At 56.0% G+C, this 235,508-nt stretch overlaps 6 protein-coding genes across 9 annotated transcripts; 1 reads left to right on the plus strand and 5 right to left on the minus strand.

Moving 5' to 3' along the window:
- Positions 1-1,480: 1,480 nt before the first annotated feature.
- ASB8 (ankyrin repeat and SOCS box containing 8) lies at positions 1,481-11,411 on the minus strand. The gene is made up of 4 exons (XM_078849720.1): positions 11,298-11,411; positions 9,486-9,647; positions 4,937-5,041; positions 1,481-4,188 (listed from the first exon to the last, which is right to left on the minus strand). The coding sequence occupies exons 2-4, from the start codon at positions 9,600-9,602 to the stop codon at positions 3,556-3,558; spliced, it is 855 nt and encodes a 284-aa protein (XP_078705846.1). The 5' UTR covers positions 9,603-9,647; positions 11,298-11,411; the 3' UTR covers positions 1,481-3,555.
- Positions 11,412-18,159: 6,748 nt separating this feature from the next.
- Positions 18,160-63,058, plus strand: LOC144929611 (uncharacterized). Its single transcript, XM_078849695.1, has 8 exons — positions 18,160-18,181; positions 18,511-19,628; positions 27,339-27,767; positions 29,840-29,894; positions 38,782-39,019; positions 39,319-39,565; positions 56,260-56,350; positions 57,648-63,058. The coding sequence occupies exons 1-8, from the start codon at positions 18,160-18,162 to the stop codon at positions 58,505-58,507; spliced, it is 3,060 nt and encodes a 1,019-aa protein (XP_078705821.1). The 3' UTR covers positions 58,508-63,058.
- LOC144929602 (uncharacterized) lies at positions 34,739-44,103 on the minus strand. The gene is made up of 4 exons (XM_078849645.1): positions 43,828-44,103; positions 42,081-42,184; positions 38,789-39,945; positions 34,739-35,956 (listed from the first exon to the last, which is right to left on the minus strand). Exons 2-4 carry the CDS (start codon positions 42,148-42,150, stop codon positions 35,939-35,941), a joined length of 1,245 nt encoding a protein of 414 aa, XP_078705771.1. The 5' UTR covers positions 42,151-42,184; positions 43,828-44,103; the 3' UTR covers positions 34,739-35,938.
- On the minus strand, positions 61,318-66,955 carry PFDN5 (prefoldin subunit 5). Its single transcript, XM_078849646.1, has 6 exons — positions 66,807-66,955; positions 64,680-64,782; positions 64,049-64,080; positions 62,779-62,853; positions 61,779-61,884; positions 61,318-61,645 (listed from the first exon to the last, which is right to left on the minus strand). The coding sequence occupies exons 1-6, from the start codon at positions 66,876-66,878 to the stop codon at positions 61,566-61,568; spliced, it is 468 nt and encodes a 155-aa protein (XP_078705772.1). The 5' UTR covers positions 66,879-66,955; the 3' UTR covers positions 61,318-61,565.
- A 5,225-nt stretch (positions 66,956-72,180) lies between these two features.
- Positions 72,181-115,019, minus strand: LOC144929619 (molybdate-anion transporter-like). 4 transcript variants are annotated; one of them, XM_078849723.1, is made up of 31 exons: positions 114,892-115,019; positions 98,318-98,410; positions 96,761-97,876; positions 95,772-95,876; positions 94,567-94,687; positions 92,744-92,880; positions 92,203-92,396; positions 90,872-91,114; positions 89,968-90,112; positions 89,187-89,331; positions 88,565-88,704; positions 87,105-87,239; positions 86,347-86,466; positions 85,046-85,217; positions 84,109-84,237; positions 83,287-83,443; positions 82,709-82,818; positions 80,892-82,042; positions 79,373-79,805; positions 78,494-78,664; positions 77,747-77,960; positions 76,843-77,030; positions 76,216-76,343; positions 76,011-76,133; positions 75,656-75,811; positions 75,173-75,343; positions 74,988-75,092; positions 74,375-74,490; positions 74,074-74,157; positions 73,349-73,513; positions 72,181-72,833 (listed from the first exon to the last, which is right to left on the minus strand). In XM_078849723.1, exons 1-31 carry the CDS (start codon positions 114,949-114,951, stop codon positions 72,632-72,634), a joined length of 6,729 nt encoding a protein of 2,242 aa, XP_078705849.1. In that variant the 5' UTR covers positions 114,952-115,019; the 3' UTR covers positions 72,181-72,631. The 4 variants fall into 4 exon arrangements, with proteins under 4 accessions (XP_078705849.1, XP_078705852.1, XP_078705850.1 ...); XM_078849726.1 differs by lacking the exons at positions 72,181-72,833; positions 73,349-73,513; positions 74,074-74,157; ... (25 more) ...; positions 96,761-97,876; positions 98,318-98,410 and adding exons at positions 109,370-111,347; positions 112,382-112,511 and having other exon boundaries at positions 114,892-114,915; XM_078849724.1 differs by lacking the exons at positions 72,181-72,833; positions 73,349-73,513; positions 74,074-74,157; ... (25 more) ...; positions 96,761-97,876; positions 98,318-98,410 and adding an exon at positions 109,370-111,347 and having other exon boundaries at positions 114,892-115,001.
- A 4,364-nt stretch (positions 115,020-119,383) lies between these two features.
- LOC144929620 (nuclear receptor subfamily 1 group D member 2-like) lies at positions 119,384-148,704 on the minus strand. Its single transcript, XM_078849727.1, has 8 exons — positions 148,239-148,704; positions 130,456-130,746; positions 129,800-129,888; positions 129,370-129,514; positions 125,185-125,681; positions 123,957-124,142; positions 122,026-122,236; positions 119,384-121,377 (listed from the first exon to the last, which is right to left on the minus strand). The coding sequence occupies exons 1-8, from the start codon at positions 148,252-148,254 to the stop codon at positions 121,181-121,183; spliced, it is 1,632 nt and encodes a 543-aa protein (XP_078705853.1). The 5' UTR covers positions 148,255-148,704; the 3' UTR covers positions 119,384-121,180.
- Positions 148,705-235,508: the final 86,804 nt, after the last annotated feature.

Below are 235,508 nucleotides of genomic sequence, written 5' to 3' on the forward strand. Positions count from 1 at the left end.
AACTGGGGTTCCTCTCCCCAAAAAAGATTTTCCCAAAACACACTTACCTTTTTTTGAACCAGCTCTGAGCAGGTTGGCTTCTCCTGGCACCAGCTAAGCTGATGGCCCTCATGGCTCTTCTGACCAAGAGCTAAATACCCTCTGATGTACTGAGACCCATCAGGTCCCATCGTCCAAAGGGCAAAGGCTAGCTTCCCCTACATTTTGAGCTGCTTCCCAAATAGGGAAAAACTCTGGGAGGTTCTTCTCAGAAGAACATTGCTGGCCTACTGTCCCGCTTCATATTGGCAAGGAGACCAGCATAACAAGACAGGTCTTGTAGCACATCTCAAGCTTTAGTACTGAACTAATTCAACATGCGAGGACTCTCCATTGAGAACAACACCGCCCAGGAGTCTGATCCTGGGTGCATCAGCAGCAGCCACACTGCTGAACGCATCTGGTTAAGGAATGGAGTAGAGAGGCCAGAAGAGAGCAGTTTCCTGAGATGGGGAGGAATCCTGGAGCAAGTGGTTTAAGGATGGTAGATACAAGAGCTTGCTTGTTTGAAGAGAACGGCTGGAGGAGGTATAATGTAGAACTGGAGACCTCAGATATCAATGAGACCTAGTGAACGTCACTGGAACAGGCTGATGGAAAGCAGCAAGGAGAAACTGAGTTATTCCTTAAAGGACTGGCTGGGATCTGGACAGTCACTCATTCTCTTAAGCATCCCCATGTTGCCGAGCCACCTTTCTGCAGCTCACTAACAGTAAGGCTCAGAAAGCTTTCACGGGCAGCCTGCTCTTCGCTGTGTTTCTCCATGAGAACTCCTTGGAGAGCAGTCATTTAAGAGCTGAATTCGGTCTCCTAGAAATGCTGTGATCATTGCCAGAACAGCAAAAGGATTTGTGAAGAGTCTCGGGGCACGTCTACACTACAAAATGAAGTCGATATACAGCTACCGCAGTAGTTAATTCAATTTTTAAGGTCCACACTAGCTCCTTCGGTCAGCGGTGTGCATCCTCAGCGGGAGCGTACACACGGATGACCCTCCTCTCCCAGCCCAATCCCTCACCAGGAGGTAGCCGAGGCACGGACTCCCCTCTCCTCCCCCACCATCCCTCATCGGGCGGCAGGCCAGGCTCAGAATCTCCTTTCTGCCCCCCAATCCCTCAATGGGTGGCAGGGCTCCAGCGGTCAGCCCCATGGGGCAACAGGCAATGTAAGCAATGCAGTGCCTACACTTTCACTGCGTCAACCTAACTACATCGAGTTAAGCGCTACACTTCTCATCAAGGTACAATTATTAGGTTGCTGTAGTGGGCGAGTTACATTGGCGGGAGCAACATTTTAGCGTGGACACTTACAGTTCGGTCAATGTACGGCAGTACTCTGTAGTGTAGACCAGGCCTGAGCAATGAAGCCAAATTAATAAGGAGAGAATCCCAAAGCACCCAGACAGCATCAGTGAAAAGATAGCTAGCACAGAAGGAGCTGCTTAGAGCTGGTCGTGAGTGGTTTATTTTTGTAACTATAAAATACAGAGAGCAACAAGACAAATCACTACAGAAACCAGAAGTGGGGGGAGTGTTTCATGGTTCCCAGCAGAATTTTATATACAGAAGAGCTTTCCAACAGCTCCTTTTCCTATTTTGGAACGTTCTCCCTAGTTGGATGTTGTCACTCTGTGCTTCAAAGAACCCCACATTGAAAACAGAGTCTTGTTAAAAATGGGGAACTGCCTGAGGAATTGCTGACCAGTTCTCCCTCCTGGAAGTGCTGTGAGCCCTCATATACGCTGCCCTCAAGAAAATCAGTGAAATGGCAAGCGGGATAGTGTAAAACCAAGTGTCAGACTTTAACCAAAACACCTTCAAATGTGTGTGAGTGAATATGTCACAGAAACCAAGTGCCTAGGATTACAAGCTGTGAATCCCTCCCGTTGCTCCAGAGTACATTCACACCAGGCAGGACTGGAGATCAGTAGTGCAGGGTGCCCCAACACTGGAAGATGCGAAAAGCATGTTCTCAGCAGGGTGATCTCCTGAAGCAGAGAACAGCCCTCACAACGGAGTCTAGACTCCCGCTGCACTTTGGCACCTACTTCTTTCACCAGAGGACCCGAACCACCTGAAGTGCAGGATTTTGAGAGGGGCTGTTCATTAGGACAAAGTGTGGCGGTTGCTGATTGTGTTTTCGAGAGGGCGCACCCTTTATATTGTGAGAATCCCATAACGCTCCCCACTTAAACCCCCGCCCCCCCCATCACATCCACCCAGCTCTGCTTAATAGCCACTGTTACTGCAGTCGTGGGCAAGGACAGCTCCACTGGAGCCTTTCTGAAAGCAGCCAGAGACGATGCAGTTCAGTGGCTCTGGCAAGTGCTGCTGGATCCCGGCAGCAGTGTTGGGTGCTACTCTCCCCTTAATGATTCCACAGCAGTAGTGAGCCGGGAGACCTCTCTTACTGGTGCTACAGGAGGGCCAAAGATTCACACGCCCGCCCCACCCTGCTCTCGGGAAACGTCTGTGTTCACGCTATTTGCTTTGTTAGGAACACATTTAAAATATCTCCTTCCCCTGCAATGAAGAGTTGATGCATCTTAGAAATAATAAGGGAGGTGTACAGGGGGAATCTCCCAGTGCATGTTGTGAAGGAAAAACCGGTGTATCTCCAGACAGAGCTTACCTTCCCTACAGTTCTCCATCTCTGCTCATGACTCCATCCACCCGGAGAGCTGGCTGCGGTGCTCTACACTTTGAGAGGTGCAGTGCGGAAAGCCATGATTAGAGATACAAACACTCTGTAGGAAGGAGCTCTCCTTCCAAAGTCTATGAAAAAATACAAACTGAATACGTGTGCTTGGGGTGGGAGCTATCGCTAAAACTAACAAGTCTGCAAGCAGGAGTCCTGCTTACTGCCTGGTTGACTCAGTCAAGACAGCTCTGAAGCTGGCTGGCACCAGCTCACTTCCTCCAACAGGGAAGAGCAACCATGTGGGATTTTCCCATGCTCCAAGACTCCCTCCCGTACTTAATTCCTTCCAACAGGACTAGATCCCCTTTGCCTGCTCTCCACACCTAGTTGAGAGGGCCTCTCTCTCGCTAAAGCCCACCTAGTCTCCAGAAAGCAGGACAATAATTTGTCTTTCTGTGGCAGGGAAGGTGATGGATTCTATTCAACAATGTCTTGTGAGACAGCTGGTGGCTTGGTACTGAACTCGGAGAGAAATCCTGAGGCTGGAGATGGGGAACAGGCTCATGCAGGAAGAAATTGCCCAAGTATTTCACCCCCACACCTTTTGAGCCATCAATAGTGCCAGGTGCCACCATGGTGGAGGTCACCGTCCTGTATGGTGCTCTGGGTGAGACAGGAGAGGAAGCCCTAGAGCCTGGAGTAATCTTGGATGACGACTGGTCATCAGCTTGACCATCAGAGCGAGGAGGAGGAACCCAGTGTCTGTCATGTCAGAGATTGAGTCACAAATCTAGTAATGTTACTGGCATCCCCATAAAGCATAAGGAACGGGGGCAGTGAATCAAGCACAGAATCCCCTAGAATTTGACTGCTCGCTTATCTAAGGAGCAACAGATATTCTTTCAGGGACTCAGGCAAAGGAAGCTCCTTCACTGCATCCGGCAGGAACTGGACTCCCAGGCTATGCCGCAGGGCGTAGCGAGACAGTGTCTTTAAGGTACCTGGGGTGGAGCAGAGCAGGGTAAGTTTTTCACACAGCTGCTGATCTCTTGTTACCTCCCTGGGCATATTACCATTTTTTCTTAAATCAAAGTGACCAATAGCTCTATGAAGAAGATCAAAGCAAGAATCTTCTCGCTCAGTACCAAGTCCTCTGACCAACAACGCAACCAGCCTAGATATCGGTGTCTGGCCTTTCAAGTTAACCACTCTGACCTCCGCTCCAAAATCCAAGAGTATGCTCACACTCTCTAGGTTTCCTTTCATGGCAGCCCAGCTCAGGGGGGTGTCGTCATTATAATCCCGAGCATTAACCAAGGCGCCGTTCTCCAAAAGCGTTCGGACACACTCTGCATTGTTTTTAAAGGCAGCCCAATGGAGGGGCGTGTCCTTGTTCCCATCCAGTGCACTGGGGTTTGCACCATATTCTAAGAGGATCTCAACACAGGTCTCATCTTTTTCTGCTGCATAATGAAGGGCTGTTCGGTTGTACCCGTCAAGGGCGTTGACCTGCAGAGAGAGAGAGAGAGGAATGGATTCTTGGGAGATGGGTATTACGCATTAACAGATCTTTGAGTGGGATTTGCAGAACAGTCGGGCACTAATCTAACTCTGCTCTCACTGAAGTTGATGGAAGTTTTACCAGTGTTCGCGGCATTAGCTCTGCATTGCAACACTCTGACAACGATGGGAATTTTCACCTCTGTTTTACAAAAGAGGAAACTCAGGCACAGAGGGTCAATGATTTGCCCAAGATTACACAGGAAGCTTGTACTAAAGTCAATAATGTAACCTAGATCTTCAAACACCCAATCCTGGGCATTAGCCACAAAACCTCCTTCCTCCCCAACTGATGCGTATGAGAGAGTCAAACTGCAGACACACACTCCCATAAAAGGTAAGAAAAGACTTCCCGAATTGTGTAACATCAGCTGTGCAGCTCGGTAAGCGCACATTTGCCAGACTAGGGCATAAGGCAGATGCCGTGAATGCAAGTTACTGAACTATAGACACGTGCTGTACATATACACAACTTTAAGCCTCCGTAGTTAAAATACATCTGTTCAAGATCATGGTACGGTAACTACAGTTCATTGAGATCTAGACGCATGCCAAGACTGACGGGTTTTTTTAATAGGTTGGCTGCAAACTGATTTTCTTTCAAACTACAGAGCGTCTTTACTGTGGCTGCATCAGCTCCCAACTGAATGGCTCTCCTATATCCAGTTTAAAGGAATGTTTTTTTAAATGCTTTTACCTCCGCTCCTTTTTGCAGCAGTAATTCAACACAGTCCACATCGGCAACCATACAAGCGCAGTGTAGCGGCTTCAGAATGCCGTGCATACAGTTAACATCGGCTCCCTAAGGAAAAACAGGGAATTGCGAATGGCATTAGTAAATGCATCTATTCCGGCCCAGTTTACATCATGGTCTCTGTCACATTCACATACCAGTTAAGTGTAAGATATTCCCACACTAGATGCTACATACTGAGATGGTTACAGTATCAATGGAACCTTATTATAAAGTGTTTCTAAACAGATGTTCCAAGCATATTACACTCATGAGTAATATCAGGTCATTTTTTGTATTAGAACCTGCAAATTCAGACCACTGTCTAGATCCTCTCATCTTGCAGCTTCCATCGGTGTCTTTGTAATTCACTCCCCTTTGTTGCTACTATGGCTCTGGAGAGGCGTTCTCTCCCCCATCCTAAGAGCTGCCCTTATCTCAAGCAGAGGACAAAGTTCAGATCAACACACTAGCAACCCATGGCCCTAATAAACCTTGATCACTTGCCACTGGTGTCAGAGTTACCAGGAGCACTGCACCTCTGACGCCATCCGATCCTGGTGAATGCACCCCCCACCCTCAGGCCAGTAGCCTCTAGCAGTCACCTGGCTGGGGATGGAATCACACGATTCTCCCACTCTCAGAGCAGGCCCTGGGTCGCAGTCTCCTGGTACTAACCATGGTTGCTTCAGCAAGTCTGACTTGGGTTCAGACGCTGCAGTTCTGTTCCCTTCAGGGCACCAAGAGTGGTAACCAGTGACCAAACAGCCTCCTTAAAGCGAAGTATCATTTACTTAAAACAAGAGCGTTCTACAGAAAACATCTTTAAAACAATAAAACAGACTATACATAGGTCTAGCTTAATTTAACCCTTTGTAATGGGCAACTTTCAGTTCCGGCAAAACAAAGTTTGCCGCTTGTTGGAGACAGGATCCTTGAAGCTAGCGGCTTGACCCATTGTCTTTAGAGTGTGCGCTTGGAAGTTCTTAACTGGGAAGCCACCGGTGTTGCGCTCATGCACAAAAGCCATTGAATTTGAGCATTACAGGCATATAACAAACAAACATCGTATATTGGGGTTAGCACAATCACCCAGGAAATTCTAATAATGCGCTATACAATAACTTCCCCTCTGACCGGTCACGTACAGTGTTCGTAACATTATTACATATCACAGTCACAACTGGTATATGAGCCATCTTCCAAACAAACTCGGGCAGGCAACTTGTTTCAGCTGACATTTCCTTCGGACTCAAGAATCATTGGTGGCAATTTTATTGGACACTGAGAAAGCTGGCAGCAAGTTAGGTAACCCTTGACAAGTTCAGTTGCAGCCCCAAATTCTATTCCTAGACTGCCCTGTTTTATAGGGAGGAGCCTCTGGTTCCATATACTGAGTCTGGACTTCTGTTCATTTAAAAGGGGCTCTGGCAAAAGGCAGGGGTGGGCCCTGTTCCTACTTTTCAATACTGCACCCGAATCACTGGCATCCAAGCATCTGACACATTAGGACTGGCAAACAAACTTACAGAACGCAGATGCCTCCCAGCTAATCTCAGGTTAAGGCACGTCCTGCACCTATACGGTTTTGAAGTATTGTTCAGCTATAGAATACACTGCATGAAGCCAGGGAGTCTGCCCACTTCAAAGGGCTTCCTTAATCACCAAGCTGATTTATGGCACTTTTTCTGGACTTCCTTAACCTCGAAATACCTGGGGGATTAAAATAGCACAGCAGCTGCTTGAATCAGTCCAGGCTAATCTGGACCCTCTGCCATTTACAACGGGGTGAGGAATCTGAAACGATGACAAGTGCGTAGCCTTTTCCTTTGCAGTAGGCTGAGCATATTTTACAGTTTAATTTTAAGAAGCGGAGTTTGGAAGAGTTTGACATTTAAGGGTTTGAACAGTATGCAGAATCTCAGTTCTAGATGCCTTGCTCTGGATCACTTATAACAGACTAAACACCCCACCCCAATTTTCTCCCCTTCTCCCTTGCAGCCAGAAGTTGCATGACATTCCCAAAAAGACAACAAGGAGTCCGGTAGCACCTTGAAGACTAACAGATTTATTTGGGCCTAAGCTTTCATGGGTAAAAAACAGGGAACAGTGAATGGCGTTAGTAAATGCATCTATTCCGGCCCATTTTACGTCATGGCCTCTGTCAAATGGCATTAGATGCATCTGAAGAAGTGGGGGGTTTTTACTCTCGAAAGCTTATGCCCAAATAAATCGGTTAGTCTTTAAGGTGCCACAGAACTCCTCGTTGCTTTTGTGGATACTGACTAACACAGCTATCCCTCTGATACCTGACGTTCCCATTGATCAATACTGGACAAAAGTAATTGCTCGTGGTGTGTATGAGTCTGCCTGGCAGAAAGATTCTTCTCCATCTCATTAATTATATGGTTGACTCATATTCCTTCCACATCCCTCCATTTCCTGATACATTTCTAAGTGCCCTTCATATTCTCTTTAAGCCTCCCCCAACACACACATACCCCCCTCCGAACTTCTGCAGCAGCCCAAAATGAGAGGGGAAAAGCCGCAGATTTTTATTGCATTAGATAGAATGAATTACAATCCATACCATACTGCATTTGTTATTTGAATATTTTGATCAAACGCACTGGATATGGAATGCTTCCCCAGGTATCTTACACGGGGGCAGAAATTCTAGAATGATGATATTTAACACTGACAATAGCAGTGGGCAGAAGAAAAAGCTGAAGGCTCCGTTCATTGAATGTTGTGGGAAGAGCTAGGAATTTTACGGCAACTGGGATGAAAATGGCGGGGATTTTTGTAATGAGAAAGGCAGGTTTGTGCAACTCCCACACCAAATGTGAGCAGGAGGATATATGGAAAGCCTGATGCCCTGAATTTTCAAATATTCTATCACTATTAAAGGTTGAATTTAGTCTAAAGCTTTGAAGTTCTGCTGTTCTGAGAGGTTTTCCCCCCCATGAAAAATAGGCGCTCGGGATTATTTTTAGTTGACTTCCAGCAGCAGTTCTTTCTTTCTTCAGTCACCCGTAGGTAGAGACCAAGCGTGAAAACTTTCAGCCCTCAAGGTCAACGTTGGCATTGCCACTTCTCATTTTTAAATCGCAAGTTCTCACATTAGTTGGTGTTTTTCTTAAAGCTCCACCTCCCGGACACCTGTAATTATGTGAGACTCTCAGCTTTTCTTATAAAAAAAAAAAAAAAGTTTCTAGCCCTCACATTTATGGAGAAAAAGTTTGAAAAAACACACCCCTTCAGGCTGAAGAAATACAAGGCAAAAACACCAACAACCCCAATTTAAAAAAAATAAAATCTCAATTTTTGGAGGCCTGAATCATGACTTTTGAACACTTCAGATTGGGAATATGAGGGTGTGAAACCAGAGGCTAGAACACAAAGTGTTCAATAACTAACTGTAATGGCACAGTGATGCATGTAATAAAGAAACCAAATGCAGTAAGAGTATCATGTAGTTCAGAAGACAAAGCGTCTTCTGCCTCCTGCCAGACGCTCTCTCACAGGTTAAGGTAAACTCCAGTTACAAGCAGGCTTCTGATCCACATGGCAGGGCTGCAAATTGCCTGCTGCAATCCCTTGTTTTCGTATCTCCAGGTAGGACTTGGAAAGGGCTGTCTGAACCCTTTGTTTACAAGTTCTCCTTTATGTGGGTCTTTATATAGCATCCATCTCTATAGTACCTCTGCCCTTAGGGAAACAGTTTCACTCAGAGGTGAGATACAGATCAACAGAAGAGGATTTCTAGGGTGGAAGATCTTGATGAACTCTGCAACAGAATTATGGGGCGCTGGGTATTAGGCACAATGCAGCGGAGTTAAATTTGTTGTGTGAACCTTACCTCTAGAATTTCCCTGAATTGTGTGTTTAAGTTCTCAGCTTCAGCATTTCAACATGGCACTATGACTTGATATCCACCTAGCCACTCAGTCAAGCTATACATTACCTCTATTACCACGGTACCTGCAGGTCTCAAACAAAATCAGAGCTCTGTTGCTCTGGACACCGTAAAGACACAGTGGGACAATCTCTGCCCTGAATCTAGACAGATAAGACAAAGAGTGAGGGGCGAAAGAAGCACAGAGAGGGTAAGTGACTTGCCCCAGGTCACACAACAGTGGGAGAGCCAGAAACAAAAGCCAGGTTCATGCCCTTGCCATCGGTGCCTCTCATTCACAAATACAGGCGAGTTTCATCTTACGCTGGGGTTACGTTCCGCAGTCTGTGCGTAAAAAGAAAATCGCGAAAAGTCAAAATTACATTGAGTGTAATGGCAGGCGGAATCGCCCGCACTACAGGTACAGTATTTAAATTGTTATTTTTCTCTTTTTTTTGGTTTTGTTTCTGCCGACCGCGCAAAGCTGAATTCGCGCATGTTAAATGCGCGTAAGATGAGACTCGCCTATACATATATTAGATGAGATAGAGATATACAGATAGAGAAGCACAAGCTTTCAAAACACAACACTAAAGCAACATAGTGTTTACGTACCCTGCTGATAAGATCTTCAACATTATCATGTGGGAAAGATCGTATGGCTGTTATAGTCCGGATCAACCGCTCTGACAAGGAGTATTTACTCTGAATGCTCTGCATAATATACCACATACTGGAACTCAAGCTCCTTCAGTTAATCCACATGCTCTAAACTGCCTGGAAAGAAAAAAAAAAGTTTTAAACAAATTACTTCTCAACTCCCCTGCAAGCCACACACCAAGCATTATTCATCTCGGCACGAAGACTCAGTCTGCCCATAAGACTGGCCAGACACCACTCCGTTTCCTAGCAGCATTTATATCAACACTATTTGCTCTCTTTCTACAATTTTTTTTAAAAGCTTCAAAACTAACGGATGTTTCCCCTTCAGACAAAGATATTTTTAATCCCTGAATTTTAACAACTGCATGTCTGTGACCTTCCCATGTTCGCAGTTTTTTTAAAGCCAAAGACAATTACTATTCATTTGAATTACTGTAATGCCTAGGGGCACCAGCCATGGTCCAGGACCCCATTGTGCTAGACACGGGAAAATACAGAGCAAAATTACAGTCCCTGCCCTAAAAAACTTCCAATCCTACCATCTCCCCTGCCCCCCCACCCGCTCCACTTCCTTCCTCTGATGGCAGGTAGCTCTCTGAGGCAGGATCTATAACTTCACAGCAGCCCGCAGCACACCTGGCAACTAGGATGCCTGGCATCCTGCAGCAAGTGAAAGGACACCACAAGTGAGTGACACTTTCCAGCCTGAGCCCTTAATCTCTCTCTCTCTCTCACACACACACCTGCCTTCACCCAACACTAGTCGATGGGGGTCAGGCAATGGCCGAAAGGGCCAGCAGGGGGAAGGCAGAGAGCGAGTAGGGACTGGGGGGAGGGAAAGGGGGACAGCAGAGGAAGATAAAAAAGGGGTGATGGGAGGTAGGGGGAGGAGGAGACAGGCAGAGGTGGAGATGGTGGGGGATGACGGGTCAGTGGGGGGAGGGGTGACAGGGGGCAATGGGGGGGTGATGGGGCAGTGGGGGGGTGAAGGGGGGCAATGGAGGAGTGACGAGGGGCGATGGGGCAGTGGGGGGAGGGGATGACAGGGGGTGACAGGGCAGTGGGGGGAGGGGGGGCAATGGGGGTGTGACGGGGGAGCAATGGGGGGAGTGACGGGGGGCGATGGGGCAGTGGGGGGAGGAGTGACTGGGGGCGATGGGGGTGATGGGGCAGTGGGGGGAGGGGCTACGGGGGGCGATGGGGGGAGGGGTGACGGGGCAGTGGGGGGAGGGGTGACGGGGGGCGATGAGGGGCGATGGGGGAGGGGTGACGGGGCAGTGGGGGGAGGGGTGACGGGGGGCGATGAGGGGCGATGGGGGGAGGGGTGACGGGGCAGTGGGGGGAGGGGTGACGGGGGGCGATGGGGGCGATGGGGGGAGGGGTGACGGGGCAGTGGGGGGAGGGGTGACGGGGGGGTGACGGGGCAGTGGGGGGAGGAGTGACTGGGGGCGATGGGGGTGATGGGGCAGTGGGGGGAGGGGCTACGGGGGGCGATGAGGGGCGATGGGGGGAGGGGTGACGGGGGGCGATGGGGGGAGGGGTGACGGGGCAGTGGGGGGAGGGGTGACGGGGGGGTGACGGGGCAGTGGGGGGAGGGGCTACGGGGGGCGATGAGGGGCGATGGGGGGAGGGGTGACGGGGGGCGATGGGGGGAGGGGTGACGGGGGGGTGACGGGGCAGTGGGGGGGTGACGGGGGCGGGACGTTCAGGGCCGCTACACGGGTCTGGGCACCGGGAGGGGACGCGGGGCCCGGCCTCACTCACCAGCCCCGGCAGCGGCGCTGAGCCCCGGACATGGGGGAAACGGGGTCCCGCTGTCCGCAACCGGAGGCGGAAACTCACCGGCCGGAAGGCGAGACAACGTGATTGAAGCAATGACGAAACAGCGCGCGTGCGCATTGAAAGACTCCGACTGTTCTGTTCCAATCCCCTCCTCCCTCACCCTCCAGGCCCCGCCCCTCACCCTGCTCTTCTCCAATCCCCTCCTCCCTCACCCTCCAGGCCCCGCCCCTCACCCTGCTCTGCTCCAATCCCCTCCTCCCTCACCCTCCAGGCCCCGCCCCTCACCCTGCTCTGCTCCAATCCCCTCCTCCCTCACCCTCCAGGCCCCGCCCCTCACCCTGCTCTTCTCCAATCCCCTCCTCCCTCACCCTCCAGGCCCCGCCCCTCACCCCGCTCTGCTCCAATCCCCTCCTCCCTCACCCTCCAGACCCCGCCCCTCACCCTGCTCTGTTCCAATCCCCTCCTCCCTCACCCTCCAGGCCCCGCCCCTCACCCTGCTCTTCTCCAATCCCCTCCTCCCTCACCCTCCAGGCCCCGCCCCTCACCCTGCTCTGCTCCAATCCCCTCCTCCCTCACCCTCTAGGCCCCGCCCCTCACCCTGCTCTGCTCCAATCCCCTCCTCCCAGGCCCCGCCCCTCACCCTGCTCTGCTCCAATCCCCTCCTTGCTCATCCTGCCCGGCTCAATCCCCTTGCCCGGGCCCAGTGGGTCTGGGAGCCTAGGGGCCCCTTGTTCTGGTGACTGGTTTGGGGGGACCCCGCTCCCTGGCTCTGGCCGGGTGGGGTGTTGGGGTGGCTTGTGCTGGGCTGCATAAACCCTGGGCGCCAGGGAAGGGTGGGGACAGGACCCAAAAATCTGGGGCCGGGGGGTGTAGAAACGGTCCCGGGTCAAGGCCTGAGCCAGCCCCTGAGTGGGGGGAATGGATGGGAAGTGTCTGGAGGAGCCCCCTGTGGACAGATGGTTCCATAACCCCCTCGGCTCCTTTCCCCTGCCCCCTGCGCGCAGGAGTTCAGCTTTCTCGGGGCGGGGGAGGGCTTCTTGTGCCTCCCACCGAAGGAGCTGGTGCTAAGGCAGGTTTCAGAGTAGCAGCCGTGTTAGTCTGTATTCGCAAAAAGAAAAGGAGGACTTGTGGCACCTTAGAGACTAACCAATTTATTATCGGATGCATCCGATGAAGTGAGCTGTAGCTCACAAAAGCTCATGCTCAAATAAATTGGTTAGTCTCTAAGGTGCCACAAGTCCTCCTTTTCTTCTTGGTGCTAAGGCAGAGACTTGCCAAATACCACGTTGGTGACCACCAGCTAGAGGGAGCAACTAGGAGACACCACGCGTGGCCTGATCCCCGAGAGGAGCGACTCTGCGGCCAGCAAGACAGACCGAAGCACAAACACTTCCTACTCCAGTGTCCCAAATGTGAGGGGGCGAGACAGTGATTTGCTCAAGGTATATGGGATCTTAAAGACATCTGGTCAGAGGGCAAGGAGGAAAGATGGTGCCTGACCCTTGGAAAAAGAAGGAGGGAGTTGGTATCACACTACAAAGGAACCTGCCACCAGATCAGGAATGGACCATCATGGCAAATGGAAACAGGGGATTGAAGTGTAAGCACATGCTATTCTGAGTGGGTTAGGGTGACCAGATGTCCCACCCCCACCCCGACCCGACTTTTCAGACTTTTCAGACTTGCTGCCTGGGCACCCTAGAGTGGGTTTTACTTGCTCCTTATAGTCACACAAGAAGGTCTGTCTTCCTATGCTTCCGATGCATCCGATGAAGTGAGCTGTAGCTCACGAAACCTTATGCTCAAATAAATTGGTTAGTCTCTAAGGTGCCACAAGTCCTCCTTTTCTTTGTGTGGAGAAGCTGATCCTTTCTTCAAGGAACTCAGATAAAATGTAACAATACCCCCTATACTTGGGTCACCAGACGAGCTTGAATCCAGCACCTCCAGATATAAAAGCCTGAGCTTTTATCATCTGAGTTAAAGAACTAATTCCTTAGCTGAGGCCAATAGCAGATTTTCATCTTTTACAGAAGTGACAAAAACACATAGGTTAATAGTTTCTCAAGTTATTTTGGACCCCCAAAAGGGGCCTGATTTTCAGAGGGCAGGAACTCAGCACTTTCTAAAAATTAGCCCCTTTTAAGGTGTTTCAAGTTGGGCAACTGAGGAACCCCAAATCACTAGTTGCTTTTGAAAATCCTGACCATGCTACGCTCACGTGATACAACTGCAAATCCACTTATTGCCGATGCTAGCTGAAGTGCCTTAGCAGTGGCGTCTCCACAGCTGTTTCCATCGTGTTGTTTCATTCAGGGTCGACACTAATATTTAAACATTATTTCCGTACGAGGGGGCTCTCTGGTGGTGGCCTGGGGAGCTCAAGGACTTCCTCTGATATTGTGCCTAACTGAGGAGAGCAGGGAAACTGTAAGATGTTTGGTTCAGAGATCTTTTTATTCTGTGTTTGTACAGCGCCTAGCACAATGGCCTTTTGGTCTATGACTGGGGCTCCCAAGTGGTACCACAATACAACTAATTAATACTAAAACTGCCTGATGTGTTGTCACAGATCCACTGGCCCTGTGCTATTCTTAAAGTGTCCCATAGAGCAACCTGTTCAATATGCCAGATTCCCCAGGGGTCCCACTCTTCCTTAAGTGTCGGCCATGCCGCCCCAATGCTTCTGAGATGTGCCCCTGGGTTCCAGCACTCCTGTTTCATCCCAGGAGCTCTGGCCAGCGAGCCAGACTCCTGCTCAGAGACTTTTCCACTCTTCAGAGACCAAAGCACCTCAGCAAGTATTTACAGTGACACCAGGCAGCCTTTTCAAAACAGAGTAGGGTTTATTAGTCACCTGGAACCCAGCACCAGGAAGTCTTTAGGTTAGCACAGAGAAGCAAAGGTGAAGACATAGTCCGTGCTGGCCAAGCCAGGGCTTGCTTGACTCATGCTGCTGAAGAGAACATCCTAGTTTCCTCTTTCTATCTCTGTCCTTTGGTGTGTCAATCCCAGGTGAGCCCCGGTGTCTCTCCAGAGGCCAGCTTGTATCTAGGCTCCTGTCACCTCTCGGTCCATTCCTTCCTCCTGCAGACCCATGCAGCATTCGCATGTTCCATCTGCTGGAGTTTCCTTTTGTCAGGCATCAGTTGTTCAGTCCCTGGGGTTCCCGTTGTCTTTCTGAGATCCTTCATTAATATGGGTCAGATTTAGCCATTTCTGACCCATTCAAGTCAGTGACAGTGATGTGACGCAAACACCTCATGTCTCCTGTTCCGCCCCAAGAGCAGCTGCTTCGCTCTTTTGCACCCACTGGGTAGCAATCCATAGTGAAGTTACTGCCATCCATATCGTTCATGGAAATATTACAGAAAAATCCCATTTTGTCACATATGTCAGACTTGTTCGTCCTGCCATTGCTTATTACTATTAATTGTTTGTATTACAAGGGCTTAGAGGACCCAACCAACAGAATCGCCAACCTCAAGGATTCCGAAAATTATGAGTCAGGCCCCTATGAGATTTGCTTTAAAATAATGAAATTTTTAACAATAAATGGTGGGGTGGTGTTGTTGTTTTTTTGCTTCTTGTTTTTGCTTCTTTAGGTTTCACGTTTTCAAGCTTGTCTCAGCAAATATGTGGGCTAGAAACTTACCGAGCAGAAAGTCTCACATAATCTCATGACTGCAAGAGCTGGGGCTTTAAAAAAAATCACAACACCAAGACCATGGTCTCATTGTGCCAGGCACTATACAAACACATAGAAACAATCCTTGCTCTGCCAAGCATATAATCTAAATAGACAAGTCAGACAGGAAGTGAAGTGGTTTGTCCAAGGTCACACAGCAGATCAGTGGCAGAACCAGGATTAAATGATGGTCTCTTGACTGCAATACTACCCACTAGATCACACTGCCTCTTTCCTGTGTCCTCCCTGTCCCCTCTACACACCCAGTTTGTCTCTTTTAGTTACCTGTTGCATCTTGTCATCAATCTAGAGTCAGACCATGAGTAATCTGGGGCAGGGTCTTGTAATATACAATCTTGTATGTACAGCACCTAGCACAACGGTTCCCCAAATCCTAATTGGGACCCTAGGCGCTACCATAATATATAAAAGAAATAATAACTAGTGTGGGGCTGGAGTGGCTTCCCAGCAGCCCTGTTGGTAGCCGTATCTGTGACGGTGGCCATGGAGCTCCTGTGGGCAGCTGAAGTTAGTGGCTGGGCAACCAGCCTTGACTTAGCCACTGGCTCCTTGATCAGCCAGTGGTGCTGCCTGCATCCTCCGCAAACAGACTAGCAAGCACAGCAGCAGGACACGTGTCCCTGATATTGAAATTTGTATTCAATGGGCAGAAATCTGATCTTTTTTTCCAGGTTTAACCAGACAAATAAAGCCCCTGGCCTGCAGTGCTCCACCCTAATTGCTCTATTGTTCAGGATTTTTCCTTCCTAGCTAGGAAACGAAAGGGTTACAACCATAGAGCTCCCAAATCATCTGGCTCTTAGTGGAGATGAGGAAACACAGGGAGGGGGAGATTTAACAAAGACCTTCCTGGTCTCAGCCTCTCCCTGACTCCAAGTGGCTGAGCCTTGTTGCTGGGACAGCTCTCAGCTCTTTCTGCCTACAATGGCTGGATCCCCTTCTCCACTGATGACCCCAAAAGGGGAGTAACTTGTCCTCATCCCACAGCAGGAGCGGTGAGTTAGGAGGAGAGCACGGTCTAGGGAAGGGGACAGAAAGGCGGTCCTTCCCCTGGAAAAAGCAAACAAGGGAGGCAAAAAACTCATTGCCTGAGCTAAGTGGGGCGGAAAGGAGCATAGGAATCGAAATCTGAGCCAGGCACCTCTTACTGAGGCGAGCTAAGAGGCAAGGACCCAAGAGGCAAGGACCCGGAGGTGGCTGTCACTCTTTTCCGAGTCATGTCCCGTAGCGTGCTGTCTGTCTTTAAGAATAATCCCCGGCTCTCCTATTGCGCGTTCCATCAGTAGATCTCAAAGCATTTTACAGAGGAGATCAATACCCTGATTCCCATTTTACCCTTGGGGAAACGGAGGCACGGAGCAGCGAAGTGACTTGCCCCAGGTCTCCCAAGGCCTAGTCCAGTGTGGTGTCCGCTAGCCCACCCAGGTTCACATAACTGAACGTGGTCCACTCTCGAGAAAATCAAAAGCAGTTTGAAACCACAGCTGCCCTTGTGCTGCAGTGACCATGTACAACATTCCTCTGAGGAGGGGCAGAATCTAGTGAGAGGTTGGGCGGTCTAGTGGATAGCATCAGAAGGGTAGCCGTGTTGCTCTGGATCTGTAAAAACAGCAAAGAGTCCTGTGGCACCTTATAGACTAACAGATAGTGGATAGTGTAAGTTAGAGGGGCCTCAGGACTATTCTAACTTACTTCATGAACCGGGCTGGCTTCAGATCATAGCAGAGCTTAGGTGGAACTGAGAATTGGGCACTTCGGACTGGGATAAATAACTACACAAGGTGCCAGGCAAAGGAGGACTGCCCCATCTGTCCTGGCTTTCCATTTAAAAAGAGCAGGAAACATAGGGCCAGACCTCGTCGCTGGTGTAAATAAAGTACAGTACAGTAGTTCCGTTGACTTCAGGGCGAGAATTGTATTAATTTGCAAGCACCCTGGATTATTTTATTTCCTATTCCCACACCCCCTTACTTGGAAGCTCTGGGGTGAAAACTGGGCCCCATTTTAATCATTGGGCGGTGTGGGGGTTGCCATTGACCCTGGTCTTTCTGCCGATTTATACAGGGGCATGTTTTAATTTCCAAGAGACATCCCCAAATAGTTTCTCATCCATTCAAATTACATCCCTCCCAACTGGCCAAAAACTAGTGTGGTCTTAAAATAGTGGAACATTCTTTGTACCAGCTAGTAATGATTATTTATTTGTATTATCGTAGTGCCTAGGGACCCCGTCATGGACAAGAACCTCATGGTGCCAGGACCTGTACAAACACAGAAGAAGACAGTCCCTGCCCCAATAAAGTGTGATAGTCCCTGTTTTATTGCCTGGGATCAGGAGCATTTCTCACTTTTGAACCCAGATGTGAGGTGCTGGATGGCTGAGTCATAGAATATCAGGGTTGGAAGGGACCTCAGGAGGTCCTCTAGTCCAACCCCCTGCTCAAAGCAGGACCAATCCCCATTTTTTGGCCCAGATCCCTAAATGGCCCCCTCAAGGATTGAGCTCACAACCCTGCGTTTAGCAGGCCAATGCTCAAACCACTGAGCTATCGTGCTCCCCAGGTTTCGAGGAGCTCCCCAGAGACAACTGTGCAGGTAAGGAATAAGTGACCTCCTTATCAACGAGCAAAGCAAAAATGTAGAATTCCAACCAAGTGGTTGTGAGCCCTTGGATTCCTGTCTCATCGTGTCCAGTATTGTGTCCAGTATTGTGTCCAGTATTATCCAATCAGCAGTTGCCAGATCTTTAGAGGAAAGATCATGCCCAGTTTCCAACCAGGACTGACTTTTTGCAAGTGGGGGGACACCCATCCTCCACCCACCAGCAATCCTTCATCTGAGGTCCAAATGTACTGCTGTCCTGTACCCTGTGTCGTCATGTACACCAAAGCAAAGTGGGTATAAATTAGTACCAAATTGGAATGGTAGTGGTTTACACCCACGTCACACTCCCCCTACACTGGTGCAAATGATCACTCAAGGTGCAGGGCTGCAGAGACTAGGACCTCATTCCCATATACTGATGCCCTGAAGTGGGCATAAACAACTCCCTGAGAATACCCTCTGTGCAGGGGTCCTTGCTAGTGCATGCAGAGCTGGTGTAAGGGCTCTGCATCAGCCCTGATTGTAGGGAGTATGTCGGAGGTGTGGCCAGAATGTACTATGCTATGAGTAGCCTCGCTTCTCAAGGCCCACAAGGTGTAATGGGAAGCAGAGTGTAAATTAGAGCAGCCCCAAGGCTGCTCTAACTTACACCAGAGTGTGGCCAGGCCCTGAATACAGGATGTACAGAGGTGACTTTGTTACCTTTGCCCTGCCATAGCACAGGAATAGACTAACTGAGAACTGGGTGCCCAGTGTGTTTAGATGGGATGCAAATCAACGATTGCTCCACCTTGCTCTTCGGGGGGTGGGGGGGTTCGGCTCCAGAGCTGCAGTATCAAAGGGTTTGTTTCCCAGCTTAAAACGCCTGTCTCTCACGCACAGGGAGTGGCTCGTGCCTGGACGCTCTTTCTGTTCCAGCAGATGTTGAGGTTAGTAATGGCAACAAGGACGTAGATCATCATCCAGGAGGCCCTGAGGAGGCAGAACCGCTTAGTGTATTGGGCAGAAGGTCCAAAGAGTATGTTGCCCAGCATTCTTGCCAAGGGGAAGCCTGCGAGGACCAACACAGTTCGGAAAGGAATCAAACAAGCCGTCCAGAGAAGAGGCAAGGGAAATCTGATCTGTCTGAAAGGGAATATAAAGACCTCCTCGCCCACCCTCCTTGCCACAAAAAAGAGAAGGCCTACAAATGTCTGCAGTGTGGGAAAAGCTTCTACCAGAGCGCGGCCCTCATTCGACACCAGTTAATCCACTCAGAAGACCAACCCTACAAGTGTCCTGACTGCGGGAAGACCTTCACGCAGAGCTCACACCTGGTGTACCACAAGGGGACCCACACAGGAGAGCGACCCTACCGATGCGGAGAGAACTTCAACCAGAGCTCGCATTTGGGGTACCACCAGAAAACCCACGCCAGGGAGCAACCCTATGAATGTGAGGAGTGCGGGAAGGGCTTCTACCAGAGCTCGCACTTTGTTTACCACCAGCGCAGCCACTGGGGAGAGCGATCCTACTGGTGTTGGGATTGCGGTAAGAGCTTCTGCCTGAGCTCCAACCTTCTCACCCACCAGAGGATCCACACTGGAGAGCGATCCTATCAATGCCGGGAGTGTGGGAAGGGCTTCTACCAGAGCTCTCACTTCGTGTACCACCCGGGGACCCACACGGGCGAGTGGCCCTACAAATGCCCCGGGTGTGGGAGGAGCTTCAGCCTGAGCTCCAACCTTCTGAAGCATCAGAAGATCCATGTGGGAGACAGACCCTACAAATGCAGCCAGTGTGGGAAGAGCTTTGGTCTGAACTCGAACCTGATCAAGCATCAGAGGGTCCACACAGGAGAGAAACTTCATCTCTGCACCGACTGTGGGAGGAGCTTCTGGTGGTGCTCCGCGCTCATCCAGCACCAGAGGACCCACACGGGGGAGCGGCCCTACAAGTGCACCCAGTGTGGAAAGTGCTTTAGTCAGAGCTCCAACCTGATCCAGAATCGACGGATCCATGTGGATGAGGGACCCGATTCCCCTCCTTAATGTAGCATTCCCAGACTGGATCAGCCCCAGGGTCGATCTAGCCCAGTGCCCTGTCTCTGACAGTAGCCAGCACTGAGAGCCCCACAGCAGGCAGATGTGGGATAATCTGCCCTCCCATTAAGGGGATGTTGGCCGTAGAATTTGGACATCCAGTGGGAGGCTTTCAAAAGCATCTAAGAATCTGTGGAACTTGTGCTTCTAAATCTCTTAGGTGCTTCTGAAAATCTCCTCCTGACCATATATTTTAGAGACATTTTTGTCTTCTGCTTTCTTGTCTTCTGCTCCTATAGAGAAGCTAAACTGGGGCGGGGGGCGGGGGGCGGGGTTAGGATTGGGATCAGCCCATAAGGCAGCCCAAGAAACCAAGGGCAGTACAGGAGTGAATCCAGCTCCTTTCTCTCTGTTATGAGGTGAGTTACTGCAGCAGCAGCCAGATGGGTGGAGATCAGCAGTGATTTCTGGGACGACTAAACCTGAAAGCAGAACCACCAGGGTGGTAGGGTGGGCAGCCAGACTGGTATATCATTTAATAAAGAGGCAACAGCAGAAAGAGCTGAAACATGGCTGGGTCCAGGCTTCAGGAACAGCAGGCACTGGTCTCTTACAGACCTGGGCATATGGCCTGTAAGTGCCCGAAAGGACAAAAAAACAGAGCAATCTTGACATAAACTGGGCAGTCACATTTAAGATTGCCACCAGACTGTGGGTAAAGTTCTAGTGGACCAGGGAAAAGAGGAAAAAGCAATCCCCCTTGTTCTCAGCTGAATGGAGCACGGCGGACATGCAGAGCAGATGAAGCAAACAGGATGGTTTTGAGGTGGCACATGACAAGGATATTTGGGGCCAGATTTTCAGTGTGTTGGGTGCACGCTGGGTCTTTTACTCATTTTCAAATTTGGCCCATCGCGGTTTGAAAAACCTGGTCCTTAGTTGAGTGCTTCAATGGGTGCTGAGCTCTTTTGAAAATCTGACCCTGTGTTGATCAGCATTGGGGTGGGGTGGGGATGGGTGGTCTGAAGAGGTCTTGAAATGTTTCTGAATTGTTTTCTCCGGAGCTGAGTGCTTGAAGGAAAGGCAGGCCATAGGCTCCCTGATTTGGTGTAATGATGATGCCCAGGCATGGCACGAAGTGGGTATTCACCCACGAAAGCTTATGCTCCAATACGTCTGTTAGTCTATAAGGTGCCACTGGACTCTTTGCCGCTTTTACAGATCCAGACTAACACGGCTACCCCTCTGATACTTGAGAGTAAAGTGTGATCCGGGGCCCTAAGCATTGTGTTGTTTTGCCCTGCAGACACTTTCCAAGTGTATTGGGAGGGGAAAAGTAGAGGGTAGGAACACGGAAATGGCCAGACTAGCTCAGACCTGAGGTTCATCTGATCCAGTATCCCATCTCCACCAGTGGCCAGCAGCAGCTACTTCAGAGGAAGGTGTAAGAACCCCACAGTAGCAGATGTTGGATTATCTGGCCCCACATTAGGTCTCTAATAGAGAGCTGTTTAAGTCCTGAAGCATGAGATTTAATAGTTCTGCTCATGGCAGCAGTCACTGTTCTAACTCTGGATTTTTTCTGTTATCCTTGTAAACGTCCACACCCTTTTTGAAGGACTCATTGGAATTTTAGAGTGAATTCACCGCTTGTGCCCAATGTCATGTTACTTGGATCAATCACTAGGCACCCTCACATTATCCTCATCAGATCCAAAAGGGGGGAACAGCACTGAAACCAAAGAGGAGGATCTGCTATAGGCTCATAGCTTTGTGACGTTACAGAAAGACTTGGGTTTGGGGGTCTTGCCTTCTTGCTTATCGGATAAACAACCCTATCACTTTTTCAATGTTGCACTTGTCATCGTCTTTATTTCCTGGGTCTCGGGTGGTCCTGTTATAAAGGGCAAAGGCCGAGATTTTTCCAAGATGCCTAAGGAAGATCCCACTCACAGTCAATAGGACTTTCTTGGTTTAGGTCTTGTCTTTCAAAATTGTGGGAGCTGAGCTCTATGGTCTGTGATATACAGGAGGTCAGATTGATCATCACAATGGTCCCTTCTGGCCTCGGAATCTATGAAAATAATACTCTAGTCTCTAAAGTGCCACAGGACTCGTTGTTTTAGCTCTTACATAGTGCTTTTCAGCCATAGATCTCACAGCACTTTACAAAGGATGGCAGTATCATTATCCCCATTTTACAGATGGAGACACTGAGGCACAGAAAAGTGACCCAACTTGCCCTAGGCCACTGGTAGAGCTAGGATGAGAACTCATGTCTCCTAAGGCCTAGTCCAGGGCACTAGCCACTATTCCACACTGCCTCCCAAAGCTTATATGACTGTAGATAAAGTGGCAACCCCCCCACCCCAGTGCAGCTGCAGCTATACCTGTATATTTGTGCCATATAAAGTATAGCTTATTCCCCTCTGGACCAGCTCTTGAGGGACAACATGATCCTCCCAGTAGAGGACTGGACCCCAAATTTTCCTCTTACTTACACGAGTAGAAATCAGACTTTTCTGGTTTTCCAGTTTTCCCCCAAATCAATAGGATTCTGTGCCCTGATGCCTAGAACATTCCCTGAGATTCTGAACTAGATGGGATGTGGCATTCAAAAGTTCTCACATGACCAATGGAAAGACAAATAGGGAAATGCCACTGAGTTGTGTACAGAGCTTCCCTTTGTTTGACCAAAAAACCTGCAAATCCTTAAAATGCCCCTCTCCTGTGATGCCTGCAGAACACTAGACAAAGGCTAGACAGCTGGTGTGGGGACCACATTAAACCCAGTCTTGCGAACCCCAAATATGGGGGGCGGGGGGGAAACACTAATGAAACAGGCCTCCCAAACTCATGAGATTGGCTAAAAAATCCTGGGATTAAAAAAATTTGGGGTTATTTTAGAACTTTTAGGGGTCACGTTTTTCAGTTTTTCTCTACTACTGCGAAGACTAGAAACAAACTTAATTTTTTTTTAAATGCAAACTTAGATTCACACCGAACCCCATGACTCCAAGAGCTGGGGCTTTAAGAAATACCAACAGTCGGATGAGTCTCTGCACACTGCCCTGTTACCCTAATGGTCTTCTCCCCGCGCCAACGTTGGCCCCGGCTTTGCCCCCGCCTACTTGCTGGTGTAAGCTGCTGCATAAGGGTGCAGTAACCTACTCCTCTTCAGAGCATGGGAAAGCCGCTGCATAGAACCAGGGGAGCTGAGCACCTTGGAAACCTGGCTCTTATGTGTTGGGGTATGGAAGGGTTAAGGGTTAAGTAAAGACCTGGGTAAAGATCATGGTAACAGGGAGTGAGGCACAGGTCAGCACTATTTCTTGGCTTGATAAAGTTGCCTTCCTTTTCCCTTCCCTTCTGCGTGGTAAGGATAGATAAGAGTTGCAGCTGCATAAAGAATGCGGTTGTCTGAAGGATCCCCCTTGAGTAAAGAAGTGTTATCTCCCCCTTCCTTCCTTTCCCAGCTACAAAAACGAGCTTGGGGGTCATGGCCCCTTCCTCCTTCCCCTGTGAACTACTGATTAAGGGAACTTGTGGCTACAATTACTGCAAAGAAATGTACCTTAACGGTAAAAATGTCTGTACACTATGCTTAATACTGTAAGCAGTAAACAGGGGCGGGTATAATTCTATTCAGTATCTAGCTATTAATATTCATTAGATGGGCATTCATATTACTGAATAAGGGTTTTGGAAGGGTGTTGTAGTAAATGTGGGTATTTACATATTAACTTAGATGAAAGAGTGTGACATGACGAACTCGGGGCTTACTCGACGACTGGGTCGAGGGGAAGGAGTACCGTGAGAAAGAAGTCCCTTTACTCAATCCCCCCGGGGCCTCCTGCTCCTTCTTTCCATCTCTAACATGATGGTCTTCCAGGCATGGCGTAGCAGTAGAGAAACAAGACAGCCCAGACTTTCTGCCAGGATTCAGAAGAGAAGATGAATGAGAACCAGTCACAAGGTAGGGCAGGGGTGGCCAGCCTGGGGCTCCCGAGCCACATGCAGCTTTTCAGAGGTTAACATGCGGCTCCTTGTCTAGGCCCTGACTCCGGGGCTGGAGCTGCAGGCGCCAGTTCCAGGGTGCCAGGGGGTGCTCACTGCTCAACTCAGGCCTTGCCCCGACTCCACCCCTTCCTGCCCCTTCCCCTGAGCCTGCTCCTGCACCCCTGGAAACAGCAGATCGGGAGGTGCGGGGAGTCCGGGAGGGAAGGGGAGGCACTGATCAGCAGGGCTGGGAGGTGCTGGGAGTGGGGGGAACTGATGGGGGGCTGCTGACGTGTTTCTTTGGCAAGGTACACTGGTAAATTCTGGCTCCTTCTCAGGCTCAGGCGGGCCACCCCCGAGGTAGGGCATTAGAGTGGGCCAAATCATCTGTTGGTGTAAATCAGCTGCAGCTCCGCTGAAGTTAATGGAGCGATGGGTGATTTACACCCGCGGGGGGGGGGATCTGGCCCCACGGATTTCAGCGCCTCTGGCGGCTGATTTACAGCCGCTGAGGCTCTGGCCCCATCCATTTCAACGGCGCTATGGCAGATTTACACCCGTGGGGGATCTGGCCCCATGGAATTCAGCAGCGCTAGTGGCCGATTTACACCCGCCGGGGCTCTGGCCCCGCGGATTTCAGCAGCGCCCCTTGGTACAGCGCCGTGCGCCGGGGGCTGAAGCGCGCTGTTACCGCGGGCCACGCTCCCCCCGCCCCGGGCGCAGCCCCCTGAGCCTCGGCGGGTCCCCGGGCTGCGCGAAGGCTTCCGACCATAGAGCTGCCGCCTCCGCCCGTCGCTGGAGCTCACAGGCCGGGGGGAGCGAATAGAGCAGGGACCTTCCTGTTCCCAGCCTCCTCCGGCTCGCGGCAGCCCGCAGCCCCCGGGTAGCCTCCTCCCGCAGCCCCCGCGCGCCGGGAGAGCGCCCCGGAGCCGAGACCCAGGGCCCGTCCGCTGGGGTGAGCCGGGCTGCGGGGCCGGGGCCGGGGCGGCGCAGGGAGAGGCTGACCCGGGGGAAGGGGAAGCGCCAGCCGGGGAGGCGAGAAATTGCTGCCCCTGGGGAGCAGGCGGGGATCGGGAGCCTGGCGGGCGGGGAACAGGGCCCAGGTGGCTGCGGACCCCCCAGCCACTTGCAAGGGGGGGCAGGCGGCACGGCCTAAGGGGCCAGCAGGCTACCGAGGGGCTTGCGACGCGCCCCGTCCCTGGGACTCCAGTGCCCCGTGCCAGGGTGGGGGCACTCAGAGTGCGCCCTTTTTTGGTTAGTGGTTAGATGCCTTGTAGTGCAACCGTGGATTAACCGGGGTGCTGGGGAGCAGGGGCTGGGATCCTGGATCGGGGGGGTGATGCGGGGGAGCAGAGGGAGGGATCGGGGGGGGGTCCTAGGTGGGGTGGGTGATGCGGGGCAGCAGAGGGAGGGATCTGGGGTTGCGGCAGGGGAGCAGAGGGCGGGATCCAGGATCGCTGCAGGGGAGCAGGGGCTGGGATCCAGGATCTGGGGTTTGTTGCTTGTGAATCTTAATTTAGTTCTCTCCCATGGTATTATTCTGATTACTTTATATTACACTATCACCTTGGGGCTCCAGCCAAGATCAGGGCCCCATCATGCCAGGGGCAGCGCAGATGCAGAGCAAGAGAGAGCCCTTGCCCTGAAAAGCTCACGTGCTAAAGACAAAGTTGGGAGGGGAAACTGAGGTGCAGGGCAGTTACTTGCCCAAGTCACCCAGCAAGCTCATGGCAGGGCCAGGAATAGGTCGCCCCTGTCCCAGTGCAGTACCATAGCCCGAGACCACGATGAATGGACTGTGCTGGCTTTCTGCCCCAGAATAGATCTGATCTTTATGATTATTAGAAAGAGCAAGAGGCTTACTTCAGGGCTGGTTCTGAGCCAGCCAAGTCCCCTTGTGCGTGGAGGTCCTTCCCGTGAGCATGCCACCCTCTGTGCTTCAAATATCCTAGGATCTGAAGAATTTCCCTGCGCTGTATCCCATCTGCTGGGATTCCCCATCCTTAGAAGGGATGGGGAGGACACACATTGTAACAAAGCCTCAGTGACTAGTTATCGAACCCAGATGTCACCTGCCTGTTTGCCTTGTGTCTTTCCTTTGGGCTCAGGATTTCCCGGTTCCCGAGCCTCACGTGATATCCTGGATGGAACAAGAGGGAGAGCCACGTGTCCGGGATTCCCAGGACTTGGGGGAAGCGGAGCTCCTAGGAGGCACCTGTGCAGGTGAGGGAGATGTCGAAGCAGCCCCTGGACATCAGCCTGCAAGGGAAAGAGAGGAAATCCCAACACAGCTGTTGCAAGCGATAAGAGGGGGCTTTGTCTCCTCCTAGTGGCTGCAACATGTATTGCAGTATGCCTCTGAGCTAATGGGCCTGATTCTTTAAAGCAGGCTGTAGGGGCTTATGTTTTAAGATCCAGTGTGGCCTAGTGGATGGAGCAGTTGTCTGGACTTGAGAAGGCCTAGCTTCTATTCCTGGCTCTGCTACTGACGTGCTGGGTGACCCTGGGCAAGTCACTGTTCCTCAGTTTCTCCAGCTGTAAAAGGGATACCAATGCTGACCCACTTTGTAAAGCGCCTTGAGGGAACAAGTGCTATATACGAGTTAGGGATTCTCCGGCAGCTCCAGTTCAGTGTCTTCCAACAAGCTCCTTCTCGTCTAGTTCAATACTACGGGCAACACTTCTCTCCCCAGGGCAGGTGTCAATTCTAAGCTTTTCACCCATCCTCGTTGACTTCCAGTTCTATCCCCCCTCTGCACGCATCTGACCTGGAGGTGGTCCTAGCAACCAAGTCCAGGGGGAACTGGCTCCTGCTGGATATTTACGACAGTCGCTCTCCAGTTTATTGCTTGTATTGATTCCCCCAAGCAAGCTGAGGGCCCCCTGGTGATAGGTGGTGTAACAAATACATTTTAAGAGCGAGGCTGGCTGTGGTAGTGACATGCCATAACACAGCCTATCACCACAACACAGCCTGAAGCAGGCATCCTTCCAGGCAGAGCAGGGCTGTCCTCCCCAGCGTACATGTGGGAACAGAGAGCCCGAGGACTTGTCCATGGTCCTACGGGTAGCGGAGGAGGAAGTTGTACTGAGGTTTCTTGGGTGCTAGTCAAATGCGCTAACCACTGGGCCACCTCCCTTTTCCAGCACCCCCCTCCCTTGAAGAGTTTATAATGGCCCCTAGCCTCCTGGGCATTTAGGTGCCTAACTCTCACTGGCACCTAAATGGTATCCAGTGGGAGTTAGGCACCTAAATACGTGTTAGGATCTGGTCCTAATTAGACAAAAGGTGGGAGGAGAAACAGAAACACAGAGAGGGAAAGTGACCTGCCCAAGGCGGTGGCAGAGACACAAATAGAAGCCATGTCTCCAAGGGCCGGTCCAGCACTGCCCACTAGTCTGCACAGCCTTCTCTGCGTTTAGCTCGGGACTGGATTCTCTCTCTTCGTTCCAGCCGCCGGTGGAAGTGTGAGTGAGAACGAGGAAGAGACGCCCCAAGAGGGAGGCGCTGAGCCGCCGGGGCCCGTCTCTGAAAGCCTCAGGGAGGCTGTCTCGCAGAGCCCCGATCCAGAGAAGAGTCAGAGCCGGCCAGAAAGGCAGCGGAGAAAGACCCCGGGCAAGAGGCTGGTTAAATCCCCCACCCAGTGCGAGAAAGGCTTCCGGAAACTCAAGGACATCCTGGTGCTGCAGCGATCCCACTCCCGGCTGAGACCCACCATCTGCAGCGAGTGCGGCAAAGGCTTCAGCCGGAGCTCCGACCTCATCCGGCATCAGATCACCCACACTGGCGAAAAACCATACACCTGTGCCGACTGCGGCAAAGGCTTCAGCCAGAACTCCAACCTGGTGACCCACCAGCGCATCCACACCGGCGAGAAGCCCTACCAGTGCAGGGACTGCGAGAAACGCTTCAGCGAGAGCTCCGCCCTCATCCAGCACCAGCGCACCCACACCGGCGAGAAGCCCTACAAGTGTGGGGAGTGCGGGAAGCGCTTCAGCGTCAGCTCCAACCTCATCCGCCACCGCCGGACCCACACCGACGAGAAGCCCTACATATGCATCGAATGCGGCGAGAGCTTCCGCCACAAGTCGCAACTGAGACGGCACCAGAAGCTGCATGTGGCATAGAAGGCGGGGGGGGGGGGGGCGAGGGGGATAGATCAGATACAGAACAGGTGGTTGGGTGAGGTGCGGGGGGGTTTGTGAGATGGGGGGTTCCTTGCAGGGAGGGAGGGGTGGCATGGATGGCTTGCGGGAAGCTCTGTTGCTTAGGGACAGCTGGCGGTGGGATTAGATGGGAGACGGTTCCTATTTAGTTATGCTTTTTTTCTGGAGGCCTAGGGGAGTTGGGTGCATGACTCTCTCCCGTTATATTGTCAGAGAATTTTGAAAATGCCAAAGGGATTTAAGAGCTTACGTCTGATTGAACGACAGTGGGGCTTGTGGCTCTTTAAGCCCTATCAACTTTGCTCCTAAATCCCTCAGGTGACCTTGAAAATCGCACCTTGGAGGGGTGCTTAACTCCCTTTGGCGCCTTTGAAAAATCTAAGCCTCAGTTTCCCCGGAGAGACTCCCCACCCAGGGGCTGTCACTGCCTTATTGGTGAAACTGGGCAATGCCGAGCCGTCCCGAGAATGAGATCAACGAGGCGGCGCAGGCTGCACCAACAAAGCAGCAGTGAGAGGGCTTCGGGAGCCCACGGCAGTGGCGAACGGCAGACCCGAAGGAGGGGTGGGTACGCTGGCGTTGCAAAGAACCCCAGGATGCTGGGATCCATGATGGAGATTCCTAGCATCCGCCCAAAGGTGGGGATTCAATGTAAGACGAGAGAGTCAACCACCAGGCCAAAGTCAGAGCCATGGCTGGATCAGGAGCACATGGGTGTCTATGTAGCATATTGAGCAGCTGAGCATATTTAGATACTCTCTAGCATTAGCAATGCGTAGCACTGGGCCCTGGCACATGCTCAACTGTGTTTTAAGTCCCGCTGAAGTGAGAGAGAAGCCGGAGTCCCAGCCTCCTATCAATTTAGTTTAACAGCCCTGATTCAGGCACGCACGGACTATTGTCACATCTCCTCTCTCTCAAGGTGCATGTAACGGCTCCGTTCCCATGCCAGCCTGCTCAAATGGTCCATGCACTGTCCCAAAACTTCACTGAGCAGCGGGAGGCTGATGAGCATGGCTCTGAAGGAACAGCAGAGCATGGTTTGCAAGGGAAAAGAACGTATTTTGAGGGAGGCCTTTTAAACAAGATCTGAAATCCATGGAAGAAAGATGGTTTTTGGTTTTTTTTTTAGGAAAGACAAATCTTTGTGTAAGGCAAATGCTCTTGGAGTGGTATCCAAAGAAGTTCTCAAGACCCACCTAGTGAAGAGAAACCTTCAAAGGTTCTCTCCTCTCCTGGAGCCATTCCAAAGAATGGAAGGAGTAGCTGTGGCCTGAAAAGAGCTGGAGATTGAGGTTGTGAATATGGCTTGGAGAAGGGATAGAGATCTTTCTTGAGCAGAGCTGAAGGTCGAGGTGAACATAGAGAGGAAGCTGATGGAGAACGACGGGGACAGCATAAGCCAAGAGCAATCACCATTGTATAGTGCAGTGTTTCCAAAACATGTAAAAGCTGAGCCCCCACATTAGCCAAATGAAATCAGTTGTGCCCATCCCCCCCACTGTGTATTGTTAAAAGCTGTACCCAAGATGAGCGATGGATTGTTGATTTTCATCATCTGACCCAGCCTTGCCTCACATACTTCAGTGAGCATTGAAATAGCTCACAACACTGGCATTTAAAGCATTGTCATTGGCCTCTGAGCTAGTGCCCCATTGAAATGAACTGGGCGAGGAGCTTTTGTTTCAGGCTCTCTGCAAACTCAGGTACGTGTTGCTGTTGCATCAGCTTCCAAGGTTTTCTTCCCAACTATAACAGCTAAAGACCAGGTGAAAGCTGAGAATCTGGAGAAGAGTTACAAGGTCCGCCCCCCTTTCCTCAGGCTAATTCTTCACATGCTCCATTTGGGGGGGACACCTCACACATTGGGAAACACTGATAGGCTGGATTCTCTATAGAGGTAAAATCCAGGCTGAAAAGGAAGGTAGATGGACATGTGAATGAGGTGAAAATGCAGCTTACCCAAGATGGAAGAAGAAGCTCATAAACCTGCATATGGTTGTCTCTACCGCACCTCTGTTCAGGTGAATGGTGATGATCTTCAGCTCAGTAACGACCTGCCATCATTAGAGCAGAAAAGTAGGTCCACCTGCTGAGATGAGGCTGAAGGAGATGGAATGGAGGATTAGCCGATGGAGCAAGGTTGCAAGCAGAGAGAGCAGGAGCTGATGCCAGGGATGAAGGGTCCTTGAACGTCACTTCAATCCAGTGGACGAAAAGTGGCAGAATCAGATCCCCCAGCTGCAGACAGAGGGTAGGGAGAGCAGTCTTGGAAGGCTGAGAAGCAAAGAGGAGCAAAGACCAAAATGTTAGCAAGACTCACCACAAGGAGGTGTAAAGGGAGCCGTAAGGAATCCTAGAAGATTGGGAAGGGAAGAGTAGCAGCAAAGTCACCGATTTGATGATGGACTTTGCAGAGCAGAAGGCTGGGAATTCATAGATTCAGATTTTAAAGCCAGAAGGGACCACCCTGAACCGCCTGTCTGACCTTCTGCATGATACAGGCCAGAGAATTTCCAAACAAATGAGGATCTGGGTGCAGGAACATGTGATGGCCACAACGAAACCAAAGTGGTCCAAATTATGGGACAAGTCAAGGAAGATCGCTTGGAATGCCGAGAGACCTGCTGTAAATATTTAAGCAAGGACAACTCCTTTGAAAAAGGGCTGGAACTAAAGAAAAATAACAATTTTTTTCCCTTTTTTTTTTTTTTTTTAAATAAAAGGTAGAGTCTTTTCATGAGATGAATGTTCTTAAGATGGTGTCTGGGAAATCTGGAGACCATCACAGTGAGTGAAGAGGAACCTTCAAAGGTTCTGGGATCTCACTGAGCTACTCAGGATAGCTACTCAATCTGAACTGGCTTAGATCCAAACTCAATGGCACCTATCAAAGCAAGAAGACATCCACAGGATCCAAGCACAAAATGGCAAGCAAGTTGAGAAGATCCTGGGGGATAAAATTAAAGGAGTTTCTTGGAGATTTAGACGAAGACACAGGTGGGGAAAAACCCCAACTCTAGGAAACCTATGAAACAAGACCGCATAAGTAGAGAATGGTGTGGTCCGTAAACATCAGCCTTTGATGACTACTGTCATGGCCACATGCTCTGGAGAAAACTGGAATTTGATCATGAAAACAACCACCAGAATCCAAGATTTTAACTGTCCAAAAACCCAACAAAACATCAATTGCGTCGTGAACCAAAGTTCAGAAACCGAGAGACTAGCGGAAACTTTGGAGGATGGACAAAATCACTAGCAGAAGGGACTTGAGTTCCGATGGAAGGGGATACCGAGGCTGTATCGAGCTGGTACCTGTTTGGTGAAAGACCGAGATCTGGATCTTGAATGAGGGTATTCCCACATGCACATATGTATATCACTGTAATAGAGACAGGTTTCTTTTTAATGTCTGAGGCAAACTTAGCTTAGGTAACTATAAGATACGGTGTCAGTGTACATAGGATTTACTAGAGTAGCATGGTTAACGATATAGCTAGGGTAGAATAGGTTCCTAGGTAGATACAAAGTAACATGGGGATGAGAAGTTCTTCAGTGGAAACCCTGAACTCTGGAGGTTCAAATCCCGATCCAAACTATCCAAAGACTCATCTCCGGTTCAGAGTAGAGCCAGTTAGTTTAAGGCCGAGATGCTGAATGAGGTGCCCAATTCCTATTGATTCCAATGAGAATCAGGCACCTAACTCCCTTAAGCACCTACTGCCAATCCCAGCGTCTGATGAGGAGTGACTGCAGCAGAGGCCTGAACAGGTTTGGATTTGGTTTAAGCCAATTATGTACATGCCCTGCTTTGAGCTACATTACTCGCAAAACGTTGCATCCGGCCTATACTGATAGAAGTGTGTAACGGAGCATCCCAGGGTGCCAAGCTGCGGCTGCACATTCTGGGAATTTTTGCAATAGATTGTGGGATACCTGCTGAATCTCCTTCCTTAGAGGTTTTTAAGGTCAGGCTTGACAAAGCCCTGGCTGGGATGATTTAACTGGGAATTGGTCCTGCTTTGAGCAGGGGGTTGGACTAGATGACCTACTGGGGTCCCTTCCAACCCTGATATTCTATGATTCTATGATTCTATTCTATGCTGGTGGCTAATGCCATTGAGGGACATGGGGTCAAACTCCCATGATCCTTCCTTCCGTAACCCAGAATTAATCTGGTTCCCACTAACCATGCTCTGGGCAAAATTGAATTAAGAGTGTCCACGTGGGATTGCACCGCGTCAGTCACGTATAGGCAGCCAACCCCCACCCCCACTCCATATTCCTCTAATTTCAAGGGGATGTCTTGTGGAGGCCGGGTCTCCTTAGCAGGGGATGGAGCAGCAGAAGCCGGCCGGTTCGTTAATTAGAGGAAAACTAGGACAAGCGTAGTCGCATTTATATGCTAGTCACTTCTGCAGTGTCTCGGTGTCTCTTTTTCTTTTTAAATGAGCGGTAGGTTACTCGCATCAGTGGTCTTCGAGAGCAATCGGCCGGTCGCGGCTGGAGAAGGAGGCGCATTCCATTTCCATTACTCCCAGCCGGCAGCTGGGGTCAGTTTAAAACTCTCTTGTGGAGAGTTTGCTGCTGTTGCGAGCAGAGCAGTTGGCATGCCGGTCAGGAACATCCCTTGCACCATCCGGTGCCCGAGTCTTGCCCTAGAAGCCAGGATAAAAGTGCAGACAAACGGCTGCTTGTAGATGTTGAATAACTTGTAGGATTTCAGTTGAATAAACGAGAGGCGACAGTTTTTTTAATTAAAAACAAAACCAAACCTGTTCCATGGGATCTGGTTTCATTCTTGTCTTTGCCTTAAATTCGAGTATTGCCAACCGTGTGTGATCAAAAATATGAGCCCCCCCCACCACCAAAGCATCAGATTGGCCTAAAAATCTTGAGATGTAAAAATAAAAGCACACTTACAATTTATTATTTAATTTGCTGTCTGGGCGTATGGGGTCCTGCTTTCCAGCTTTTCTCCACAACCACGAGGGCTAGACACTGACTTTTGAAAGGGAGCCTGAGCGTCATGACTCCTGGAGGTGGGGCTTCAAGGAAAGTAACAACACTTGTGAGACTAGGCGCCACTGAGCTCTCTTGGGATGAGATTTTGCAACAAGGCTGTGAGGATTTGGGGCCAAGTTCCCCTTCATTCTTATAGGAGTGGGGTCCCCAAACCGGTTCATATGACTTTGAAATCTCAGGCCTGGTCTACACTAGACAAGTCGGCATAACTATGTTCCTCTGTGTAGACAGCGCTAGGTCAATGGAGAGAATTCTCAGGGAGATGGATTACGTACGCCAGCGGGAGAACCCCTCCCATCAGAGGAGGTAGTGTCTACACTAAACTGCTACTAAGTGTAGCTTTTGCATTTTAAGTGTAGACAGGCCTTCGCTCTGACTCTGTGGATGGAAGCCAGGGCTGCAGCAGCACCCGAACGCTCCCATCCACCAGATCATGAGAAGTTTGGGTTTTGCTTTCCCTGTTCCTCTGCGTTATAGCTTCTGTGAGAGCCGCCACGCAGGGGACTGAACCAGGGACGCCAGCGCTAAAAGCTTGAGCCGCTCCAGCGTGAGCTAAAGAGTTGTGACTCCCTGCCGAGCGCTGGGGAGCAGAGACTGGGTGTGACTTGCAACACACTTCAGGGGGTTACACCTCCGCAGTTATCTGCTGCCCTCATATATTACAAATTCAAGGACCTTCCTCCACTCTCCTGGGATTTGGAGTTCAGCCCCTTCCTTCCTGTCCCTGCCACTCAGGGCTCTTGCCAGAACCTGCCGCAGAGAGCAGGGGGCAGGACTGGACTTAGTTAATGGAAAACATGAGCAAAGGGAGGAAAAAAAACAGGAAAGAGGGAAAAAGAACCCCAATAATCGGCTCAATTCTCCATCACTGTGTGTCTCACCTCATGCCACGCAGGTGGGAAATGAGCAGCAAGGTACCAGCCTACTCACCTGCGCAGCGTTTGCACCCTGGTGTCAAGGGCAGGCCAGCCGCAGGCCAGCACAAATCTCAGCCCCCAGGCTTTATTTTTATTGGCCGAGCAATGGCCCTATTGATTTTGGTGGGAACTGCCACTCACATCAGGCCCACCGAGGGCCCATTTGGTGCTGGAGGCTGGGGAGGCTTTCCTCCTCCCCACCCCATCTCACTTTGCTCGAGGGTTATGCAGCCGGCAGCACCTTGTCAGCCTCGCCCTGCACGTGGGAGTAGCTCACAAGGCTGCATAGCGGTCCAGGCAGGGGTGGTTGCCTACTGCAGGGGTTTTCAACCGTTTTCTCTCCCCCCCCCCACCCCCATACGCTGTAAAAACTTCGCCACAATACCTGGTTTTCTGCATCTAAAAGCCAGGGCTGGCATTAGGGGGTAGCAAGCAGGGCAACTGCTTGGGCCCATGGTCCAACACTGGCCCTGCTTTGTGATCCCCCTGAAACCTACTCCTGGCCCCCCCAGGGAACCACTGGCCTACTGGGCACGCTTGAGGAAGCTTAGGAAGAGGCTGGGGCTCACAGGAACAGACATGCCGGAGTTGCTGTTTTCCTTCAGCTCCTGGAGTCACCTTATTCCAAGCTCCGCAGCCCAATTAAGCCTTTACAGGCTGCAGCTCTGGGTTGGCTGCATCCCGCCATGAGACAGCCTTAAAAGCGAGCGTTCCACTTAAAACCTACTGTCATCTGCTGGTGCGACGGGCCACAAAAGCCAGGCGTTCCGCGCCTCGCTCAGATCAGTGGGTTCAAAGAGTGGCTGTTGCCAGTGGCATCCGAGCAGTGGCGCTAGAAAATTTGTATTTGATTCGGAATTTCAAATGTTTGCCCCGATCCGGACCCTGGGATTTTTAAACAGGTGATTGACTCATGCCGGTGGAGGTGGAGTGAAGGGGCCTGCTACTTCACCTGCAGCAGCTCTGGATGCATAGCTGGGAGCAGCTGCTGCCCTGCTGACCATACCTGTACCATTAACAGAATTAATGCAATGCCATGGGCAAAGCTATGGGCCCAGGCAGGCCCCCACCGTTACTGCTCTGTCTGTGGGGCAGGGGGAGGAGCAACAGAAAAGCAGAGACCAGTCATTATCAATCAAATAAACAGGGTCTGGTTGGTGATAATTGGACGTGTTTTATTAGCTTAAAAGCTGGGTCAGCCGGTGGCTTTCCCAGGTCACAGCTGATCGGGAGGCCAAAACCCCAGCTCATTTGGTCAGTAAATGAAATGGCATCTGTGATCTCTGTCGCATCCCACCCTGGCAGACAGTGTGGCTGCGTCCCCGGCTAGCGGCAGGACCATATACACAACCCTGCTGGGCCAACTTCACTCGGGCAGTAGACGCTGACCCATTTAGCATGAGGACGCCGAGATCCCAGCCCCGCTGCCGACCCCACTAGGGGGTGTCGTGGTGCTGCCCCGTAACCCTCCTTTGTTCTGCTCATTTACTGCCACACCACAGACCCACGCATGCAAGAGGAAAGACGAACAACTGGGCAAATTTTGACACTGAGTCTGGTTCCTTTGCTTTTCACCCTTCTCCTCTGCCTCTCAGCCATCTCTCCAGGCGGCAGCAGCTCACAGAGGTGTTGGGCATACCAGCCAGTCCAGCCTTGCAGTTGATTTTTTTTTTTTTTAAGTGCCAGGAATATTCTCTCACGCAGTCTTTCTGTTTAAGTCCATGTGGCCTGCTGCTTTAAATCAACGCTTAGAAGAGAAGCTGATTTAACCCACACTCAGAGCTGTGTGCTGGTTCCTTCTCGAGGTAGCTGGGAGGTTATATCAGCACATAACAGCCTTGGCTGAGTGAAGATGCTCTTTTAGCTCAGACAGTGCAGGCCCACGCTTCAAGATACATAAGTCCCAGGTTCAATTCCCCCGCCATCCACTAGCACTAGGAAGTCTTTAGTTCTGCCATTCTCGCTTCTCTCCCAAAGAAGAAAACAATCCCTGAGGATAGGAAGTAAGTCAAGAAATAACACAAGAGAAGAGAAGGGGGAAAAAAAATCTGTACAACGCCCACCATGTTCTGGAGCCTACTTTGATGGAAATACCACCAGTTGGAGGTATGGTTACTTGAGCTTTGAGCTAGCGCCCGGTCTTTACATCTGTGACGCTGTTTCCGCAGTCCAAGTATGTCACAGGCCGGAGTAGCCCTGCGGAGATACAGACAATAGTAACAATTCTTTAGATGTTTAAAAATTCAGCCTGGCCGGTATCATTGGTAACCATCTGGAATACATCATTTTCCACAAGAGCCTCCTGTTTGCTTGGCAGGATTTGGACATGTATTCTTCAGCCACATCTTTATTATAAGTCAGTAGCAACACGTCTAGTTAAGGTTAATCATAGACTATCAGGGTTGGAAGGGACCTCAGGAGGTATCTAGTCGCACCCCCTGCTCAAAGCAGGACCAATCCCCAATGTTTGCCCCAGATCCCTAAATGGCCCCCTCAAGGATTGAGCTCACAACCCTATAAGAAGTGTTTTCAGTTGCTTATAACTTTGCCAGACTTAAACCTTGTGAGCTGAAATTTCCCATGCTGCTAAGATGAGCCAATGGTTACTTACCCTCACTGTTAAAAAAGTGCCTTATTTCTCGTCTGAATTTGTTTCACTTCAACTTCCAGCCACTGGCTCCTGTTATGTAGTTGTCTGCTAGATTGAATAGCCTGCTATGGTCAAATTTTGTTCCCCATGTAGAAACTTCCAGACTGTAATCAATCTCTTTGTTAAGCTAACTAGATTGAGCTCTTCACTATAAGGCATGTTTTCTAACCTTTAAGTATTCTCCTAGCTCATCTCTGAACCAGCTCCAATTTATCCACAGCCATCTTGAACTGTGGACAGCAGAACTGGACCCAGGATTCCAGGAGCACGCACCAGACTTTGTAATATTTAAAAACCGGACACTCCAGCTGAAGTGCTGGAACCTCCCCTGCCCCGCCTCTTCCCCCAAGACCCTGCCCCCATTTGCTCCTCTTCCCCCAGCCCCACCTCGCTTGCTGCTTTTCCCCTCTCCTCTCCTGGGTCAGGTGGGACTCGCCTGCAGAGCAGAGGCTGGGAGCTGTGGCAGGTAGGAGGTGGCCCCTGCTGAGTCGGGGCTGGCGCGGGTGATGACCTGGCGCCTCCCTGCCCGCAGTAACTGGACTTTGGGTGTCCGGTCAGTAGCTCTGACCGGACACTGTCAGGCTCCCTTTTTGACTGGACTTTCCAGTTGAAAACCAGACATCTAGCCACCCCCTCGCACCAGTGCCAAACATAAAGATAAAACACCACGACTGTTCCTACTCAAGATTCCCCTGTTTATGCATCCAAGGATTGTATTAGCCAATTGCATCGGGAGCTCATTATCTACCACAACCCCCAAAGCCTTTTCAGAATCACTGCTTCCTGGGAATGAGTCCCTCATCCTGCAACTATGGCCAACAGTCTTTGTTCCCAGAGGTATACATTTACATGTAGTCCTATTATAATGCACATTGTTTGCTTGCATTCAGCTTAGCAAGCGATCCAGCTCGCTCTGTATCAGTAACCTGTCCCCTTCACTGTTAACCACGCCCCCCAGTGTGTGTGTCATCTGCAAACATCATCAGTGATGCTTTTCTCTTTTCTGCCAAGACATTGTAAAAATGTGACACAGGTTAGGGCCAAGACTCGATCCCTGCGGGACGCCACTAGACATAGACCCAGTTGATGATGATGATTCCCTGTTTATAGCTACATTTGCAGACCGATCAATCACCCAGGGTTTAAACCATTTAATGTGGGCTGTGTTCATTTTATAGCATTCTAGTTTTCTTAATCAAAATGTCGTACAGTACCAACTCAGACACCTTCCAGGGGTCTCAGTCTGTTACGTCAACACAATTACCTTCATCAATCAAACTTGTACCCTCATCAAAAATATATAGCACATTAGTTTGACAGGATCTATTTTCCATAAACCCATGTTGATGGGCATTAATTATATTACCCTTCTTTAACTCTGTTAATCAAGTCCCATATCAGCCACTCCATTATCTCTATTTCAGGGACCCCCTGCAACACTCCCCTTCACGTCCTCCCACAAGGCCGGGGCTCTATGGGTCCCTCATGACACCGCCAAGCCAGGGGCTCTGTGTGCCCCTTATTCTCCTCTTGCCCCCATGCCAGGGGCTCTGGGTTAATGGGTGTCCCCAATTAACCCTCTATGCCAGGGTCTCTGTGTGCCCCCCATCTCTCCCTCCCCTCTGCCAGGGGCTCTGTGTGCCCCCCCATCTCTCCCTCCCCCCTGCCAGGAGCTCTGTGTGCCTCCTATCTCTCCCTCCTCCCTGCCAGGGGCTCTGTGTGCCCCCCCATCTCTCTCTCCCCCCTGCCAGGGGCTCTGTGTGCCTCCTATCTCTCCCTCCCCCCTGCCAGGGGCTCTGTGTGCCCCCCCATCTCTCCCTCCTCCCTGCCAGGGGCTCTGTGTGCCCCCCCATCTCTCCCTCCTCCCTGCCAGGGGCTCTGTGTGCCCCCCCATCTCTCCCTCCTCCCTGCCAGGGGCTCTGTGTGCCCCCCCATCTCTCCCTCCCCCCTGCCAGGGGCTCTGTGTGCCCCCCCATCTCTCCCTCCCCCCTGCCAGGGGCTCTGTGTGCCCCCCCATCTCTCCCTCCCCCCTGCCAGGGGCTCTGTGTGCCCCCCCATCTCTCCCTCCCCCCTGCCAGGGGCTCTGTGTGCCCCCCATCTCTCCCTCCCCCCTGCCAGGGGCTCTGTGTGCCCCCCATCTCTCCCTCCCCCCTGCCAGGGGCTCTGTGTGCCCCCCCATCTCTCCTACCCCATGCCAGGAACTCTGTGTGCCCCCCATTCCCCCTTTACTCTACACACCAGGCTCTCTGTGTGCCCCCGTTAGCACCGCCCCCCTGCCAGAGCTTCTCTGTCCCCCCCACCTCGGTGCTGTCCACGCGTTTTACCCTGGCTCAAGGCTCAACAACCGCTGCGGTTGTCGCCCCTCCCCCAGAGCTTACGTATCGGTGCTCCTCGGCCACGCGCTCCCCCCGCCGCGCACTGCTCTCGCACGGCGCCTCCTTCTCCGCCCCCCTGTCTCCTCCCGGCCGGGGCGCCTCCCCTGCCAGCTCCCCCTCCTGCCGGTGCGTGCGGCGGTGCCGGCTCAGGGTGGCGCTCTGGCTGAAGATGCGGCCGCACTGCGGGCAGGCGAAGGGCTTCTCGCCGGTGTGGACGCGGCAGTGGGCGGCCAGGTGGGGGCGCTGGCTGAAGCGCTTGCCGCACTGGGGGCAGGGGTAGGGCCGCTCGCCGGTGTGGGTGCGCTGGTGCAGGATGGCGGCGGAGCTCTTGCCGAAGGCCTTGCCGCACTGCTCGCAGCGGTAGGGCCGCTCGCCGGTGTGGGTGCGCTGGTGCTTGAGGAGGTTGGAGCTCTGGCTGAAGGCCTTGCCACAGGCCGGGCAGCGGTAGGGCCGCTCGCCGGTGTGGGTGCGCTGGTGGCGGATCAGGGTGGAGCTCTCCCCGAACCCTTTGCCGCACTGGGCGCACTGGAAAGGCTTGTGGCCCAGGTGGCCCCGGCGGTGTTTGAGGAGGTTGGAGGTCTGGCTGAAGCTCTGCCCGCACTCGGGGCACTGGTGGGGCCGCTGGCCCCCGTGGGTCTGCCGGTGGGTGCGCAGGTGCTGGCTCTGGGAGAAGCTCTTCCCGCACTGGGTGCAGAGGAAGGGACGCTCGCCCGTGTGGACCCGCTGGTGGGCCAGGAGGTGCTGGCTCTGGGCGAAGGCCTTGCCGCATTCAACGCACCGGTAGGGCTTCTGACCCAGGTGGGCACGACGGTGACGCAGCAAATTCGAGCTCAGGCTGAAGGTTTTCCCGCAGTCGGCACAGACGCTGGGATGCCGGGATGCCAGTGGGTCTAGGAGATCCCGCTCAGTGGGGTTTTCCCCAGCCCCACACAAGCTCTGCTGGGAGATGTCCCCTCCAGGTCTCCTGGTGGTGACATCTTGGAGATCCCGCTCTGTGGAGTTTTCCAGTGCGGTGGTGGAGGCATGGTGATCCTGCTCCACAGGGTTTCCCCCTGCCCCAGGCTGGATCTGCTGTGAGACGTCCCCTCCAGTTCTCTCTGCTTTCCCAGTGCCTTCCCGCTGCGGGGTCTCCTCCTCAGTTTGGCTCAGGATCTGGTGATCTGCTGGAATGAAAAGGAGAATTCAGACATGGCTACAGTGCTCTTTAAAGTACTGACATGGTCCCTGATACTACAATCCCTCTCCCCCACTCCTGATGACCCCAGGATAACTTCCTCACCCCACTCTACCTAAGGTGTTTACTATGGTCCCCATCACCTCTGTTTCTGAGCACCTCACACTCTTTAACGCATTTATCCTCACAACCCGCGGCGAGGCAGGGCAGTGCTATTACCTACATTGTACAGATGGGGAAACTGAGGCACAGAAACTAAGGGTATATCTACGTGGCAATAAAAGACCCACGGCACAGCTGTGGCTGGCAGGGTCAGCTGACTCAGGCTTGCGGGGCTGAGGCTATGGGGCTAAAAACTGCAGTGTAGATGGTCAGACTTGGGCTGGTTGAAGCCCGACTCTGAATCCCCACAAAGGGGTTGGATCTCGGCGCTCAGACTCCAGCCTGAGTCAAACATCTACACTACAATGTTTAGCCCTGCAGCCTGAGGCCAGTGAGCCTGAGTCAATTGACCCAGGCTCTGATACTTGGTGGCATGGATTGTTTATTGCCGTGTAGACCTTTCCCAAGGGTGCGTTTACACTGCAATGTAAACTTGGGCTCAGATTCAGGCTTGCGCCCAACCCCCACTTCCATCTACACACAACTCTGTCTGACTCAGGCCTGGACCCCAGGACCCCATTGGAGGACGGGTTTGAGCCTGTGGGTCCAGCTGGGACTCGGACCCAAACTCCATCGTTTTGCAGTGAGGACGCAGCTAGACTAGACTCAGACCCTGAGTCAGCCAATCCTATCCCACAGTCCCATGGGCTGGCGTTCTTTGACCTTGCTATCCCAAGAGTAGCCAATGGACTCCCAGGAAATGGAAGCAATCCCCCAGTTCAAACAGAGCAGCTCGGCGTTTAACCGTTCCATTTTATTCTGACCCGTGAGCTGCAAATGCCGTGAACCACCTCCTGCGTTTGCACTAGCCACCAAGCAGAAGAAAATCCTTTGCCAAGCCTGCAGCTCCCAGGAGCACAGCCAGATTTTGGAAAATCTCTGGTGCGAGGCGAGCAAACCATTCGGTTTTAGTATGAGCACCGGGAATGCCCAGGCCTACCAGGAAATAACGAAGAACGGAGTCACTGGACCAGAGACCGCTGCCTTTCTCCGCTAGATTAAAGAGACCTTCAGTATCCAGTATTTTCTCCCTGGGATGGTACTTTGTACACTGTAATCAAGTCACGTCTGGATGTTCTGTTTGTTAAGTTAAACAGACCTAGCTCTGTCAGTCTCTCACAGTAAGGCATTTTATCCAGCCCCCAAATCACTTTTGTGACTCTCCTCTGCACCCTCTCCAGTTGTTCAAAGTCTGTTTAAAATGTGGACACCAGCGCTGGATGCAGTCTTCCAGTACCAGTCTCAGCAATGCCATATACCCAGGTAAAATTACCTCCCTACCTTCTCCCTACTCTAATTTTTCCAGCCCTCAAATCACTGTTACTTGTGAACTTCATTCAAATACTCAGACAAGCATTCACCATTCACAGTGGGTGAAATTCACTGCAATGCAGAGGCTCACTCATGACCCATTGAACTACTAGGGCTGAAGGGGGAATTAAGTAGTCCATAGACCCAGTGCTGGCCCCCTGGCCTTGACCGCATTTTACCACTGTGCAACTGGTCACCAAAATCAAATGGTATCATTTCTGTTCTCTGACTGGATAACGTAGCCTTCATTATTGATGTCCACAAAGATTCATAGATTTCAAGGCCAGAAGGGCCCATTGTGATGATCTCTGACTCTGTATGACACATGAAACTAACTTTCTCGCGCCACAAAACTAATCTTAAAAAGAACAGGAGGACTTGTGGCACCTTAGAGACTAACAAATTTATTTGAGCATAAGCTTTCGTGAGCTACAGTCCTCCTTTTCTTTTTGCAGATACAGACTAACACGGCTGCTACTCTGAAAACTAATCTTGTTTCTTAGTTAAACCACACACACACACACACACACACACACTCACTCACTCACTCACTCACTCTCTGATTGTAGATCAAGCCTAATAGCCACTTGGGATCCTCCAGAAACAATCCAAACACTCTCCCTCATTCTAGTTCTGATTATTCATTACCTTTGCAGGCACCTCTTGGATTCAGCCATTTGCTGGGGTGCCGGAGAGTTGAGACACAGGGTTCTTCCATGCGAGAGAGGGTGTCAGGATTAGGAACACACCACCTGCAAAAGAAGGGTGGGAGGTAACAGGAGGTGCTGTGACTTGTTAAACATCCGCAGAGCAGTGGCTTATTTATCTATTGGAGGCAGAGCTGGCTGGCAAAATGGATTGTTTGGCTCTCTGGCAAATTCCAAAAAAATGAAAAAGAAAAGATGCTCAGTTTTGGTTGAACACTTTTTGCAAAATTTTTGACAAATTGAAAACACAATCACTGCAGGTTGAACAAAGCGGGTTTGTTTTTCTTTCAAACATTTTTTAATGGTTTTGTTGGTTTGAATAAAATTCAGGAAAATGTTGATAAATTGAAACCTTTTGTTTCGAAAATGTCAAAAGGTTTGATTTTTTTCTGAATTTTTTTAGAGGTTTTTTTTTTTTGACACAAACAATTTGGCAAAATCAAACACAAAACTGTGAAAAGTTTTGGTGTCGCCAATTCTGCATTTTTCACCAGAAATTGGCTGAAAAAATCACCCAAATCTACCAGAAGGCTCTAAGCACCCTAATATAATTAACTGTATAATAAAAACAGTTACATTAAAACCTCACCGGTGTTTAAATAATCAACTCTATAGAACCTGGGCCAGCCAGCCACCTTCCCCCTTTGTCATCCAGATCTATCCATTGGCTCTCAGCCTTTACTATACTGCAACCCCACCTTACCACCGCCACCATCTAGCCATAGAGGGTGGTCATGAGTCTCTATGTTCTGATTGCGTCCCTTCTGGGGTTGAGCACACCTGCTGCTCCATAAGGAGCAGTCAGTCCATGAGCAGTTGCATGTAGCCCTAATGACAGCGTATGACGTGTTTGGCTCTGTGAATGGTCCATAGAGGATAACTACCTGCTATTAATAACAAGTAGCAGAGTTAGGCCTTCAGCTTGGGTGACTGCAGTTCAGTCCTGTGATGCACAGGATCAGGTGTTCAAATCCTGCTAATAAGCAAGGAGAGGAGTTGCTATAACAACACATTTGCCATGGCTGCTTTTTGCATGTCTGGGAGGCTGCAGGTGGTCTAGTGGCTGGGTCCCAGGAGTCCGGAATTCCACTCCCAGACCTGCTACCAAACTGCTGTGCATGACCTTGGGCAAGTCACTTTCCCCACTCGTGCCTCAGTTTCCCTCCCACCCTTTGCCTGTCTTGTCTATTTAGGAGGTGCTCTCTTTGGGACGAGGAGCGTCTCCCGCTCTGGGTCTGGGCGGCACCCGGTACCACAGGTCCCTGAGCGCAGGGCGCTGTTGTAATACACAATCATTTCTGCTTACATTCTTTTTCACCAGTTTCTGCAGCACCTTCCACCGGAGCATCTCAAAGCGTTTACCAGCCCTGCCCCACTGATCCCACACCATCCTGCAGTGTGAGGGCGGCGTTACCATCCCTGCGTTGCTGACAGGGAAACCGAGGCACGGAAAGACTGGCTGGAGGGAACGACAGGGCTGAAGGCTGCATAGCCCCCTCACCGTGTTATCTCTGCTTCAGACAGCTGGACCTCCTCCTTCCTCCTTGCCCCAGCTGCCACCCAGGGCCTGATCCCGTTTCTCCTCTGGCTGCCTGCTCCAGGCAGCAGCCGTCCTCTCCTCTTCCTTTGCTTTTCCCCTCCCCTAGGGCGGCCTCCCCCCAGGATCGGATCCTCTCCGCCCCACTCACCGCTCCTGCTGGGGGGTTGCTTGAGTCTCTTGGGCTCTCGGGGCAGAGCGGCGTCCCCGCTGGAGCTGGGGGACCCAGGCAGCAGGGGCTGCCCGCAGCAGAGATCAGACACCGCCAGGATTCAGGCAACAGGAAGGTCCTTGCTGCATTAAATCCCCCCTCCCGCCCCGCACCGGGAGAGCTGGAGGATCTCTATGGGTTTAAGCCTTTCAAAGGGTGAAAACACTTCTAGGGCCAAACTGACCACCCCATGCAGTGGCCAGGGCGCCTGTCCCACCCTTCTGCACCTAACCCCTAGAGCAGGTTAGGGAACTGGGTGAAATACAGGGGCCAGACTGGATGATCTAATGGTCCCTGCTGGCTTCAAGCTATGAAATGGATCCGTGGGGGGAAGGAGGTCAGGGTCTGTGCCCCCCTCCCAACCCTGTTTCTCTTTGCCAGGCCGAAACTTTAAAAGCATGGGAACGGGAAGTTAAAGGGAAAGGACTTGAGTGCAGCAAAAGAGATTTAGGCTAAATATTAGGAAAAACTGTCTGAGGAGAAGCGGCGATTTTGGAACTCTTATTACTCTCCTTCCGGCAACATATTTTTTCAGGAAGCCCCACTGTGAAAAACCCAAATGGTGTTACATTTTTTGTACCCACCACCTTTCCTTTATTGGCATTTTGAGGGGATTTTTATGGCATTATCAGCTCCTGCAATTTTGTCCCAGGCATCATGATATTTGGTGGTTTTTTTAAAGCCCAAGCTTCTGGAGTCCTGTTATTATGGGAGACTCAGCTTTTTTTTTTTTTTTTTTTTTTTTTAAGGTACATTTCTAGTCCTGAGGATTGCAGAGAAGAGCTGGGAAACAGGATGCCAAAAGGAGGCAAATAAAAGAACCTCCAAATAATCATAGAATCATAGAATATCCAGGTTGGAAGGGACCTCAGGAGATCATCTAGTCCAACCCCCTGCTCAAAGCAGGACCAATTCCCAATTTTTGCCCCAGACTCCTAAATGGCCCCCTCAAGGATTGAACTCACAACCCTGGGTTTAGTAGGCCAATGCTCAAACCACTGAGCATAATGGTTTAAAGTCATGATTTTTCAGGCCTGAACCATGATTTTTGAACCCGGGGATTTGGCCAGTGCGGATTTCACAAAACAAAGGTTTATCCTGTGCTTAAAGTGACCGGAAAAAAGGGTGGGGAGGTCTAGCAGGACCAACGAGAATCTGACTGGTCAGACAGTGCTTAAAGCGTGCCCCTCAATTACCTGGTTTGGGGTCTGTGACCCCCTGGCAAACCCTCCCCTACCCGCACACATACCTTAACCACTGTGTTTAGCGCTCCTATGAAGCAGAACCCTCTACTTCAAGCTTGAAAGGAAGGATGGTGCAGTGGTTAGAGCAGTAGCTTAGGCCTGGGAAGACCTGCAATCAATTCTCCACTCTGCCATAGACTTCCTGTGTGGCCTTGAGCGAGTCCCTTAGCCTCTCCATGGCTCCATTTCCCCATCTGTAAAACAGCAACAATAGCCATGCATTCCAGAAGGGGTGGGAAGATCATTGCCGATTGTGCCCAGATACTACGCTGATGGGGGCTAGACCAGTACCTGAGTTAGCAACTGATCTCACAAGCCCTTACGCATGTGCTTAACTTTGTGAAAATGAGTCGGTCTATTAAACTTGACCACAGTTAGGCAGCTGGTTTGCTGAGCGGTGCTGTCTCCTTGCATTCCGTCATCTGGTGTCTCTCGTCTTATATGTAGATGGGCAGAGACCATCTTTTTGTTCTGTGTTTGTACAGCGCCTTGCACAGTGGCATCCCGGTCCACAACTGGGCCTTCTACGCACTACCATAATACACCTAATAAATAATGTACAGTGCCCAGCATAATGTGGCCCTGGTTCCTGACCAAGACTCCTAAGTGCTGCCATAATACACCTAATACAAGTGCAGTAGGGTCCTGGCCTGTGACTGGGGCTCCTCCACACTATGGTATTACAAATAATAAAAAAGAACAAATCAATAAAAACAAGTTCTTTGCAGGTCGAGGGCCTTACCTATCCTACTGCTACCTCCTGCCCCATAATATATTTCCAGGGTAAAGTGTTTAAAGCATTATTTTATTTGCACATGGAAGTTCTTCGGTCAGATTTAGAGCCACTGTTTAAAAAAGCCGCAGTGTTTTGGGTGGTGTCGGTTTTTTTCTGGTGGTTTTTCTCCACTCCTCCACCCCTGCCCCACCTTCGCTAAATCTTCCCCAAGACATTCACCCTTGGGCCAAGGCCTGCCCTGGCAAATGTCAGCCCAAGGTGTGTGCAAATTCTGAGCAACCACAATAGGGAGTTTCAGCGGCAACAGGCAGGAGTTTTAACGCTGGGGGTTGCTTCGTGATCCAGCCCCGATGCGAGCTGCCCTGGAGCCGCTGCCGCGCTGAGATTTCATGCGCCACCTTAGGGGAGCCCCATATCCGATTGATCCCACAGTAAATAGTTAATGCCCCCCCCCCCAGTGCCTTCAGGGCTCTAACCCTGGAGCGGGTAGGTCTGCCAGCTCCCAGCGATCACAGCCGGGGGGATGGGATAACGGAGGGACCTTCCTGTTCCCAGCCACTCATTTAATCCTGCTCTCGGAGCCTGGCAGCTGGGAGCTCCTGGATCCCCATCGGAGACACCCTGAATCAGTCGCTTTCCCCAGCTGGAGCGGCGAGTTGGGAAGGTGCAAGGAGCGGCAGCCCCCGGGGAGGGGCAGCAACCAACAACGGAGGTGAGGAAGGGCTGGGATTAGAGGGCCAGAGCCTGGCGCGTTGCTGGGGATGGAGAGAGGGGAAGCTCCGGTCAGCGGGGGCGGCTGGGGCGGCTGCGGCGGCTGGAGAGCTGCCCGCTGAGCGCGTGGGAATCCAGTCCCGCTGGGGTTGAGAGCAGTGGGTGGCTGGTGTCACCTGGGACCAGCCAGGCCCAGCCGCACCTTCCTGCGGATGATTCATCGCCGCGTTGTTCTCCGTGGTGCCTTCCAAACCGTGCAATCAGTTACTGCAGGCGGAAGAAATTATGTGGCCTTATAAAACTCGGAGTGATTATTAAAGGCGTTGCGGTAACGCCCAGCGGGCCCAACTGAGAGCAGGGCTGGGTGGGCGCTGCCTGGGCAGCCCCTGCCCCAAAGAGCCCCCCTCCTAAACAGACCAAGGGTGGAGGGGAAATCGAGGCACGGGAGGGGAGGGTAGCTTGCCCAAGGTCAAGCAGGAGGTCAGTGGCAGGGAGGGGAATAGAGCCTGTATCTCCAGTGCCTTGGATGCTGATTGCGTGTGGGTGCAAAACTCTGGCTGAGTGCTGCTTGAAAGGGACCTGTAAAGGGCTTAAATATATGGGCTTCTTTATTGGTAGCCTGAGGAACAGCAGGATTGCATTCTCAGCTCTGCCATTGGCCTGCTGCATGGCCTTGGGCAACTCACTTCATTGCTCTGTGCCTCAGTTTCCCCACCTGTCCATGGGGAATCTCTCTTTTGTAGAGTGCTTTGAAATTTGCTGATGTAATGTGCAAAGTATTCTTATGGTAAGGTATGGGGTAACCAGAGTGCTGTGTTCCTCTGAAAATCTGGCCCTTAGACTTGGTGCCGATCTATCTTGAAAATGAGTTTGACGTTCAGAAGGAACCATTCACAGGTGTGGCGTTGAGCTGGCTGAGTGTGTTTTGTTTTGTTTTTTCTCATCAAAACTTTTTTTTAAAAAACAAACTTTTTAGGACTGATGTGTAAATTTATACTGCCAAAGAGTGAATTTTGGTCAGACATTTCTGGTTCTTCATTGTGAAAGAGGAGAGAAAGGAAGGAAAACAAAAAACCAGGAATTGGCTATTTTTTGGTCAAAATATTTGGATTTTGAAAACTAAATTCCCTTTCCTACAACCAGATTCCCCCCGCCCCCCCCAAAAAAAGTATTCCTTTTTTTTTAACTAAAAAGATTGTTGGAAAGTTTGGAGAATAAAACCAGAAGTATTAGAAATTTCCTGCCAACCTTTTCCTACCTCATCTAGTTCTGAGTCTGCTTGAGCCTAATTTTAAAGCCTGACCTGAACCGAGAACGTTCGGTTATTTTTAGAACCGAACTGACCCAAACCCGATACTTCCCCCAAAACTTATGTCAGCACTGCTGCCGCCCCATCCCTGGGGCTAGGCCAGTGGGAGCGTCTCGTTCCTTGTGCCCGCCATCTGTCTGCAGCCAGCTCTGGGGGGTAGTCAGCATGCTCCCTCTGCAGTGCCCTCAGAGCTCAGGGAGGTGCTGTTGGCCATCAGGAGTAGGGTACGCTCCCACTGCCGTGTTAATCCCACCAGCAGAATGAGGTTGACCTGACCTGATCGGAGAAGAGATGACCTGACCCCAAGAGGGTAGGGGTTTTTTTAGAGACATCCTGAACCTGACACTGTCCCCATCGGGTTTGGGTCAGGCTGCAGTCAGGCTCTACGTTTGACTCCATCCTGAGACCGTGAGAGCTGCAGGTAACAGCATGGCATCACTGAACCCTTCCCCGTCATTTCTGTATCAAGCCCACAAATCCTGGATCTTCTCATGTTGTGTGCCTCAGAAAACCACTGCGGTTATGACCCAAGTGAAAATTTCTGCCCCAAAGTGCTAATGCTTCCAAAAATAAATAACTAAGGAGTACTTTCTTTTTTCCTAGTGAGAAAAGTACCTTATCGTCCCTTCTCATCCTCTTCACAAATGCCTGAACTGGCTTTGCTAAACTGTTCCTAAAAAAATTAATTGGACCTGGATGATTTCAGCTTAAAGGTCGGAGCAACTGGAAAATGGTGATTATCATGCAAACACACAAGCCTGGTCTACACAGGTTTTGTACCAATACAATTATGTCTGTCTATTTAAGGTACTTATCTGGTTCCCATTACTCTAGTGTCTGAGCAATATAATTATACCAATAGCATCCCAAGTGTGAATGCAGTTACAGGAGTATGGAATGGCTGACATATGAGAAGAGATTAATAAGACTTTGCACTCACATACAATCAAGATCCCAGGCAATGGAGATACAGCCTCTATTCCCCTCGCTGCCACTGACCGAGATTAATAAGACGGGGGCTTTTCAGCTGGGAAAAGAGATGACTAAGGGGGGATATGATAGAGGGCTATAAAATCATGATTGGTGTGGAGAAAGTAAATAAGGAAGTGTTATTTACTCATAACACGAGAACTAGGGATCACCAAATGAAATTAATAGGCAGCAGGCTTAAAACAAACAAAAGGAAGTGTTTTTTCACACAATGCACAGTCAACCTGTGGAACTCCCTGCCAGAGGATTTTGTGAAGGCCAAGACTATAACCAGGTTCAAAAAAGAACTAGATAAGTTCATGGAGGATAGGTCCATCAATGGCTATTAGCCAGGATGGGCAGGGATGGTGTCCCTAGCCTCTGTTTGCTAAAAGCTGGGAATGGGTGACAGGGGATGGATCACTTGATTACCTGTTTTGTTCATTCCCTCTGGGGCACCTGGCACTGGCCACTGTCAGAAGACAGAATACTGGGCTAGTGGGCCATTGGTCTGACCCAGTATGGCCGTTCTTATACAGGTATGACGTATTCCCCATCCCACTTGGGAATAGCTGTACTTGTATAACTGCATCCACCTTAGGTAGGCTGTACCTCTTTAATTATACCGGCATAAAGTGGTACATTTTGTGTGTGGACGAGTCAGATTTTCAGATGACCTCAGCACCAGAGTGAGGAGCCAGTTTTACAAAAGAGCTCAGTGCACACGGCGCTTAACTCTTCTGAAAATCTGATCCTTGTTTAGGAGCATAAAATGAATCTGACCATTTTGAAAATCTGGCCCTTGTAGCTAAAGTCTGGTCTACGCTTAAAAGTTATATTGGCAGAGCTGCGAAAGAACCACAGCCCTGACCCACAAAACCCCAAGCGTAGATGCAGCTCTGTCAGCAGAAGAGGACTTCTGTCAGCTACTGTCGTTCGGGGAGGTGGTGTTCCTACACCAGCAGAAAAACTCCTTCTGTCGGGCGCAGTCTGTACCTCCAAGTTAGGTCAACCTGGCTAAGTCTCTCAGGGATGTGAGAAAAATTCATGCCACTGAGAGATGTAGTTAAGCCGACCTAAGCCCTGGTGTAAATACTGCTAGGTGGATTGAAGAATTCTTCCCTAGACCTAGCTGCTGCCTGTCGAGGAGGTGGATTAACTACAATGATAGGCGAAACCTCTTCCATAGCCGCAGCAAGTGTCTACACTACAGCAGCACAGCTGCAGCCACGTCGGTGTAGTGCTGGTAGTGTAGACACAACCTCAAGTGTAGGCTCCATAGTGTAGCCAGAGCCTAACACCGCCTATATGCAACCGGATTTTACGGTGGGAGGGGGCTGAGAAGCACTCCCACCGAGAAAGTTTGCAACCCAACCCCCCAGTTGCTTTCCCTGTCCAAATTGTCTCCGTAGTGATTTAAGGTAAGAGTGTTGGACACCTGACCCCTGGGCCAGGCCAGGTTAGCCTGGTGTATTTATGCTCATGTGGGTGAGACATGTTCAGAATCTAAACTTTTGTGTTAACCACAAACCTTAAGTTTCTAGCTCTCATGAGTGTGAAGATAAATTTCTGATCTTGAACCACGTGTAACCCAATGTAGTGATGTCTGCAGACAACCTGAAACGTTGGCTCTGAAGAGTGTGAACCTCCCATCCTCCATTTGTAACATTTGGGTGTTAACACTGGTGCCTAATGATGACTCATTTAAAATGTCAATGTTAACCCTTCATTGTCGAGTATTAGCCCAGATGGGATGTGAAAGGGGGGTGGGGTTAAACCCAGTGGGAGGACTGAGATTTGCTGCACGGAAGAAAGGAGTGAGACAAGGAAAGGAGAGAGAGAAAAAGAGGAAGGACGATGGAGAAGGAAGAGAAGCAAAAGGTAGGAGTAGCAGCAGATTCCCCCACTGAGGAGTCCTGCATGTGTTAGTAAAACACTGAGCACTTTATAGTGACCGCTGAGTTGGGCCATATCACTGTCTTTGTGCAAACGTCCCATGGGTGTCACTTGGAGGTAGATGTGGAGCTTCTGTTCTCCCTGTCTCATGACACAAAAACAGGGGGACACTTAATAACACGAAAGATGGTTGAATTCAGAACTGAGCAGAAGAAATACTTTTCCTCACATGCCACGTCGTTAGCCTGCAGAACTCATTGCCACAAGAAATTAGCAAGATGCCAAAAGGACTGGAACATTTCTGTGACTAAGAAGAGTTGACAGTTGAAATTGTGGAAAGGATATTAAACCCAGAGCTTGATTAGAGGCCAGGAGGAGACCTAAAATTGAGGGGCAGATTATCCCACAAACACCTTCCTCTGGGGCATCTGGCACTGGCCAGTGTCTGAGATTAGGACAGTGGGCTAGAGGGTCTGATTCAGCCTGGCAATTCCTAGGTAGCTCTGCTGGGGTTGAGAGGTGTGTGTGTGTGTGGGGGGGTGACCAACTAGCAACGCGGCAGGGCAACTAGCAACAGTGAAAAAACAGGGCAGGGGGCAACAGGCGCCTATATAAGAAAATGTCCCAAAAAAGCAGGACTGTCCTTTTAAAATGAGACATCTGGTCACCCTATTGTGTGTGTGTCCGTCCATCCAGGCCCATAAATTAGGGATGAAGATTTGTTAAAGGTGTCGAGAGGACTTGGAGTGATGGGTGGGAGCTGGGGAACCTGGGAGTTGGGGGAGCGGGGGTGTTGTCGACAGGAGGTTGCTGGGAGTTGGGGGGCAGGAGAGGCGGTGGGTGGGAGTTGGGGGCCAGACGGGGAAGTTGGGGGAGTTTGGTGAGAGTTGGGTGTGTGGGGGGGTGAAGTCAGTGTGAGATGGGGGGGCGGGAAGCTGGGTCCTTAATGCCCTTTTGTGTCTTGAAAAAATCCCCTACTAAAATATGGCTTCAGCCTCCTGGACCCTCCCCCCCAGAGCCTGACCCCTTTCTTCCCCCCCGACCACAGAACGGAGCCTGATCCCCCCCCCCCCCGTCATAGAGCCTGACCTCCCCCCGCCCCATAGAGCCTGACCTCCCCCTGCCGCGGAGCGGAGCCTGACCCCCCCCCGTAGAGCCTGACCCCCCCCCGCCCCATAGAGCCTGACCTCCCCCGGCCGCGGAGCGGAGCCTGACCCCCCCCCCCCCCCCGCCCGATAGAGCCTGACCTCCCCCGGCCGCGGAGCGGAGCCTGACCCCCCCCCGCCCCATAGAGCCTGACCCCCCCGGCTGCGGAGCGGAGCCTGACCCCCCCCCCGCCCCATAGAGCCTGACCTCCCCCGGCCGCGGAGCGGAGCCTGACCCCCCCCCCCGCCCCATAGAGCCTGACCCCCCCGGCCGCGGAGCGGAGCCTGACCCCCCCGCCCCATAGAGCCTGACCCCCCCGGCTGCGGAGCGGAGCCTGAACCCCCCCCGCCCCATAGAGCCTGACCCCCCCGGCCGCGGAGCGGAGCCTGACCCCACCCCCGCCCCATAGAGCCTGACCCCCCCGGCCGCGGAGCGGAGCCTGACCCCACCCCCGCCCCATAGAGCCTGAGCCCCCCGGCCGCGGAGCGGAGCCTGACCCCCCCCCCCGTAGAGCCTGAGCCCCCCGGCCGCGGAGCGGAGCCTGACCCCCCCCCCCCGTAGAGCCTGACCCCTCCCCCCACCATAGAGCCGCGGCTCCGCCCGTTCCTAGAGCTCTCCAGGAAATGCGGGGGGCGGGGAGCGGGTGGCCGCGCAGGGACCTTCCTGTTCCCAGCAGCCCCCGCACCTGGCTGCGCCCGAGCCCGGGCCGAGCGGTGAGCGGCGGGGGGGGGCTGGGCCGGGAACGGGGGCACCAGCGCGGCGGGGGGGCCCCGATTCGGGCAGCCAGCGGGGAGCGATCCGAGCAGGGGGAGGGCAATGGGGGGGGGTCCTGATCCTGGCACCTCGGGGTGGGGGCGGGGGCGAGATCCGGGCAGCTGGGGGGTTATGGGGGGGGTCGGTCCTGATCCTGGCACCTGGGGTCGGGGCTCGATTTGCGGGCAGATGGGGGGGGTGATGGGGGGCGAGATCCGGGCAGCTGCGGGGGGGTCCTGATCCTGGGGGCGGGGCGCGATTTGCGGGCAGCTGGGGGGTGATTGGGGGGGTCCTGATCCTGGCAGCTCGGGTGGAGGGACGAGATCCAGGCAGCTGGGGGGCGATGGGGGGTGTGTGTCCTGATCTGGGCAGCTGGGTGCCGGGGGGGGCGGGGGGAGATCCATGGCTGCCTGGCCCCTGAGCCCAGATGGGACTCGGGGCCCCTGCCCCCTGAGTTTGAGAGCAGTGGGTGGCTAATGTCTGCTGGAACCTGCCAGCTCTCTCCCTCCCTGCCGGGGGATGATTCACCGCCACTTTGTTCTCCTTTACCAACTTTGCCATCAGTTACCGGAGGGGGAAGAAATTGTTCCGTTGGGTGCACACAACTGCAGGCCGTTGCGACACTCCGGGTGAGCCTTTGGGTTGACAGGCTTCAGAGGAGCAGCCGGGTCAGTCTGTATCCGCAACCAGAACAGGAGGACTTGTAGCACCTTAGAGACGAACACACTTATTAGAGCATAAGCTTTTGTGAGCTACAGCTCGCTTCATCGGATGCAGTCTCTAAAAACCAGGCTCCTTTCCTCCCTCAAACCCAGCTGATCTGTCCCAAGTGACATTGCTCTTTACCAGGATTGTCCCCTCCATCTCCCAGCTGGTAAAGCTGCCAGGAACAGGTATTTCAGCCTTAAAGCATCTCCTTACAATAGGAAGGAACAGGAGGGAGATGTGATCTCAGTTGGGGAGGGGGGTCTCTGGGCACTCCAGCAGTGCAAACCAGAACAACAGCAAACTAAGGAATTAGTTCTGTTTAAAACAAAAATGGTGACTTTGTAAGAATTTTTTTTTCACTTTTTTAATAATTTTTTTTTGAAAGCTCTGAAAACAGGCCCCATTTCCTGAAGGACTGATCCACCCCCACAAACCACTTCCCTTGTAAGAACTTAATATTGGTATCGCAGTAGAACCTCGGAGCTGTAGTCACAGATCAGGACCATGTTGCACTAGGTGCTGTACAAACAGGGATGGTCCCTGCCCTAGAGACTGTGTTTTGGATTATTTTGTCTCCCCTCCCTCTCCCCGGATTTTCTTTTTTTCAGGTTGAATCTTCAGTTTAAAAGAGAACTTGTGTTGGCACAAGAACAAGTGGGGAGAAACTGGCCAGAAATAATTTCTGGCTGGAGATCCGAAGGTTTCTAACCGTCAGAGGAGGGAGGTTCTGGAATTGCCCCTCCATGACTCCTAGCGGGAGGCTAACACCTTAACGAGCTTAAAGCTGGAGCTTGATACATTTATGAACAGGATTGTATGACTGGTCTGCCTGCGGTAACAAGGGACTGGCCTCTGTGACTCAGGAGGTCCCTTCCAGTCCTGTGTTCCAAAGAGAAGTGACTAGATCTTACCTTACTAAAAAAGCCTCATGTCATAATATTATCCTGCCCCCCTGGAACAGAGCCGCGGGGGCCTCAAGCTGGACTCCCAAAGACCGAGGCCCTCAAAATCAATAGCTGCTTTGTGGAAGATGTTGACTTCAGTTCTTAGGAGCAGGGAGTGAAAACTCTGGGCTGGATTCTCCCCCCTCCCCAGTTTTCTGCGGCTGTCTCTCTAGAGCAGGGGTCGGCAACCTTTCAGGAGCGGCAGGCCGAGTCTTCATTTATTCACTCTAATTTAAGGTGTCGCGTGCCAGTCATACACTTGAACATTTCTCAATGGTCTCTTTCTGTAAGTCTATAATATGTAACTAAACTATTGTTGTACGTAAAGTAAATGAGGTTTTTTAAGAAGCTTTATTTAAAGTTAAATTAAAATGCAGAGCCCCCCAGACTGGTGGCCAGGACCCGGGCAGTGAGTGCCGCTGAAAACCAGCTCACGTGCTATAGATTGCCTACCCCTGGTCTAGAGACTTCAGTGCAGTCCCTCCTGACTCACCCTCGTGTAGATGACTAGGAGAGGAAGGGGGACTAGCGCACTAGCCTGGATCTCCAGAGACCTGGGTTCAGTTCCTTGCTCTGCCACAGACTTCCTGCCTGACTCCTCGGACCAGTCACTTAGCTGCTCCATGCCTCAGTTTCCCCATCTGTAAAATGGGGCCAAGGACTGTGTGACCTCATTTGCCAAGCCCATTGAGCTATTTAAGAGCTAAGTATTCTATCTCCCTGTGCCCCAGTTGCAATGAGACTCATGCCCCCCACAACCCCAGAGCGGTGTGAGAAGGATATAAGCTGCTGTACTGCTGATGACCAGGTAATGATAAGGGTTCTTACTTGCTTTGCTTTCTCCATTAGGTCTTCAAGTGCATCCAGCCACAGCAACACAGTGCAGAGAGAGGGGGGCAAGGTGGGAAAATAGCCTTTGAATTGCCACGGCGCCGCCTGCATTGGAAACCCTGACCCACGCCTCTCGGAGTGCAGGTAACGGTGCAGAGATGTCCCACTGTCCCTTTACAGCACATGCCTGTTAGAGGAACCCTGGCATGGGAGTGTCAGGTTGGGCTAAAACCAACGGGAGTTGGGGTGACTGAATTCCCCAGGCAGCTCTGGGGAGCAATCGCAGCCTTGGCACCTAGATTACCTGGGCGGTGGCGCTCTATACCTGTGGCTGGCAATGCCTGTTGCTCAGAACAGGGATGGTGCAACACTGGGAACTAGACACATGGGGCTGGGTTTTCAGGGGCTCAACACCCGAAAGCGAGGTTGGGTTTTCCAAGAGTGTTCCTGAGCTCTGAAAATAATGGTGCCGAAACGGGAGCTGAGCTAGCCCACGGCGGGGTTAGCTAGTCTGTGTCTCACTAGCCCATGTAATACGCTTTGCCCGGGCTCCTTACCGACGGGTCAGATGTTTCCTCGCCTTCCCGCTGAAGCAGTTCTGTGAAGCGTTAACCTGAGATCTCAGGAGAAGCTCCTGGAAGAGCTAGATTTGCACTGGGATGCAATCAAAGCCCTTCAAAGGAAGGAGGGATGGCCTAGTGGTCAGGGCAGCAGCCTGGAGATCTGGGTTCAATTCCCTGCTCTGCCACTGACCTTGGGCAAAGTCACTTAGGGCCAGATTTTTCTAGGAAATTCAGGCACCTGACGGCTAAGAAGTGCTTCAGCTGGTCGGCACTCGCCTCATTCACAGCAATCTGATGCCTCTAACTCACCCGTTGGGCTCAGGGCAGGACTCGCTAGCTGAGTTTCTCTGGCCTGTGCTCTGCAGGAGATCAGGCTGTGAGATCACAGTGATCCCTCTTGGGCTTACTGCTGAGCTCCATCTCATGTCCGATTCAATGGCTGCACGCGTGGGGAACGGGCTCTGTAGGGTGTGAGCAGTGGTGACGCTGCTGTGGGGCAGAGAGTTAATGGCCTGTGTTCTGTTCTCTCTCCCGTTAGCAAGATTCCTGACTCCTCACGTCTCCTTTCCCACCCCCAATGGAGCAAGAAGAGCCGTGCGTGGTGGAGCTCCATGACTCTGACGACCCCGATATTGTTCGACGAGTCTACATAGGTGAGGATGGACGCGAAGCCAGTCCAGGAGCCACCGATTTGGTGAAGTGTGGGTGGAGGGAGCTGAGACCCAGGGGATGGAGGGGACTCTTTGTTCCATCTGTCCTAGCCTAGCGCTCCTTGCGCAGTGTATGATACCTGTCTGGCCCCATTCACATTGTATCTAAGCACCTCCCAGTTGTCAATGGAGTTATCCTCACGCATCTCTCTGAGGCAGGGCTGGGTGTCCTCATTATCCAGAGGGGGAACTGAGGCTAAGAGATTAGCTCAGGGTCACACAGGAAGTCTGTGGCAGAGCAAGGACTCGAACCCCCTGGGTCTGCCAAGTCCTAGGCTAGTGGCCTGACCACCGGGCCATCCTTCCCACATGGATGCAGGTGTCACTCATGGCTCCCTGCCAATTCCATGAGACTCCTGAGAGGCCCCCTCCCCTCGGCGCAACTTGCTGTTTCACTTGCCAAGTGGCTTTGATTTGAAGGGAAGAGGGTGCCTGGGGGTTACTGAGTGCAGGGTCCTCGGCAGGCTGGTGCCTTGAGGAGCCTTCAGGGTGAACTCCCTGTGCCCCTTGGGTGGCTTTAATTCCTCCATTAAATTGCTAGCATCAAAAGGGTGACCTAGTTCCATCCCTCCCCCACTGGTCCCTGGGATCTTTCCTCCGCCTGTCCTCCCTGCATGGGGCAAAGCTTGGTGTTGCTTTGTGGAGACCTCTCTCTCTGACGAGTGTCCCATCCCACCAGCTTTGAGTTGGGGGTTCTGCTAAGGAGGGGGTCCCTGTGTGCTCCAGTTTTGCAGGGTTTGCTAGGAAGGGGTTGTTTTCAGGGTGCAAGGCAGCTGGGCTTCTCTCCCCCCTCCCCACCCCATGCCCATTCTCTTCCATATGGTGTCCCGGGACAGGGTGGGTGGGGAAAAGGGGAGGTTCCCATGTCTTATGGGTCCTGGGCTGTAAATACACCGCCCCCCTCCCCCCCGCACTTCCAGCCAAAGGCTTCCCCATCCAGTTCTCATGGGTTCTGTGGGTCACTCTTGTCACCCCAGCCAAGCTGAGGGGAAGCTTGGGGCCTCTGCTGGGAGGGGTGGGGTTTGAAATGAGAACTGGCCTCTGCCGTCTCTCCCACCTTGAGGACTATGGGGGAGACTTTCGAAGCTGCCTGGAGAATCCAAATACCTGGTTGCTGTGAATTTTAATGGCAACAGGACCTCCGATCCCTTGGGCGGCCCTGCAGTGCTCAGCCCTGGCTTCCAGACAGAGCCCCAGGGCTGTGCGTTTGTGCCGACCCCGGCTCCCCTTTGCTTTCCAGCTGACGACGGCATCGTGAGCGAGAGCGAGGAGGAGCTTCAGCACGAGATCATCCAAACCGTCATCCCCCACAGCCCGCTGGCCAAGAAGCCCAAGAAGAAGGCTCCCCAGAGAGCTGACGGGGGCAGCGCCAAAGCCCGGGGGCCGGAGAGCCCGGCAGGGCCGCCCCCTGCCTATGGCGGCGAGTTGGTGGAGTTGGCTGGCGGGCAGGAGGAAGAGGGGGGGATGGTGGTGCGGCACCGTGGTGCCACCAGCCGGCAACGGCCCTTCATCTGTAACGAGTGCGGCAAGAGCTTCAGCCACTGGTCGAAGCTGCTGCGGCACCAGCGGACTCACACCGGCGAGCGGCCCAGCACCTGCAGCGAGTGCGGCAAAAGCTTCAGCCAGAACTCGCACCTGGTGCAGCACCGGCGTACCCACACCGGCGAGAAGCCCTACCGCTGCGGCGACTGCGGCAAGAGCTTCAGCTGGAGCTCCAACCTCATCCAGCACCAGCGCATCCACACCGGCGAGAAGCCCTACCAATGCGGGGAGTGCGGCAAGAGCTTCACCCAGAGCAAGAACCTCATCAAGCACCAGCGCACCCACTCGGGCGCCCGTCCCCACCGCTGCACCGAGTGTGGCCGCGGCTTCACCCAGAGCACCAATCTCCTCAAGCACCAGCGGCTCCACGCTGCCCGCCAGAGCCAGCCCTGCCCCGAGTGCGGCCAGGCCTTCCGCGAGAGCGCCGAGCTGGAGCGCCACCGGGCTGAAGCCCACGGGCACGAGCCCTTCATCTGCGTGGAGTGCGGGGAGAGTTTTGCCAAGAGCGCCACGCTCAACCGGCACAAGAGGGTCCACAAGCCCCTTTTCGTCCGCTGAACGACGGGCGTGGAGGGGGGCCGTGCCCGTCACGTGACCGTGTGCGGCATCAAGATGCGCTCAGTGTGGTTCGGCACGTGGCTGGCTACAGCGTTGATGCCTGTGAAGCATGGCCATGCCCGTCACGTGACCAGCCACAGCGTCGCCAAACGTGGGTGTCCACGGTATTGACGTGTGCTGAGCAGGGCCCTCTACCATATCAACACGTTGAGCATGCCTGTGCTATCCATGATGTTGCTGAGCATGCCTGTGGCCTGTCATTTGACCTTCCATGATCTCAGCGAGCACTTAGCGTTGGCGAGTCACATGGCTGTCTACGGCGTCACGTGGCCATCCACTAGATCGGGGCGGGTCGCGTGTGGCCGTCCATGGTATCAACATTGTGGTCAAAGCCTTGGAAAGCAGACCTCAAAAAACTCACAGGGGACAGAGCTTACAGATGTACATAAGGTGGGGGGCAGGGACCAGGGTTGGGGGGGGAGGGGATGTTTAAGGTAGAAGCCATAATACTCAAGGCAGCGCACATCCTAGGGAAGCCAGCGTCTTGGGACAGGGGAGGGCGTCCTCTCCTGGGGGGTGACATTAAAGGATGGATTGTGGAGGAGGAGGTGCAGTGTAGAATAAAATTCTGCTGTTTCGAGGGTGTAGATTCTGTATGGGTCAGGCTCGTTGGGAAGGAAATGGTACCTTGGTTCCGTATTTGGGGTCCTGCTCTGAGTGGGGGGCCCCAGGTATTGTGCTAATACTGATAATGGGGGTGGGGGAAATCGCTTGAATTAATTAAAGGTTCTTTATCCCTTCTAAGATCCTTAGCGTCTCTCATCCACCCTCCCTCCCAGCTGCCAGCTTTCTGCCTGGTGGACATGCCCCAGTGGGCTAGCAGGGGACAGGACTTGCCCTTCTGAGGGTGTGGTCCCGTTGGAGACTGAAAGAAGGAAGCGGCAATGGAAGTGAAAGAGCGAAGCAGAACAGAAGCTCAGAACCAAACCCCCAGTCTGTCTGTGTTCCCTCTGGCCTGGGAAAGCCTCCTCAGTGACCTAGTGCCAGGCGGGATCCCTCAGGGGACTCCCAGGGGCTGCTCCAGGGCACCATGCAGCAGTAAGGCCTGGCTCAGTGCAGTCAGTTGTATTGGCTGGTGTAAACAGGGGCTGCTCGCAGTGTGTATAGGTGATAGGAAAAGCTGTTTCCCTTTGGGGGTGGGGGCTTTGCCTTGCCCCCTGCAGTGCTGCAGGACCACCCTTTGCCTGAGGGTTTCACAAGTGATTAGTGTCCAACTTACGATCACCCCCCTCCTCAAAGCACCTGGTAAAACGCAGGCCCCAGGATCTTGATCCCAAACTGCAAGTCACTTCTCTCCAACTCCTAGACTTCTAGGGCATGATTGGCAGAGGAGGACAGGGCATTTTTTCCCTCTTGGTGACTTGGCATGAGCTGGATCTTGCTGTATGGGGTTAAGACCTCAGGGCCTGATTTTCAGGAGGCCAGTAGCCCCTAACTTCTGCAGGAGTTTCAGACAGGCTGCTTCCGCCAAAGGGAATAGAAACCCATGGCAGCTTCGTGAAAGTAAAATCTTCTGCAGCTCAGCTACAAGGGCTTGTTTATTTTGGGAACGAAACTCAGCAGGAACCATCAGTTGGTGTCTCTGTCCTGCTGTGTAGATGCTAAATAGAGGTGCTGGCTATACAATTGGCCCCTCTAGCTCTGTTCACTGCCTTTCTCCATTCCTTGCAGCAGGTGGCTTTGAGCTAGAGCGAGGTGCATTATTTTAAGTTGTGAAGGTGGTCCGTGTGAATTCCCTTGAACTGAGGGAGAGAGGAGCTGTGCACAAATGGAAGCTGAGAGTGTTAGTTACCTAAGGGATTTAGACACCCCATCAAGGGAATCCAGGTGCCTGAATCCTCTGGGGAGCTTTAAAAATCTTAACTCTAAGGCCTGCATCTAGGGGCAACAGAAGTGAACCAATCTCCCTTCCTGCCTCTCTCAGCAGCCAGGGACAAAGAGGGAGGGAACTCCCCCGCCTCTGAGCAGCTGTAGGGGAAGAGCCAGTGGCATAAGATGCTGACCAGATGCCTGCTTCCAGTTTAGGCTTAATCTCTATGGCAACCCTCTGCTCAAGATCTACATGCAGCTTGAAGCCTGGCCAGTATTACCCCTCCCCCAACCACATCACATGCAGCCCATCAAAAACCCATCACATCATGGCCTGGCCCCCGCTGCCTCTCAGAATGGTAAACAGGGACAGTGGGCAACGGCCGCTGCTCCTCAGAGCCCTTCTTCCTCATCCTAGCAGGAAACTGGGTTCCTGCTTGTAGCGCTGAGTGGTTGGAGAGGAGGCTGGGGAGTGGGAGCCCTGGGTGGGACCAGAAGGAACATGTATCTGACAAGAAACACACCCACAGCTTGAAATCCAGCCAGTGGGTAGGGGTGCTGGTATGTGCCAGTGACTTGCCTTGTGTCTGGGGTGCTCACCAGATGCCATAAGGGAATCTCCACACCAGCTGGCTGCTGTCCTATTGCATCTCATATGGGAACCACCTTGTTTCCCTGCAGTGCTCCAGCACAGGCCTGCCCATTAGAGACTTGTTCTCCCTGAAGAAGCAACACCCCGCTGCATCCCCTGCGCCTCCTCCCCTTCTGCGGCCAGAGCCCATAGGAGCTCAGATGCTAGGATGATGGACAGAAGCTTCAGAGAGACAGATCCACCTCACACATCAGCTGGCAATAACTTCCACTGGATTTAAAGGGGCCACACAGACAGCTGGAAGTCTTCATAGCCCCACCCCTCGTATCTCTCACCAGAGGCAGCCGAGTACTGTTCCGCAATGCTTTAATTTATCTCGCACATTGATATCACCTGCCACATACAAAAGGGGAAGAGCTTCCACCAGGTTTGCACTTAAGACACAGCCACCAGCACAAAGAGCAGATGCCTCCCGATGGCGCCATGATGATTTCGGCCCCAGCTGCTTCGTTGGTGGTTTTAAGACTCTGCTCGTAAGAGAACAAAATGCCACAGTCAAGGCGCAGCATGCGGGGCCCAAGGAACCGATGCCAAAGGCTATGCCTTGGTTGCTGCAGCCTGTGAAGCCCCCATGGCTGTTAGCTGCTGGATCTTCTGGCTCATCATTTCCATCACAGCTGCAAGGGAGAGAACACGCACACAGTGAAGGGAGTTGGCCAGGGGCCGTTCTAGCTGTTAAGAATAGGTGGGTGCCAGCAATGGGCAACGCCCCAGAGCCAGGCCTGCCTGAAAAAAACAACATGTCTATACCTTGTTTCATGGCATGTTTTTCCTGCAGTGCTGGCTGAATTTTCTCCATCTGTTTGGTCAGAAAGTCTATCTTCCTCTTGAAGAAATCTCGGGCATTGTCTGCTGTCTGCAAGAGGAAAGGTGGCCTGATATGTCCACCCCAAGGAGAGGTGGGCACCTGGGAAGGGGTTCACCCCCTGCCTGAAGTGCAGTGACAATGCACAGGACAGAGGGTAAACACTTGAATCACTCCAAGATTTGGCTGCTCAGGCAGTAACATGCTTAGCCTTTCTACAGCACCTTTCATCAGAGACCCTCAAAACACTACGTCATGAAGCCTCACAGCATGCCTTAGTTGTAGGTGTACCTATATATCACTTCATCTGCTACTGAAATGCAGCCACCTCGGGGGTGGAACATGACAGCTGTCCAATAGGGCATCACAACACCACAAAACAAGATAGAAATTGATGGCGTCGTCTCTGACTGAAGCAGCAAGAGGTGACAGCACGTAACCATGCATCTTTGGCCACGGATAAACCCCTGACACTTAGGGAAAGGGTTGCACGAGTGTTAATGGTCAGCAGGTTGATTTTACATCTGCCCTGACAGATGGCAGCACCCAGGGAAGAGTGCACCACCACTGCCTGCGGTACCTGCTTGGGTTTTGAAGGTTTCTCATTGAAGAACCCACCTCCTTAGCTTGCAAGACCCAACTGCAGCGTAGACAAGGAGGTCTGGCTAAGGGAATGCAACCTAATCCCCTAGCAGAGAATTCCAGTGCACTAACCTCACTGGCCATTTACCTAGCCTGCTGTCAGACACATCCCTCCAGTCCCAGGGCAGAGCTTGCAGGGTGTACAGCAAGAATTCTGTGCTCAAGGTGTGAGTGCATTTCATACAGAGAGACGGCTCTGAGTCTAACACTTTTATGTGCAGGTAAAGCACATCCTGCCACTCCCTGGAACACACCAAGTCTAATAACGCTGTCACGGTGGGTTGGCTTACGAGTGCCTCCTACCTTTTCTACGTAGTAGCCTGTCCCCACGTCTACCAGCACGTGGCCAACGTCGGAGAGCTTCCCGGGGACGTACATCTGCCAGGGAGGTCAAGGGAAAACAGAACCAGCAGGGAAACCATGAGAGCAACAAGGTTACGGTGACAGGTCCTGAGAAAAAGCATCTTAGCTCCACACCTGCTCCTGAGCTGGTATAAAGCAACAGAACTCCTTTGAGCACGGGCAGATGTGAATGCAATTTGCCCAGAGATTCAGTTTAATAAAACAGTGTTTTACTAGATTATATTGTGGTGGCAGGTTGAAGGCTTGACCAAACTCAGGGCCCCGCTGCACAAATAGAGAGAGAGAGTGTGTGTCTCTGTCCTGGAGAGCTCATAGTCCAAACAGACAAGACAGAGAAGGTGGGATGGGAAACAGGTGCAGAGAAAGGAAGTGACTCACCCACGGTCACACAGCAGGTCAGTGCTACAGCTGGGAATAGAACCCAGGTCGCAGGCCAGTGCCCTAACCACTGGACCATGTTGCTAGATATGAACGGTGCAGTCCCCATGGGAACGACTAGAACTGATTTCAACATTATCAAAAGATCAGCTCAGTCCCAAGGTCGCTTTGTGACGCTTGGGCAGAGGAGAAACCCAAGCTGGGATTAATGGGAGGAGGTTGCAGAGAGACACTGCAGTGTCCCAGTATCGCTGGAAAAATCAGCAGGCAGAGGAGGCAGCAGGAACTGAGCATGGAACTAGAAGCCCCTGTTCGTTCCCAGAGCAGGCACAAACCAAGCAGCTGCAGGGCAAGCGCCCCCAGTGCATCTTGGCCAACAAGCCTCAGCCCTGCCACAGAGTTAGAGGGGAGCTCATGCTCTACCAGCCTCCTTGGTTCTTGGCCCCTCTGGCAAGGAGGGGGCTAATGGGCCAGCTGGGGTGTGGGTTTGGGATGGGAATGGCAGGCCATATGGAACAGCACAGATCATTTCATAGAGGTCACTGGAACAGCTGTCCAGCGGGAGCAGCTTCGGTCGCTGTCAATCCAGGCAGGATTTAGACTAGTGTCGTAAAGGGAAAAGGGTCCCTGTGACTGTTCACAGCCTTCAGTCCCCTGCCTGGAAATGTTCAATGCTAGCCTGCTAGCTGCCAGCTGCATCAAAGCCAGAGCAGGCTGCATGTTGGGGCCCAAAGGGTTAAGTTCCCCGTTGGGATGAGAATCAAAACGCCAGGGTAGCAAGGAGCCAGAGCACAATGTCGGCAGCATCTTTGAGGTGGTGGGTAAAGGATACAGAGCTGGTTAGCGGGACTAGCAGCTCCTTCCCTGGAGACAGAAACAAATGCCTGTTATTACCCAGACACTACCCCCTACTGCACAGTACGGGGGGGGAAGGAGGGGGAGGGCCTTCAAAAAGCAGCGCGAGAGTGCGGGGACAGCCACGACTATGGGTGCTCATCAGTATTCAGAGGCTTTGCACTGTTTGGGGCAAGTTAATAGCAACGCCTGGCCCCTCCATAGCATCTTTCATCCAGATCTCACAGCTCTTTAATTAATTACACACATGCGCCCTGTAAGGCAACTGAGGCACCAACCAGGGCTGTGGCCTGCCCAAGGCCACGCAGCAAGTCAGTAGCACAGCCAGGATCAGGATCAAGGAGTCCTGGCTCCCAGGTGTTTGCTCTAACCACTAATGAAAACTCCCTCCCCTCAGGACCTGGTCCATGGGAAGAGGGAGGTCATTCCAGGGGGCCTAGAGCCAAGACACATGCACAAAGCTGGAGGACACGGGGCTCTACAGCAGCAGTGCGGGGAGCTTAACAATTGCGTGCAAACGCCAAGGGGTGCCCTCTGCGACTGCACCATCCCCAGATGGGCCTGGGGGAAACGGGGGTCCCAAGGGCGCAGGGCGGGTCTGCACTGACCTTCGTTGCTTTTGTTGAGCACATTCAGACAGTCCTTGGCTTCCACATACTTGGTCTGCACCACCTTGAGCTGGGCGATGGAGGAGGAGAGGAACTCCACTTCCTAGGGGGAAGAGCAAAGCCCAGCACCCGGGGGGGCAGAACCCAGCATCACTATCGGGGCAGGAGAACAGAGGGACGGGATGGGGCTCCCCAGGCTCGGGGTCTCGCTGGGGGGATGGGCCCCTCCAATGGGGCTGGAGGAGGGTTTAGGAGAGGGTTTTCTGGGGGGGGGTGTCCTTCAGACAGGGCTGCAGGGGGTCTCGCTGACGGAAGATAGCGGGGGGGTTCGTTGGGGGGCGGGGCCTCTCATATGGGGCTGGAGGAGGGTTTAGGAGGGGGCGGGACCCCTCAGATGGGGCTGGGAGGAGCGAGTTGCGGGGGGGATCTCTCTGGCGGGCGGAGCCCCCTCAGACGGGGCTGGGGGCGGGTTGCGGGGGGGTCTCTCTCTGGGGGGGTGGGGCCCCTCAGACAGGGTTGGCAGGGGTGAATTGCGGGGGGGGTCTCTCTCTGTTGGGGCGGGGCCCCTCAGGTGGGGCTGGGAGGGGCGGGGAGTCTCTCTCTGGGGGGGCGGGGTCCCTCAGACGGGGCTGGGAGGGGCAGGGAGCGGGGGGGTCTCGCTGGGGGCAGGGCCCCTCAGACGGGGCTAGGAGGGGTGGGGAACGGGGGGGGGTTTCAACCCCTCAGACGGGGCTGGGAGGGGCAGGGAGCGGGGGGGTGTCTCTCGCTGGGGGTGGGGCCTCTCAGACGGGGCTGGGAGGGGCAGGGAGGGGGGGGGTCTCTCGCGGGCGGGTTGCGGTGGGGGTCTCTCTCTGGGGGGGCAGGGCCACTCAGACGACGGTGGGAGGGGCGGGGAGCAGGGGGTCTCTCTCTGGGGGGGCGGGGCCACTCAGACAGGGCTGGGAGGGTCTCGCTGGGCGGGGCCCCTCAGATAGGGCTGCGGGAGGGTTGCGGTGGGGGTCTCTCTCTGAGGATGGGGCCCCTCAGACGGGGCTGGGAGGGGCGGGGAGCGGGGGGTCTCCCTGGGTGTGGGGCCCCTCAGACGGGGTGGGGAGCAGTGGGGGTCTCTCTCTGGGTGTGGGGCCCCTCAGACGGGGCTGGGAGGGGCGGGGAGCGGGGGGTCTCCCTGGGTGTGGGGCCCCTCAGACGGGGTGGGGAGCAGTGGGGGTCTCTCTCTGGGTGTGGGGCCCCTCAGACGGGGCTGGGAGGGGCGGGGAGCGGGGGGGTCTCTCTGGGTGTGGGGCCCCTCAGACGGGGCTGGGAGGGGCGGGGCCCCTCAGACGGGGCTGGGGGAGGGTTTAGAAGGGGGGGTCTCTCTGGGGGGTGGGGCCCCTCAGACGGGGCTGGGAGGGGCGGGGAACGGGGGGTCTCCCTGGGTGTGGGGCCCCTCAGACGGGGTGGGGAGCAGTGGGGGTCTCTCTCTGGGTGTGGGGCCCCTCAGACGGGGCTGGGAGGGGCGGGGAGCGGGGGGGTCTCTCTGGGGGGTGGGGCCCCTCAGACGGGGCTGGGAGGGGCGGGGCCCCTCAGACGGGGCTGGGGGAGGGTTTAGAAGGGGGGGTCTCTCTGGGGGGTGGGGCCCCTCAGACGGGGCTGGGAGGGGCGGGGAGTCTCTCTGGGAGGGGGCGGGGCCCCTCAGACGGGGCTGGGGGAGGGTTTAGAAGGGGGGGTCTCTCTGGGGGGTGGGGCCCCTCAGACGGGGCTGGGAGGGGCGGGGCCCCTCAGACGGGGCTGGGGGAGGGTTTAGAAGGGGGGGTCTCTCTGGGGGGTGGGGCCCCTCAGACGGGGCTGGGAGGGGCGGGGAGTCTCTCTGGGAGGGGGCGGGGCCCCTCAGACGGGGCTGGGAGGGGCGGGGAGTCTCTCTGGGAGGGGGCGGGGCCCCTCAGACGGGGCTGGGGGAGGGTTTAGAAGGGGGGGTCTCTCTGGGGGGTGGGGCCCCTCAGACGGGGCTGGGAGGGGCGGGGAGTCTCTCTGGGAGGGGGCGGGGCCCCTCAGACGGGGCTGGGGGAGGGTTTAGAAGGGGGGGTCTTTCGGGGGGGCGGGGCCCCTCAGACGGGGTGCGGGGGGTCCCTCCCGGGGCTGGGCCCTGACCTGGTCCAGCTGGTTCTTCAGCACCTCGAGCTGCGGCAGCGTCAGCTCCGTGATGTTCACCTGCTGCGCCATCTTGGGGGAGAGTCAATGAGCGAGGCGGGGAGGCGCTCTGGGCCGGACACAGCGCCACTCTATGGTGCGCGACGCCTCCGCTGGACCCCCGTCTCTATGATTTCCTAAGGGCAGCCATTGCTCTGCAGGGCTAAGCCTCTACCCTACTTCCGGTCGCCATTGCTCTGAGGGGGGCTACCTCTACTTCCGGTCGCCATTGCTCTGAGGGGATCAACCACAATTGGAGCCTGTGCCCTGGAGTTCAGAAGTGAGGCCTTGCTCAGTTTCAAGGTCTAGGTGGGCTACAAGGTTACAAAGAGCCAGCCCACCGCAGCAGAGATGTGTCTGTCTAGTTCTTATACCACAAACCTCCATATGGCATTCACGGGGAATGGTCCTAACAGCACTAAACTCCTAGACCAGACAAACTCAAACTGCAGGGGGTGGGGGATGCGGAGTGTTTTCGGGAGGCAGAGGGGATGGAGAAGTTTAAGGGGCAAAAAAACTTACTGCACACATTTCACCCACAGCCCTGAATAACTACCAAACCCGATTCCTCCAGAGATATCAGCTCCTCCGATGGCACTGGCCAGTTTGATGGAGTTCTGTTGAGCTTGCAGAGCATTATATAAAGTCGTTACCTTCTGTGCAATCATCCCTTTGCTACGACGCAGTGTGCACATTTAATTGTAAGCAACAACCACAATCAGTTTTGTGCTTTTGCTCTTATTACACTGGATCGTTGGCTCTGCTTGAATCAGTGCCTTACTATTTTTAATATCTAGTGAGAGTTGCATGTTGATATTTGTTAAATTGGTATACGTACTTGTGTGGTAAGAGGCGGGGGTGGGTGTGTAAAATTCTGTAGACACAAAAAAGGGGGCACAATCAAATAAGTTTGAGAACGACTATCCTAGACCGATGCTGGAATCCACACTGCTCCCCCTGCCTCCCCCCATACCCATCAACACACAGAAATACTTAATAAAGATTTAATAATGGGTTCATACGTCTACCAGAGAAAGGAAGAATATGATCCACTGGCTGGAAGCTGAAGCCAGACAAATTCAGATTGGAAATATGGTGTCAATTTTTAACAGAGTAAGTAACCATAGGAGCAACTTATCAAGAGTCGTGATGGATTCTCCCTCATGGGCAGGTTTCAGATCAAGACTGGATGCTTTTCTTCAAGATCTGCTCTAGGAATTATTGTGGGGAAGTTCCATGGCACAGCCGAGTCAGTCAGTCAGGGCTATTGGAATGCTCTAAGTTTACTCAGGGCATAGGAAGTCCAAGGAGACAGAAGGAAACTTGAGAACAACCTAGCACAGAGCACAGCATGTTCTCTGAGAGAGGACATCACCTTACCAGTGTAATAAACCCACAATAAAATAAATGGAGTACTTGTGGCACCTTAGAGATTAACAGATTTATTTGAGCATGCTCAAATAAGTATTAGTCTAAGGTGCCACAAGTACTCCTTTTCTTTTTGCGAATGCAGACTAACACGGCTGCTACTCTGAAATAAAATAAATGTGCATTGTAAGCTTTTTAGGACAGGGGTGGTCTTTTCATTGTTTGTACAGGCCCTAGCACAATGGGGGCCTGCTCCATGCCTGGACTCCTAGGCACTACAATACAAATGAAGAAGCCAGTCCCATAATTAATGATAGCAAGTTGGATGAACACCAGATGGAGGGGGCAGCCTCAGGTCTTGGGGTTTACACAGCTCCACTAGTGGTCATTTTACATCCAAGTTGCTCCATGGGATGCTTACAGGACCTCAGCGTGATGCTTTTCACAGAGGCAGCAACAGGGGCATTATGCTGGGGATCTCTAAGCACAGAGGCAGACTCGGATGCGATACCACTACCTACTAAAGCAATACACACACGGACGAGAAGGACAGCTGGTGTGAAAGGATGGTTGCTTAGGTGCAGGTTAAAAGAAAGAAGCACACCTACCCTGTAGAGACCATCCTATGTGCAGAGGAAGAGTGAGGGGGCTGGTGCCGAAGATCGTTATTAGGCAGCATTTGGCCACTAAAGTAACTGTCAGCTAGAGACATAACTACAGCCAAGCCCCGCTGTAGCGTGGCGGCTGTTCCCAAGTAAGGTAGAATGGTCTGTTGCGGTAGGGTACAGGACGCTGAGCTCAGAGATTTGGATTCTAGGCCCAACGTTTCCACTCAATCTGTGGAACCATCAACCAAGTCACTTCATCTGCCCTGACTCAGTTTCTCCTCTGAACAAAGTAAGGTTATGGCTTCCCTTTATGAAGCATTAGATGTCCCACAGCCCTACCAAGTTTTCTGAGGATGGGAGAGAATTCCCCCATCAACTCCCCAACACTTCGCTCCTGGAGGTGTCTACAGCTGCATCTAGGTCCACTTCCAGCTCTCCTGATGGCCATGCTTCATGCTACTCTCCCTCCTTGACTTTGTGTATTGACACAGTTCAAACTACCAAGCAAAGAGTGAAATCCGAGCCATTGTTAATAGCTCTGCAAGTTAGATCTCCTAAAAACCCTCCAGCCTGAAGCATGCAGATGGCATGGCACATATTCTTTGGGGAGGCTGACAAAGAACATAGACCATAAGAATGGCCAACTGGGTCAGACCAAAGGTCCATCTAGCCCCCTATCCTGTCTTCCAATAGTGGCCAATGCCAGGTGTCCTGGAGGGAATGAACAGAACAGATAATCATCAAGTGATGCAGTCCCAGCTTCTGGCAAACAGAGGCTAGGGACACCATCCCTGCCCATCCTGGCTAATAGCCATTGGTGGACCTATCCTCCATGAATTTGTCTAGTTCTTTTTTGAATCCTATTACTCAGCCTTCACAACATCCTCTGGCAGAGTTCCACAGCCTGACTGTGTTGGGTGAAGAAATACTTCCTTTTGTTTTTAATCTGCTGCCTATTAATTTCATTTGGTGACCCCCTAGTTCTTGTGTTCTGAGAAGGAGTAAATAACAACACTTAGTTACTTTCTCCACACCAGGCATGATTTTTATAGACCTCTATCAGATCCCCCCAAGTCATCTCTTTTCCAAACTGAAAAGCCCCCCTCCCATCTTAATCTCTCCTCATACAGAAGCCATTCCATACCCCTAATAATTTGTTGCCCTTTTCTGAACCTTTTCCAATCTATCTTTGAGATGGGGTGACCACATCTTCACACAGTATTCAAGATGTGAGCATATCATGGATTTATATAGAAGCAATGATATTTTGTGTCTTATCTATCCCTTTCTTAATGATTCCCAACACTCTATTAGCCTTTTTCACTGCCACAGCACACTCTGTGCAAGCTTGCAGAGAACTATCCACAATGACTCCAAGATCTCTTCCTTGAGTGGTAAAGCTAATTTAGACCCCATCATTTAATATGTATAGTTGGGATGATGTTTTCCAGGGTGCATTACTTTGCATTTATCAACACTGAATTTCGTCTGCCATATTGTTGCCTAGTCACCCAGTTCTGAGACATCCTTTTGTAGCTCTTCACAGCCTGCTTGAGAACTAACTATTTTGAGAAGTTTTGTATCATCTACAAATTTTGCCACCTCACTGTTTACCCCTTTTTCCAGATCATTTATGACAACATTGAACAGCACTGGCTCCAGATCAGACGCCTGGGGGACACCACTATTTACCTCTCTCCATTATGAAAATGGACTATTTATTCCTACGCTTTGTTTCCTGTCTTTTACCAGTTACCAACCCATGAGAGGACCTTCCCTCTTATCCCATGACAGCTTACTTTGCTTAAGAGCCTTTGGTGAAGGACCCTGTCAAAGGCTTTCTGAAAATCTAAGTACACTATATCCACTGGATCCCCCTTATCCACGTGCTTGTTGACCCCCTCAAAGAACTCTAGCAGATTGGGGAGGCATGATTTCCCTTTACAAAAACCCTATTGCCTCTTCCCCAACAAATTATGTTCATCTATCTGTCTGACAATTTTGTTCTTTACTATAGTTTCAACCAGTTTCCCCAGTACTGAAGTCAGGCTTACCCACCTGTGATTGCCAGAATCACCTCTGAAGCCCTTCTTAAAAATTGGCATCACATTAGCTATCCTCCAGTCATTTGGTACAGAAGCTGGATTTAAATGATAGGTTACAGACTACAGTTTGTAGTTCTGCAATTTCACATTTGAGTTCCTTCAGAACTCTTGGGTGAATACCAGCTGCTTCTGGTGACTTATTACTGTTCAGTTTATTTGTTCCAAAACCTCTAATGACACCTCAAGCTGGGACAGTTCCTCAGATTTGTCACCTAAAAAGACTGTCTCAGGTTGGGGAATCTCCCTCACATCCTTGGCTGTGAAGACCGATGCAAAGAATTCATTTAGTTTCTCCACAATGGCCTTGTCGTCCTTGAGTGCTCCTTTAGCACCTCGATCATCCAGTGGCCCCACTGGTCCAGCAAAGTAGCAGGGGCCTCTGCAAATCTAGGGCAACAAAGCTGCAGTTAAATGCCACAAAAGCCTCAAACTTGCTTTCTGGTTCAGCAGCCTCATCCAGCCACCTGAGACAGATAAGCAGCAACATGGAGGGGAATGTGTCCATCTAGGACCCCAACACACTTGAGGCCTTTGTGGGCTTGGCCCCCATGGCTTTGTCCTTGTTTACTCAGGAAATCCCCATCATTGTGTAGTCTAATCTTAAAACCCTCCAATTACCCATCAGATATGTCACCCTGCCTCAGCATGAGGGATGGGGAATGGGCTACATAACCTCTTGCAGCCCCTTCCAGCCCTATATATTTCTGTGGTTCTACACCAGGAGGGTTTTACAGCAGCATAGCTGTCTAAACAACCCCCGTCCCCAACCAGTTCTGCGGCCCAAGGTGGCTTTTTAATACCATAAAACAGCTCTCCCCACATTACCAGCAAAACTGCACCCAAGACTAAGAGATCCTCCCTCTCACATCCCATTCAGGATGACGGACACTGGCAAAAAGACACCCCCCCCCCCCCCGTGGGAGGATAGAACAGCAGCGACTGAAGGAACAAAAGCCAAGTGTTGTAAGGTGTTTTGTCCAATGCGGACCCCCTACCAGCATATGGGGCATAGGAAGATGGCCCTTTGATGGGGGGGCAACAGTGGCATCTAATCTTCCAAGTAATCACTGCCTCAATTTACCCAGAAGAATTGGTCTAGAGGGTGGTTCAAGTTACACACTCCAGCCGAGGCAGACAGTCAGAAGTCAGAGTGGCATTGTCCAAAAAGGCACCTAACAGAGAAGGTAACTGGGTTAGGCGTGGGGGAGTAGATTGTCCTCTCACCCCGAGGACCCAGGAAATCCACATGGTCCAAGTCCATGGCTCCACCAGATTTATTATAGCTGTACAAGCCTCAGATATTCAGCAACCATTTGCAATATAAAAACTCAGATTTATTTTAATTAAAATAAGTTATATTCATAGAGATTTGACAATTTACATGTATATGATTCTTCCCCCAGACCAGCCACTCTGCAAGTCACTGCAGCTGTTTAAACGTGCCACAACGAAGCTAAAAAATATCCATTCATGAGTCCTTATGAGAAGCCACCCAGGGGCCTTCTGCCGAGAGTCAGACAGAGAAGGCTGAAACCAGCGGCTGAGTGCAACGCATTTTCAGAGAAGCTGTGGTCCAGAGGAAAAAGTTTGGCTAGGAGGCAGTTTTCAGGTCAAGTGTTTCATACAAGAGCCTGGAGGGATGAAGTGCTGGATCCACTTCATGATCCAAGTCCCATGACCCCTGGGAGCCCAGTGGGCAGGGGCCTCACCGCAGAGACACAGGTAAGCCATAGGCTATGGGGGCTGCTCCGATGAGGTATTTGAGTTTGGGGGCCTGGCGGGACTGGGCAACGTACTGGAGGAGAGGTGCGCCTGACCCTGCCTTTAGCCAGCTCTGGAGGAGCGCCTCCATATAGCGGTCGATGTCTCGGTCAGTCACGTCCCAGAGGTTTCCCAACACCAAGGGGCTGCAAAGGGAACAGACAGACACTTGTCTCCCCTCCAGCAGACACAGGGCTATAGCCAGTACCTTAACCCAGCCCAGCCATGTCTGGATCAAGCCTCGCCTGGGTACAAGGAGGGCAGGTTCAATTCCCCCAACCCCCTCCCACTATTTAATTAGATCTGGATGAGGGAAAAAAAGTGTGTATATCTTGGACTGGAATCAGACAAGTACTAGAGCCATAGAGCTCCGCCTGTGTTGGCATCGGGCTTCCCTGCAGCAGAGTGTAGTGCTGTGGCTCGGACTTGAGGAGACATTGATTTATGGCCATTAGCATTTGAAGCTCTATGGGCTAAGCCAGGGGTGACCAGACCTCATGCTTCCAGGGCACAAACAGAGCTTCTAAAGGGATCAGGAAGGAAACCTACAACCCTGGCATATACCTGCCTCTAAAGCAGGATGGGGGGCACGGACCAATCAGTCAATAGTAGCCAGAGCACAGATTTCCCACACTCAAGATCTCATCCCCAGCAGACTCACCATCCTGCCATGATGTACTTGAGGATGATACCAGTTCCCTCCAAGTTGCCGCGCACAGCCAGGGCGGCACTGCTGCAGCCAAAGAGCAGGGCCACAGCACCGCAGTCCAGCTTTAGGATTGACGGTCCATCCAGGAAGCGGGCACCGGCTCCATGCCCGGCGTAGCTAAGGCAGAGTTTGTGGGTGAGCTCACAGCAGGGGACTTGGTGACTGCAGCTATCTTGGGGTCACTGCTCCCCCACTCAGCTCCTTGGCCTCCAATGAGACTGACTTACAGGGCAAGTGCTCTGCACCTCCATGAACTGATCTGATACCCTGCCATTGTTCCCCCCTCAGCTCCCCAGTGCTTGAATATAGTTACACCCCCATCCCTGAGCAGCAGAAACCTCTGTCTCTCCAGAATTGTTACGCTTGGGTCTTTATACACAGGGAAAAGCCACCTGCCATGAAGCTGATGGTTACTGAAACCTGCACGTATCAGCATCCTGTAGAGAGGGATCTCCTACCAAGGCAGGTATCCTCACTGTACAGGAACAAGCAGGGAGAAGGGGAGGTAGCTTGTCCAAGGTCACACCCCAAGCCAGGGAGAGAGCGGGGAATAGAACCCAGGAGTCTAAGGTGCCCATCTTCTATGGAGACCTGGTCAGTCCCGCTTGCTACCACCACCCACCCTCGGAGACACTAGTCTCGCTGGCTTGTAGCTGGCTCATGCCGGCACCACTTACATATAGAGATCACGCTGCGTGAGAGCCGACTGCATCTGCTCCTGGCTTGGGACTTCTCCTGTCACCCCCGTCCAGCCGGGTTCGCTGTAAGACGACACTGGATGAGAACGGAGTGTGGACACCTGCCACGCCCACAATGAAGGGCAAACCCCAACGGCATTGCTCAGCCACGCCCCCTATGGCTGCAGGCAGGAGGTCTCAATGGGACACATCTCCATCTCTGCCGAGGGAGGCAGATTACAGCCAAACCGTGCAGAATCCCTCCCCCAGTGGGCATGTGGGGGCAGGGAGATGCACCCACCTCTCAAACCAGGCTCGGAAGCGCTCCTCCGTCCCAGGCAGGTTGTCATGCGGGTTGAGGACGTAGAAGGCACTGCTGGGATTCACCCCGCAGGTGAGGAGGAACCCTGGCCGATACTGAAATGAGGACACAAGACGTGTTGCTCCCTCCCTTAGGTGCAGCATACTGCAGAGCCCAGGCTGAGATCTAGGCGGGCACCCATGTGGGCAGCCACAATCCCACTGGGAGCTATGGGTGCTGGGCACCACCCAGTCCAGCCATGTGAACCGAGTGTCCATGCTACAGCTAGGGAAGCACCTGGCTGGCCTGTGTGATCATTCCACCCAGCACTTGGAGCCTGCCCCATTGCACCCATTTGCCAGGCCAGGGGTGCTCAGAGCCCCTCCAGCTAGCAGGGAGTGGGGCCAGCACTTTTGTCTGACCCTTTCAAGACATGACCTGACGGGTCATGCAGGGGGAAGTGGGTCTCCCCCCGCCCACCTCAAAAGGGAGGGTCCAGCTGATCTGAGAGCATGGGAGCTACTTACTGGCCTAGCTTTCTCACACGGGCTGGGAATCCTTCCCCAAGGCCCAGCAGAGCCATCCCAGAACAGCCCCCCTCCCCTCCCCTTACCCTCTGAGTGAGGGAGTAGCTGAGCAGGAAGCGCAGGGAGGGTAACCGGGTCACTGGCAGGGTTCTCAGGCAGGGGATGTTCTCCCAGGGCAGCTTCTGCAGGTGCTAGAGAGGAAAGGAGGAGTTATCCGCTGAGCCAGAGGCAGAGGCTGGTAGGTGCATGCTTTGGGGAGAGGACCACTAACCTTGTCCAGCACAAGAACCAGGTGACTGCTCGTCTGCCCACTGCAGGATTTCCACTTGTCCACCGCCTCCTGCAGGAAGGCCTGGGCAGCATCTGGCTGCGCTGGGCACAGCCCGGATGCCAGGCACTGCACATCTTGAGGGGTGAGGAGGTGAGAGCTGTTCAACACGAGCTGAGGAAAGAGGAAGACGAGTGACTGAGCCAGTGTCCCCACGCAGGGGCCAGCAACGTGATGGGTACAGCAAATCCCCCTCCATGCCCCAGGGGAATGGCTTCAACTGAAAAGCCTCCCCTATGTGTATACAAGGGACTTCCTTACCCCATGAGAGCACACTAGGGACCTAGCTCCCTTCCTACCACACAGTCACAGCATTAGCTCATCAACTAAAGCTAGGCCAGCCATATCAATCCTGCCCAGGCTCAGCCAAAAGCCTGGTCATGCTAGGGGCTTCTCAGCTGGTTCTCCCAGGACCACCCCTCTCACCTTCAGCAGTGCCGGATCTGAATTTTGCCAGCCACACCCCCTGAGACGTTCCTGCAGGCTGGAGGCCTCCTTGGCCACACCAGAGTCCTGGCTGGCCGGCAGCAAGGCCCCCTTCCAGCAGCTCAGCACCTCCTTCTCCAGGGTCTCGGTCAGGACCTGCAGAAGAGAAGAGGGAGTCTAAAGCCCCTTGGCACTGGAGAACTAGCCCCTGCAGTGGGAAGGCCAAGGGCTGGCCCACGAGGAGGGAGCTCCCCCTCTTGTCCTTGTCGGCAGAGTGGGGTGAAGATATGGGAAGCCAGAAAGCCCAAGCCTCCAGCTTGGCTGAGCCAGCACATGTTCCCACGTCCCCACCTACCTTCATCCTCCTGTCCAGCTCTGTCCGGCCCAGCCACCAGTCCCTCTTGTCTGTGCAGCTGCTGAATTCCTTCTGCTCCTTCTGGATGGCATCAAACTCGCCAAGCACCGAGCTCAGGGGCGCCTGCAAGAGACAGCACCGTGAGCCCTGCCCCGAGCTCACAGAGTTGCCGCTGTCCAGGTGCCCCATTGACCCTGCCCCTCACCTTGCTCTGCACAGTTGGGATGTGAATGGTCACTGGGGTACTCTCCTTCTCCAGCCGTGTTAGCAGCAAGGTGTCCCCAAGGGTGCCAGGCTGAAGGCTCACCAGGGTCAGCACGCACACGGTTACACCTGGGATGAGCAGTTAGGGGAGTCAATCAACGAGCCAAACCCAGCTAAGAGTCCTCCTTTGGTGTCAGAGGATGCATTCCGAATCCCCCCCAGTGGAAGGGAGCAGGCAGCCTGCAGGAGAGCCCTGCCCTTCTGTGGCATGGACAAAGAACGGCGCAAGCCTCCCACACGCCAACAGCCCTGCCCCTCTAGGGGGAGGAGGAGATTTTTGGTTCCCCAAGCCCATTCAATCCTTGTTTGGGGCCTCAGGTTGCAAACAAGGTCCCCCAGCTGGGATGGCTGTTTGCCATAGGGACGCCTGCCCACTAGGAACTGGACCAAGGACAACTCATTTAGCAAAGGCGCTGCTCTATGGCCAGGTGGTGTAGCAACATTCAGCCACCACAAACCCAGCTGGGTCCAGATCAGGCATCCAGCTGCGAGATGCCCTTTCCCAGAGGCAAAGCCAAAAGCTGCCCGCTACTGCCAGCTGAAAGGGACCCTCCCTCGCAGCACATACCGCTGGGGATTTTTTGCAGCTGCTCCCTGAAGCTCTCTGTCTCCCACTGGCCCAGCCCTGCCGAGCTGAATGCAAATAAACGCTGAAGCTGCAAGAGGTGCTGGAGCTGCAAGTCGGCATCCCCTCCCTGAAGGGCGAGCTCCTGCAGCTGGTCAGCGACATCGGCCACTGACTTTTTCTTCATTTTGCTGGAGATGGAAGCAGCGTGCAGGGAGGATCAGTACAGCAGAGACCCCAGAACCCAGAAAGGAGGGGGGCAGATGGGTGGGGGCAGGTTCAGAAAGACTGTTCTGAACCGAGGGTTATGGAACAGGCAAGTCCCCATAGCAGCGTGATGCCAGGAGCAGCGAGCAGAACGCCGGGCTGTGGAATCCAGGAAGTGAAATCAACTGGTCTAGCTCCAGTGAGGCAGGAGGCTATGGGGCGTTTAAACTAGGACGAGTGTCCTGACAGTGCTTCTTCCAGTTTGATGTTGCCACCCTCACAGTAGCTTCCATCTCAGGAGCTCCTGAGGATTAAGCCACCCACACCCCTCCCCAAGCTAGGCATTATCTCCACGTTATAGATGGGATGAACAGCCTAAGGTCACACACTGGTCTGGCAGCACCAGGAGCTGTGGGGCAGAGCTGGCTCCCAGCTTGGTCAATCAGTCACCAACCCATCTTCCCTTCCTGCCTCCAGTTCAGTGTTAACCAAGTTATTTGCCTGTTCACTTTCGGAGGCATTGTCCTGCTCATGGACAGTTTTAATGCTCTCTCATCTTATGGCAGTGGGTTCCACAGGCTAGTTATGCCTCACATAAACAGAGGATATAAAGGCAGCCTTTGCAGGAAGAGAAGTAGTGGATCTAGAAGGGTTTCCCTTTACTGTATGAACCCGCCAGCCAAGGGCTGACAGCTCTTACTACAGTCTCCTGTGAACGTTGCTCATCAGCTGATGGCGGACAGTGATAGAGACGGACTCTGAAACCAGGTAGGCAGTAGTGAGGGGGTCCCGACTGCCAATGCACAGTGCCAACAGCCTGCAGAGCTGGCAGTAGAGGGTGCCTGGAGGGCAGTGGCTGATGGCCTGGAAGGCGGCTTTCAGGGAGTTGCAGACAGAGTCCAGAGAGGACAAACCTGGAACAGTCAGAGCAGATAACCCTGTTGTCAGATGGTGCGACAAGAGCTTTTTCATTCAGCCCTCCCTCCCGCCCAGCGTGAAGGTGGAGATCGGAGCAGAGGGGAGCAGGTGGGGTGTGAAGGCTTGAGTGGATTGGAAGGGGGTTGGAGTGGCAGCAAGCAGGTTTTCAAAGGAGTTGGCAGGTTGGGGAGCTGGCAGGCAGGGCAGAATGGACATGCCTCGGCTGTCCCAGGGAAGAGTGGAGGCAGCCTCCAACAGGATTAGTTGCTGCAGTGTTATAGCAGAGACAGGAGGTCTGCCAGTGCCTGATCCAAGCCCACCATGCTGCTATTGTGGCTTGTTAGAATGATGGGATTAAGGACAGACAAAGCACAGAGTGCAACTACACCTTGGTTATACAACGGTCCCTGGATTCCCACAAGAGCTCACCTCTCTGTCCCCTGCCACTGCCACAAGGCCCTGATGTTTCAGTGAGGAGGGGAAGCAACAAAGAAAGATCCAGGTTTTGTGGGGTTCCTAGGGCACTTACTGACAGCAGCGGCCAGGGAGGAGGAGAGCGGCTGCAGGTTGAAGGGGTCATGGCTTCCTTTCTTCTCTGCCACCAGGAAGTTCTCTTCCAGATCAGCACTGGCATCTCGCCGGAGAACCTCGTGCTCCCCTTCGACACCGTCCTGCCCGTAGGCAAAGAGCCTCTTCCTCCCTGCAGACAAGAGCAGACACTTCCCTCAGACCTTGCCAGGACATCAAGGCTCTGGCTTCCATTGGAGTCTGCTCAAGCCCAGGCTCTGCAGACAGGACTTGGAAAGATATACGCTTCCGTGGGAGAAGTTGGATCCAGAATGTGACAGGATTCAGCTCTCCCTTGTTCAGCGTTGGGACAAGAGCAGCATCTTCAGATCGACCCTGCCCACTTCCTCAGCTCAGGCCTCCAACTTGCCTCTGCTGTCTAACCCCCAGAGGCTTCCCTATCCATTTCAGGACCCAGCTGCACAGGCTGCCCCCTTATCTTCAAGGCCCTATATGGGCTCACACCTATATGCCCAAGGTGGCTAGAGAGCATCCCGAGTGCTTTCACTCCACCCCTGGGAGCAAGGCCAATCTTACAAACAGAGGGTACAACAGTGAAGGGACTTGCAGCTGCAAACCAAGGGCAAGTCAAGGTTAGACCTTGGGTGCCTCCCAAATCTGGGCTCAGACCAGATTTCTTTTAGCAAGTGCTTTCTCCTTTGCCTCTATTCTCAGCCTGAGACCTCCCCAGATTCTGTGCCCCTCCGCCACTCTTGATCTAACAAGATCCAGGATACAGCTTGCCCAAGACACATTACACAGGACAAAGCGGTCTAGTAGTCAAGTCCTCCCTGCTGATTCCCCCCACCTGTTTCTGGATAGGCCAGAAAGCCAGGCCTACCTGGGGCTGGCTCCTCCTCATCAGATCCTCGCAAGACCTCAAAGCTGATCTCAAATCCCTCTTCCATCACCTCCTGTTCCTTGATGGTTCTCAGGAGCTCCCCTTCCTCCTCCTGACCCTGTCCACGCCCACAGGGGCCTCTCTGGGCTGCTCCCTTCTTTTCTTCTTGCCCAGCAGCTTTCCTGTTGCCTGCTCGTGCTCTCCGGGGCTTGGCTTTGCTGCTCTGGGGGCAGTTATCCGAAGAGCGGGCTTGGGCCCCCTCTGCATCAGCAACCAAGGCCTTTGGCCGTGAAGCCTTCCTGCCATAGGCCGATGCCTGTGTTGTCTTGTGGCTGGCAGGCCCTGACTCTTTGCGAGCTGCCAACCCCTTGTTCTCTGGCCCCTGGGCTGCTGCAGTGGGATCCTCCACATCACTGTCATCGCTGAAGACCACCTGGGAACAGGGGGACACAATCAGTTTTCTCCAGTCTAGTCTAGTGACCCCCTCTGGGGCAGTGCTCAGAATGCATGTGGAGAGAGATTTATCAAGCCCTTCTTGGCACCAGGATGGGACTACAGGAAACAGCCATTTTTTAAATCATGGGATCAGTAGCCCTGGAATCTGAAGGCCTGAGTTTCTCTCCAACTCCAGCAGCACCAACTTCAACTTCTCCTCCACTCTAGCCCAAGCTCTTGGCCTTGGGCAAGGGGAGTAGGAGCGAGAGGACAATTCGTGTATGCAGTTCATGATATTCTTGGCTGAGAGGTCTAAGAGGACTGACATCCCCATTGGAACTGGCTTTTGTTGCCCAACTCTGCTCACAAGCCTGGCTCTTAGATGCTAGTGGTTTCCAGTCCTTATGGAATTGGGCCAGCTAACCTAAAAGTGAAAGGCTCTGTGCATCTTGTGAGCCAACAGGAGTTTCAGGGGCGTCTTACGCACCAGACGCAGCAGAGAACTAGCAATGGAAGGGTTAGCCTGCAAATCTAGATGAGTCTCCACCTGGCCTTGGGACAATTTCAGCTTTGGGGCACTATTAACCCTTTCAGTCCCTGCAAAGACGTGGTAAGACCAGAGTCCTCATGAAGGGATCAGGTTCCTAGAGCAGAGATGGCCAGCTGCTTGTATTTAACTCGTGTAGCTAGCAGCAGGGGGGTGTGATAGAGCAAAGGGAGACCTAAATTAGGTTGGATTACTGAAGAATTTTGCAACAGTAAGCTGTGTCAGGCCGCAGCCTGGTCTTCCCCAGGGAAGGAGAACAAGCCCCATCGCCAGGGACATGGCAGAACTAGCCAGGACAATGCCCTAGAGAGAGCAATCTGCGCTGATTAGAGGCGGGGAGACAGATGGAGTGGGCACCACCCAGTAGACCATCTCCTTATCCCAAATAAGCACAAGCTGTTCACGTCTGACCAACAGGCGGTGCTCTGGAAGTTGCCCAGGCACAGCGTCATTCCTGGACACATCCCCCACACCCCCAAATATACCTTCTGCCCCAAAGATACTGTCCATCAATGAGCTCTCCGCCCACCCACTTACCTTCAGGCGAGATCGGACTCTCTTGGAAGCTTTGGGAGCCTTCAGCAGCTGGGACTTTGCCCCTGGAGGGGAGGACTCGTTGAACACCATGAACGGAGCCTTGGGGCCAGGGGTTGGCTTAGTGTGCGAACGACCCTTGGTAGGAGGCAAGGATTTCTGCACTGGGGTGCAGGGATCCATCACAGGTCTAATAACAATTGGGGGCACCTCTCCGTCTGAGTCACCCAGGGCAAAGACATCACTGGAGTCTATCAAAGGCAAAGGTTTGATTCCCTGGCCTCTCTTGGCTTTGGGTTTTGGGCCAGATGCTGCCACTGGAATCTTCTTGCTTCTACTCTTCAGGGGCAGATTCTCCTCTCTCTTGATTGTCTTGGTCACTGCTGATCCTTTGGTCTCAGAGGAGGGAGTTAAGGGTTTCCAGGCCCAGGCGCTGGAGAAGATGTGGGCCATGCAGCCATTATGCTTGGAGGCCAGGCTGTAGATGGTAGCCACAGCTTTGGTGAGCAGCAGGCTGGCTTTGTGGTACTCCAGACCTGGCAGGCAGGGCACTCTGGAAGACAGGAATGTCAGGCCGGCCTCCAGGAGCTCCCATAATCTCTTCTCCAGCTGGTGGCCACCCAGGCTTTGAGCAGCCACAGTGGCATAGATGTTGGCGACCAGATTGTCCAGCAGCCCAAGCATGGATCGGTCCCAAATAGAAGCCTTCCCAGCACAAAGGCAAGATGCCTCCCGCACCATGGTGGAGAAGCGTGAGGTCATGACCATACAGCGCTCCAGACTAGCCTGAAGGAGACCTAACCCTTCTGCTCTGTTCCCTGATGCCAGCTCCCACTGGGCATAGGAGACCACCCAGTGGAGGCAGACGGCTGAGAGGGTCACATCAGAGCAGAGGGAGCAGGAGCACAGGGTGGAGTGGCTCAGGAAGTTCAAACACCTCTTTTTCTTGGGTTTCAGCACTGGGGAGGTGGTCAGGACACTCTCCTTCTCCTGCCTGCTCACTGTATCCACAAACTCTAGCGACGGGCCCTTCAGGAAGCCATCCTCTTCCCCGGCAGGCTCAGCACTGAGGCCTTGGCGCTTGCTGCCCTTGGACCTGCCCTTCTTGGGTTTGATCTTCACTTCGCTTTTCTGCTTCTCTTTCGTTTCAAAGTCTGGAGGTGGAGGAGAGGGAGTGGGGTTAGTTATTTGAGTGTTGCCACTTGCAGTCAACCTGTGCTGTGATATACTTAACACACAGTAGACTCAAGACAATCTATTACTGTCCTTTGTAGGAGGCCTTTTCCCCTCAACAGGACAGAATGCTTCCCACCACCACCACTCTGCTCTAGGCAGCCTCAAGACAACACCGATCTTGGGGTGTAGAGCCAGACTTGTAACCATGGGACCCCCCCAAAAATCTAGTTTTATTCCTATATTAACATTGCCTCTCTCTTTCCAGGAAGCAGCTACTAGACACTCCTTTATTGGCCAGTGGGAGTCGCTCTCAGCGAGCTGAACTTGATTTGGTTTGGAATTATGATTGCCAAGTCTCAAGACCTCCCCCACCTCCAACCACTCTGGTTCACGGATCTCGGTGTCCTCAGTTGTATCATTAAAACTATTGTAAGAGACACCCTGCAGAGCAGGAAAAGCACCACCTTGATGTCTATAGAGCCTTCTCTACCCCTCACCATCTGCCTCTGAAGCGTGAGCTGTACGGCCACTGCCACCAATGGACAATGCCACGGGACAAGCTGGTCACATTTCCCTTTGAGAGGGCATAAAGTCCTCTTCCCCATCCCGCTTCTCTCCTTTAAATCTGAAGTAAAAAAACTCACCAGTGCCAGATTCTAGCAGGAACAGGGCTTGTTGGAGGTCTGAGTGACACAGCTCCAGCTCACTTCGCTGCAGCTCCAGCTTGGCCTTCAAGACCAGAAACCCAGCACACCTAGGAAGAGAAACCTATCAACAACCTGGATCCAATGAGGTAAGATGGCAGCTTGATTAGCAGTCCATGAACACCAATTTTTTCTCTTCCACCTCAGAACCATTAATGAAGGCTAAAGACATCAAGCTACAGGAGAGTTTAGTTTGTGAAGATTAAAACTTGGGCAACATGCCCTAGAGAATTCCTGTGAGCAGCTGCTCGTTTGAGATGCACCAGGGAACGATCAGCAAGCCTCACCACTAAGGCTGCTTCCTGCACTGGCGGCAGCTTGGACAAGACCCAATATCTGGCCTCCCCATCTGTGATGAGGAAGTTGTCCCCTAGGGCTGGCCTGAAAGCAGAGCTGAACAGCTCCCAGAAACATGGAGTTCCTTCACAGGGATTGAGACACAACACTGACAGAGTTGCCTCACATTGAGATGGACGTGCTGTGCCTTGTGAAGGAATCTTTCCCAGTGAGTCCCTTACCACCGAATGGCCTGCAGCTTCATGGCAAGTTTGAGGGCTTCCAAGCAGAAGGCTTTGGCTTCACACACCATCTCCACTTGGCTGAAGAGGGCAATGAGCTTCTCAGAGCAGACCAGCATGTCAGCCAGCACCTGCCATTTCTGCAGGAGATTTTCCCCTGCATAAGAAGGGAACAGGTGAATAGGGATCCTCTTTTGCACTGTACCTACAGAGCGAAGGGGAAGCCACTTGGTAATTAAGGTCTACAAGACACTGCACTACTCCAGACCGTAAACATCATCCAGCTTTTTGCTGGAGAGGCTGGTCAGCGTAGGTCACACAAGAGCTTATGCTCCAATGTAAAGTCATCCTAGTTGATACTGAAGGGCCTGGATCAGCAGGCAGCCAGCCAGATATCATGATAGCAGGCTCTGCATCACTAGCAGAACAGCTAGAATTCCCTCAACTCAGCGTTCACTGGTATTTTGCCCCCTGCCCCTTTAGTTGGTCCCTTCAGTGCTCTCTGTGGGCACTTGATCATGGAAGCTAGACTGTGGTATATGGAAGCTTAAGACTCTCCTACTTCTAGAAGGAGAGAGTAGGCCTGCTGACATCAAGGATGAAGTTAGATTAAAATAAGATGCATTTCCATCCACGCAAAACCAGATCAACCTGAAGTTTTCCACACAGCAGCTAATCCCTGCACAGACTTTGAAGAGTACAACTTGAAAAGAGGCTTGTTCTCCATTTCCTTCTATGCACAGACGCAAGATCCAGTTAAGACAGCCAAGTCCTCTTAGTCAGGGCTGTTAGCGATACTGTCCATGCACATACACAGCTTACCATGATCCACAAACTGCGTTTCTGTCACAGTTTTAGGAGAGGACAGCAAGTCACCGCCCATCAGGAGAAGGAGGATGCTGCGGAAGAGTTTGTGAGCATCAGCAAGAGCAGTCTCAGGGGTCTTCCATCCTGTACAAGGGAGCGTATGAACATTAGTACCATCTGCCTACCCATGCAGGCAGTAGTTAATTCCCCCAGCGTCATTAATAGCAGCGTGCTTGGCATGACACCAGCTATCTGCAGAAACGCCAGCTGAACTTATAAAGCATGCAGATTCCAGCATTCACTCTCCGCCCATCTCAATTGGAAGGGCGGTGTCACAAGATGGGGAGATCAAAGCAGGCAACCCTCAGCCAAGTGAGGGCCATTTTTAGGAAGAGGAGCATCTGCAATGACACTTGGATAGAAGTTACTTGGACCAGTGCCCTCCTATTCCAGGACACGTGCTGATCCCCAGCCTGGGTCAGGAAACAATCCCTCTCCCCGTCTAGCCTTATACAATGAAGTATGCTATGGGAGTTCTATACCTCGAATAGATTTGGCATTGGTTGCCATTGCAGATGGACACAGGACTAGATCCACCACTGGTACGTTAGCGTCCATGCTCTCAAAGCTCTGGAGGACAGCCCCAGATCGGGAGGCTGCTTTGCTTCTGCCCACACAGAAGGGGTGGAGAAAAGCATTTGCCACATTTGTGGCAAGAAAGGTAGAAGGTACCCAAGTTTAGCATGTCACTAATGTTGTGGGCCAGGTGGTCATCACTGGCAGGCCAGGAGAAAGCCAAATCTAGGTATCTGTGAACTCAAGCCACCCCAGTCTGCCAAGGTAGCATATGCCACCCAGTATATGCCCACAAGCCCACTGCCATCAGAATATCTCCCATGCTGCTGAGACACTCTGGACTGCAGTCAGGGTTTTGCCATGTCCCCATGCTCACCTTGAGCCCAGAGCTTTTGCCTGAGCTCAGGCAAAAGGCTGGTTGAAGAAAGACTGAGATAAACTGCCATCAACTGGAGGACATGGGCTCGGAGCAGGTACCAAACCTTTGAGATCTTCTGCAGGGCTGGGTGTTGGAGGACCTCTAGCAACAGAGTGAGGCCTTCTTCAACCTGTATGTGATAGAGATTAGGACTGAGGGTACAGTGACCTGGAAAACAGGTCTTCATATGAACCAAGACCTATCAATTCAGCCTTACAGCTTGATTCTAGTAGCTGTAATCCATGGAACAGGCTGGAGTGGAGGACTAGAAATATAAAGGGAGAAGTTTCAAGAACAACAGTTTCGTTGAAACAGCCACTTCTTTCACCCCTTTTGAGGAGGGGATTTCCTCCATGCAAGATCTGTTGACTGAGACACAGCAGAATGGGTTTAAGATCCTGCTAGTCAGGAACACTGTGGAAAAACCTCAGACTGGCAGGGGGCAGTGTGCAAGGCATTTACACTGCCTCTGCTCACCCTTTTCTGGATTTGCCCTCTCCAGGCATCTCCACCTGGCACCTTCCCTCAGGAGCATGTAAGCGAACAGCCTGGCTTGCAGAGGACTCATTACTCTAAGTCCTCTCACAGCTGAACAGAAAGGTTTCCATTCTGGCATCAGATCTTCAAAGATTCCTTTCCAGTGGTGCCAGGGTGGGCTTTGATTCCTAAACAAGGTGGCTATTGGGCAAATCAAAAGTTTTCTATTAAACATGTAAGGGTTTCAACTAAATTGAGCTTTTCATAAAAAGAGTATCTGCATTCCACGGGGAGTTCTGTTTTTTTGTCAAAGAAATTTTCTGCCTGAAAACTGAAATATGTTAATTCTGAAATGTCACCGAGGCATCTCATGCTTCCACTTTCTTCTATTGACCAGACTCCATCTCCTATGATGCTCCAGGGCCACGTGACTACCATGCACAGGAGGAATGCAGGGGGTGGGGTGGGGAGGAGGATGCATCGTAATCGTACATCATGGGAGAGGAGTCCAGGCAGGGAGTCCAGTCTACAGGACAATGGGAGCTCAAGGTACCGAAACTACATGTCCCACGAGGCATAGCAGCTGTATTTCAGAATCAAACTGTTACAGCCAAAAAAAAAAAAAAAAGCTGAATTTTCTGTGGGCAGGGGAAAGCTCCATTTTCCAACTAGCTCTAGCAGATCCATATTTAAAGGTCACATTATCAAGCTTCAGCTCTGCAGAAATCATTAATCAAAGGGACTGGAAAGTAACAGGAGCCACATTTCAAAGGGTTGGTTACCTTATGGTTTGCACAGCACAGTTGGCTATGGAGTATAAGGCACGTTTGCTTCAGCACTAGATAGGAGTCACTGCTGCAGTCAGCCTTTTGCAAGCAGGACTCTGCTTCTTCCAGGAAGATCTGAAAGGAGATAAGCCAAATGAAGCATGCCCAGTCCAGGGATTGCCACAGAGCGATAGCTGAATTCAGCTCAACCATGGTCATGTTAAGAATCTTAAGAGGCACAAAGCACCACAAAAGCTGGAAGATTAGGATCACATTAGAAACCACTTCTTCCACTGAACTTCCACGTACTGGGCAGCTAGCTTTTCTTCAACTCCCCATCACAATCCTAAAAGGCAGCAACACTACACAGAAAAGCTGAAAGTCAGACCTATCAAGTGTACGACACTCCAGGCTTGACAGTTCAGAGCATGGAAGTTAGGCCAAGTGTCCCCACCCTAGCAGAGCATGGCACCATCGGCCTGTGGGTCAGTGGCTCCCAAGTTTCTTTCCACCAAGAACCTTTCTGGAGTCTGCCTAATTGTCCCAAACCCCCTTCATTTCCAATAGTCCTGGAACAAACCCCGCCAGCATGATCTCTCATGCGTGGTGTGAAGGAGGCCATTGAGAACAAAATGCCATCCTCCATGCAGCAAAAGTGCTAGAATGCTGCTCTGGCTCAAAGGACTGACCCCCACATAAGCCCAGACAGACCCCACCTTGGGAACCACTCCTATAAGTCACCTTTTTACCACCAACCTAACCCTGATACTTACCTTGGCTTCACTGGGGCTCTCCAGCAGGAACAGTAGTTTAGTCACTTGACACAAGGCGTTGGCTGTCCCAAGCCAGTCACCAAGGACACTGGAGAGGGTTCTGATCAGGAGATAGCTTTCCATGGATTGCAGCGGCTGTGGGACAAGGAAAACAAATACACCCCATCTCTTTGGAGGCTCATCCTAGACAAGCTGCACATACTTTAAAGCCATCACTTCATCCACTTCAGGATGAGGTATTGCAGCCATTTAAGAGTTACATGACCCTTCAGAGCAGCAAGCTGCAGGGAGAGAGGAGAGGAGACAAACACTCCTACAGCAATGAGGGCCGTGCGAGTACCCAAATAAAGAAGGGACCACAGGAAGCCACAGTGGAAGAGATTAGGATTGTTTAAAAAGGAGACACGGAGAGCAAGATACAAACAGGGATTGTTAGAGACGGTCACAACCAGAAGGCTCCTATTGACCCTCACAATGAGATTAGAAAAGGCAACACAGGAAACTGACATTGTATAATTAGCCTGCAAACTCCCTGCCGCAAGGTACCAAAGACAAGATTTTAATTGGCTTCAAGAGCTGAATGTTTATATGAACACCTCCCACCCCCATCCCTACGCCTCTGTTACAGTAGATAAAAGTGTAAGGATATAAATCCTCATGCTTCAGGGCATAAGCCAACCGCCAATGGCTAAAGGTCAGGAATGAAACCTCCATGGCCAAGTACTGAAGAGATTTCCATAATGGTGTGACACCTTCCTCAGAAACATGGAACAGGCTACTGTTGAGATAGGGATACCCAACTACATGGCCCAATAGGGAGCACTGCTGTAGGTCAGGCTATGGTCCTAATCTAGGGAGGAAGGAGGATCAACAGAAGCTGATCACAGATCATGTCAGGGAGCTCCAAGTGCTGGGGCTGCAGTGCCCACAAGGGCCTTGAGTCTGTGGCACTCTGGCTGGCCGCGCTGCATAGCAAGATCAGAGTAGATGGCAGAGCCAGTCTTGCTCTGGGTCAGAGTCAAAATGGACACAACAAAAAAAATGGAGATGAAGACTTGAGACTAAAGTACGGAGGGGGCTGAAATCAGGGGTGGGAGCATTTCTTTTGGCCTGTCATTTCATGGAGCATGGGATTAGGAGCCAGGATTCCTGGGGTCTGTCCTGGTTCAGCCACTCACCTTGTGGCCAGACTGTTCTCTGCCTCAGTTTCCCCTTGGCTAGAGCAGCACAGGCACTTGATTAAAACATGAAGGGTCACATAAGACAACACGCTGACTCACTTTTAGCCACTGGGTCAGACACAAATAACTTTATAGTGTGAGTAGCTATAGAGATGACCTAGGGTTAGTACTAGTCTGAAGCCCTCATGCACTTCAACGTTCATGTTGAATAGCCCTCAATGCCACAAGGCTATGATGAAGCCACCTCCCCAGCCCATCAGAGCCCAAGGCTCCAAATACCTTTGCCATCATTCTGTAGAGTGCTGCCAAGATGTGCAGGGAGACCACAGTCTGCTCAGCACTGCGCACTACCGGGACTCCCTTCTTGGCCAGGAGCTTCTTCCACAAGGCAAGGGCATCATCCAGGCACTTGGCCTGTGCTAAAAACCAAGGCATGTAGCTGTCACTCAGCCACCAGGAGTCTGATCCCTCTTCCTCCAGGGCCAGAGGATCAGACATGGATAAAACCCACCTCTATAGCAGCAGTGACTAAACAGTTCTTGAGAGAAGGCAGAGGGAATGATTCAACAACCCCCACCACACGCAAGCAGGGGTGTTGTAGGTTTGCAGGTGACAGTATCTAGACAGGCCCAATGTGCTCAAACTAAACAATGGAGAGACCACTAATTCCACACCCACTGCAGTGGCAGAATTGTGGGATACATTCCCTTTGCTCCCAATGGGAGCATCCCCCACCCCCTTGCACCCTGGAAGACTGAATGGGAGACTGTGTGCCTCACCCCCACCTCAGGGATTTTCTTTCCTGGGCCCAATGGATCGATTTAACCCAGACCGGAAGAGATAGGCATTGCTCCAAGATACTGTAGGCATTTAACTGTACCACCTCAGAGAGGATCCTCACCAGAATCTGCCACCAGGTTGAAGGAGATGCTGTTGTACAGGAACTTGTCATCTTGGAGCTTGTCTTCATAGTTGAGGTCATTGGGTTCAAAATCCTCCAGGTTCTTATGCCCCTGGTCTCCGGCTCTCTGGTCCCTCTCAATGCTCTGCAGCAGGTTGAGAGAAGCCAAGGCAGTTACAGCACATTGTTAATGGGACATCTGATGGGAGAAGAGCTAGATCTCCCATCAAGTATCAGGGGGTGAGAGTTTGTCTCAGCTCCATCACCACTGGCTTTTCACCCCTTGGGGGGAAGGCAGCCAGTCTGATGGGCCAGGCATGGGGAAGGCTCTCAAGGACAGCATCCCAGACAACTGCATGGGAGCAGCATGGGCACTTCCGTGTCCTTCCTGCTCAGCCATTTCACTGCTGCAGGTGCTGGTGCTTTGCAGCCAGTCTCTACAGGTGGACCATTGACGTTCTACTAGAAAGACACCTGGTATATCCAGTTTAAACCAGGCATAGCTGGCACACATGGCACCCACCACTTCTCATTGTGGCCATCAGGCAGTTAGAGAGCTTTTCATTGGCCCCATTGATACTGGGGCTGCCCCCAGGCACAACTCCCCAAAGACAGCACCATGTCTGTGGTGCCAAAGCCTCTCACCTACCCTTGACACCCAAAACACTGTCCTCACCCCAGTACAATGCCGAGGTGGCTCCGGAGCATAGACCTCCCACGTGGCAGTGAGGTTTGATCAGAATCACCAGCGCTGCATCACACCGCTGCTGCGGCTACCTACCTCCTGCATTTTGGATTCGAGGGTGCAGATGTAGAGCCAGAGCAAGGCCTGTGCTTTGTCATCCAGGAGCTGCTCCTGGTTCTCAGCACTAACAGGTACAGAGTCCAACAGTCGCAGGGCCTCCTGTACTGAGTCCAGGGAGGAGCTACAGGAGAGGAGACCGGTTATAAGACAGACTAACAGCATCTCACCCTCAAGGATCTCACAGAACTTCACAGAAGGTGGGAAAATATTATCCCCATTTTAGAGAAGAGAAATGGGCACAGGTCAGCAATTAAGTGACAGAGCTTGGTACAGAACCCAGGTCTCCCATATTCCAGTCCCTTGTCTCACCACTCATGTCTCCATAAGGCATGTACTGTACAGAGAGGCCTTTGGTCCCCAGGACTATTGTCCGGCACCATAAGATTCAAACCAGGGAAGAGGAGTCATGTGAGGTCAAACCCCATGATAGTTCACACCAGGGGCAACCCAACTGTCCTGGAGCCTTAGCTTTAGTCTTCTAGAGGAACTCCATGGAATGCTCCTATAGGGTAGGTGGAACATGAACCTCCCAGATGGTAGGCACAATAGAAAAGACATGGCCCTTTTTATTCAGTAGCTCTGCTATAGGGATCATTAGTGTAATGGAGACATCTCCTGCTCTGCACATGCCTGGAGCAATCTCCAGTGTTTACAGGGTGCCAGATTGCAAGGGGCTGCAGACCTGGAAACAACATTTGCAAGACAGAAGCTGGGTCACTAAGTGGCCCCATGTTTTCAGTACTGCTAGGGAACCCCCCACAACTGGCTGCTTTCCCCACGTGGCTGCCTCCTGTGGAAGGGTAGCCAATCAGAACTGCTGCAGGAAGCAGAGGGACAGGCAGATAAGAGGGTGATGAGGCCCGCCCCACCCTCCACTCACCAGGCGGTCTGCTCCGTGTAGTCATGATAACACAGCACCTGGGCCAGCTCCACCAGGTTCACCGCCCGCTCATGCTCTCGGCCGCTCTCCTCTGAGCAGATCTCCAGCAGGTCACAGATCACATTGAAGCGCTCCTGCCCCGTGTCGGCCCGTGTAGCCTTGTAGGCTTTCAGTTCTTCAGAGAGCACAGACACCAGGGTCCCTACATCCAGGCCATGCCCCTCCAAGCCATCCTTCAGAGTCCTGCAGCAAACATGCAGGTCAGACAGGAGCAGTGCTTGGAGGTGGGCCACTCAAGATGGCTGCTAGGGCTCCTGATAGCCCCACCCATAGCTGTGCACTACAGCACAGACCCAGCTTTCTAGCCAAGGTAGCATTTCTTCTGGCAAGTGTCAGATTAGTCTTTAGGTATGTCAATAGCTTTGATCATTATTAGGGCCTACCAAATTCACAGCCATGAAAAATGTGTCACAGACTGAAATCTGGTCTTTTGTGTGCTTTTACCCTACACTATACAGATTTCTTTGGAGAGACCAGTGTTTCTCATATGGGGGGGGCTGACCCAAATGAGAGTTGTGGGGGGGGAGAGGGGAGGTCACAAGTTTATTTTAGGGAGGGGGTCATGGTATTGCCACCCTTACTTCTGCGCTGCCTTCAGAGCTGGGCGGCCAGAGCGTGGCAGATGCTGGCCAGGCACCCAGCTCTGAAGGCAGCACCACCAACAGTGGTGCAGAAGTGAGGGTGGCAATCCTGTACCACGCCACCCTTCCTTCTGCGCTGCTGCTGGCGACAACTCTGCCGTCAGAGCTGGGCTCCCGGCCAGCAGCTGCCGCTCTCCAGCTGCCCAGCTCCGAAGGCAGAGCCGCCACCAGCAGCAGCGCAGAAGGCAGGGTAGCAGTATTGCAACCCCCCAATAACCTTGTGACCCCCCACAACTCATTTTTGGGGTCAGGACCCCTAGTATTACAACACCGTGAAATTTCAGATTTAAGTAGCTGAAATCATGAAATTTGCGATTTTTAAAATTCTATGACTGTGAAATTGACCAAAACGGACCATGAATTTGGTAGGGCCCTAATCATTGCTTACACAGCTGTGGCTCTGCTAGGATAGTGACTAGATTGTGTGTGTGACAACAGATCTGTCTTGGGCTACTGGAAGAAATATACTTCCATTTTACAGATGGGGAAACTGAGGCAGAGCGCAGTCTGGCCACAAGGTCACTGGCTGAACCAGGATAGACCCCAGGAATCCTGGCTCCCAGTCCCAGGATCCATGAAATGACAGGCCAAAAGAAATGCTCCCACCCCTGATTTCAGCCCCCTCCTTACTTTAGCCTCAAGTCTTCATCTCCATTTTTTGTTGCGTCCATTTTGACTCTGACCCAGAGCAAGACTGGCTCTGCCATCTGCTCCGTGATTTTGCTTTGCAGTGCCGCCAGCCAGAGTGCCACAGACTCAAGGCCCTTCTCAAACCAACACAGCTTCCTGTAGCTTTCCACCTGCAGCTTAAAGCATTTGTGCAACTGCAGAGAGACAGAGAGCATGACTTGAAGGAGCATTTTGGAATAGGATGGACAAGATTCACTTCCACCTAATCCCTGCAAGGAGGCACCATCGACAAAAGCTTCCCCGTTCCCTAGAGGCCCAAGCCCCACATTGCAGCCCCCATCCTGGTGGAGAGCCAGTCAGGACTCCACATCACGAGAGGACAGAAAGGAAGTGCCTTACATCTCCTGACACTCAGGGCCGCAGCATGCTGCCTTCATGGTAGTCTGGTTCCTATAACCCAGGTACTCAAGCTCATGGCTCCCCCTTACACCAGACCCCCAAGCCTGCAGTGAGCTACCTGGAATCTTAGACAGCTACTCACTCTTTCTGTGGACATCTCTGGATATTTACAGGATTCTGCCATCCCCAGCTTGCAACAGAACACCTCAGTCACCGAGCTGGCCTCCACATACAGCTTCTGGCTGTAGAAGCCATAGGCCAGCTTGAATGCACACGAGGCTGCCACAGCAAACAAAAGCATGAATATTAAAGGCTGCCTCACTACGAGATTACATTACTCTCACACTGTCCTCACCCCTATGGAGGATAGGGGCCCACCGCCCTCATTCTGCAAGCCTTGTTACCAATACCCTTGCAAGAGAATCTGTCTGCCATTGCTCCCACAGCTCATGGAGACTGAGCAAACCACTTTTCTGGAGAGATCTGGATTTTCCAGCAGAGCATCAAGGATCTCATTGGCCTAGTGCCAGCCATACGTAGCCACTTACAGACACTGTCCCCAATACTCCAGCAAGGAGAGTATGTCATGGAGGCACCCTATTTGGTCTCAAAAAGGAAGGATTTGCCTTGGGCACCTCCTGTTAGAGAGCTATGGTTGCAAACTCCCGACAGCCATCCCATCAGAAGAAAGCATCAGTCTACAGAGGAAGTGTAAACACTGACAGGAGGAGACACACCAGTCACTACTAAACTAGTCTATCCAAATCTCCTCACTTACCCCGGTGCCACTCCACAGACTTCAGCTGAATTGCTGGAGATTTGCACAAGTGACAGGATCAGGCCCCAGGAGCTCAGTTAAGGTAGGATACCATCCCCTCTTGACGAAAAAGGCTGAAGGCTTTTATACAGCTCCACATCACCATTCTGGGGCCCCTCTCCCCGCATTCCCTGGTTTGAACACCCCCCTAATCCTATGCTATGTGCAAGGCATGGATATCAATTCCTCCAATGGATACTGGATACCAGTAACACACTCACACACTTCCATTCCAGGGTGGACTTTGTGAGTCTCAAGCCCACACTGATCCTTCACTGCTCTTTGGGCCACAAGATGCTCAGTCATTTCCCTGCAGTGCAGATTTAAGGAAGAGTGGGAAGAGTCAGATGCAGAAGCAGGCCAAGCACTTCCTGGGACTGAGGGGGAGGTGGGAGGAAGGTCTAGTGGCAGGTGATTTGAACAGAACAGTTGATAGGCATACTGAGGTGGGAGGAAGAGGATGGCTCACGGGGTCTAGGAAGAACATTTTCTTTGGGGTCCCATCAGGAAAGACACTGCAGTGGAGCTGCTGCTTCCTGGTAGCAGGGATTACCAGGACTAACAGGAGTCAAGAAGCAGAACTTCGGAGAGGCTTGGGGCAAGAGAAAGGAGCAGCAGCAGCCATCATGCTGCTCTTGTTCCGGTTCACATGGGAGTCTTAGCACCATCCAGTGGCAAGACTTTGCAATACCACATTCTGTAGTCAGCTCCAGTCCAGCACCAGCACGGGGTTACTCTGGGAAGGATTTTGTAATCCAAAGAACCAGGGCCATCTGGTCACAAGCCATGCCTGTTCCAGCTACTACAGGTTAGAGCTTTTGCAGGATAGGGAGGAGCCCAGAGTGATTGCAATGCTTCCCTGCCTAGAAGGGAAAAATCTCAGTCAGACCTGGCAGAGGGATCTCAGTGGAGGAAGTGGTCAGTTTCTCTCCCTGGCAGCCCAGTGGGGCTTAGGATATTTGTGAGGCGTTACTGAATGTTCCAACTTTTTTCATGCAGAGTTTTGTTCTGCATTCAGGGTAAAGGACCAGATCCTCTCGCAGAGCAGCACAGAGCAGTGAACATTGGGAAGGCCATTCCCTCCCCACGACAGCAAGTTTTGTAACCCACGACGGAGCAGGACCCTGCTCAGAGGCTCAGGGACTGACCTGTGACATCAAGGTAGTCCACCTGGTCTTGTTCGGAGAGCCCCTCTAGTGCATCAAGCATCCAGGTAATGACCCTTTGGCAAGAGCCCACCAGCTGCTCCAGTCCAGCCGCCCCTGCCACCTGTGGAAAATCAGAGGTTTGGGGAGCAAGGGAGATGCAGCAAGAGTGCTGGAACATTTGAGCAGTTGCATGGGAAAGAAATAATCAGGGATTAAGAGCACAAAGCAGCATTCTTCCACTGTTGCACAGCCTTTATCTGCTAGCTATTCTCAGAACTAAGAGGGTCACCACTGCACCTGGAGTTGCTATTGCTGGTTAGCACTATAGAGTGGTGACTGTGATAATTGACTTGACTTTGCAAAGCAGTCTGACCTCCAGATGAGATACACCAGCTACTCTTCTCTCAAAATACTGGTTAAAGTTTCATGCCACGTAGAAGAGGAACATCACCACCTAGCTCTTGCATAATACTTCTCACCTGTAGATCTCACAGCACCTTACAAAAGGTAAATATCTCCATTTTGCAGCTGGGAAAACTAAAGTGCAGGGAGGCAGAGTGACTTGCCCAAGGTCACCCAGCAAAGCAGTGACGGTCAGGAATTGAACCCAGGTCTCCTGAGTCCCAGTCCACTAGGCCTCTCTAATAGTGCAGCCCAGAGTCAAAGGCTGAGGGTTTACAGGAAGTCAAGGGCAGATTCAGGAATGGAATCCAGATTTCCCAACACTAACCACATGACCACACTGCCTTCCTTTGGGTGGGAGCAGAAAACAACTGACAAGAGGGAACCCTGGTGTAATAAATGTACCTTATGCTCATAACAACCTGCAAGAACCATGGCTCCTAGAGGACATCTCCCGCTGACCTGTTGGCCATTCAGTGATGCTCTAAGGCATCTTCAGCCCAGTCTAATCAGAAGCCTTCCAACCAAGAAAGGCTGCATAAGGCATCCATCGTACTGTTCAGGGGTAGGCTGGATGAGACTGAGCAATCTCAGAGAGGGGGAGTGTTGTCATTACAGCACTCAGAGCCCTGCTGAGCCAGGACCTCAGTGAACCAGCCCCCACATGGGAGTTCAGTGGCCTCAGATTGGGACCAGTCCAGCAATGAGAAGCTTAATGTTTTTTTGCACCCACACTTCTTGGAAATCTCCCTTGCCCACTCCCAGCTCCTAGTGGTGTACCCGATTCCCTCCACTGCCAGTACCTGGGAACCCAGGAAGGCATCATATGCCACTGTGGTGCAGAGCTGCAGGCTGTGATAGTGTAGCTGTTTCACGGCTTGTTGCTGTTTCATGTTGTCAGGAGGAATCTGAAGAGGGAAAACAAAAAGGCAGTCCACAGATCAGCATGGAGAACGCACACTGGCATCCCCAAGGAGCATCCGTACCAGCTCAACACACATGGATCAGGCCCCAAAACAATACAAAAGGTTGCACTGTCATTAATTGGCAGACAGATGAGCTATCAAACAGCAGCAGCAGCAACTGGCTAGCATGTGGATGCAGGCCCACCCCACTCACCTGTGATGCATCCTTATTAGTCCTCATCTAGCTCACAGAGAAGGGAAGCTTGCATTTGTCAGCAGAACCCCTTTATCAGGTGGAGACACCTGTGCACCCTAGCAGGTTAGATTTTGGAAGGCTACATGATTCCCAGACAGAGGGGACATCGACACTGCAACTGGAGGTGTAATTTCCATCTTGGGGAGACCAACGCACGCTAGCTTGGATCGAACTAGCACATTAAAAACACCGTTGCTGCAGCATGGGCAGCAGCAGACATTAGCCGCTCACATATGTACTTCTTAGGGTCTCAGACGGGATTTTGCTGAGGCAGCTCGGCTGTGGCGACACTGCTATTTTGAGTGCGCTAGTTCTATCAAAGCTAGTGCAGGTATGTCTACCTGAGCTCAGACTTACCTGAGTGTAGAGTTACCCAGAGAGCGTGCTTCCTTTCTGCGGTGCCAAGCGGGTGAACTGCGGAACTGGCACCTCAGCCATAGGCAATCTCCAGCCTAATACCAGACTGGGCTTTAGAGCCCTGGAGCTCGAAAGATCCCAGCTGCCAATGGGTCTGATCCTTTGCTGCACTCCCAGGCTGCATACAAAGCCCAGATGAAACCCTGGCACAACCCTTTGTGTCTCAGGCCCCACCCTACCTAGGGGAAGCCCCTAAATCACAAGCTTTACTCACGCTATCCAGCAGCCTACGGAGAAGCCAGGAATAACCCTCCATGAAGGCGGAAAGGCCAAGGATGTCCTCCAGGTTGAACAGCCTCCGCTTGCTCTTCTTCATGTACCCATTTAGGGAAGAGACAATGAGCTGGCAGCTTTCACCCAGCACTCTGGGCAGGGGCTCAGGGACTCCAGCTGCACAGCTCAGAGCTGCAGCAGCTTGGGAGAGGGGCAGCCCAGCCTGACTCTCACCCAGTGCCAACACCTGGTTTAGCCGGACTCCGGCACGAAGGAGACCCAGAGCAGCACCAAAGCCCTTCCCAATGTCACCAGTTCCTTCCAGGTAGCCCTGGGCTTCGTCTATCGCTTCTTTGCCTTCCCCAAAGCAGCTGCTCTTGCAGAGACGTCGGCACCGCTCCAAGGTGAGCTCGAACAGGCATAGGGACCGCTGCAGGGGCAAGGGCTCCGCTGCACTCCTCCCACCCAGTATGGCTACGATCAGGTGGCGAGCAAGCTGCTCGCTGAAGAAGCAGGCATCTTCTTTGCTCAGGGGGGTCCTTTGGGCCTCAAACATCACAGCAGCAGCTGCAGCTTGACGAGCAACTTGGGAGGTAAAGAATGGGGGCTCCAGGGGCAGCTGGACTGAGCAGTCTTCCTCCAGAAAGACCAGAAAGCGCACGGCCTGCAGCCGGCCTGAAAGCACCACCCTGGTTTCCTTTGGTGCCTGGTCTGATTTAGCAAGTGCATCTGCACCCTTCCACAGCACACTAAAGCTGCTCTTGGCAATGGCCTCAAAGTCTTCAGCAGGCACCTCTGGGGACCGGCACCTTGCCAGGTTGGCATAGAGCAGATCAGCAAACCTTAAGCAGGCATCATAGGCTCCCTGGGTGGCGATGTTCCTCAGCAGGTGGTAGAGGATTTTCTCCAGGTAAAGGGGAACACGCTGGGGCCCGGCTGCTATATAACCCTGGCATGCCAGCTCAGCCAGGTCCAAGAGGCTTTCAAAGTGTGCCAGGCAGTTCCTGCCTAGTCCCAGCCAGTAGTTGCAAGCCCGCAGGATTTTATCACACACCGTGCTCTGCCAGGAGAGCTTGCTTGTACTGGCTGGGTCTTCTGGGGCACAGGCAAGGCTTTCCTGAAAGGAAACAAGATGATTAGTGCAACTGATACACACCTTTTATCGGAGGATCTCAGAGCATTTTCATATTAGGCCTCCCAACCCCCTCACAGGACAATATTGATCAGGTTCTTCAGATGGAGAGTCTGGGGCACAGAAGGAAAGCAGCGTCCATTGAGAAGTTACACTGAGTCAGCAGCACAGCTGGGGATAGCACCCAGGAGTCCTGATCTCCAGTCCCCTGTTGTGACCCCCAAGCACTCCTACAACTAGGGAGTATGGAACACGCCCACTTCCTCAACTGTGGATCCATGTACAAAGCTTCCTCTGTTTCTGGTAGTTAATGCCAAACTTTTTTTCTGGCCATACTTCTTGCTAAGGGTCCGATCTAGAGAACAGCTAGACGTCCACTTCTCCCACAGTGGGAGTGGTTTCAGAGGTCTTCTCCTGCAGTCTCACCTTCAATTCCAACAGCAGCACCCCCGTCTCGTCCCAATTGCTGGTTCGTGCCATAAAATCGGTTCCTTTTAGGCGCTTCATCCTACTTCTGGCCTGTAGCAAGGAAGAATGAACCACGATACAGGAGTGATTGGATGGCATTCTCTGGCCTGTGTTATACAGGTCAGACTAAAGAATCTAGTGATGCTTTCTGGCCTCGAACTCTGTGAGCCAATTAATTCTGTAAACGCAAGTGTGCGTAAAGACTCATTGCACAGAGAACCTCTCCAGGTCTCCTGTGCTGGCCTCATGTGGGTGAAAACATCACATCCAAACCAGTTCTCTGTACTCTTCTTATCCCTCACTGCCCTCCCATCTTCCCACACCACAGTGCACAGTAAGCTAGATCAAAACTTCTGCAGTGTTGAATGACGATGCTCATCTACAGGCCATTTCATTGACTCTGCCAAGTACCATCCTGCTTCCGCCTCTCCACTATCACCCTAGTTCCCCTGGGACCCACTTGCGAATGGGCCCCGGGAGATCCTTGTCAACTAGCCCTCGGGACTGACCCTTGTTAACTCACCAACAGCCTGGCTATGGGGTTCTCAGACTTCATTGCACCGCAACCCCCTTCTGACAACAAAAATTACTACACAACCCCAGGATGGGGGACCAAAGCCTAAGCCTGCCTGAGCCCTGCCACCCAGGGGAGGGGGGGGGGGGAGAAAGATGGCAAAGCCTGGGCCTCACCACCAAAGCCAAAAGGGTTTCAGCCCCAGACAGGGAGCCTGAAATCTGAGTCCTGACACCCAGGGCTGAAGCCCTCAGGCTTCAGCTTTGGCCCCAGGCCGCAGCAAGTCTAAGCCAGCCCTGGCCACCCCATTAAAATGGGGTCCCGGCCCACTTTGAGAACCGCCAGAGTGAAATCCTGCCTAGCTCTGCATTGCCTGCCAAGAGCCTGCCCAAGCAGCAGCAGACATGCCATCCCCCTGGGGAGTGTCTGCTCTATACACCCTGCTGCCAGTGGGGTCTTCCTCACCCCACACCTTCTCCCAATACCCCCCTCCTACTCAGCTCCCCCCCCCACATCCTCCCCCAGCCTCCAGCCCCCCTCCTACTCGGCTCCCCCCCCCCCACATCCTCCCCCAGCCTCCAGCCCCCCTCCTACTCGGCTCCCCCCCCCACATCCTCCCCCAGCCTCCAGCCCCCCTCCTACTCGGCTCCCCCCCCCCACATCCTCCCCCAGCCTCCAGCCCCCCTCCTACTCGGCTCCCCCCCCCCACATCCTCCCCCAGCCTCCAGCCCCCCTCCTACTCGGCTCCCCCCCCCCCACATCCTCCCCCAGCCTCCAGCCCCCCTCCTACTCGGCTCCCCCCCCCCACATCCTCCCCCAGCCTCCAGCCCCCCTCCTACTCGGCTCCCCCCCCCCACATCCTCCCCCAGCCTCCAGCCCCCCTCCTACTCGGCTCCCCCCCCCCACATCCTCCCCCAGCCTCCAGCCCCCCTCCTACTCGGCTCCCCCCCCCACATCCTCCCCCAGCCTCCAGCCCCCCTCCTACTCGGCTCCCCCCCCCCACATCCTCCCCCAGCCTCCAGCCCCCCTCCTACTCGGCTCCCCCCCCCCACATCCTCCCCCAGCCTCCAGCCCCCCTCCTACTCGGCTCCCCCCCCCCACATCCTCCCCCAGCCTCCAGCCCCCCTCCTACCTACCTACCCCTAATACCCCTCCCCCAGCCTCCAGCCAGCTCCCTGTTCCTTCCTTCTCTCCCCAAGGGCTTCTCCCAGCCCCCCCAGCCAGCCCCCCCAGCCAACCCCCAAGGCCCCTCCCAGCGCCCCCCTCTGGAGTCCCTGCCCACAGAGCCCCCACTCACAGCGAGCCGGGAGGGGTTGGGGTAACAGCAACCGAAGCCGTCTCCCTTCCCCCGCGCCCGGGCCGGTTCAAATCTCCGCCCCAGCCAATCAGCAGCCCGCGGCGCCCCGCGCTCCGCCCCTTCCTGCCTCGCTGCATGCTGGGGATTGTAGTTCAGGGTCGCTCTGGCTGGGCGTTAGCAGTCCGGGTGTGGGGCGGGGCCGTTTTGCAATTAAACTCCCTCCAGTGCGTGCCCCGTGCAAAGAGAGGATCCTGGCAGCCCGAGTGCGCAAACTCATCGTGTGCACCAGCACCAGTCAGCCGGAGTGTGTGAACTCTGGGGTCCACCACTGTGCAAACCTGTGTGTGCAATGTGTGGCCCCCTCCCCCCAAATCTCCGCTATGCTTGGGATAGGAGCTGTAGGGAATGGTCCATATTTAATACCTAGCACTAGAAGGGACGCAGTTTGTCGTTCCTGCAAGCCGAGGTGATTGCACACATGGGACTCTGATGAGGTTCAATAAGGATAAGTGCAGGGTCCTGCACTTAGGACGGAAGAACCCAATGCACAGCTACAGACTAGGGACCGAATGGCTAGGCAGCAGTTCTGCGGAAAAGGACCTAGGGGTGACAGTGGACGAGAAGCTGGATATGAGTCAGCAGTGTGCCCTTGTTGCCAAGAAGGCCAATGGCATTTTGGGATGTATAAGTAGGGGCATAGCGAGCAGATCGAGGGACGTGATCGTTCCCCTCTATTCGACATTGGTGAGGCCTCATCTGGAGTACTGTGTCCAGTTTTGGGCCCCACACTTCAAGAAGGATGTGGATAAATTGGAGAGAGTCCAGCGAAGGGTAACAAAAATGATTAGGGGACTGGAACACATGAGTTATGAGGAGAGGCTGAGGGAGCTGGGATTGTTTAGCCTGCAGAAGAGAAGAATGAGGGGGGATTTGATAGCTGCTTTCAACTACCTGAAAGGGGGTTCCAAAGAGGATGGCTCTAGACTGTTCTCAATGGTAGCAGATGACAGAACGAGGAGTAATGGTCTCAAGTTGCAGTGGGGGAGGTTTAGATTGGATATTAGGAAAAACTTTTTCACTAAGAGGGTGGTGAAACACTGGAATGCGTTACCTAGGGAGGTGGTAGAATCTCCTTCCTTAGAGGTTTTTAAGGTCAGGCTTGACAAAGCCCTGGCTGGGATGATTTAACTGGGAATTGGTCCTGCTTTGAGCAGGGGGTTGGACTAGATGACCTTCTGGGGTCCCTTCCAACCCTGATATTCTATGATTCTATGACTCCTTGCATCCCTCCCTCCGGTCCCCATAAACTCCTTGCCTGCCAATCTCCCAACCCCTTCTTTTGCAGGGATTCTCTCCAGTCCCCCGCATTGTGCCCTGTGCTCTGTATGTCCCCCATTTCCCCTTTCCCTCATGCCAGGGGCTCTATACGACTCCAAACCTTCCTCCCCATGCCAGGGGCACTGCGATACCTCCATTACCCCCATGCCAGAGGATCTGTGCACACAACCCCATTCCCTCCTCCACCAAGTTCCCCCCTGTCCCTAGTCCCATTCTCCCCACTGTGACCGGGATGCCCGGGGCAGCCCCCACCGGAAATCCGAAGATCAGGGCAGGCTGCAGAAGGGAGAGCAGATCCTCCAAGACTGGTGGCTAACACTGAAGTTAAACTCCTCAAACAGACATAAACTGTGCTTCTGATCCCCCACACTGGTTATCAAGAAGCAAAAAAGAAATCACACAGGCCCCTTTATTGCATTCCAGTTCTCTGGCTCCCACTCAGCACCTAAGTCCAGTACAGTGAGAAGTTATTTTAAAAACTCTGCTCGCATATACAAAATGTTCTTCTGACCCCAAAGGGTCAGCCACATTACCAGGTCAGTATAGGTTTGGATCTTACCCAAAATACCAAGCTGCCAGCCCATCCTTTAGTGTCTAGAACTAAAGGTTTATTATAAAGAAAAAAGAAAGAACAAGAAGAGAGATGTTAAATGATAAAACAGTCACCTATATACAAAGACTTCAAAGTCCATATATCAGGTTCCTAGCAGTATTGGTGAGTTTGCTGGCTTGAAAGTCCCTCTGGAACACATCCACAGCTTGGACTGGTTTCAGAGTAACAGCCGTGTTAGTCTGTATTCGCAAAAAGAAAAGGAGTACTTGTGGCACCTTAGAGACTAACCAATTTATTTGAGCATGAGCTTTCGTGAGCTACAGCTCACTTCATCGGATGCATACCATGGAAACTGCAGCAGACTTTATATACACACAGAGATCATGAAACAATACCTCCTCCCACCCCACTGTCCTGCTGGTAATAGCTTATCTAAAGTGACCATCAAGTTGGGCCATTTCCAGCACAAATCCAGGTTTTCTCACTCTCCACCCCCCCACACACACAAACTCACTCTCCTGCTGGTAATAGCCCATCCAAAGTGACAACTCTCTACACAATAAGAAAAGGAGGACTTGTGGCACCTTAGAGACTAACCAATTTATTAGAGCATAAGCTTTCGTGAGCTACAGCTCACTTCCTCAGATGCATATCGTGGAAACTGCAGCAGGCTTTATATATACACAGAGAATATGAAACAATACCTATTCCCACCCCACTGTCCTGCTGGTAATAGCTTATCTAAAGTGATTTCCAGCACAAATCCAGGTTTTCTCACCCTCCACCCCCCCACACAAATTCACTCTCCTGCTGGTGATAGCCCATCATTTGCAAATTGGATACTATTAATTTAGGCTTAAATAGAGACTTGGAGTGGCTAAGTCATTATGCAAGGTAGCCTGTTTCCTCTTGTTTTTTCCTACCCCCCCCCTCCCCAGATGTTCTGGTTTAACTTGGATTTTAACTTGAAGAGTGGTCAGTTTGGATGAGCTATTACCAGCAGGAGAGTGAGTTTGTGTGTGTATGGGGGTGGGGGGGATGTGAGAACCTGGATTTATGCAGGAAATAGCCCAGCTTGATTGTCATGCACATTGTGTAAAGAGTTGTCACTTTGGATGGGCTATCACCAGCAGGAGAGTGAATTTGTGTGGGGGGGTGGAGGGTGAGAAAACCTGGATTTGTGCTGGAAATCACTTTAGATAAGCTATTACCAGCAGGACAGTGGGGTGGGAATAGGTATTGTTTCATATTCTCTGTGTATATATAAAGCCTGCTGCAGTTTCCACGATATGCATCTGAGGAAGTGAGCTGTAGCTCACGAAAGCTTATGCTCTAATAAATTGGTTAGTCTCTAAGGTGCCACAAGTCCTCCTTTTCTTTTTGCGAATACAGACTAACACGGCTGTTACTCTGAAATCTCTACACAATGTGCATGATAATCAAGGTGGGCCATTTCCTGCACAAATCCAGGTTCTCTCACCCCCTCACCCCCCTCCAAAAACCACACACACAAACTCACTATCCTGCAGTGAGCTGTAGCTCACAAAAGCTCATGCTCAAATAAATTGGTTAGTCTCTAAGGTGCCACAAGTACTCCTTTTCTTTTTACAGCTTGGACTGGTCATTCAGTCCTTTGTTCAGAGCTTCAGTTTGTAGCAAAGGTCCTCCAAGGAAAGAAGAAGGATTGAAGACAAAATGGAGAAGATGCAACTGCCTTTTATAGTCTTTTGCCATGTGGCCTAGTGCTTCCTTTGTTTCCAATATAAGTTGCCCAGCACATGGCTTGGAAGCCTTTTCTGTCCATAGGCATGCCCCTGCATATGCCTTGCTGAGTCATAAGGTGTATCCCTTGCTTTCTCTCAATGGGTCAGTTGTATAGCTCATGGTCCTTAATGGGCCATCAAGCAGGCTAGGCAGTGCTGATGCCAAACTGTCTGGGGGTGTCACCCAGAAGCACACTCACAGGCAGGGCCACACCAAACTGCAGAATGGAAGCAAGAACTGAACTGAGGGGAGAAGGGTTGAACCCAGGCTGGGAGGGCGTCCAATCTGTTGGGGACACTGGGGCATGGCCACTAGGTAACTCGAGGGGGTGGAAGACCACGAGTGGCGATGAAGCCCCCTCGTACTAGGCCCAGGTGTCCTTGGCCCCCCCTCCCGCCTGGAGGCACTCGCAGCAGCTCTGCTTACTAGGCCCCAGTGTCCTGGCCCCCCCCGCCTGGAGGCACACATAGCAGTTATGCTGAGGATCTGCAACAATATGCTGCGGAGTCAGACTGCCTGAAACTAAACAAGGCCAAACAGGGCAGATATGGAAGAACAATGCTGAATAAAGCAGCTTTATGTATAGTTTAACAAATGATACAGAGAATCAGGGAACTAGCTGGGAACTGGATTGGCTGGCTGGATACTTGGGGCAGCTTGCTATTGGATAAGTATGCTGGGAAAGGTTTCAGAGTAACAGCCGTGTTAGTCTGTATTCGCAAAAAGAAAAGGAGTACTTGTGGCACCTTAGAGACTAACCAATTTATTTGAGCATGAGCTTTCGTGAGCTACAGCTCACTTCATCGGATGCTGGGAAAAAGGATGTATAAAAGCCTGTGTAACTTCCTGCTCTGGGTACAGGATTTGAGATTCAAATCTCCCTGTACCTTTTTGAAGCTTCAAATCAACTTTTCTGCTTCTCCACCCCGTTGTGATTATTGGGTGTAGCACACCGGGTAACGAACCAACTTCAGCTGTTGTTTAGCCTCTTGGCACTGGGTGCCAGCAACAAATCTGTGAGTGGAAATACCTTAAATCTCTAGCTGCAGGCCAGTGCAGCTGCCTTTCGCACTCATTTTGCCTATCTACGTTATGGATGCTATTGTGGTCTGGGAGGGCAAGGCTGGCCTAAGGATAAAGTAGACTGGTGCTGCTTTAAGCCCGACTGCTGCTACAGTAAAGCAGAGCAAGCAGGCTATAAGCCCAAGATAGAGAGCTATAACTGGGAATGTGAAGACAATGCTGCTGTGTGTGATTCACTAGAAGACAAATGCCAAACAATAGCGTGTGAATGTGACCGCAAAGCTGCCAAGTGTTTGGCTAAAGCCCCTTATTACCCAGGGTACATTTTCTGGCCAGATTTTGTGTGTGGAGATAATCACCCAAAGTGTAAGTTTTAGTGAGACAGGAGGACACTACTCTAATATTTATAAAAATCTGTATGTGTTTTTGAATTTTAAAAAATGAAAATTTCTCCTATCAAAAAAAAAAAAAAAAAAAAAAGACTTTCTGTAATCTACCTGTGACAATATCTAGGGTGAGAAATTACATTTTGTAACCTGTTTCTTAAGTATATTGAGCTTAGCTTGTGTATTTAATTTTATTTGCTCAGTAATCTGTTTTGTTCTGTCTGTTAACTCTTATAGTCACTTCAAATTCACCTTTTGTAGTTAAAAAACATATTTCTTGTTTATAATATAACCCCGGTTGTACAAGTCACAATTGCGGGATGGGGTAAGAGGTTGTGCACACCTTCATCCATATTGAGGGAGGAGGCAGATTTAATAGTATATCTTTGGGTCTGCACCCCAAAGAGGTGGACACTTGAGTGCTGGGGACAAGTCCCTTAAGCTAAGCCTTCACAGAACTGATCTCAGTGTCTGTTTCGTTCTTCAGTTTGGTGTGGCCCTTCCTGTGTGTGTGCTGGAGGAGACTTAATAGAATAGCATGGCTCAGCAAGACAGGTAAAAAGGGTATCCAGGCTGGCATAATAGACAGGCTCAGTGGTATCTCAGCTCATCAGATGGCATCCTAAGCGGGACAACCTCTCACATAGACATACATATCTATAACTCAGTAAAAAGGTGATACAAACACATAAATGAGAGTATCATATTTGGCAAAGTATAACATTTTTGCAGATCTCTTACATGGCATATCTGCCACAACTCATTGCAATTTTACAATATTAATATTCATAATATCCTAAAGTGTCCCCCAGATTCCATACAGCATCAAACCCATCATTTTCTTTCCTATTTGAGAGCTAAACCATTCAGAATGGCAACATTTTAAACTGTATTGGGAGGGTGGGCAGAGCTCATGAGGATGTTATTATATGAGATCTGTTTGCATCATCACTCCGATCACTGTGTTTGCCTGGATTAACCCTTTCCCCCATTATCCATATGTCTTAACTTTTTACATTGTGATTGTGAATTCTTAGGGGCAGGAACTGTCTTCTGATATGTTTGACCATCTGCTAACATAATGGGGCCTCAGTCCTGAAGCGCTCCCATAATACAAACAGTAACAACAACATTGACTGGAAAAAGAAAAGGAGGACTTGTGGCACCTTCGAGACTAACCAATTTATTAGAGCATAAGCTTTCGTGAGCTACAGATGCATCCAATGAAGTGAGCTGTAGCTCACAAAAGCTTATGCTCTAATAAATTTGTTAGCCTCTAAGGTGCCACAAGTCCTCCTTTTCTTTTTACGGATACAGACTAACACAGCAGCTACTCTGAAACCAACATTGACTGGAGGGGTGTTGTGCATTTGACAGCCCTTTGTGAGTCAGTTTCACTCCTCCCTCTGAAAAGTCAATTTCCTTCTTGTTTGTGTGCAGCAAAGCAGCAGAAAGAAAGCATATTTTCAAAGACCGAGAGAGTGAGCATGTAAAACTATAACAATTACCAGGGAGACATAAGGACTAATGTAGAATCCAGTGCCAACTTTCAGAGTTTTATCATGAGTCTCACAATATTTGGCGTAGGTAGTGTCTACACTGAAGTGTACAGTGGGAATACAGCGAGGTGCCTTGATTTTTCAAAGTGCTCAGTATCCAGATGCTACTGCAATGGGAAAGGATGAACACTGCTGAGTTTTGTAGAAAATCTGGCCCTCTGAGAACCAGGAAGCGAAGCTGACTTTTCCCCGAGTGGTCATGCTAGGTAAAGTGCAGAAACTAAACACAGAACATCAAAAGTGTCAAGTGGTTTGGATTTCTAAAATTCTCCACTTTTAAAATAATCTACGGTGGTGGTGGTAACATAACTAACAGCATTAGCTGGTTTACAACCCTGCCAGATCCCCATGTTGCACACCCACAATACAAAGTAAGTTTCTGGCCCCCCGATTACAGTGAAAAGCCTGAAAGTGTGACCCCAGTGTGACCTAAAAGCTCAGAAACCCAGAAAGCAAATGAAAAGGACACAAAATGTATTATTTTTAAATCTCAAGATTTTTAAGCCAGTCATAGTTTTTGGGGGCCTACCTCATGATTTTTGAATACTTGTGGTCACCACCACTGACTAGCCAGGATGTTCATACCCAGCAACCAAAAAGAAGGAGTTTTCACTCAGCTCTTGGCAGGGAAGCAGAGCAAAGGCCCCAGCTCAAGAACAATGGCCCAGAAGGCGTCTGGTGGCGGGCATTAGGGCTGAGATGGAGAGAGCTCTCCCTTGGAACTGACAAAGAGGAGAGAGCCAAAATGGAGTCCGCAGCAGCTGGTCCGTGTGGCACGCTGGCTTGGCCAGAATGGACTCCATTTTAACCTTTCTTTCTCTCTCTTAACCTAGGGACTTCCTGAAGCCGTGTTCCAGGTGACTAACAAACCCTGCTCTGTTCTGAAAAGGCTGCCTGGCGTCACTGCAAGTCCTTGCCGAGGTGCTTTGGTCCCTGAAGAGTGGCCAAGTCTCTGAGGGGGAGTCTACGTCATTCTTGCTGGGCAGAGGTCATAGTGTGAAGCAAGGGAGCTGGAGCCCCGGGGCTCAGTCGCAGAGGTGTTGAGGCCCCATGGCCGATCCTTAAGGAAGAATGGGACCCCTTGGGGGTCTGGCCAACTCAAGCGGCTCCTCCAAGGGACTGTTTAAACATTGGAGTGTAGCATAGCTCCTGGGGATCCAGGACACGTCCCAATCCCCCTGGGAGGCAGGGCAGAGCTCTTATCCCCATTCTACATGTTGGCAACTGTGGAACAGAGTGACTAAGAGTTGCCCAAGCTCACACAGGGCATCTGTGGCATAGCAGGGACCTGAACTCGGGTCTCAAGTGCCAGGCTATTGTCCTAACCATCCTTCCCCTTCATCCTACAGGGGTTGCCTTCAGAGGCAGGGGGGCACTGAAGAAGAGCGCATGCTGAGGCATCCCAGTAGGGGGAGTTGCAATGGGAGTTCCACAGTATGCATCCGATGAAGTGAGCTGCGGCTCACGAAAGCTTATGCTCAAATAAATTGGTTAGTCTCTAAGGTGCCACAAGTACTCCTTTTCTTTTTGCAAATTATCAAGAGTCATTCTGTACACAGCACTTCAGAGCATTAACTTGTCACTCACCATGAAACAGGAAGGGGGCGCTCTCTATAGGGGAATGCAAGCTGCTGGAGCAAGGCTTCAAGTTTTTACTCTTTATAGACCCAAGACTTCAGGGCCCCTTTAACGAAGATGGACCAGCATGCTGCACCCTTAAGGCCCTGCGTACATTCATGTTTCTGTAATCAATTTCTGACACTCTTCCAGTCCACTTACAAACATGGTAATTGGGGGTCCTGGCATCTTTCCCTCCCCCATATCCCCAACACAATCTCACCCCTGTTTACCTCCCTGCCAAAGCCTAGTTGCATTAGTGCATTCAGGGAATAGCTGGGCATCTATCCCAAACTAATGTAGAAGGGGTAGAGTGCCCAGAGGATGGGCAAAAAGCAGCACCAGCAACCCGCGGGGCAATGCACTCAGTGATGGAGGAGGACAGGCCAAACTAGTTTCACCTGAAACTACTGAACTGGATACAGGAAGACAAGTATATGCTTGCATGACTGGCAAGGGCAACTCACTGTTGTCAGCTGCCTTGGTTCCTAACCAAAGTATTAACCACATTCTGTGGGAATGCAGCCATGTTTAGAGACAATCATGCCACCAAACTAGTCATAAACTCTGTTCTAAAATGTGGCGTGATCAGGATTCCAGATTGGGCTTGAGGTTGCAGTTGCTGAGAGGAATCCTCTATTCAATATTCATGCGGGGCAGAGAGCCAGATGCTTCCTGAACCAGGTACTCCATGACAGCCAGCCACACACAGAGCTCAGGCATTAGCAAACTCAGTTCTCAATTCCTGTCTAACAGAGTGTTGGGAAAGGGGGGTTAACATCTGCCTGAATTTAAATCCTAATCAATAGCAGCCCCCACAGAGCCATCTCCTGGCCCCAACAAATCCAAGTGAAGCGAAGGCGGATCTGCAGCCCTTGAACCAACAACCGTAAGAATAATTAAATTTCCATGCACGGTGAAAGACTTCAGGACACAAAGGAATAAAACCACAGGAGATGTTTTCTCCAAGGAAAGAGTTTTATTTCTTTTTTATTTAAAAAAAAATAATAGAGTGAAGGGGTTTGGAGTTTGGCTCATGCAGTAACTGGGGTCAATACCTCCAACATGTGAAGAGAGTCTCTTTCCTTGTTCTCCCCCCAGCAAAAGCTAGGGGCCAAGCAGCTGTGATATGTGCTCCCACCGCCTGGCCTCTCCCCGCCACCTCCAAACATGGCAGCTACAGAACTGAGGATGCGGGGAGCTCCCAGAGTTTGAAGGCCCGGGTTAGGAAGTTTTGGACGCAGGCACTCCAGGGTGGGAAGGAACAAACTATGCTTGCTGGGCGCTCACGAGGCTGCTTGTGATTTATACAAATTTTGTTTGAAACAAAACGTTTTTCCAAGTGAAAGTTAGAACATACCGGACCGGCCCCAACACCCAAAGACCAGTCCTCAGAGCAACTGTCTTTTCTACAGAGTCTCTCTCACTTAGAGTCCTCTCCTCTAGCCCAGAGTCTTGGTATTCAAAGTATTAAGCTTTTGGAGACTTTACCAACGGGGGGGGGGGGTGCCAGTCGTGCCAGGCATGTGATCAGAGCTCCGGGGAGGACAGCTCATTCTGCACCTGCGGGCTAGGCACCTTGAGCTCTGCGTTGTTCCGGACCACGGTGAAGAGGCTAACGACGGCCAACAACGCCATCACCATCATCACAGAGCATATGGTGAACATGTTCCTGGTACCTGTCTTGTAGTCGCTGTCATGGAGGATAAGCATGCCAAGGCAAGCCAGCAGGTTCAGGGGGATTCGGAACCAGTTCATCACGCCCACCTGGTCCTTCTCTGGGATCACCTTCCGCCGGAGGAAGCCCATGGCAGGGAAATACAGCCCACAGGAGAGTTCAATCAGCAAAAAGGCCAGGAAGGACTCAGAAGGGTTCTCCTGCCCAGGGTTGGTGGAGAAAGTCAGCATGAAGAGGGAGAAGAATACCATCAAGACAGAAAGAGAGAGGATGTGCATGGGCTGGAGGTGGTACCTCTTGGATGTGGCAATACGGTACAGCGATGACCCCACCATGCTGGCAGCCATGAAGCTGGAGAAGACAATGCCCAGAGGTGGGTTGTGGGGATCCAGGACGGGTGTCCAGAGGAAGATGAAGATATAGATGACACTTTCAAACAAGGCCTGGATAGTGCCCAAGAGCAGGACACGCCGGTCAGACAGCAGACACTTCAAACCATCGATGCAAGTCTTGGACAGTGCCCGCTTCTTGCCATAGTTCTCATCCCAGTTCTTCATGGCAAAGATGCCTGTCAGCATGAGGAAGGGGATGGAGACCATGAATGGGGCCACGGGGCCCAAGCCCAGCCACTCAGCGAAGAAGTTGGCTGTCACCCCCGCTCCGATCGCAATGACGTTGTTCCAGAAGGCGGCCCTCGAAAAGGTGGCCGGGACCCACTCTGCCGGGAAGTCATGCCGTTCCATATGCTCATGCACATACCACGCCTCGAAGGCGGAGAACAGCAGGGCCGTGGACAACCCCCCTAATACCCTCCCCACTACCAGCACAAAGTAATCCCAGGACAGCTTGGTGAGGCAGCAGACCGAGTAGGTCAGGGAGAAGAGGATGCAGGATTTCTTGCGACCCAGCCAGTCAACCAAGGAGGTGGAGACCAGTCCAAAGAGCACACTGGAGGCAAAGCCGCAGACATAAATGATGGCGATCTGGCCCTCCAGGAAGTGATAGTGCTGGTAGAGTTTATAGAGGTAGGGGCCCTGTAGCCAGTCAGCCGCCAGAGCCAGGAAATACACTTGGTAGTAGTCCAGCTGGAACCGCAGGAAGACAGGGTTGGTACAGGCGCTGACAGTGAGCTTGGCGCGGCAGGCAGAGAACTCCAAACCCAGGCATATTGCCAGCAGGACAGCAAAGGCGACATATGCAGTGAGTAGCATGGTGCCTCAAAACATCATGTGCATCCCCTGGGGTCTACTCCAAAGCACCTGAGAGAAGAGAAGAACTTGCAGTGAGACACAGATGGGAGAGCCACCTTTCCTGAATTTATGACAGCCAGCAGGGGCCGCAGCCCCGAGCACATAGCAGTTTGTGACGCCTTGCACTGCTGTCAAACTGGCTTTGCTTGGAGATTAACCTCAGGCTCCCATGCACATACCCTGTGGGATGCTCTCTCCTTCCTAGAGCGCTCTGGCCCTTCTGTTCTTAGCTGGGCATGCGGCCTCCCTCTGAAACTTTCCACTTGACCCCCAAGTCCCACAGATGAGGCATATGATTGGAAGTGCAGCCAGGAAATGTTCATTCAGGGTGGCCCAAGGGGAGGGGAAGAAGTGTATAATTAGAAGTTGATGCTAAGGAAAGGGAAACTTGGGCTGAGAATTAGGGAAACCTTTCTGGGACTGAGATCTCTCAGGCTGTGGAAGAGTCTCCCCAAGGGAAGTATCGGAAGCCCCATTAGTTAGGATGTTTAGAACTGGACAGGATAAAATACCAGTGAATACATTGCAGGGAGCTATCCTGCATGAGCCAAGGGTTGAGAGATATTGACTAGATGATTTAGGCTTTTAGACCATCCTATAGGGGTAATTCCTAGGATTCCCTCCAGCTGTTTCATCTGCCTCCCTCTAACCCCATATTTGCAAATTTTCAAAACCTGAATCATCAGCTGAACTTGCTGCATTCTTCCATCCCTCTCTTGATAAGGGACCTCAAATCCCAACAGCAGTTCAGATCTCTCTGATTTAAGTTAAGTGACTTGCCCAAGGTCACACAGGAAGTCTGTGTCTGAGCTGGAATTGAAGCCAGGTCTCCTGAATCCCAGTCCAATGGCCTGACCACAGTAAATCATCCTTCTCACCCTGTGTGATAAAGACCTTCCTGCCATCATACCCCTAGGGTTTAACCTCAACTAGCAACAACACTGACTCCAACTCATCCTTATCGACACTGACCACAAAGTCATGGGACGTATGCTGTCAGCTAACTTGACTCTACATAATTATGTAGAAACACAATAACATACGGTAGTGAAGACAAGGCCACAGATGGTGCAACTGGTTTCATGATCTTTGATACTTCTTCACTGTGAATGGATGTAAAGGTTTTGGTACCAACAGACTGTTGGACAGAGTAGCTAATGCCACAAATCAATGCTAGAAAAAAAAAAACACATCCTGTTTTCCTACCCTCAAGTCATAGGGGAGGATAACAGTTACAATGAAAAGAGGAAAAAAAAAAAAAAAGAAAAAAGCATGTGATCTGCTGTGTGATATTTGTAGCTCTCTGGCTGTGTTCCTGAAAGAAAGATCCACTGGGGACACTTGAATCAGAGATTTTAACTTCCATCTTGGCACATGTTTTTAAAGAAAAATTACAAAAAGACATGCCACCAGTTTCACAGCCAAACTTCACAGTGATTACCATAGAATGGCTTCCTTTAGGTCTCCTGTAAATTACAAGATTGCCAGAAAGTGCCTGGAACCATCCCCTCCTTTAATCTGGGTATGGCACAATAAAGCCTCCCCTTGCATCTGTGTCCTCCTTCACATCATTCTAAACCGCGCTTCAAGTGTTCTTGTTGAGTTTCTTTGTAGCTCTACCTTTTAAAGAGACTCTATTTCTTTTTGGTAAAGCAACGGTGAAAGGTGTCAGACTGAACACTCTGGAGGCAAAAGTCCTGTTTAGTCATAGAGGGAGAACAGCGTAGGCTGGGGCACAGCCAGCATCACCCGCATTCCCCTGCCCCATGCCTCCAACCTGACCTGAAGGGATTCGTTTGTTCAAGGAGTGAAAGAGCAGGTTAGCCTATATACTCTGTTCAATTTTAAGCCTATGGGCTGAGACCTGCAACTTGTGATGATGACGTCTGTGCTCTGGTCTGAGAGCCTCCTGCAAATTAATACAGGACATCAAAACTTTCCTCTCACCAACACTCTCCCACCTGAGCTCAAAGATAAGCCAGAGGACAGATCAAATGTGAAAGAGCTCGAGATTGCTCTTAGTACAGTTGCTAGGGGCCAGTGTGTTCAGTAACCATCACCACATTGGGCAAACTGGACAGTCTCCACGTAAAAGAATAAATGGACACAAATCAGATGTCAAGAATTATAACATTCATAAACCAGTCGGAGAACACTTCAATCTCTCTGGTCACTCAATTTCTGATCTCAAAGTGACTATCCTTCAACAAAAAAAGTTTGAAAACAGACTCCAAAGAGAGACTGCTGAATTGGAATTAATTTGCAAATTGGATACAATTAACTTAGGCTTGAATAGAGACTGGGAGTGGTTGAGTCATTATATTAAGTAATGACAGGTTTCAGAGTAACAGCTGCGTAAGTCTGTATTCGCAAAAAGAAAAGGAGTATTTGTGGCACCTTAGAGACTAACCAATTTATCTGAGCATATGCTCAGATTGGTTAGTCTCTAAGGTGCCACAAGTACTCCTTTTCTTTATACTAAGTAAAACTATTTCCCCTTGTTTATTCCTCCCCCCCCCCCCACTGTTCCTCAGACATTCTTGTTAACTCCTGGAAATGGCCCACCTTGATTATCACTTCAAAAGGTTTTCTCAACCACCCACCCCACTCTCCTGCTGGTAAGAGCTCATCTTAAGTGATCACTCTCCTTACAATGTGTAATTTTTCATGGTCTGTGTGTATATAAAATCTCCTCACTGTACTTCCCACTGAATGCATCCGATGAAGTGAGCTGTAGCTCACGAAAGCTCATGCTCAAATAAATTGGTTAGTCTCTAAGGTGCCACAAGTCCTCCTTTTCTTTTTGCGAATACAGGCTAACATGGCTGCTACTCTGAAACCATCACCACATTGACTCCTGCGCTCTGAAGAAACTCACTAGCATAGAAACAGTCTGCTGAAAACATGGTCAAAGTGGCAAGAGCAGCCCTGTTAGCGGCAGGAAACATTTTAACAGAAGAGAGCACTTTATACGTGGGCTTGGGAAGGGAGAGGAGGAGTCACCACAGCATCTCCCCACGCCTCCCTGGGAAAAGGGCAAAGCTGAGCAGGGCAACCATGTGGAGTTATAGCCTCAACCTCATCAAGAGCACTTGGGGGCCACAGCCCCCATTGGCAGGCAGCTCCACCCAGCTCAGAGGGATCCCCCCAAGACGCCTCCCATTCCCACCCCTTCACTCACAGCCCCCCAGGCTCTCCCACAAGGATTTGCCTCTCAGAACCCGCAACTAACTCTCCGTTCCCACACAAAAAGTATCCCCCAGCTTCGCTCCCTCTCGAGTCCCCCACTCCCCCAAAGCCTGAGCCTCCCTCTCCCCTGAGAGCTCTCCCTCGAGTCTCCCCACAGAGCCCGCACTCCTCCCAGAGCCCCCTCCAGCCCCTCCCTCCCAGAGCCCCCCTCCTCGCAGCCTCCCCTTCCAGCCCCTCCCTCCCAGAGCCTCCCCCTCCTTCCCTTAGCCCCCCTCCTCCCAGAGCCCCCTCCCTCTCAGCCCCCCGGCCAGCCCCCCCCCCTCCCCAGTTTCCCCAGCGTTCAGCTCCCCGCTCAGCCCCTCACCTTCCCCGCTCGCTCGGGGGCGGGGGGGGGGGGCTTCTCGCCAGCGCCCGCCCGCCTCATTGACACGCAACCCGACCCGCTTCCGCGACACCCCGCCGGCCCCCGTCCGAGGCAGCCCAGGGCGCCGCCATGCTGGAGAAGGGGTCACGTGATGGGGGAGCCGCTTTGGCCCCGCCCACAGGGCGAGCGTTGCAGGGGGGCGGGTGGCTAGGCCGCTCGTGCTGCTTTCGCACCTTCTCCGTGACCTCTCCCCCCTCCCCCGGAGGGCCTGAGTCGCGGGTGTTGGGCACATGAGGCCGGCCCAGCGTTGCCATGGTGCTGATGCGTGACGTCCTACCGTTGCCACGGTGATGGCTCATGACATCCTCGCGTCGCCGGGGTGACGGCGCATGACGTCGGAGTGCTGCTGGTGCGTGACATCAGCGCGTGGCCCGCTCCCAACGCGGCCACAGGACCCTGGGGGCGGGGGGCAAAGGGGGTGCAGGGTCACGTGGACGCCGACGTGGGGTGACCTGGCCCGGCGGGGACCCCCTCAAAATGTGGCCGCGGTGCTGCAGCTCGGCGAAGTGGCAGGGCGGGGAGGCCCCAAAATGCCAGTGTGGGGCATGTAATGGCTGGCGGGGGGGGCAAAGCACCACCTCCCCCGTCACAGCCTCCTGGAGTCATGGCGTCACCCCAGCCGCGCGTCGCAACAAGGCCGGCGTCGTGTCAGCAGGAAGCTCCGCCAGAGCCTGCTCCCCTTTTGTCTGGCTGAGGTGCTTCCACGGCTCCCATTCCCGCAGCGTTGGAGCGCATCGCAACCATTACGGGGTTTATCTTCACAACCCCACCCCGCCCCCGCATGAGGTTGAGAAGCATTATTACCCCCATTTTAAAGAGGGGACCCTGCGGCGCAGAGAGGCTAAAGACCTGTACAGTTCTACCTCCGCTTGCCGCGCAGTACGTGGTCACGGAGACAAGCTCGGTGTGGGTTGCCCAAGGTCGCACAGGAAGCCAGCGAGTGACACAGCCAGAACTTGAACCTGAATCACCAGGGCTGGTGCCATAACCACCACTGGACCTCATCACTTATCCTTTGCCTTCCCCAGCCTACCACCAGGCCTGCCCCTTGCTCTTCCTGGGGCTGACGTCATCTTTTCCACAGCGCTCCCAGCCCCTGCTAGCCCAGTGTTGCAGAGATCAGGATCCCTGTATGACCCCAGAGCTTCACCCAGCACTTATGTAAAGAAATAGATTTGAAAAATGTAGCTCAAATAATGTCCCATCAATTCCTTTCCCTTGGGAGTAGCACAGGCTCCTCGGATCCAAACAGCTTGGCCTTGATGCAGACTGTGAACATCGAACGCAGTGGCCCACCATCCCTGCTCAGCTGTGCTGCTGGACCATACAGTGTCTTTCCTCTTTATTCTTCGGAAGTGCTTTCCCCCCAGCACAGCCCCATTCGGCTGCTGGGTGCCAGGGCACTGGTCTCCAGCTCCGTCGGGGCTGCCTGTCTCTTTGCCCTGGGGTCAAATGCTGCATGCCAAAGGGCGGGTGTGGCATCATGCTCCAGCATTTGGTGCCAGGAAATGAGATGTCATTAAGAATCACAAGAAATGGGAGGGAGCAGCCCATTTTAGTATGTGGGCAGCAGTGGCACGCAAAACTGGGCTAAAACCTGCTAAAGAGATTAAGGGGCATGTTTCCAGGGAACAGAGGCTCTGTGCATGCCTCGTTATGAGCCTGGATTTGCCCAGTTAACCTAGATGTACACCACTGTGAGAGCAGAATTTGGCTCTGTGTGTCAGTGGCTCTATTGTTGTTGCTGTGTTTGTCTGCAAGGTGGGCTCCAGATAGTCACTTTCTGGGCAACAATCACAGCTGAGCAGATGTTCCCAAACCAGCTGTTTTCCTCCTCAGCAGAATGATCCCTGATGCTACAGTAGAACAGTGAAGGTTTCAGGCTTTTGGAACTGGGGGTCCCAGACTGGGTGTTGGACAAGGAGACTGCAGAGCGGGAGGGTTGGATCCTCTACTGATCGGCATGGGAGGTGCGGGCCTGGCAATGGAGAGGTAACAAGGTGTATTTCACCACCCTTGTGCCTCCGGGATTCCAGCTTGCAAAGGAGGGTGGCCAACACCAGTCCTGGATTGCGTCTGCACTAGGAGTATTCCCATCCTGGAACCAAAGCCACAAAGGTGAGGTCAGAAGAAGGGATTGCCATTGGTACCCCCTCCCTCAAAATTCAGAGGGATCCAGCTTTGAGGCTCTGGTTTTGACCCATCTCTGCTCCTGATTCTGTTCACACGAACACTGGTTTGATACTAGGGTAACCCCACTGACTTCATGGCAATGTTACCAACTCTTGTGAGTTGGAGAGTTTTCTTGAAGTCCCAGCTCCTGAAGTCATGCAAATACAAGAGAATCTCAGCCTTCATTTAAAAAAAAAGTAAGTTTCTGTCATCATAAATTCTGCATATATGTTAGGGACAAAATATACCCTTGTCTCACACCCCACCCAGTGGAAAACCTGCTGGTTGCTCTTTGGCCTGTTTGGTGATAGAGACTTGTGATGAGTTCAGTGAGAGGCTTTGGAATCCCCATGTCTGCCAGTATCCTCCAAAGATGGGGGTGTGGGACAATATCTAACACTTTTGGGGCGTCAGTGAAACACATGATTAATGGATGAATGCACTCTGCATTTTTCAATGATGTGACAGATATTTACGATTTGGTCACATGTGTCTCGGCCTTCTCTGGAACCAACTTGTTGGGGTGGTAGTTTTGCTTCTATCCTTCATTTCGTGCGATGCTGGATTACATTGAGCAGAGCTTTGCTCGCATGCGATGTGAGGATCGTACGATAGTTACTTCACTCTGTTATTTCTCCCTACTTTGGTAAAGGCAGAAAAGGTCCCTTCAGCCAGTCCTCTGGTCAATCTCTAGTCACCCCCTACATCTTTACAGATTTACCATGTAAGATCAATAACTGAGGCTGGCTTGCTCAGCTGTGGCCTCCCTTAAGAAAATATGGAAAAACTGTTACATCTCGAAATGTGGGAAGGTGCAACTGGCGAAAAGTCTAATTTTTTCAGAGTAATTTCTGGATGTGAATCATGGGAAGTTAATGCTGCTGGCCAGAAGACAACTGAAGCTTTTGAAATGTGCTGGCAAAGACTTTTGCATATGTCCTGGACGAAAAAAGAAGGGCAAATGCCTATGTTGGAAATATTATTGGAGAGAAGCAGACCCGGATGCCAGAAATCAACAGATGCAAACTTATGTGCTGTGGTCACCTGAGACATAGAGATGGGAATAACCTTGAGAAAATTATTATGGAAAGAACGGTGGAAGGTCATTGTAGTAGGGGACGACCAGGAGGTGATGGATGGATGGTGTGCAGAAGATCAGTGGAAGGTCAGCTATTGAGCACTCAAAGCTAGCGATGGATTGTGAAGGCTTTTAAAAATTTCAATAAATGGATGTACTAGCTTAGGTTTCTTTCCCTTGTGGCTGAGGAAAAAAGCTGGAAAACATGATCCCTGAAGGCTAAAACACCTGAAAGTAACTAAAGGATCCCCAAATTATTGTATTTTTAAAACCTCAGGAATTTTAAGCCAATTGCATGATTTTGGGAGGGCTGGACTCTTGATGCTCGAATGGTTGGGGGTTAGTCACAGTGACAGAGTTACGCCAGATTCACACTGCTGCACAATCAATTGCCTTTTCTTAAAATGGGGTTCACTCACTTCACCCTGTCCCCCTGGAACAGAGAGAGACGGAGCCCAAAAGTGAAGAATTGATGTGCTTAGATACCATGCCATGATTATGATATATGATTTAGGCTAGATCAGGAGTTCTCAAACTGGGGGTCGGGACCCCTCAGGGGGTTGCAAGGTTATTACATGGGCGGTCGCAAGTTGTCAGCCGCCAGCCCAAACCCTGCTTTGCATCCGGCATTTATAATGGTGTTAAATATATAAAAAAGTGTTTTTAATTTATAAGGGAGGGTCACACTCAGAGGCTTGGTATGTGAAAGGGGTCACCAGTACAAAAGTTTGAGAACTACTGGGCTAGCTAGCTAGATAGGAGGGGGTGCATGAGGATAGATAGCTGGATAGAGCTATCCAGCAGGTGGCTCTGTGGGCCAATCAGTAAGGGAATGAACAGAAGGGAGAAAAGAGAAATCATCCTGACAGAGTAAAATTGCATCCTAAACCAGATGATAATCTGAACGATGTCAGTGAATATCTGGAGTGACTCCAGATTTACACCTGTGTACATGGGAACATAATAAGGCCCTCATTAGTAAGGCATTCAGACCCTTAGCAGGTCATGTTTTCCCCAACCACGAGAGCTAGAAACTGAAAAATTGAAATTGCCATAGATTCCCACGACTCCAGGAGCTGGGGACTGGGGGCTATGGATGGACAGCACCTAGTGCAAGGGGGATCTGGTCTCGGCGAGGGGTGCACTTGGAAAAGCAACAATACCAAACTGTACACGCTCAGCTCAACGTTAAGCAAGTCTTTATTTTATTTATTGCACTTCAATATTAGACCAAAAATAAACCGTTTCTTTTCTTCCACTGCCAGGCACTAGGGCTTTTCACAGCCGTGCCCCAGGGGGGCATCCCTTTGCTGATATGCTCCGAGTTGGGATAGGGGATAGTTTATTTTTTTCTGTACATTTATATTTTTCAGAAAAGTGCAAAGTTTTGTTGCTTTTTTTAAAAAAAAAACAAACAAACAAAGAACAGAGCCCCAGGGCCAGGAGCTGAGGCGTGGCCCAGCTCCCCCTCTCCCTGCAGATGTTCTGAGCTCGGCAAAGAACCAAACACAAGCTATAAAGTGCTCCCTTCTGGTGTGCTAATTCCCTCTCCCCGCAGACCTTCAGGATCTGATATGTATCGAAATGCAAAGCTGGGGAGCTTTGGCCCCACTTCTGGTCCCCAGACTTGTCTCCATCTTATAACAGTCTAAAGTGCCACCTCCACAAAAACAGAGCCAGGCTCTTCTGCAATGGGGGAGCTGTCTAGTGGCTGGGGTGGGGAGAATGAGATTCAGGACGTTTGGGTTGTAATTGTGGCTCTGGGAGGGGAGTGGGGTCTACTGGTTAGACCATGGGGGTGGGGAACAGGAGCCAGTCTTCCTGGCTCGGGGACGGGGTCTAGTGGTTAGAGCAGATGTGGTGAGAGGCAGGACTCCCGAGTTCTGTTCCAGGCTCGGAGGGGAATCGTGGGAAGCCTGGCAGGGAGGGCTGTACGAAGCGCACTGCCCCGGACAGAGGAAAGAAGCAGAAGGGTTTCATTAACCTCCTCCTCACCAGGGCTGACTTAATCCCATCTCTTCTGGAATAGCCAAGGTGGAGAGACACCCCCAGGTTCCAGTGGGGGAGGAGTGGCGATTAAACCCTTTCTCCTACTTCAGTCACCTGCTTGCACTCAAGATCTGCCTCCTTCAACCTCTCCCATCTGAGAGACAGCGCCCCCACACAACCAGCACATCCCACACCTGTCCAGCCAAGCCATCACGCGTCAGCCTCTTCCGAAAACTCCCTGGAAGCCCTGACGGCGTGAGACGTGTTTAAAAAATACCAGCCAGGAAAACGCACAGCACAGGACGGGGGTGGGGGAGAGAACTGCCCCGGCCCCTCCCTGGCCGATGGAAATGGACCGGACGAGTGCTCCTACCATCCCTGACGAAAAGGCTCCTTGGATATCGTTTTCTGATCCAGTCTATCCTATACCGTCCACAGAGCACAGCTCCACAAGCCACCCATAGGAGAGGGCTGGTACGAATGGAGGGTGGAGGCGGAGAGGAATGAGCTAAAACAGCATGCACCCTAAGAAGGAACTAGATCTTCAAATGAAACTTGAGTGGGGTGAGCTGTCCCGTTCCCCCCCCCCCCCGAGATCTACCGATACGCAGTATGTACAACATATCCAGGCTCTTTATATATAGACTAGAACCTCAACACAATACAGAGCGAGAGTTCTATACACATATATACACTGTGTCTGTGTTGGTGCGGTCAGTTCGGACGCATGTTCTCTACGCTCTCCAGGCCTTGCTGTGCGGCACAGAGCGCCGTGCGGGAAGTGTGCTCTCTCCTCCTGAACCCGATCACCCCGGGTTGGGGGATGTGCGCTGGCAGAGCCCGGCTTTGACAGGCCACGTGCTGCCCTGCAACGCCAGAGCCCTCCTTCCTCGTCTTCGAAAGAGCTAAATGCAGCCCGAGGTGCTGGGTCCGGTGACTGTTCTTGATCCTTCTCCCCCTAGGCTCGGAGGGTGGGCGTCTCCGGTGGGCTTAAGGATCGATCCGGAAGGCCAGGAGCTTCTCCGAGTGCTGGTTGTTGAGGGTCCGCAGGTCGGGAAGGCGCAGGAGGAGTTTGGGGAAGAGGGTGGAATCGTCGGGATGCTTCTTCGTCACCAGAGTCCGCAGGGCCCGGATGAGGGTCTCCTGAAGAATTTCCACGGCATCCACATCTGAGATGCCAGAGCGATCTATGAACCAGATGAGTCATGACATTAAGACCCAACCTGCTTCAAAAAAAAGCAACTGGTCCCCGCTGCAGGGGAATCTCCCTCCATGATAGCGGTATAGGGTGTTTGACACACGCAACAGCTCACAAACTGCGAGGAGAGGCTTCCTAATGCTGAGATCTCAGCCTGGGGAAGAGTGTTCTGCGGGAAGGGATGGGACGTTTAAAACCAGGCTGGACAAAGTGGTGCCCAGTTAGGTCTTTTCCCACCTCTAACACCCACCGGCGGCGACCCTTCTGTCGAAACACTAGGAGAAGGCTTCCCTGGAAAGCTTTAGCCCAGGGAGCTGCCACAGTCAGTCCTGTTCAGTGGGGGGTCTGGAAGGTCCCAGGCGGGTTCAGCTCCATGTGCAACAGCATGCTGCATGCACTGGGGGTGCGATCCCTGAGGGACATGGGGGACTCCGGCTCCATCATTGTCCTTGCCCCCAGGGCCAAGCGTAGAGAACAGGCAGCAGGGCTTTTAGCAGTGGGCCAGCCTGCATAGTGCAGAACACCTGGCCCGATACACCCAGGGATGGGCTTTGCAGGGGGATTGTAGCTGACGTCACCTGTGTGGCTCTGCAAAGAGAGAGCCGGCATCAGAGATTCCCCCGGGGCGCGCACCCACCTGCTGAAACAAGGACGACAGCCATGAAGAGCGCCATCTCCTGGGCGTCCAGCCCGAGGGAGCCGAGCTTCTCGCTGAACTCGAACATGGCGTCCAGCAGGCAGCCCATGCCCATAGAGCGCAGGCTGCAGAGTGAGTAGGTCTCGCCGCTCAGGAACGTCACCACCTTCTCCTTGGGGTTGAAGAGGGAGGAGAACCGCACCATCAGCACCTGCGGGAGGGGAGGAGAAGGTCAGAGCTGAGCCTGCAGGGGGCGCTCTGACACAAGCACCACGGTGGGGGGCATCCAGATAATGTCCCCCGTGAGTGACCAGACAGTGTACAGGGTTTAGGAATCTGGGGGTGCCAAGGGTCCTCAGATGAGTTACATAATTATAAGCCTGGGTTGCCTGTGATAGCAGGGGACTGGACTCATTGACCCAGGAAGCCTTTCCCCTCCTATATTCCTATGACCTGGTCTCTTAGCTCAGGCAATGATAATCAGAATAGTACCTAGCCCTGGCCTAGAACTTGTCATCAGTAGCTCTCAAAGCAGGTCAGTATCATTATCCCTATCTTACAGATGGGGAAACTGAGGCACAGAGAGGGGAAACAGCCTGTCCTAAGCCCCAGTTCAGTGCTCTAGCCACTAGGTCTTTAGATGCAGGTAATGGATTCGATCCCCGACCCTGCCCTGGAGTAACTTCCTCCCTCTTGGGCTTCCCAGTGGGAGTCGAGGGTGCTGTACAAGCTGCCTGGGTGGAAAATTGAATAGCCCTGGCAGCTCTGAGGCTTGGGATGAGGGTGCTCCATGGTAGTAGGGTGGGTTTAGTGCCTGGGACATGGACATGGGTGGATGAACCTTCTCTACAGGTGCTGCCAGGCTACGGAAGTTTTATCTCAAGCTGTTTGGAGACACACGTCCTGGGTTTGATCCCCACAGACGAACTCACGAAGGGAACTCTGGAACCACTAGGACAGCAGTTTATCCCCCACCTGATGTTTCCCACATAAAACACAATATAACAGAATCTGTGCCCAGCATGTCATGGCCACATAGACAGCAGGGGCAGAACCCAGCTGAATCCTCCTGCTGCAAAAGCCCTGAGCTAGAGGAGAATCTCCCATGACAGTTAGCCATATGGGGGCTATGACACACAGGTCAGTAGTTCTGATTCCAGACAGCAGGGGGCGCACACGAAAAAAAAGAGGCCTTGCTCCCTCCAGCATAGAGGGACACACACATAGATTCCAAGGCCAGAAGGGATCATTGTGATCATCTAATCTGACCTCCTGGATAATCCAGGCCAGAGAATTTTCCCCAAATAATTCCTAGGGCAGATCTTTTAGAGAAACATCCAGTCTTGATTTTAAAATTGCCAGTGATGGAGAATCTACCATGATCTTTGGGAAATTGTTCCAATGGTTAATTACTCCCACCGTTAAAAATTTACACCTGATTTCCAGCCTAAACTTGTCTATAGCTTCAACTTCCAGCCATTGGCCGGTGTCAGACCTTTCTCTGCTAGACCGAAGAGCCCGCTACAAAATATCTGCTCCCCATGTCGGGACTTATTGACTGTAAAAGTTGTGCTGATAGTTAATTACACTCACATAAAAATCTGTGCTTTATTTCAAGTCATAATTTGTCTAGTTTAGGTCACAGTTTCTGGGTAACTGAGCCTGTGTTCCTCCTCCGGGGTCCCTCCTGGGCACCCACTTTCTGGTTCCCAGACATCACCAATCTTGGGGGGACCTGTGGTTCTCTCCCTGTGATGGGGTTTTATAGCCACCCAGCTCCCTGTGATATCCCCAGCAAGTCAGTGTGTCAGCTCAGGGTGAAGGGAAAAGACCAGACCCGACCCCGCAGGGGTCAAAGCTACAGGTTCAACCCGAGGCCACGCTCCAGGCAGGAGAGGCCCAGATTCAGGCTGGTGGGGCATCTGACTGACCTGGAAGGTGCCTGCTTTGAGGAGCATGACCTGGTCCTGTTGGCAGAGCGACTGGAAGCCTGGGATGCTCTTGGCGAACTCCACCACCTCCTTGACAGCAGGCGTGAAGCACTGGGAGAACTCCTCCCACACCTGCTGGCTGCTCTTGCTGTTGCTGCAGTATGGGCTGGCGTTCAAAGGGCATGCCTGGGTGGGGACAGCAAGGCAGGTCAGCAATGCAGGGAGGGACAAGAGGAGCACCAGCCTCCTAACCTGGGCAGGGTGGGCCTGGATTGGGACCCCAGAATGGAAACACACTGAAAACTTTGGGGATGGGGGAATCAGATCCAGATTGCGGGGGGCTCAGAGCCAGATTTGGGGGGAGCTGGAGAATCAGATCCAGATTTGGAGGAACAGGAGGAACGAGATCCAGATTTCGAAGGGGGTCCACATTTGTGGGGCTCAGTGACTCTGGATTGCGGCTGGCAAGGATCTGGCATCTCAGATTGTTGCGGGGGTGGGGGAGGAGTCTCCCCAAAGGAGATTGTATTTGAGCCCGAGGGGCAACACATGGGGTTGCAGAGACAGACCCGCCCTGGTATGCAGCCTAGAGCGCATGAGGGTGCAGCAGCACCGCTGCTGCCCAGCAGGGGGAGCCAACTCTTAAGAACCAAGTTGCTTCTTGGTGTCAATCCAGCTGCAGATCTGGGGCTCTGGGGCCCAACCCAGAGGGGTGCAGAGCGCCCTTCATTCCCACTGGGAACCCGAAGGGGGAGGAAGTTACTATGGGGCAGGGAGGGGTGGAGGGATTTGAATACAATCAGATGGCAACAGTTTAGGAATTAGAGAGAGTCAGGACTCCTGGGTTCTATTCCTGACTCTGGGAGGGGAGGGGGGTCTAATGGTTAGAGTGGAGGGGTGGGTCTGGGAGTCAGGACTCCTGGGTTGTATTCCTCGTCCTTTGTTTGGTGGGGTAGGGTCTAGTGGTTAGAGCGGGGGTGGGGGGAGCTGGGTTTCAGGACTCTGGTTCTATTCCCAGCTCTGGGAAGGGAGTGGGGTCTAATAGTTAGGGCGGGGTTCTCATCCCAACTCTGACTCGGCTGAGTAAGCTTGGGCCAGTCACTCCCCGTCTCTAGGTGTCAATTTCCCCCTCTGGACACCCAGCTGAGCCAGTCCTGCTTCCCCCCAGGGGCGAGCCCGTGCCCTCCCTCCTAACCCCTGCCATCGGGGGTCGTGCCCGGCTACTTACAATGCCTCTGCTGGTGGCCGAGCGCCAGGGGCATGCCCTCTCGGAGTAGCCATACTCGAAAGAGGGGTAGTGTCCAGCGTTGGCCAGATACCCAGCCTGCTGGGCCTGGTAGATGTCGTTGCCGAAGCGGCGGGGCCCGTTGTCCACGTAGCCGGGGGCCTCCTGGGGGCAGGCGTCGTAGCCGGAGAGGGGCAGGCGGGCCGAGTCGTACTGCCCGTAGGCATCACCGTTGTTGAGCTGTTGGTCAGTGTAGCTGAGCGAGGGGTAGGGCTCAGCCCGCTTGCCCAGCCGGTCCTGCCCGCTGACAAAGATGTCATGATAGGCCCGCGAGATGGCGCCAATGGCCTCCTCCTCCTGGGCATCGGGGCTGGGGGGCGCCTCCCCCTCGGGCCCCAGCCCCACGTCCATGGGGGCCTCGTTCAGGCTGATCATGTAGCTCTGCATCTCGTCCATCAGGCGCTGCTTCTCCCGCTTGGGGATGCGCCCGAAGCGCACAGCTGCCGGGGCGAGGGAGGAAGGAGAGAGGGCGTGAGCTGGGCAGGCACTAGGGGTGCACTCGTGAGCACCCCCCACTGGGGGTAGAGAGCAATGGGGAGGGAGCGAGCCAGCAGCACTGGGTGGAGAGCCCCCCCCCCCAGGGCCAGGCAGTAGGAGGTGGCGCTAGGGGCTTGTCACCCCCCACAGTTCCCTTCGTGGGGCATGCAGCAGGGCCCCAGTCACGGCAGGTAGTAACAGTAATGTCCTGTTCTACATGGTTGCGCTTGGCTTCTGTGCTCCACCCCAGAGCACGCTGCATCGCAGAGCTGCCTCCCACGATGCAGCTGTTTCTCTTCCCTCTGGAGGTCTGTGTGTCGAGACTGACACAGCTCGCTTTGCACCCCACACGCCCTACAAAACCCCCCGCATGCGGCCCTCCCCCACCACTGGCTGATGTCTCCCCCCTCCCCGCAGTGGCACCTTTGCCTATCCCCCTTCCTCTGCCCAGATCACCCCCTGCCTGGCACATCTCTGCTCCACTTCTCTCCGTAATGAGGTCAGTGAGTCAGGAGCAGCACCAAGGCCCATGGGAGACGCACAGAGGGGCTGGGGCAATTTACTGCTATAGGACGGTCTAGCACCTCTGCTGAGGTGTGGGATTCACCTCTAGAGCCTCTTGAGGCAGAGATGGGGGAGGCGGGGGGGGGGAGTATGAGATTTTATCAAGGCTCCTTGAGACAGACAGACCGAGTGGCTCCCTCTGCTCCTGCCTGCTGGTCTCACCACTCAGGGGGTTCCCCAAGTCCCGACCTGAGGCCAGACATAAGCTGATGTAAATCAGGAGAGACTCATTACAGTCAATATGGCTGCGTGGGTGTCAGATCAGATCTTTGGCAGGCAGCTACAGAGCCCAGAGTTCTATTCCTGGTTGGAGGACTGGAGTGGGGGGATGGTTAGAGTAGGGGAGGCTGGGAGTCAGGACTCCTGGGTTCTATCCCCAGCTCTGGGAGGGGAGTGGGACTAGAAGGTTAGAGCAGGGAAGTCAGGACTCCTGGGTTCTATTCCCACCCTTGGTGAGTGATGTCTAATTAGAGCAGGGGAAAGAGGAGCCAGGACTCCTGGATTCTATTCCCCGCCCCAAGAAGTGAGGATCTAGTGGTTGTGGGTGGGGAAAGAGAAGGGATCCAGGACTCCTGCGTTCTCATACCAACTCCAATTTGCTATGCAAGACACTTGCTTGCTCTGTGCCTCAGTTTCCCCATCTGTTAAGTTGGGGAAAGTGATACTGCTCCACTTTGCAAAGTGCTCGGAGACCTCTAGCTGATGATAACAAGTATCTTCCTTATCCCCAGCCCCCACTTTCCCCCAATTTCTCCTTCCTTGCTCCGCTGAGGCCCGACAGCAGAATAACTCTGACCCAACAAGAGACTTTCCCGGGAGTGAATTTCCAGCCCTGCCCGTGCTGGGTGGGGATGGGATGGATCACAGGGGTGGAAGGAACAGGGGAAGGGGAGGAGTAGCCCCAGGGATTCCCCCCTCCCCACACTGCGCCCCTGGCGGGTGTAGCACAGAGGGGCCCAATCCTGCATGGAAACATGGCAACGAAAGCAGGATCGGACCCCAGTGCTGCAGCCTCAGGCGAGGGGACATGTGTGGGAGGTGAACGAGCCCCGTGTTGGGCAGGGCAGAGAGCCTGGTTCTCACGCCCACCTGGGGCTTGGTGGGGAGTAGCGTGCGGGGGAGATTAGGGGGGAAAGTCTGGAGGCTGCTGCCTGCTCTGGGAGCTGCTGCCATAGCCTGAGCTGGAGCGGGGGCTGCACATGGCAGCCGTGACCTGGAAACCTTCTTTCCCGCACACAGGATCCCGCTGCCCCCGCAAAGCCCCAGATGGGCCTGGAACTGGCAGGGCTAGTGGTGGGGAGAGCATCCTGGGATTCCCTCCCCACCCCCTTCCCTCCCTTCCCCAGCCCCCCCCCATCCTCCTCCCATACCCTCACCTCCCTGTCCCTGACTCTTTCCTCCCCCACTCTATACCACATCTCTCCCTATTCCCCCACCAGTCCCTGCCCCTCTCTGCAGTCCCCCCCCCTTGTTAACACAGCAGCTGTGAGCCTGGATAATGTCCGTGGGCCTTTCCTGCCCTACACCCCCTGGCAGCTGGGGTTTTGGGGAGCTCTTGAGGCTGCTGCTCAGTCTTGGGGTTTAGTTCCTGATTCCCCCCACCTGCCTGTGAGGATCAGGCCCAAGGGAGGCGAGATCCCCGGGCTGTTTGCTCACCCTTAGGCTCTACTTTGCCTTTGTGTGCCCCTCTGCCCTGCACTCTGGACCAGTGAGCAAGCTTTACCTGGCACAATACGCCAAGTGACAGGCGGGACCCAGGAGCCTGGCCCCTGCTGCCCCCAGCCCCTGACTAGTGGTTGGACGGGTGCGCAGGACTCATGCATTTGGGTGTTGATGGTGCTGAGATCCAGGGAGCTGGTTCTCACACGTTCCTGACCCAAACCAGCAGAGAGCCAGAACCATCGGGGAGGGGAGGAGGGAAGCCGGGGGAGCCAAGAGTCCCAGTGAAGAGGTCCAGGTTGGGAACCTCTGGTCATAGTCCCAGTCCACTTCCCTGGTTCTGATTCTGGTCCCAGTCCCGACCCATCTCCATGGCTCAAGTTCGAGCCCTAATCCCGGTCTGGCCCATCTCTGCAGTTCTGGTGCTAATCCAAGCCCACCTCCATGGATCTGGGTGTGGTCCCAACCCCAATCCTGATCCTTCTCCATCGTTCTGGTGCTGATCCAAGCACACCTCCATGGATCTGGGTCTGGTCTCGGCCCATCTCTTGGTCTCTCCACCACCCCTTCACACCACACCCCTCCTCCCGGCCATTCTTAGCACGCTAATGCTGAGGAGCCATTTCAAAGTCTAACAAATACATCATGAGCGGATGGGAGAAGCTCGAGCCATTAATCACAGCCTGGCCCTGGCATCCCCCCACAGCACTGCCCCCCCCGCTTGCTCAGAGCCATAAATCAGCCCCCAGCACAGAGCTCCCATTTATCAGCTGGGGCAGCTGCTGACTGGCCAGAGCAGCAGGGAGGCAGCTATGGCTGCCTCAGGGGGAGGTGGGGTCCCGGCCGCAGGGGGGCAGTGCCCTGGCCTTTCGCCTCAAGCCACCTCCTCCATCCCCTGCTAGATTCCTTTGTGGGTCTCCTGGGGAAAGGGTGGTTTGACGGCATATCAGAAACAGTCAGCACAATTCAGAGAGTCTGCACAAGAGAGAACCACGGCCAGGATAAAAGGGCGGGGGGCTGCAGGTTGGGATTGAGGGGCACTGGCAGAGGGGATGTGGGGGGGAGCCCAGGGCTGGGACCGCAGGTGGGGTAGACTCTCGGGCAGGGTAAGCAGGGAGGCGGCCGGGGGCGGGGCTGGGGGCAGGGGGGAGGGCCGGGGGCGGGGCGGGGGGCAGGGAGGCGGCCGGGGGCGGGGTGGGGGGCAGGGGGGAGGGCCAGGGGCGGGCCGGGGGCGGGGCGGGGGGCAGGGAGGCGGCCGGGGGCGGGGCGGGGGTGGGGCTGGGGGGCAGGGGGGAGGGCCGGGGGCGGGGCGGGGGCGGGGCGGGGGGCAGGGGGGAGGGCCAGGGGCGGGCCGGGGGCGGGGCTGGGGGGCAGGGGGGAGGGCCAGGGGCGGGGCGAGGGGCCAGGGGCCGGGCCCCCTGCGCTCACCGTCGCGGGACATGCCCACGGCCAGGCACTTCTTGAAGCGGCAGTGCTGGCAGCGGTTGCGGTTCATACGCATGATCATGCAGTTCTCGTTCTTCACGCACATCTTGTAGTTGATGTTCTGCTGGATGCTGCGGCGGAAGAAGCCCTGGAGGGGGCCAGCGGGGAGAGGGGTCAGCGCCAGGCACCCCCCGCCCCTCTGTGCCCCCCCGCCCCGCCCCGCCCCGCCGGCTCGGGGTGGGGGGTGCTGGCAACAAGCTCCCCTCTGAGCCGGGTCGCCCGGGGAGACGGCGCCACGGTGACGCCCCGGCTTGCAAGGAGGCGCCGCGCGTCCCCTTGGTCCCCCCCCCCGCCCCCGAAGCCCCGCCCCTGGCCCCGCCCCCGAAGCCCCGGCCCCGCCCCCGAAGCCCCGCCCCCGACCCCGCCTCCTCACCTTGCAGCCCTCGCAGGCGTGGACGCCGTAGTGGAAGCCGGAGGCGATGTCCCCGCACACCTTGCACAGTAGCACCATCCCGCCCGTCTCTGCAAGGGGGAGGGGGAGGGGTGAGCATCACACTCCTTCGGTCCCCTCCTGCCCACCCCACTGCAGCCTCCCCGACGGAGAGCCAGGGGCGCTCCACCCCCTCCCTCCAACCATCTGCCCCGCCCCAGGGTCTCACCTGTCTCCCTCAGACCCAGCCCCCTTCCCACTGCTGCCCAGAGTCACTAACTAGCCTCTCGGAGATGCCCCTGTTTCCAGCCAGACTAGGTTGCCAGCCCTACAGGACTGGGGACCCCCCAAAGAGGGGGTGCATGGTCCCAGCTGTGTGTCAATTTGGCCCCTTGTGGCTTCATGTGAGAGTACCCTACCCCCCAGTATTCCTGCTGCTTTGGATGGTCTAGTGGTTAGAGCAGGGGGGCTGGGCGTCAGGACTCCTGGGTTCTATCCACAGTTCTGGGAGAGGAGTGGTGTCTAGTGGTTAGAGCAGAGGGCCAGGGCATCAGGACTCCTGGATTCTACTGCTGAGTTGCTGTCCCTTCCCCTCTCTGTGCCTCAGTTTCCCCAGCTGGAGAAGGGGGATGATGACAGCGCGCGCCCTGGTCACTTACTAGAGAAGGTGCCGGTCACGCCGTTCTGCTTGGCCGTGGCAACTCTGCTCTGTGTGGGGGGCGACTGGCCCTTGCTGGGGTACCTGACCCCCTCCGGGAACTGGAAGGCCACCTTAGGCGAGGATGGCGAGCTGGAACCCTGCGGCTTGATGGCCCCGATCTCAGTCAGCGTCAGCTCCTCCAGCGATGAGGGCAGGGAGTGCTGCGGGGAGGGCACCAGGTAGCCGCTGGGTGGGCTGCCCGGGGTGGGGCTGGAGCCGGCCGTGGAGCCCACGTAGAGGATCACGCTGCCTGGGGGAGAGAGAGCAGTGCGGGGGAGGTCAGATGGGGATCTTGGCTTGAGTCTTGCTGCAGAAAACAGCAGGAAGCAACAGCTGGGATAGAGGGTACTCAGGATCTGCAGCCTCCAGTAGGGGCAGGGGAACTGCATCGGGGGACGCAGGCCGGCATCCATCCCCCAGGGCTCAGGCCTGCCAGGGTTTAATCTTGGAGGGCACACAGATGTTTTCCTGCCTGGCTAGTGTAATGGGAGAGGGGGGAAAAAGAACAGGGGGCAGGGCAAATGAAACGGGAGGATGAAAAATGAAAGACATGGAGACACAGGGCAGGGAGAAATCTGTGCAACTGACGAACTCCATCATCTCCGAACCCCTGCACAGACTCAGGGTCCCTTCCCTTCCCTTGGCAACAGACAGCTGGAGGGGCCGGGACCAGGGAGCAGCTACAGCCCACCTGGCTGGGAGATGGGGAGATCAGAGCCCCCCCTGGAGCTCGCCCAGTGTCTCACGTGGAGCTGCAGCGTGTGTGGGGGGGGAGGAACACAGTGTCCGCCTGCGTACACCAACTCACACACACGTACACACAGTCGCCGGGCAGCCCTGAGATGAGGCTGCGGGGAATGTGGGGCAGTGAGGCACGTGCTGCAGAAAGTAGGGCAAAGAAACAGATGACAAAATGCAAACCCGGCTCATCCCGCTGGGAGCCGGCCCAGGGGTCTGAGGGTACAGCAGGGGTCGTGCCAAGATTCCCAGGGACGCTGGCGTGTGGAGCTGCCCGGGGCGGGGAGGGTGGGGGTGGGGGGACGCCAGCTGCCTCGATTCCATCTCTCTGCAGGCCCAGTTCTGAGCGAGAGCTTTGAGCCAAATCCAGGTCGGACACTCAGCCCCCGTCCATGCCCCTCAGTCCCCACCTGTACTGGCAGAGGGAGCGTGGGGGGAGCCCTCCTGCCATCCCAGTTCTGCCTTTTGCATTAGCAGAGGCCCCTCCACCCTCAGTCACAGCAAACTGCCTGAAGATTCGCAAAAAGAAAAGGAGGACTTGTGGCACCTTAGAGACTAACCAATTTATTTGAGCATGAGCTTTCGTGAGCTGTAGCTCACGAAAGCTCATGCTCAAATAAATTGGTTAGTCTCTAAGGTGCCACAAGTCCTCCTTTTCTTTTTGCGAATACAGACTGACACGGCTGTTACTCTGAAACCTGCCTGAAGATTGTGTGGAGGGAGCCCACGGAGGCGTAGAGGAGACCTCGCCCCCTTGTGCATGTGGGCACCCACACGCACGCATGTTCCTGGTGACCTATATCAGGAAAATAGCTGCTCTTGACTCGAAGATCTCAGCGGGAACCGGTTCCCCCACAGTGGGAACCGTCACACATTCCTTTAAACCCGCCCGCACCCAAAATAAGCGCTCCCCGCCCCTCCCGGTATTTTCTGGGGTTGTGCCTGTGATTTTAAGAAGGCCCCGATCCGGTCTTTTAACCTGGCAGGCGCTGCCCGGACTCAACCCCCGGCAGCCCAAATTCCAGCTCAGAGCAAATATTTACAGCAGAGCCCTGCCTGCTCCCTGAAAATGGTGGGGTGAAACTCAGAGAGGCCCTTTGCTGCAGAAGTGGGTTGCCAGGCGGGATGGGAGGAGGCGCCAGGCTAAGCCAGCTGGGGGATTTGCCCCTTTCGCCATTCGGCCTGGGGGCAGAGAGAGATCAGGCTGCCGTCGGGCTCTGCTCTCACCATGCCCCCGGGGAGTGGCGTGCCCTGGCGCCCAGGTAACACAGCCACAGGGCCTGAGGAATACGTTCATAACAGCCACATGGGCCAGCCGCTTTCTCTCCCCCGGCTCAGCCTGTCAGTGCCCACCACTCCGCAGCAAGACTCCAGCCGGTTACTTTCGGCAGGGCAGGAAAGTGCAGGCAGCCTGTCAATAGTTCTCTCTTACCTGACACCCACAGCGCCCCCTGCTGGGAGGGGCTGGGACTGGTGTCCCCAGGAGCGCCTCGACCCCGGCCAGCACTCCTGCCCCGCTCCCTACAGTGCCCCCTGCTGGGAGGGGCTGGGACTGGAGTAGCCCAGTGCAATTTTTAAACGCCCCCCCCCTCCTCATGTATAGTTGATTAAAATCCAAGCTGGCAGCAGAAATGAGAGGATTGACACCCCTCTCTCTAGCTAACAGAGGGACGGACAGACAGATGATGCCGGGGATGTGGGGTCAGGGGTAGGAGTGAGCACAACAGGAGGGAGGCAGAAGGGGTCAGGACAGGGGGACAGGAAGCAGAAGGGGGCACAATCAGGGCAGGGCATAGATGGCACAATGGGGGCAGAGGGGGCACAACCGGGGCAGGGGGTTGGGAGAGAGCACACCAGGGGGCAGGCGGCAGAAGGAAGGGGCAGGGGCAGGAGAGGGCACAAGGGAGGGCTAGGGGGTAGGAAAGGGCACACCGGGGGGCAGGAGGCAGAAGGGAGGGGCGGGGGTAGGACAGGGCACAAGGGAGGGGCGGGGGGGTAGGACAGGGCAAGCCGGGGGGCAGGGGGCAGAAGGGAGGGGCAGGGGTAGGGGTAGGACAGGGCACAAGGGAGAGCTAGGGGGTAGGAGAGGGCACGCTGGGGGGCAGGGGGCAGAAGGGAGGGGCAGGGGTAGGACAGGGCATGAGGGAGGGGTAGGGGGTAGGAGAGGGCACGCCGTGGGTCGGGGGCAGAAGGGAGGGGCAGGGGTAGGACAGAGCACGAGGGAGGGGTAGGGGGTAGGAGAGGGCATGCCAGGGGGCAGGGGGCAGAAGGGAGGGGCAGGAGTAGGGCAGGGCACAAGGGAGGGGTAGGGGGTAGGAGAGGGCATGCCAGGGGGCAGGGGGCAGAAGGGAGGGGCAGGGGGTAGGACAGGGCACAATGGAGGGCTAGGGGGTAGGAGAGGGCACGCCAGGGGGTGGGGGCAGAAGGGAGGGGCAGGGGGTAGGAGAGGGCACAAGGGAGGGCTGGGGGTAGGAGAGGGCACACCGGGGGTGGGGGCAGAAGGGAGGGGCAGGAGGTAGGACAGGGCACAAGGGAGGGGTAGGGGGTAGGACAGGGCACAAGGGAGGGCTGGGGGTAGGAGAGGGCACGCCGTGGGTCGGGGGCAGAATGGAGGGGTAGGGGTAGGAGAGGGCACAAGGGAGGGCTAGGGGGTAGGAGAGGGCATGGTGGGGGCAAAAGGGAGGGGCAGGGGGTAGGACAGGGCACAAGGGAGGGCTGGGGGTAGGAGAGGGCACGCCGGGGGTCGGGGGCAAAAGGGAGGGGTAGGGGTAGGAGAGGGCACAAGGGAGGGCTGGGGGGTAGGAGAGGGCACGCCAGGGGGCGGGGGCAGAAGGGAGGGGTAGGGGTAGGAGAGGGCACAAGGGAGGGCTAGGGGGTAGGAGAGGGCATGGTGGGGGCAGAAGGGAGGGGCAGGGGGTAGGACAGGGCAGAAGGGAGGGCTAGGGGGTAGGAGAGGGCATGCCAGGGGGCAGGGGCAGAAGGGAGGGGTAGGGGTAGGAGAGGGCACAAGGGAGGGCTAGGGGGTAGGAGAGGGCATAGTGGGGGCAGAAGGGAGGGGCAGGGGTAGGACAGGGCACAAGGGAGGGCTAGGGGGTAGGAGAGGGCACGCCAGGGGGCGGGGGCAGAAGGGAGGGCTAGGGGGTAGGACAGGGCACAAGGGAGGGCTAGGGGGTAGGAGAGGGCACGCCAGGGGGCGGGGGCAGAAGGGAGGGGTAGGGGTAGGAGAGGGCACAAGGGAGGGCTAGGGGGTAGGAGAGGGCATGGTGGGGGCAGAAGGGAGGGGCGGGGGTAGGACAGGGCAGAAGGGAGGGCTGGGGGTAGGAGAGGGCAGAAGGGAGGGGCAGGGGTAGGAGAGGGCACGCCGGGGCGGGGGGGGCAGAATGGAGGGGTAGGGGTAGGAGAGGGCACAAGGGAGGGCTGGGGGTAGGAGAGGGCACGCCGTGGGTCGGGGGCAGAATGGAGGGGTAGGGGTAGGAGAGGGCACAAGGGAGGGCTAGGGGGTAGGAGAGGGCATGGTGGGGGCAAAAGGGAGGGGCAGGGGGTAGGACAGGGCACAAGGGAGGGCTGGGGGTAGGAGAGGGCACGCCGGGGGTCGGGGGCAAAAGGGAGGGGTAGGGGTAGGAGAGGGCACAAGGGAGGGCTAGGGGGTAGGAGAGGGCATGGTGGGGGCAGAAGGGAGGGGCGGGGGTAGGACAGGGCAGAAGGGAGGGCTGGGGGTAGGAGAGGGCAGAAGGGAGGGGCAGGGGTAGGAGAGGGCACGCCGGGGCGGGGGGGGCAGAATGGAGGGGTAGGGGTAGGAGAGGGCACAAGGGAGGGCTAGGGGGTAGGAGAGGGCATGGTGGGGGCAGAAGGGAGGGGCAGGGGTAGGACAGGGCACAAGGGAGGGCTAGGGGGTAGGAGAGGGCACGCCAGGGGGCGGGGGCAGAAGGGAGGGGTAGGGGGTAGGAGAGGGCAGAAGGGAGGGCTAGGGGGTAGGAGAGGGCACGCCAGGGGGCGGGGGCAGAAGGGAGGGGTAGGGGTAGGAGAGGGCACAAGGGAGGGCTAGGGGGTAGGAGAGGGCATGGTGGGGGCAGAAGGGAGGGGCAGGGGTAGGACAGGGCACAAGGGAGGGCTAGGGGGTAGGAGAGGGCACGCCAGGGGGCGGGGGCAGAAGGGAGGGGTAGGGGTAGGAGAGGGCACAAGGGAGGGCTGGGGGTAGGAGAGGGCAGAAGGGAGGGGCAGGGGTAGGACAGGGCACAAGGGAGGGCTAGGGGGTAGGAGAGGGCACGCCAGGGGGCGGGGGCAGAAGGGAGGGGCAGGGGTAGGAGAGGGCAGAAGGGAGGGGCAGGGGTAGGAGAGGGCAGAAGGGAGGGCTAGGGGGTAGGAGAGGGCAGAAGGGAGGGCTAGGGGGTAGGAGAGGGCATGGTGGGGGCAGAAGGGAGGGGCAGGGGTAGGAGAGGGCAGAAGGGAGGGGCAGGGGTAGGACAGGGCACAAGGGAGGGCTAGGGGGTAGGAGAGGGCACGCCAGGGGGCGGGGGCAGAAGGGAGGGGCAGGGGTAGGAGAGGGCAGAAGGGAGGGCTAGGGGGTAGGAGAGGGCATGGTGGGGGCAGAAGGGAGGGGCGGGGGTAGGAGAGGGCACAAGGGAGGGCTAGGGGGTAGGAGAGGGCAGAAGGGAGGGCTGGGGGTAGGAGAGGGCAGAAGGGAGGGCTGGGAGTAGGAGAGGGCATGGTGGGGGCAGAAGGGAGGGGCAGGGGTAGGAGAGGGCAGAAGGGAGGGCTAGGGGGTAGGAGAGGGCATGGTGGGGGCAGAAGGGAGGGGCGGGGGTAGGAGAGGGCACAAGGGAGGGCTGGGGGTAGGAGAGGGCAGAAGGGAGGGCTGGGGGTAGGAGAGGGCATGGTGGGGGCAGAAGGGAGGGGCAGGGGTAGGAGAGGGCAGAAAGGAGGGCTGGGGGTAGGAGAGGGCACGCCGGGGCGGGGGGGGGGCAGCAGACGATCAGGCCAAAGGGGCAGGAGAGGACACGGCCGCCCCCCCTCAATCAGGTCACGGCTCGCACGTGTCCGCCCGGGGCGCGGTGCCGGGAACAGCAGCGGGCGCCGCGCCAGCCCCAGCCCCGGGGACACCTGACCGGCTGCTCACATGGCTGCGGCGGCCCGGGGCGCTCGGGCGGGGGGGCGCGATGGCTCGGGGCGGGGGCGATGGGCGGGGAGGGGGGGCACCCAAGGCAGCCTCTTTCAGACGCCCCTAAACTCCGAATGTGGGGTGGGGGGGTAGCGGCAAAAGTGCCCCCCTGCGAAGGGGGCTCGGCTGGGCCGAGCGACAGACCGACAGACCTCAGGGGGTTGCATCTCAAAGCTACCCGCCCTCTCCCACACCCCCTTCCACTGTGCCGAGAGGGGGAAGGGAACAGAACCCAGGAGTCCTGGCTGTCAGCCCCTCCCCCAACCACTAGACCCCACTCCCTTCTGGAGCCCTGCACAGAACCCAGGAGTCCTGGCTGCCCTTTGTCTGCCCTAACCACCACCCCTACTCCCAGAACTGGGAACAGAACCCAGGCGTCCTGGCTCCTGGGCACCCCCACCCACGCTAACCACTAGTCCCCACTCCCCTCCCTGTTCTGAGACCAGAACCTGGCTGTCCACTCCCAGACCAAAAATTAACCCTTTAAGGCTTTCTAGCGGGCTAATGCAAACAGTTGGGGGTGGACGGGAGGTCTGCCCCCACCCTGCAGTGCCAGGGGTTAACCATTACCACGCTGGGGTTTTGCAGCCTGGCAGCCCTGTCCTGGAACCTGGAACCTCCTGCCCGCGCCTGGCCCTGTCGTTCATCCAAAATCTTGAAAACGCTTTAAACATTTATTTTTGAGCAAGGTGTAAATTTCCCTGCTCCCCTTCGGTTTGGGTCTGTCCGTCGCTTGGTGCCAAGGCCCAGCAGTGGGTCCAGTCTATATCTGGCCGAGGGACAGGAGCTGGGACCGTCAGCCTGCCGGAGTTAACTCCTTTTGCAAAGCCGGGTGGTGGGTTTCTTACATCTTAAATCCAACTGCAGGTTTGGTTCCAGACCCAGCTGCTGGGTTTCAGCTTCGGATCTGGAACCAGAACCAGCTGTCGGGTTCTGAGTTTGGCTCCGGACCCAGGTTGGGATGCAGATGTTGGGTGCTGGGATGAGATCTGGACCCAGCAGTTCCGTTCAGGGTCCCTTCCATGCTGGCCCAAGGACTCTTCCCAGGGCTTTTCTCTAAGGCGGAGATGCTGGTGTGTGCCAAGGTTTGGAAGTCTTAATGGACTGCTGGGTGGAAGTGGGGGGACTGCTGGGTGGAAGTGGGGGGACTGCTGGGGCCCTGGCTCCCATGACCCATCAGCTGCTGGGTGCCCTGGACTCGTCTGACGGCCCTTAACAGAACGGGGCTTGTCCCATTGTGGGGGCACCCTCCCCCCCTTGACAGGGCCTTGCTGTTGCAGCCGGCAGACAGACCAACAAATTGCCCTGCGCCTGGTGCTTCCTGCTTCCCGACCATGGCCCCTTCCAAAGGGGGTTAGAGCCCCACTGGGTGGTTGGCACCCCTGGGCAATGCACAAGCAGCCTATAATTCAGCTCTCTCCTCCTCTATGGGCCAAAAACTTGCCCCCTGGCTCTGGATCCTCTTGAAGGCGAGGTCTGGATTTGACAACCTTGGATCTGAACTCACCCCAATGGTTTGGGTTCAAGGTCAGGTACAGACAGGGGCCTGTTTTCCTGTTCGGATGCCGCTGGCATCTTATGGGAATGGTGGCTGGGCTGGGAATGTTGGGGGATCGGGATCCCCAAAGGGCAGCTTGCAAAACTGCATCACTCTCAGCCCACAGCCCTGGCCCCCATCCAACTGCAGGACCTTACACTGCGGGATTCCAAACCAGACTCTGACCCAGTCCTGCAACTCACAGCTCCTGTTGATTTCCAGCACTGGGAATACAGGGGAAGCCCAGAATGGCACATTCCCTCTTCAGATTTAGATCCATTTCCCCTTAGACCGCTCAGTCAATGTCTCTTTGATAAATGCGCCACTATTTACATTAGGATGGCATGTAGAGACCCCAGTGGAGATCAGGGCCCTATTGTGCTGGGCACTGCACAGACAGAGTGAGGGGCTCCCTGCCCCCAAAAGTGCCCAGTCTAAATAGACAAAGGGTGGCAGAGGAAACAGATGCCAAGAGAGAGGAAGTGACTTGCCTAGAGGCTGGCAGTGGCAGAGCTGAAGAAGAGCCCAGCTGCCCTGAGTCCTAGTTCAGTACTCTAGCCACTAGACCACGCTGCCTAAAGGACACCAGCGCCTCTGAGTTTCCCTGGCTCTGTTTCGCCGCAGCCATTTGCAGCCCGGTTGGCACCTGCTGCCCCAGAGCGGTGAGTAGCACAATGGCGCCGTCCCAGCCTTGCTGACTTGACAATCTGACAAGGGGACCTGCTGCTTTCGGGAAAGGGGCACCGTGGAAAATAAAAAAATAAAACCCATCCCCACCGGGGGACTGATTTCAGCAGAGCTCCTGGAGCTGGGAAAGCAGCAGAGGTTAAGATGCCGCAGCGTGTGTTTCATGGGCACTGGGGGGCGGAGGAGAAGGGGGGAATCCATCATGAAGACACCTTCTCCTCGGCACTGCGCTGGAAGCAGATGCTGCCTCCTGTACCTGGTGACCTGAATTCTCCTGACAAAGGCAAATCACACTGCACTCTCAAACATATTTACAAGGCATGTCACACTCCGCAGCTTCCCCAGCTCCCAGCAGCTGGGGGAGTCCTTCTACATTTCACAGTCCGGGCCGGCTCACCACCAGCCGTTTGCAGCGTTTAAACCCCATTATCCTCTCTCTCCAGACACGGGAAGCACGTTTTTGAGTTTTTTTGGGTTTTTTTGGTGCTTGGCTTTCGGAGTTATTTAGAGGCTGAATCCAAGCTGGCCTTTGCAGTCCCACACGTGTCTCTTAAACACTCCCCACCTCCCCCGGCAATCTGTCCAGAACTGCAGCCAAATACCAAATACCAAAAAAAAAACCCAAAAAACCTCAGAAACAAATGTAGGTTCATGGGTAAACAAAGGGGGGGTTGCTGACCCCTTTCTGACCCTGGCTCCGCTGATTTCGGGTGCCCCAAAATTGCTGACTGCCTGAGTTTTTAGAGGTGCTGAGGACCCCACAATTCCAGCTGAAGTCAAGCGGGTGGCAGCCCTGAAAATCAGCCCCCCTCCCCGCCACAGTGTCCCTTCTGCCTGTGTGTTTTCCACGCTGGGGAAGCCTGGGACTAGAGGCCTATTCTTCATGCCAGCGTGTGGGGGTTTCACACACCGCCGTGACTCTGCAAGATCGTGATGTCTGTCACTGATTTGGAGCAAGAAAGTGGGTCAGTTTCACCCACAGTAAAATAACTTGTCGCATCGGGCAACTGAGGGTCAGATCTCAGGTTCCCAGCTTGGGACGCCTCGCTGGAGCAAGACAGGACATTTGGAGCTGTAACTCCAGGGCCCCGGAGTTCGTAAGGGACGTGTGTCGGATCTGGGGTTCCTGACCCCAGCAGAAGCCAAGACACAACCTGGCTCTTCAGTCCTATCTGTCCCCTGCCCCCTCCTTCCCATGTCATCTAGGTGCTGCAGGGGATTGGGATGCAGGTGATTTCCCTCTGCCCCTCCAGACAGGTTGCTGCAGCCCGGGTTACACAAAGGGTGTTAACTTCCTTGGCTTGTATAGCTCCTCACTAATGTGGTTTAACCTTTACACTGTGACAGTGCCCAGAAGCCTCTGCCAATTCAGGCCCCCTCATACTGGGCCCAGACCAGAACAACCCGGGATTTCAGGGCGTTGAAAATCCAGCTCCAAATTTCTTGCTTGGCACAAGGCTCCATTTGCAACCGTCTCGGGTGCCTGAGCTCTAAGCAACTTCCTGCAAAAAGAGGACAAGCTGGGGCCCCCAGGGGGTGGGAAACAGCCCTCCTCTCCCCCGGCAAGATGGGATGCTGCATCCCTGCGTATGGTAAAGTGTAAATAAATGAGATTACCCAGAAAGGGAACACGCGTCTAGTAAAGGACTTAGCTGCGCTGCCAGGAGACACTAGCTACTCGTGCGGGGTTTAATCTTCCAGCACGTTCCTTCACCAGTGGAGCGAGGGGCGGGGGAGGAAACTGCCTCGCGCTTTTTTTGGCTTAAGTAGGTTACGCAAATCGGAGTGCATCTGCGGGCTGGCGGGAGCTTCCGATCAGGCGCGAATCTGGGAGCAGAGACAGCAGGGCAAGCGAGCCCCACAGAGCTCGAGTGTCCGGCGTCAGGGGGAGAAGGGCAGGCAGCAAGGATCGCCCGCTCTCAGGGGCTGGGGTTGGCTTAGATCTGGGCGAGAGAATCCCTGTATAAACAGCTGCCATGCTCCAGCCCGGAGGTGGCTGAATCTCAGCAGTGGGGGAGTGATCCCCTGGTTGTCTTTTTGTTCTCTCTGTGCAGGGTCCTGCTCTGTGCCTGGGACTCTTGAGCACATCTGCACTATGATAACGAATAATAATAATCAGGAGCACAGTAGTTCAATGACTCTCCCTCCCTAGTCTGACTACTTCCACAGCCCCATCACCAAAATCTCCAACCATCTATGGCTGGAGTTTCTAAACCAGCCAAAGGCCAGGATTCCCATGGGGTCAATTCGCAGAGAGGCATTGATTTTTTCCAGAGAGCCCCGCACGCAGCAGCTGGGACAAAATCAGGGCCAGATTCTCCAGCATCCAACACACCCGAGATGCAGCCACTTGCATCAGTGCCTAAATTGGAGCTAAAATTCTGGCCTCCTAGCCTCTGGCTTGCTTGATGCTGGGGGGCTTCCCCTCCCCCCAGCTTACAGATCCAGGGGTCCTGTGGGAAGCCCCAACACAGCCTGCATCCTCTCACTCCCAGCTGAGCTGTGTGTTGATTTTAACCAGTCAATGTCTTGCTTTTGGGGAGACTTTCCTTCCAAGACAGATGAGTGGAGAACCCCGCTTTACCAAGGGGGGAGCAGCAAAAGCCAGCAGCTGAGCTGACTGCTCTGCCTTGGCTTCCAAGTTCGGCAGCCCCCTGCCACAAAAGGAAAGGCTCCTTTCCTTTGAGCAACTGGGGAGCCCACTCTGCAGGGGTGCCTGACGTGCTGGATTTACAAGGAGGTAGGAGAGGTTGGTGTGTGGGTGAGGAGGGTCAGGGACAGGATGGGGGGGTCTCTGGAGAATTGAGTGGGGAGTCACTGTACAGAGCGACCCCCTTGCACATGAGCAGATGGGGGGTAACGATAAATGGAGGAACAGAGTTCCCCATTTTGGACCCAGATCTGCGTTCTGGTTCTGCCTGTCATGGAAGTCAGGGTGGGGGACCCCTTCCAAGCAGAGATGGGTCTGACCCCATCCCCTCCACCACTACCCCCACCCCAAGCTTTCGGGAAGGGGCTGCAAACATAATCCGATCTGGGGCCCTCAAAGCACTTTACTCAGGTCCCCAGGCGAGTAGCCTTATCCTTGCTTTTCAGAGAGGGAAACTGAGGCACAGACGGAGCCACTAGCAAAGCTGACAAGAGCCAGCATCCCAGTCCAGTGCTCTGTGCAATGGGCCCGGATGCTCCCAATTTTGGCTGTAGTTTTTTGTGGTTCGTGGCCATAGCAACGAACGAAAAAGCTGTTCGGAGGGGCTGTTTTAAAGCCTGCTGGGCCCTTAGGGGAAGGCATGGAAGCAACGGAGAACCAGACTGCTCCCCCTGGAAAGACAGATTCCCTCAGTCGCTGATATTTGTTCTCCAGCAAAAGAGGTGCAGATTTTGAGGCCAGAAGGCACCACTTTGATAATCTAATCTGGTCCTCTGTGTAGTCCAACCCAGAGACCGTCCCCCAGCCACCTCTGCATGGCCCGGGCAAGAGACACCCCCCCACAAGGATCCCTCCATGGCCCAGGCCAGAGACCCTTCCCCTGTGATCCCTGTGTCCTGCCCATATCTTGGGGTTGAGCTAGGGCATATGTTTTGATGCCCGGGCCAGAGCCAGGTGCGTCTCCTTGGCCAGCAGGAACCAGGCAAGAGGCAACCCCTCCCCTTCGCTTTGGAGAAAAGAGGGCTTTTCCAGTTGCCATGCAAACGAGACAGCCTAACGAACTGCAACCCCCCCCCCCGCTTTTTTTTCTCTAGGGCCAGCTTCCTATTCATTTTCAAGCTGGTTTCAGCCTCCCTGGCACCTGGGTGCCCCGCCGACGTCTGCAGACAAGCAGCAGAGAGCAAATTAGGTCAATGTCACTGTGACGGTGGACAAGATATATGAGGTGACGCAGCCTCTGGGTCAGGGACTGCGTGTGGGGGTGGGGGTGGCAGCCCAGAACTAACCCCCGACCCTTGTGCATACACCCCACCATCGCCCCACTAGCTGGATAGCTCCAGGAGGGGAGACAAGCCCCCCACGCTCCGGTGGCACAATGAAAGAGCCCTGAAACAAAGAGTGCACCGAAATCCCGGCCGAGATAACAATCAAGCCATCTGCTTTCCTCCAGCCCCAGCTCAGCTTTGGGGGAAAAATCACCCCGCTGCTCAGGCAACCTTTAGTGTCCCCTTGGAGATATTTGTTTCAAGCACTGGCTCCCACTCCCCCCGCCCCGCCGCCCCGCACGTTCCCCTAATTAACGTGCTGATTAGTGAACGAGGAGAACATTCTGGGTGCTTCAAGGGAGACCTGCCAACCTACCCAGGTTCTTTTTCGGTGTCTGGGCAGATGAATTACTACTCCTTTCAACTACGAGCAGGGAGGGACAGCTCTTGGTGTCTGCAAGCCAGGGTGATTGGCATGCAGGAGGCAAAGGGATTGGGTTGGTGGGCGCTGGTGTGCAATTCATCAGCACTCAGGGGGGCAAGTGGATCTAGGGCCTCGCTGGGACTCAGGAGACCTGGCTTCTGGTCCCAGCTTTGCCACGGCCTTTCTCCGTGCCTCAGTTTCCCCTCCGTCTCTTTGTCTACGTAGATCTGGGGCAGGGGCTCTCTGTCTTGCTTAGAGTGTGCCAGGTATGGACAGGCCTGCCAGTAGATTTCAGATCCCGTCTTCCGTGAGCTTCCGCCACCAGCGGGAGAATAGGCATCTCCCACCTTCTCTAGGTTCTGGACAAAGAACAAAGCCACTAAACTGGGGAACTGCCCGTAAGAATACTGCAGAGCTGAGCAGAGAGCGCATCCTGGCGCCAAAAACGCCTGGCTATTGGGGAACAGAAATGGGTCTTTTTGGCTCACGCCTGGGGAGGCATCTGGCACCGATCAAGACCCTGATCCTGCAATTTGTCCCTATTCAGCCTCTGTGCCTCATGTGTGCTTAAGTCCCACTGGATGTAGGTGCATAACTCCCTTAGGCACTTCTAAGAATCTCAACCCAGGCTCCCAGCAGCATCAGAAGACAGTATTGGATGGATAACCCAGAAGCCGTCACTTTGGTTCTTCCAGAGGCCCGCTCAGGCATGCTCGTGATATCACCTGACACCCCCTCTCAAGAAATACCTGCACGTACCCCCCTCACTGTCATGTGACAGGCTGCAGCAGACTCATCCAGGGGAGAGGCGCACTCTCAAGCCAAATAATCAAAGCCCCAGGATTAACCCTCAACTGTGCCCTGTAAGAATCCCAAATCCAGATTGTGGGTGAGGAATAGGCTGTGTGGGCACCCCTGCCTGCAGGGAGATGGACAATGTCTGGGCGCTGGGCATGTCCACTCATCTCTGAATTGTCAGAGGCCCATTCTGATCCTTCGTTAAACCCTGGGGGCCGCTCGCCTGCGAGGCACCGTGCATGTAGGTCCCGGAAGGGAGGTGCAGAGCGGAGACTGAGAGCAAGAGGTGTTGCAGCACAGGGAGATTTGGCCCGAGACGCAGCAGACGACGAGGTTTGCAGCTAACCTCCAGGCGGCCATTTTTCTTCTCTCCAAACCCAGTTCCCCATGCGGGGCACAGGGCAGTGCAGTCCAGTGGGCTCATCTGGCACTGAGGGGTGCTCTAATGAGGACTGCCACTAGGGGGCACTCAGAACACTGGGAGGGATAGCTGCTGCTCCCAGTTTGCGCTTGTGTCGGGGTGCGGGATGCAGTCACCCCAGCAACGAGCACGGCCCTGGGATTTTACTTAGCAGTGTAGAGTGGTGCCCATCACCAAGGCATCTGGTACCACTACAAACCAACTGTCTTGACCCATCACAAACCAACTGCCTTGGTAAACAATCCCTATTAGGAAGGGTCAAGTCTGGTCTTACTGTAACACAGAGCAGGTCCTGCCCTGGGCAAGTCACTGCCTTTCTCTGTGCCTCAGTTTCCCCTCCCACTCTTTGTCTATTTAGATTTGGGGCAGGGTCTCTCTGTCTTGTTTAGAGTGCACCAGGTACGGACAGGTATGTCAGTAGATTTCAACTTCCATCTTCTATGAGCTCCTGCCACCAGTGGGCAAATGGGCATCTCCCACCTTCTTTAGGTCCCCATCACTGAACTATCCCCACCATACTGTCTGAGCACCTTACAATCCTTAACAGATTTAATGATCCCCACGAAGAAGGGCTGGGCCATCCCCATTCTACAGATGGAGAAACTGGGACACGGGGGATTAAGTGACATGCCCAAGGTCATCCGGCAAATCAGTTGCAGAGCTGGGCGTTGAGTCCCACCCAACCCTCCCAAGTGCCACTCCAAGAGCTCTGACCTTCCTACCTCTTCCCACCCCCAGCAAGCGGAGCCTCCTTGGACAACAGTGAGTGTGACCTCAGCGGGGAAAACTGCAGCTGTGACTGGTCGGATAAGCACTTCCCCGGCGGCTGTGGAATGTGTCCAACACCTTGAACTTCACGTGACCCCAAGATTGGGGCCCTTAGCCTCCTAAACGAGATCCGCCTAAGCCAGGCTGGTGAGTTCAACACTCACGTTCCAGCTCGCCAGGGTTTAATGACCTGGCTGGATGCTGGGAGCGCCCACACTCACACCCGCACACCCGCCCTCCTGCGTGACATCCTCTGAGTCACCGGCAATCTTCCCCTAAGCGTGATTTACCCGGGAAGCCTCGGGCATGTACAGCTCAGCCGGAGCGAATTACGGTCAGCGGAAGACACAGCTGCCAGGGCTGTGCCCTGGCCGCCAGGGGGAAGGGGGCAGGAGGCAAGAATAGCACACAGGCATGTTCAGGAGCTGCCCCATGGCCCAGGTGGCCACTGGAGAGCAGGGACGCTGAGAGCCATTGAACCAAACTGTAAACCCTGGATAGGATGGAAACCACTTCCAGCCGGGGCTGTGGCAGCCCCCCTAGCTCCAGGGCCTATGCTGGAGAGGGCCAAGCAACAGCTCTTGAGCTGCCAGTCCCAGCCCCGGGACTGGACAGACAGACAGAGCCACGAGTGGGCAGCAAAAGGAGACAGCTAGGATCCTATGGGACACAGAGGGTGCTCAATAGATAGATAGATAGATAGATAGATAGATAGATAGATAGATAGATAGATAGATAGATAGATATTGGGCAGGGAGGGCGGATGTAGGGGGGATGGATGGACAGGTAGATATGGGCAGGGAGGGGGGATGGATAAGGGGATGGATGGACAGGTAGAGATGGGCAGGGGGGATAGATAAGGGGATGGATGGACAGGTAGATATGGGCAGGGAGGGGGGATGGATGGACAGGTAGGTATGGGCAGGGAGGGGGATGGATAAGGGGATGGATGGACAGGTAGATATGGGGAGGGAGGGGGGATGGATAAGGATATGGATGGACAGTAGATATGGGCAGGGAGGGGGGATGGATAAGGGGATGGATGGACAGGTAGATATGGGCAGGGAGGGGGGATGGATAAGGGTATGGATGGACAGGTAGAGATGGGCAGGGAGGGGGGATGGATAAGGGTATGGATGGACAGTAGGTATGGGCGGGAGGGGGGATGGATAAGGGGATTGATGGACAGGTAGAGATGGGCAGGGAGGGGGGATGGATGGACAGGTAGAGATGGGCTGGGGGATGGATAAGGGGATTGATGGACAGGTAGAGATGGACAGGGAGGGGGGATGGATGGACAGGTAGAGATGGGCGGGGGGGATGGATAAGGGGATTGATGGACAGGTAGAGATGGGCAGGGAGGGGGGATGGATGGACAGGTAGAGATGGGCGGGGGGATGGATAAGGGGATGGATGGACAGGTAGAGATGGGCAGGGAGGGGGGATGTATAAGGAGATGGATGGACAGTAGATATGGGCAGGGAGGGGGGATGGATAAGGGAATGGATGGACAGGTAGATATGGGGAGGGCCGGGAGAAAATTGTGATTTTTTGCGGAAAATTCACGGCCGCATCCTTCGCATAAAACTGCTGCCGTGTCCCCCTGCACTGCTGCCATTTACTCTGGTGGCTGAAGACTTTGTCCTCCTCCTTTCTCCCGCTTGGTGCCCACCTGGGGCGGACTCAGTTGCTGGATGGTGCAGTTCCCTGCGTACCCCTACTTGACAGCCACCCGGGGCCTTCCGTACGACAGGACGTTACGAAGGTGATGTCGAAACGCAAACCAACTCCGCATGATGTCACCACATGGCACAGGGACCTCAAAGGACCAATGGGACCCAACTGTGACGTCAGGACAAGCACTGGTGTGACATCCTCAAGATGCCAGCATGCCCTGGCATGACCCCAAGACACCAGGGTGACCCACCGTGATGTCACCACACTGCACGGTGACTTCACAAGATGCCACAATGACGTCATGTCCAAATGCCATCGCGTGGATCCCTCTCACCCCACAGGAGCGATGCCAGGACCCGCAAACGCTGTGGCGATCCCAGAAATGAGCATGAGGTGCCCTCATCTGGTACTGTGACATCTGGGATGGCGGCCCTTACGGGAGAGATTTTGATATTTCAGAGGGACCCGTTACACCTTAACGACCTCCATTGCTTCACTCCATCCCCCCCACCCGCCCAGTGCTGCAAGCTGCTTAGAAGCGATTTACACAGGAGGATGAAATGCAGGAAGAGGGGTTCCTTGCCCCAGAGGGGAGGGGGTCCCCGTGCCCCGGCACACAGAGAGAGGAGCCCCCAGGTGAACTCTGGTTACAAGACACAGGGCAGCAGCTTCCGCCAAGGGGCTAGAACTGCACTGTATTATCCCCACTTCCCACGGGCATATCCTGCCCTCCATCAATGCCAGTGCCAATCCGGAGTCGTGCCACCCACATCAGTCCTGGAAATGAGAGAGGTGACCTCCCCCCCACCCCCATTATCCCAAGCACCCGCTTGAAATCCCAACCCGCACCTCAGTCGACCCCAAACTCCCCATTAGTAGGTCAATACCATGCCTCCCACGTCACACGCCCAATCCCCAGCTCGCCAGGAGCCATCCTCTTGCCACCCTCCCGAGAGCCGGCCCATGTCTGCAGGGACCTGGTGTCACACACCTTGCTTTGTGCCGGTCCCACGGGGAGAAGCGCTGGAGACAGGTTAGAGGAGGATTGCAGGCTCTCTCCCATCAAACAGAACGCACCACCGATTCGCATCCTCCCTCTGCCTCTAGGGAACCATTCCCCCCCCCGCCCCAGGCTCAGCGCCTCCCCTGGACCCCCCCCCAGACCCCCCCCAAACGAAGCCTCCCCTCTGAGCTTTAACCCTTCGTGCTTTCCAGCCGTGCAAAAAAAAAAAAGAAAAGAAAAGAAGAAAGATACTGCCAGTTTACAAATTCCAGCCTCTGAAAAGTCCGCCTGCCTCTCCCCCCCCCCCGCAAGTGGGTTTTGTGGGGAGAAGGGAAATAAAGCAAAGCGGGCGGGGGGGGGGCGGATTCTGATTTAGCTGCAGCAGAGAGAAAGTAGCTTATTTGTCAGCCAGCCCATTCTGGAAGCTGCAAGAGAATCCTTGAAATAAACACAGCACCGATGAGCTCCCCAGGTGCGTCAGCAATTTGTCTGACCCCCCCCCTCCGCCCCCCTCCCCCCCGACACACACACAAATCCCGGGCCAGCCCCGGGTCCCCACGGCAATCCGTGACCGCGATGCTTCCGAGTGTGCAGATCAGAAAGGCCGTGCTCTTACCAGGGCTGTTATCCATGGTGATCTCTGTCTGGCTCGTCCTTAATTTCACCCGGGCCCCTTTCGGGGAGGCAGGCAGGAGTGTGAGGGGCCTGTGTGGGGGGGGGGCGGTGGTGGCGAGGGCGGGGGGGGGGGGTTGTCTTTGGCCACCCGGCTTCCTCCTCCGCGGCTCCTCCGGGCGTGTTCGCTCCCGAGCCGCCAGCTGCCCAAATGCCTTTAGATTCCAGAAGGCAGCCCCGGCTGCCGACTGCGGCTTCCACGTGCTCCGAACTGGGGCTGGAGCTTTCTCCGCGTCTACATGGGCGAGGGTGGCTGGTTCACTCGGGGATTAGCAAGCGCTCGTTTCCTAGCCAGGCGGGGTTGCGGGGGAGTCGGGCGCTGGCGATGCCTTCGCGGGCGGCTCGTGTGTTGACGGCATGTGAGCCAGCCCGAGCCGTGCCCCACTGACACACATTTCAGACAAGGAGAACGGGGGGGAGCTCAGCTCTGCGGAGCACATGGGGAAGGGGAGGAGCTGGGGGCGAGTAAACACGTCTCGCTGGAGCGCGGAGCGAACTCGCCCTGCAGCGCCCGCCCGCCCCCCAGTGCCAGGCTCGCCAGCCGGCCGTCTTGGCATGGGCCCAGCTGGGGCGCGGAGAGCCGGCCTGTGCCAGGCCTGGGTCACCTCCCCGTGGCCCCGGGGAATGGGCCCGGCAGATCTGGCGACTAGATTTCGAGGCCCCGAAGGGCTTAGCCTGGCCCAGGCCGGGGAGGGTCCCCTGCCTGCGGCCCAGAACTTCTGGGGGAGCCGGGAGGGAAAACTGGATTGAAGGACACCATGTGAGGGCGCATCCTGGCCACCCCCGGGTGAACCGAATCCAGCCCTGCTGGCTAGGGCGCACCTGGCCCGTGGTTCATTACCCGCCCCGGGAAAAGCCGGCCGGGGGGTGGGGGGGATTGCCTACCCCTCTCCCCCTACCCCCACCCCATCGCTCCCCCATCTCTGCCAGGTTCCCATTTGTGTGTCTACGGGCTACCCCCCCTCGTCATCCTCCCACCGGCCCAGCCCCATTTGGACCACCAGCCCCAAAGCTGCCAACTAGCCAGCCAGGGGACCCCCGCGGATTCGCCCCTCTCCCCAATTCAGCCCCCCTCCCCCTGTTCTTCCCCTCCCCCGCCGATTCACCCCTCTCCCCAATTCATCCCCCTCCCCCTGTTCTTCCCCTCCCCCGCCGATTCGCCCCCTCCCCAATTCATCCCCCTCCCCTGCTAATTCACCCCACCCCCTGTCCTCCCCTCTCCCCCCACCTATTCACCCCTCCCCCGGCTCTCCTGCTCCCCCATCGATTCACCCCTCCCCTGCCAAGTCACCCCTCTCCCTAGGAGATTGACCCCCTCCCCCAAACTATTCACCCCTTCCTCCAATTATCCCCCTCCCCCACTGATTCACCCCCTTCCCCCATGCTACCCTCTCCCCAGCTGTTCACTTATCCCCAATTAATATCTCCTCCCAAACTGATTCATCCGCTCCCCACCATTTCAACCCTCCCCCACCGTTTCACCCCTCCCCCCCATGCTCCCCTCTCCTTCCACATATTCACCTCTCCCCTCTGTTCTCCCCTCTCCTCCCTTGGCATCTCACCCACGCATTTTCCGAAGGGGGCAGGAGTGTCCTGTGCCAAGCGCCCCCCGAGACGGTGGGGTGGGGCAAGTGGAAGAAAGAGGGGATGGAAAGAAGGAAGGAGAAATGGAGGGAGGCAGAAATGAAGCCTGTGTGTTGGGGGAATGGAAGAGGAGGCCCCGAGGGTGGGGAGGGTTAGCAGTGTGGGGTTGGGGAAGGGGCCGGGCTACTGAATGTAAGAAGGGGGCAATCAGAAGAGAGAGAGGCTGCGGGGAAGGGGGGACATTTCTGAAGTGTGAGGAATTGGGAAAGTGATGGAAAGACAAGCGGGAGCGGAACCAGGAATGAATCGGGGCGGGGGGGGGTGCCAGGTGCAAGGATGTGGGGGGAGAACGTCTCTTCTCTGTCACCCCTGGGCCTCAGCAAAGGGATAAACACCTGAGCAACAAAAGGACATGAGGGGTGGGGCTTAGAGACCCCAATGAAGATGGGTCATGAGGGGCAGGGCCTACAGTTCCCAACAAAGGGACATGAGGTGCGGGGCTTAGAGACCCCAACGAAGATGGGTTATGAGGGGCGGGGCCTTCAGACCCCAACAAAGAAGGGACATGAGGGGCTGGGCTTAGAGACCCCAATGAAGTTGGATCACAAGGGGTGGGGCTTAGAGACCCCAACAAAGATGGGCCATGGAGGCGGGGCTTAGAGACCCCAACAGATTGGACAGAAGGGGGAGGCTCAGGGACCCCAATGAGCCACAGGCCTCGGCCAGGAAGCTCCAGAGCGCTGCCCCTCACTGAGCCAACTCCACGATTGTAAAGTAGCCTTGGGTTACGGGTGCCCAAATGGACTCAACCAGAGCCTGACTTGAACCAAGGACCCTATGCAACACCGAAGCATTTGAGCTGAAGGAGCAGCCGCCCCACACTCCGGCTAGCAAAGGGAGCTCTGTGGATGGAGGGGGGCTGTAGAGGAGCAGAGGATTAGCATGAGGGCAAAAAGGCTGAGCTCAACTGTACAGCGCCCCCAGTTGGTGCTGAAGATTGAGCTAATGCCAGCCCTTGCCTGATGGGCTAATAGGATTTCTTCATCTCCAGCTGCTCTAACCCTCTTTCCATCACAGGACAGAAGCATGACCAGAGGCAGGCAGTGTCCTACGCTCTCTGGGAACCAGACAGGCCAGCACTGGATTTCTGAGCCTGCCTGGGAGGGACTCGGCAGCATGTATGGGCCCTGATTCCAATAATAAGAACATAAGAACGGCCAGACTGGGCCAGGCCAATGGTCCGTCTAGCCCAGTGTCCTGTCTTCCGACAAAGGCCAGTACCAGAGCCTCAGGGGGAGTTCACAGAACAGGGCAATTTTCGAGCGATCCACCTCTTGTCTTTCCCTCCCGGCTTCTGGCAGTTGGAGGTTTAGGGCCACGTGGAGGATGGGGTGACATCCCTAACCATATTGGCTAATGGCCACTGGTGGACCTATCCTGCAGGAAATGATCTAGTTCTTTTTTGAACCCAGTTATACTTTGGCCATCACAACATCCCCTGGCGATGAGTTCCACAGGTTAACTGATGTTTTGTGTGAAAACGTATTTCCTCTTGGTTTGTATTAAATCAGTCCCTGAGTGGGGTGTTTTGCATTTGATTTCAATGCTTGTTTCCCTGTCATGGGGGCTTGTTCGGATCTCTCAAGACACCCTGATCTCCCCCAGTTGACCCCCACCACACACACACACACACACTGCTCAGCCTTCCGACCTGCCAGGGCATGATGGGAGCAATGGAAACATGCAGCAAATGGGTGGCATGTGAGTCCCTGGCATTTCATTGCTTGTAGCACCACAATTAGAAGGGGTTAAACCATCAAGTGTGTTTCAAGGCTGGTTTCTTGCTGGGTAAATTCAAGAAACCACCTGTTTAAAAAAAAACAAAAAACGCTGGGATGGTAGGAATTCCCTCACATGCAACCGCAAGGGGTCCCCAAGATTTGGGCCTAGCATCTTCAGATCCCCAGCACAAACCCCACGGGCAAGACACACACCTTGCCAGCGGGTTACACAACTCTCCACTAGGCAGCACGAGAATTTGAGACGTTATCCCTGCCTCTAGGAGGGGAGTGTGGGCTAGTGGTTACAGACAAGCCCGCTGCAAAAATTTGGCCCGTCCCTTCGCGTGGCTCTCTTGTATTAGAGACTGAGGTTCTATTTAAGCAGGCTCGGTTAACAGATCTGTAGCAAGGAGCGTGGGGAATTGAATTACACTTGCTTTTGCCCTAAGTTGTGAGGGTCTGAGGTCTTGCTCTGTGGGAAGGGCTTTGGGGCACAAAGATATTGACAGCACCGAGGGGAAGCCGAGAGTTTAGACCTCACTGGCACCGGGTTCCCAGCTCCGTGCACATTCCCTATGCCACAGGGTAACTCAAGAGGTGGGGCTGGTCTCTGCCCAGTGAAAGTCCACCCTGGCATTGCAATGCTGTGGCAGTTTGGGGAGGGGAGGTCTGCTGAGTGGCTTCCTCCCCCCCGCTCAACCTGCTTTAACCCCTGCCTGTCCAGCATTGCAGCAATAAGACAGTGATGCTGAGGGGTGTGAGCTCCTCGGGAAGTGGGGGGGGGCCTGAGTCAATTTAGGCTACATCCTGCTCTCAATGCTCGGGGGTAGGGAATTCCTCCCCATAACGCTGCATGGAACAAGCAGAGACACTGTGGCTACTGCCCTCCAAGCTGCAGTAGCCCTGGGGGTTCCCCTTCTACGGCAAAGAACAGGTGGTGATCTTGCAACTGTGCCGCCCTGAACCCAGCCAGGGGACAGCGAGCCCCCACAGAGGTGTGATCCTTGGCACATGAGGACAAAAGGGTGTCCCCAAAATCCAGATCCCTCCCCCTACACAGTGGAACCCCCTGAATCCCACCAGGGCTCAGTGAACCCCACAGAGATGTGATTTTTGGCACACAGGGGCTAAGGGGGGTCCCCACAATCCAGATCCCTGTCCCCCTACACAGTGGAACCCTGAACCCTGCCCAGAGCACAGGAGGGGGGCAACTGGGGGATTCCCCAACTCCAGATCTCCCCCAGGCCAGTTGAGAGAAATTTGGGGCGCCGGTACATCTTGTTCACTGGGGCCCCACCCATTTTGCCTCAGTCACAGACATTATGGGGAGCCCAGAGCCCGCTTCTCATCAGCCCTGTCCCTTCCCACCACATGCGGCAGAACTCCCCAGCTGCCCCGTGACAGAGACACAGATCCATTGAGTATTGTTAAAGATCAGTATCAAATATATGTGACCCGGGCAACAGATGGGTGCCTGGTGCCCCCCCCTCCTCCCAGTGGGGTGGGAGGGTCACCCAGCAGGTGCTGATCCCATCCATCTTGGGAGATCCATCTCTAATCACCCTTGGCAGGCTGGGTGTGTCGCTCCAGCCAGCCCACGCTGACCCAGATTCCAGCCCGGATCTGTTACAGGGCAGGCCACCTGCCAGCCCGCTCCCTGCAGGTGGGTGGGGGACGAGGGGCTAGCACATGGGGCCCTACTCCCCAGGTCAGGTCCATGCCCCCCCCTTTCCCAACCACCCCATGGAGGCCCTAGTTCAGGACTGAACTTTGGGGGCTCAGCGTCGCATGGGGGGCCTGGTTCACCCCCCGTCGCTGCCCGAATCGACCTCCTGCGCTCTTTGGAGCACCACGTGAAGCGTGCTGGAGCCCCAGCTGCCTGGCCTCCTCGTGGGATCGCCCGGCCCAGAGACAGCATCCGGGCGCCAGCTGTTCTGGCCCCTCGGGACAGCCCCGGCCCCTGCTAATTCCTTGAGGCCCTGGCACGGTTCTGTGAGGCGAAGATTAACGAGATTAAGGCATGTGCGGAGGGGGAGGGGCACAGCGTGACTTCCTAGTAGCACATGGACCCGGACAATGTGAGCATGGCTCACCCCAGATTAGGGGGGAAGGGGCTGGCGAGCAGGGGTGTGGCTAGGGGAGTAAGCGGGGTAGCCGCTGGGATTGCCCACTTGACTCCAGCTGAGAGGATGGATGGGATGGGGGGATCCCCCAACAATGCCCCCCCATGGAGTTCCTGAGTCACACATACACACACAGCCTGGCCTACTGGGACGCACGCAGGGGGGAAACACACGCCCCAGCAGTAAAGCACCCCCAAGCCCAGCTCTAGCAGAGCCTGCTGGCACCCGGGGACGTCCCACAGTGCAGGGGAAGAGAGGGCCAGGGGGGGTCTGAGCTAATCCGGGGACCTCACCACCGTTCAGCCGTCCACGTTCCCACACTTCCCCAAGCCGTATCGCTACTTCAGTGCAAACGTAACGCTGACAGATGCTGGTCGTCGGGATCGAACCTGGGAAGCTTAGTGTAAGAGGCTCCATTGCAGGAGCTAAAAGCCTCGTGGCTCTTAGCCAACGCTGTCGCAGACTCGTCAATCGCTGGATGGTCAAAGTATCCCTACGGCGGGACAGGGCGCCACACCAAGCAGGCATGGGTTACATAAGCCCCAGTGCAAGTTGCCCCTCTGCTTGTGCAACTACCCCAGCCCCTGTGCAACTACCCCTGTGCTTGTGCAAATGCCCCAGCCCATGTGCAGCTACCCAGTGGTCATTCAAATACCCCTCCACTTGTGCAAATACCCGTGTGCTCGTGCACATACTCCTGTGCTCAAGAATATGCCTCTTCCCCCAGGCAAATACCCCTCCATGTGTGTAAATACCCCATCCCGTGCAACCACCCCTGTGCTCAAGAATATGCCTCTGTCCCTGTGTAACTACCACAACCCCCATGCAACTACCCCTGTGCTTGTGCAAATACCCAGCACCCATGCAAATATCCAGTCCCACCAACATACACACTGCGTCCCTGGCCCTGATTCAGCTCCCTTCTCCCTGTCCTGCCTACTTCACTGCCTTGCTGGCATCGTTGGGGCAGCCCCCGCCCAGGATCCTGTTTGGGAAGCCTCAGAAGGAAGCAGAGCTGTCCCCGACACCGTGCCCCTGATCATGCCTGTGTCCCGCTTCCAGGACAGGGGCCCGAGCTCTTTACTCCAGCCCTTGCATCTCTGGGTGTCTGCGTGACCCCTGGGCACTGTTCCCTTGATGTCCCCTTATTGCCCCTTGGCTTCTCAGGCTGTATAATCGGAATATTGATGCTGGTCCAGCTTAGAAGAGCTGGGTGATGGGGCCAAGCTGGGAAAGAGGCCAGAACTGGACACCCAGGTCTGTGCTCTAACCACTAGACTTCACCACTCTCCTCATTCAAGAGGCAGCTAGGGGATATAGCTCCTACTGAAGCCTTGGGAACTACCTGGAAGTCCCCAGGTTGTGTCAGGCTGACAGCAATGCCCCAGTGCAGCACTGCTACGGGGAAGCTCACAGCATTGACATCCCAGCTGAGCATTGCTGCGGTGAAGCTCACAGCACTGGCGTCCTGCCTGGGCACTGCTTCAGGGAAGCTCACAGCACTGGCATCCTGGTTGGACACTGCTGCGGAGAAGCTCCCAGCACTGGGGTCCATGGCTGGGCACTGCTTCAGGGAAGCTCACAGAACTAGCATCCTGGTTGGGCACTTCTGCAGGGAAGCTCACAGCACTGGGGTCCAGGGCTGGGCACTGCTTCAGGAAAGCTCACAGAACTAGCATCCTGGTTGGGCACTTCTGCAGGGAAGCTCACAGCACTGGGGTCCACGGCTGGGCACTGCTGCAGGGAAGCTCACAGCACTGGGGTCCATGGCTGGGCACTGCTGCAGGGAAGCTCACAGCATTGGCTGCTAGTGCGGCAAAGGGACCCCATTGCAGAGCTCTGGGGATTTCTGGGGACACAGCTCTTCCCAGGCCTTGGCATGAGCCCCTGTGGTCTCCGACCCTCCCGGGGAATGTTCCACAGGTCCGTGGGCAGCCAGGCTGCAGGGACGTGTCCAAGGTGCCGGGAACAGCCCAGGTGCTGGTGGCCTAGCCTGCACGGTCCCTTCGTCCCTGACCACGGCAGGTAAGGCACGGTGGGTGGGGGGGACCCCGGTAACTTACCGCAGCAGAGCCGCGGTTGCAGCAGAGATGGGGCGGTCCCCCCGGGCCTGTGGATCCGGCAGCAACTGGAGAGACCCGAGCGCCGGTCACTTGGTGGTGAGCTGGGTTCCAGGCCCTCGACAAGCGGAGCAGGAAGGGGGGTAGCACCCGTGGCAGGGAGGGGGGCAACAGGCCAGGCACCCGCAGGGGGGGCGAGGGTGGCAGCAGGCGGGGTGGGGAGGGCGGCAACAGCCCAAGCAACAGGGGGCGTGGCAGCAGGCGGGGCAAGGAGAGGGGCAGCAGGGGCAGCAGCAAGGGGGCGGGCAACAGGTGGGACAGTGACAGCGGTAACAGGCAGGGCAATACATAGGGCAGAGAGGGGGACAGCAGGCACAGCTGCACATGGGGGCGGGAGGGGGGGGGGGCACAAAGCACCCGGGGTAATTGCAGGGGAGGGAGGCAGCGGAGAGCCTGGGGAAGATGCTCCCGGGCTGCCCAGCCGCTCTCTGCAGCCGGATTGCTGTACCCGGCAAGAAAGCCCCGTGGCTCGTGGGCCCTGCCCCCTCTCATATTCCAAGTCACGGGTCCTGCCGCAAAGCGGCCTTGGCTGTATTTATAGGTCCATAAGGCCAAGCACACTTGGCTCCTAAAGCCGGCTGAGCCCTGCACGGGGCCTATGCTCACCAGGCTGCTCTGGGCCCGCACTCAGCTGCCCAGGGACCCAGCTGCTGGGCAGGGGCAAGCCCCCCGCCCCCTGCAAGGCAGACCCCGGCCCGAGGCAGCGGCATGTAGACACCCGGCCCCCGTGGGAGCTTGGGAATTGATTTCCGGGGGAGCAGGATTGCAGCCTGGGAGCTGGACACTTTGAAAGGCCATCGGTCAGCCTGGTGCTGGAAAGGGAGTTTGGTCCAGTGGTTAGAGCAGGGGGGTGTAGAAGACCAGCCTCCTGGGTTGTATTGCCAGCCCTGAGAAGAGTGTGGGTTGCATTACAGCGTCAAGGAGACAGGACTCCTGGGTTCGATGACAGTTCTGTTACAGACTTGCTGGGTGACCCTGAGCAAGTCAGGTCGCTGCTTCGTGCCTCAGTTTCCCCTTCCATAAGATGGGGACGGTGATACCCACTTCCATTTACAGTGTGCTTTGAGGTCCCTGGAGGCAGCGCGCTAGATCAGGGTTAAGCATGAGTGCGAGGAGTGGCTGGATCCCTGCTCGGAGCCCGCTCGCTCCAGGCAATTTTCCAGTCACGGCTCTGAGCAGGGCGGGTGGAGATCTCCGGGATGCACAGAGCCCCCACAGCAGGGGACAGGTCCCAGCATGCACTGCTCTATCAAGTCCTCCTCAGGTCCCAGCGCTCACTGCTCCATTGGCTCAGAATGCAGAGCTGTGAGGGCCCCAGGGGACTGGGAATTAAATGGGGGGGGGAGCCTCGGTCCCATCGCTTGTGAGGCATGGCATCCCCAGGCAGCAGCTCAGGCATACCGATCCAGGGGTGGGGTGTTACTGGATCGGGAATGGGGGGCTGAAAGAGAGAGAGAAACGGTGCGTGTGTGTGTGTGTGGGATGGGGGGAAGATACTGGATGGGGTGTGGGCGTGTGCACACGTGCATACGTGCCATCGCTGCCCCCTATTGGATGGAATTTATACGACCTGCTTTTCCGTGTCATGGCCCCCTATGCTACTAGTAGCCAATGGTGATTCTCCTTTAGCTCAGCGGGCTGGGCTTGTGGACTGGGAGGAGCTGACTTATAGCACCAGGTGGCCACGGATCCATTATGAAGGCCAGGTCTACCCTAGGAGGGGTTCTCCAGAATAGCTATCCCAGCAAGCCCTCCTAGTGTGGACACAGCTTATCCGATGAAGTGAGCTGTAGCTCAAAGCTTATGCTCAGATAAATTTGTTAGTCTCTAAGGTGCCACAAGTCGTCCTTTTCTTCTTACAGCTTACACCGACTCCCCAAGAGAAATAGGTTACCCCAGCCAGGGCACTGCTTTGCCGCAGTAGCCACATCTACATTAGAGCTTTGGCCAGCATAGAGATGTCCCAGAAATAATCATCCCCTAACTGCTCCATGGCCAAACGTGACTAGGGTAGACCTGGCCTGAGGTTCCTGCTGGCACCCTCCACAGGTGAGCTGCAAAGGTTGGCATGCCCAGAGAGATCCACAGAGTCCACTGGGCCAAGCTCCCCCCACAATGCCCCACTTAAGGGGGCCCCAGAGACCAGACTGCACAAACCTAGAAGCAAACATCACAGGTGGTCTAGCTTTGCTGCAGCACAGAGCAGCCTTCCTTCCGGGCTGCGGGCCATCACTAGGGGACATGCTAACACACAAAGAGCCAGGCTTGTCCCCTCCAGAAGGAAGCACTATCTCACACACACACACACACACACACACAGAGCCATCTTGGGCATGGCTCTGAAGCACCATAAAATCAACGCTGACGGGGATTTATTACAGTTCCAGTTCCCGGGGTGTCAGCATTTTCCAGCGTGTTATCATAGAATCATAGAAGATTAGGGTTGGAAGAGACTTCAGGAGGTCATCTAATCCCACCCCCTGCTCAAAGCAGGACCAATCCCAACTAAATATGGCCAGGCTGGAGATTGCGCCAGGGTTGTGGGGACACCAAGGACTCTGGCCATGACTGGGGATTCATTTTTTAAAAGGCATCATTTATTTCTCACCTTCGGGCTGTTTTTTGGGCAGTCTCCTTTTTCTCCCTCAGCAGCTCATAAATAACACAAGCTGTCTCATACCGGGTGTCAGGGTTCCCTCCCCACTCTGAACTCTGGGGTACAGATGTGGGGACCCGCATGAATGGCTTATTTCTACCAGCTTAGAAGGCACAAAGGCACAAATCCTTCCCTTGTCCTTGGACTGTATTGCTGCCACCACCAAGTGATTTAGACAAAGATTCAGGAAAAGGACCACTTGGAGTTCCCATTTCCCCCAAATATCCCCCCAAACCCCTTCACCCCCTTTCCTGGGGAGGCTTGAGAATAATATACCAACCAATTGCTTTTAATAAAAGTACAGACCAGACCCTTTATGTTTAGGACACTAAAATCAATCAGGTTCTTAAAAGAAGAACTTTATTATAAAGAAGAAAGGAAAAGAAGCACCTCTGTAAAATCAGGATGGAAGGTAATTTTACCGGGTAATAAAAAGATTTTAAACACAGAGGATTCCCCTCTAGGCTCAACTTCAAAGTTACAAAAACAGGAATAAACCTCCCTCTTAGCATAGGGAAAATTCACAAGCTTAAACAAAAGATAATCTAATGCATTTCCTTGCTATTACTTATAATTTCTGTAATTTTAGATGCATCATTTCAGTAGGAGCTGGGTTACCTGCTTGGTCTCTCTCTTTGTCCCTAGAGGGCACACACAAAGAGAGCACAAAACAAAACCTCCCCCCCCCCCTCAGATTTGAAAGTATCTTCTTTCCCCATTGGTCTTCTGATCAGGTGCCAACTAGGTTAATTGAACTGATTAACCCCTTACAGGTAAGTGATTCTGTACCTCTGGCCAAGAGGGATTTTATATTACTGCATACATAAAGGTTGTTACCCTTCCCTTTATATTTATGAAATGGGGACTGGGGCAGGGGGGATATTTAAAGACACATGATAATACTCCCTCACCCCATCACCCACTAGCCCCATCTACACACCACCGCTATCCCCAAGCACTTTAGCAGCATGACTGGCTTAAGCCTCAAACTCCCCCGCCCCCCGCAGACGTGAGTTAGGGAAGTGTTGGAATGGACTTGTGTGTGTGTCCCCTGCTGGAGGAGACAACATGCTCAGAGTACGTGCATGTGTGAAGTCCCTGTTCTGTGTGTGTCCCAACCCTGCCCCCTGTGAATGGCAGCTCAGCTGTGTGTCATGGCTCCTCTACTGCCGAAAGCTGTTGGACGTTTAGCTCAAGTGGGCGGTGGGGCTGGGCTTTTGGAGCCGAAACATCTGAAGTCCAGCCCTGCGGCTGCCCGCACTGTTAACTGCAGTTGACTGAGCCAGTGCCAAGGGGAACTCCTGCAGCGAGTGCCTGGCTCTAGAACCTGCCATCCAAGGATCTCAAAGCACTTTACAAACGTGAATGAATTAAACGCTCACCCCTCCCATGGAAACTGTGGCAAGGAGAAAACAATGTGCCCAAGGTCACAGGGTGAGTATGGAACAGGGCTAGGAATAGAACCCAGGCATTCTGTCTCCCCAGCCTCCTGCTCTAACCACTAGACCCCACTCCCATCTCAGAGATGAGAATAGAACCCAGGAGTCCTGACTGCCCAGCCCCCTGCTCTAGCCCATTTTCTCTCCATCTTCAGCAGGAGTTGCAGCACATGGGGTAAAGCCTGCTGAGAGCAGCCCTCGGACAAGCCTGGCCTATGTGCCAGTCTTCAAATGTAGCTCTCCGCTCTGGGTGAGATGCTAAGGGCCATGTGCATGTGTGTGTGTGGGGGGGGACCAACGGCAGCTGATTCGCACCCACCAATCAGGGCTGCAGGACAGAGCAGCTCTCAGGCTCCAGTGATGGGGAGGTTGGGGGAGGGGAAGGGGGTGGGTTCTCTGAGCTGGATGCCAGTATAATGGCGTGCAAACACAGGGCACTAGTGCAAAACGGGACTTGCACCATTGTGACTCACCCAGGTGGGCTGCCCCGGCACCCCCCCGTATTACATCATCGCACGCCCTGCGTTGCACCAGCCGGCTGCGTCTCCATCCACCCGCACAAACCCCACCCCGGGGCTCAGCACAGAGATGGTGGCATGTGGGGGGACCCCTGCCGAGGACGCCGTGGGAGCCTGGGCTTTGGCACATGCATCACGTTGCCGCACTCTGCTGGAGGAGTCTAAATATATCTGGGGCAGAGCATGAATCTGGGTCAGGCAGGAGCAGCAAAGGCGGCTGCAAAGCAGGCTGCGGTGGGAACCTAACCCCTTCCTGCCTTGTCTGACACGAGCTGCGCCTCGAGGGACCCAGACAGCCTCCATCCAGCCCTGGCAGCAGTGCCGCCCTGGCCCACTGGCCTCCTGCCAGCCTGCCCAGTCCTGCTCTGGCCGGGGCAGAGAGGAGCGCACAGCCTGTCTGCTGAGTGCCGACACGGGGTGGAAGCTTTGTAAACAAGGAGCCCCCCATCCCCTAGGACATGGGCTGAGACCCCCCCAACTCATCTCACCCAACAGGCTGCAGAGACCGGCCCCTGTGCTCCCCTTGGCCCGCTTCTGGGCAAAAGCAGGAGACGCTGTCCCCCTTCTCTCCCTGCCCCAGTGCCCCTTAACTTCTTGTGGCACAGGATTCCTCATGGGGGCAGAAAGCTCCTGGATCCCTCCCACACCCCACATTACTCAGCCCGCCCTTGATTCGTATCTGTGTTATAGCAGCATCCCACAGGGCTCCACCACTCTGGGTGCTGCCCAACCACACAGGGACAGCCAGCCCCTGCCCTGAAAAGCACACAAAGGGTAGGAGGGGAGACTGAGACACAGAGGAGTCAGGGGACCGGCTTGCCGGAGGTCACACAGCTGGGCCAGGGACAGAACCCAGGAGGGAGGGGGGGAGAGCTCAGTGGTTTGAGCATTGGCCTACTAAACCCAGGGTTGTGAGTTCAATTCTTGAGGGGGCCATTTAAGGATCTGGGGCAAAAATTGGTCCTGCTTTGAGCAGGGGGTTGGACTAGATGACCTCCTGAGGTCCCTTCCAAGCCTGCTATTCTATGATGCCTAGGGCGGCACGCTCTCCACTAGAGAGCACGCAGTCCTAGCTCCCACTTTCCAGCAGCTCTCCTGCAGGGTCGGGCAGCGCTCAGGGCCAGGCGCTGGGAGTGGACGAGGCGGAATCCCCAGCGTCCGGAGAACGTGCCTTTCCCCCAAACCCTGGCAGAGGAACTGCCGGGGAGAGGGGTTCCCGCCCAGGGGGAATGAGTGCTGCTGGGGAGGAAGGGGGGGCTGGGCCCCGCAGGGGAGCAGGCGGGACACATTGCTTTTGAAGCCCATTGTGCATTGAGGGGGTTGAGGCTAATCCCACCTTCTAGGGCCCCCCTGGGCCCAGGGCTGGGCTAAGAAGATGCACTGGAGGGGCTGAGCTGGTGGCCTCCTGCTGCCACCTAGTGCTGAGAAATGAGCTGGCACCTTCAGACCCATTCAGCGCCACGCTCACTGCCTGCCGGCAGGGGGCTGCCAGCAAGCCGAGGCCCTGCCAACTCATTGCTCACCAGCGAGATGCCAACAGCTTCCAGTCAAGGCTCTGTCGCCCAGGATCAAGTCCCGGAGCCAGCCTGTGCCTTGTCCCACTGTGTTTCCTTAGCAGCTCCGCTGTGAAAAGCTCATCATTACACAGGGCTGGGAGGGAAAGCAGCTGCCTTTCCCTGCTCCTTTCCCCTGGCTACGGGCTGGGATTGTCCACTTGGCAATGAGACACCCAGCCCCTTGGTCCTTTTGCAAATCCAGCTGGCGTTTCTGAGGGGTTTTCTGGTCGGCTCCGATAGGGAGTTAAAATAACGAGACCAGGTAGAAAGTCGGTGCAGTATTTGGATTGCTGTCACAGTCAGGAACCCCAAGAGTGGCCCAGGCCCCCACTGCGCCCGGCGCTGTACAATCACAGACCAAACAGGTAGCCCCGGCCCCCAGGAACTCACAGAAATGTTTGGCGTTTGCTCTCCCAGCAGGACAAGTACAGAATTTCAGAGGCGGCTGGATGCAAGCGACGGATGCTGTGACGGGCACAGGGCCAGCGCACCCAATGCTCGGAAACAGCCATTGATTCTGGCTACCCCACCTGCCTGGTTTAGCGAGCCCTAAGGCCCTGCAGTTCCTGCTGACTCCAGCTGGGGGCACTCAGCGCCTCTGAAACTGGAGGCCTTGGGCGTTTTGCAAATAGCAGGCCTTGGGGTGGCAAACTGAGCACCTTAAATCCAGGGCTACTCTCATCTGTATCCACGGCCAGTTCCCTTGGGATGCGGCATGGCAGGGGCGGGGGGAGGTGTGTATTCATGCCCTATGGTTTAAATAGAAGGAATGGGGTGGGAGCCCTTGACACCAGGTGGGGGTGGGGCGAAGGACTGATATGGCCCCCTTCACTCTCCAAAATGTTATGAGATCAACAATCACCATGCCCGCTCCAGCCTGGGATTGCCAGCAGGGGGCACTCCTCCCCCTTTCCAACTGGCTCTGGGCAGCTGTGGGGCTAGATGTGGCATGATTTGCTCATAGTAGGAGCTGGTAGCCCATGAGCTGCCCGCTGTGGGGCAGGAGATCTGACCTGTCCCATGGTATCAACCCCCCGGCAGTCGAGTCTCCAGGTCTGACATAGCTTGTGTCTCTGGCCCCCAGACAGATGCCGTGGCTGGGCACTCTGCTGTCACCCCCTCCTCCATCAAAGAGAGCTCATGGAGTTGGGGATGACCATTCGCCCTCAGGGGTCAAAGGTGGGCCCCTATCAAGCCAAGAAGAGCCACCTGGATGTTGGACCATTAGCCGCTAATGGCTAAAGCACATAAGCCATATTACCATCAAAGGAAAGGGCCCTGGGACTGAGCTCTATCGGCTGGTACCAGGAGAGATAGAACCCAGAACCACCTGCTCTCCAGCCCCCGGAGCCAAAAGAGAATCCCCAGTAGCATTGTAGGTGAGGGGTGCTGTGGTCTAGTCTAGCAGAGTCATTTGCTTGGCTAATACCCTGTGGCGGTGAGTTTCGCAGGTTAACGCTGCATTTGAGCAGCGTTGCCATGCGGCGCACCCCGGGCCTGGCTCGGATTCGTGCTGAGGCCCCTGTGCACTGCTCTAGCAGTGCAAAGGGGCCTTGAGGTGATATTCGCCCCCACGTTGATGGCCCTAGGTACAGCTAGTGTGATGCAAACAGGCTGTATTGCCCTGAGAATCAGGCACCCCTGCCTTTTCGTGTCACGGAGTGGCCTTTGCCATTGTATTATAGGATGGCAGGGATTTGACCTAATGTCCTAATCCTTCATATGGTCATTGAAAGTGCTTGCCAATGCCTGGGTGAGAAACTGAGTGATACAGAAGGGGTACAGACCGTACATCGCCGGAGTGTGGGGAACACCAGGAAAGGGCCAGGGCTGGAGCAGCGAGTGGGGTGGGTGTCTTGGGCAGTACGGGAGGTGGCTGCGAGGAATGGGCCATCATTTCTGGAAAATGTTTATGTTGAGAGAGTGGGATCTAGTGGTTAGCGCAGGGAAAGGCTGGGAGTCAGGACTCCTTGGTTGTATTCCTGGCTCTGGGCCGGGAGTGGGTCTTAGTGGTTAGCTCAGGGAAGGGCTGGGGGCCAGGAATCCTGGGTTGTATTCCCAGTTCTGGGAGGGGCGCATGGCCTAGTGGTTAGACCAGAGAAAGGCGGGGGCCAGGACTCCTGGGCTGTATTATGGACTCTGTGTCTATGCCCCTCTTTGTGCCTCAGTTTCCCTTCCTGTAAAATGGGGATCATGTCCAGGTGGGTTTGTGTGTGGCAGTCAGGGGAGGAAAGCTGACATGGCTTATGGGAAAAATGGGCCCCCAGCTGTCTGTGCCAGCAGAGTGGCAGAGGGAGGAGATGGAGCTGGGCAGAGCCCTGAGGCCCCCTCCCCCACTCTGGCAATGGCTGCCCTGGTGTGGGCCACCCTCTCTGGGGGGGGCAGCGGGGGAAGGACAGCGTTGCGGGGCTCATGTAGCTTTTTGGCGCCGTGGCCGCTGGCTGCATTATCCCTGGTGAATTACATCAGTCCAGGGTTCGTCACATGCCAGGGGGTTGCTGTGGCAACTAGGGGCACATTGAAAATACAGACACACACACAGAGACATGCAGAGACAGGCAGACATAGACACAGAAACACAGACACACAGAGACAGGCAGACATGGACACACAGAGACATGCAGAGGTAGGCACAGAGGCAGGCAGACATAGACACAAACACACAGACACACAGAGACAGGCAGACATAGACACAGACACACAGAGGCAGGCAGACTTGGACACACACATGCAGACATGCAGAGATGCAGTGACACACACAGACACACACAGAGACAGGCAGACATAGACACAAACACACAGACACACAGAGACAGGCAGACATAGACACACAGAGACAGGCAGACTTGGACACACACATGCAGACATGCAGAGATGCAGTGACACACACAGACACACACAGAGACAGGCAGACATAGACACAAACACACAGACACACAGAGACAGGCAGACATAGACACAGACACACAGAGACAGGCAGACATAGACACACAGAGACAGGCAGACTTGGACACACACATGCAGACATGCAGAGATGCAGTGACACACACAGACACACACAGAGACAGGCAGATGTAGACACAGAGACAGGCAGACATAGACACAAACACACAGACACACAGAGACAGGCAGACCTGGACACACACATGCAGACATGCAGAGATGCAGAGACACACACAGACACACACAGAGACAGGCAGATGTAGACACAGAGACAGGCAGACATAGACACACAGAGACAGGCAGACCTGGACACACACATGCAGACATGCAGAGATGCAGTGACACACACAGAGACAGGCAGACATAGACACACAGAGACAGGCAGACCTGGACACACACATGCAGAGATGCAGTGACACACACAGACACACACAGAGACAGGCAGACCTAGACACATGTAGACACGCAGACACTCACAGACATGCGGAGACAATCAGACACAGAGACAGGCAGGCAGAGATGCACACACAGATATGCAGACCCACACAGGCGTACACAGACACGCGGATACACGCAGACACACAGGCAGTGTCACACACAGAGACACACACACACAGACATACACATCCAGAGACACACACACACACAACAGACACCCCGACACCTGCCCTGTGACAGAGTGAGGCACAGCAACACAGGGGGACACAGCCACACGGCAACAGACATATAGACACGCCCCTGCTCATAGGGACCCAGACAGACTGGCAGAGGCAGACACGTGGACAGGCCAAGCGCTGCCCCGGGGCCAGGTGGGGAGGTGGGCAGGGCTGGTTCTCACTCTAATGGGTGCCAGCTCTCTAGGTGTCTCCCTGACGTGGTGCCAGAGCCCATGGGTCTCTGCCCCCCGGGGGGAGGGCTAGGCGAACATGGGTTCACCTTCGGGTTGGTGCTTAGAGACACCCCTCCTGGTGACAGCAGGCCATGCAGGCTGGGAGCTGGCAAACCCCACGGTCCTGTCTGTGCCCAGCACCCTCAGTAGAGTCCCCTGCTACCCATCATGACCTGACTCTCCTCTGCCCCCCGGGGGTGCTGTGGGCAGGAGGGGCTCTCCGGCTAGCCATGGCTCACTCCAAACCCAACCGCCCCAGAGTTCAGCAGCAAGCACAGAAGGGCCCTGTTAAGGCCATTCCCTTCCCCTGCGTGCTGGCATCAGGCCTGGAGACACCCCCTGGCGGGTTACTCAGGGGACTGAAAAGCCCCACAAGGGAGGGAGCCAGCTCAGCTAAACATACTCCCAAGCCGAGAGCCGGGGCTCACCCGAAAGCCCTGGGGACTCACCGACCAGGGGGTGGGGGTGGGAGGCATGAGATGCCATCCCCAACCCCAGTGTGGCCAGGGCTGAAACTTGGGGGTGAGGTCAAGGGGAGACAGACTGAGCGAGGGTTCATGGGTGTGTGCCCTATCCATCCATCTGACCATCCATCCGTCCGTCTGTCCATCCGCCCATCCATCTAATCTTATCTCTCTATCCCCATCCACATCCCATCTATCTATCTATCTATCTATCCTCATACGCCCCCCTCCATCCCCATACACATCCCCCTTCTATCTGCCACACTTGCTTTCTCTCTTCGCCCCCCCGCCCCATCTCTCTTTGCTCCACCCATACCCTGCACCCATCCAGCGCTCAGCAGGAAGGCCAGCGGGCTTTGCCCTGGAGCGGGGCTGAAGGGTCTTTGCCCCCCTAGAGGCTGAATGAAACAGGGGGCTGAGGCTGGCTCTGCCATGGCCTCTGCCCTGCTGTCGGGGGGTCTCTTGGTTCTGGAGTGGGGAGTTATCTACAGTCCCCAGCCCCTATGCTTGGGGATCCTCTGCATCCCAGAAGGACCAAGGGCAACCCCTCCCACCCAGCCCGGCTGGCTGGGAGGCGCCATCTTGTTGCTCCCTCCCTGATGGCCTAGTCGGGACCCATTTCAGTGCCTTGACTGGAGGGGCTGCTGCTGAGCCTTGTGGGGGGCTTCCTTCTGTCCCCAGTGGGGGTGGGGGTGCGGCTCGATCCCCTTCCCCCGCCTCTGCCCAGCACCCGGCCCCAGCTGCCGCTGCCTCGAGAGGGCGAGAGGCAGCTGCTGGCAGGAAACGCTGTTGCTGGGGAGAGGGTATTTTAAGCCCTCGGAAGCTTGCTGGTCTGCGGCTGCCATCACCGAGGCCTAGAGACAGGAAATCTCTGCTCCCCACACGTAAGGTGCTCGCAGCAGCCCCGGCACCGAGCCTGCAGAAACACTGGCCTCCCTCCTACCACACAGGGGTGGCTGGACACGGGCTCTCCGTGCCCTGCCCACAGGAAACCCGGGGCTCGAGGGGCTTTACAGAGCGCAGGCTTCCCCCTCTCGCTGGCACCCCTGTGCCATCCATGCATCTGTGAGCATTTGCCAAATTTGGCCTTTTGTATTCTCCTCTTTTTGCAAATGGGGAAACTGAGGCAGAGGCACAGACTGTGACTTGCCAAATATCAAACAGGGACCCAGGAGCCCCGATCCCCAGTCCCCGTGCTAACCACTAAGCCACACTCCTAACTAGATCAGGGAGTAGAACCCAGGAGTCCTGACTCCCAGACACTTGCTAGAAGTCAGATCCTAACTGCTCCCAAAGGCCCAGGCTGTTGCGTCACTGGTAGAGAAATTGAGCTGGTTTCACCCAACACTGAGGAGCAGCCACCTCTGGAGCGGAACACAGCAGTGCTTTAACAGCTGCAGTCGGGAGTGGACTTGACGCATAAAGTCCCTCTGCTGGCAGAATGCAGCCACCGAAATGAGCAGCTATGCGCAACTGTGCCAAGAGGCACCATCGGAGGCCAGGGCCCCATTGGGCTTGGCACTGCCCAGACACAGAGCAAGAGAGCCCAATTGGAATAGATCAGGGGTAGGAGGGGAAACTGAGGCCCGGAGACGGGACGTGACATGCCCAAGGTCACCCAGCAGGGGTGGCAGTAGAACCCAGGTGTCCTGAGTACCGGCCAGACCCACTAGAGGACACTACCTCTCCAAGACAGCCCTGATCCAGTGTTAGAGCCGCATCAAGGGCCTGACCCCACAGCTGAGAGCTCCGAGCTCCCGGTGGGATGGTAGCTGGGAGTGCTGCTGTTTACCCTACGCTCCACTAGAGGCTGCTCCACATCTCCATAAGAAACCGGGGTTTCACCCCAGGCCCTGGAGCTCTTCACTGGGGAAGGTGGGTCTGGATCCCATGGCCTCCTGCTTCTCTGGGGCTGGGGAGCTGCTGGGAGCAGCTCAGGCCACTCAGCCCCTCTCTGCTTACCTGTGCGAGGGCTGCGCTGCCTTGCAGTAAGGTGCAGCCACTGGGGCTTGGGGTTCCCCTCCAGGGGAACCTTGGGCCCTTCTCTAGCCCCGTCCTCCAGGGGCCTCCGAGGGCTGTCAGGATGGAGTCCCCCCCAGGCCCTGCTTTGGGCAAGGCGAATGTCGTCCCTGTGGTACAGAGGGGGAAACTAAGGCACGAAGAGGGGCAGGGACTTGCCCAACGTCCCGGGGTGCAGAGGTCCTGAACCCAGGTGTCCTGATTCCCTGCTCTAACTGCTGGCCAGCATCCCCATCTCAGAGTTAGGAATAGAACCCAGGAGTCCTGAATCCCAGCCCACCTGCTTTAACCCACCAGACCCCACTCCCACCCTGAGCCAGGGACAGAACCCAGGTGTCCTGCTCAAACCACTAGTAGTCCTGAATTATACTAGGCTACGTGCAGGTGGCAAGATAACCCCAGGAGTCCTGACTACTAACCTTCCTGCTCAAATGCCCGGATCACTGTCTTGGGGCTAGGCAGAGAACCCAGGAGTCCTGACCCCCAGTCCTCCTTTTTTCAATGCTTCAGCCCAGATCCAAGCCACTGCCCTGGCCCCACTCCCCAGCCCCGGGGACTCCCCCCCCCGCCCAGTTGGTAACACTTTGCTGGGGCCCTGGAGTCTGCTCCAGAGATGCGAGTGCGGGAACAACAGAGCTGGGGGGCAGGGGAGAAGGGAGGCAGGAACTGGTGATAAACAACCCCATGCTGGAGCCAATCAGTGAAGGGGGGCTGTTGGGACGCCTAAAGCAGGGGAAGCCTTTTGCATTCTCATGGGCCAGGGCGGGAGGGAGAGACACTCCCCAGACTCACTCGCTTTATGCCGCACAAGAATGGAGGCACCGGTTTGCACTTGCAGACCAGCTGTCCCAGGGCGCCTGGCTCCTGTCTACCCCTGAGTAGCACAGGTAAACCACGGAGGGGGACTGATGGCCCAACCGGGCTGCTCAGGCTTAATTGTTAAAGGAGCCCGTGCCAAATGGGCGGGCTCGTGAACATCCGCGGGGGCTGGCCCGGGGAGGATCCGTGGGGAAGGAAGGGTTCTTGGAGACGGAGATCTGCAGGCCTGGGCTACCCAGGAGGTCAGATGAGATGATCACAGTGGTCCCTTGGCCTTGGAATCTACACAGGAAGATTCTGTGTTAACTCAGGGCCGGGAGCAGCCCAGAGGCTGGGGAGAAAGGACGTGCTGGTGAACACAGGGGGCGCTCTCCATCTACAGCGCCGCGACTCACCACAAGGGGCCAGTAGTGAGCGGAGGGGTAGGTGTGTGCAAACTCCATTACGCCATCCCTTAGGCTGGAAGGTCGTGAGGAGGGGGAAATGCAGGGCTGCCCCCTCTCTGCACAGCACCCCGGATGGGGGCAGTGTGGGGGACAAGCCACCATGAGGTCAGGGCACCCCTCGCAAATTTCCCAAGGGAGGGCGTCCTAGGGGGCACAGGAGACTAGCTCCGGTTGATACCCGCCCCAGCCTCCTCCACCAGCCGCGTTGCTCCCTGCAGGACTGTGCTACAAACACCACCACCCCCCGCCCCCGTTTCCCCAAATCTCTATATTGGGAGAGATTGCCGGGAAACAGCCTGGGGGAACCACCTCTCCCCTCAATGCCCCCCTTGTTCCCGCGCCGCCCGGAGTGGCGGCCGCGGCCCCTCAGACCTGTGCGCGCCTTTCCATCCCCTGCCACCGACGGCAACAAATCAGCCCTGGTGTTTGACTTGAGCCGCAGCCAAGAGAGCAGCACAAGGCCCGGATTGTAGTCGACTCCGGAGTAGGTAGCCAAGCGCTGCTGTTTGGGGAGCAGCGGTCTCCAGAGGGAGGGGTGCGGGGTGGAGGCAGGGGGAGCTTTTCCCCTTGATGCTGGACTTGGGGCCCCCCCCAGACACCTAACCCCATTCCCCAGTTGCCCCCTTGCTACTTGAAAGAGGGAGTTTGTGCTTAGAGAGGGCGGGAGTCAGGATGCCTGGGTTCTGTTCCCAGCCCTGAGAGGGGTGTGGGGTCTAGTGGTTAGAGCTGGGGGGCTGGGAGTCTGGACTCCTGGGTTCTATTCCCAGCTCTGGGCGGGGAGGGGTGTGGGGTCCAGTGGTTAGAGCTTGGGGGCTGGGAGTCAGGGCTCCTGGGTTCTGTTCCCAGCTCTGTGGGTTAGAGTGGGTGTGTATGTGTGTATGTTGTGTGTCGCAACACATTGCAAAGCAGTGCTGCCCACCATCTCTGTGCAACAAACTCCCTCTGCATCGAACCCCAGGGCCCAACGGGGAGGATCGGTGGCTCCGGATCTTCCCCCCGCAAACTAGCCCAGCAGGAACCAGGTTCTCCCCTGGTTCCTCTCTGAACCTGCCCTAAACAGACAGACCCCTCAGCCACACACCGTGAGACATGCCGGCTTTCGGTGGGAGAGAAGCTGCCACAGTGGCTGGGCCCATGGGGAAGTGTCAGCACCCCCATGGCTTCCAGACCCAGGCAGGGGCAGGTCTCCGGAGCTAGAGGGTGTGGGTTGTAGTCCTGCTTCTCCACGGTGGTGCATGCCTGCAGGATCTGCCACAGAGACAGCTGGGATGGCAGGATCATGGGGGGAAGTTTCACCCTGGCACGTGCCCCCTGGGCATCTAGAGCCAGGGGGTTCTCTGCATAAGGCCTATTCCCATGGGATGGGGGGGATCTCAAGCAGCAATCAGCTAGGCCTACGTCCATCACAGCTTCTCTAGAGGGTACGTGCTGCCAGGGGGATAAAGAGGAGACTCCTGGAGAGTGGGGGGGAGACCCCCCCTAAATTGGTTTGTAAATGTCCCCTTTATCCAAAATTCCCCTCTGTGCGTCACTGCGGGAGGAGGCAGGGGGTGGCCCTGGGTCTCAGAGCTTTGGCCCCATGCCTAGACCTAGTGGATATTTTCTTGCAAGGTGCAGACTGGGCCCCCCAACTCCATTGCACCCCCCCCCCGGGGCCTCCTGCTGGCTTGGTCCTGTGTCAACAGAGCAAGAGCTCTGGGCTGGGGCTGCTTCAAACCACCTCACCCAACAGGGAGCGGCAGAAAGTTGAGTTGGTTCCTCTGTGTGTGTGTGTGTGTGTTAGCAGTGTGTGTTACATGCATGCAGGTATTTGTGTATACATGCGTGTGTATACGTATGTGGCTTGTGTGGATGCGTGTGCATTTGTGCGCATTCATGTGCATTCACGAGTACGTGCGCATCCCTTCCTGTGCGTCCTTGTGGGCCTGTGCACCATTGCCCTCTCCTGGGCTGAATGAGAAGCGCTCACCTGTGTGTCCTAGTCGCCACATGGCTAACAGCGAATGGAGATTCCCCGGCTAATGTTCAGTTCACAGATCTGACTCCTCAGCCATCAGCTGCCCCGGGCTCAGAGGGCTCTGTGCCAGACAACCCCCCCCCACACACCTCCTTGTGGGGGGCATCACTCTGACTTTACTACCCCCCCACCCTCCCAGAGCTGGGCTGGCAGTGGGGGAGGGGGTCCCTATGCTATGGCAGGAGGAGCTGCTCGCTCTCTGGCCCGCAGGGAGGTTCTTTAAAAGAGAAGTTAATTAAAATGGAAAGTCCCAGGGAGGGTGCCAGGGCTGCGAACGAACGCTGAGTGTTAACCCCTGCCTGCCCAGGGCCTGCTCTGCCCCAGGATGGGAGGGAGGGGGGAGGCACCACTGGACCGGCCCCCTAGGTGAGACTGCGATAGGGGAGATGGGCTGGTGGCTGGGGCCTCATGTGTTCTGCCCTGACACGCGCCCCTTTAATGCACCTCGTCTTGCACGGTCACTCGTGCACACACACCTTGCACTGTCCGACACACCTCGGCCCCCCGCCCCCCCCCCTCTCCGGCACCTGGTCTGCACACACAGCCCGCCCCAGCCCCCTCCCTCACAGCCATGTCCGGGCACCCCCAACCGCCTCACACCCTCGTACACTCATGCTGCCTCCAACACAGACACACACACACCCAGAGATACAAACACAGACACACACAGACACACACAGATATGGACACACGTGCACAGACACACACAGACACACACACACACAGATACACACACATGTGCACAGACACACACACACACACACAGAGACACACACACACATGCACAGACACACAGAGATACAAACACACACCCCCAGAGATACAAACACAGACACACACAGACACACACAGATACGGACACACGTGCACAGACACACACAGACACACACACACACAGATACACACACATGTGCACAGACACACACAGAGACACACACACACGTGCACAGACACACAGAGATACAAACACCCCCCCCTAGAGATACAAACACAGACACACACAGACACACACACACACATGTGCACAGACACACAGAGACACACACACGTGCACAGACACACAGAGATACAAACACACACAGACACACACACACAGACACACAGATACACACACACAGACACACACAGACACATGTGCACAGACACACACACACAGACACACACACACGTGCACAGACACACAGAGACACACACATGTGCACAGACACACAGACACACACACACACAGATACAGACACACATGTGCACAGACACACAGAGACACACACACACAGACACAGACACACACATGTGCACAGACGCACAGACACACACAGATACAGACACACACACGTGCACAGACGCACAGAGATACAAACACACACAGACACACACACACAGATACAGACACACACATGTGCACAGACACACACACACAGACACACACACACAGACACAGATACAGACACACACATGTGCACAGACGCACACACACAGACACACACACACAGACACACACGTGCACAGACGCACACAGACACACACACACATGTGCACAGACGCACAGACACACACGTGCACAGACGCACAGAGATACAAACACACACACACAGATACAGACACACACATGTGCACAGACGCACACACACAGACACACACACACAGACACACACGTGCACAGACGCACACAGACACACACACACACATGTGCACAGACGCACAGACACACACAGATACAGACACACACACGTGCACAGACGCACAGAGATACAAACACACACAGACACACACACACAGATACAGACACACACATGTGCACAGACGCACACACACAGACACACACACACACACACACGTGCACAGACGCACACACTCTCACACACATCGGGCGGGGGCTGAACTCTGATCTCCCTGGTGTATATCAGGACCCTCCCCCTCAGCTCAGTGGGGTGACTCCAGATTGACACCAGAGTGAGCGCGGACTCCGCTCCCCAGGCTCTCACCCCTCCAGTGCCGTCCTGCTGGCCGTCACAGGTCGGCCCCCTCTGCACGCTCACCCCCCTGGACACACACACACTAGTGCACATGCTCTCGCTCCCCCTCCCCCACCCCTGCCCCCCACATGTGGCCCAAACATGCCGCAGCCCCCTCCCCTGCGTGGTTTGCTGTAATTAGCCCCCAGCCGTGGCTGGGCCGGCCAGCCCAGCCCTCAGAAAGGGCAGCACAAAGCCTGGGTTTCATTCCATGGACACCCCCCCGCCCCCAGCCACCAGGCTCTGAAGTGGTTATTTCAGCCCAGAGGCAGCTGGGCTGGGCTCCAGGGCTGGGGGCCGGGGGGGGGGGGAGGCAGAGAAAATATTGACTCACTCCTAGCAAAGGGGAGACATTAATGAGGCTGTTTGTTCCCTCCCCACTCATCCCAGAGAGAACCCAGCCCCCCGCCCTCTGAGAAAGCAGGGGCTGGGACGGCAGTACCCCTCCTTCTACCCCTCCGTCGGCTCCACTTCCACCATCCCTCTCTCCATCCCCTGCATCGCTCCCCCCTCCTTCTACCCCTCCATCGACTCCGCTTCCACCATCCCTTTCTCTGACCCCTCCATCGACTCCGCTTCCACCATCCCTCTCTCCGTCCCCTGCATTACTCCCCCTCCTTCTACCCCTCCATCGACTCCGCTTCCACCATCCCTCTCTCCATCCCCTGCATCGCTCCCCCCTCCTTCTACCCCTCCGTCGGCTCCACTTCCACCATCCCTCTCTCTGTCCCCTGCATTACTCCCCCCTCCTTCTACCCCTCCGTCGGCTCCACTTCCACCATCCCTCTCTCCGTCCCCTGCATCGCTCCCCCCTCCTTCTACCCCTCCGTCGGCTCCGCTTCCACCATCCCTCTCTCTGTCCCCTGCATTACTCCCCCGTCCTTCTACCCCTCCGTCAGCTCCGCTTCCACCATCCCTCTCTCCATCCCCTGCATCACTCCCCCGTCCTTCTACCCCTCCATCGACTCCGCTTCCACCATCCCTCTCTCTGTCCCCTGCATCGACTCCGCTTCCACCATCCCTCTCTCCGTCCCCTGCATCACTCCCCCCTCCTTCTACCCCTCCGTCGGCTCCACTTCCACCATCCCTCTCTCCGTCCCCTCTGTCGGCTCCGCTTCCGCCGTCCCTCTCTCCTGCTGTACACCCAGTTGGGGGCGCTGTGCCAGGGCAGGGATGAGCAGGGCTCTGGAGTCCGCAGCTCCCCAGGCCTCCTCCCGTCCCCTCGGTTCACTGGCCTTTGGGACAAGAGCCCTGGCGGTGGGGCGACCAGGAGCAGAGTAGGGAGCCTGTGAGCTCTAGGACACCCCCTGGTGGCAGTGGCCGGAAGTTCCCTTCTCAGGGGCCTGAGAAGAGTTGGCAGGTCTCAGCCTGTTCCCTAGCAAGAAGGGATTTCCCCCTCCCCAGCAACTGAATGCCCCTCTCTGCTTCAGAGGGCTGCTGCCTAGGGCAGGGCTGGGGCATGGGGAGCTTGGGTGGGAGCTCCCCGAGAGGAGAACTCCACTTCTGCACCCCACAAACCACATCCCCTGGGAAGAATGGGGCACATCTCCGCATCTGGCCCCAAAGGGCAGCTGGGACCTAGATGTACAGGTGGGGAAACTGAGGCAGGGAGTGGGGGAGGGACTCATCCATGGTCCGCGTCCGAGCTGGGGAAAGAACTCACAAGTCCTGACGCATTGTTTGCTTAACTTCTTGGAAGCCCCTGGCTGTGGACGGGAAGGGGGGGCCCGGAGGGGAAGGGGGGCGCCTGCGTGCCAGCGTGCACAGATCTTCTTTTCACTCTAAACCGATTGCAGATGGGCCGGGGAGCTCAGTGTCTGCTGCGGCTGGATGGCGACGGGGCAGGGAGCCCAACCGGAGCGGGGCCCCCCTCGCGTTGGGCAGGAAGCTGACCCCCCTGCTCTTCCCTCCCTGGCCTGCAGCCCCCTCCCGCTATCGCAGCCTTGGGCTTCCTCCCCATCGTACATAGACACCGCTCTGCCGGTGCCCCTCACTCCCGACCTGCAGCCCCCTGCTCTCCCAGCCCTGAGCTTCCCCGCACCAGCTCTGCCGGTGCCCCTCCCTCCCGACAACACCCCCTGTTCTCCCAGCTCTGGGCTCCCCCCCAGCCCCTCTGCCAGAGCCCCTCACTCCAGACCCCCAGACCCCTGCTCTCCCAGCCCCAGGTTCCCTTCATTCCCACCCACAGCCCCCTGCTCTCCCAGCCCTGGGCTCCCCCCGCCAGCTCTGCCGATGCCCCTCCATCCCAACCGCAGCCCCCTGCTCTTGCAGCCCCAGGTTCCCCACAGCCCCTCTCCCAGTGCCCCTCAATCCCGACCCACAGCCCCTTGCTCTCCCAGCCCTGAGCTTCCCCCCAGCTCTGCCAATGCCCCTCAATCCTGACCACAGTCCCCTGCTATCCCAGTAGTTATCTCTTAGGGGTCTGAGTGGGGTCTGTGTAGCACCCAGCACAATGGGGCCCCGATCTCAGTGCTACCCCAGTATAAACAGTGAGGTGTGTACTCGACCGATCTAGTTCCTCCTTGCGGGGGGTCCAGGGTTCTGGTCTCCTGCCCAACCTGGGTCCCGGCCAGCTAAAATCCACTGAAAAGTATCACCCTGCATCTACGTGGGGGAAAGGTGGCAGGGCAAGAGGCAGGACTCCTGGGTTCTATCCCCAGCTCTGGGAGGGGAGTGGGGTCTAGTGCATTAAGGGGGCGGGGGTTTCTGGGAGCCAGGACTCCGGGGTTCTATCCCCGCTCCTTCGTGGACAAGCAGGCATGCTTCAGATGAGACGCTTTCCTTCTCTGTGCCTCGGTTTCCCCAGAGGCCAATCAGGGATAAGGTTCCCAGGGGGGTCAGTGGGATCATGTCAGCAGAGCGCTGAGAGGGGTCTCCTCCTTGAGGGTGGGCTGAGGAGGCTATGTTCCTGGCTCATCTCCTCTCCCCCTGCCATGACACAGCAGCTGACTGCTCCAGCAGCGCCCTGGCCCAGCTTGCGGGGCCGGCGCTGGGCAGTCAAGGCTGGGGAGAGATGGGCCCCCCAGGGGGTTGATAGGTAAGGAGAGATGGGGCTTCCCAGGGGCATGTCGCCTCTCCACAGCGAGGGAGGATGGGACAGACAGACCTGGATAGATCTAAGCCATGGGATCCAGAGATTTGTAGGGAGAAAATTGGACCCAGCTTCTTCCCTTTCTCGGGGTGAGTCAACCCTGTGCCCCCAGGGCCTCCTTGATCATGGCACCGCTGAGCTGGGGATGGGACCCAGGAGTCCTGGCAGCCTGACCTCACTTTAGCTATAAGACCACAGGACCCAGCAGACCCAGACATAGAACACAGGGGTCCCAGTGCCCTGGCCCACCTCCCCTAACCACTAGACCCCACTTCTCTCCCTAAGCTGGGATGAGAAGCCAGGAGTCCTGACTCCCTGTCCTAACCACTACACCCCACCGCACCCCAGGGCTGCAAATGGAACCCAGGAGTCCTGACGGCGAGTCCCTCGACCACTAGACCACTCCCCATGCCCGGTTTTTCCCACCTGCTAGCCCCTCTCTGCACCGCCCATGTGTGCCTAGCCTGGCTAGCTGGTTGGTTATTAGGGTGCCATGGACCAGATCTTTCCAGGCATGTTGCCCCCTCATGCCAGCCCTCACCCGCAGGGATGCCACCTCCTTGGGGCTGATGCTGAGCGTTGCAATGCAGCAGGCGGAAGGACTTTAGGGCACCGACAAGACATGGGCCATACCCAGATAAATGGGAACTAGGCAGAGGCAGCATTCTCTCATGGGTAGACACCTGGGATCTATTCCTGCCTTGGCTGCTGGGTGACCCGTCCCCTCTTCCTGCCTCAGTTTCCCCTCCTACTTGCTGCCTAACTTGCCGGGGACACAGTGGATGCAGCCAGCATGGTGGGGGCCAGGAGTTGCTCCTATACCCTTGAAGTGGGCATGGTGGCACTGCCCACTGGGGGCAGGATCAGGCCCTGGGTGACAAGTTTCCAGCCACCCTGCTCTGTGGCCAGCCTGGGCACTGCAGACAAAGTTGCTCCGAGCCTCCTTCCCCACCCCAGAGAACCCCCCCACCCCTCCATCACTCAGCAGCCTGTTGGAGGGTTTATACGCTAATCCGTCAGGCGCGCCGAGGCCGCAAGGCGATTGTCCCGTCCGTAATGTGTCTGCCGGGAACCGGCCTGGCTAGTTCTCGCGCCCGATATTGGCCTATAGATCTCCATCCAGCCGACAGCCCCAGCCGCCCCGCGGGCCATGGGGCCGGCTAATGAAATCAGGAGGCGGCCCAATGACTTCACACATGCCTGAAATAAATTCAATTGGGAGAAATGAAGAAAGTCGGAAGGGAGCTCTTCCTGGCGGTGGAGAGGCTGGCTTCTGGGAAAGTGGGGGCAGCTGGTTACTGATGGGGTGGGGTGTTAGGCTGAGCACTGTCTCCAATTCCTCTCTCGTACACCCCGGGGTAAATCCACAATAATACCCTTGGAGTCATGGAGGCCAAGCCCCTCTCCAGACTTCAGCCAGGCTAGGAGCTGGGCCAGTCCCCTCTGTGCCCAACACCCCAGATAAATACCTCCCCGATAGCTGCACCATGCCCGGGTGCTGTTCCTACTCCACCTGGGGGTTGCTGTGTGGGGATGTGTTTGGAATCCCTTTGGCAAAGGGACCCTGGTGGTTATAACAGGCCAAACTCTGGCTCCACACCCCAGGCCATTCCCCATGACGCTGCTGCTCGTGTCCAGCTCAGGGGCATCAGCAGGGGGCACTCAGGACCCTGGCAGAGATTCAGACTCATGCAGCCACTGCAACAAGAGCCCAGCTGCTCCTGCCTCCACAGCTAGAGGAGAATCCCCCTTATTGCTCAGCAGTAAGGGGGATAGGACACATAGTCACTCTAATTCCCCCCCAATCCTCCCCACCTTGCCAGCACAGCTTACCCCTGATCCCCTTTGCCCTTCCACAACCCACCCCACGTCTGTCAGCTTTGGGGGTGGGTCAGCCATTGTGGGGGGACCAGGCCAAGAATTATACAGCCCTAGACACAATTCCCTCCAGCCTGAATCAGGCAGGGACTGTGTTTCCCCCCATACCCCCGCTCTTTCGCCTACAGAGAGCAGCTGACTCCCCCCAGCCCGCTCCCTGCTGGAGACCCCTTCCCCTCTGAAGCGCTGCGTTGATTGGGTTAGGCTTGGGCCCATGACCCCGGCACGACCCGAACGCTGACTGAATGGGGGAAGCTAATGGAGATCAATAGGCAGGTGCCTCCCCCAGGAGCTGCCAGGTAATCCTATTACCCATTACCTGGGAGGGCTCACGCCATGCGGCCAGCAGCCGGGCGATCAATCCCTCCCTGCCACGGGCGCCATACAGCAGCAGGGGGCAGGCAGCACCCCAACACAGAGCTGGCTGCGGGAGGGCAGGCTTCACCAGACATTAACCAAGTCATGCTTTAAGGAGACATGACCAGGCATGGGGCCCCCCTCACGACCACTCGGGGCACCCCAGGAAACCTCCCAGCAGTGCCCCCTCCTCCCGGCCACAGGAGCTGCACAGATGCTATGCAGCTCCGCCAGAGGTTCAGGGCCTATGATGGGGGTGGGGTGGGGTGGGGGGGTACAGAGGCTCAGTGGCCTGCCATGAGCAGGAGGTCAGACTGGACGCTCATGATGGTCCCAAGCAGGCATCAAGTTTCTGAGCAGACGTCCGAGTGCCAACCTGGGCACCGGCTTGGCTGCAATAACTACCAGGAACTCAACAGGTGCGGGTGGGGAGCGCGGGGGACCCATGCAAAGCACCACCACACCCCTCCCTCCTTCTTCTCGTCACCCATCACCGCCCTGCCTCAGCTCCTTGCCCCGCTCTGTCTCCTGAAGAACCCCTCGCCGAGCCGGGCTCAGATCAGCCCTCTTTCCCGATTCTCTCACTAAACCTGCCCAGCACAATCTGTCTCCTGAAAGCAGCATCAGAAAAAGCCTTTCCCCACCCCCCGAACACACCCTGCGCCCCCAGCCACAGCAGCTAACCACCTCCTTCTCTCACCCTACCTGCAGGCAAAGAGGTGAACCCATGGGGAGTGGGTCTTTTTATACCATCTCGCCAGGAGTGGGCGGGATCTGAGGGGTGCCCAAGCTCCGCCTTCCTGTATATAAACCAGCAGTCACCTGCTCCTAAGGGGAGAGGGGTTGTGCAGAATTTGAAGCTGTAGCCTTGTACCATAGCAAGTGCCTCTTCGCTGAGGTAAGCATGGGGATTTGGGTGGGTCCTACTGTAATACTGTCGGCAACGCTGGCTGGTCAGAAGTCATGGGTCCATATCTCCCCCCCAAAATCTGTGAGGTTTGTAAAAAAAAAAAACTAAACTCACTGCTGGGTTCTGTTTTCTTTCTCTTCTGGTTTGGGAGCTGGTAGGTGCATCTGAGTCATGGTTTTTCCAGTTCTCTGCAGACACAATGGATGCTGAGGCTCTCAGAGAGTCCCAGGGCACTTTCTGGGCAAACACTGAGCATCCCCTGACTGACACTGCTGCTCAAAGCATGGGTTAGCATGTTTGTGTCCTAGTTCTCAGTGATCGTCTAGCGTGGGTAAGAGTGATGCTGGATTGGCCCCAGTGCAGTGTGGGTGTGATGTGGTGGGACGGGGAGATGGATTGATACAGGCTGGATTTTTCATAGAGCTCAGCACGTGGGGTCTGTGACTACTTTAGCCTCATATCTGGTGTCTTTCTCCTCCCTAACTCCTCTCTATAAACCAGCCTTGCTTTCCATACACATCCTGGTCTTGCTAATGCAATGACCCCTCTGCAGCAGGATTTAGACTCGGGGTATTCAACCCCGCAGCACACATCTCTACTGCTTCCACCTAAAGGAGCAGCTCCACCAGCTGGTAGCTATAGTAGGGTGTTTGCCACTAGTGAGCCGGTTGCTAGAGGAGGGGAGGGAGCGGCATGTGTTTTACGGTTGGAAGGCTTCCATGATGCTACACTAGACCCAGTGCAGCATTAGGACAGACCCAAGGTGGGGGCTAACTCTGGATGTCAGAGTAGTGGGAGAGGGGTCATTAGATCTAAGCCTCCTGCGTAACCCCTTCTCCCCCTCGGGTGGCCCCCATGTCAAGGGCTAACTGGCCTGTGGGGCCAGCTTTTATGGTAGTCGTGGGGCTGAAGGGGAAGCTCCGGGCTGCCAACGTCCCAGCACAGAGCCCTTGTGCAGTGTGTGGGGTGGGGGTCCTGTCCCGCTGTGCAGACCCCACCCTGACCCTGGCTGTAGCATCCCCTAGCAGCAGGGAGCAGCTGCCGTGGGTGCCAAGGGGGTTCTGTGCTGGTGGACACAGGGGACCGCAGGGTGGTTCCCTCTGGCTCCCTAGCTCCCCCTGCTGGGCTGCCTCGTGTCACTGTGTGGAGTCTCCCTAAGTCCTGTCCTGAAGCCCGCCCACATGGAAGGGAGTGCACTGCAGGGATTGGAGGCCTGCCTCTGGGGTGGGGCCTCGGGGTCCCATTGTACTATTAGGATCCTCCTGTGCCGGGCACTAGGATCAGGGGTCACATGCCCGGCCCACTAGGAGCCACACACCGGGCACTAGCACCAGGATTCGCACTCAGGATCCTCCAGCCCTTTGGCGTGGGGGTGGGGGCGGGTGCCTCAAAGCTTTCCTAGGAGGCAGCTGCCTACCACCACCACCCCCTGCCACTGTACAGACTGGTGGGGGAAACTGAGGCACGCGGCGGGGCACAGAGTCAGGGGCAGAGCCCGGAGCTGCCAACTCCGAGTCCCATGCTTTCACTGCCAGAGCCTCAGCCCTTCCTTGCCTGGCCATGAACCAGTGCGCTGGGGTCAGCTGCTGGGCCGTGGCTAATCAGGAATCATGCCTGGGAGCGCTGGTCCCGTGTCTGAGGCAGCACAGGCTAGTGGGGCAAGCATGGGGAGCCCTCCAAACCCAGCCAGCCGCCTGGCCTGAGCAGATCACTCGGGGCTGGGGATTAGCAGAGGCCCAGCAGCTCCATGGCTCTCAATGGAGGAGGGGCGTGTGTGTGACTCTTCATTGCTCTCGAGGGGCGGGGGGGGGGGAATTGTGCCACGCACTGAGTAGTGGGGTTAGGAGGAAAGTTCCCAGCTGGGGAGGGAAGGTCGTCTCGGCACTGCCTCCTGCAGGATCCTCCAAAGCTGCTGGCACCGGCCGCTGCAGCAGGCAGGATACCGGGCTAGATGGGCCCTTTGGGCCGATCCAGGCTGGCTGTTTCCTGTGTGTCACCCCCCTCTCAGCCCATCCCAGGCCCCCAGCATCCCGCTTCCCACAGGCTCTGGGTGCACCGGGGCTTCCTGGTTCCCGGCCCCGCGCAGGGCGAGACAGCAGCCCTGCCGGTGAGATGGAGAGTGTCAAGGGTTAAAGGTGGCCGCAGTGTTTGTCTTTCCATGGGGGGCGGCAGTGTGCCTGTGACAGCCCCACGATTTATGACGCCCCATTAAGGGCAGGGAGATCCTAGCCCTGATGGAGATGGATGGCTGGTTAAAAGGCCTGGCCTTTGGGCAAGGGTCTCGCTCCCTGGCCCCTCTCGGGAGCACTCTGTTTCCCCCCACCCATGCAACCTTCAGTGGCAATTTGTGTTTCCATAGCAACCCCACTTCACAGACTCTCAGGCTCAGCAGAAGAGGCATCTCCCCGGGCTGAGATGCAGCCATCTCTGGGGTGGAGCGGGGGGGATGGTTGTACAGGGGTCCCTCGGCTGGTGCTGAGATGCAGCTGTCTCTGGGGTCGGGCGGGGGGGATGGTTGTACAGGGGTCCCTCAGCCAGTGCTGAGATGCAGCCGTCTCTGGGGTGGGGCGGGGGGGATGGTTGTACAGGGATCCCTCAGCCGGTGCTGAGATGCAGCCGTCTCTGGGGTGGGGCGGGGGGGATGGTTGTACAGGGGTCCCTCGGCCGGTGCTGAGATGCAGCCGTCTCTGGGGTGGGGCGGGGGGGATGGTTGTACAGGGGTCCCTCGGCCAGTGCTGAGATGCAGCCGTCTCTGGGGTGGGGCGGGGGGGATGGTTGTACAGGGGTCCCTCGGCCAGTGCTGAGATGCAGCCGTCTCTGGGGTGGGGCGGGGGGGATGGTTGTACAGGGGTCCCTCGGCCAGTGCTGAGATGCAGCCGTCTCTGGGGTGGGGCGGGGGGGATGGTTGTACAGGGGTCCCTCGGCCAGTGCTGAGATGCAGCCGTCTCTGGGGTGGGGCGGGGGGGATGGTTGTACAGGGATCCCTCGGCCGGTGCTGAGATGCAGCCGTCTCTGGGGTGGGGTGCAGGAATGATTTATACTGGGATCCTTCACAAAAGCAGTGAGATGCAGCTGCCTCTGGGGCTGTTCATACAGGGATTCTTCACCCAGCACAGCTGCGCTCTCAAATACTGTATCAGACCTGCCGCCAGCTGGGAGTTTTGTAGCTGTCATGGCAGCAGCTGGACTAGAACTGTGATCCTCCTACGCCTCCCAAGTGAGCTAACGGAGACTCCTCCTTTGCTTTTAGCAGTGCAGGGTCTAGTGCATGCGGCTGACCCATTCTGAGTCCCTCCAGCAGGGGGCAGTGACATACCCACCCTCACCCCAACAGCCCCATGCGCCTGCTGCTAGCACCTTTCCTCCCAGGTTTGTTAACATTCATCCTTGCCCCCTGCTCTCCCCCCCCCCCCGGCCTCAGGGCTTTTCTCTCCCCTGGTACAGAGGAGGCAACTGAGGCACAGAGGTGGCGGAGGAGGAAGTGGCTGCCCGGAGGCAGCGCAGCGAGTCAGGGGCAGAGCCCAGGGCTCCTGGGCTCGCCCTTCTGGTGCTGCGACCGAGGGACTGCGCCCATCCCTTGTAACATCCGTGGGGGGGGTGGGGGTGGGGGCGTGTGGTTTGTGTGTTGCACAATCGCACCCTGCTGTCTTCCCATCTGCGTTTATTTGTTGCAGCTGGGCCTCCCCCCTCCATCTTGACTACAAAGCACAGCCTGTGTGTGTGTGTGTGTGGGGGGGAACCACTCCCCACTATCCCCCCCCCAGGTATGCTCTGAGCAGCCACCCAGTTGTTTCCTGTTGCTGCGGGGGGAGCCTGGCATGCAGGGCCCCTGCTTAGCATGGGGCACCCGAGTGCTCTGTCTATTATGCGGAGAGGGGGGAATTTTACCATGCCTGGATCCCCTCCACCCCACATGCACACCAGCCATGTTGGAGAGATCATGTTGAGTTAAGTTGGGAGGGGGTGACAGAGGTCAGCCAAGGGGGTGGGGGGGCAGGCAGGTCCTAGCAGGGCTAAGAATCAGCTTCAATTGCCGATCCAGCACTGGAGGAGGGTGAGGGGTAAATGAGAATCCCCCCGCCCCTTTAGGAAATTAACCAATTGCACAATGAAGCTGAGGTCAGTGGGCATCATCAGACCTGTTTCAGGGACACCCCTAGGTGTTGGAGCGAGGGGGGCTGCCGCAATGCCCGACTTACAGTTTGGTTCAATGGCTCAGCCCCCCCAGTTATACCAACTGTTCCATCCCCCTGGGGACACCCCTCCCTGCAAAGGCCGTGCTGAGTCAGGGGCAGAACTGGGACTCGAACCCAGGCGTCCTGGTGCCCAGGCTCCATCTGCTAGGCCATGCTGCTGCTCAAGGGGGCTACTGACCGCCCCACATGCTCCCTATTTCTCTGAGGGTCCAGCTCAAAGGCTCCATTTAGGAATCACAGGGACCCGGTCTCCTGTCCCTGCAAAAAGAAAAGGAGTACTTGTGGCACCTTAGAGACTAACCAATTTATTTGAGCATGAGCTTTCGTGAGCTACAGCTCACTTCATCGGATGCATGCCGTGGAAACTGCAGCAGACTTTATATACACACAGAGATCATGAAACAATACCTCCTCCCACCCCACTGTCCTGCTGGTAATAGCTTATCTAAAGTGATCATCAAGTTGGGCCATTTCCAGCACAAATCCAGGTTTTCTCACTCTCCACCCCCCCCCCCCCCACACAAACTCACTCTCCTGCTGGTAATAGCCCATCCAAAGTGACAACTCTCTACACAATGTGCATGATAATCAAGGTGGGCCATTTCCAGCACAAATCCAGGTTTTCTCACCCTCCACCCCCCCACACACACAAACTCACCCACCTTGATTATCAGGCACATTGTGAAGAGAGTTGTCACTTTGGATGGGCTATCACCAGCAGGAGAGTGAGTTTGTGTGGGGGGGGTGGAGGGTGAGAGAACCTGGATTTGTGCTGGAAATGGCCCAACTTGATCACTTTAGATAAGCTATTACCAGCAGGACAGTGGGGTGGGAGGAGGTATTGTTTCATGATCTCTGTGTGTATATAAAGTCTGCTGCAGTTTCCACAGTATGCATCCGATGAAGTGAGCTGTAGCTCACGAAAGCTCATGCTCAAATAAATTGGTTAGTCTCTAAGGTGCCACAAGTCCTCCTTTTCTTTTTGCGAATACAGACTAACACGGCTGCTACTCGGAAACCTGTCCCTGCAAAGCAGATCAAGAACCACCTCCTTGGTGGCTTCTGCCTCCCGGAACGGCGTCCGCGCATCTCTCATTAGCTCTTGGCCAACGCTGGGTCCCTTCATGCCCCTGTTCGAGTCGCTCTCTCTGCTCTCTAGCTCTGAGGTTTGGGGGAGATTGCAACAGCTGGGACCAGAACCCAGGAGTCCTGACTTCATCCCCTAGGCTGCTCCAGCTACCAGACAAGACAGGCCCACGATCACACTGGGAATCCAGGACTCGAACCCAGGAGTCCTGACTCCCAGCCACCCCGGCTCTAACCCCTGGTTGCTCTGATGTGTGCCTGGTCTCCTGCTGGTGGAGGGGCAGCGGAAAAGGGGCGGCGTGCTGGTGGAAGGGAAGAGATCACACCTTTGCCGAAGTGTCGGCGGGGCAGGGAGGGCTCTGGTGAGGTGTGAACCCGGGACCTGAGCACCATTCCCAGCGCAGGCGCCGGATGTGACCTCAAGCCGGTCAGGGGCTCGCCCTGTGCCTCGATTTCTCCACATGCCATCGGAGTGGCAGCGGTTTGGGGCGGGGGCTGCATGTTCGCACGTGGGCCGGGCGAGGGCCTGGAGCTGCAGCACCGAGGCGCGTTGGGCTGCAGAAAGGGGAACTTCTCCGGGCCGGAGGGGAGAGATAGCGGAGGGGGCGGGAGAGACCTGCCCTGCCGTGGGCTGGGGGCTCCTCAGCAGCGCACCGGAGGAGAACCCTGCTAGACTGTGGTTTTGGTGGGCTGGGCGAGTGGTTGGGGAGATGCACAGAGACGCTGTGCAGGCACTTTTGAGCTTCTCTCGTGAGAAAAGCCCCCCCTCCCCCATGCCACCCTTTGCTCGCTACATGGGGTGGCTGTAGCTTTGCATGGCTTCCCCCCGCCCCTCTGCGGAACAGTGCTAGCAAGCTGGGATCCTCCGCTGGCTCCTGGTACCATCGCATCGGCGGACATCCAGCTCCGTCCAGCGGCCCATGCCCTGTTTCAATAGGACTCACCACCCCCAGACTGGAACCTGGAGCCTGGGGCAGGTGAGGGGTCAAAATCTGACTGAGAACTTTGCAGCTCAGCTCATCTGTAACAGGAGCTGGCACCAGGGCTCGGAGGGCAGGGTCAGTGGAGCGAGTCCATCCCTCTAGGGCCAGATCCTGGGAGATCGGAGGGTCTCCCTTTCCCTCCTGTGGTTCCCATGGATTCCCTGTCGTTGGCATGGGGTCCTTCCCAGGCAGAGATTCTGGGGTGTCTCCTCTGGGAGCCCCATGGAGGGACAGCTGCTCCGCTCTCCTCCAAGGTGGCACCGGTGAGATCTTGGCATGTGCCAGGGGATTGGCTCTGTCCAGCCGGACGCTCCACCTGTACCCTGGGCGGCTGGGCTGCACCAGGGCTGCGGCTCGCGTCTGAGTCCTGATGGGGGATGCCCAGCACCCACAGAGCAGCGGAAACACCAGCCTCTGCCCCTTCCCATCCCTCTTTACTGGACCAGTCCGGGCCATCCGCACCGCTGCTGAGCTTCACAACTGAACCGGGGGGATGGCACCAGTTTCCCACGAGCTCTCATCGTCCTCCTTTTCAGCCAACCCCAGAAGCTCTAGCGTGGGTAAGAAGTCGGGTGTGTGTGTGTGAATGGGGCAGCCCTGATTTCCCCTGTCCCTCCTCCCGCCCGCATGGGTCCTTGCTGGGATGATGCAGAGTCCCACGCATGCCACTTACACCGAGAGGGTGCAATGTTTGCCCACGGGGCTGATGTGTGGCACAGGGACCATCATGTGGAAGAGAGCCAGGGAAGGGGGCAGGGGCTTGGGGAGGAGAGGGGGATGCTGCAGAAGCCGACCCCAGTGGAGAGCACATCCACCGTGGCACTGAATGGGGAGGGGTGGCCGATGCCCAGAATAGAGTACCGAGGCGGGGAGGGGACTCTCACACACAGCATTTCGCTTTCAGGGCAAACCACAACTGTGGCTTGTCTGAGTCACCAGGTCACGTGGCTGCCTGGTCTGCTGGGTAATTTTTTTTTTTTTTTTTAGCCTGACCTGGATGGAGCAATCAGTTTGGGGGGCTCACGGGTCTGAACTGAGCTGGATTGAAGAGCGGCAAGGTGTGAAAGCCCATTCCCTACCCTCCCTGCCCTGCCCTGCCCCGCCATGTGCCCTGCTCAAGAGTGAAACGTTGCAGGGGGTTTGTGGTTTGTGACACCTTAACCTCCTGGATGTTTTTCAAGTGTAGTTTCATTCTGATGCCCTTGATCTTGTAATGCGCCTGCGTCCGCACTCCCTGGTAATGATTAGACTTAGAGCCACTGGTCTGTGTGTCATTAGCCCTATATTGCTCTCAGCTCATGGAGATTCCCCTCTTTCTCTCAGGTTTGCCACACGGGGCAGGGGCTTCAACCTGATCCCATTCAGGTGGTCCTGATTCTGCATCACCTTCAGTGGCAGTGCAAAAGAGGCGTGGGGGGCAGCGCAATGGGGAATCGGGTCAGCGCAGGAGCAGACCCTGAGGAGGGGCGAGCATGGAAAGTGCTGCTGGAGGCTGGCAGTGGGGCAAGTCTGCCCATCTGTGTGGGGGATTCACAGCCACTTTGACAGTCCTGTGCTCTCCCTCTCTGGGGCCCCATGCCCCAATACTGACTCCCCTGATGGGGGAGGGGGCTCCGTGACCCTCTGGATCCTCTCCTCCCTGCAGAGACAGCCTGCAAAAAGGGGGTGCAAGGCCCCCCCAACCCCTCTCCTCCCCTACCCCAGCCAACAGGGCTGGATTCAGCCTGGCAGCGGAAGCCTCGCTAGTGAGTCCCGTGGGAGGGAGGCCAGGCTGGGCCCCTGAGTGGCACCTTCCATAAAGGGGGGGCCCGAGCTGCACTGTGCCATAAACAAGCCTTGGCGAGAACCCGCCCCCAGAACGAATTGCCTCCAGGCTGTGTCATTTCTTGTTCGCGGGCGTAAGAGAATCGGTTCCCAGGCCCTCGGCCTCACCACTTCCTCCCGCCTCATGCCAACCTGCCACCCGCCCGGAGCCCAGCACGCTACAGTAATGACGGGGCCTGGCCTGCTGAGACAGATCAGTCAGGGGGTTGGTAATAGTGAGAGTGGGCCTCTGGTTTTCTCTGTATGACACATTCCCCCCCGCCCTGGCCTCCCCCCAGAAACTGCTTGGCAAACGGGGTGGGAGGGATGCATGAGAAAAGAGAGAGATGGAGGGGATGGAAAAGGGTCAATCTGGAAAGAGCCAGCAGCGGCAACACCCAGAGAAGAGAGAGAAAGGAACAGAGCCGGCAGGAGGGAAACTGAGTCAAGGAGCCATTGGCCGGGAGGGAGGGTGTCCCCCTCACTTGTGTGATGAGCTGTGATGGTCATGAGCAGGCAGGGGCAAGACTGGAAAAAGGGGGTGTTTCTCACTACCCTGCCTCACATTTAGCTGTCCCCCCTCCACATCTGGCTGCCCCCCCAGTCCCCAGCCCAGCAGGGCTCTAGGGAAGGCTGTGAGGTGCAGGGAACCCCTGTTGAGGAGCTGTGTGGGGAGAGGCCCTCAGCCATGGTGTTGCCATGCAAGTGAGGTGGAGCTGGGTGGGGGCAGGGGTGGGGTTGGCAGCTGGCACCAGACTGGTGGGGCAGTCGGAGTCAGAGGCAGGGGGCAGCAGGGCCCTGGCTTGCTCACCGTGGCGGCTGGAGCCTGGTTCTGCGCTGTGATGTGACCCACCGGATCCTGCCCTGGGCATGGGCCACGCCAGCGACTGTCAGCCAGTGAGAGAGAGCGAGAGATGGGTACTGCCCAGCTCTCCCTGGTCAGTGCCCCCACCCTGGCCCACAACGCCTCCTGCAGTTCCCCCCCCCACATAACCCCACAGGGAGCACACAGCCCCACACAGAGCAGACAATACCCCACGCACCCCCCCTTCAACACACACATAGACCACCCCATGCCTTCAACTCACAGTGACACACCCCCAACCCCACCCAGGCACTGTCTCTCTCTCTCACACACACACACACACGCCCTTGTGCCCTTTGAGGCCTTGACAAATCGCGCTGTCTCTTTAAACTAACACTGTCCATCACCATTATGTCCTGCGCCCCCACCCCCTGTGATTTATCTGGTTGCTCCTGGGTTTGCTGCCCCTGCATCTCACTGCCCTATCCCTGACCTGCCCACCTCAGCACCAGGGGGCTCAACAGCATTATCCCCACTGAACATGGTAGAGGGGGGGAAACTGAGGCACAGAGTGTGTGTGCGTGTGTGTGCTGGGGGTGGGGGGGAACTTGCCTGGGATGACACAGTAAAGCACGGGCAGAGCTGGGGATAGAACCCAAGGGTGCTGGCTCCCAGCAAACCCCCTGCTCCCTTGGCAGCTCAGAGGCTGGGTGCCCAACTAAATTGGGAGAACAAGGCCAGGACATCTCTAGGACGACGGTTCCAGCTCCAGTGGCCCCTCCGCCCTCGCTCTGCCCACGGGGGCCACGCGCCCCGGACTGCCCTTACGCTCTGACCCTGCCACTGCAGCCTGGCTTGCCCCAGGGAGCCTTCACGCAGCAGGGGCAGGTCCCGGCCTGCACCAGGGCGTGGCCCGCTAACCTGGCAGGGCCAGCCTGGCTCGGCCCCGCGGGAGGTGCCCCCTGGCCCAGCCCGGCACCACTAGGGGGCAGGCTCCTGCCGCAGGCCAGGTTGCCTGACATGCCCCCCAGAGGGAGCCCATGGCCGGTGGCTGGCGGCCAGCACATCAGCCCCTGCTATTAGCCCCTGGCTATGGCTGACATCCCACTACCACCTGTGGGCAGGCTGGGATCAGCGGCCACAGTGGCCAAAGGACCCTGGGCAGGTGAATGCTGCTGTTTCCGTGGGGGGGGGGGGAGCAGCCAGGGGAAGACCCCCCCCATACCCGCACACACATCGTTAATCATGGAGGCAGTGTTCAGGGTCTGACAGCTGCTTGCTAGGAGATCTGAGCTGGGCCTTTGAAATTGCATCTGGCCGTGACTGCGCCAGCAGCTGCACGGGGTGGGGCTGGGAGGGGACCCACTTTTTCTCTGCACCGGGGTGGGGGGGGACGACTTTGGGCTTGTTTAAAACATTTTTAACCCCCGCCGCCCCCCACCTCCCCTTCCATGACGCCTTCTGGGAGGTGAGGATGCAAACTCCCCCGCGACTACAGGGAGCGAACCCAGGAGCCCAGGTCTTGTCCCTGGGCCAGTGGGGGGCTCCCCAGAGAGGGGAGGGGCCGGCACAATGGTGCTGAGGTCACCGTGAGTTGATAACCTGAAGGATCCTACTGGTCTCTTGGGGGCTGAAAGTGGATGTGGAGGGGGGGAGACTGTGGGTCCTGTCCCCTACTGATCCAGGGGAACGCCAGGGGATCGCCGTTACTGGCAGCCCTGGATTGTCCCCGGGGCTGAGCACCCCCAGGGGCTGACTTGCCTGGCAATCTGACCATATTTGACCCCCTCCCCCAAAATTGATCAACATTTTTATTTTTGGGGCCGTTCTTTGTGCCTTGGCCTCTCCCAGCACCGCCAGGTCTGACCGGCTGCCTTGGTCGTGTGGTTTGGAGCGTCTCCCAGTGAGGAGGGAAGAATCTATTCAGAGGTGTATTTTAAATTCACCATTTTTTAAAGAAAAAAGGAAATGTTGGGGGGATTTTTGGGGGGCAAGGGATGGAAGAGAGTGAAAAACCCTGTGATTCCCACCAGTGCAGGGGCGGGTTTTATTTGTTACCAGTGGTGCCACTCTCAGTACGGCTCATCGGCCATGCTGGGCTCGTGGTGATGGATGGTTATTCGTGAGCAGAGATCAACTTGTGCTGTGAGTTCTGATTCTTCCTCAGCACAGATCTCTGCCGGTGCCCCTCCATCCCGACCCGCAGCCCCCTGCTAGCCCAGCCCTGGGCTCCCCGCACAGCTCTGCCGGTGCCCCTCCATCCCGACCCGCAGCCCCCTGCTAGCCCAGCCCTGGGCTCCCCCCAGCTCTCCCAATGCCCATCAGTCCTGACCCGTAGCCCCCTCTTGTCACTCAGGCTCCCCAGGGCACTTGGCTCTGCCAGCCCCAGGCTGCAGCCCTCCGCCCTGTCCCACTTGCTCTTCCCCTCCCAGGCTCCCACACAGCTGGTGTTGCCAGTCACCCAGGGAGGAGGTGGTTTCACAATGAATGGGGATGCAGCGAGCTCATGCAGTTATGATTCAGACAGCTCCCAGCCAGGCCTCAGCTTGCTCCAGTTGCAATGCCCGTCCTTCCGACAGGGCGCCCAGCTCCGGGTTTTACTGTGGCCAGGAGCAATCCAGCCTTGGGTTTTATGCTCCCTCCCCCCCCCCGCCCCGTGTCCTTTTACATGTGCAAATCTCCCCCCATACACACACACACACACACACTTGTGAAATGCATTACCAGGTTTTTGCACCAGAAGGTGGATTGGTGCCAACACCCCTGGAGCAAGTATCCCGGGGACCCCAGGCTCCCCCCACTCCAGGAGATGTGGCACCCCGGCTCTGGGCTCCTCTGCTCCTCACCCCATGGTGTGTTTTTCTCGGCAGAGTTGTTCCTCACAGCCACTCCCTGGGCTGGGCCCAGTTATTTTGTGCCAGTTAAACCTGTTTGCAATTAGGGCCTCTCCCAGCGCTTACCAGTCCCAGCGCGAACGCCAGGGAGCAGAAAGAGGAAGAAACGGACCCGCTCCCCCGTGGGGCGGACCCAATTCTGGTCTGACCCCCACAGCGTCAGTCAGGTAGTCAAGGGAGCGTTCCAACTGCGTAAAACTCCTCTGATCTGCCTGCCAGTGGTCCTGGAGTTATTCCTGACTTACACCGGAGTCAGTGGGAGCAGAATCCGGCCCCTTGGCTCTGCCCCACTCCTGCTTCCACGGCCTGCCCTGGAGTTACTTCTGATTTACACCACTGGCAGGGCATATCCATGCAGGGAGGGGACGCGCTGCTAGTCGCCGTGGATCTCCCCGGTTGATTATTTTTCTAACCAACTTTTGACACCATCCTTTTGGTGAGGAGGCCGAGAACCCCCCTGCCCCCTGCGTGCCACCTCCCCACCGCCCCCTGGCGCTGCTCTCCCAGGCCGCCTCCCTGTGGCCCTGGGTGCTCCCCCACCTGGGGGTAAGCAGCAAACAGCTGGCGAGGGAGGGGGAATTGCAGTGGGCAGGAGAGTGGTGAGTGGGCACCTGGGAGGATCCAGTCCTGGTTTTTATTGAGCGCGCTCTTGTTATCCAGCTGGGTGCCCACTGGCATCAGAGCCTAGATAGGATGGGATCAGACCCACTGAGGAGGGGTAGCAGTGGGGCAGGTCAATACACGCCCTGTCCCGAATGGGGGTGATCTGTAGATCTAGATTATATCCTGGGGGGAAGGAGGGGGCTGACGGTCCCTGCGCCTCTCACCTTCTCTATCCTCATGCTCTGGAAAGGGGGTCTTTCCTCGCTCCCCTTTGTTCTGAACCCCCTGGATTTTGGAAGCAGGGTGTCGGTGGGTTTCTGAACACAGAGCCCCAACTTGGCGGCTGGGGCCCGGTCTCTCTAACAGCCCCCCTTCCCCTCCAGCTTTTGGCTGCAGCTCTCCCGGTGCCCACCCGCCAGCCCTGGGAGCTGCGGGAAATTTCGCTGCTTGCTGCCCGGCAAAGAACTAATCTCGCCTCATTGGGAAACGATGTCGTTTAAGAGAGCCCTCCCCCGCACATCCCCCCAGTCCGCCATGTCGTGAGGGAGAGGGGGGTGGGGGTAAATTAGGGAGCATGTTTCCCAGCCCAGAATCCCATCACTTGGGTTAAATATCTTGGCTGAGTCCCGGCCCCGCGGCTTCGCCTTGCTGATTTTAACTGAAAACATGTGTCTCTGTTGAGGATTTCCTCTGCCTCCTCGCTCAGCGCCTGCAACAGAACCAGCCCCACATGGGCCCCGCACTGAATGGGGCCAGGCCCAGCCAGGAGCCCCAGGAGGGGAAGGTGCAAAGCGATGGAGGGGGACAGTAGGAGGCGCTCTCCCCTTGGAGTCTGCGCAGAAACTTGAGCGGTGCTAGGAGCCGCCGAGCTGCAGGGAGTGGGGTGCGGGGGCTTGGTAGGGGGCATTCTCCCCTGGCAGTCAGAGCTTGCCCCACCACTAGGGGGTGCTGTGCTGCACAGAGTGGGATGTGGGAGGGGGTCTGGAAGGGTTGCTTCCCTTCCCAGTCAGCGCTTGACCCGCAGCTAGGGGACGCTGGGCTGCTGCTGCCCGGAGGAGTGGCAGGCGGGCGGTTGGAGCGGGGCAAGCCTCCATGCCCCAACCCTGCTCCCCGGCAGGAGCACCGGCAGGGGGAGGGTGTGGGGGGGACTGCAGGCAGAAAGGGTGGGGAGGGGCCCCCACTTGCTCTGGCCCAGGGTCCCACAAAACCCTAATCCGGCCCTGGCACTGGGGGTCACTCAGCTGCAGAGAATGGGGTGGGGACTGGTCCCCCATGTTGTGTTAGGGGGGCTGCCTTTCAGATGAGACATAAACCCGGGGTGCTGGTCCCGGGGGACCCTGGGGTGCTCCCCCCCGTCAAGCCGCGATCCTGGCCCAGCCTTCTCAGGGGAACCTCCCCGAACTGCCCCAGGAGTTACAGCCGCATCCCCACCACCCCTCACAGTAATGCCACTGACACCCTCCACCCCAGAGCTGGCTGCAGCGCAGGGCTGGGTGGAGCTGAACAAGGCACAGTGGCTGTGCCTGATCTGTCATCCTGAAAATGGGTCCAGAACCAATGGCTCCGGTCGGGACCTTTTCTGGCCCCAGATTCTGGCATTTCTGCTGCCCGTGGGAACTGAGAAACATGGCGGAAGCAGAAATGAGATGGACCTGCGCTGCTCCCAGGCCTGGCAGGCATGGAACCCAGGTGTCCTAGCTCCCCACCCCCTGCACTGCCCTCCCAGACCTGAGGATAGAACCCAGGAGTCCTGGCTTCCAGCCCCCACCCCCACTAGACCCCATTGCCCTCCAAGGTGGGGGTGGAACCTAGGAGTCCTGGCTCTCTGCCCCTCCTGCTCTAGCCATTAACCCACAACTAGGTCTAGTGAGACGTTATGGGGACTGACCCCCCAGCTCAGGTGCCCAGCTCACCTTCCCTGTGTCAGGAGGCCTGGAGTGGCGTGGCTTTTGGGGAGGGTGCTTGGCCGGGTACCAGGCTGGGCGCCCGGCTGCCAGGCGGCTGATTTACTGCGTCAATGCCCCTTTTGTTGCTGCCGAGCTTGCCCTGGGGGGCCCGTCCGATCTCAGCATGGGCTCATGTGGGGTCCCATTGTCAGGCCCTTCCCTGACGCACAGGGGCTCTTGGGAGGCAGGATCAGCTTTAACCCTTTGCTGGGTAGGGGGGACACACACTGCCTCCCCCCAGGGAGCTGTCCCCTCCATGCCAGTGCACCAAGGGCCCTGTCCCTTCGGATGGCCACCAGCCCTGGGTGGAAAACCAGCCAGGGTCTAATAAACACGGATCCAGCCTGGATCAGCCAGCCGGGCCATCTAGCCCAGTGTCCCAGCCCCAGCTGCAGGAGAAGCCCTGCAGGGGGCAGTGATGGGCCCCCAGGAAAGTTGCCCCCTCTACCCCCCAAAGTGCGAGGTTGGCTCATGCTGAAGCAGGAGGGTAAGATCCCTACCCCGTCTCCGCAGTATCTGGCCCAAATCCACCCCCTGCCCCTTCCACCCCCCCTCCCCCCCGCCAAGTGCTGGCTCTCTCCTCCCTTCATCCGCCTCCCCGCACCTGTCGTCCCGTCTGCGGTCCCATGCCCATCTGTCTTAGATCTTGACTTCTCCAGGGTGGCAAATAAATCTGCTAGTCGCTGGGGTCCTGCCAGCTCCAGACGGGGCTTGGCACTGATCGAGCTCAGGCAGTAGGAAGGGACTCACGGAAGCTGATGGGGGCAGCGGGGGGCCGCACCAAGCAGATCCCAGTTCTCTTGCGCCGTCAGCCCCGCTAGCCGGTTTCTCAGTGGTAGATGGTCTTTCGACCCATCCTGACAGTTTCACGTGGGTCCAAATTTTTCCGTGTCCTTCCGTCCCGTGCTCAAGGAGAAAGGCGAGCGCCAATGGGACGTGTCCCAGCCAAGCCTGGGTTCCATGTCTTCTCTCTGCCGGGGCTCCCCCCGGTGAGCCCTTGAGCTGCCGAGTGCCCTCCATTCTGGAGAGGCCTAGCCCGTGGTTCGGTGGGCATCACCCCCCCCTCCGTGAGGCCGGTAGAGCTGTTGGCTCTGGGGATGTTGTCTCGTAGCTCAAGGCGTCGTGGCTCCTGTTCTTAGCTTTGGAGGGCCAGGGTTCGATCCCTGCTGAGGGTAGTTAGAGCAGCGTGTTAGGACTAGGGAGGAGAATGGATGGGGATGAGGTGGTTGGGTGTGAGGGACTGATTGGGGGCCAGGCACCCCCCTGGGGTACCTGCTCAGTGCTCCCAAGATGGGGGAGGTTAGCTCCCCAGCCCCAGAGGGGACATGTTTAGTGGAAGCTGGGTGAAGAGCAGTGCCCCCCATAGAGGGAGAGCGGGTTAGTCCCTGGGGGTGTGGCTGCCCTGGCTGTGAGGCCTTGCGGGTGAGGGTTCAAAGGGAGGCAGGCATGGCACCAAGGGCTGCTGCCAGTCAGTGACAGGTGGGTAGTGGTGTTGCCCTCCAAGGAGCACTGCAGCCCTCTGAGTCGCATGGAGTGCCCCCCGGAGGAGGGGCAGGGTTGCCTGGGCTGGCCTGCCTGGAGCTCTGGGGGAGCAGGACTCCTGGGTTCTGTTCCCACCTCTCAGGCTGGACTTGCCCTGTGAGCATGGGGATGTTGCTGGGGAAGGGGGCCTGGAGCAAGCTCAGGGTCTGGTTGTCCAGTAGAAACGTGATCAGCTAGAGAAACAGCAACTCCAGCAGGCAGCACCAGCTCCTCTCCACAGGAGCAAGGAGCTGCTGTGGGCCCAGGGGGCTCCAAATGGCGGGGCACTGGCACCCTGGGCATGGGCACCTCCCTCGCCTCCTGCTTTTCTTTCTTTCTTTCTTTCTTTCTTTCTTTCTCCCCTTGTGTTATGTTCTTTCTTCTTTGCCTCGCCCCTTCTCTCTCCTTCATTCCGTCCTTCCTTCTCCCCGTTCCTTCTCTCCCTCCTCCCTTGTGGTTCGTTTCGGCTTTTCTTTTCCTTCTCTCATTCCTTCGGTCTTTCTCGGGAAAGAAAAGGGGCCAAGGAAGGACCCACCCCCACCCCCACCCCCACCCCCGATCCAAACACCAAACAAACCATTTCCAAATGGTTCCCTAGGAGAGACTGGCGCCCACAAAGCCAGCGAGTTCAAAGTGAAGCCCGCACGTTCCGGCGCAGCTGGAGGTCGTTAGGCTGCAGCCGCGGGGACAGGCGCTCTCCCCAGGCTCCCGCGCCCTGGAAGGGGCTCAGCATGGCCAGGGGCACCTCCCTTGTGGCCTCCGGCACGCACAGGGCACGCAAGGAGGGGCTGTCTGCCCACAGTGCTCGAGTTTGTTCCTTGTGCCCGCTGCCAGCCCTGTTCCCAGCAAGGCCTTGTGGGAAGGGAGAGGACAGGCCTACACTGTCTCCCAGAGGCACCCTGTGGGCCCCATAGCCTTGGTTACCAGTAGGGTGTGCTCTCCACCTTGGTTACCAGTAGGGGGTGCTCTCCACCTAACACCAGTGCAGCCCCCAGGGGCCCTGTGCCGCAGGGGGAGCGCCTCAGTAGGGGGGCACGCTCCCCTCACAGTCAGTGCTGGCCCCAGTGCCCTCGTTGGGTGCTGTGGGAGAGAGTGTTGTCTGGGTGACAGGACTCCTGGGTTCAGGGAGTGTGATCTGTGGGGTGCAGGAGAGGTGGGAACCAGGACTCCTGGGTTCTATGCCAGGATCTGGGAGAGGACGAGGCTGATGCAGGGGAGCTGCCGCAATGCCACTTCAGTGCTGGGTGAACAGGGCTTGTCCCGGAAAGCTCTCTGGAGTGGGAGTCATGGTTGTATTGTGTGAATCAAAGTCAGACTCACTCCACGCCTATGCCAGACCCCTCTGATGCCAGGGGCAGCAGGATCAGGCCCTGGGACTGGCTGTATGCAGGTTAACACACTGGAAGTAGGGGCGGGTGTTTGAACTACTTTAGTTAATCCAGAGCAAAGGGCCATGTGTGGACGCACCTGTTCCAGTTCAAATCAGGCTGGCATGGGTTTCGTTCCAGTCGATCAGGAGCAGGGGGAAGCGGAAGTGAAACATGTCAGATTTAAGCTGGAATCAGAGGGTCCTTGCGGGGGGTTAAACTAATCCGGTTTAGCCACTCTGGTGCAGGGTCTTGTGTACATGGGACCTGGGCTCCGCCAAGGCCCATGAATAACCAGTAACAGCAGACTCAGCCCAGTGGCCTGTGGGGGCTGAGTTTTCAAGGTGTCAGTCCAGTTCCAGGGCAAGGGGCGGGCTGGGGGCTGACGTGGGCACTGCCAGCTCTGGGGTGGCCTAGATTTGACAAGGGAAGCGTGAAATTCACGCCTGCGCTGTGTGCCCTGCTTCCTGGGGAGCATGGGGCTTGGGACGAAGGAGCTCTGCTGGCTACCGGGGGCCTGTGGGTCCGGGTCCAGACACAGGCATTCCTTCCCCCAGTCCCCAGAGGAGACAGCTCCTGGTGAGGGCTTGATCGGCCAGCTCAGTGCTTTGGTGTCATTATCGGCTCTGGCTGGCGGTGTCTTGGGTTGTCATTCTCAAAGCCTGGCATGAAGCTCCATGGCGGGGCATGCTCTGTATTGGCACGAATGGTAGTTGCATAAGCAATAATTGGCAGTTCTGTGGTTGGTGTATTCAGGGGCTCCATGGTTTTCAGGACCTGGCATGCTCTACAGCTGGCAGGACCGGTAGTTACATAGGCAATAGCTGGCAGCCGCATGGTTGGCATAGTCTGTGGTTGGCATAACCCTCGTTTTCAGGTCCAGGGGCTGGCATTTTCTGGAGACATTTTGCTCTGCGCTGGGCATGAGCTTTAGCATGGAACTTGGTACGACCCAGTGCTTGGCGTGATCACTGGCTCTGTAGTTACCACGGTCAGTGGCTGGCATGCTTTGCGGTTGGCAAGCCTGCGATTTTCAGTGGGGTGTGTCAGGATCTCACATGCTTCTGCAACTCACACAATCAGCGCTTGGCCTGAACAATGGCTGAGGTTGGCCCGGGGGAGGTGAGTGCTTAGCGCGAGCGATGGGTCTGCAGTCACCACGATCCGTGGGTAGCAGGCCCGCAGTTTGCATGCTCAACGTTAGGCACAGTTGCAGCTGTGGGTTCACACTGGCGTGTCTCGTGGCACGCTCACAGATAGCGGATGGGTCTGAGAAGCCAGAAGTCCTGTCCAATAACCCATGGGCAGGGAGGATGGTGGCGCCTCCCTCTGAGAGAGAGAGGGGCTCCATGGGTGAACCCACACAGGGACCCAGCTCCAGGAGGAGCAGGGGAATAATTCCCCGGTTTCCAATCCGGATCCTTCTGTGGCCCCATTGATGGTAAAACCTCAGTGCGTGTGCAATATTAGCTCTGGGGGGTGTGTGTCAGTCATATTAGATTGGGGTGTGTGTGTGTGATATTAGATCGGGGGGTGTCAGTCATATTAGATGTGTGTGCGTGCAATATTAGATCTCTCTGTGTGTGTGATATTAGATCGGGGGTGTCATTCCTATTAGATGTGTGTGCGTGCAATATTAGATCTGTGTGTGTGTGATATTAGATTGGGGGTGTCAGTCATATTACAGTGTGTGTGTGTGCACGAAATCAGATCTGGTGTGTGTGATATTAGATCTGGGATGTGTCTGTCAGTCATATTAGATTGGTGGGTGTGGGTGCGCGATATTAGATTTGGTGTGTGTGTGTGTGATATTAGATCGGGGGGGTATGTGTCAGTCATATTAGATTGGGGTGTGCGTGTGTGCGATATTAGATTTGGGGTGTGTGGGTTTGTGTGTATATTAGATCTGGGGTGTGTCTGTGTCAGTCATATTAGATTGGGGTGTGTGTGTGATATTACATTGAGGTGTGCGGAGTGTCAGTATTAGGAGTGTGTGTGTCATTGGATTTGGGGGAGTGCGTGTGTGAGAGTCATGTAATCATGTGTGTGTGTGTGTGTGAGTCAGAATAGCTCTGGGCCATGAGTGTGTGCAAATAGATTGGGGGGATGTCGGATTTGGGGCATGTGTGAAAGAGAGAGATTAGGTCTGGGGAGTATGTGTGTCATTGGAACTGGGGCGTGAGTGTATGTGTGAGAGATTAGATCTGGTGTATGTGTATCAGTCATTAGATCTGGGGTGTGTGTGTGTGTGAGAGAGAGAGAGAGAGAGATTAGATTGGGGTATGATATTGGATGGGGGTGTGTGCATCAGTCATTAGATCTGCTGTGTGGGAGAGAGATTCGATCTGGTGTGTGTGTATCAGTCATTAGATCTGGAGTGGGTTTGATATTGGATCCGGGGGGTGGGTGCATGTGAGTGTGTGTGTATCAGTCGTTAGATCCGGAGTGGGTGTGATATTGGATCGCCGGGGGGGGAGGGGATGTGAGTGTGTGTGGATCAGTCGTTAGATCCGGAGTGGGAGTGATATGGGATCAGGGGGGGGGGGTGAGTGTGTGTGGATCAGTCGTTAGATCCGGAGTGGGTGTGATATGGGATCGGGTGTGTGTGTGTGTCACATTGAACACAGGGTATGCAAGTCTGAGGGTGAGCGCGTGTGCACAGCCCAGGGAGCGGTGCCGCTGGCAGGGCAGCGCAGCAGCAGCCGGAGAAGGAGGGGGAGAGCAGTGAAAATATTTTCCGTGTCTTTGCCTGAAGTCATTCTGTGGTTTCTGAAAAAATGTACTGTATATTTTCAGGGCTGCGTCACATGACCGGCCGGGGTTATGAATAGCCGAGTATAATGATTTCTTCGTGAATGTTAGGAAAAAACACACACACACTCACAACCGAGGCGAAGGGAGAGACGGACCCACACGCGCCTGGGGACGGACGGACAGACGCAACCAGTTGGGAAAGTTTCCTCCACTCCAGGTGTGACCCCCACCCGTGGCTCCCAGGTGCGACTGGCTCAGGCATTGGGACTCGCGGCCGGGCTGGGGTGGGGGAGGGCGGGGAAGGCTGGGAGCTGTGATTTGTGGCTGGTTGTGGCGTCCCCGTCCCTGCCGGAGTGCGCGGGCTCTTTGGGGTGTCTGTGCCCGGCTTTGGCGGGGTGGGCAGGAGGGGAAGGCAGAGTGGGGCAAAGTGAAGGGGTGTCCGCAGGCGTGTTTGGAGTGTGGGGCTGGGGGTGGGAGTTGGGGGGGGGCGTCTGGGGTGGGGGGGTGCGTGTATGTGTGTGGGGACAGGACACACGTGTCTCATCCCAGACGGCAGGCTCCATGCAGAATCTCACAGCTGGTCTCTGCCATCGCACCCAGTCCCCCAGCCCCATTCCCTAACCAGACCCCATTGCGACTCCAGGTCCCCACCCATCTTCCTTTCCCCGTCAATGGTCATTTTTGGGGGGTTGCTGGCTCCTTGCCTTGAAAGCTGCAGCCCCCTGGCCCCGGGGAGGTGCCAGCTCTCTTTGTGCCAGCCCTGCCCCCTCTATCCCGCCCAGCTACTTGCAGAGCTGATGGGGAGAGCCATGGCGTCTGAGCTGGTTTTGTGCCCCCTGGATGGGGGTGGATCATTCAGGGAAGGTCTGTGCTACTGGATGGGGCAGGGGGCTGCTGGCCAAGTGTGTGGGGGGGAGGAGTTGTTCCTTGACCCCTCTCTGCTAGATCAGAGCTGGGGGGGGGTAGGGTGGAGGGGTTGGGGGTGGGGAGGTGCTGTGGGAGGGGAAGAAGGGGGATTTTACATCCATCCTGTGTTGGGAGGGAGGGGGAAATTTTCTTGGTGCATTTGAGGAGGGTCCCTCCTTATGCACCCTCCCCCAGGCCCGTTCCCTCAGGCCCTCACCGGGGGTCGGGGGGCAGCGCCTCAGGGCAGAGGTGTTTGTGTCGGGGTGCAGACTCCCCAGGTTGACTGCGTGGGTGGCACATGGCTCCCGTGGGGGAGGGGGAACAGTGGGGGTAGGGGCGGTTTGGGGAGGGCCTCCTTTCTGCCCCAGCCCCACTCCGACCCCCGGGGCTCGAGGCGACTCCGCCTGGTGCAGGGGGCTGGGAGTGTTGGGTCTTCTGTGAGGGAGAGAGGGGTGGGGGCTCTCCCTGCACTGGCCTAGAAGCAGCGGGGAGGGGGCGCTGTGGAGCAGGGCCGGCCCCCCTTACTGTTAGGGTGACCAGATGTCCTGTTTTTATAGGGACGGTCCCGGTTTTTGGGACTTTTTTTTATATAGGCACCTATTAACCCCCCACCCCTGTCCCGTTTTTTCACAGTTGCTATCTGGTCACCCTACTTACTGTGCCCGTGGTGCTACTCACCCCATCCTTAGTCCCCCAGGGAATGGGGGGCTGAGGGTGGGGCGTGCCTCATTAACCCCCAGTATCCAGGGTGAGAAGGGGGTCTTTCTGTCTCTCTCTCCATCCATCCCCCTACACACCTCTCTCTGGGCGTGTTTCTTTCTATCTCCTATCCTGTGTATTACAGTAGCAAGCTGAGGCCTTGGTCCCGCGGGCTCCCCGCAATGCCAGGCGCTGTACGTGCGTCTCTGCTCTCTGCCTCGTCTGTCCCTCCGCTCTCCCACGCGCACCTGGCCTTCGGGCCCTAGGAACCTATCGCAATCTCGGGCCTATTTCCGGCGGGTACCGATGGGCATCACCCTGTGGAACCGAGCCCGGGATCAGCGGGGCAAGGCTGAGTTACGGCAGCTGTGGGTCTGGCCCAGGAGGGGGTCCCGGCGGAGGTGAGGTGCACCTAGAGGCATGGACAGGAGCTCATCTGCCTTGGCTCACCCTCCGGTGATGCTGTGCCAGAGATACAGGCCAAGACCCTGCAGGTGGGTCCCGCTTGGCAAGCTGCATTAGGGATGTAGCTGTGGGAGCAGAGCTGGCAGCCTTGGGGAGCCAGCTGAGCTTGCCAGGCTGACTAGGGGATTTAGACACTCTGCTCCATTTAGCTTTTGGTCCCCCCATTGCTCTGGAAACTCTCAGCCCCAGATGCCTCCGCTTCTCTAGAGCACAGGGCAAGTCCCTGGCCACGCTGACCACCCCAGCCTATGTGCACTGGGGGGCACCCTCTGAGGGAGGAGGGGTGCCCGGCTCAGTGGCCAATACACTCCTTCAACTGTCTATTGGCATAGCCACAGGGAGGGGCCACCTGGCAGCTGAGACCAGGACTCAGAGCCATGGTACCCCAACAGGCTGGAGAGTAGCTTGTGCTCTCTTCACGCCTTGGGCTGGAGTCGATTTGCAGGCAGACTCCAGAGCCCCTGGGTCTCTGCTGGGCGGTTCATTGTTCAAGGGGCTGGCATCGTCCAGCAGAGCCCGGCGTGGTCCTAGAAGGTAGAGCACGTGGGGCCTGGCATCAGGGCGCCTGGGTTCTCTCCCCAGCTATGGCAGTGTATGTGTGGTCAGAGCGCAGGTATGGGCATCAGGACTCCTGGGTTCCATTCTCAGCGGGGGGAGGGTACATGGGCACAGCAGAGGTGTGGGTGTCAGGACGCCTGGGTTCTACCCCCTGATCTGGGAGGGAGTGTAATCCTAGAGATTGGACTGGGAGGCAGGACATCTGGGTTCGGTTTGTGGCTCTGCCCCCGACCCAGTGCATGACCGTGGGCCAAGGCCTTCCATGCCTCAGTTTCCCCATTTGTGCTCTAGCTCCCAAGGGAGGGCATGAGGCTTAATCCAGCCCTTTGCAAAGTCACTTTGGTGTCTGTGGATGATGTGTGGGGTGGGGGGGAGAAGAAATTGCTATTTCCAAGCTGCCTCCCTAAAGCCCCAACAGTGACTCCTGCCAAGTCCAGGCGGCCACTCCCCCATTTCCATCCACTCCCCTGAGCTTTGGCCTCTCACCTTGGCTCCCAGGGGCTGGTCCTGCCCCAGAAGGGGCTGTGTCTCTGTGTTGCTCCAGGACCTTATCCCCAGCCTTACCTGTTTCCTTGCTGGCCAGGATCGATTTGGAGAAATCTTCCCTCCCGCTAGCTCTGGCCCATTGAGGGCGAGTGAGCTGGAGTCCAGCCTGGCTCCTGCATTGGCTGCAGACCCCAGAGCTGCAGCATCTTTCTTGCTGGGGCACAAGCAGGAAATACCCAGCTTGACTTTCAGATCCCAAGGCAGAGTTTGAGGCGCTGGTAGTCACAGGCTGAGCTGAGCAGCATCCCAGAGAACTCTGAACACCGTGGGGCTGTTTCTGCAGAGTCCCCTTCTGCGAAAGGATCTGTACCCCACTCCCCCCTGAAACAAATGGCAGGTGTTTCCTCATCGGTTTGCTCAGATCGGGGCAACATTTGTTATCACTGGGGCATTCGGCAGAAGGGCTGGAACATAGATGATACCTCAAACACTGCTGCATTTCTCAGGTTGTGGGTATTTATTAAAGGCAAAGTGTTCTAGGAAGAGGGTGTGGAATTGTGGTTAGAACAAGGGGAGACCGGATTCCTGGGTTCTATCCCCAACTCTGGAAGGGTGTTTTTCCTAGTGGTTAGAGCAGGGGAGCCTAGAACCCAGGACTCCTGGTTCTGTCTCCCACTCTGGGAGGGGAGCTGGGTCTGGTGGATTGGAGCTGGGGGGCAGGAGTCACTGGTTCTGAGAGTGGTTAGAGCTGGAGGATCAGGACTCAGGACACCTGGCTTCTGTCCCCAACCCCACCAATGACCTCCTGGGTGACTTTATCCCTCTGTGCCTCAGTTTTCCCCCTCTGTAAAATGCGGGTGATAGAATGTACCCAGCTGGGAGGTCAAAGAGGCTGCTTGGGAAGCTCCCTGCCAGGCTATCGGAGAAGCAACACACTGTTATTACTGGGGACAGCGTGGGATCCAGCGGCAATTACCTAAACCACCCCCGCACACCCTGGCTCACAGCATAAGATCCCTGCAGTCAGGGTGAGCCCCATCCCCCGGCTGGACACTGGAGCAGCAGTTCATCTGATACAATGCTTGATCTGACCCAAGGCTGCTGGACTCTGTGTGAGCCCTACTCCTTCTGCACCCCAATGTCCTCCACATTTTTTTCACCATGCAGTGAGCCTAGCTCATTGATCTGGAATGGTCCAGGGGATCCCAACAGGCTTGGGGCGGGAGGGAGGGGGGCGGAATTGCACCAAGCATGGAGATGCAGCCACCTCTGAGGTGGGGCATGGCAGCTGTTTAACGCTGCAGGAAGATTTAGGTGAGGGAGTGAAGAAGACTCCTGAATCTGACTGAAATGACAAGGGAAATGTAGGGAGGCAGAACGGACTCACTCAAGGGGAATTTGGCGAGGGGGCTGGAGTGGGTCAAAGGATCAGCTTTATCTCTTAGCCAAGAGACCCAGATACACCAGTGAAAGTACACAGAAAGGAGGCTGTGGCCATGAGTTGTATGTGTGAGCATGAGCACCCATGCACACTCACCATCGCCCTCTACTGGCTGAAATCATAGTGGACCGACTATGAGTCATAGACCTTATACTGTTAAGAGCTGAGGGGTATTCCTCCTTAACTCAGGTGGCCGTTGGAGCGGACGGCTGTGCGTTCAAGCCCTAGCAGGGTCTGAGCAGCCCCTGGGAAGGGAAGGTCCCTATGAACGGATCACAGCACGGTTAGGTGTCCAGTGTTGTGGTTCTTAACGGTTCCGTGGTGCCCAAGTCAAGACACCGCTGAGGTGCAAGGGGTTTGGAAGCAGGACGTTAGGGAATGGCAGTTCTTGGGACGGGGGACCGAGGCCTGAGATCCCAGTGTCCAGACCCCAGTATAGTTGGCTAACACAACGTTCCAGCTGCAGGATCTCTCTTGCTGGGGATGGCATTTGAGCAGGCAGACCAGGCCAAGCTCTCAGCCCCGGCCCAGCTCTCAGCCCCCAGGGCAGAGTCTGAGGCGCAGGAACTAAAGACGGTGCCAGGGCTACATGGGCATCATTCAGTTTAGCAACGGTTGAACTCCTGACTCACATCCTGAATACAAATATTGTCTTCTCACTAGACTCCCCCATGAAGGGCCCAAGTAGCGTTCAGAGGAGAACTCAGGAGACCCCGTCCCAGCTCTGCCCCTGAGGGACTTGCCCTTCCCCTCCTCTGTCTGGATTGTGAGGGACGGGGGCTGTCTCTGACCCTGTGTCTGGGCAGCGCCCGGCACAATGGGATCCTGCTCTAGGGTAGGCCCTTGAAGCTATCAGTACTGCAGCTCCTCGCCATGGCTCAGGGCATGGCGGGTTTCAAGCTGCACCTGAGGACTCGGAGCATTGTCTGAGCTGAGGGGGAGCAAGTCACCTCTTTGAAGGCCTTCACTGCTCCTTTCTGCTCTACCCAAGGACCCCGGTGTGACCCACAATCCCCCCCACCCAGCAGGCAGGACTATCCCCGTTCTATAGCGAGGCACAGAGAAGCTAAGTGACATGACCAAGGGCATGCAGGAGTCTGTGGGAGAGCAGGAATTGAGCCTGACTCTCTTAAGAGCCAGGCTAGTGGTCTCAGCACTGGGCCATCCCTGCCAGCTGGGTCTGGGTCCCTGGGCTGTGGTAGGCCTGGTCTACAGGGGAAAGGTTTTGTTTGGTGTCTGCCAAGGTGTGCATGGAAACTGACCTACTTCTCCTGGTCCCACTTTCCCCCGCAGGGACATTCTCCTCCCAGCGTAACTCCACCTGCATAGTGCCACCCGGGGCACTGAGGCCCACAGCCCTGCGTCATCTCCCATGCTGCTATGACCCACCCCAGGGAAGATCCGCTGCCCTTGCTCCCCACCATTTCTCCTCCAGCCCCGTTCACGTTGGCTTCGCTCTCCCAGAGATGCCAGGCGCTGCATGGACGCCCCACGAGAGCCACTTCCTGCCTCAGGGAACCTGCGGTCCAAATGGACGCGGGAGGGATGGGACGCAGCAGCAAAGCGAGGGGAAGGGGCTTGCCCCAGGCTACCGGCAGAGCTGGGAATTGACCCCAGGAGTCCTGGGCACCAGTGCCCTAGTTGCTAGCCCAGGCTGCTGCTCAACCCATTCACCAGGTGCTCTAACAGGGAGGGGCACTGGCCTAGCAGCCAGGACACCTGGGTTCTATTCCTGACTCTGCCGCTGACTCACTGACCTTGTGCAACCCGCCCACTTCCCCTTCTTTGTGCCTCAGTTTCCCTGTCTGTAACCCTGGGATAATGACACCTTGAGGGAAGAGCCTGTTCCTCCCGATGCCAGGTGTTCTTCTTGTAGAAGGCAGTTGCGGCCCCACCTCTCTCTGGCTGCTCACGCCCAGGGAGCTGCTGCCCCATTCCCACGCCAACTCACAGTTCCCGCCCCGCCCGGCGTCCTGGCTCCGGCTAAACTCTTGCCATACCAGGCCCTCTGGCTGGGCTATAGGAGAGAGGTGTGGGCATGCCCAATGGGGGTGTTAAACCCCATCCCGACGGTGGCTCTGCAGGGACATGGGGGCCGAGATCAGAGAGGCTGCAGCCCAGCAGGAAGGGGAGTGGTGGGGGGGGGGAGCTGGGAGCCAGGACTCCTGGGTTCTTTCCCCAGCTCTGCTCTGATTCGCTGTGGGAGTTGCTTCCCTCCTGTGTGCCTTGGTTTCCCACTGAGCCCTTCCCAGGAGGGCTGTAAGGCTCTGTAAGTGTCGGGCAGGTGCTTTGAGATCTCAGGACAGGCCAGCCCAGTGGTGTCACTATCCCAGTGAGCTGAGGGGCTGGGAGCTCTGGGGTTCCCTGGTGCTTGGAGGCCTGTGCCTGGGACCTTCCCTGGGGCATGGTGCGGCCCTGCCCCGCTCGAAGAAGCCTTGGGAAGTTCTTGGGAAGAACTGCTGGAGGAGGCCGTGGGCTGGACCGGGAGGCGAGGGAGGTGTCTCTCCTGTCTGCCACTGCAGCCTCGTGACTCAGCCACCTCGGGTCTTGGCCGAGCTCCCTGGCCAGTCACAACCGAAACTGCGGCACTGCGGGCAGCAGGCTGGGCGCTGCCAAAGCCGGGCAGTAGCCTCCCCTCACAGCCTGGTATCAGCCCAGGTTCCAGTCCCCAACCAGAACCACCAGCGCCAGGGTTCACTCTGCCAGCCCCTGACAGCAGCTGGATCTGCCCGCTGGGCCACCGGCGCCAGCCCCTCACCTGCCCCCGCATGCCAGGAACAAGCCCATTCCAGGCCCCCCTTGCTCGCCCACCGGGGCTGCCGAAGCCAAATGTCAGTGCTAAAATTACTCCCGGCCCGGGCGGGGAGCTGGGGGTGGGGAGCTGCGCTCAGCCGTCCCTGCCCGGCTGGCTGGGAGACAGGCCCCGGCTTGCTGGCTGGGTTTTTTTTATTATTTTTATTATTATTTTTTTTTTAAAGGAGCTAATTCGGTCATGGAAAAAGGTTTGGGTGGAAATACCTTCCCCAGACGTGTGAGTGGAGGCAGTAAATGGGAGCTTTGTTCGGCGGCTGGGCTGGGAGGCCCAGCCCAGCACGGCAGGGAGAGGGGCTCTGAGGCCAATCCCAGCCCCCCTGTGTTCTTAAAGCCCCTCCACGGTCAGAAACCCCCCGCCCCCATGGAGCCAGAGCCCTCGGGGGAGCTGAATCTCCCCCCTCCGGCTGGCGCGGAAGTCCAGCTGGCTCCACGGAGCCGGGCGGCAGTGGGTCTTTGTGTGGTGTCAGGCTCCGGGCTGTTTGGCGCTCCGGGCTGGCCTAGCTTGAGGCAGTGAGGTCCAGTGGCTAGAGCACTGGGTTGGGACTCAGCAGACCTGGCCTTGGCTCTGCCGCTGACCTTGGGCCCGTCTTTGATCCTCTCTCTCTAGTTAGGCGCTGAGCTGTCCGGGGCAGAAACCGGGTCTTACTCTGCGGCCGTGCAGCACCTGACACAAAGGGCCCTGAGCTCGGGTGAGGTCTCTGCTACCTTATAATCATCTGGGTTTTGGGTCAGCCCCTCTCCATCCTTGGCTGGGGTCAGTTACCCTGGGCTGATTCTGCTGGTCCTGGGTCACCTGAGTTTGGGGAGGGCTCCCAGGCATCTCTGACCCTCTCTCATTTCCCCAAACGTCCCTCCATGGTGAGAATTCTCCTTGTTTTTCAGACAGGGACAAAGAGGCAACGGGAGTGGGGTCTAGTGGTGAGAGCAGAGGAGTGGGAGTCTCGACACCTGGGGTTCTGTGCTCAGCATGGGGAGGGGAGTGTTCTTTAGTGGTTGGAGCGTGGGGGACGGGGGGACTTAGACTCCTGGGTTCTATGCTTGGGAGGGGACTGTGGTCTAGTGGTTAGAGTGGTGCCATCCAGAAGCCAGGACTCCTGGGCTCTATTCCCAGCTTCCTACTGACTCACTCTGTGACCTCAGATAAATCCCTTCCTCTCTCTCGCTCGCTCTCTGACTCAGTTTCCCCACCTGTAGCTCAGAAGTGACTCTCACCCATCACCCTGAGGGCTGTGGGATTTAGGCCACATACCGCTTTGGTACCTCTTTAACTACAGCCGTTTAGAAATTAGTGCAGTGAAAGTGGGTCAATCCCGTTGTGTGGTTGCAGGTCTAAACATCTTTATACTGGTATAACTGGGTCCCCACTGGGCTGGGTCGTACCCCTTCAGCTGTCCTGGTATGGCTAAGTTGGTCCCCAAACTGTAGAGCAGGCCTTAATAAACGCCTGCAAAGAGCTTTGAGATCCTCCAGGCTTCAGGGGCGGGGGGAAATGCAAATGACTTACTAATGAACATTTGTGGTACGTCCACACTGCGTTGTAAACCTGGGTCTGGGGGATCTGGGCTTGTGCACACGCTGTTTCCAACCTCCCACTTGAGTGTCCGCACTGCATTGTAAACCTGGGTTCACAATTGCTGGTCCCGGCTCTCTCAGCCGTGTTAACATGTCCACACCGCACAGACCCTCCGACTCAGGGCTGCGACTTGACTTTCGTCCGCACTGCAGAATGACTTGCCTCTTGGCTTCTGGTTCGAGCCCTCGGAGCTTGGCTTGGACCCATGTGGATGGCGCTGACAGTGGGGAATCGGTCTGCTGTGGGAAAAGGAACAGGCCCTACTTCCCACCCCATCTTGGTCAGTGCCAGAGCTCTGGCTCAGGGCGTTACTGATGCCCCCTGTTGGCTGATCGCGCCCAATGCCACCCTCTGCCCCAGGACAGGGCTTTAAAGATGGCCAAGAAGCTCCAGCCTGGCCCCAGAAATGCTGGCGGTTGCCAGGGGCTGGCTGCTACTTTCCCATCAGCCCGGCCAGCGAAGGGTTCAAGCCCAGTCCAGACCCCAGAGCCCCGCTGGATTTCGGGCTGGGCTGGCTGGCTCTAATTTGGGGTGAGGTTCGGGCCGGGCCTGTTCCCCGTGCAGCCGGGATCCCTGCTGGGGCGGAAGGGGTTAGATGCCGTGGCTGCGCTCAGGAATGCGGTGCTGCGAGTCGGGGAAGAACCTGCATGCGCCCAGGTGCTCCACGGGGCTGGGTTTGTTTTTGTTGCCTAAGCCTGTGGGTTTGGTTCCTACTGGGCACGGGAGAGCAGGTTCTGGCTCTTCCCCACCCCCACCCCGTGTGTTCGGGCCCAGCCACACCCACTGGAATAAGGGCCTGGCATGGCAGCTGCGGGCAGGGAGAAAAGAGATATACCCCTCCTTCCCCCAGCTACACCTAAACACACACACACACACACACAGAGCAAACACACATACCCAGCTCAACACAGACACACTCCCACACCCCCAGCAAACACACATACACACACACGGCTCAACATAGACACACTCCCACACCCCCAGCAAACACACATACACACACACGGCTCAACACAGACACACTCCCACACCCCCAGCAAACACACATACACACACACGGCTCAACACAGACACACTCCCACACCCCCAGCAAACACACATACACACACACGGCTCAACACAGACACACTCCCACACCCCCAGCAAACACACATACACACACACGGCTCAACATAGACACACTCCCACACCCCCAGCAAACACACATACCCAGCTCAACACAGACACACTCCCACACCCCCAGCAAACACACATACACACACACGGCTCAACACAGACACACTCCCACACCCCCAGCAAACACACACACACGGCTCAACATAGACACACTGCCACACCCCCAGCAAACACACACACACGGCTCAACATAGACACACTCCCACACCCCCAGCAAACACACACACACACGGCTCAACACAGACACACTCCCACACCCCCAGCAAACACACACACACACGGCTCAACATAGACACACTGCCACACCCCCAGCAAACACACACACACGGCTCAACATAGACACACTCCCACACCCCCAGCAAACACACACGGCTCAACATAGACACACTCCCACACCCCCAGCAAACACACACACACGGCTCAACATAGACACACTCCCACACCCCCAGCAAACACACACACACGGCTCAACACAGACACACTCCCACACCCCCAGCAAACACACATACACACACACGGCTCAACACAGACACACTCCCACACCCCCAGCAAACACACACACACGGCTCAACATAGACACACTGCCACACCCCCAGCAAACACACACACACGGCTCAACATAGACACACTCCCACACCCCCAGCAAACACACACACACACGGCTCAACACAGACACACTCCCACACCCCCAGCAAACACACACACACACGGCTCAACATAGACACACTGCCACACCCCCAGCAAACACACACACACGGCTCAACATAGACACACTCCCACACCCCCAGCAAACACACACGGCTCAACATAGACACACTCCCACACCCCCAGCAAACACACACACACGGCTCAACATAGACACACTCCCACACCCCCAGCAAACACACACACACGGCTCAACATAGACACACTCCCACACCCCCAGCAAACACACACGGCTCAACATAGACACACTCCCACACCCCCAGCAAACACACACACATGGCTCAACACAGACACACTCCCACACCCCCAGCAAACACACATACCCAGCTCAACACAGACACACTCCCACACCCCCAGCAAACACACACACACGGCTCAACATAGACACACTCCCACACCCCCAGCAAACACACACGGCTCAACATAGACACACTCCCACACCCCCAGCAAACACACACACACGGCTCAACACAGACACACTCCCACACCCCCAGCAAACACACATACACACACACGGCTCAACATAGACACACTCCCACACCCCCAGCAAACACACACACACGGCTCAACATAGACACACTCCCACACCCCCAGCAAACACACACACACGGCTCAACACAGACACACTCCCACACCCCCAGCAAACACACACACACGGCTCAACATAGACACACTCCCACACCCCCAGCAAACACACACACACGGCTCAACATAGACACACTCCCACACCCCCAGCAAACACACACACACGGCTCAACATAGACACACTCCCACACCCCCAGCAAACACACACACACGGCTCAACATAGACACACTCCCACACCCCCAGCAAACACACACACACGGCTCAACATAGACACACTCCCACACCCCCAGCAAACACACACACACGGCTCAACATAGACACACTCCCACACCCCCAGCAAACACACACGGCTCAACATAGACACACTCCCACACCCCCAGCAAACACACACACACGGCTCAACATAGACACACTCCCACACCCCCAGCAAACACACACACACGGCTCAACACAGACACACTCCAACACTCCCCAATCAACACAACACTCCAACACGCACACGCACACACACGAGTCCAACAGACACCTACCAATATTTACACTCACATATCCCAGCACACACACACATCACCCCCCCCAACCTCAGAACAGACTCATCAACAAACACACCAACCCCAACAAAATCACACACACCAGCCCCACAGACACACACACTGATACATCTACACACACGCCAACCCCAACACACCCTCACCGACATACCCAAAGACACCCCCTCCCCCCACATTCCTGCTGCAAGCACTAGACAACCCTGCCCCTTGCAGAATCAGGCACCAAACCCAGGAGTCCAGGCTCCCAGCCCCCCACCCCGTCTCTAAGGGCCCAATAGTGCTAAGAGCTCCCGGCCACAGGCTGAAAATGTTCTGAAAATCCAGCTCGTCACCGGTGCCTAACTGGGAGCTGAGCCTCTCTGGAAATCCGGCTCCTGCAGTGCCAGCGGTAAGAGACAAGACTTCCCTGGGTGGCAATTCCCATCTCTCCCTTACAAATACCTTTCCCTGCAGTCCTAACCTGCCGCCACCCACAGCCCCCATTACAGTCTAATTATTGTCTCCCTTGCCAGGAACAGTTTGTTGAGAAAGTGGAAAATCTGTATTTATTTTCCCACCTTCAAGTAGCTTTTTAAAAGCAACAACAAAAAAATACAAACCCACAAACCCAAAGCAGGCCCAGCTCAGTGGATTCCACCCGGCCTCCCCTCCCCACCTCCCGAAAATCCCCCACCCCACCCCACCCCACCCTACAAGCTGGAACGGCTTGCAAACCCCAGAGGGGAAATATTTCTGAGGACGCCGTGGCAAGGGGGTTAGGTTGGAATGTGCCGCACTCCACCTCCGCTAGCTTTGCTGCCAGTGTCCTAATGGGGAGGGTGTGGAGCAGGCGGCTGTGGGTCACAGGGGCAAATTGAAATCGCTGTCAGCAGTCCTGTGAGGTTCAACAGGGCCAGGAGCTGGCCTAGAGCAGAGAGGAAGGACGGATGCTAGCCCAAGGCCTGGCTTCAAGCTATTTAGGCATAGCAGCTCTGAGCCTCAGTTTTCCCATCTGCACAATGGGCAGAACAGCCCTGCCCTGCCTCACATGGGGGGGGGGGTTGGGAGGAGAAATCCTTTAAAGACTGAGAGGTATTCGGACACCACAGCATAGGTGGAGGTCCTAGACAGACTGGAAACCCAAGATCAGCTGCATGGCCTAGCGGCTGGGGCCTTAGATTAGGACCCGGAGACATAGGTTCTGTTCCTGGCCTTGCCAGTGCCTGTTTCTGTGTGTCTGGGCGTGATACTCTGAGCTCCATGGGGGCGGGGGGGGGGGGGGAGGGGGAGGCGCGGCAGCGGAATGGCACCTTCCAATGCCAGGCCCTGGCCCCGCTGAAGAGTGGCTGTGTCTGGCTCTCAGTGGGAAATACACCTGCCTCCGCGCACAGCTCGGCCCCAGTCTTTGTGCCTGTCACCTGCCCCCCAGCTGCATTAGCCCCATGGCTTAAGTAGCAGCTTGGAGTGACGGTCCGTGCTGAGCCGGGCCGTTCCAGGGTGCACCGGGACCTCGCCGGACTCCGCTGCCCGGCGGCCAGAGCCACCCGTTCACATGCACGTGGCTCCGAGCTAGCAGCTTGTCTGCTCCAGAGGAATGTCCCTCCCGAGGGCTCTGGGACGCCCTGCTGGTTCCCGGGTGTGCCGGAGTGGACGTGCTTTCTGCTGGGTTCAGTGCTGTTCCCCCGGGCCAGCGCGGAGCCCCCTGGAAACCTTTGACCCTTTTCCTGGCCCCATCCCAAAGTCCCGCCAGATCTCCCAGCCTCCCCGGCGTCATGGGATAGGTACCCAGAGGCCAATGCCAGTCAGATGGGTCGGAAAGGGGGCAAAAGGGCCCTGGCTCTTACGCCACGTGACCCCATTGCAGTGGAGGCTCTGAGCACTTGGGCCCAGTTCCTCAGAGGTGCATAGGTGCCTAACTCCCAGAGGAGCTCTCTGAGGAGCTGGCCTTGAGTCCTCACACTGGTTCATTCCACTAGCGCAGAAGCAGCGTGGAAGGCACTGGTACTGTTATCCCAGGCACCATGCTCAGCAGCCCCTTGGCAGGTGGAGCTGGAGGGGGGACGTTTGCGTCAAATCCCTTGGGAGGGAGGCGGGCGGAAAATCCACATCTCTCTTTTTCTGTTACCAAAAAATATAGCCCTGGGTTTGAGCGGGGTACGGCTGCGGGCTGCTTGGCCTCCCTAGCTGAACATCACAGCCCAGGCTGCTCCGAGGGACCAGAGCCCAAAGGGCCGAACTGGGCAGATCGGGCCGGGGCAGACCTGGGTTTTCCCTGCTCTGGCGAGTCACTTCCCCGCCTGCCCGGGCTTGATTCCTCGGACCGTCTCCTCCCTGCTCTGTGACTGGGAAGTGCCTGGCATAGCTTTGCCCTGGTCTGAGTGAGGGCCTCTGGGCACTCCCGCCATACAGAAAATGGTCACAGCAGAGATGAAGCTCTCTCCAGTCTGGGCGGAGCGTGGGCGGTGGCCACGCCAAGGAGGTTCGCGTCAAAGGCCAGGTTGGCACCACGGCGTGAAGAGGTGGGATCCCTGGTTGGCGTCGCTGCGTTCACAGAAGCCCCTGGTGCAGCAGACGCTGGAGGCTCGAATAAGCGACAGCAGCGCACGGTGAGGCGTTGCCGGTCGAAGCTACGTCCGCCCCGGGGGGTCCTTTGCTGGGGCAGCCACACTGGCAGGCATGCGCTGTGAGGCCTACCCCAAACAGCCTGGGTTTGCTGCAAGCATCGACTCCCCTCAGACGCACGGAGCGAAACCTCCTCTGGGCTTTTCCAAGGCTGGGGCGAGCGCCTTGTCTGCACCACGCCGAGGGTGGGAGAAGCCAGCGCCGCTGAGTGTGATCCCATTGTGTTCCGGCTGAGAACGGCAAACTTGTGACGTGATGGAGGCCGCCCCTGCGTGGATGTAACCTGCGATCCCCCAAGTGGTTGGAAAGCAGCCCCACAGCTGACCCGCTCCCCTCCCCCCGCCAGCCCAGCCCAGAGTCTAGAGAGAAAGCGGGGGGCCCTATCTCTGCAGAGGGGTATCTGTGAGCTGGTTCTCTCGCTGGTTTCCATGGGCTGGACACCTTGGCCTGACAGCACATTTATTTTTGGAACCCGGGCTCCAAGAGGCCCTCACATATGGAAAAGCTTACGGAAACGGAGCCCTTACGTGAGCGGCTCACTTGAAATCTCATGGCTTTCGCTACACAGGCCGCTTGGCAGGGTCCTCCGCAGCAGGGGGAACGGAGCCATGGGCCAGCGAGCTCTTGGATTTTTAAAGGCACCCAACACTATCCTCTCGTCCCAGTAGGATGTATGCACAGGCCTGTTCGGAGAGATGACTGGCCTCTAGGGCTGTTTGTGCCACTGGGCTGGGTGCCTGCTAGAGCCATGTCAGGGCACTGCTGCGGGGAAGTTCACAGCGCTGGTGTCCCAGCTGGGCACTGCTGAGGGGAAGTTCACAGCGCTGGTGTCCCGGCTGGGCACTGCTGCTGGGAAGCTCACACATGAAGCTTGTGAGCCAGTGTGCAACGATCGTCCCCGCCGTCTTGCGCCAGCATGATGCACATCAGCATCCTCCTCACGGGACGCTAGTTTCCTCCACTTTATATCCTCTAGTCTCCTGCCTGGCTCAACACTCCAGCTTCCCACGTTCACCAGTGGGGGCACCACATGGCAGGTCATCCCTAGGGATAGCTTGGACCTCAGCACCCTGGGCCTTTAGGACAGAGATGCGGGGTGCAGCCCCCTGCCTACTCCGTGGGGAACTGCAGGGTGATGGGGCCAAATTTACCCCCTGACTGCACTGTGGATCTGGATCTGACCCGTGGGGCTCAAAGCAAGGAAGCCCCCGGCAAACTGTGACCCCAGATCAGAAGGGGAAGAAGTGGATTTCCCTACTGGGTGACAACAGTCCCCCACCACTGGGGTGAGCATCAGGGCCTCTCTTCTCTGCAGCGGGATGAGGTTGACCCTCCCCAATCCAAGCACAGCCCCTGCCCGCCTCTCCCCCTCCCCCGAGACCAAGCACCCAGGCCTCTCCCTCAGCTGTGGCCATTTCTTCTCTGCCGGTCATTCTTGTGCCGTTCGCTATCTCTTTCTGCTATTCCCCATCCTTGTGCCAGTTGCTATTCCCGGGCTGGGCAGCCCTATCTCCATGGTTCTCCCCACCAGCATGCCAACCCCTCTGCCACGTCCCTTCCTCGTGCCAGCCCGGCTCTGCTGTTCACCATGATTGTGCCAGCCACGGCCTCTCCGCTCTCCCCCAGGCGTGATGCCAGCAATCCCCTTTCACCCATTTCCCACGACTGGCACTCCTGCCACGCTCCCCGCCACCTCCCTGCCCTCGCCTCCCGGCCTAGGAGCTGTACCAAAGGGCTTCAAACTAGGGTGAGGCAAGATCCCCCCCGGCCTCGCCCCCAGGGAGCAAGTGCAGGAGCCAGCAGCAGGGGCGGGGGCGGGGGGCAAGAGCTGGGCGGGGGGGGTGGGGGGAGCGGGAGCCGCAGTGGCGGCTGTTGTGAATTAGGGCTGGGGTGTAGTGTTCCATGTGGAAGATGTGACGAGCTCGCATTCTGCCCCCGGGGTGGTACAGGCCGCGCTGAGGCGGGGCGAGCCAAGCCCAGACTAGCGCTGGCATCGAGAACATAAGCTCCATTTATCTGGGAACCTGAAATGACTCTTGATTTAAATCAGATGGTAAAAGCACAAAAAAATCGCCTGCCTTTGGCCCTGGTTCAAAAGGAAAAGCACACAGACACACGCGCCCTTGTGCGGTGCCGCTTAAAGGGCCAGCACCACGCACCGCTCCGGCGCGGGGACAAGGCAGGGCCTCGTCCAGACGTGGCGGGAGGGGGTCTGGGTTGGGGTCTGACGGCGCTGTTTGGTGGCCCGGGGCTGGACCCGGGGTTTCTCCACTGGGATGTGGGGACTGCCATCAAAATATAGATCTGGATGGGGATTTTAAAAGCACACCCAGGGTCGGGGGCGGGGTGTGTGAAAGAGAGAGAGTTGGTCTTCTTGTGTATGAGTCAGGGTGTGGTGTGTTTGTGCATGTGAGTTGGTACATGTGTGTGAGAGTAGGTGTGTGTGTGTTTGTTTGTGAGTAAGGGCGTGTGTGTCGTTTGGACCCTGGGTTTAGGTCTGATCTGCTTGCCGGTCTAGGACTCTCTTGCCGGTCTCTCTTGCTGGTCTAGGACTCTGTTCATGCATTTCTGAGCCAGGGGGCGTTCAAACCCACTGGGCTACAATAAACCTCCTCCTCTCCCAGGGCAGCAGCGTAGGGTTGCCAAGTTTGGTTGGACATATTCCTGGAGGTTTCATCGCATGACATAATCTTACGATCCTGGAGACTCCAGGACAATCCTGGAGGCTTGGCAACCCCACCTGAGCTGTGAGTTAGGGCACAGGATTGTTGGGGGAGGGGGCAGGATTCCTGGGTCCTATTCTCAGCTCTGCTGGGTGACCTCAAGTGAGTCCCTCCCCCTTGCTGGGCCTCAATCTCCCCATCTGTTGCAAAGCACTTGAGACCCACGGACTGAGGTGGCGGGGGGGAGTCAGGCACATGCTAATGAGCTTATCAAAGCCAGTTTGAACCTTTGCCACCCCAACCCCAGTCCTCAGCCCTCTGGGGTTAGCTGGCAATGAGCAGGAAAGACAAGGCAGGTGTCCCGACTGTCGAACCAAACAGTGGTATGTCCCCTCCCCTCAGGTGGGGCTGGATATTTGGGGTTATGGCCCCTGCACCGTGGGTCAGAGGCTACTGGTTGAACTGGCCTCCAGATCACCCTTCCCATGGGCATACGGAGCCATCTGGCCCTCCGTAATCGGGGCGGGACTGGCTTCCATGGGTACTCGAAGCCCTGCTCGTCACCCGCCCCCTCCCCGGCAGAGAGCATGCTGGGACAGCTGTGTTCCCAGCAAGCTCTCTGCTCTGCACATCTGGAAGGGCCCCCTCCAGCTGAGCCCCTCTGCTCTCCCATGATGCACTGGGGGCTCACAGGGTGGCCCATGGAGGCAGTACTGTCTCTGGTCTCCCATGATGCACGGGGGACTCACAGGGTGGCCCATGGAGGGGAGGGGGCTGGACAGCTTTCTCCAAGGGAGTGGGGTTTGGTGGGTCTCTGCTCCATCCCCAGCCAGCCCTCAGCCCCCACTGACTTAGGAGATGCCAGAGGATCCTGGCTACCCTGGGGCATGAGGCTTGGCACAGGCCTATTGGGGGGCAACGTTCGGGGCAGTGGCAGGCCAGATCCCTGGTGTATTAATGGCGCATCCCCTCCTTACTGCACCCTGGAAACTCCAGGACAATCCAGGAGGGTTGGCAACTCTACTCCTCCTCCCTCTCCCTCCAGCAGGGGCTGGGCTGGGATCAGGGCTGTTTCACATGGGGTGGGGTGGGAGGTTGGGAGCTGAGAGACACAGAGCCTATGCAAGGGGTGGGGGGAGCTGCTTTCCCTGTGCTGCGTGCACAGGCCTGTGTGAGTGTGTACATGCCTGTACTGGGTGTGTGTGGGCACACTGTGTGTGTTTATGTGTGTGCGCTGAACTCCTGGGCTATCCCCACCTCCCTCACAGGGTCAGGAGTGCCCTGACCAGGCTGGCACTGTACCAGAGCCCTGGGCTTCCTGGGGCCCGTGTCCTGGGTGCAAATCTAGCTCGAAAGGCCCAGCAGGAAAACTTGGCCCTGGCGCCTGCCGTGCCTGGACCTGGAGCAGCTCGGAGGGTTGCAGCTGCTCTTCCTCTGTCAGGGCAGCTTGGCAGGATGCCACCAACCCTCCGGGCCAGGCCCTGCCCCCTGCCCCCAGTTTCCTGCCCACCCTCTCCCCCATTGCAGGGGTGCCTGCGGGGGCAGGGCTTTGGGAGTCTGGGCGCAGGCGGTGCCCGTGCAGTGCAGCCAGGCTGCAGGGGACCGAGACCCCTGGCTGGCTCATCAGCTCTCGCTCGCCCTGCCGTGGCATCTGTGCCAAGCGGCAGCATGGTATTGAGCTCCACCACCGGGCAGGGAGGGGCTGGTCGGCAGTTTCACCAGCACCATCTCATTCTGTCCTTCTTCTCCCGCAGCCGGGAAGGCCCAGCGGACGCCCCGGATTCTCCGAAGACAGGAGGAAGGAACGCCGGTCGTGTGTCGGGGGGGGGGGGTGTCAATCCTGGTGGAGGACACCCCAATTCCACTGCCCGCTGTGTCTTTCAAGGGAGATGCCTGGGGGCCATGGCGTGCTCGCCATGGGGGGCGACTGATGCCACCAGGATCCTCGGCCGGTGCTGAAAACAGGTCGGTGCCGGGCATTGCTCCATAGCAGACGGACAACCCCCTGCTGGCCCTTCCCCACCATGGCAGCAAACAAGGAGAGGGTCTGCCCCAGCGGGACCCCGCTGGGCCACATGAACGGGTTCCCCCCCACCGTTTACCCCTTCGCCTTCTCCAGCAGCATCCGGGGCTCACCCCCGTTTGAGGTGCTCACCAGTGCAGGCTACTTCCGGGGCTTCCCCACCGACCTGCCCAAGGAGATGGCGTCTCTGTGTAAGTACCAGGGGCTCGGCGGGGCTGGGGGTGCCTGTGTCGAGGGAGGGGGGTTCATCATTGTTTAGGGGAATCACAAGAAGCTTGAGGCTGTGATGTTGCATCGTGGCAGGGCTGGCGATAACATGCAGTGAGTTGAGGGTGGGTTGGCATGGGATCGAGACTGAGATGGGATTGATGCTGGGACTGGTGGTGCCATGCTGGAGCGAGTGGGGCTAGCTCCAGATGTGAAGGGATTAATGGCGGGGTGCAGTGGGGCTGGCTCCGGATGTGCAGGGGCTAATGGCGGTGTGCAGTGGGGCTGGCTCTGGATGTGAAGGGGTTAATGGCGAGGTGCAGGGGGGCTGGCTCTGGATGTGAAGGGGCTAATGGCGGTGTGCAGTGGGGCTGGCTCTGGATGTGAAGGGGTTAATGGCTGGGTGCAGTGGGGCTGGCTCTGGATGTGAAGGGGTTAATGGCGGGATGCAGTGGGGCGGGTGTTGGATGTGAAGAGGTCAATGGCAAGGTGCAGCGGGGCTGGCTCTGGATGATAAGGAGTTAATGGTGGGGTGCAGTGGGGCAGGCTCCGGATGTGAAGGGGTTAATGGCGGGGTGCAGTGGGGCTGGCCCTGGATGTGAAGGGGTTAATGGCGGGATGCAGTGGGGCGGGTGTTGGATGTGAAGGGGTCAATGGCAAGGTGCAGTGGGGCAGGCTCCGGATGTGAAGGGGTTAATGGCGGGGTGCAGTGGGGCTGGCCCTGGCTGCGTAGAGGCTAATGGTGGGCTCCATTCTCTTTATTCGGGTACCAGCTGCAGTTCCCATCCCAGATCAGAGCCCCACTGTGCTGGGTGCTGCGGGAGGGATGTGCCGCAGGGGCATGATGGGGTGGGTGCCAGGGCGTGGTAGGACAATTTTGGGTTCGTCATCGGGGCATGGCAGGATTGGTGCCTGTAGATGGCTGGGCTGCTGCCAGGATGCAGCCGAGTCAGCGCCAGGGCATGGCAGGGTCGGTGCCAGAAAGTGGCAGGATTGGTGCCTGCACATGGCGTGGCTGGCATCAGGGCGTGGCGGGTGTGACGCTGGGATATTTTTAGGTTTGGCCCTGGGATGTGATGGGGTCATTGCCTGATGGGGTCATCGCCCTGATGTAGTAGGGTTGGTGCTAGGCCACGTTTGGGTTTGCCATCGGGCCGTGGCAGGGTCACTGGGGAGTTGGTGCTGGGACTTTTCGGGGGCGGCATGGTGACCCATCGCAACGACCTGATGTGGTGGGCGATACTTTGATGGGATGTCCTGATGGTCGAATGGGGACGGGGGGACGCTGTCTCTGGTCTTCCAAGGTGCCCTGGGAGCTCACAGTCCTGCCTCTGGTGGGGGTGGCTCTCAAGGGGGATGTCTCCCAGCAGCCCCTGCTGCCCTATAGTGCCAGGGGTGGGTCAGACCCCCCACCCTGTCCCCGGTGAGCGTTTTGGCTGGGCTGGTGGCTCAGCGCCAGGGCTTCAGGGCTCCGTGGGGCTCAGCCCTCTCCTGCCTGCTGGGACAGGCCTGGAACCCGGCCTGGTCTCCCGTGTGCGGATCCCAACATGCAGGAGCCGCGTCCCCACGCCGCCCCAGCTGTCAGTCATGGGCTGCACGTGTCTGCCCCACATGTGGGACTGGGCTTATCCCTGTGGGCGTCAGGGTCCTCCCCCGCATGGGGGGCTCCTGATGGAGGAGTCATGCCCCCTGTGGCCACCCCCAACTTCAGTGATGCCTCTCAATCCAGACCTTCAGCCCTTCCTCCCCACACCACCTCCCGGCCCGCTAAAGGGGCTCCAACGTTGTTCCTTTCACTGGGGCTGGATCTGAAGGCAGCGTGGGGTGGGTAGCATGACCCATCCCGCCCTGGGCACTGGACCTTAGGGCTGCCCAGCGCTGGGCCAGACCCGGTGAGCGCCCTGCTTGGCATGACCTGGCCAGCAGCCTGTGCAATGTGGGCCGCGGTATGGGGAGCCCAGGGGCGTGCCCGCGTGGGCGTGGGAGCCTGGCTGGGCTTTTTGACAGTGGAATCCCAGGCAGCTGCAGGTGGTGCTTGCCCTGGGGCCCGGCGGAGCGGCAAGTACATTGCGTGGGAGGGGCAGGAACGTTGGCATCTCGGGGGACGAAGCAGCTTGGCAAGACGGTGCCTGCTGTGATCCCCCACCGTGTGGGGAGGGCAGGTGTGGGCGAACCCTTGCTCTGCCTATGCCAGGGTGTTAGCTGACGGGCACAGTGCCCCCTGCTGCTCAGTGCAGGGGTCCGAGAGCCCCCGAGGTCTGGAGAGGTGCTGTGAGGTCAAGCTGCCATTTGTGATGGGGGGCAGGAGCCTGGGGTTGAGTGAGGGGCCCATGGGGCAGAGCTGGGCTGGGAATGTGGGGCTCAGCAGGTCTGGCTGCAGCGTGGGGGGAGTTTTCAGGCCGGGTGGCGTTTGTGACCATGGAACTGTCTCCTCATTTTTCAGGAAACAGGAAAGGGGTACACTTTTGGCACAGGTGTGGGCAGGAATCTGCCCCCCCGGGCTGCCCCCGGCCCAGCCCCCTTGTCTCCCCCAACCCCCTTTGTCAAACTCCACGCGAGCAGCAAGGTGGCCTCTGTTCTGCTCACGCTGGCTTTTCCGCGGGCCCGGCTCTCGCTCGGCCGACGGAGGGTGACGGCTTTAATCAGTGCCTGATGGACGGGCGCTGGCAGCGCCCCTGGAAAGAATTATTTCATCTGGCTCCAGATGAGAGCTGCCGAGCGGGGCCCGCATGGCGCTGCAGTGAAAAGGGCTCTGTGTGCTCCCCTCGCCAGCCCCTTGCAGGCAGCGGGCAGGCGGCTTTTCCCACCCAGTCCTTCGGCTCTCCATCGCAAAGCGGGCTGGGGTCAGGGCTCCTCCCTGGCTTGCTTTCTCCCTTCTGCAGGGGCTCTCGGACTTCACTAGCCCATCCCAGCGCTCGCTGGGCCCCGGGGCCGCCTGAGCCCATTGCACTGGGCCGCACCTGGGGTTTAGCTGCTGGAGAGTGGCAGGGCAAGCCCTGGTACAGCAACCCCCTCGCTGCTCCCTGCCAGGGGCGTCGCTGGCTTTGCAGAGCAGATCTGGTGGACGCTGGGATTAGGGGCTAGGTGACTAATGTGGGAGGGCGCGGCCGGGATGTGCAAAGGGAATGAGTGGCTTAGAGTGGGGGTGAGCGGGTGGGGCTGGGAGTCAGGACTCCTGGGTTCTCTTCTTGGCTCTGGGAGGGGAGTGGGGTCTAGCAGTTAGAGCCAGGGTAGGAGCCAGGACTCCTGGGTTCTGTCCCTGAGTCTGGTGGGGGAGCAGGGTCTAGCCTGTTGGAGCAGGGCAGGAGATGGGCGTCAGGACTCCTGGGTTGCTTCCTCACTTCTGATACTGCCTGGTGAGACGGACAGCGCTCTGATATGGGCAGGGGGCTGTGAGGGCATTGCCCTCCAGCTGCTGGGCTTGCTAATGGGACCCAGATCCGTCCCCTGCGCCAGCTGGTGAGAGCTCAGGGGTCCCAGGTGAGCTCGCAGAGGCAGGTGTCTAGCGCACAAAGCTGGGACTGAAGGCATTCTCCTGCTGCCTCTCGGGGGCAGTGCAGGTGGTGCCTTGCCCTGCCCAGCCTGTGCATCTTGTAGCTACGAGCCTCCACGGCGATCGACCCAGCACCAGATTCACCTTGAGCTTCCCCGGCCTCCACCCCCGCTCTGGACCCCCCAGAGCCCTGTGGCTCCCTTGTCATGCCCCCCAAGCCCAGTCTTCCACGTCCTGGCCCCAGCTCCTGTGTCCTGTTCAATGAGATCCCAGACTGCAAATGGGCATCCCGCAATCCCGGCTCTGTGAGCTCCCCCACAGCAGTGCCCAGCTGGGACTCCAGCGCTGTGAGCTTCCTGGAGTACAAATGGGCATATCCCCTGCCCCCGGGTAGGTGGAGCTGCAAAGCCACAGGGACGGTCCCAGCTCAGTGGCCTGGCCTCCTTTGATCAGCTAGGCAGGCGGACTTAGTGCATTGCATGGTGCGGGAGCAGCGGTGGATACATCTTTACTTTGGCACTTCACCCTCGGGGGTGGCTCTCCACACCCCAGAAGCAGCTGCCTTCCGCCGCTCTGTGGCATCGGGAGCCCCCGGCAGCCCGGAGAAGTGGTAAAACTCCTCTCCCTGCCCCCTTATGCAAATGGAGAAACTGAGGCATGTAATGAGTGGGACGCGGTGAGGTAGAAATAGAAACCAGGCGACCTGGCTTCCAGTCCCAGGCTCAGCCTGCCTAGCTGTGCCATAACCTGCCAGTGGGGCTCCCCATCTCCAGAGTTTGGGATCGTCCTTCTGGGGGTGGGGAGCGGGATTTCCAGGGAAGCGGAACTCCCCCCACCCCAAATCCCTTGACTTGAAGCGAGCGGAAACTGCCTCCCACAGCTTCTGTAGCACACTGGACACCCAGGCTGGGATACTGGGGAGGGCTGAGACTTGGCTGCTCTGGGGGGCAGGGACGGGGTTCAGGGTGATTACCCAGTTTGGTGTGACTTGGGGTTCCCTGATCTGCAGCATCCCCGGGAGCTGGGCAGAGGGACCGGGGGGTGAGCCCCAAATGTGGGGCTGTCCCGTCCTGAGCGCAGTGAGCCCATGGGTCTCCAGGGGGAGCCAGCGGTATCCCAGCCCCAAGCATACTGGCCTCTCAGTGAACCCCGCCAGGGGTACAAGGGGGGAGGCCAGCCGGGGGGGTGGGGGATGTAGCTGGCGGCCGCCTATACCCTGTGGTTTGTTTTCTTTAGTGTTAACTTTCAGCGTCTTTCAGGCCCATTTATGCCGTAGTGGCTGGAGTAGAGGTGCCCCCAGAAACACCAGCCCCAGGCCCCCTGGCAGCTTTTGGCTCCCCTCCTCTCATCTCTGATTGCTTTTAGGAGAGCCAGAGAGCCCCAGTGCCACCAGTCGTGGATCTCCAAGCACCATATGGACATGAACTAATTCAGCCCTGCGGCCCTCCGTGATATCCCAGCTTTGCAGATGGGGGACAGGGACACACTCTGCCAGTGATAAGACTGGCAGAAAAACCCAGGAGTCCTGGGTCCCAGACCCCGCCCTGCTGTATCCATTAGACCCCCCCACTCCCTTCCCAGAGTAGGGCTAGAACCCAGGAGTCCTGACAACCAGTCCTGGTTTCTCTAGCCACTAGACTCCACTCCCCTCCTAGAGCTGGAGATGGAACCCAGGAGTCCTGGGCGCTGGGTCTCCTGTTCTAACTCCCTTGCCCTCTCCGCCGGGCTCTCGCAGCTCTCCCCAGGGGCACAGACATTGCTGCTGGACACAACGAACCTTCTATCGCAGCACTGGCAGGAGGGGCTGGGCGATGCAGCCCCCCAAGGGCCAGCAGAGGCTGCCAATGGCAGCTCCTGCTCCTCAGGGCTGCTGAGAGCTCCTGCAGGGATGGTGCCCAGGGAAGGGCCCTTAGGAGCAGCGCCTGGAGGTCCTGGCTGAGATCAGGACCCCGTCGCATTGGGGTGAGAGACAGCCCCTGCGTCCAAGAGCTCACAGTCGAAACAGACCAAGAGTGGGAAGGGAAACTGAGGCACATGGCAGGGCAGCGATTTGCCCATGCTCTGTGGCAGGAGTCAGGGATAGGACCCAGGTGTCCTGACTCCCAGCCCAATGCTCTAGCCACTAGACAGCACTGCCTTAGGCTTCCCACTTGCTGCCCCCTTGCACTGGTCTGTGCCCTCCCCCTCTGGTTAGAGCAGAACCAGCATGCGTCTCTCCTCCCTACCTGAACGAACCCAAATGCCCCTGGGAGAGGGGCCTGGTGCTGGCGGCTGGGAGGGAAGGAGTGACTCCCCCAGCTCTGGGAGCGCTGAGCACCCCTTATCTCCATCTCCTCCCGGCTTAATGCTGCTGCTCTTCCTCCTCTGCCCACAGGATCCTCCGCTTGTGCTGGCTACTGGTGTTAAAGAGACAAGGGGTGGGGGCTGCCAATGCAGACCTCCCTCCGTCTGCATTGTAGCTGTGCCTTGCCAGTTCCCAGCCAGGACTCCAGTGCTGTGAGCTTCCCCTCAGCAATGCTCTGCCTCTCATGATATTACTTTACAAAGCTGCAGGGGATAAAATAGATCCCAGGAGCTCTAGCTCCCAGTACCCTGCTCTAACCACTAGACCTGCCTTGCTCTGCTTTTCAGGGAGAATAAATCCCTGTCTGTTAGGGTGCTCAGCATGGCTGAGCTGCTCTGTGGGAATTCCCTCCCGCACAGGTGGTTCTAGGAAGGGGAATCACCCTGCTGCCCTGCAAGTTTGCACTGCCCCAATCCCCCACAGCTCTGAAACCCCCAGGTCCTCTGCCCCCCATCCACAAATAACTGACCCTCTCCCCTAGCGCCGCTCAGCTGACGTCCCCTCCCCATCCCCCATTGCAGGGTCCCTGATTGAAACCCAGAGTGGGGAACGCACCCAGGGAGCAAACAGAGGATGAATCTGTGAATCCAAAATTGGGGGGGGGGCCTGCCCCCCCATCCTGATCCTGGATCCACAGCAGGAGTTGGATCCCCCCTGCCAAATGTCCCTTCCCCCAATTTCCTGCCTCTGCTGCTCAGCTTGTGTATCCCGCACCCCTGTAGGCCAGGTCTGTTCCCCCTTTCCACACTAAACCGGTGAGCCAGCATCCATCAGACACGATTATGGCCCCTATCGAAGAGCTGCGCTCCCAGCTGCCTGGGAGGGGTCAGGGGGAGCTGACTGCCCTCCCCGCCCACTGATGCACAGCTGTCCAGGCGTTGATGGGCGCCCTCTCCTTTAACAAGATGGGGGACGGCCGGGATGCTAACTGATCCCTGGAGCCCCAGAGCAAGGCCCAAGGGGGTGGTTGTGTCCCTAGGGGTGCTGTGACCATTTCAGGCAGCCTCTGGTCCTGGACCTCTGCGAGCCTGTCAGCTGTGAAATTAAGCCGTGGTGGGTGTGTTCAGGAGTGGGGAGGGACACCTCCGCCTGGAACCAGTGGGGTGGTCAGGCCTGATCCCAATGCCTCAGTGTGGTGCTAGGGGGCGCTGTGCTGCAGGGAGAGAGGGGGGCTCTGTAGGGAGTGCTCTTCCTTCAGAGTCAGCCTTGGCTGAGCTTGGGGGTGCTGTGGGCTGCAGGGAGTGGGATGAGGCTCACTAGGGGGCACTGTGCTGCAGGGAGCTGGGTGAGGAGTCACTAGGGGGCGCTGTGCTGTAGGGAGTGGGATGGGGGTCAGTAGCTGCCCTGCTGGGAGGGTGTCAGGAGCGCTGTGCTGTGGGTGGGGGCTCAGTATGGGGCACTGTGCTGCGGGGAGCGGGGTGGGGGCCTCAGGAATGTGAGACATGATTATTACTAGCTCCCCCCGCATGGCGCCCGGGGCTGCCCAGCCCCACCCATGGTGCTGGTGCTGCCCCTCCCCCTCTGTTCTCACCACATGGATCATGAATGTTGCAGTGTTTATGGCATCAGTGGGGCTGGAATGTGGGAAGGAGCCTTGGGGCTGTTGCTGGCTCCAGAGAGGGCCTGGCCCCTCGCCTCCCCCCTGGGCCAGCCTTTCCTTCACTGCCACAGTGTAGGTCCCCTCACTGGGGCATGCATGAAAGAGAGCCCAAACAGCCCCCAGATCAGACCCATGGCTCCATTCAGCCAGGTGTCCTGCCCAGAACAGAAGCAATGGCCCGTGTGCCCAGTAGCCCATCTCCTCTGCCCTCATACTATAGCAGGGGTGATGTCTTCCTGACCTCCCAGTCAGGGGCCCTTTCACACCCTGAAGGAGGGAGTAGGGGTGGATCTACAGCCTGTGTCATTGTGAACCCAGATGTTGAGCTCCACTGAAATGCAGCCACCTCTGAGGTAGAGCTTGGCAGCTGTTTAACAGTGGGGGTGGGGATGGGGTATCTTAGCCAAAGATAGGCAGCCCTCTGCTCTTGGGTAGTGTGGCCTAGCAGACTGAGCAGTGGACAGGGAACTGGGAAGCCCCAGGTTCTAATCTCGGGTGCTGACTCACTGTGTGGCCTGAGACCAGTCCCATCCCGTGCTTCAGTTTTCCCCCATGTGGGCTGAGAGCTGAGAGGGTCAGTCAGTCTCAGGGCGCTGGGGTGACCGTGCCCCTATGGGTTTGCATGGCCTGTGCAGAATTGCTTGGGCCTTGTGTGAAAGACCCCTACGTGGGCTGCAGGCAGCTCTGCTGGGATTCTGAGCTGGGAAAGGGCTGGCTAAAGTATGATGCTGAGATGGCTTTGTGTGTATGTGAGATATGAGGGGGGGGTGTGTGACAGAGGTGGTGGTGGGGTGATCTGCCAAAGATGCCTGGGGGGTGGCTGATGGAGAGGGAAATTCTTTGCTGTGGATTTGAGGGTCCATGAGGAACCCACTGGAGGGTCTCTTGACACTAGTGGTGGTGTGACTCTGAATGAGTCAGGGCACGAATGAGAAAGACTGACTTGTGATTGTCTGCCTGTTGGTATGCGGCTGTGATTGTGAGCGTGTGCGATAGCAGTCGAGTGACCAATGAGCCAGCGATCAAGTGATGGATGTGTAAAGGGCGCCGTTGGGCTGAGTGTGAGTTGCATCTGAGAGCGTGCGGGAGTGACACCAGCGCCGTTCATGTGCCGCTGTGAATAAACGTGAACATGACAGTGCATCGTTCGTCTGTCCATCCTGGTGGGGAGGAGATGGAGGGAGGTCAGGGGCGACCCAGCTGTGTTCCCAGTTTGCTGACAGTGTGTCGGGTTCCTCTTCCCAGACAGTGAATGCGTCACTCCCAGCAACTGGTGCCCTGGTGGGGCATGGCACGCAGGGCTGGATGGTGGAAGGGTCTGGCACCGGGCCATGTGGCCAGCGCAGGAAGTAGTCAGTGTGCCACAACAGGAAGTGGAAATGCCAACCTCACCCTCTGCTAGGAACCCAGATGGTTGCAGCATATGCTGCTTCCTGGAACCACCGTGGCCAGCCAAGGGGGATGTCACCTGGAGCGGTCCAGGGGGCCTGGGTGGCAGAGGGCAGGATGCACCGAGCCCCAGGAACAGGCCTGGCAGGTCTGGCCTGGCCCCTGATTGGGCTCTGGGCAGAGATGAGTCACACTGTTGCACAACACTGCCAGAGTGACTCTGCTTCTCAGAAACATGCATCACAGCAGGGGAAGAGGGCAGGAGGGCTGCCATTGCGGGGAGCTCCAGGCTGCCCCAGCCCAGCCTCTTTCAGCAAGGGGCACTGCAGGGAGTGGGGCAGGAGGGCTGGCCCGGGGGGGAGGGGGGGGACGGACCTCCCAGCAGGAGTGCTATTGCTAATGGAACAAAGGTTCATGTCCATGCTGTGCAAGTACCAGGTGGGCGGGGTGTTTATAATATCATTAAACACCAGTCGTTTTGGGGGGGGTCCTTTCTGTTGCCCACCCTCCCCATCTTGGTGCCGCAGGGGCCTGCTCCTTCCCCTCCCCCTGGGGATCAATCTCTTCTGGAGCTGGGAGGCTGTGCGGGTTTCAGACATAATAAAAGAAAAGTTTCCCCTGAGACAGAGGGAGCGACATGGGCACGGGGGCCTGGGGTGGGGGGAGCAGAGGTTTAGCCCCGGGTCAGCTGGGCACATGGGAGCCAGCCACCGGCAAGATGAGGGATTCCTTTCTGGCATGGGTCAGCTTAATGGTGGTAGCGGCGGGGGATAAACGGGGTGGGGGGGGAGGCCTCAAGGAAAGAAGAAGGAAAGTGTGAGCGTCTCTGTGCAAAACAAACAGGGCTTTATTCAGACAGGAAGCCCCCGTGGCTGGGTGGGCGGGCGAGGGGCTGGAGGCCTGCACCCTCCCAGCGGCATCCCGTCCCCTCAGCCAGCTCATGGGGGTCGAGGTGGAAGGTGACGCTGTACCCCCGGGGACATGGTAAAGCCAGGCTGCCACCCCACCCCCTCCGGCTGACTGGGGGGTAGGTGACACCGTGACCCAGAAGGTGTCCTCCCCACCCCCGGTGTGAGTGACGGGGTGAGCAGGTGACAGTGTGACCCAGGAAATGTTGCCCCCCTCAGTGCGGGTGATGGGGGAGTGAGTGACAGTGGCTCCCTGAGGTGCGGGTGACAGGGTGACACCCTAATGCCAAGGGTGCTGCCTGCTGATGCAATCAGCCCCATTTAACCCACCGGGAGCCCTACACCATAGTCCACGGCTGCCCTCTTTCAGGGGGGCGGCCCAGGGAGACTACAACTCCCAGCATGCACCGGTCCCAGCGGCCTGCCTGGGGTGAGGGCACTGGAAGCTGGGAGTTCCAGTCAGGCTCTCCGGGGCACCTGGCCACCGGCCGGACTGCGTCTCTTTGTGCCGCTGAGTGGCGGCTCTCGGGGACTCCTGGCTGGTGGGCAGAAGGCTGCAGAGGACCTGGGTGCTGGCATCTCGCTAGCCTGCTAGCCTGCCCCATGCCGCGTGCCCCACCCCCACAAAGGCTGGCCCAGGCACATCTGGTTCTCGTGAAACATTAGAAGGCTAATAGTTTTAATTGCCACAGGTTGGGGGGAGGGGGTTCTGGTCCCTGTGCTGCCTGCAGCTGGGGGGTGGGGGGGGGGAGGCTTCTCGTCGGCCTCTGCCCTCCCCCCAGCCCAGCTCGGCTCCATCTTTCCGAGTCACTAGGGTTGTTACTAGGTAGCCCTGGCCCTTCCTGTCGGGGGCTCTGCATGGAGCAGGCAAGAAGCACCCAAGTTGGGGGTCCCAGTTCATTGGCAGCGGTTGGGTGGGGAGTGACGAGCAGAGGGGGATGAGGCTGAGCAGGCTGGGGGTGATTCGAGGGCTGTCACCTGGCCTTATGCAGGGGCTGTCAGGGTGGGGTGTGAGCAGGCGGGGGTGTGGCGGGCCTGGGGGGCCTGAATGGGAGCAGGAGCTAGAGTCTTTGCTGCCCCAGAAACACAAGCTCGACCCCCTCCCCCCCAAAAAAAACAGACATTACACACGGCTTCACATGCCACACACACGCACCACAAGGCTGTGCACACCATACAGATATTGCACGCAAGCACATGCAACAGACATCCCATGCCCTTGCCCATGCCACACACGTGCGGGCGTGATACACTGCACACACGCACCATGCTGAGAGGAACGTACATGCTTCTGCAGCCCAGACACATGCCCAGCACATGGGCACACCCGTCACACATGCCTATGCATGCCAGCCCAAGGCAAACACATACCAGGGTGACGTAAGTATGAGGGCAATGACACACGTGTTGAACAGATGTGAGCACACAGGAGAGCCATGGCGACAGCAGCACACCCACACGGACACTGACAGAAGTACACAGCAGTGCGACATGCGTGCCACACTGTTCCGAGAACGCACATGCAGACACGTGTGCACGGTGCTAACACGATCATATCACACCCACACAAGCATGGACAAATGGACACAAAGGCCTGCAGACATCGCACATGTCTGCATACACCATACAGATGCACAGACATCACTCCAAGATGTCTGCTTGTGCCACACTGACAGGACAGACACACATGCATTGCACTGACAGAAGCCTGTATATGGTGAAGCCACATGCAAACACATGTGCAGTGACACAAGCATGCACACCTGGGTATCACTGACTCAAAGAACACATGCTCCAGCATGAACATGCAGACACACGCACCTCACCAACAGGCGTGCTGTACCACAAGCGTGCACCGACATGCGTGTGCTGCAGTGGCACACGCTCCATGCAACTCGCACATATATGCCCACCAACACGAGTGTGAATACAGTGAATAATGTACCAAAAAACTCCCTGAGCACGTGTTAGGATGATTAAACCAAAATGCTTCCCGCTCACTCCCTTCCTGCTGATACTGGAGCCTCTGGCACAACAGTGACTCGTGCAATCGCACGTCCCAGCGTGCCCCATGACACTCACAAGTAAGCAATGTGAACGACGAAAACCCACCGGCCCACACAGCTGTGGGGCAAAATTCGCTAGATTCCCTGCAAAGTATTGGCTCCGTTCCATTCCTATCAACCCCCACTGGGGTGAGCTGGGAGGGGCCCATCCCAGTCCAGGGGCTCCTTCCAGCCCCCCCCCAATGTTAGCTGGCACAGGACCCCTCGATGTGGGGCTGCTTCGAGAGTTTGAGCGGGTGAGTTCTGCGCCCAGGGAGTGAGGGAATGTCTGCAAGGCTTAATAGAGTCTGTGTGAGTCTGGGAGAGGAGCGGGAGCCCGTGCCTCCACGCTCAGGCCTTCCACAGAGCCGGGGTTTGTGCCGAGCGGCTTCTGGTTTTAATTACCGGGCAGGCGGGTCAGGCTAATTGGGACCTTTTGGATTTCAGCAAATGCATTTGAAAGGGAAGGAGGAAAGAAAAACCCTTTCGGGCCCTGCAGCACGTCAGCTGCGACGTGGCATGCCCCACCCAGGGGTCCGCTACGGCACAGGTCAGTGTGTGTGTGCCTATAGCCCCCCCTTATACACACACACACACACACACACACACACACACACTACCTTTCTCCAGCCGCAATGTGTGCGTCACTTTATACATCATTTGCCAGTTCAGGGTGCATTGAGGATTTAAGGCTGGGGAGGGGGAAAGGGAATACTGCCCCTCCATTCAGACTTGCCCTGCTTCCAACTGGAGTTGTGGGTGCTCTGCCATGGGTGATCTGATGTGGGGAGTCCAGGGGGTTCCCCCCAGATGTGGGGGGAGGGGAATTGGTGCCCTGATGGGGGCAGTTTTGGAGGGGATGCCTGATCCCAAATCTCCCAGGAGTTTCTGCTCTAGGAGATCTGCAGGGTGTGTAGAGCAGATCTGCCCCCCTTGGCCCCCTGCACACACACATGCTCACCCCCTGGCAGGAGGCACTGGGCTCTGGCCCCTGCTTCTGGCTCAGTGGCCAGCTCCCAGGGCGGGTCTGTCTCTCGCTCTCGCTGATGGTTTATTTTTTCCAGGCAATTATAAATTGCTGAAGCTGCCTGTGGAGCCACGTGGCTGCCCCTCCAGAGGCTCGGGGCTGCGGCCCCCCACAACTGCTGTGAATCCCCCTTTTCCCTCTTTGTAGGAGGCAGCAGGGGCATTAGGGCCCAGTCATTTCATGTTGAAACCCCCACAGCCTTGACTAGGTCTTGGCTGAAAACCGTGTTTCAAACCAGCTCCGCCAACATAACCCCCCCGGGGGACCCGGGGCCTCAAGCTACGAAACTGGAGCTAAAACCCCAGCTCCAGATGCCCCGTTGCAGGGAACCCCCAAGCCCCGCATCCCGAACTGGCCCCTCCAGACGGGAGACATGGCTGGGGCAGGGGTGTGCTGGGTGGGAAGGTCGCCCCTGTCCTGGGTCGGGGTGGGGGGCAACAGTGGCAGGGGCCTAGGGGGCGGGGTGGGGGGGGCTCGGTAGGAGCAGGCGGGAGCCCGCTGTGTCCTGGCGGCGCCTCATCGGATCTGTGCCGCGCGCTGCAGGCAGGGAAGGGAAGGGTTGACATGGAGCTGGGTCAGTTGAAGGTTACTGTACCCAAAGGGGGTTCTCCGAGAGTTCAAGCAAAGCTCGCTGCTCTGCCTCTGCGCTGGAAGGAAAGGGAGGGGAGCTGCTGGGGGGGGGGGCAGCAGGCTGGCCCAGCCAGCGAGCGAGCGGGGAGCCAGGCTGGCCCAGCCAGCAAAGGGGGAAGCTGGTGAGGGGGGGAAGCCAGTCCAGCCAGGGAGGGGGAAGGCTGGGGGAGGGGCCAGCCCAGCCAGTGGGGAGGAGGCGGGGGGGGGGCAGCCCAGCCAGTGGAGAGGGGGCTCTGGAGAGGGCAGCCCAGCCAGGGAGGGGGAAGACTGGGGGAGAGGCCAGTCCAGCCAAGGAGGGGGAAAACTGGGGGGGGAAAAGCAGGCCTAGCCAGTGGGCGGTGGGGGGGGGACGGGGAATGAAGCCCAGCCAGTGGGGAGGAGGCAGGAGGGGTTCAGGCCAGCCAGTGGAGAGGGGGCTGGGGGAGCAGGCCAGCCTAGCCAGTGTGAGGGGAGATGTGTGGAGGGCAGCTCAGTCCGTGAGGGGGAGGCCATCGAGGAGGCCAGCCCAGGCAGTGTGGGGGAAGCTGAGGGGGGGAAGCCAGAGCCAGTGGGGGGCGGAGGAGGGAGGCCAGCCCAGCCAGGGAGGGGGGAGGCCAGGGGAGGAGGCCAGCCCAGGCAGTGTGGGGGAGGCTGAGGGGGGAAGCCAGCCCAGCCCAGCCCAGCCAGTGTGGGGGGGAGGCTGAGGAGGGAGGCCAGCCCAGCCAGGGAGGGGAGGAGGCCAGCCCAGGTAGTGGAGGGAGAAGCCTGGGGGGACCTGGGGTGGTCCAGGGAGTAGAGTAGGGAAGGCTGGTGAGACCCAGGTTAGAGCGGAATAGGAGGAGCCAGGTCAGCCCAGCCAGTGGATAGGGGAGGTGTGAGGGGGAGGCCGGGACAGCCCAGGTAACAGAGGGGAGAGGCTGCTCTAGGAGCAGGCCGGGCCAGCCCAGGCAGCAGAGGGTGGGGGGAGGGGGGTTAAGGGAAGGCCAGGGAGCGGGGAGGCCAGGCCAGGCCAGGCCAGGCCAGGCAGCAGAGGGAGGGGCTGGGAGGATAGGATGGCTCCGCTGGGCTTGGCCTTGCTTAGGCTGTGGACAGGGTAGGCTGGGGGGAGGGAGGGAAGGCCCAGGCAGCAGAGGGGGGGGAAGGGAAGACCAGGGAAAGGGGAGGCCGGGCCAGCCCAGGCAGCAGAGAGGGGGGAAGGGAAGGCCAGGGAGGGGGGAGGACAGGCCAGCCCAGGAAGCTGGGCGGGGGAAGGGAAGGCTAGGGAGGGGGAGGCTGGGCCAGCCCAGGCAGGGGGGAGGGGAAGGGAAGGCCAGGCAGGGGGGAGGCCAGGCCAGGCCAGGCAGCAGAGGGAGGGGCTGAAAGGGGAGGATGGCTCCACTCGGCTTGGCCTTGCTTAGGCTGTGGAGAGGGGAGGCTGGGTGGGGGGGAGAGGGAAGGGAAGGCCCAGGCAGCGGGGCGGGGGAAGGGAAGGCCAGGGAGTGGGGAGGCCGGGCCAGCCCAGGCAGGAGAGTGGGGGAAGGGAAGACCAGGGAGGGGGGAGGCCGGGCCAGCCCAGGCAGGAGGTGGGGGAAGGGAAGACCAGGGAGGGGGGAGGCCGGGCCAGCCCAGGCAGGAGACGGGGGAAGGGAAGACCAGGGAGGGGGGAGACCGGGCCAGCCCAGGCAGGAGGGGGGGAAGGGAAGGCCAGGGAGGGGGGAGGCCGGGCCAGCCCAGGCAGGAGACAGGGGAAGGGAAGACCAGGGAGGGGGGGAGACCGGGCCAGCCCAGGCAGGAGGGGGGGAAGGGAAGGCCAGGGAGGGGGGAGGCCGGGCCAGCCCAGGCAGCAGAGGGGGCAAGGGAAGGCCAGGGAGGGGGGAGGCCAGGCCAACCCAGGCAGGAGAGGAGGGTGAGGGTGGGGGGGAGCTGGGTGAAGGCGGGTCTTATTTTTGCTGAGAGGCATCTGAGATTGAAAGGAAATGGAGACTTTCAAGCCACAGGAATGTATCACTGTGCCCTACCCGAGGGTGGGGGTGGGGGTGAGATGGAGTTGTGCGGGCAGCTTGTGTGTGGGGGGCCGGTTGGCACAAGGGGCTGTGTAAATGCATCCCGGGTGTCAAGGCTTTGCCACCCACAGCCCCTGTTGCCCACGAGCAGTGGGGAGGGTGTGTATGGAAACAAAACCACTGCCTGTGGGTGGGTGCCCGGGTGTATGTGAGACTGTGTGAGCATGACAGTGTGAGCAAGACTGTGAGACTTGGTGTGACACTGTGAGAGTGTTTCAGAGTAGCAGCCGTGTTAGTCTGTCTCCGCAAAAAGAACAGGAGGACTTGGGGCACCTTAGAGACTAACCAATTTATCTGAGCATCAGCTTCCGTGAGCTACAGCTCACCTCATCGGGTGCAACTGTGCGAGTGTGCAGCTGTGTGCGTGACAGTGTGAGAGAGATGGTGTGTGCATGGTCCAGAGACTGTGTGTGTGAGATTGTGAGACAGCGTGACACTGGGTGAGCCGGCACATCTGAGACTGCGTGACACTGAGACTGTTTGCATGTCACGCTGTGACACGGTGTGTGACCCTGAGACACTGCACCTGTGAGACTGCGAGGCTGTGTGTGCGTATGAGGCTGTGTGCACGCGTGACACTGACACCAAAACTGCGTGTGACAAACTGAGGCTGCGTGTGACACTGACACTATGTCTGAGACTGCGAAACACTTTGTGTGTCAGACTGAGTGTGTAACTGTGTGTGTGTGAGACTGACTGTATGTGTGCTTTTAAGACCTTGTG

Source organism: Lepidochelys kempii, chromosome 20 (assembly GCF_965140285.1).
Source record: "Lepidochelys kempii isolate rLepKem1 chromosome 20, rLepKem1.hap1, whole genome shotgun sequence".
Lineage (NCBI taxonomy): Eukaryota > Metazoa > Chordata > Testudines > Cheloniidae > Lepidochelys > Lepidochelys kempii.

Coding starts and splice junctions, on each gene's coding strand:
- PFDN5 (XM_078849646.1), bottom strand. CDS start 66,878: ATGGCGCAGCAGGTGAACATCACGGAGCTGACGCTGCCGCAGCTCGAG. Junction 64,783..66,806: donor TGAAGAACCAGCTGGACCAG/GTCAGGGCCCAG, acceptor TCTTCCCCCTAG/GAAGTGGAGTTCCTCTCCTC. Junction 62,854..64,048: donor TAGTCCCGCTAACCAGCTCT/GTATCCTTTACC, acceptor CCTCCCTGGCAG/ATGTACGTCCCCGGGAAGCT.
- LOC144929602 (XM_078849645.1), bottom strand. CDS start 42,150: ATGGAAGAACCCTGTGTCTCAACTCTCCGGCACCCCAGCAAATGGCTG. Junction 39,946..42,080: donor TCCAAGAGGTGCCTGCAAAG/GTAATGAATAAT, acceptor TCATTCCAGCAG/ATCACCAGATCCTGAGCCAA.
- LOC144929619 (XM_078849723.1), bottom strand. CDS start 114,951: ATGAGGCGGGCGGGCGCTGGCGAGAAGCCCCCCCCCCCCGCCCCCGAG. Junction 89,332..89,967: donor TCGAATCCAAAATGCAGGAG/GTAGGTAGCCGC, acceptor AACCTGCTGCAG/AGCATTGAGAGGGACCAGAG. Junction 76,344..76,842: donor GCTGCAAAAAATCCCCAGCG/GTATGTGCTGCG, acceptor TGCTCATCCCAG/GTGTAACCGTGTGCGTGCTG.
- LOC144929620 (XM_078849727.1), bottom strand. Junction 129,889..130,455: donor CGTGACCGGCACCTTCTCTA/GTAAGTGACCAG, acceptor TCCCCCTTGCAG/AGACGGGCGGGATGGTGCTA. Junction 121,378..122,025: donor TGTCGTCCTTGTTTCAGCAG/GTGGGTGCGCGC, acceptor TCTGGTTCATAG/ATCGCTCTGGCATCTCAGAT.
- LOC144929611 (XM_078849695.1), top strand. CDS start 18,160: ATGTCGGAGGTGTGGCCAGAAT. Junction 29,895..38,781: donor GCCATCATTAGAGCAGAAAA/GTAGGTCCACCT, acceptor CCCCTCCCCCAG/AGCTTACGTATCGGTGCTCC. Junction 56,351..57,647: donor TGTTCGACGAGTCTACATAG/GTGAGGATGGAC, acceptor TTTGCTTTCCAG/CTGACGACGGCATCGTGAGC.
- ASB8 (XM_078849720.1), bottom strand. CDS start 9,602: ATGTGGTATATTATGCAGAGCATTCAGAGTAAATACTCCTTGTCAGAG. Junction 5,042..9,485: donor TTGAAGATCTTATCAGCAGG/GTACGTAAACAC, acceptor GTTTTTCCTTAG/GGAGCCGATGTTAACTGTAT. Junction 4,189..4,936: donor TGCTGCAAAAAGGAGCGGAG/GTAAAAGCATTT, acceptor CTCTCTCTGCAG/GTCAACGCCCTTGACGGGTA.